The sequence below is a fragment of the Lynx rufus genome, unplaced genomic scaffold (genome assembly GCF_022079265.1).
Source record: "Lynx rufus isolate CCGP_SWC_20201006 ecotype Redwood Valley unplaced genomic scaffold, mLynRuf1.p SCAF_10, whole genome shotgun sequence".
In the NCBI taxonomy this organism is placed as follows: Eukaryota; Metazoa; Chordata; class Mammalia; order Carnivora; family Felidae; genus Lynx; species Lynx rufus.
This window is the reverse complement of record NW_025814824.1, coordinates 10,005,701-10,266,016: the sequence shown is the minus strand read 5'-3', so window position 1 is coordinate 10,266,016 and position 260,316 is coordinate 10,005,701. Positions and strand designations below refer to the sequence as shown.

Here is a 260,316-nt window from a genome sequence, read left to right as displayed (position 1 = left end):
AAAAATGAGAAGTTTGAGATCAGTTTTAACGTTTTTCCAGTATTAGAAATCTAAGGGCAAACAGCACACAGGAGAATTTATAACTTGTTTTGAAAATAGAATGCAGAGGGGCGCCTGGGTGGCTCAGTCAGTTAAGCGTCTGACTTTGGCTCAGGTCATGATCTCACAGTTTGTGAGTTCGAGCCCCGCGTCGGGCTCTGTGCTGACAGCTCAGAGCCTGGAGCCTGCTTCGGATTCTGTGTCTCCGGCTCTCTCTACCCCTTCCCCACTTGCACACACACACACACACACACACTCTCTCTCTCTCTCAATAATAAATAAACATTAAAAAAAAAAGCAAATGGAATGCAGACATAATTTTACAGTGGGCTTATGGTCAGATAATAAAAGAATGTCCAAGCATTTTAAAGAAGGTGCTATGTAGCTGCTAAGTAAGACAAGCAGACTGGCTCTTGCCAATGTTACGCACACACAGTTATTGCGTGAATGGCCCCAACTATCCAAAGGATTCTGGCTCCATTATGGACACACGTGATCCTCTAGAGTCTTTGACATAGCTACCCTGTCAGCAACACAGCCCCCGGCCACGACCATGATCAGAAACAGCCACTGAAGCACCCGGGCGTCTCAGTCTAAGTATCCGACTCTTGATTTCCATTCAGGTCATGATCTCACAGTTTGTGGGTTCAAGCCCCGCATCAGGCTCCATGCTGACAGCGCAGAGGCTGCTTGAGATTCTCTCTCTCTCTCTCTCTCTCTCTCTCCCTCCCTCTCTGTCTGCCCCTCCTCCTCCCCCGGCTGTCTCTCTTTCTCTCTCAAAAATAAATAAATAAACTTAAAAAACAAAAGAAATAGCAACTAAAACAGAGCTAACAATAAACGCACAGGTCACTTGTGAAGATGGGGTCTGCTCTCTCAGGGGGTGTAAGCACTTGCATTACTCTATTGCTAAAAACCACATTCTTTCTTACAGGTCACAGAGTGAGCTCCTCGATAAAATTGTTCTCTAAAACAATCATGTTCACAGAACCATGAAAATACCAGCATCTGGAACAGCCTTATTTTAATCACCTAACAGAACACGGGTGAACTGGCAAACCCACTCTGTTCTCTTCCCTTCTATTTGTAAGCAAGGCTCTGCTAGATTCCTTGGCTTTCAGTGCCGAGCGCAGGAGTGCAGATCTAAGCTCACTAGCTTCAGAATGTTATTCTTCCTGCCTCTGTGACAATAGCGTTCCTGGTCTTAGCCTCTTTTAAGTAGATATGATGTCAGACACGGGGGGTTGGGGGAGGATGGAAAAGACTTGATCACTACGAATTTCTTGCTTTGCTCCTTCATTACTGTGCTTGGTCTTTTTTTTTTTTTATTTTTTTTTAACGTTTTTATTTTTTATTTTTGAGACAGAGAGAGACAGAGCATGAACGGGGGAGGGTCAGAGAGAGGGACACACAGAATCTGAAACAGGCTCCAGGCAGTCAGCACAGAGCCCGACGCGGGGCTCAAACTCACGGATAGCGAGATCATGACACGAGCTGAAGCCGGCCGGCCAACCGACTGAGCCACCCAGGCACCCCAACTGTGCTTGGTCTTAATGACAGAGTTGTCTAACTCTGCTTCTCTTTTATGGCATTAAACTGTAAACAAGTCAAATGCTCCAACTACAAATGAATTTTTTTTTTAATGTTTATTTATTTTGAGAGAAAGGGAGAGAGAACACAGGCACATGCATGAGCTGAGGAGGGGCAGAGAGCGGGGTGAGAGAGAGCTCAGTCTCCACACTCAGCACAGAGCCCAACTCAGGTCTCGATGTCATACCGTGAGATCACGGCCCGAGCCGAAATCAAGAAGCAGCCATTCAACCGACTGAGCCCCCGGAGCACCCCCAGATGAACTTTCTTAAGAGAAGCAAGAGGGTCTATTGCAACTAACTTGACTCAATAACAACTGGAAACAATAACAATCAAGCAACTTGTTTAAAAGGACATAATTTTACAATATGCTTCTATTGCCACACAGGGATATTTGTTAAGAGGATAAACCTTTCATAGGGAAAAAGGTTAATTATTAAAGATCTACTTGGTGGAATTTTATGCATTGATTTTAAACGATGGTCTATGGAATGACATAAGGAAAATTATATTAGTAATGTCCCAGGGAAAAATCAGGGTGATAAATGTGTTTTTACAAATGTATATACAATGATGAACAGAATAAAGTCCCACACTTGTTTGCCTAGGCCTGGATGATCTGGCCCCTGACTAGCTCTCTGACCACATCTTGTCTCCTGGTCCTAGTTCTGTGCTAGAGCCACCCAGCACCTCTTATAGTTAACATGCACCCAGCTTGTTTGTACCACAGGGCCTTTGCACATGCTCTTCTCTCTGCCCAGAATGTTCTTTGCCCTCTCCTGACATGCTAGCTCCTTCCTCAGTGCAAGTCATGGCTCAACATTACCTCCTCAGGAGGCTTTTCCTGAGCACCTGATCCAAAGACGACACCTCATGTCTCCCGATCCCCTTGTCTGATTTTCTCTATAGTGCTGGCGAAGGGCTGAATTTATCCTTATTCCACTTTTTCACTTATCGTTTTTCTTGTCTGTGATATCAGGAGTTTGCTTATTGTTTACTATTAGATTCCCAGGTCCCAGAATGAAAATCCATCAGATAATATTTGTTCTATGAAAGAATGAAAAGTTGCATAAGAAAAAGGAAGGCAATACATAAATTGCCAGCACTTTCTACAAAGATACTGGAATCAAGAGTGATTTTTTCCCTCCTTTTCTATATTTTAGAAAATATAATATTTTTATATAATATAATATTCTATAATTTCTATAATATTCTATTTTATAATTAAAAAAGAAAAAAAAGAAATTATTTACTTTCCAAAATGCCCCCATAAACATAAAAAGCACAGTCCTATTGTATACTCCAAACTATGGTAAATTCATAATTTGTTCCTTAGTAAACCAGCTCCAAAGATCCCAAAGAAAGTAAGAACATTTGCATCTGCTTTTGGAAACATTAGAGCTAGCTCAAAGAGAAAGTGATCACATTAAATCACTCAAAAATATTGTATTCTTTGTCTTTTTTCTGGAAAACTATACAATGAAAATTGGGTTTAGAAGTTCTACCCCGACGTAAATCAGTTTTTCTGTAGATACCACGGGCTCATGCTTATATCTGGCTTTCTGGAAAGTGCTGAATTATGAGATCAATTGCAAGTTGCTTGCTTGGATTTTTAAAAATAGTCTAATCTCTTCAATGAAAATCATATAAAACTTCTAATCACTGTGTTGATAAAATGGGCAGGATATATATTTGGTAAAATTGATGAAATGCACATAGAAATGCCTGGAGGGGCACCTGGGTGGCTCAGTCGGTTAAGCGTCTAACTCTTGATTTCAGCTCACGTTATGATCTCACGGTTCGTGGGTTCGAGTCTGGCTTCCAGTTTTGCACAGACAGCGTAGTTCTTGGGATTCTCTTTCTCCCTCTATCTCTGCCCCTGCATTGCTTGCTCTCTCTCACTCTCAAAAATAAATAGATAAACTAAAAAAATCATTTTAGAGGAGCTCCTGGATGACTCAGTCGATTTAGCATCCAACTCTTGATTTCAGCTCAGGTCATGATCTCACAGTTTGTGGGACTGAGCCCCACGTCCGGCTGTGTGCTGACAGTGTGGAGCCTGCTTGGGGTTCTCTCTCCCTCTCTCTCTGCCCCTCACCTGCTCACCCGCACTTTCTTTCTCTCTCTCTCTCTCAAAATAAATAAATAAACTTAAAAAAAAAAAACACGTTAAAAACCATTTTAGAAATGTCTGGAAACCATGAATTTTGACCAGAAAACTCAAGACGAGACAAGACAAAACAAAATAATGAATTTGAACTGTTCAGTGGGTCTTTTGATAAGGATTTTCCTGGTTCTGTAAATAAGGGGGGCGAAAAGGAAAAGAAAAAGAAAATTCCCTAAATCTCAAAAAAGACAGTGACGAATGAAAGTCCCTCCAAATGAGCGGCCTGTTCATGCCACCTACTGGATTCTTGTTGCACTGCTTACTCACGCCTGGATTTCAAGGCAGGTGGATTCTTGTCCTCGGACCGTCAACAAATCCTCTACCCTCTTTAATCCCCGCTTGGACTTTCTTCTTTCCTTCTTTAAAGGGCTGGGACTGTCACCTGATGTTCACTGGACGTATTGACAAAAAAAAGGGACCTCTGAAAATGCACTGCAGGAACTTGCCCAAGGCTGGTCCTCTGCAAAGCCCTCCCTGACACACCCCAGGCAGAGATGCTCCCCCCGCCCCCCCACCCCCGTCCTTCCCTGCTGACAGCCCAGGTCACCTGTACTGTGAGTGCTGCTGGGTCCGTCCCCACCCCCCAACTCCCCAGTACGTGAGGCCCTGGGGGACACGTTGCTTCAGAGCCTGGAGGATGATTCGGTGCTCGTTTCGGCAGACTTCGTTCAGGCTCTGTAACTCGTTTCATCCCCACAGCAACCGTGCAGGTCAATAGTACTCTCCCGATTTCATAGACGAGGAAACAAAGCACAGAGAGGTTAAGTAACCTGTGCAAGGGACACCAAGGCAGGCAGGCCGGCTCCACGGGCTGTGCCCGCCTCCGTTGCCGTTCTATCAGCCGCTCGGTGAACACGCGTTGTCATGTGTGAAACTGGCCCTGTGCTCACCTGTCCCAGAGGGCCGCCGTGCTGGGTTTCAGCACTGCCCTCCAGGCGCCCTGGGCTCTCTGCCCCACTCTGCTCCGTGCGCTGGGGTGCTGCAGCCACGGGCCCCCTTGCTCTCTGCCTCCGGCTTGGGTGCGGTCAATGGGGGGGCCCTCCTATGGCCTGGGTGGGGGCACGAGAAGGGCTGGAGGGAGTACTTCCTTCCTTGGTTTTCTCCCCATCGGTGGCCAGAGGCTGGCTCGGGTCTCTGCTGAGGCCGCAGCACCTGCCAGGAGGCCCTCTCCAAGGCTTCGGCAGCTCTCGGGTTCCCAGGACGATTCCTCCCCACACCCCTACAGGGCCGACGCCAGCCGCAGCGTGCCGAACCGTCCCATGTGGTGTCTCTTCACCGTCCCCACACCCCGGTAAACCGTGCCTTTATTCAGTTCTCCGTTCCCCAATGAGGGTGCCGTCCCCCTCCTGCTGGTACCTCGAACCAATCCTGCCTCCAGCACGTCCCCGGCCTGCTGAAATTCTGCCCACCTGCCGAATCCACCGTTCAGTCTTGTGGGTTAAGGTTTTGTGTTTCCGGGGGTCCTTTGTGTAAAGGCAAATGCGAGGCATCTCAAACCGATCATGACAACTGTTCATCAGATGGCCACCCATCCCTGCCCCAGGACAAGTAGGTGTTTTTTGCAGTGGGGAATAGGAACAAGCGAGTCATGTCGGCAAGAGCCAGCCAGGAGGGTGGAGAAGGGAGAAAGGGGATGATGTGGGTCCCAGGGACAAACTCTGCCAAGGTCCTGAGGACAGCTTCAGAGAAGTCTCTCTAGTGTGGTGGTTACAGCCGGGCCCTGGAGGGGACAGCTATGGGTTAGGGTCACAGCTCAGCCACGTGCCAGCTGAGAGCACCGCCCCACGCAGAGCCCCTTAAATTATAAAAGGTGAGGGGCGCCTGGGTGGCGCAGTCGGTTAAGCGTCCGACTTCAGCCAGGTCACGATCTCGCGGTCCGTGAGTTCGAGCCCCGCGTCGGGCTCTGGGCTGATGGCTCAGAGCCTGGAGCCTGTTTCCGATTCTGTGTCTCCCTCTCTCTCTGCCCCTCCCCCGTTCATGCTCTGTCTCTCTCTGTCCCCCAAAAAATAAATAAAACGTTGAAAAAAAAATTTTTAAATAAAAAAAAAAATAAAAAAAAATAAAAGGTGAACAGTAACAGTATATGCTTGCTAAGGTTGTGTTGACAATTAGACGAATAATACAAGCCAACACTGCCACGGTCAAGCGTTCCACGCACATTAGCAGTCGCGGACTCGGTTAGGGAAGCTTTTCGTGTTCCCAGTGCTTTGTGAGGCTGAGCGGAAACCGTTCACTTTGCGATCTGTGAGCTCGGGGAGGACAGCTGAGGGACAGCAGGTGCCGTCGGGAAAGCAGGGAGCTCTGAAGCCAAGAGGTCCTGGACTCGTATCCTGTTCCATTACATGACCTTGGGCAAGCTTTCTGTCGACGTTGGGTGTCTCAGTTTTCTCCTCTGTGAAATGGAGGTGATTATATCTACCTCACAGCATTGCTGGGGGTGGGGGGGGGGTCCAATGATAGCGGGATGGTGATCACACAAGAGATACTTTATTTTCTTCCTTTTAAACCAAGATCAAATGTATCTAAATCTATATCTACCTCTATTGCTAGGAAAGAGAAAGAGAAGGAGAGAGAGAGAGAGAGAGAGAGAGAGAGAAATGGATGTATTTTAAAGAAGGAGCTAATGCAACAGTGGGGGCTGTGAGTCAGCGGTCTAAAGTCAGGCCAGAGGGGCTGGACGCCTGCATGTGATTTCTATATTGCAGCCGTTGAGCAGGATTCTTTCTTAGGGAAAACTGTGTTTGCTCTTGTGGCCCTCACCTGATTGGGTGAGACCCACCCATGTTGAGGACTTAAGTCAACTGATCGTAGATATTAATTACACTACAAAATACCTTCACAGCAGCATGTACATTAGTGTTTAACCAGTTGGGCACCGTACCCTAGCCAAGTTGACACGTAATATTAATCAACACGATGATCATCTCAGTTCCATTTAGTACCATCCTTTTTTAAAATTTTCCTTTTTAAAAATTTTTTTTAATGTTTATTGTTTTTTTGAGAGAGAGAGAGAGAGCAGGACAGGGGCAAAGAGAGGGAGAGGGAGACACAGAATCCGAAGCAGCCTCCAGGCTCCAGACCTGTCAGCACTGAGCCCGATGCGGGGCTGGAACTCATGAACCTTGAGGTCATGACCTGAGCTGAAGTTGGATGCTTACCCAACTGAGCCATCCAGGTGCCCCAAAATAAGTTGTATTTATGGTGACAACTTACAGTTAAATCTCCAGCTGGGGCCTCTTCCTCCTGAGCCTCTGTCCTATTCAAAAGGCCATTTCTTTCCAGAAACGGTTAGTTATTTCTATCGAGTGTCGAGGGAGCCGCCAGCCTGCTGCCTGAAAGAAAACCACTTGTTTCTGGGGACCTTTCAAAGTTTCCTTTTCTTTTTTTTTTTTTAAATTTTTTTTTTCAGCGTTTATTTATTTTTGGGACAGAGAGAGACAGAGCATGAACGGGGGAGGGGCAGAGAGAGAGGGAGACACAGAATCGGAAACAGGCTCCAGGCTCTGAGCCATCAGCCCAGAGCCCGACGCGGGGCTCGAACCCACATACCGCGAGATCGTGACCTGGGTGAAGTCGGACGCTTAACCGACTGCGCCACCCAGGCGCCCCTCAAAGTTTCCTTGTCAACGTGAGTCGCTTAAACACCCAGAGCCCAGCCTCCAGCTGCATCCTTCTCTTGGTGTGTGGCCCAGACGGGTGACTTGGCAACACAGAACCTTGGTTCCTTCATGGACAAAGCGGGGATTACAATGCCGGCTTGTCCCACCCCAGGAAAACACTCCAGAAGCCATGAAGTGCCACCAAATTTCAGGTCTTTTTTTTTTTTTTTAAGGTTGTTTTTTTTTTTTTTTAATGCTTTTTATTTATTTTGAGAGAGAGAGAAAGAGTGTGAGTGGGGTAGGGGCAGAGAGAGAGGCAGAGAGAATCCCAAGCAGGCTCTCCACTGTCGGTGCACAGCCCGAGGCGGGGCTTGAACCCACGAACCATGAGATCATGTCCTGAGCTGAAATCAAGAGTGAGATGCTTAACCCACGGAGCCACCCAGGCGCCCCTGTCAGGTCTTATGATAATGAAGCAAAAGCTCCAGTATTTTCTGCAGATAGGTTATTACTAATGAGAAACGACACACACACTGTTCCTCCAGCTCTTCCTTCGTCCGCACACTTCAGCCTGACCCCTTGGGTTCATCCCTCGGGTCTCTACGTACAGTTACCTCTTCAGAGAAGCCCCCTTGGTCTCCCATGTGCACCACCCCCTGGTTACAAGCCATCACTGCACCCTTCGGTGGATTCTCTGGACGCAGACATTTATTTCCGGGATTCTTGGCAAATGTCTAGTCTCGGCTCCTGGAACGGAAGCTCCAGAGAGCGTGTTCCTCATCTGCGAAGTTCACAGCTGCAGCCCTACTCTCCAGCACGGGGCCTGGTACTTAGTAGGCGTCCGATAAATATTTATTAAGAGGGAATAAACGTGCCTGTCCCTCCTAAGATTCTCTTCCTCAAAATTTGAAGAAAAAAAGCTGGGGCTTATTTTCTCCTCCTAATTTCAGACTTTTTCTTCTTAACCCCAAACAAACCATAAAAGGAGGAAAGAAAGTTTAACTGCCGTTCACACCTTGCTAAGTCTGCTTCACAAATCTTGAGAGACTTGCTCGGTGGAAAAGGGACACTCAAGAAACTGCCCTTGGTACAAAAGTTGGCAGAAGTTGCGACAGCGTTGACAGAAGTCCCTCTCTTGAACGACAGTGACCTTGACCTGCAGTGACCTATCTCCGGACACGCCCATCCCTTTCCCTGGGTCCCCCGAGGAGCCTGCCTGGCCGTGCCTTTCCTAAGCATCTCTCCTGGGTCTTGAATCTCACCAGTATCCGTGTCTCCCCTATTCTCTGCTAAAACTCCCCTCCATTAGGAGAATGGATTCGGCACCAGTTCGAAATTAAAAGACGATACATGACCTTATTTTCACGTGATCGTATGTTTTCTCTTGGCGGTGGCACAGACATTCACGTGACCATTATTTATGACTGAGTATCCAGCCTCTGTATGATAGTGGGTTGGGTATTGAGGCAAATGCAAAGGCTGATAAAAACACAGCTCTTGGCTGACTCCCATTTCCAAAAAAAGAAAAAAGAAAAAAAGGCAGAATAGATATTTGGGCAACTTCCTGCAATGAAAGGCTTATAAATTCTGTATAAAATATTATAAATGTCCTATAAATGCGGAGCTGACAAGAAAATAAGGGAAATCCCCAGAGGTCACTCACAAAGAAGCTGAAAAACTGAGGGTGAGCAAATGGAGTCTTTGGGTACCCTGGTGTGGTCTGTCGGTCTGTACGTTTTTAGCGATCAAGGGGCTGGCTCTTAAGACCGTCACGGGGCCAGGAGGCAAGGCCTTGGGCTCCCGCCTAAAAACTGAATTGGAATCGATACCCAAACATAAAGCAAGGGTTTTCGAGGGGGTGCGCCCTGAACAAAGGAGTGGACTAGATGAGGAGGAAGCTTGTCTGCCTGGGCCTTGGTTTGGGGTGCAGGGGGAGGGTGTCAGGAGGATACCTTCCATGAGAATCTATAACAGCAAGCCACACATTTGCAGAGTTTTGGAGTTGAAATGTATGCTACCTGTGAAGGCTAAGAATCTCTATGCAGACGTATTAATATAAAAAGTGTTTCTGGGGGCGCCTGCATGGCCCGGCTGGTTGAGCGTTCGACTTCGGCTCAGATCATGATCTCACGGTCCATGAGTTCAAGCCTCGCGTCGGGCTCTGTGCTGACAGCTCGGAACCTGGAGCCTGCTTCCAATTCTGTGTCTCCCTCTCTCTCTGCCCCTCCCCTGCTCGTGCTCTGTCTCTCTCTCTCTGTCACTCAAAAATAAAGAAGCATTAGAAAAATTTTTAAGCAAGTGTTTCTGGGCTCTTAACACCCATGGAGGGGGGGGGGGGATTCTGGCAGGATCAAAGGCAAAACATATCTGGAAGAATGTACCCTCAACCCAGGATGCCTCTTCCAAAGATGAAGCCCACCCCATGCACCATGAGTCCAGAGGCCCAAATTTCAAGGCAAAGATACAACATGATTTGGCCCATCCTGGAGCTTACAACTATTCAGAAAGACAAGACACACTTTTCAGTAGAATGAGATCAATCCACCTCTTCTCTGCTAAAACTCCCCTCCTTTGGGGCGCCTGGGTGGTGCAGTCGGTTATGCGTCCGACTTCAGCTCAGGTCACGATCTCGTGGTCCGTGGGTTCGAGCCCCGTGTTGGGCTCTGGGCTGATGGCTCAGAGCCTGGAGCCTGCTTCCGATTCTGTGTCTCCCTCTCTCTGCCCCTCGCCCGTTCATGCTCTGTCTCTCTCTGTCCCAAAAATAAATAAACGTTGAAAAAAAAAAAAAATTAAAACTCCCCTCCTTTAGAAGAATGGATTCAGCACCAGTTCGTTCATGGGTTCAAGCCCTGCATCTGGCTCTTTGCTGACAGTGCAGAGCCTGCTTGGGATTCTCTCTCTCTGCCCTTCCGTGACTAGCACTTTCTCTCTCTCAAAATAGATAAGTAAATAAAAATTTAAAAAACATAAACAGTTGAGGTCTACCCTGTTAGTCTTTGGGGTTTGCCTTAGGTTTTCACAATGAATGGAAAATCTCAAGCTGTGGGTATGTTTTTGGATGTTGGTTCGGTTTGCACTGTCTGTCTAGCAGAAAGGAAAGAACTGCACGTGGGAAAAGATATACCAGGACAACAGACTCTGGTGTGGAAAATACTGATCCAGACAAAATAAAGCTCTGGAAAAAAAAAAAAATCATTACAAGTGACCAGGAGAGAGATTTCACTCTCCGTAAAAGGTGCAAGCCACTGAGAATATGTAATAATCACGAGTCTTTATGCCCCCAGTGCCATGGCCATGTGAAATGAACAGATCTGTGTTTGTGGTTATGGGGACACTCAAGCACGTTGACCTCAGACATCAACAGATCACACAGGTATAAAGTAAGGATGCAGAGTATATGAAAATAAAATGGGCTTGAATGTATGTTCAAGCTTGAACATATGTTCAGACTTTGCACCTACCAGAAATAACACAGTCTTTTTAAATAACCGAAGAACATGTCCCCAAATTGATCACGTATTAAGTCCCACAGAAGAGCTTAACACGTTCTAAAAATCAGAATTTATTTTTAGGAAAGCCAAACTACATGCCTTTTGCTGTGGTGGGAAAGCTTAGAGCATTCACTATGAAAACCCCCTGTCTTGAGTCTCCATGGTTTTCATTTGCTAAAGACATTCAAGCGTCCGACTTCAGCCAGGTCACGATCTCGCGGTCCGGGAGTTCGAGCCCCGCGTCGGGCTCTGGGCGGATGGCTCAGAGCCTGGAGCCTGTTTCCGATTCTGTGTCTCCCTCTCTCTCTGCCCCTCCCCCGTTCATGCTCTGTCTCTCTCTGTCCCAAAAATAAATAAACGTTGAAAAAAAAATTAAAAAAAAAAAGACATTCAGCACTTGTGGGTGTGATTCCGTTTACCCCCCGCCCCCGCTTTCTGCCAAGAAGGCTAAGAAATTAAAATCCTACTTGCTTTCTCTTTCTTTATTTTTCTTAGAATTTTATTTGGCCTTACTCCTGTTAGTTTAAAGAAAAGGCTTTTCTTCATCTTCCCCTGGCACTTCTGCCTCCTTCCTTCTAAGCGTTTCCTTCCCTTGCTCTTATTTTTTTTTTTTTTCAATTGAGATATAATTGACAGGTAACTTTATTTTAGTTCCAGTGCACAACATCATGGTTCAATACTTGTGTATATTGTGATGTGATCTTCACCATGAGTCTAGTGACCATCCATTGCCACACATAATTACAATTTTTTTTTCTAGCTTAAAAAAAAAAGCCTCTCAGGTTTATTTCCTCCTTGTCCCAAGTACCTGTGTACCTATCCTGGGAAGCCCAGCACCAGTCTGCCTCCCTCTGAACATGTGACAGTTTCCCTGGTGGCCCTTCCTCCTTGCCTCCCACTCTCCCTTGGCCATTTTCCCCAGTTAGAAATGGGCCTTTCTGGCTCCTTTCTTTGCTCCTTGGTTCTTGACTGTTTACCACGTGCCAGGCACCTGTATTAGGCTCCAGAGAGACAGTAGTGAGTAAAACGCTCCAGCTTTCACGGAGCTTCCGGAGAAGGTAAAAAACTGCAGCCATGGGGCGCCTGGGTGGCTCAGTCGGTTGAACGTCCGACTTCCGCTCAGGTCATGATCTCACAGTCTGTGAGTTCGAGCCCCGCGTCGGGCTCTGTGCTGACAGCTCAAAGCCCGGAGCCTCCTTCGGATTCTGTGTCTCCCTCTCTCTCTGACCCTCCCCCATTCATGCTCTGTCTCTCTCTGTCTCAAAAATAAATAAACATTAAAAAAAAAACAAAACTGCAGCCAGCCATTTTGCAGATAGGAAAGTTGGAGCTGAAGATCAGCAGGGGTTTGTTTTGCGTTCTTCTGGATTCCTTGACCACAGCTGTGGGATCTCTTTCTCTCTGGGATTGATATGATCCTCCGATCTGTCATTCAAGATTCCTTCATTGTCTATATTCCCTGGTTTCCTACAGGCTATTTTCCCAGTCTGATGAATTACTGTCTGACCCCTCTGCTTCTGCCTTCACTGGCAACCAGCCTCAATTTTGACACTGAAAACAGCAACGGGTGAAGGTGGTCAAAAGCACAGACTTCCAGTTATAAAATAAATAAGTCCTGGAGATGGAAAGTGCAGCTTGGTGACTACAGTTAATAAAAGGGTATCGTATATTTGAAAGTTGCCGTGCGAGTAGATCTTAAAAGTTCTCATCCTGGGGCGCCTGGGTGGCTCAGTCGGTTGGGCGTCCGACTCTTGATTTTCATGATCTCATGGTTTGTGGGACTGAGCCCTGCATCAGGCTCTGTGATTACAGTGTGGATCCTGCTTGGGATTCTCTCTCCCTCTCTTTCTCTGCCCCTCCCCTGCTCCCTCTCTCTCTGTCTCTCTTTCCCTCTCTCTCTCTCTCAGAATAAATAAATATTTTTTTAAAAGTTCCCATCACAATAAAAAAAATGTGTAGCTGTGTGTGGTGATGGATGTTAACTGGCGATCAGTTTGCAACATATACAACTATGCAACCTTTACGGTGTGCGCCTAAACCTACCGTTTTTTGTTGATGATATCTCCATAAAAATTAAATTACATTTTTAAATCTGAAAAAAAAAAAAAAGAGCGTAGGTTAATGCTAACCTTAGTATTCAGCTCCTGCTACAGAATGCTGATGTGGGCTAGGCTATGTCACTTTTAAGGCAGTTACGGAAGCAGCAGACATCTTGACGTCCCTGGTGGACCACAGGTCTGGATTCCTTACCGATTTCCTGCAGCAAGAAGAAAATATCTCTGCATTCTGTTTATCAGAAAGGTTGTCGTCTTTGTTCCATCTGCAGTGAGAATTCAGAGCGCGTTCCAGGGAGAACTTTTCAGTCCCTGAACTGGCCCTACGATGTGGGACTTGGGGATTCCAGCCAGCTGAAGGGGAGCAAAGCTTCTGGAGAGCAACATGTTCACGGACCTAGCACAGAGCTTTCCTGCCCAAGTACACTGGGACGTCAACCTCAGGAATGAAACACTGAGATACTGACAGTGCAGTTTGCAAACCCCTCAGTTGTCTGCGAAAGAACTTTTCCTCCCCGCAAAGAGTTAAATTTAGCAAACACAAAATATAAGTGATGGGAGGGGTCAAGAGGTAGCCTTCTGGAGGGCCATGAACAGTCTGCATCTTGCTCTGGACGGCAGTTATCTGGGTATATACAATGTAAAAACTCACGGTGGGGAACACCTTGGATGCTTGCGCTTCACGTGTGTTCTGCTTCGACATAAAAATTTTCAAATAGACATGGACGGTGGCGATGGGTGCACCGTGTGAACGTGCTTAATGCCGCCGAACTGCACACTTAAAAATGTTTTAAATGGTATATTTTATGTATATGCTACCATAATTAAAAAAAATTCGCGCGCTCGATCTGGTGCAGGTCACGATCATATATTAAAGGATGCTAATTAACCTTAATGATAGCAAAGTTATCCTTACCAGTAGGTGGAAAACCACCTTGAGAATTTGCCTCGGCTCTGTATTCATTTTCCCAAGTTGCTTCCTTCCCAAGGTCTATAATCTCTACTAGAAAGTGGAATAATATCTGTGAACGTGGCTCCTGTCCCGGCCTCCCCATGACCCTGACCTGACCCAGCCCTCACACTCTCCCCTGCGTGCATGGACTTCCAGGGTTGAGGGAAGCTGAACAAAGACCGAGGGTTCAAGGGGAGGGCAGGGTGCAGAACAGGGCAAAGAGAGGTGGGGAGGGGCCCAGCCAGTATCTCTGCTCTCCTCCAGGCTCTCTCTTCCCCTGCCCTCCCTTCCCCCAGCCCCTGTAGGAGGCAAATTACAGACTCATAGATGGCAAGAGACCCGAGGTCACGAAGTTCCACCTCTTTCTTTTAATTTCATTTTGTGATTTAATGAGGCAAGCCAAGCTCAGAGAGGTGAAAGGTGAAGGGCTTTTCCAAGGTCACCGTGCAGTCAGAGGCTGAGCCAGTACTAAGGTTTAGGTGCCTATTGTTGCCCTGGACCTGCATCTTTCTCTCTAGCCCTTTCTCTCGGCTGCTCCTGACTCCTTCTGTCACTTTTTTCTCCTCTACCTCGCTTTCCCTCCAGGGCATTTTTATTTTTATTTTTTAAATTTTTTTTTAAGAAAAGTTTATTTATCTATCCTGAGAGAGAGTGCGCGTGGGCCAGGGCACAGAGAGAGAGAAAGAGAGAATCCCAAGCAGGCTCCACACTGTCAGCACAGAGCCTGATGTGGGGCTCAGACTCACAAACCATGAGATCATGACCTGAGCCGAAATCAAGAGTCAGACACTTAACCGACTGAGCCACCCAGGCGCCCTCCTCCAGGGCATTTTTAAATAACAAATTTATGGAAATATAATTCATAAAGTCATGAAATGTGCCCACTGGAACTGTGCAATTCACTGGTTTTTGGTATATTGATAATTGTGCAACGACATTAATTTTAAAGCATTTTCATCACCCAGAAATGAAACCTTGTACCCTTAGCACTCACTCCCCCTTTGCCCCCAGCCCCCTAGGAAACTATCAACCTATAGATCTGTCTTCTCTGCACATTTCATACAAGTGGAATCATACAATACGTGGTCCTTTGTGGCTGGCGTCTGTTACTTACCATCATGTTTTCGAACTTCAACCGTGGGATAGACTTCCAGATCATCAAGTTGTTCTTGGCAAGGGAGGTGGAATAAAGGTTGGAGGGAAAGATAAGAAAGAGAATTCTGTGGGTCACAGCACAGAAGCAAAACGAAATGAAGGCAGGAATTGGTTCCCTCTTATGTCCCACACACCTAGGCAGGCAACTTCATTTCTTTTGTTTCTTAAAGATTTTATTTTTAGGGGCGCCTGGGTGGCGCAGTCGGTTAAGCGTCCGACTTCAGCCAGGTCACGATCTCGCGGTCCGTGAGTTCGAGCCCCGCGTCAGGCTCTGGGCTGATGGCTCAGAGCCTGGAGCCTGTTTCCGATTCTGTGTCTCCCTCTCTCTCTGCCCCTCCCCCGTTCATGCTCTGTCTCTCTCTGTCCCAAAAATAAATAAACGTTGAAAAAAAAATTAAAAAAAAAATAAAAAAATAAAGATTTTATTTCTGAGAAATCTCTACACCCAACCTAGAGTTCAAACCCCAAACCACGAGATCAAGAGTCACATGCCCCAAAGCAGTCACATGCCCCAAGGCAGGCTCTGTTCCTTACTCATTGAATTGAATCTTCATAGCCCGAGAGCATCAACGAGCCCCAATTCAGATGTGAAAACTGGGGATTCAGCCGCTGTTCCAGGGGAATGCAGGTCGTAAGGAGCAGAACACAGATGGGAATTCACATTTGTCTGCCCAAAGATCCATTGTCTTTCGCTTGACCAGGTCACCTCTGGAGCTGTCAGATTCTGAGGGTGGGCATTTCACAACCATGGTGGTGGGTGACTTCCAATGAATCTAAAAAAGTGGTGATTGTTGTGCTCTGAAGTCATTTTGTTTCCGTATCCCAGCGTTTCCTCACTCTCACCCACACATACCCCGTTGCAATGCCACCTCTAGAAGCAAAGGAAGAAAAAGCTGGACGTGTCCAGTGTAGAGGACTGGATAAGGTGTGGCACATCAATGCAGTGGGCACAGCCCTACGACAGACTATCAGGGAATAATTTCAAAATATGTCTAGCGAGGGGCACCTGGCTGGCTCAATTGGAAAAGCATGCAACTCTTGATCTTGGGGTCGTGGGTTTGGGCGCCACACTGGGTGTGGACATTACCAAAAATAAATAAATAATAAACTTAAAATATATATATGAACAAAAGCCATGCACCAAAGCGTGTAAAATATGCTACCACAAAAAAAAAAGTGTGTGGGGGAGAGTAGAGAATAAATACACGCACTTACGCGTGCATGCGTGCGCGCACACACACACACACACACACAGACACACACAGACACGAGGCATTTGCTTGTGTATGCACCCAATAACTGCAAGAAATCTCAAAAAATTTAAAACCTGGTTGCCTGTGTGGAGGAGAACTTGGTGACTGGGGACAGAGGCAGGAAGGAACTTCATTCTCCGGCTTTTTGAATCTTTTAACTTCGGAACCATGGGACTGTATTATCTATTCAAAAATACATATCTATTTTATTTTTTTAAGTTTATTTTTTTATTTTCAGAGAGAGATAAACAACAGTAGAGTGGCAGCGGTGCGGGAGAGGGAGAGGGAGAGGGAGAGGGAATTCCAACCAGGCTCTGGTCATGAGATCATGACCTCAGCTGAAATCAAGAGTCAAACGCTCAAAGGAATGAGCCAACCAGGTGCCCCAAAATACGTATTTATTTTAAAATTCACTCCTTCATTGAACAAACATTAATGAGCCACTAGGGCATCACAGGTCCTGGTCCAAGTGATGGAGGCACAGATGTGAACAGGACCAAACAAAAACACGAAAGGACTGTCATAGACTTCATACCCCTTGTTTCTCAGAGTCCAAAAGACCAGCTCAAAGGCAGCCCTTCTGCCACCCATTCTAACTCTATGCCGAGCAGGAATCTTCCTCTCCTTTCCTCTCTGATCTGCAACAGCATTTTTTGGTCTGCATCACATGTAAACCATGAATTACCTGCCCCCTTTGTTTTGTTTGCTGCGGCTTCAGAAAAGCTCATTGTAAATCACCCTAATTAAGTTGCTATCGCCGTTCACACTGTTAACCCTAAAAATAAACTGTTATACGAGTTTATTTGCGAACACCAGAGAACTGCAATCCAGCAAACACAAGCCACGGGAAAACAATAGGCAACTCTGAGAACAATGGGGAGAAACACCTTTTCAGAGAGGGAAGGGGGGCGTTGGGCGGGGCTGTAATAAGCAAAGCGTCCATTGGGATAAACTGGGAGTTTGAAGTATACTGGCTCCTCATTGGCTGGGTTGTGACCGTCTCCCATTGGCTGGGCCGTTCCTGGGCAAGGAGAAAACCTTCCCGCCTCCTGCCAGAATAGTCAAGTACAGGCTTGTTCCTGCGGGGAACGCAAGGTACTGTCTCTTCCTGTTGGGGTCTGCAAGTGGCAGAGTGCCAGAGCCCGGAACCCAATGCGGAGCTTTAGCTCAGGACCCGGAAATCAAGACCTGAGCGGAGATCAAGAGTCAGTCACTTAACTGACTGAGCCACCCAGGTGCCCCTTCTCAACTCCATTTTATTTATTTGTTTGTTTGTTTATGAGAGAGAGCATGAGCAGGGGAGGGGGCAGAGGGAGAGAGAGAGTGAATCCAGGCAGGATCCGCCCTCAGCGCAGAGCCTGACGCAGGGCTCAGTACCACCACCCTGGGATCATGACCTGAGCCGAAATCAAGAAGTCAGTTAACTGGTTGAGCCACCCAGGAGCCCGGATAGACTTCCTTAATACACGTCCAGTAGAACCCTTGATTTACGTGTCTGTCTCCCCTGGTAATTGAGAGCTGGGGCAAGAGAGGGCTCATGTCATGTTCTTCCTTAAACCCACCAGCCAGCAGGGGCTTGGCAGGGAGAGACCCTGAGGGGTAAAGAGTGGAGCCCCATTTTATTTTATTATATATATATATATATATATATATATATATGTATTTAATGTTTATTCATTTTTGAGAGGGAGAGTGAACGAGCAGGGGAGGTGCAGAAAGAGAGGGAGACACAGAATCTGAAGCAGGTTCCAGGCTCTGAGCTGTCAGCACAGAGCCCGACGCAGGACTTGAACTCACAAACCCTGAGATCATGAGCTGAGCCAAAGTCAGACACTTAAGGGACTGAGTCACCCAGGCACCCCTGGAGCACAATTTTAAACCAAGCCTGCTGTCCACAGAAGACTTTGAGTGTACCTCCAAATGTGTTTTCCCAGTTGGAAATACTGTCATTTGTTTTTTAAGTCATATTGGGAATCTCAAAAAAACAAAAAACAAAAAACAAAAAACCACAAACAGAGAGAAAGAAAGAAAAAAAAGGAAATCCATAGCAGGGATCCACACTCTTTTTAGGTAACAGGACCAAATAGTAAATATTTTAAGCTTTGTGAGCCATGTGGCCTCTGTTGCCACTTCTGGCCCCTGCCCTCCTATCTCTGAAGCAGCTACGAGCCAGTACATAAAGGAGCGAGTGGAACTGTGTTCCTATAAAACTTTATTTACAGGCACTGAAATTGGACTTTCATGTAATTTTATGTATCACAAAACTTGTACTTTTGATTTTCTCAGACATTTAAAAATGTATAACCCAGGGGCACCTGGGTGGCTCATTCGGTTAAGCAACCACTCTTGATTTTGGCTCAGGTCGTGATGTCACAGTTCATGGGTTCAAGCCCAGCATAAGGCTCTTCGCTGATGGCAGGGAGCCTGCTTGGGATTCTCTCTCTCCCTCTCTCTCTCTTCCCTTCCTCCACTTGTGCTCTCTCTCTCTCTCTCTCAAAATAAATAAAGCTTCAGAAAAACGTAGAACACATTCTTAGCCCACTGGCTATCCAAAACATACAGTTACCTGAATTTGGCATATGGGGATATAGCTGGAGGATCCCTGGCCCTAAAGGGTTTTTTTCCCCCTACTTCTAAGAAGACTTGGGGGAAGTCATTTTTCCAAGAACCGGTAAAATTAGAATCCCCATATTTGGCGAGTTAAAATACAGAAATTCAACCTGTTTCTTTGTTGAAATTCCATCTCAGATAAACAAGGGTAATGTTTTTTAGTATAAGTACGTCCCAGGCTATATTTATGTATTTTATTTGGCTCCCCTGCTTAACAGAGTATTGGTCGTATTCTCTGGGTATGAGGCTATCAATCCCACCCTCTAGTCCCACCACCTGTCACCTCCAACACCACTGTGCTGGTGCCTACCTCCCACGTGGAGACCACTTTCAGCTCACAGCGTGTGGGGGGAGGGGCGGGGGAGGACCCACAGACACTACCTGTCAATCACTGTGGAGGAGGGGCTCTTCTGGGCAGGAAATAGGGCCTGAAAGGGAGCAGGAGGAAGCTTCCTTGCCCCAGGCAGGACCCCCCCCCACCGGTGCATGTGTGCGAGATGACCCAGTCCTGTGGGCCAAACATACTGGCTCGCAGAGGCACTGTGTAAAGATAATGCCTGTCTTGCGGTGGCAAACATGGCCGTGGGCTGGTGGAGCCCTAGAGGGTGACCCTTCCCTTGGGAGTCCCCAGGAACTGGGGCGTGTGCAAGCAGGGGTGTGTCCATTTATGGCACTCTGGGGTTATTTCCTTGTTTGCCCCAGCTTCTCTGAGTATTTTTTGTAATGTTTATTTATTTTTGAGAGAGAGAGTGAATACGAGTGGGGGAGGGGAAGAAAGAGAGGGAGGCACGGAATCTGAAGGGGCTTCACGCACAGAGCCGGAAGTGGGGCTCCAACCCATGAGCCCTGAGATCATGACCTGAGCTGGAGTCGGATGCTCAACCAACTTAGCCACCCGGGTACCCATTTTCTGAGTATTTGTAAATAATAATAAATTAAAAGTGCTTCATCCTTGTCTCAGTAAGATTCCTCAAGGCAAAGAAGGGCTTTGTGTGCCTCCTGAGTCTATTGAAAGCAGGAGAGATGTGTCCATTAGGAATGCCCATCCAAGTAGGGCAGTGAGGAATGATGGGGCAGGAGGAAGTGCGCACCCTGGGGACAAAAATTTCCAGGACAGAGTAGAGGCTGCCTGAATGTCCCCATCATGAGACAGCCCCGTTTCCCCCTTTGGAAGGTGTGATTCTAGTTCGTACCAGTCTGCCACCCCTTCCTGATTTGGTTCATTAATCCCAATGCTTCTCTCCTGAAAGCCTGCTTCTTCCAAGAAGCCCCCCAGCACCCCCTCCAGTCTTCAGTGTGTTTGTCTTCTAAACTCTTTAGTGCTTAATGTCATCCTGCATTTGGGGATGAATCATGACCTTTCTTGAGCTGAACGGTTACTGATGTTTTCTTTGGTGAAATATTTTACACGTTTGTCCTGTTTTCTGAGCACCAGATACATGCTTTATAGTGTTCTGAAGTCACGTTTGGTTAGGGGTGTTCTGACCCTTCAAGTCATAGTAGCCAACTGTGACAATAACCATATACAGTAATCAACTTGAAGCAACATTTATGAAAGTAGTATAGAAATGTATAATTATTTCTTTTACCATTTTAGACTTACAGGTCATTTTAAAATAATTTGTGCTAATAATTGCAATGAGTAGGCTCAGTCTAATTGTTGGCATCCAGTACCACAGTCATCCTCACTCTCTAGCTTCTTGGCTAGAAGATTCTAGAATAGAAGATTCCTTCTTGAATTAGACAAATTTTTGTTTTTATACCAGATTTCTAAAACTTACTGTAGTTTTCTTCCATTTGCCGGGAAAGGAGAAACCTGACAAGGCCTTCTTGGGGGAAAACAACAACAACAATAACACAAAAGTTTGCTAAAGCACATAATAACTGATCTATGTGTCTACTAAAGGTTTCAATTTTTAAACTTTGAATCAGCCACAAAATAATTCATTTTACTATTCTCAACGGCTTCTGCCTCATGAAATGGCCCGTGGTAAAAATCCAAGCATACTTACATTGTTATTTATCTTGGCAGTATTTGCACTCTGAATCTATCTGTTTATCTTCTTTTTATTTTGGTAGCAAACTCACAAATTGGCCAGAGAGTGGCTATTGAACCCCATGGGAGATGTATCTGAGCACCTTTGTTGATATACATTTTAACTTCCGATTCATTTGAAACTCTTAAATGAAAAGTTATTTCAAGATTTGTGATTACTGTTTCCTCTGGTCTTTTAAATCTGTGGTGGCAGAAGGCACAGGAAAACCCTTGCAAGAGCCTCCGTTTACCAGAGCAGTAGCTGTATAAGAAAGTACTTAAATAGACAGTAATTTCAGGGGGATTATTAACATGAAAAAGTAGGGGCACCTGGGTGTCTCAGTCGGTTAAGCATCTATTGATTTCAGCTCAGGTAATGATCTCACAGTTTGTGAGTTTGAGCCCCGACTCAGGCTCTGTGCTGATAATGCACAGCCTGCTTGGGATTGTCTCTGCCTCTCTCTGTGCCACTCCCCAACTTATATGTGTGCACGGTCACTCTCTCTCTCTCTCTCTCTCTCAATAAATTTTAAAAAAGTTTTTTAATTTGACACTTTTTTTTAATGTTTATTTTTGAGAGTGGGGGGGGGCACAAGCGGGGGAGGGACAGAGAGCGAGGGAGACACAGAATTTGAAGCAGGCTCCAGGCTCTGAACTGTCCGATGCAGGGCTCGAACCCATGAACCATGAGATCATGACCTGTGCCAAAGTTGGACACCACCGACTGAGCCACCAGACACCTTTGATTTTAAAGCATTTTATTTTTAGGGGCTCCTGGGTGGTTCAGTTGGTTAAGTGTCAAGGTCTTGATCGGCTCAGGTCATGATCTAATGCTTGGTGAGTTGGAGCCCAGCAACAGGCTCCGTGCTGACAGCTCAGAGCCTGGAGCCTGCTTTGGATTCTGTCTCCCTCTCTGCCGCTCCCCTGCTCATGTTCTGTCTCTCTCTCAAAAAAAAAAAAAAAAAATAAACAAACATTGAAAATAAATGTAAAGTTTTTTATTTTTTTATTTTATTTTGAGAGAGAGAGAGAGAGAGAGAGAGAGAACAAGCTGGGGCGGGGCAGAGAGAGAGAGAGAGAGAGAGAGAGACAATCCCAAGCAGGCTTCATGCTATCTGCACAGAACCCCTCATGGGGCTTGAATCCATAAACTCTAAGATCATAACCTGAGCTGAAATCACAAGTTGGACACCTGACTGAGCCACCCAGGTGCCCCAAGTGTACTGTTTTCTCTCTCCACCAAAATAAATTTTATAAAATAAATTTTTTGGACCTAATATTTTATTTTTTTAAGCTTTAAAAATTTTTTTTATTTTAAATTCTAGTTAGTTAACATACAGTGTAATATTAGTTTCAGGTGTAGAATTTAGTGATTCAGTAATTCTATACATTCCTCAGTGCTCATCATGATGTGTACTCTTCAATTCCCATCCAAAATAAATATTTTTAACCAAATTTCTTCTTGACATTTAAAATTTTTTTTTAATGTTTATTTATTTTTGAGACAGAGAGAGAGACAGAGCATGAGTGGGGGAGGGGCAGAGAGAGAGGGAGACACAGAATCCGAAGCAGGCTCCAGGCTCTGAGCCATCAGCCCAGAGCCCGACGCAGGGCTCGAACTCACGAACCGTGAGATCATGACCTGAGCTGAAGTCGGACGCTCAACCGACTGAGCCACCCAGGCGCCCCTCTTCTTGACATTTTAAACAACTGATCCTACAAGAAAAACTTAACAATGGCAAGCCATTTTTTTCTTTAGCTTAATATAAAAGGGTCAAGATGCTGCTGACAATTTCGGAACAGCAATTAAGACTGAAAAATCCTCTATAGTTATCTTCAAAATACATTTTTTAATTTCTCTGGATGATGAGTATTTTTTTGTGGATCACTTCATTTGACTATCAGGTTAAGTAATTTTTTTTCCCCCACATAACTTAAGCTTTCCCTTCATTTTTTTAAAGATTTTTTTTTTTTTTAATTTTAGAGAGAGAAAGAGGTGGGGGGAGGGGGGAAGGGCAGAGAGAGAGAATCTCAAGCGGGCTCCACACTCAGCCCAAAGCCCGTCTTGGGGCTCCATCCCAGGACCCTGGGATCATGACCAAAGCGGAATTCAAGAGTCAGGCTCTCAACCTACTGAGCCACCCAGGTGCCCCAAGCTTTCCCTTTAAATGTCGTAACATTTACATTTTAACAATTTTTCCTGGGGGAAAAAATCAAATATTTATATTCCTTGCTTAAACGAAGAGTAAGGACTAGAACAGGACTTAAATTTGTGTTGATGACCCACAGGGCGTTACTTGGGAAAATCAATCCTTGCATGGTCTTAGAAAATCCGGACGCCGGGGGCGGGGGGGGGGGGCGGGGGGGGGGGTCCTGCAAGCAGGAAGCCTCTGCACCGAGTTAACCCAGAGCCCCGCCTCCCGTGTGCTGTCTCCTCCCTCCCATTGGCTCCCACCTGTGCCGCTCTTCCTGCACTACCTTACTGTGTCAGTCTTCCTCGGAGTTGGGTCCCAGGTGCTCAGATAAGGTGGGGGGCATTGTGCCTTGTGACAGATGTTAGCTACTCAGAGGTTCCATCACTTAATTCCAAGTTCCAGGCGGGGCTCCTAATTACTGACTTTGTCGGGACCTGTTTACTCAGGAAGAATTAGCAGCCTGTCCAGATCCTAGAAACCTGCCTCCTAGTTCCCCTCATGTCCCCTCTGTGCTTCAAGATTCCTCCTGTGGAATTCTGAAACACCTTACACCCGGATCGTGCTTATTCTCTCGCAGGCACCAAGCTCAGCCCTTGATGTATGGTAGTCACTGCATCATTACAATTCTCAGATCCTCTCCAATTTCCAGATGAAGAGAGGGAGGCTCAGAGACATTAAGTGGTTCGTTCAAATCACACAGTAATTAGCAGACCCACCATTTTTATTCCCCAAACACCTCAAGGACAAAAACCTTCATCATTCTCCGTTTGCCTATAGGATAGAAGCCAAATTCCTCACTGGCAGGCAAGGTGCCACGCTATCTTCCCAACGTTATCTCCTGCTGGGCTCCAGCTTGACTCCTCTGTTCCAGACTGGCATGCCTGTGCCCTCTCCCCCAACCCACAGGCTCACTCCCCGTGTCCAGCCTTCCATCCGTTGTTCCCACGAGCTAGAAGGTCCTGTTTTCTCCTCTGTGCCTGCTCACGACCTGCGCGACTGCAGGCGATGGGGCGGTGTGGTCTTATGGCGGGTCCCCCTGCATGCCGCGCCTCAGGTTCTATTGCTCTCATTCCTCTTTAGACTCCCACTGCTCATACCGGTCGCTGGGTCATTGCCCACACACAGATGCACACCAAGGCTTTAGTTCAGGCCAGTAGACTCAGGGCTCCACGCTTGACCCTTGAGCTGAATATTTTGACTGGTATAGTATCTAGCTTCATATATTTGGTTAGAAGCACCACAGAGAATTTTCCTTCTAATCTATTGTACGTAGACCTCAGGCAAAGACTGCTTCCTGTGGACAAAATGCAAAGGAGACGAAATTTGTCATTGGTGCTTTCTAATATAGCTCCCCCCGCTAAATTATACTAACGTGTGGAAGGTTAGACGTATATGTACCCTGCTTTCTCCCTACTCTTTTTTCTTTCCAATATGGAAATAACAATAACAACGATAATGATAATAATGATAATAATAATAATAACCCTATTACTGGGAACCAGATACTTTGCTAAGCACTTCATGAGTATTAACTAATTTAGTATTTCTGACAATCCTTTAGGCAGATGTTATTATTATCCTCTTATTCTCCTATTACAGATAAACAGACTAAGACACAGAGAGGTTAAGAAACTTGTCTAAGGTCACACAGCTGGGATTCAAAGCTAGGCATTTCATTATGATGCTATACTGCCTTGCTCATAAAATAATGTATTTTTTTTTCTGATGGTGAAAGTAATGCCTCCTAAGCACTTATAAAAATCAGATAGTAAAGTGTAAGCACCACTGAGCTATAGTAGTTAGAAAGCAAAACACATAATAATTTTTTGTGAAATGAGCTTAGTTTCTGAATTATTATTTTTTTCAATGTTTATTGAGAGAGAGAGAGAGAGAGAGAGAGAGAGATCACGAGTGGGGAAAGGGCAGAGAGAGAGAGGGAGACACAGAATCTGAAACAGGCTCCAGGCTCTGAGTTGTCAGCACAGAGCTCAGCTCTCACGAACCGTGAGATCATGACCCGAGCCGAAGTCTGACGCCTAATTGAGTGAGCCACCCAGGTGCCCCTAGTTTCTGAATTCTAATGCTAAGAGTGCTGGCAAATTGGGGCTGACCACGGGACTGAGGCTGCACCAGCTCAGCCCAAACCTGGATATCAGCTCTTACCATACAGTCATGGAAAAGAGACAGAATGGAGGGTTCCAGAATCTGGATCGACTTTGCAAAATTATAAAATAAAAACAAATTATAAGATTATCACCCATAATCCTGTAACCCAGGGAGAACTAAATAGCCTATCAAACAGATATAAATCCACATTAGTTTCTATTTCAGAAATGGAACCACATTGTATATCATGGTGTTTTTTGTTTGTTGCCTTTCAGCTCAAAATTATAAACAGCTTCATTGAGCTATAATTTATATACATAAAATTCTCTTGTTTTAGTCATACTGATAATTTTAATAAATTTGCAGAACTTTGCAACCATTACCACAATACTATTTTATTTTTTAAATATTTTATTCATTTTTGAGAGAGACAGAGAGAGAGAGCAAGCAGGGGAGGGGCAAAGACAGAGGGAGACACAGAATCCAAAGCAGGCTCCAGGCTCTGAATTGTCAGCACAGAGCTGGACACGGGGCTCGAACCCACGAACCGTGAGATCATGACCTGAGCCGAAGTCGGACGCCTAACCTACCAAGCCACCCAGGCGCCTCTACCACAACGCAATTTTAGACCGTTGCATCACCCCCGAAAGACCCCTTATACCCGTTTGCACTTCCTTTTCATCCCTCCCCCAGCTCCTGGTGAATGCTCGTCTATCTTCTCTATATTGATTTGCCTCTTCTGGACATTTGATATAAATGGGAACATACGATATGTGGTATTTTGAATCTTTTCCTTAGCATGTTTTCAAGGTTCGTTCTTGCTTTAGCATGTATCACTATTGTCATCCCTTTTGATGCCTGGATAATATTCCTTTGTATGCATATACCATACTTTGTTTACCCATTCATGTGTTGATGAATTGGGATTCTTTAAAATGAATAATGGTGCTATGGATATTCATGTCCGGGGATTTGTTTGGACTCATATTTTCATGTCTCTGCGGTAGATATCTAGGGGCGAAATAATTTGGTCACATGGTAAAGCTTTCCAAAATGTCTATGCCATTTTACATTCCCACCAGCACTATATCAGAATTCTGGTTTCCCTACATCCTACCCAGTACTTGCTACTGTCCATGTTTTCGACCACAGCCATCTCAGCGGGTGTGAGGTGATACCTCGCTGTTGTTTTGATTTGCATTTCCCTGGTGACTGACGATACCAAGCATCTTTCCATGTGCTTACTGGCCATTCGAATAATTTCTTCGGTGAAATGTCCATTCAAAATGTTGCCCATTCTTCGACTGGGTGTCTCTTTATTATCGAATCTCAAGAGTTTTTTTTTTTTTTATGTATTCTAGATACAAGTCCTTTATTAGGTATGATTTCCAAGTATTTTCTCCCAGTCTGTGGCTTTTCAGTTTCTTAGAGGCACAAAGATTTTTGAATTTTGATAAAGTCAGTTTAGCTTTTTTTTTTTTTTTTTTTTTGGCTCTTATCACTTGTGATTTGGTGTCATATCTAAGAAGTCTTTGCCTAACCCTGCCACGTTTTAGAACAGGCTTCCCCACCTCCACCACTCATCAGTATGTCTTCGCCATGTTTCTACCTCAGTACATAGAGATCTGCATCATCAGCCTTCATAGATCTGGTTTCTGGAAAGAGGGGCGTGAAGAAAGGAGACAAGAGGGCCAGGCCACTCGGAATATCCAGAGCCACTGGGCTCATCCTTGGGAGCTCCCTACTTTCCTTTTGGATCATCTTGCGCCTGGTACCTCCTCTGTGGTTTGTGAATAAAAACTTTATTAGGCCGTTAGCTTCATCACATTTTATGTGTTAGCACCTCGGTCGCACAGATTCCTAGCCTCAACGTTTCTGTAGCCTTAAACCCCTCCATCACAGATCCCAGGGAGGGGAGGCTCCCCTGTAACATAGAATTTGACAGTCACTGCTTCCAACATTTACTCCATTCTCTAAAACTGGATTGGCGTTTGGGAATAATTCTGCTCCAGCTAATGTATTAAAGTATAAATGTATGGAAAAAGATAAATAAATAGTACCCAACAGCAATTGGCCTGTGTGTTTTAATGGCAGTATTCCTCCACAAACTGGTGGTGATCACGTAACAGGTTCCAGAACAAGATGATTGGTTGGATCCTGGCCTCTGTCCGGAATAGAGCTTCACTGACTCGATGGGTAGGGTATGAGGGATTGTGTAAAGCTAGAAGCTTCTTTAGAAAATAATTTGCAGCCAGAGAACACTAATGGAGAATGTGAAAAATGCTCATTTGCTAAGTGAGGGTAACCAGATAACCACCTCCATGAGAAGCCAAGTAGGGTGGGTTCCATCCTTTGCAGACCTAACGCCCCCCCCCCTCCCGGGATGGGGCCCAGAGTTTGGAACCTGAGAACTAATACTGGAGAAAACAAGGAGAGTGGAGGGAGGGCAATGTTAGGGCAGCCCCCTGGCTGGACAATGGCTGTTGTGGGGTTAGGGAGGTGTCACCAAGTAAACAGGTAGGTAAAGGACCCACAACAGTCCTCCATGCTGGGTGGAAACTCTATGAGGCTGAGAAATGCAGAGGGAGGTCATTCAAAGTCCTTTAAGACAGCGTTAGGTTTGTTTTTTTTTTTTTAATTTTTAATTTTTTTTTTCAACGTTTTTTATTTATTTTTGGGACAGAGAGAGACAGAGCATGAACGGGGGAGGGGCAGAGAGAGAGGGAGACACAGAATCGGAAGCAGGCTCCAGGCTCTGAGCCATCAGCCCATAGCCCGACGCGGGGCTCGAACTCACGGACCGCAAGATCGTGACCTGAGCCGAAGTCGGACGCTTAACCGACTGAGCCACCCAGGCGCCCCAGCGTTAGGTTTTTTAACTTTTGGTTTTCACAAGGCAAACAATACCAAGCTACTGCAGGGGCCAGCTGCTGTTTGCATGGAATATACTGGAATACTAAGAAACAGGGAGACCCGCTGGGAGCTACTGCAGATCCAGACAAGGGAAGGGCTGGTGTTCCAGGGACACGTGGGTGTGTAGGAAGAAATGATCTGCGGGCCTTGGGATTTGCTGTACCTGTGAACAGAGAGGAAACACACATGGGTGGGGTGGGGGTGGGGGTGGGGAGAAGGCTGTAAGATGACTGACGGTTTTTAGAGGGATAATTACAGTGAATGCACAGATCTTAAGTGTGGGATGACTTTTGAGAAATATCTACATCTGTTAAGCACACCCCACCCCCATCGAGGTTTTTTTATTTTTTTTTTTAATTTTTTTTTTCAACGTTTATTTATTTTTGGGACAGAGAGAGACAGAGCATGAACGGGGGAGGGGCAGAGAGAGAGGGAGACACAGAATCGGAAACAGGCTCCAGGCTCTGAGCCATCAGCCCAGAGCCTGACGCGGGGCTCGAACTCACAGACCGCGAGATCGTGACCTGGCTGAAGTCGGACGCTTAACCGACTGCGCCACCCAGGCGCCCCACCATCGAGGTTTTTTTAAAGGCTGAATTTCACGTGCCTGCAGATCCTATGTGAAGCTGCCTCAAGGCAAGAAGCTGTATGCCCCCAAAGTGAGAAGCGACAAGAGCTGGAGCTATAGATTTGAAAGTTATCCGGAGCCAGCAGGTGGAAATCCTGTGAACGAATGAACATAAGTGCACGAAGGGATAACTGGAAAACAGAAAGGCCCAATTTTTGGTGCCATCGAGCCCCACACAGTGAGAGTCTCATTTGCTGATTAAGTGCAGAGACTTCTCTTTTCTCAGGCCTTCAATCTCATACTTCGTTCTCTTAAGTGAGACAGAAGGCGCTTTCCTTTCCGAGTTGGCTTCTGCCAACCTCTGCCTTAGTTACCCAACTAACTTGGAGAATGGGGGAAGGGAGCGAGAGAACCCCACGGGGGGGGGGTCTGCATCTCCTCCAAGCAGCTTGCACGACCAGGATGCACAACTACGCCCTCGCCCTGGGGAGCTGAGCTTCCTGCTGGTGCAGCGCGCTTTCGCACCTGGGCGGGCACAGAGATCGCAGGATCGCCGCGGCTCTGCATCTCTGGCTGCACTTGCAGCCACCCTGCAGCAGTGCCCTCGGCGTTTGCAGCCAGTGCAAGCTAGCTCGCGGCCGGAACGCTAGGGCCAGAGTTGGGGGGCGGTGGGCGTGGCTGCATTCCCTTTCGCCTTCTCCCGCCCAGGCAGTCCCGGGAACGTTCTGAAAAGTATCTAAAAGTTGGGCGCCGCGCGCGCGCGCGCCAAAAAAAAAAAAAAAAAAAAAAAAAAAAGGCACAACCTCCTCCCTCCCCACTCCCGCCAGTCTGAGCGTTGTGTGGCTCGACCTCGCCACTCGGCTGCACCTCCGGCTGCGGCGCGCACGCTTTCTGCGCCTTCCGCTCCCGAGCCTCGCCGTCGGCTGGGCTCTTTCCTTGCAGCCGGCTCCAGACCAGAGAGGAGTCCAGAGGGTCCTAGCACTTCTCTTTGGGGCACCATGCCCAACGACGAAGCATTCAGCAAGCCTTCGGCACCGTCGGAGGCCGGGGCACCCCCGCAGGGCAAGACGGGGGGCTTCGGCAAAGCGGCAGGACCGCAGCTAACTAGCAACGGTGGTGCGGCCGCCGGGGGCAGCGGCGGCGGCGGCGGCGGCGGAGGCGGCGGCTCGGGCTCGGGCTCCGGCTCCGGGTCGTCGGGCATGGGCTCCGGGGGCAAGAAGTCCCCGCGGCTGCCCAAGTGCGCGCGATGCAGGAACCACGGCTACGCGTCGCCGCTCAAGGGCCACAAGCGCTTCTGCATGTGGCGGGACTGCCAGTGCAAGAAGTGCAACCTGATCGCCGAGAGACAGCGCGTGATGGCCGCGCAGGTGAGTGCGGGCGTCCAGGAACAGGGGGATCAGCCCCGAGCTTAAAGTCCCTCGAACGAGGCGGGCGCCACGCGGTCCAGGGGTTCTGGAGGGAGGCCGTGGGGCTCGCTGACGGCCGCGGGGCCCAGGGCTCCCAGCTACGCGACGCGCCACGCCACCCTTGGAGGACCGGGAGTCGTCTCCCATCCGGCCCGCGGAGGGGGGAGGTGCGGGCTTTGCCCGAGGCCGTGGGATCCCTGATCTCGCCCTTAAATAGAGTTGCGGGGTTCGCCCCTTTGGGGGTCCCCAGGATCTCTGCCCTTTTTCAGAGCAGAGAGTTAGTTGCTGGGTTTGCGCTGTTCGGAGTCTCGGGATCCCCGACCCCGCCCTCTAGCAGACAGTTGAGGGGTTCGCCTCTTCGGGCGTTCCCAGAATCCATCCCTAGGATGGCTGATCCTTTCCAAGCAGTACGTTTCAGGGCTCGCTCTGTCCCGGAGTCCCTGGATCCCTGACCCCGTCCTCTAGGAGAGTTGCGGGGTTCGCGCCTTCGGGGGTCCCCAGAATTCCTTGGATCTCTGATGGTTTTCTTGGAGCACAGAGGTGCAGGGTTCGCCCCTTGGGGGGTCACCAGCATCCCCAGGATCTCTGATCCCGCTTTCAGAGCAGAGAGTGTTGGGAGGCCAACCCGCCCCGCGGTCCCGAGGATCTCCGACCTCGCTGTTGGAGCACAGAGTTGGGGAACCCACCCCGCTCCGGAGGCCCTAGGATCCCCGCCCCCGAGCAGAGACTAGCTCTCACTTTGGGGAGGGTGCTGGAGGGCTCCCGCTCGGCAGACTGGGGGGGGGGGCAGCACGGAGGTCACAGCGTCCGCCGCTCTTTCGTGTACCGCGCGGGTGGCGAGATCCTCCTGGAAAAGTCGCTGCGGCGCGCGTGGTCCCCGCGCACCTCCAGGCGCCCTTCCCAAGCTCGCCGCCCGCGGGTCCGCGCCACGCGCATCAGCCATTTTGAGCCGCGGAAATTTTACTAGCGTTTCAACTTTTGCCGCCTGGACCTGGCCTACTCAGGTCCAAGTTCCTTTGAGTCTGTTTTAAAGCACTCTTAAGGATATTTGAAAATCAGCTCAGGGGAGAAAATGGCAAGGGTTTAAGGGTAGATCTGTAGTTCTGCTTTTTTTTTTTTTTTCTAAAGCATCCCAAGCAGGACAGTAGTTTAGCGTCTTCAACGGAAATAGTTAGCGTCCTTGATATCCTGAAAGGATTTTTAGGGGAGAATAATATACATTCTTTCCAGCTAAAATTTGTTTCATCCTTTTTAGACAGTTTATTTAAGATTAAAAGATACCAAAGAAATGTTTACTAACGATGCGCTACTTTTGACTGGGATCGTGTAGATATCCTCCGTGGAGAAGAACTCCTATAAGCGGTTTAACAAGACTGTGCTTTTTTCTATATCCGTCTGAATTTTGAAAATGTGTCTCAGATTGGTTGTATGTTGCCTTCACGGGTCGCAAGTGGACACGCAGGTTATTTTCCTTCGTTTCCTTGTGGATTTTTAGCTTAATCTGAGAGTGGGTGAAGAGAGAACACTGATGGAGGGTTAAAATGCATCCCCGTGAGCTTACTGAGAAAGACTTAGGGGCATTGAAGTTCTGTTTGTACGTAGAAAAATATTCTGAACGTTTAGTTGTTAGCTTAAATATTTAGTGTGGAGGGTATGCTTGAGAGGGGAATTGTCCTCAAAATATAATTAAAAATCTGTATTGAAATAGGGCCATTCATTTTGAATAAGCTTTCTTATTAAAAGGGGCACCAACTTGGAAAAAGCCTGTTTGCTTATGTTAAAAACAAAAACGACGCAGGGTTACTGTTATAATATGAAACTTCAGCATTTTCTGCACCAGAAAGCTTGCACTGTGCTAGATGAAATCCTTTAAAATTTCCCATTACAGCCATTCTTTTCGTTCTGAGTGTGTGAAATTGAACTTAAATATGACGTTCAAGTGGTAGTGTTTTAATCAATTGCCCCACCTTTCTGGATTAAATAACATTTCTTTAAGATCTTTGAGAGGTCTTCTCTGTCCCTCTCCTGCTCGCCTTCTCTCTCCCTCCCTCTCAAAATAAATAACTTAAAAAAGTAAGTAAAATATTTGAGAGGTCTTTATAACAGTGTCCTTAGTTTATGGCGTATATAATAAACACCCTGTGCATTTTGTGCACGCGTGGGATTTGTGTAAATTGGGGTATAAGCATGCATTGACGTATTTCAGAGATCTGTGGGTATTTTTTGCTGTTGTTGCTGCTGTTTCCGTGAAATCTTTCATATTCTGTTTCTAAACTTAGTTATTAATGGAGAATCCAAGACTTAAGGTTAGTCGTTTTATCTTGATTATTTAAGGATTTTGTTTTGTAAGTTGAGGATTCTTGTTGTGAGGGAAATTATTTTCAGGTTAATCAGTTTGCTAAATGTGGACTACAGTTTTCCTAAAACAGTATATAAATCGTAACCGTGTTTCTGGTTAACCATTTTGATTTCGACTTTGGGCTTGTAGTTGGCCGCTGAGGTAGAGATATTTTACTTTCTCATTTCGCTCTTACCAATAGTCCAGTTTCAACAGAAATACTCCTCTTTTGTTACGTGTAGGAGGCAAAAGTACTTTACTTCTATTTGCTTTACACTTTTTTCCCCCGAACCTTTAACAATGTTATTTAAAAGCAGATAAATTGACGAGGGACCGTGAGGAGTCTCTCTCCTAGGTTAGGTCCCTTACACCCTCACTTCGGCTCCTTCCTTCCAGCCTGTCCTCTGCCTTTCTTTCCCCCTGCAGCCTCTCCCTTCCCTTCCTTTCCCCAGGGACTTCAACATGTGTTCCAGCCCCTTCCTCCCATTTTGGCTCTGCGTGCTCCTCCATTCCAGAGATCGGGGGGCCCTGTGGGGTTTCCTGGGCAGCCCCTGCCTTTCCCACCTACCCTGCTCCCCTGTGCTATGTTGTTCTGACCCTTCCTTCTTGCGGGTCCAGGCGTTTCTCATTCTGTCCTTCGAGGCCCTGTTCCAGTACCACTTCTGGCTGATTCTTGCGCTCAAAGCCATCTCTGTCTCCAGAGTCCTGCTGTGGGGGTCGATGTGTCCCTGTCCTGTGGTATTTGCCACATTGCGTGGTGAGTTGTGGCTGCCCATGTGCACCTTCCTGCTTCTGCTTTTCAACAGTGAGTACCTTGGGATGGTGGACTCTAATCTCGCTGTTTCTTGCTGGTTGCTGTTCCCAGCATGGCGGCCTTTTATGTGTGGAGAGGAGTGAGTGACCTCACTCTCCTTCCTTCCTGTTCTACCCTCGCTGACTTCTCTTCAGATTGAACTCCTCTGCTTGGCTGACTCTACGGGTGTCCCCCCCCCCCAACCGCGCCCATCCTCCCTGGCCAGGCTCATTTCCTGCTCCTCTACATACTCCTGGGTGTAGGGGACAGGCTGTGACCCACCGTGGGCTCGAAACCACCTTCTACTTTGGCTGCACCTCCTAGGTATCAGGGTGGCTTTCTTTCGCAAGGAATGAGAGGATCTCGGGCCTCTGTCCTGAAGCCCCTAAATCAGCACGCCTGGGGGGACGGGGGCCTGGTGGTTGTGGCGCAGCTGTGCTGTCCAGGTGACGGGGGTGGGGGGTGCAGGAGGGCTGACCTGCTGCCCTGTGCTTGCAGGTGGCCCTGAGAAGGCAGCAGGCCCAGGAGGAGGAGCTGGGGATCAGCCACCCCATCCCGCTGCCCAGCGCTGCCGAACTGCTTGTCAAGAGAGAGAGCAATGGCAACAACCCGTGCCTGATGACCGAGAGCAGCAGCCCCTCGCAGCCGGGGCCGGCCAGCACCCCCACCACTGCCGCATCAGGTAAGGGGCCCGAGGCGCACGTGGTTGCCGGCCAGGACGGAAGAAGGGCCGCGGTCCACGTAAATGGTCTCGGGACTGGCCTGCGCCACGCGTCACATCCAGAACGTAAGCGGTCTCCCTCTGTGGGTCTGTTTTTAGCTACCTCACGAAGGAGATGGCCAGGAATTCTCGAATTGGAAGTCTGGTAGCTTCGATTTCCCGTTGGCTAATAGCTAAGTCTGAATCTGGACAGAGTCGGACTCACTTGATATCAGAGGGCTGAGATCGGCCCAGAGTTCATCTCAGTCCACCCTCTGTTTTGAGGTCCTCTTGGTGGGAGGTAAAGATCCTTGTGTTCTAGAACCGTAAGTCCCATTTCTCTGGCAAGGACTGCGGTCCATTTGGGGAGAGTGTCTGCAGAGGTCCTGAGGGGTAGGAAGGTTAAGTGACCGGCTGAGTCCACTGAGCTAGAAAGTATCTGACGTGGTCCATGTGCCTCCAGAGCTCATTGTGCTAAACTGGTCTCCAAATGACCTCAGCAATCATGATGGTCTAGAGTCGCACTGTCCAGGATGGACGCCCCTTGCCAGGTGTGGCCATTTAAATTTAACCTAAGTACAGTGAAATAAGATGAAAACATGAGACCAAAGAAGGTATACAATGAGCGTTAGCGATCATTAGGGAAATGCAAGTCAAAACTATAGTGAAATACCACTTTGCACCCATTAGGTTGGTGGCTCTCAAAAAAAATAAAAATAAAAACAAACAAAACCCCAGAAAATAACAATATTGGCAAGGATGGGGGGAAATTGGATCCTTTGTGCACTCTTGGTGGAAATATAAAATGGTATAGCTGACATAGAAAACAATATGGCGTTTCTTCCAAACGTAGCAAAGAGAATGATCTGTGACTCAGCAACACCTCTTCTGGGTTTGTACCCAAAAGAACTGGAAGCAGGGTCTCGTAGAGACCCCTATACTTGTACACCCACGTTGATAATAGCATTCATAATGTGGAAGCAACCCGTGTGTCCACGGACAGATGAGCGAGTAACAAAAATGTGGTAATGTGGTCTATACATATAGTGGAATGTTATTCACCCTTTAGGAGGAAGGGAATTCTAAACTTTTTTTTTAACCTTTTTTTAATGTTTATTTATTTTTGAGAGAGAGAGAGAGAGAGAGAGAGAGACATAGTGTGAGCAAGGGAGAGGCAGAGAGAGAGAGGGAGACCCAGAATCTGAAGCAGGCTCCAGGCTCTGAGCTGTCAGCACAGAGCCAGACGCAGGGCTTGAACCCACGAATTGTGAGATCATGGCCTGAGCCAAAATCAGACACTCAACCCACTGAGACGCCCCAAGAAGAAGGGAATTCTGCCACACACTAAGACATGGATCACCTTGAGGATATTATGCTAAGCGAAATGAGCCAGTCACAAAAAGACGGATACCGTATGGTTCTGCTTATATACTTAGAGTATCAAAATCATAGGGACAGAAAGTGGATTGCTGGTTGCCAGGGGCTGGGGGGAGAAGGGAATGGTGAGTTAGTGTTCTGTGGGTGTAGAGCTGCACTTTACAAGACGCAAAGAGTGCTGGAGACAGATGGTGGCAATGGTGGCAACATTACAGAGGTGTTTAATGTCACTGAAGCGTGCATTTAAAAGTGGTTAAGATGGGAGATTTTACGTTACGTGCATTTTACCATTATAAAAAAAAATGTGTTTAAAAACTTAAAACCTTTAGCTCCTCAGTTGCACTACCACATTTCAAGTGCTCAGAAGGCACTTAGAGCTCAGGTTCTAATTATTTAAATTATTAGAAAGTGTACATTTCCATTTTTCACAGAGTTCCTTTGAATGGCACTGGCCTAGAATGTAGGAGTTCTAGAATCCACCAAGATCTGTGAAATCCTGTTGACAAATATTTTTACTGTTGACCCTTAACAACACCCTGCACAGTCAAAAATGCATGTATAACCTTTGGCTTGCCAACAACTTAACTGCTAATAGGCTACTGTTGAGTAGAAGCCTTACCAATGATATAAAACAGTCAATGATATAAAACAGATATTTTGTATGTTATGTGTATTATGTAATATATTTTTATAATGAAGTAAGCTAGAGAGAAGAAATGTTATGAAGAATGTCATAAGGGGGAGAAAATACATTAAAAGAACTGCTGTATTTATTTTAAAAAATTCACGTGTCAGTGGACCTTTGCAGTTCAAATCTGTGTTGTTCGGTAGTCCACTGTATTACATGCTAAAAACTCATGCCGAAGGGTGTCTGGGTGGCTCAGTCAGTTGAGCAACCAACTTTTGATTTCGGCTCAGGTCATGATCCCAGGGTTGTGGGATCGAGCCCCGCACGCAGCTCCATGCTGAGCTTGGAACCTGCTTAAGATTCTGTCTCATTCTCCCTCTGCCCCTCTCCCCAACTCATGTTCTCTCTCTAAAATAAAATAAAAATAAAATAAATAAGAACATATGCTGAGATTCATAGAAGATCTTTAGAGTCCACTAAGGCTCCCTGAAATACAGCCTTGCAGTGTGATTCCTCTTCACTAAGCTTTTCTTGAGTTACTCGGTTTGTTCAGCGGGGCTGAAGTTATTCAGCTGCCTTGCCACTTATTCGCTGTGCAACTTCAAACAAGTCACTTAAGCTCTCTGGGCCTTTGGCTTCCTCATATCAAAAATGGGGGAGGAGGTCTTTGAGGGTTTTGAAGCCTGAGTCCTGACCATTATAAAGAAGGTAAAGGTAAGTGGGCACCGAAGAAAGCCAGTGAGAGATGGAACCCTTGTCTCTGTGCAGCAGGTAGGTGTACCTCTCCCTGTGAGTATTGCTGCGGCTCTAGGTTCTGTAGTTTACAAGGAGAACCGTGTTTTTTTCCTTTGGCTTGGTTTCTCATGATGTATGCTTACAAAGGGTTTCCAGACTTCCCTTTTGTTAGGAAGGACTGAATACATTTATCAGCAGTGGGATCTTTACACTTTGAGATTATATGCTGTGTTTAAGGTTGATTACCAAATAATACCGGGTCAAGGGCTGGTCTGGTGGATTTCGCTGGAGGGCTGAAATGGGAAAGGGGTGTGTCAGAGGAATAAAGAGGGGAGTAACTCATTTGATTTTTACAAACATCTTCTGAGGTAGGCACTCTTCCCCGTTACAGCTAAGGAAACCAGTGGTAAGGGAGCTGCCCCAGAATAAAGCTGAGTTGAACTTGGATTCTGTCCAGGGCTGTAAGGCCTCAAAGCCCATGGATTTTCCATTTTACCTGCCTGTGAAGAGAGGCTGGGGGAACAGTTGCCATGTTTCCTTGTCAAAAGGACCAATCACAATTCGAGGCTGTGGTTTAATCTTCAGAAGGGATTTAGGGCTACCCGAGAAATTAAGAACAACTTAATTAGGGACAGAAGTCCCTGCCATTCACTGTTGTTGTAGAAGGCTGTGGCCACCGATCTTCATGGGGAGGAACAGAGGGAGAGGCCCGTGATGGGTAGATGTCCAAGCAGGGCAGTTTACAGGGCACCACAGGTAAGCCTGGCTTAGCCAGCTGTCCTGCACTCCACCTTGTGGAAGGGATGTCAGAGTTGGATTGTATACCCAAGAGAGGAGCTTTAGAGAAGGATCTCAGGGTTGATGGAGTTCAGCGTGACAAAGACGTTCTCGAAGAGTATTTCAGAGTAGCAGCAGGGAAAGTCACAGATAGAAGCAGCAGGGGAGCAAGCTAGAAGGTTCAGGGTCAGGGAGGATGTGACCAGATTCTCTTTTTTTGCCTATGGAGCTGGTAGACCTTGGAGTCATTTTGGAGTCTTGGACTCAACACTCAGCAGGAGGGAATGAGGAAGCCAGCAGTGTGCTCTGCTCGTGTGCTTGGGAGGCATCGCTCTGGAGGCCCTCTGCCTGTGGGCTCTCCCCTCGCCAGCCCACCTCCATGGGGCAGGAGCCCCAGGTACATGGTCTCACTCCCAGAGCAGGGGGAGGGGCGCAGAGAGAGAGAGAGAGAGAGAGAGAGAGAGAATCCCAAGCAGGCTCCATGCTGTCAGCTCAGAGCCCAGTGCAGGGCTCAGTCTCAGGAACCTTGAGATCACAACCCGAGCCAAAATCAAGAGTTGGACGCTTAACCGACTGAGCCACCCAGGCACCCCAAGGCTTGCACCAAGGCTCTTGAGTGGAGATTGATAATTTCTGGACTGAGCTAGGATATGAGCAAGAGAAAGACAGAAATGCCACTAGAGATAAACTACATAAATATATAGAGGGAGGAAAAGAGAGGAAGGGAGGTGGGGAAGAGAGAGAATCAAGAGAGAGAGACAAACAGACTGAAGAGTGCCCTTCAAGGTTTGTGAAGCACGTGGGACCCAATTTAAGATAGTTTGCTGCTAACACATTAGTAGAGCTTATATTAAACTTCCAGAGATTGGGATTTATTTGAAATAACAGTTAACTTCATGCAGTAAAAGGGAAACAGAGTACAAAAGCGTATTCAGTGAAATGGGGTTGTACTTCCAATCCCAACCCACAAATCCCTTCTGTTTGGCATTCCAGGATTACTGGCTGGACATACAGGTTTATGTGTCTGTCTTTCACTTTTGTAGATCTATTATTCATGTATTTAACTTAATGAGAGTGCATTGTTCCTACTTGGAGTTAGTTTAGTTTTTTTTTTTTTTTCTTAAAACATCTTGAAATTTTTTTTAACGTTTGTTTTTGAGAACGAACGCATGCGAGTGAGCGTGGGGGAGGGGCAGAGAGAGAGGAAGACAGAGGATCCGAAGCAGGCTCCAGCCTCTGTACCAACAGCAGACAGCCTGAGAAGGGGCTGGAACTCATGAACTGTGAGATCATGACCTGAGCTAGTCAGAAGCTCAACCGACTGAGCCACCCAGGTGCCCCACAGCTTGGAATTTTTTACTGGGTTAGCCCTCCATCATATAAATGTAAAAGGCTAGAACTGTATTTAGTGAGGGGTGAAAGCTGCCAGTGTGATCAGGGAATAGTTGGCCCTACTCACACGGAGGCAAGCTGTTCCCCTTCTCCCTCTAATATCTAATGTTTAGTGTCTACAAGGGCAGTAGCCTAGTGAAATTCAGTAGATTTTCATGTCCTTGAAGTTTCTTAGTTATCTCCTTTTGGCTCCCAAAAGTGCCAAAGTTAGAGTGGAAAGCACCCAAGAATTATTGCCCACATTATTATTGGCTGTATTCTAAGGATGCTGTGAAGGAGATTGGGTTCATCACCAAGCTGTTGTTTTCACTTATTGGAGAGCAGACTCCCTCTGAATAGGATCCCGTACCTTAGAGGAAAGTCTCTCCCCTCCTTAACCAGAGACTGGCTACCATCTACCAAAGATTCCTAGAATAATGGGGTGGAAACGATTTCTTACTATTATTTTCATCTATGACTGTGGGTATTACCGTGGAAGAAACAGCCTTTTGAAGCACTGCCCTATTCATTGTTGTTTCTTATGCTAGCAGGATCATTTTCAGTGCAATGGCAGAGAAAAAAAAAAGCATTTTTTATTGTAAATAACAGTGAGTTAACCACAACTATTCAACATTATCTCTGCGGTTTTCCATTTTTAATTTTAGCGTAAAATATGTCTTAGAATTTTTTCTTTTAACGTTTATTCATTTTTGAGAGAGACAGCGTGTGAGCAGGGGAGGGGCAGAGACAGAGGGAGACACAGAATTCGAAGCAGGCTCCAAGCTCTGAGCTGTCAGCACAGAGCCCGACGTGGGGCTGGAACTCACAAATCGCGAGATCATGACCTGAGTCGAAGTCTGACACTTAACCGACTGAGCCACCCAGGCGCCCCTAGCATAAAATACATCTTAATTTTCAAAATTACCAGTTGACTTTAAAAAGTCTCACATAGGCGTTCTTCATCTTTAAAATTTGCATTCCTCTTTGTTTTAGTTTTCATTTTATTTTTTTAATGTTTTTTTTTTATTTTTGAGAGAGAGAGAGAGAGAGTGTGAATGGGGGAGGGGCAGAGAGAGAGAGGGAGACACAGAATCGGAATCAGGCTCCAGGCTCAGAGCTGTCAGCGCAGAACCTGACCTGGGGCCTGAACCCACGGACCATGAGATCACGACCTGAGCCAAAGTCGGATGCTTAACCAACTGGGCCACCCAGGCGCCCCTGTTTTATATTCTGCTTGTCCTTCAACTCCTGCACAACCACTCGGAGGCTGTTTCTCGCATGGCTCACGCTGAGGTCTGCATGGTTCTCGGCCTCTCCTTTTCTGGGCACAGCTGTCAGATGAAGGGTTGCATTGTAGCTCATCTGGCGCATGTGTGTCCTTTGTAAGTAGGGACCTGAATGTTATCGCCCTTGGGGCCCTCCCTTCTGGAGCACCGGGCACTTCCACACACATTCACAGTCACACTCCCTCGCATCAGACCACCTCCTACCGTCTCTGGCCTCCCCCCTGCTGCCGGGCCTCCTGTGGCCTGTGGCCCACTTTCACTCACCTTTCCCCTGTTGGAAGGGTCAGTCAGGTCTGTGTCTGATAATGATGCCCCCCCCCCCCTCCCGCCGCCTCCAACTTCGCTGCTCTTCCTTCACAGTAATTTCTCACTCGAGCATACACAGGGAGCAAGCACATGCTGGTAGGGGAACACATTTCATTGTGTGTCTTCTCCGTGCTTTACAAATGGGAAATGTGGCAGTTTGAAAATGGAATCGTGTGTCCATGCAGCTCTTACCAGTAAGAACTGTGGCTGATGAATTAACAACAAAAGATACCGAGTTTAGATTTTTTTTTTTTAAATAAACCTTATTCTTTAGAGCAGTTACAGGTTCACGTCGTGGCGAAGAGGAAGGCACAGGGATTTCCTGTGTGCCCCCGTCCCCACACATGCACAGCCTCCCCTGCCATCAACGTCCCCCACCAGAGCAGGACACTTGGTACAGTTGAACCTGTGTGGACATGTCGTTACCCCTGAACTTTGTAGTTTACATGAGGATCCAGGCTTCGTGTTGTGTGTTCTATGGGTTTGGACAAATTTAATGACCGTCTGTACCCACCATTGTAGTGTCACACAGAATTGTTTCAGTGACCTGAAAACCCTGTGTGGAGTTATTTAAATTTAAAAGAACATTCCAGGGGTACCTGGGTGGCTCAGTCGGTTAAGTACCTGACTTCGGCTCCGGTCATGACCTTCTGGTTTGTGAGTTCGAGCCCTGAGTCGGGCTCTGTGCTGACAGCTCAGAGCCTGGAGCCTGCTTCAGATTCTGTGTCTCCCTGTCTCTCTGTCCCTTCCCCGCTTGTGATTTCTCTCTCTGTCTCTTTCTTTCTCTCTCTCTCTCTGTCTCAAAAATAAATAAACATTTAAAAAATAACATTTCAATTAAAAAATTTTTAATGTTTATTTTTGAGAGAGAGAGAGACAGAGTGCAAGCTGGGGAGGGGCAGAGAGAGGGAGACACAGAATCTGAAGCAGGCTCAAGCTCTGAGCTGTTAGCACAGGGCCCAATGTGGGGCTCGAACTCACGAACCATGAGATGACAACCTGAGCCAAAGTCAAACGCTTAACCGACTGAGCCACCCAGGCGCCCTCATTTCAGTTGTTATCTTTGCAGTTTTCCATTATTGTACAGAAGGAAGCACTTCATTTAAATGAATACCCAAAGCATTTCATATAAACTGCTTTGAAGATTCACTTTTAAGGAATTCTGGCCATTTATATGAGATGAGCTCCATCGACTCTAGATGGAGTTCTCAATTTCTATTAGAATAGAAAATGTAGATACTTGTTTTTAAAAAGACTTTTGATAAAAGTATTCCTCAATTTTACTTTCACAGTCAGGGAAATTTCTAGAATGTTGTACAAAACAAAAACTCCTTCACCGAAGCTACAGTTGGAGGCTTGAATACAAAAAAGAAACACTGAAGAGTCATGGTGCCGATCATCAAGTATCCGTCATTTTAGATCGGCTCTCACTCGATTTTATTTCTTCCGAGGGAAGTCTTTGCTTGCGTGGCAGATGTGGCAATTAATCGGGCTGATAGAAATTCTCTGTAGATAGTATTTCCGGAGAGCAGTGGCAGTCAACAAGGTACACAGGAGGTAGCCTTCTGGTCTCCCTGTGGCTAAAGAGAAAAGTTAGAAAACATCTAGAGCCACAAAAAAGATAAATGCTAGGTTTCAAGCACAAATTAGTTGTGTACGAGCATTTGCAAAAGACATGAAAACGTTTTGATAGGTTTACATCTTTATCTCCTTTGTGAAAATGGGATCTTCTGGGCAGGGACTGTATTTTGTTTATCCCTGTGTCCACGTGCACAGCGCAGTACCTGGTTTTACAGTAAGCAGTCATAAACCATTGTTGAGTGAGTGAATGGTGATAGTTAACATTGGAAGTTGTGTTTTAAACACTAGACTAGTTGTTGGCGGGGGGGGGGGGGGGGCAGGTGCCTGGGTGGCATGGTTGGCTAAGCGTCTGTTTCTTGGTTTCGGCTCAGGTCATGATGTCAGGGTTTGTGGGATCAAGCCTCACTTTAGGCTCTGTGCTGACAGCGTGGTGCCTGCTTGAGATTCTCTCTCTTCTCTCTCTCTCTCTCTCTGCCCTCCCCCCTGCCATAAAAATAAGAAAATAAAAAATAAAAAGGTTAAAGCACTAGACTAGTGGCCATGCACCCATCTGCAGATGTCAGGGAGTAAAATCATTGATCAGTGTGCATTTTTGTTTTGTGATATTCTTAAAATGTATCTGGATTTTTGAAATGCTAAAAAGCCAAACATAATTTAACAACTCAGAGGTGTAATTCATGTACTATATAATTCCTGTATTTAAAATGCACAACTCATTGTTTTTTGGTGAATTCACAGAGTTGTGCAACCATCACCAGACTAATTGTGGAACATTTTTGCCTCCTCCTAAAATGAAACTCTGTCCATTAGCAGTCACTACCCTCCTCCCAATCCCCATACCAGCCCTAGGTAACCACTAATATGTTTTCTGTCCACATAGATTTACCTACTCTGGACATTTTGTGTTTTTGGACACTTCCTGTAAATGAAATCATATATGTGGCCTTTTGTGTCTGGCTTCTTTCACTTATCCTGATGTTAGCAAAGTTTATCCATGTTGTACCATGCATTAATTACAAATTCTTAAATTAAAGTTTATTTATTTATTTTGAGAGAGAGAGAGAGAGAGAGCGAGCGCGCAAGCAGGGGAGGGCAGGCAGAGAGAGAGAATCCCAAGCAAGCTCCGTGCCCAGCACGGAGCCTGATGTGGGGCTCGATCTCACAACCGTGAGATCGTGACCTGAGCTGAAATTAAGAGTTGGAGGCTCAACTGACTGGCCACCCAGGTGCCCCTTCATTTTTTAAATTAATATTCCATTATATGCATATATCCTATTTTTTTCATCAACTGATGGACATTTGGGTTGCTTACACTTTTTGGCTCTTAGGAGTAATTTTTCTGTAACATTTTTGTACCAATTTTTGTATGAACATGCGTTTCATTTTCTTAGGTATGTACCAAGTAGTCCCAATTGCTGAATCATATGGTAACACTATGTTTTTTAACCTTTTTAAGAACTTTTGAGAATGTTTTCCAAAGAGGCTGCATTGTTTTACATTCCCACAAGGATGGTATGAGGGTTCCAGAAAATTCAAACTTAAGTTTTTTTACTGCTTATTATTTTTTTTAAGTTTATTTATTTTGAGGGAGAGAGAGAGGAATGCAAGTGGGGAAGGGGTGGAGAGAGAGGATCCCTAGCAAGCTCTGCACCGTCAGCACAGAGCCTGACTTGGGACTTGGACTCATGAACCATGAGATCGTGACCTGAGTTGAAATCAAGAGTCAGATGCCTAACTGACTGAACCACCCAGGTAGGTGTCCCCAAACTTAAGTTTTTAAAATTTTTTTTAATGTTTATTTTTGAGAGAGAGAGAGGGCAGAGAGAGAGGGAGGGAGACACAGAATCTGAAGCAGGCTCCGGGCTCAGAGCTGTCAGCACAGACCCTCATGTTGAGCCTGGACCCATGAATCCTGAGATCATGACCTGAGCTGAAGTCGGACACTTAACTGACTGAGCTACCCAGGCGCCCCAAGTTTTTTAAAATTAAAAGGTAAGATACCTTCATCCTGGTAAACATTACAGATATAAAACCCAGTGAGAGTCTCCTTGATGACCAGAAGTTTAGATCATGGAGGATTCTCTAGGTTTGCATTTTATTTTCACTGGAAATATGTTAATATTCAGCCTCTTACAGTGTTTCCTCTTTTACCTCATTATCACATACAGTTTTTAGTGAAAGGAATGGTGTTTGAGATGGTACACCACAGAGGATCTGGTGATGGGCTTTCTTTGCCGTATTTTGGCTAACGTAACTCTTCAGACCTTAGACCTTGGGGGACACGCATTTCCTCAGAACAATGGAGAAAGAATTCTGTTGCCTTAGAAACTTGGCAAGAATAATTTTTATCCTTGGATTTCTGAACATGAAAAACCACCATTGCTTTGGTGGAACCCAAAAGCGAAAAGCTGAGGGTTGGTGAATATGGACCCCTGTCCTCCATATTCCGGTGGGAAAAGGGTACGGTTCATAGACTGTCTTAGAATTGACTGCCAATAGCTGGTCACAGCAGTAGGTGTTGTCGTCGTGTGACACAGCCTTGCATTTTCTGTCATGGGAAACTCTTGCGTGTCCAAAAGCTCACCTGTGTCATCTGTTTCGCTTGCCCACTCTGCACCATCCCCCGGAGTCCTTGAACCATGGATTCCTGTTAACTGCTGATTCAAGAGTCCTGTCCATTGACCACCCACTCATCACTCACTATTTTTTGCATCTTGTGGACGCCTTTCCGTACCTCCTGTTGTTTTATGTAACTGACTTTTTAAAAATTTTTATTGCGTCAAAATATACATGGCATAAAATTGACCATTTTGACTCTTGCTGGCGTGCAGTTTTGTGGCCTGCAGCAGTCAGGCTGCTGTGCCGCTGTCCCCACCATTCGTCTCCAGAATTTTTTTCATCTTCCTAAACGGAAAGCCCATCCCCACCAAGCGGTAACTCCCCATTCTCTCCCTCTCATTAACTGTTTTGCTGGCACAGCTTTCTTCAAAGCTTCTCGGTCTTTGAAATCACCTGTAGACTCACATGAGATAAGATGATCCCTTTTTATCTCTGTCCGCATCCTTTCTTTCTCCTCCTCTTCTCCCAGCCCCTCAAGTTCTGCTTTATTGTGGACTTCTCTCTGTTTTACACGCTGCGCTAATCCATGGCTCTGGGGTAATGAGGACTGATGTTTCTCCAAGGACTGAGGTTTATAGAGAAAGGGGCACAGGGGAGTGTCTGCTAACACCCCCTTCAGGACACTATAAATTCTGTACCTCTGGCAGGTGGTCTCAACTCCTCCGAGACTTGCAGTGTTCCGTGCGGTGCTGTGAAGCAAGGGGAGAAGGGTAGGGATGCCTGTGGGACCCGTGGCTCCGGCCACCATCCCGTGGGTTCTTGACTTGTCAGGGTCCCTTTTGTCATTGTCACAGGCAACTCTGTAGTGCAGATCTGTGTTTCTGTTCCAGCCTCTGTCTCTTAGTTTTCAACTTACAAAAAATTCAACGTGACAGCCGTTTCGACTCCCCTAAGAAAATTCACATAAATGTTGGTCCCCGTTGCTGAAGCAAATTACAGTTCAAACCCAGTTTACTGTAGTCTCCTGATGTCTGTTGGTGGACATCACAATCATTAATCTGGTGTTACTGTACAAGCCCACTGAACATGCTTTTCGGGAGAAAAAATGCACAAGAAACTCTTAAAGTATACTATAAATAGCTGGTTTCTTGTCAAAAGAAAATATCGATTCAGTATTCTAGTAATAGCAGGGTTTTTTGATGTTTATTGGTATTAAGAATTCTTACATATTGCTTCAACCATCCAATATCAGTTCATTATATATTAACAGATGACTGTTGATCTCAGCACTTATAAAACTACTGTTTTTGCACTACCCCTTAACTCTGGTCCTGAGGTTTGAGGTTTATCTAAAATGTAGGCTATGAGTAAATTTAGGGAAGCAGATTGCATATATCAAACACTAATATGTTTGCTGAACTGCATTGAATTATCTTGGTTGGTGAGTCTGCTTTCTGAACAAGATTCCCTCCTTTCTTCCCTTTCTTCCTTCTGTTTTTTTTTTTTTTTTTAATCTAACTTTTCATTCAGTCAGCAAATGTTCATCGTGCAACTTGGGTCAGACCTTTTTCTAGGCATGGGATAGACAGCAGCACATAAAAAGCGTGTGCCTCACGCGGATCTTACAGATCCAGGAGGGGAGACAGTTTATAAATAAGTACGCTAGTAAACACGAGGTATTTTCAGAAAAGTGTTCACAGCTATGAAGAAAGACAAAATGATATGATGGTCGTGTCCAAGGGGACAGTGGGTGTTTGATAGGATAGTTCAGGAAAGGGAGCCTCTCTAAGGGGAGTCAGTGGGAGCCAGTCCTGAGTGATAGTGAGCCCTTGTGGTCAAGGCCTGGGGCAAGAGACTTCCAGGTGGGGCAGAGAGGTCGCCTGGAATGGGAAGGAGGCCCGTGTGCCAAAAGCAGGGGCTGCCGTCCCCGGAGACCACATCTCCGGGGGCCTGACAGGACGGGAGAGAGTTGGGGTTTTATTAGGAGTGCAATGGGAAGTCACTGGAGTGTTGAAGCACTGAGTGACGTGACCTGATTTACTCTCTCCTCAGGTCTCTCTGCTGCGGTGCTGGGCGTCAGTGTGAAGGGGAGGAGTGGGTCAGAAACTGAAGCGAAGGCTGCAAGTGCCCAGGCGGGGTGGGGGGGAGAGCTGCTCGCACGGGGGCGGGGGGGGAGTAGAGATGGAAAGAAATGGTGGGACCCGAGGTCTCTTTGGGAGGTCAGTTCAAATGCAACTTGGGGGATGTCGTGGACGGCACCCCTGCAGAGAGCGGCTGCCGCATCATTGCCAGTGGTAGGTAGGGTGTCGTGGGCGCCTTACCGGCCTGACAGGTGAAGCGTTGTACGTTGCTGTGGTCGTTAGAGTAATGGCCCCCGAGAAATGCCACACCCCAGCCTGGGACTTGTGAGGATGTCACCTTGGATGGCAGATGTGATGAAGTCAGGCATTTTGGGATGGGAAGGTGGTCCTGAATTTTTCAGGTGGGTCCGTTCTAGTGGTGTGAATCCGGAGAACTGGAGGAGCCTTCCTGGCTGCCCGCCCCCCTCCCCCCCCCCCCCCCCCCCCCCGCAATATACCACAGTGGGAGGAGTTACAGAGGGGTGGGGTTTGAAGCAGGAGCCTTGACCTTTGCTGGCTTTGGAGGTTGAAGAAGGGGCCCGGAGGCCAAGAGTTCGGGAGGCCTCTAGGAACTTGGGACAGCCCTCAGCTGACAGCCAGCAGGGACAGGGGACCTCAGTCCTCCCACTGCCAGGAACTGAGCTCTGCCGGCACCCTGACTGAGCAAGGGCCCAGACCCTCCCCTGGAGCCTCCAGAAGAGAGTGCAGCCCTGTGGATGCCTTTCTTTTAGCCCAGAGAGACTCGCGTTAGACTTTGGGCCCACAGAGCTGGAAGATAATAAATCTGTGTTGCTTTAAGCTGGTAAGTTTGTGGTAATTGTTGTATGGCAGTAGAAAACAAATCTGGTACGTGATCATCTTTTTTCTTGCGTTAGTGAGGTTGAACCTTTTTTCACACGTTTAAGGGCCATTTGTAATTTTTTCTGTGTGTGTCCTTTGCCCGTTTCTCTGCTGAATCCCCCACATCTAGGTGTCCCTCATTCATTATGGAGACTGGTCCTCTGTGGTGTGAGGTGCAGCGCCCAGCTCCCCCATTGCCTGGTGTTTCGAGAGACCAGCTGGTGTTCCGTGAGACCACTTGCGGACAGACTGCAGAGATGAGGGGCCCAAGGCCTGAGCCCTGGCCACCGCACTCCTTGGGGGTCAGGTGGAGAAAGAGGAGCTGAAGCCCGTGGCTCTTCTGGTTCCCCGTGAGCCGGCCGTTAGCCAAGTGAAAACGGACATGGCAGATGGCTAAATCTGTTGTGTCCTTCGTATTCTTCCAGCTTCTGCTCCTCAGTTTAACCTTGGGCAGACCTCATGTGAATCCAATGGCCCCAGTGGCTTAAACCATCTCATGGTCATGTCCAGTGTTGTGGTCTGGCAGGTGCGTACAGGAGGACTATTGGGTGTGTAGTAAACTGGTATGGCGTGACTGGGGAATGGGATGTAGTGTCTAGTCAGATATTCTGCTTACTAGAGAGTAAAATTTCTCTTACCAGTGTTACATGAAATTAGAGTGCACGTTACCATCAAATACTTCAGAGTAATTTTATTGCTTTCTTTAGTTGATGTGGGACATAACCCAGGGCCCTGCTTCTCCTGGGGCAGGTTGTTAGTACCACGTGGCTGTGCTGGGTTCCTCCCCGGAAGAAGGACTTATGGTAGTAGAAGCTTGATCAGAGGTCTTGGAGATTGAAGGCATCTAGAAAAAGGGTTTGGCTGGTCTCTTGAAACTTCATACCTGGGGAGGAAGCCCCATGTCATGAAGGAAACCTAAGATCCAGGGGTGCCTGGGTAGCTCAGTTGGTTAAACATCCCGACTTTGGTTCAGGTCATGATCTCACGGTTCATGAGTTCGAGCCCCGTGTCGGGCTCTGTGCTGACAGCTCAGAGCCTGGAGCCTGCTTCGGATTCTGGGTCTCCCTCTCTCTCTGCTCCTCTCCCACTCCTGCTCTGTCTCTGTCTCTCTCTCGAAAATACAAATAAACATTAACAAATATTTAAAAACAAAAACCTAAGATCCAGGGTCTGAGACCCGGCTGAGGTACCTGCCACCTCTCCGATTTTGAGCACTTGGCTTCACTTCTTTGTCTGTTTCTTCATTTGTGATATGGAGAGAATAATAATGCCTGCCCAGTTTACGGTGCTCCCCTAAGAAGTGTATGTGAAGGGTCTTTGTCAACCCTGACAAAGTACATAAACGTGTTTAGCACTCAAGTCTCAGATACTGATGGGGGGAACGGGACAGTGAGCTTGGGTTCGGTCCGTCCTAAAGCCATGACCTGGTTTCTTGCACAGACAAAGCCGCGTGAACTGATAGGAAAAGGGTGATGTCCCTGGGTGAAGGTTATGTAGCCTGTCACATTTCCCTCCACCCCACCTGCACCCTGATGGCCAGGAATCTCTGGCGTGCATCTTAAATTTTTATTCAAGTACCATTAACGTACAGTGGTGTACTGTTTTCAGGTATACAATGTAATGGTTCAGCATTTCTATACGTTGTTCGATGCTCCTCATGATTAAGTGTGTTCTTGATCCCCTTTACCTCTTTCACCCATTGCCCATCCCCTGCCAACCACCGGTTTGTTCTCTGTAGTTGAGTCTGTTTTTCTGTCATCTCTTTTTCTTTGTTTTGTTTCTTAAATCCCACATGAGCACAACCATATGGTATTTGTCTTTCTCTGACTGATTTCTTTCACTTACCATTCTATTCTCTAGTTGTAGTCATGTCGCTGCAAATGGTAAGATCTTTCTTTTTATGACTGAGTAATATTCCGTTGTATGATATACCACATCTTTATCCATTCATCAGTTGATTCACCCTTGGGTTGCTTCCACATCTCGGCTATTGTACATAATGCTGCAGTAAACATAGGGATGCATATATCTTTTTGATACACGCTAGACTGAAATTGCTGGATCATATGGTAATTCTGTCTTTAATTTTTTGAGGACCCTCCATACTGTTTTCCACAGTGGCTGCACCAGTTTACATTCCCACCAACAGTCCACGAGGGTTCCTTTTTTTCCACATTCTTGCCAACACTTGTTGTTTCTTGTGTTTTTGAATTTAGCCATTCTGACAGATGTGAGGTGATATCTCATTGTGGTTTTGATTTACATTCTCCTGATGAGCGATGATTGGCCATCTTTCCATGTGTGTGTTGGCCATCTGGATGTCTTCTTTGGAAAAATCTCTATTGAGGTCTTCTACCCACTTTTAACTAAGATTATTTGGGTTTTTTTGGTGTTGAGTCACAGAAGTTCTTTACATAATTTGGATATTAACCCCTTATTGGACATATTACTTGCAGATACATTCTCCCGCTCAGTAGGTTGGGTTTTTGTTTTCTTGATTGTTTCCTTTGCTCTGCAGAAGTTTTTTATTTGAGGTTTTGTGAATGGTGTAAGAAGGTGGTCCGGTTTTCCCAGCACCATTTATTGAAGAGACTGTCTTTTCTCATTGCATATTCTTTTCTGCTTTGTTGAAGATTAACCATATAATCGTGGGTTTACTTTTGGGCTGTTTTGTTCCATTGATCTATGTGTCTGTTTTTGTACCAGTCCCATACTGTTTTAATTACTATAGTTTTGTTGTATATCTTGAAATCTGGGATTGTGATACCTCTGGCTTTGTTCTCTTTTTTCTTTTTTTTCAAGATTTCTTTGGCAATTTGGCATCTGCCGTGGTTCTACAGATTTTAGGATTATTTGTTCTAGTCATGTGAAAAAGGCTGTTGGTATTCTGATGGGGATTGCACTGAATCTGTAGATTGCTTTGCATAGTGTGGACGTTTAAAAAATATTGGTTCTTCCAATTCAGGGGTCTTCCTTTTCCTTTTAAAATTTTTTTAATGTTTTTTTTTTTTATTTTTGAGAGAGAAAGAACGAGAACAAGCACGGGGGAGAGGCAGAGAGAGAGGGAGACACAGAATGTGAAGCAGGCTCCAGGCTCTGAGCTGTCAGTAGGGAGCCCGACGTGGGGCTCGAACTCAAGACCTGTGAGATCATGACTTGAGCCGAAGTTGGACGCTTAACCGACTGAGCCACCCAGGGATCTTCCAATTCAGCGTCTTGATGCTTACACACAGGAAATGCATTGTGTCCTCATATTAAAATAGGAGTAAGCTTCTCCCTTTTCTTGGCCTCACTTTTCTTTGTTTTACTAATTTTACTGACCTCTGCCTGTAGTGTTAGCCATCTCTTATCCTTTCTAAGGGTATGGGAATGTTGTGTAGCCACACAAATACTCAGGGCTCTGAGACCAGGAACTAGCCTTCAGCAAAACAGGTAAAGCCCCGTCAGTACCTTGCTGCCCTTGAGGGTTTGGACAGAAGGAGCACATTTTAGAAACCTTTGGCCTTGTGTGTCAGAAGAAAAAGAAGAGAGTGTCGGCACAGACCTGGTGGGGGTGGGGGAGACACTTAGACATCACCACCTTCCAGAAGAAGTGTGCAGAAGCTGAACTAGGTGAGTCTCAACTGTTGCCCACCAAAATGAGGTCTGTCTGGTGGTGAGGATAATGTTTGTGTTTAGTTTTATACGTTTTTATTTTAACGTTTTATTTATTTGTTTAGAGATAGACAGAGTGCTTTATTTATTTATTTATTTTTTTTTCCAACGTTTTTTATTTATTTCTGGGACAGAGAGAGACAGAGCATGAACAGGGGAGGGGCAGAGAGAGGGAGACACAGAGTCGGAAACAGGCTCCAGGCTCTGAGCCATCAGCCCAGAGCCTGACGCGGGGCTCGAACTCACAGACCGCGAGATCGTGACCTGGCTGAAGTCGGACGCTTAACCGACTGCGCCACCCAGGCGCCCCTGCTTTATTTATTTTTGAGAGAGAGAGAGAGAGGGAGAGAGCTCGAGCAAAAGAGTGTCCGTGAGAGAAGGAGACACAGAATCCGAAGTAGGCTCCAGGCTCTGAGCTGTCAGCACAGAGCCTGATGCGGGACTCAAACCCACGAACTGTGAGAGCATGACTTGAGCCAAAGTCAGATGCTTAACTGTCTGAGCAACCCAGGTGCCCCTAGAAGTTTTCATTTTTAATAACACTTCCAAATGTGTGAACATAAACGGTTTTTGAAAACAAAATGTTTGAAAATGAACACCGTCAGATGTTTTTGTGAGGGGCCGAGGGAGTCTCAAGGCCACCGTTTTGATGCACGCACATGCAAGTCCGTGGCTATGGATGGGGAAGGGATGAGTGGAGCCTAGCACACAATTCCTCATTAGCGAGCCTGAGCCTCTCTGGGACCGCCCGGCCAGCCACACCGGGACTGCTACCTCTGAGAGCCCCGGCCATCCTCTTGAGGAGGGTTCTGTTTGTTTCGCTTATCACTCTGTGCCTTGGTTTTTATCTGAGCGATGGAATTATGAGTTACAGAAGGAGAGGAGTAAGAAGCACATCAAAGAATTTTCTTGTGGCTTCTGAATAAGGGGCCTTACTGGTTGAGGGCTGTTCGCTTTGGGTGTGCTGTTTTCATCATGAAGCACCTGGGGTTTGTTTTTCTCCAAAAGATGTAGATAATCTAGAGAGAATCCAGGAGAAGGACAACAAAAATGATGTATGGCTTGGAGAGAAGGAGAATAACAGTCTATAAATATTTGAAAGGTAATATAAAAGAAGGAGAGAGATTATTTACAGCAGCGGGGAGGAGTTTGGCAGGGAACACACGCTTGCATCGAGGAGCAGAGGAAAATTGGGTAGAACTGAAAAGACCAAGCATTATAAGGATGATTAAGCAAAGAAATGTAATTCTCACATTAGTTCGTGTTGCCAGGGGCCCGAATGGCAGGAATAAGTAATGTTTCTGAAACAGGATCCACACACGAGTGTGAATAATGTTTTCCTAATTCTTCCGTGAGAAGGGAGGACAGTGCTTTTGTTCTTTGCCTTCTGAGTGTGTAGTTTAATTCCCAGCTCCTTGACTTTGTGTTTTCAGAGGTGGTAATAATAATTACAGTATTACTAGCTCTCAATTACTGAGGTCCGGCTCATGTCAGGTATGGTCTTAGCTGCTTGGTTATTTATACTCTCATTTAGTCTCTACAGCAACTCTGTAAAATAGGAACTATTTTTTCCACCTGGAAGGAAACTGAGGTCCAGTCACGTGCTTGGGATCACACGTGTATTGAGTGGTGGGGTCAGGATTCCAACCGAGGTCTGGGACTCACAGCTGGTGCCCCGCCCTGTGTTGGGGTCTGTTACCCTGGTCGTGACAGTAGTTGTTTGGGACCCACTGGGGAGCCAGCTTGCTCAGCCAGGGAAACTTTGCATCCAGGTGTGAGGTGAGCAAAATCATTGGCTGTCCAGAGCTCCCGTTTTCTTTTCTCTCCTCGTTTTCTTGAGATAAATTTTCCCAGTATCAGTAAGTGCTACGTTATTATTTTACATTTTCTCATTCCAGATTTCCAGTTATATATAAGCTTTTAGTCATCCTTATATAGTGACCTGTACAATATCACATAGGAAAGGGACATTTTATAAGGCGGGTATTGTCCTCAATCTTTTTCATATAATTTTTTAATGTTTTTATTTATTTTTGAGAGAGAGAGACAGAGCGTGGAAGGGGGGCCGGGAGAGAGAGAAGGAGGCACAGACTCGGAAGCAGGCTCCAGGCTCCGAGCTGTCAGCACAGAGCCCGACGTGGGGCTTGGACTCAAGAACCGTGAGATCACTCCCTGAGCCGAAGTCTGACGTTTAACCGACTGAGCCACCCAGGCGCCCCTATCCTTGATCTCACGTGCTTGTTGTACTGGAGGTTCCTAGGCAGCTCGTAGGCAGTGTTCTGTACTCCCTTTGGCTTTCTGGCTCTGCTATTTTGTCGCGTCCGGTGTATTGACGATTTCTAAAAAACAAAACAGAACACAGAATTAACTATTCAGAACAAAGGCAGAGAGCTGGATGTCGGGATTTTTATGTGATTGCCAGGGGGTTCCAAACCTGGAATCAGAAGGCCAGTGTTGGGGCGCCTGGGTGGCTCAGTGGGTTAAGCGTCCGACTTCGGCTCAGGTCATGATCTCGCAGCTCGTGAGTCCGCGCCCCACATCGGGCTCCGTGCTGACAGCCTGGAGCCTGGAGCCTGCTTCGGCTTCTGGGTCTCCCTCTCTCTCTGCCCCTCCCCACTCAAAGCTCTGTCTCTCTCTCTCTCTCTCTCTCTCAAAAATAAATAAACATTTAAAAAAAAAAAAAGGCCAGTGTTGAATCCAGACTCCAGCTGCTGCTTTGTTCCCTTGTGTGGGGGGCCCCTGCTAAACCACCACCAGGTCCTCTCCCCAGGGGGCATCATGCATCATACTTCTGCTGTTTCCACCCCGCAGTTACTGCAGAGTTATTGTGGGTAGCAACTGCAAGGAAGTTCGCAAATGGCAGGATATTCCATAAAATGAAAGGTGATGCTCGCATTGAAAGTTAGCATCATTTGCTTTAGTTCTTTTCTTAGCTCAGCTTTTCTAGAGTTAGTAAGGGTTGAGACTTGCGAGGCAGTTGACATTATTCAAAGGGGGCGGTGTCAGACTTTTACTGGGGGAGAAAGAGCAAGTGTCAAATGAGTTTCAAGGACACTTCTGTATGAATACTGCCACGTTGCTTCTTCCTTCCCTTTGTTCACCGTGGCATGTGGTAAAGACCACGCCCAATCTGCTCGCTAGGGGTTGATGGTATAGAAATCCAAAATGTGACTCAAGGCTCTGGCAGTTTTCACTTACGCTTTCCACGTTGCCAATCCTGTTTGTTGCTCTACAGAGGAAGTACCTTCCCTCTGGAGTCTTGTGCCTTTTGAAAATAAAGAGCTTTTTGATTTCTGTCTCCATGTTATTCACCTCGTAGTGGTGTCTAGTGAATTTCTCTCTGAAGTCATCCCTAGATTACTTTTACTGTAAACTGTAATGATTTTACCCTGGTCATAATTTCTCCCTAGGTCTCCTATCTCGGTTACTTGTAAGGCTACTCCTCCCCTCTCATGTTCTCTTTGATCTTTTATAATTGGCTTAAAACTCGCCATATTTAATCTGCAGTGACTTTGTTTCTCCTCCCTGTTTTTGCTTTTCCAGTCCCTGAGAATTTAATAATCTGTTGCTTATTATTTCCTTAGTTTTACCTAAGGCGTCCTATTTTCCGTCGCTCAGCTTAATAGCCTTTCTTTTCTCCTGGTCTACGTTTGTCTCAGCCGTTAATGCAAATCTGCATCTGCCTGTATTTTGGCTGGCAATAAATAAGGTCCTACATCTTCTGTGGACTTGATGGGCGTCCTGGTTTCAGACTGAACCCGAAAGCACCTGCAGATGCATATGGTAATGTCACGATAAAGTGACCCTTCGTACTTTGGAGATAAACAGTTGAGCGCTTGGCTGGTATTGAATGAGTGGATGGATGGATGGATGGATGGATGACTCAGTCTGAATTGTGAGAGCTTTTTCTTCCAAGTTGACTTCTGTGGGGCAAATGGCTGCGTGACTGCTCAGCTCGTATAAAGAACCACTGTCTTCCCTCGTCCATGGCTCACTTCTTGGTGAATCCTTCCTGTGACAGCCATCTGCTTACAGCGTGGTGGTCTCTTCTCAGGAGAGAGGACTTCTTGGTGCTTTTCTGGTCTGTGTCCAGTCCAGGATGAAGGAGCCACCCCCAGGTGGGTCTCCAGGCTCTGCCTGTTCTATTGTGTCTTCCCCAGGGCTGGGGGGCAACGTACTGTTAAAACTTGTGTGTTTCCAGGAGTGTGTGCTGTTTTGTTGCTGCTCAGATTCTAGCCCTGTCTCATGGTTGAATTGAAAAAAAAAATTCTCTTACTTGTCAATCTAGTCGGTGTTTCTGTGTCAGAAGAAACCTTGGTGGTTGACCCAGCCGCAGGCGATAGCAGGTGCTGCCCAGTTTGCCACAGACATGGCTCCCGTAATGCAGGCCCCTGGGTTAGAGATTGTGCATCCCTCCCTCTGTGCCACGGGCTGTGCATCACTGTAGGGATGTTCCTAGGGGCTGGGCGGGCTTCCTTGGGCCTGGGCCATGAAGCAGTTCTTGATAGTGGAGACCTTTCTGTGAAGCGGAATGTCTGCAAGCATGTTAGGTTTCTGGTGATCAGACGGACAGAAATCCGTACGACGCAGGTCACTAGGCGAGGAGGATAAAGGGACATGTGATGCAGCTGTGCCCAGAGGCATGCGAAGCCGTCCAGTTATGTAGCTTGTGTCATGCTGTTTCTTAGCTGCCGTGAGAAAATTCTAGTTGAGTCTTGGTAATGATTTCTTTTGGTTAAGATTCGGCTTCTCTGCTAAGATGTTGACTGATGTACATAGATAGAGATACAGGTGTGGGTGTAGATCTGTCCGTGTGTGTGCAGATATGTGTGTGTGTATACATACGTGTCTAAATACGCACGTATGTATCCCAAGGTGTCAGAGACGTCAGAGCTTTGCAGCTGCTGTCTCTGCCATTACTAAAAGCCAGAAGCCTCTGGCTCCAGCCGGGAAGAAAGAAGGAAAGAGAGGGCTCTGTCCCAGGGGGCAGGTCTCAGTTGGGCAATCTGATGGGCAGAGCTTGCTTACTGGGTGTACCAAGGCCTGAGCTGCACCGAGGCTGGGGATCGGAGTCCCGGCCTCCATAGTGGGGAGGCAGGCATGGTCACAGGTATGCCATCTTTTACCGTGCCCTCCCGTCCCCGTGGTTAGTGACACATGCGGGGGAGCAGTTCGCTGTGAGGAGGTCTCAGAGAATCCGGGTGACTTGTATACACACTTTGAGAACAGGATGGCACAGTTGGATTGGCAGCAGCCGGGAGATGAGGCTGGAGTGAGCTGTCTCGGGGGTGAGTCAGTGGAGCCACAAGTCAAGGGTTTGGGGGCCATCTTGATGCCCTCTGGACCAGATCACCACTCTCAGCCCCTGCCCGGCCTGCCCTGTCCCCTGGTGGCAAGGATGAGGTGCTGACTGTCCAGGTCTCCGTCTTTGGGATCTGAGAACCCTCCTGACCTCTGTGTTTGAGGTCTGACGGGCCTCTGCGAGCCTTTAAACCGTTAGCAGTCATGTAGATGTCATGTAGATTCTTCTCCAGGAAGCCTTTGTCAGGAGCAACAGCTGTTTTTTAAACTTCGGATGTTCATTGGTATGTCTGTGCAGCCTCCTTTTCCCTTGATGACACAGCCCCGTGGTGAAGCATAGGATCTTCAGCCCTGTCACGCTGCCAGTGCTCACATGTCCTTCGACTGGCCGCTCTCTTCCAGGCGTCAGAACGAGGGGCGGAATTACTTCCCAAGCCTTCCCTGCCTCCAGGCTCCAGGAAAAGTTGTTAGGTTTAATTCTCTGTGGTTCACCTTACCTGACTTTGGTAAAAATGACGCTTGAAAGAGTGGATGAGCGTTTATATTTAGGATTGACTTCTGTTCATTTTAGAGGAGCTTCACTGAAAAGGAAGGAAAGACCGCAGGAAAATAAAGATGGCAAGGACAGGCCGCTCCGCACATCCAGGAGATTCTGGGGGGCCGTGGCAGTGAGTGGCCACACCACAATTGAGTGGTCTCATTTCTGGCAGTCAGTGCACTTTCAGATTTTGTTGTGAACCGTGTGTGTGCTTAGAGGGGCGTTGTCCACCCCCGGGTTCTGCAAGGAGGCCGTAGTGGGGAAGACACACTAGAGCCGTGGATGGCTGAGCCCTCCAGCACCCAGGCCACGTGCAGCCAGCGATCGCCGTCCCCTCCTCTCTTGCCCCGCTAATGCTGTAAAGTGACTTGCTGGTGTGACTGAATGTCAGTTCTAGAATTCATATTTTAAGCGCACACGGAATCCCCAAATTCCATTTTCATCACTGATGGGGACGTAGCACTTCTTCCCACTCAAAATAACATTAAGTGTGGGAGCGTATATATTGAATTTGAGATTTAAAGTTTTGCCCTCCTTTACCTCCACCTTCTCCCAGTAGCAGTCTTTAAAAAAGCGTGATACAATTAAATAGCCAAGTCAAAGAAAAGGGAGTGTGAAGGGCTCCAGATAATTCCCAGTTTGGGTTACCAGCTCCCACATAATGGAGACTTGATTATGCTTTGTTTTCCTGTTTGCTTGGGCGGAGGTGCATCAGGGAAGAAATCTCAACTGTTCCTGATCACAGAAAAGTGTGCCTGAAAAGAGGCTTTCCATGTCAGCTCCGGAACAGACCCTTCAAAGCGCTAAAGGTCAGAAGGGCTTCATTCACGAATTTGGTAAGACCAGCCGTTAGCTGTAACAGAGTGCAACCCTGGAGGTCACAGACCAAGCCGGGAGAAATAATTATGCATGGTAATGGGCAATTACAGATAATGGGCTTCCGGGGGTGGCAGAAAATACACAGCCCCACAGTCTTGCCTGGAATGAACATTGAATAGCACATTAACTTTATAGCAAGCTAAAAGTTCAGCCTTGGAACAGCAGCAATCCCCCCCCCCCAAATAAATAAAATCCCCAGCTTACTTAAAGGAAGCACCATAGTAGCTGTGCTTCTCAAGAGCAGAACTGCATGCTGAAAGGGGTGGGGCGGGGGGGGTTGCAGAGAGTCTGGGGAGAGGAAGCAGGGGTCAGTTCTTCTCCACCTGGCCGCATTCGCCTTGCTAAGTGGAAATGGTTTTCAGGCCTGCGGCAGGTACACAGTGAAAAGGTTGTTTGCTTTCCTGGCTCCAGGTTTGTGTTTGACGTTTTAAAATAGCCCTGTCATGATCGCCTTGTGGGAGAAACAGATTGTTCCCGCATTTCCTGATTATGACTTTAGGGAGTGATATCACACCGACTGTACTCAAGGCTACTGTCTGACCTCCGAGAAGGCCGGGAGCAGAGGATTCCGCTCCTTTCCAAGTTCATTCGCCTCTGCCAGGTGCAGCCCTGCCCTCCTGTGGGACCCCAAGGATGAGCTTTTTTTTTTTTTCCAGAATTATTTGGTGACTCTCTTGCTTGATGGCAGAGAATGCCATCACTGTGCTGTGACTGTGATCATAACAATAGCGAACATTTCTCAAGCACTTACTGTGTGTCACAGCCTTCCCCCCCACCCGCCCCCCGTGCCCTCTGTGGTGTGTGTAGCAGTGTGATCCCCACATTACAGAGAGACACTGGCGCACAGAGCCCTTAAGTGCCTGGATCCAAGGTCATGGGGCAGAAGACGCCTGTCAAGCACTTTGACTTGGGAGCCGGTGCTCTCAACCAGAAGTTCTGCTGCCTGGCTGTAGTGTGCAGGAGTTAGCGTCTGTTTCACTGAAAGAAATATTTCAGGCTTAAGCACAGAGCCGAGGCGCCCACTTGAGACTTGACTGCTGAATGCTAACTGTGCAGCTTGCTCACAATGAGACCCTGGACCCCACCTGCCCTGAAATCGTTCTTCTCAGAAAGGGAAGAGCTCATAAGACAGAAGTTTTCAAACCTTTCAGTGGCAAGGACCCCTTCACACTCTACAAAATTATCAAGGACCTCCAAGAGCGTCTGGGGATATGGATTCTGCCGATCAGCATTTATTGAATCAAAGCCAAAAACTGAGAAATCATACGTATATGTTCATTCCTTTAAAATAATAACATCTATCCCTTGTTAGCATAAGTAACATATTTTAATGAGGAAAGAACTATGTTTTCCCAAAACAAAACAGTGACATTGTTTGTACATTTCTGCTAATCTGTTTTCTGTCTGACTTAGTAGGACGTAGCTGGGTTCCCAATTGCTGCTTCTTCAGTCTGTCGTTTGAAATACATGCAAATTCAGTTTCACATAGAGAAATATTTGGAAAAGGGAGAGAGGTGTTTGAATAGCTTTTTTCAAAAATTTTTTAATGTTTATTTATTTTTGAGACAGAGAGAGAGAGAGAGAGAGAGAGAGAGACAGAGTGTGAGCCAAGGAGGGGCAGAGAGAGAGAGGGAGACACAGAATCTGAAGCAGGCTCCAGGCTCTGAGCTGTCAGCACAGAGCCCAACATGGGGCTCGAATCCACGAACCGTAAGATCATAACCTGAGCTGAAGTCCAGTGCTTAAATGAGCCACCCAGGCGCCCCTGCATAGCTTTTAAAAAAAAAAAATTAATGTTTATTTTTGAGAGAGAGAGAGAGAGAGCATGAGAGGGGGAGAGGCAGAGAGAGAGAGGAAGACACAGAATCCGAAGCAGGCTCCAGGCTCTGAGCTGTCAGCACACAGCCCGACATGGGGCTTGAACCCACACATAGTGAGGTCATGACCTGAGCCGAAGTCGGAGGCTTAACTGACCAAGCCACCCAGGCGCCCCTTGAATAGCTTTTTGAGACCCTTGTGCCTGTTCTCTGAAACTGGACCAAAACTTGAAAGGTGATAATTTCTTAAAGATTAGTTACAGGGTGGAGTCCAAAACCATGCCAAAGAGCTTTGTTCTCTGTTACATTAAAATCCACTGGTCCATCTTGCACTTTAAATGGATCTTTCACCCATGCATCATTTTGTAACATCATGAACTGGTCGTTTGGAAAATATTAGTTCACTGAGTTGTGCAGGTTTTCCAAAGGTTGTCCTCTTTCATTGCAAAGTATCAGGAAAATCCCATTCGTTATTATCACTACAGATCTTGTCAAAAGAGTCTTCAAGTTCGGGAAGCTGTCAAGCCCATGATGGCAGACTTAAGTTTTCAGAAATTCTGGTTTTTACTTGAAAGCTCGAATTTTGGGCAATAAATCCTTTAAGTTTTCCTTGAAGGGATAGGCTCACTTTGTTCTTCTTCAAGGCAACATCTACCAAATATCCAAGCCCCAGTAACCGGAGAGTTTCATCACTCTTTGAGTGTATGGTGTTCCAAAAATAAGTCAAGAAACTCTCTTTTTTTTTTTAACATTTATTTATTTTTTAGAGAGAGAGCTAGAGTGTGAGGGTGGGAAGGACAGAGAGAGAGGGAGACACAGAATCCAAAGAAAGCTCCAGGCTCTGAGCTGTCAGCACAGAGCCCGATGCGGGACTCAAACCCACACACCATGAGATCATGCCCTGAGCCGAAGCCAGATGCTTAGCCGAATGAGCCACCCAGGCGCCCCAATAGTATAAGCTCATCATTCAGACATTTGCACCAAGTCTTGTTCAAGGAAACCATCACCCTTGGGTTGCAACAGACCTGCCTCATGAGTCCCTCCCATTTTGTCATGGGCTATTAAAAAGGCGCAAAGGCAGAGTTTTAATCTAGTGGGGGTTTTTTTCCTACTTCATCGAGGGCATCATAAGCAAAATTGACATTTAATTTTGTAATATTAGGGGCGCCTGGGTGGCTCAGTCGGTTAAGCGTCCGACTTCAGCTCAGGTCACGATCTCGCGGTCCGTGAGTTCGAGCCCCGCGTCGAGCTCTGGGCTGATGGCTCAGAGCCTGGAGCCTGCTTCCGATTCTGTGTCTCCCTCTCTCTCTGCCCCTCCCCCGTTCATGCTCTGTCTCTCTCTGTCTCAAAAATAAATAAACGTTAAAAAAAATTAATTTTGTAATATTATACAAAGTAAAATATTCCAAATGAGGACGTCAGTGAGGAATCCAGCCACTGCTGGTGCAGTTCGGTGGGACCACCTTGATGTGTGCGAAGACGGTTTTCCCCGCCACTGCTTCTGCGTCACCGGTGCAAATGTCCACACAGTGAAAAAAGGTGAATGACGTCTTTCTGTTGCTGTGACAATCCATGTGACCTGGACCCTTGGCTGGGACGGCGGCTGGGGAATATTGCCACCACATTTCTGGAAGGGCCGCAGTGAGATGTCGGGTGTGACTTCTTGGCTCGAAACCTGGGACTTTCAGGAGCAGAGACAAATACCTGGGATCTTATTTTTAAAAGCAAGTTCCGAAAGCGCGATCTGACAGCCTTGTGTTGAGCACCCTTCGTGGCCAAGCAGAAGACCTCCGTGGTTGCAGCCCCTGCATTTTAAGTTGTCCGAACACAATTCAAAGCAGAGCTTTCCTGTGGGGACCTAAATTGTACGTTCACAGTCAGTCCGAGATGCCCCCGACCTGAAGTTTTCTCCGTGCGAGGGGTACTAAGAAGAGTGGGGAAGGGATTCCCTCCCCATAAGGTCGCCTTTGGAACAGATCACTGGCCGTCCTTCCTCTCTTCTCTGGTCCCCCCCCCCCCCGAACCCGGGCCTGGCCACTGGCCTGTTGGTGGCCCCGCGACTCCTCCAGGCCGCTGGCGGTGTTGACGGAGTCTCAGATTGTCTCTGGCATCTCGCCAACGATAGGGAATTCCGAGCTGGCCTAAGGACAGAAAACGTTCCGGCCATGAGATAGGCTTTCACGGCCACCATTCTCTAGCAAAGTCAGAGAAATGGCATCTTCTCCATATCTGACTCCCTCTGCAGGCCAACCATGTTCCTGTTTGCCCCCCGCCCCGGAATCCTGAGGCTCACACAGATGGGGTGCGGAAGGGGGAACACACAGGGAAAGCGGAAACCCGGGAATAGGAACACGGGTAGGTGCGTGGGTGTGGAGGTCGGGGTGGTGAGTGCCAGTCTTTCCAGATCCAGTTAGGATTTTTCCTTGGGTGAGTCTGAAGTCCAACCTCCTGTGCCGGCAGTACCCTCGTTCTCGTCCTGCTGGGAAGATAGACATACTTGTGTTTTGTTTTGTTTTTTTTAGAGACTCTTCGATGGAAAGCTTTTCTGATACCTTGATTTGTCCTTGGGGCTCTTCATCCGCAGAGAGTAAGCTCTTTGAGGGCAGGGATTGCTCTTTGCTCATTGTCGACATTCCAGGAGATGGGAGCCGGCAGGGGTGGGACAGCACGTGGCTCCGAGGGGCCCAAACAAACTAGGTGGGGACACTCGCTGTGGACAGAAGTCCACAGGCAGAGAGACAGTAGTGATGAAACGAGTTTATTTCAGTGAGGCTAACACCAGGAAGACAGTGGACCAGCGTCTCAAACACTGTCTCCAGAAGTGCTGAAAGTACTTCCAGGTTTATCGAAGGAACGAAGGAACGTGTTGGGCAGAGGCGGATGGGTCTGTGCAGGTGGGCTGTGAAGGTCAAGTCCATCATTGTCTTGAGGTCAGTGCCTCTGGGTCTCACGGGCTCAGGGCTGTCCTTGTTGCTTGAGGGGGCATTTCATTCCCCATCGGGGTTGGTTTGTCCACAGGGTCTTTTGCCTGAGTTAAGAGATAAACTAGAAAGAAGAACTTAATCATTTAGAAGTTTGAGGTCAAAATGTAGGTAGTTGAAGCCTTCTTTCAGGAATTGCTGCACACAATGGACGTGTTTGTGGCTCACTGGGCTTTTCAGTGGCCCCAGGGCGGCCTGTTTCAAATCTTGGCTGGGTCCCTTGGAAGGCCTGTATTTGCCTTTCCCGCTTTATATTTTCCCCATTTCCGCCATATGTCCTGCTTGGTCTGTTTGATGCGGTCATGCTTGGCAATCAAGATATTCCTTCCCTCCTCTGTCTCTGTTTCCCCCTCCCTCTCCGATCCCTTTGCCTCCCACATTAATATTTTACACACCTTTGAACCAAAAACCTGCATCTGGCTTGCAAGACCAACTTCAGGTTCATTTTGTTCTGGAAAGCCTTCACCCTGAGAAAACTGAACTTGGCGGGACCTAATTACACTTAGCAAAATTCTTTGGGCAAAAGGCGACATTGGCTCTAACACATTCCATGCTTTGTGTACAAGAGTGACGTTAGCGAGCCAACACCAGCAGAACTTGTACTTGGAAGGCTGGAGTTGATCTCACCCTCCCTTCCCGCGGCCTTTGTGTTTTCTCACAGCCTTGGTCTGTCTCTCCTTCTGTGTGTTTGTTCGGAGCCTCCCCTGGGAGTCCTGCCGCGTCAAGGACTACGACCTTGGTCTGTGCCCCAAAGTCCCAGACAGGTTGCCTCGCACACAGCACGTTTCCTGTGTGGGATATGAATTGCGTCCCTATCAGGGGAAGGTGACAGTGGCGGTGACAAGTCCCTCGTTCATTCCTCGCTGTCAGCATTCAGGGAACAGTAGGCACACTGCCACCTGTGTAATTGGGCCTCTCCCTGTGCCAACTATGCTTCCCTCTGAAACCCGACCCGTTCCCTTGTCAGGATGATGAGCTTGTCTTGGGATCATATGAGTGCTTAGAGGGTCCAGGGACGGCCCATAGGACAATGTTCTCTCTCCCCGTGTCTCTCTCCAAGCTCTCACCCTTGTGGGAGAGGAGTCCTGAAGCATCTCTCTGGGTTTCTCCATTACTCCTAAATCTAGGAAATGCCAGGAGCTATTACTCTGGACATTGGGTGACCTCGCAGAGAAGAAAGCTAAAAGCAGTTAGCCGAGCCAAGCCTTCTTGTCCCAGGGAGGTACCCCTGCTATCCTGATTCCATCATCATGTCAATCACGGAGCATAATCTTGAGACCTCAATTTTCCTTTAAAAAAAAAAAAAACAAGAATAGAGAAAATGACTTACACTTTCTCTGTACCCTCCTAACACTCAGCATAACATGTTAGGTAGATAATTTTGAGATCTCAGACTTAGGAGTGAACAATTTTGCCTGGTGGGTAACTCTTAAAACTAGAAACTAATTATGACAGGAACTAAGCAAGGCATGGGATTACAAAGAAAAATAAAACCTGGTGATGAACGGATAAAGAAGATGTGGTTTATATATATAGTGGAATACTACTTGGCAATGAGAAAGAATGAAATTCTGCCATTTGCAGCAACATGGATGGAACTGGAGGGTAGTAATGGTGAGATAAGTCGGTCAGAGAAAGACACATATCATCTGTTTTCATACATGGAACTTGAGAAACTTAAGACCATGGGGGAAGGGACGGGGAAAAAATAGTTTCAAACAGAGAGAGGCAAACCGTAAGAGACTCTTAAATACCAAGAGCAAACAGGGTTGATTGGAGGTGGAGGGGAAAATGGGTGCAGGGTTGATTGGAGGTGGAGGGGAAAATGGGTGCTGGGCATTGAGGAGGGCACTTGTTGGGATGAGCACTGGGTATTGTATGTACACAATGAATCATGGGAATCTACCCCCAAAACCAAGAGCACACTTTACACACTGTGTGTTAGCCAACTTGACAATAAATTATATTAAGAAAAAAAAAAAACAAAACTTGGTATATGCCAGTTAAGTCGAGGATCACTCACGGTGAATCATAAATAGCCTTATTGTTTGTAAATTATAAATTCTGGTTTTCTATGTGATCTTTCATACAGGAAACTGTGGGGTTTGGTTTTGTCATTGAAAAGGGAGTAGACTCTTGGTTTGAATGTGAATGACTCAAAGTGCAACAGCTCTGGGGATCTTGACACTAGAGGAAGAGCAGGGAAAAAAAAGCCTTCACATACCTTAAAATGAATTACTGGTTAACTACTATTAATATGCCACGGGCCCAGAGACCAGCATATAACACTGCAGGATCGATACGGGTATTTATCATGTGTGGGTATTGATCCTTCATGAAGGAGTGAATCATATTTCACGCTGCATATGTTAGTGGGGAAAAAAAGTAGCAGAGGGATTGGGAAGCCTTATCCCAGAACTGGATGTGCGGAAGGTAAACGTATAGAGCCACAAATAGGAGTTTCGGAATAAGAGGGATCAAGTCTGTGGGCAATACCTCTGTATAGACGTCTTTGCTCAGACAAATGCTGTTGGTCGTTTTTTCCAGATACGGACATACTCTTAGTTGTTGAATCCAGCCCTGCTGACCTTTTTTTCCTTCTAGCACAAATTAATGCTAACCCAGTCATAAGTACCAGCACTTAGAATGTCTGGCTTCACTCTTCCATTGGCGTCTTGACAGAGGACCTACAGGTTGATAATTCTTACATGGTGCTGCTGGTTAAAAAAGTGACCACACTCTCAGGATGCCTGGCTGGCTCAGTCCAAAGAGCATGTCATGTGACTCTTGGTCTCGGGACTGTGAGTTCGAGCCCCACATTGGGTGTAGAGATTACTTAAATAAAACTTTAAAAATGCACATTAAAAAAAGAAAGAAAGCTACCACATTCTCTTGAGAAAGCCTGTTCTGTTGTGCTATTATTACTAATACCATCACGAAGTCATCTGGGCCAGTGTTTAGCCTACAAAAATAAACCATGAGATCCAGCTTCAGAATTTTCAGCAAATTCATTAAGATGTTTCCGCTGTCGTTGTGCTTCGTCATGTTGGCCGTGCAGTTAAAATGTCCCTGTCACAGTGTGTGTCAGGCGTGGGGGGAGCAGGAGGAATTCATAGCGGGCAGCTCAGTATTTGCTTTTTTTTTTTTTTTACCCTGTGACTCAGACAAGGGTTAAGAGTAGCCCAGTTAAGAGTTTGGTGCATGGGAAATGGCTTCTTGAATTTATATCTACATATTCATTTTAAGTTTTGTATGGTTAGTTGATCTGTTTTGTGGCTTATGAGTTGTAAATCTTACCTTTGGGTTTATTGCCAATCAGTGACACTTTGCCTGACTTCCCAGCTTTGGTGACGTCCCAGCGTTCAAGGGAATGTCTCTAGTTACTCTTTGGGAACTCTGCTGTAGCAGAGGTCGGAGAAGGGGCATGTGTGGCTTCTGTTCTCACTCTCCCTCAGCCTGGGTGAGAGCTGTGTGCCTTTCCAGGCTGGAGTGTCGCATGGTCACTCAGCAATTCAGCAAGTGTCTGATAAGGGAGCTCGGTGGCTTCCCGGCATCCTGGGTGACAGGTATCAGCAGTGTAACTTGGTCGTTGGAGGGAATGCCCGGAACAAGACATGCCAGTGACTTTCATGCATTTTTTCCCCCATTACTACAGCCTCCCTAGATACGCTCATAATTACATCTTCAGGCCTGGAGTATGTAAAGAGCCTAGTATAGGGGTGCCGGGGTGGTTCAGTCGGTTAAGCGTCCGACTGTGTTTCAGCTCTGGTCATGGTCTTGCAGTTTGGTGGGTTCAAGCCCCGTGTCAGGCTCTGCACTGACAGCACGGAGACTACTTGGGATTCTTTTCTTTCCTTCTCTCTCTGCCCCTCCTCTCTCTCTCTCTCTCTCTCTCTCTCAAAATAAATAAAAAAATTAAAAAAGAAACTAACGATCCTAGTGTATACTAGCCTATAGACTATATATGCATATACGGAATAGACTATTCTAGAGTAGTCTATACTCCTACCTCCTTAGTCTCTTAGATCTGTCCCTGGTGCTTGGATCAATTCTCCTAAAACATTTTTATTGTTACTTGCTTCCTCTGAAAACCTTCATTGACTCCCTGTAGCTTGAGGAGAAACCCGAAGTCCTTGACTGGCCTCCCCATTCGAGGCCTTCCACAATTTTAACCAAGGTCGCTTCCCATTCTCATTACCTGTGGGCCCTTGACATGAACTGTGTACTGTGGCCAGGCCAATCTGGTCACTGTCCCTGCCACAGGACTTGTGTTTCTCCTCCTTCATGATCCTGTTGGTATCATTCTTTCGAGTGTGTCCGCACACCATCATCTCTAAATCCCCTCCACCCTGGCTCCCATCTCCACTGCTTTTGTTGATGGTGACATCTACCTATACTGTCATTGTGGCAATGAGATGATTGCTTTTTAAGTGTCTCAGCTGTGCTGACAGCTCAGAGCCTGGAGCTTGCTTTGGATTCTGTCTCCCTCTCTCCCTGCCCCTCTCCTGTTCATGCTCGCTCGCTCGCTCTCTCTTTCTCTCTCTCTCAAAAGTAAACATTTTTAAAAATTTTTAAAGAGAAGAAATGAAACATTTTGAGTATTTCTTTGTGCCTTTTACATCTAAAGCAAAGCTTTGGACATAGTTGTTCTAGGATAACCAACGAATGAGCCAAATACAAATACAAAAATACAACTTGAGATCAAGAATAAATGATTCTTACTATGAAAAATTATATGCCAACAAACTGGACAACCTGGAAGAAATGGACAAATTCCTAAGCACCCACCCGCTTCCAAAACCCAAACAGGAAGAAATAGAAAACTTGAACAGACCCATAACCAGCGAAGAAATTGAATCAGTTATCAAAAATCTCCCAACAAATAAGAGTCCAGGACCAGATGGCTTCCCAGGGGAATTCTACCAGACATTTAAAGCAGAGATAATACCTATCCTTCTCAAGCTTTTCCAGAAGTTAGAAAGGGAAGGAAAACTTCCAGACTCATTCTATGAAGCCAGCATTACTTTGGTTCCCAAACCAGAGACTCAGCAAAAAAAGAGAACTACAGACCAATATCCCTGATAAATATGGATGCAAAAATTCTCAACAAGATATTAGCAAATCAAATTCAACAGCATATAAAAAGAATTATTCACCATGATCAACTGGGATTCATTCCTGGGCTTCAGGACTGGTTCAACATTCGCAAATCAATCAATGTGATACATCACATTAACAAAAGAAAAGATAAGAACCATATGATCCTGTCAATCGATGCAGAAAAAGCATTGGACAAAATTCAGCATCCTTTCTTAATAAAAATGCTTAAGAAAGTTGGGATAGACGGAACACACTTAAACATCATAAAAGCCATTTATGAAAAGCCCACAGCTAATATCCTCAATGGGGGAAAAACTGAGAGCTTTCCCCCCTGAGATCAGGAACACGACAGGGATGTCCACTCTCACTGCTGTTGTTTAACATAGTGTTGGAAGTTCTAGCATCAGCAATCAGGCAACAGAAGGAAATCAAAGGCATCAATATTGGCAAAGATGAAGTCAAGCTTTCACTTTTTGCAGATGACATGATATTGTACATGGAAAATCCGATAGACTCCACCAAAAGTCTGCTAGAACTGATACATGAATTCAGCAAAGTTGCAGGATACAAAATCAATGTACAGAAATCAGTTGCATTCTCATATACTAATAATGAAGCAACAGAAAGACAAATAAAGAAACTGATCCCATTCACAATTGCACCAAGAAGCCTAAAATACCTAGGGATAAATCTAACCAAAGATGTACAAGATCTGTATGCTGAAAACTATAGAAAGCTTATGAAGGAAATTGAAGAAGATATAAAGAAATGGAAAAACATTCCGTGCTCATGGGTTGGAAGAATAAATATTGTTAAAATGTCAATACTACCCAAAGCTATCTACACATTCAATGCAATCCCAATCAGAATTGCACCAGCATTCTTCTTGAAGCTAGAACGAGCAATCCTAAAATTTGTATGGAACGACAAAAGACCCCGAACAGTCAAAGTAGTTTTGAAGAAGAAGACCAAAGCAGGAGGCATCACAATCCCAGACTTTAGCCTCTACTACAAAGCTGTAATCATCAAAACAGCATGGTATTGGCACAAAACAGACACACAGACCAGTGGAATAGAACAGACCCACAAAAGTATGGCCAACTAATCTTTGACAAAGCAGGAAAGAATATCCAATGGATAAAAGACAGTCTCTTTAACAAATGGTGCTGGGAGAACTGGACAGCAACATGCAGAAGATTGAAACTAGACCACTTTCTTACACCATACACAAAAATAAACTCAAAGTGGATAAAGGACCTGAATGTGAGACAGGAAACCATCAAAACCCTAGAGGAGAAAGCAGTAAAAAACCTCTCTGACCTCAGCCGCAGCAATTTCTTACTCAACACATCTCCAAAGGCAAGGGAATTAAAAGCAAAAATGAACTATTGGGATCTCATCAAGATAAAAAGCTTCTGCACTGCAAAGGAAACAATCAACAAAACTAAAAGGCAACCGCAGAATGGGAAAAGATATTTGCAAATGACTTATCGGACAAAGGGCTAGTATCCAAAATCTATAAAGAACTCACCAAACTCCACAGCCAAAAAACAAATAATCCCATGAAGAAATGGGCAGAAGACATGAATAGACACTTCTCTAAAGAAGACATCCAGATGGCCAACAGGCACATGAAAAGATGCTCACCGTCACTCCTCATCAGGGAAATAGAAATGAAAACCACACTGAGATATCACCTCATGCCAGTCAGAGTGGCCAAAATGAACAAACCAGGAGACTATAGATGCTGGAGAGGATGTGGAGAAACAGGAACCCTCTTGCACTGTTGGTGGGAATGCAAACTGGTGCAGCCGCTCTGGAAAACAGTGTGGAGGTTCCTCAAAAAATTAAAAACAGATCTACCCTATGACCCAGCAATAGTGCTGCTAGGAATTGACCCAAGGGATACAGGAGGGCTGATGCATAGGGGCACTTGTACCCCAGTGTTTCTAGCAGCACTCTCAACAATAGCCAAATTATGGAAAGAGCCTAAATGTCCATCAACTGATGAATGGATAAAGAAATTGTGGTTCATATACACAATGGAGTACTACGTGGCAATGAGAAAGAATGAAATATGGCCCTTTGTAGCAACGTGAATGGAACTGGAGAGTGTGAGGTTAAGTGAAATAAGTCATACAGAGAAAGACTGATACCATATGTTTTCACACTTATGTGGATCCTGAGAAAGTTTAACAGAAGACCATGAGGGTGCGGAAGGAAAAAAAAAAAAAAGAGGTTAGAGAGGGAGGGAGCCAAAACATAAGAGACTCTTAAAAACTGAGAACAAACTGAGGGTTGATGGGGGGTGGGAGGGAGGGGAAAGTGGGTAATGGGCATTGAGGAGGGCACCTGTTGGGATGAACACTGGGTGTTGTATGGAAACCAATTTGACAATAAATTTCATATTAAAAAAAAGAATAAATGTTTTTTGCATTACCCGCTCCTCTTGGTTTTCCAGAAGCCCTGTGTGGAATATTTCAATTTTTCGAAGGGAAAAAACACTTAAATAAATTAAACTTTAGTGGTTAGAATAAATGAAGAGAGCCTGGGTGTGGCCCGTGAGCATCCAAACTGTTAGGCAGCAGTATGCACACCACTTGTGATCCGAGCTCTGCCGTGATTTTGGAGGAGGTGGTATTTATCTGCATGCTCTTGTGGGATAGCCAGGCAGGAGTGTCACAGCAGTGCGGTCAGGGGTCACGTTTTTGGGGATAGCTTCTGAAGCACTTGTTTGCAATCTTCCAAGTAGACCAGTGAGTTTCGATCTGTGAGTGCATCAGAGCCTTCTGAGGACTTTGTTAAACTCAGGACTGCTGGGCCCACCCACCCCTCAGAGTTTCTGATTCAGTGGGTGTGGTGGGGTCCAAGAGGGTGCGCTTTTGCAAGTTCCCGAGGGGGCTGATGCTGCCCATTCAAGGGCCACATTGCAAACTCCACTGGATGAGACACCTGTCAACTGATGGATGCTTATTTCGACCTCGGGAAATTTCCACGTATCAGTGGCACGCACGCAGAGGCTGGGGCTCATAAACCTGTTTTGAACATGGACCAAGAGTTTTGATGTGAACTTTAAAATACAATTTGAGGTTTACAAAGTACAGGGTGTGGCAGTTCCACAGGTCCCTAGAGCTTTTTAAAATGTCACTTTTCAAGAGTGCTTAAACATCTTAGGATTGTAAAATCCTTAGGCACCTATTCTTAGAAAGCTCAAAGTGTTTTTATTATTTAAATACTGGTAGGAAATGAAACTTTTCCAGTGTGTTTCTTAATTTATTCTTCAAGGTCAATATAATCTGAAAGAGGAAGTAAAATACCGGGTAAGTGGGAAAGTGATGGCCTCAGTAGCTGATTGATTATACTCAGCTGTAGCAAAACCAGTCCTCGCTCTGACCTGACCTAGAGGCTCCCTGTGCAGTTTGTTGAAGCCATCCTCTTGTTACCTTGAGAATTATTACTGACATCATATTGCTGGATAAAACGGAGGCCTGATAAAAGGTCCTGAGTAGGGGTGTGATTCGGAAATTCACGAACCTGTGTCCTAATCTGAGAATCCTGGTGTCCTTGGGTTTCTTCCTCTTCTTCTTGTTTTTAATTTATTTGAGAGAGAGTGCAAACAGGGGAGAGGGGCAAAGAGAGAGAGAGAGAGAGAGAGAGAGAGAGAGAGAGAGAGAGAGAGAGAGAGAATCGTAAGCAGCCTCCATGCCCAGTGTGGAGCCCGACACCAGGCTTGATCCCACAACCCTGGGATCATGACCTGAGGGGAAATCAGGAGTCAGGTGTTCAACTGACTGGAGCCACCCAGCTGCCTCTCTTGGCCTTCTATTTAATTCTTTACCTACTAATGTATATTTTTTTTAATTGAGGACCTTGCTTTTGAAGGGCAGGTCCGAAGGGGTATCTGTTTTTTCCCACTGCAAAGACAGAGATAAGCATCGGAAATGCCTTCCTCAATGTCTGTGAGATTACACGTGGATGTCCCACCAATGCTGGTGACTGAGTGGTGAAGCCCGTGTCATTCATTCCTTCCCTGATTTAGACACCCGTATAATTCGTCATTTTCACAAAATTTGTATTGCTTAAGTAATGAGGAAAACAGTGAAGAGACAACATTAAACACAAAAGAATTCGCCACTGGAAACCACCTGTTATGCGCGAAATTGGTGTTTAAAATAAGAAAAAGCTGGGGAGTTCAAGAGGAGAGGAGGGCAGGTGCCTTCTCCACATGCGGTGTAGGGTAATGGAACTGGAATGTCTCATCTCATTAGCTGGGAAGAGGAGAGACGGAAGGAAAGAAATATAATGAAATAGTGGCTTGACAACGTTGGGAGGGCACTAAGGTGGATGGATTTGGTATCCTTTCAGAGAGAGGACACTTTAGCACTGACTTTAAGGTGGGGCTGTGAAAATCCCTTCCACAGCTTGCCGCCTGCATATCTTCTCTTTTCCTTCCATATTCGGCCAGCGGACACATGGAGCACCTGCTCTGGGCCACGTGTTGACTCTGCGGGGAATTTCCGTCGACCAGCTTCTCCCCACCTATGCGTGCTCAACCCTTGTCTGTGGGTTAAAAATGAAATGACGCTTTCTTGCTCCGGGGAGCTTCTGTTTCTTCCTCACATTTATTTTGAGGCCTGGCTACTTGGAAAACCGGGACTCGTCGATCTATTCAGGCACATAATTGACCACTGCGTGTCCTGCGGTGTACTAGGTTCGGGGATGCACCAGTGAGCCCGGAGCCCTGGTGCCTGCTTTTGCTCTGTCTACATTCTGGCGAAGAGAAGGCTCTTGTGCCCAGCTGGTCTGTTTCCGCATTGCTTACTCGCTCCTCCCTCTCCTGCAAAACCCACAAGGCCCTGAAGCCCTCTGTTGGTTTTTTTCTAGAACTGATTTGCTTGATCTCTTGGCAGCAGTTGACAAGGCATGCTGGCCCCTCCAGGAGCCACATCAACTTTGGCCTGTGTGATATTGTGTTCTCTCCTTGGTTCTCCCCAGCTCTACTCCTGGCTCCCTTTTCTTCTCCCAGAACTCGCTCTTTGGTAACAACTCCCTCCCCCTCTCCCTGGAGGCTGGTAGAACCACCACCCCCCCCCCCCCCCGCCAGGGCTCCCAGGGCTCCTCCAGCCTCTCCTCTGCTGAGTGCACTTGCCAGTTCCCTCCTTCGCTCATCGCCTATAAGTGTCTCCAGCTTGTGGATGCGACAGAACTCATCGCCTCCCTCTCCTACCACACCAGACTCCCCACTCTCCCCCAGGTCGGTCAAGTGCCTCCTCCAGCATTGTCCTTCCCTTCCAGATGGAAGTCCAGCGAGCCCCTCCACTTCTGCTGAGTCCTGCCCCCCTGCCCGTAGCTCAGGCCCCTCGCTGCTTTCACAGACCTGAGGTCTCTCTTACCTTCGCTTGTCCTAAGCTTGCCATCAGGTCACTCACTCTGGAACTCAGTGCTGACCCTCTGCTCCTGGCCCAGAAGTCATCACATGCTGCAGGGTCTGGAGGGCTGGCTGGAGGCTTCCCCGCCCCTTGCTCCGGCTCCGCCTCCCATTCCCTTTCGGGCACCCAGTTCTTCAGCTTCGCTGCGCTGCCCTGTCCAGCTCTCGCTCGCACGCCCTCCTCCTGATTTCCCGCTCCCATGCCTTTGTCCTCCTTGTCCTTTTCTCAACACTTTCTTTATTTTTCACCTTTCTCTGCTCCTCCCTTAAACTTCAGCTTGGATGCAGTTTTTTTTCCTGAAGGTCTCTGTGGTCCTTTCTCGGCTCCAAGTCCTCTCTCCAGCCTTTGGATTTCGATAAAAGTCTATGGCTATTCCTGTGTGATAATCCTTGTTGGTATTTGTAATCTCATCACATGTCTCACCCCAGACTGTAGAATCCCCGGGCAGCGGCATCCTGACACCTTGCAGCCATCTCAGGCTCCTGGACCACCTCTTAGAACATGGCGTGATGGATGTCCATGGGAGAGAGGATTTAGGAGTCTGCTTGTTTACGAATCGACACAGTTTAAAATCTAGACACGGGATTGACAAAACTACAGCCTTTAGGGTGCTTCGGCCCACTGCTTGGCTTTGTGAATGAAGTTTTATTGTAACATGACCACTCAGCAATCTGGGCATTCTGCAGTTGAATGGCCTGAAATCGTTACTGACCTTTTACAGAAGAAGTTTGTCTACCCCTGGTCTATACCATTGTCCAGACTTGTGAAGAGTCCAGTATCAGGTGTGGGAGGAAATTAAAGAAATAATGTGTGCTTAAACTCTTAGCCTTTTGCTTTGGCTCTTTGATATATCAATGTGGCTACCATAGTTTGAGCATTGGGATTTTATTACTTTGTTGAAAGTGAAGTACAATTCATTTTGTTGTAAAAATGATGCCGACGGCCAAGTTAACTAGATTTGATCTCCAGTTTCCTAACATTGGGGTAGAATTGTCTGGGTCGAAGTTAGGCCTGCCCAGGCTTTGTGTCACTAAAATGTTTTTGGTATTCTCAGGGAAAATAAGTCATCTGCAGGGGTCTGCCAGCTGTGTCCCCAGTTTTGCCAGCCTTAGAGACGTGTCCCTTATTTTGGCTGTGGGAGGAAGCAGCGTGTTCCAGAGCCTTGCTCTGTAGCTTTGCAGATGAGGAAGGCCGTACGTTGCCAGGGTTGAGAGGTAGAGTTTTGTGCACCCCCATGTGAATACCGTGTGGTCTTTTCCTTTCCAGAGGGACGCATGGTCATCCAGGATATTCCTGCCGTCACCAGCAGAGGGCACATGGAGAACACACCTGATCTGGTTTCTGACTCCACCTACTACAGCAGCTTTTACCAGCCTTCTCTGTTCCCTTACTACAACAATCTGTACAACTACCCGCAGTACTCCATGGCCTTGGCCGCGGATTCCTCTTCCGGGGACGTGGGAAACCCCCTCGGGGGGTCCCCGGTGAAGAACAGCCTGCGGAGCCTCCCGGCACCCTACGTGCCCAGTCAGCCGGGAAACCAGTGGCAGGTAAGACGTGGCCCAGAGTGACTGGATCTGTCAAGAACACACACACGCACACACAACGACCAGCTCAGCACACATGTGTGCACGTTAAAAAAAAAAAAAAAAGTTCCCTCTCCCGGGTCGGCTACGGGAATTGTAACGTGTAAAGGGATCACACTTGTGTGTGTTTGCACTTCTCTCATTTTGCACTGTCATTTTGCATAAATACCCAGTTGGCCGGAGGGAGATTCACGAGGGGCTCACTGTGTGAGGTCTCACCTCCCCCTGTAGCCTCGTCCCCACTTTTTTTGAGCAGCTTAGAAAATGCTGGGCGCAGCCTTCTGGGTGGCCGTAATCTTAGTGATGAATTTGCACCCTGGAAGGGACGAGTGGTATCACCTGTGTGCTCACGTGGAAGCAAGGTAAGAAAAGGAATTAGGTCCCTGTCGTTCTGGGCCAAATTGGGTGCTTTTTTTTTAGCTGGGAATGAAAGTCATCTTTCATATGCTTAAGTGTGCGATCGAGAGCTTGTAGATTAACACGGGGGTAAAACAAAGCATTTTGCATTGTCAGGGAAGGAGTGTTTTTCTAGAGCTGTTCTGCTTCCTCAGCTGTAACCGTTTCCTCGGATTTCAAGGCACTGAAAACGTCCACGAGCTGGGTTACCACGCCGCGGGGAGTGTGGCCGCATGAGAGCCAGCACTCCCCACCTGCGAGCCTCGGCAGCCATAGATGTTACAATTCAGGGAGAACGGTTCTTATTTGGGGTACATTTACCTCGCAGGCTTTCTCAACTGGGCTTTGATTCCAACACAATGGGACATACATATCTGGGAGTTCGGGGCAAAACTTCGACCTTCTTATGCCCATTTTTTAAAAATGTAAGCTGAAGTTTTCCTCTGAGCGATTCTATCCCGTTTTGTATTTTTTAGGTGTGAGGAAGTAGTTAATTTTCAAGCTCCCCCGCTTTTTGGATTCTCTCACTCCCCTTAGGGATCAGACTTCTTCAGCCTATTAATACGTCCACCCTAGTCCCCTGGGATGCACATTTTTGTAAGTTTGCCACACATTTTATTTTCAGAACCATGCTTGTTAAAAAGAGGGCTTCACAGGGGCTCGGTTGAGCCTTTGACTTCAGCTCAGATCATGATCCCACAGTTCATGAGTTCAAGCCCTGTGTCAGGCTCGAACTGACAGCTTAGAGCCTGGAACCTGCTTTGAATTCTATGTCTGCCCCTCCCCTGCTCATGTTCTCTCTCTCTCAAAAATAAATAAGCTTTAAAAAAAAAAAAAAAAAGAGGGCTTCACGCATATGGGTGTGAGAACTCGGAGGTAATGTGAGTGTAAAGGAATGCAATGACTTATAGATCTTCAACCTGGACCCCTACAGGCCTTTCAAAGTGCCAACTGGATTTAATTCTTGGGGGCAGGTTTTGGGCAGATTTCCATCAGAAGCTCTCCTCTCTGCAAGGAAGAAGAAGTATCTTGTAGTTCTGAAAACACCAGCGTATCCTGTAGATTCCCACAAGGCAGGGACTACCGCTGGAGCGTCCTGATTTTCTGGCTACTTCTAGGCTTTAAGGATAAAAGTAGGACAGCTCTGTGAACCTGTTGGCCTATGAGAAAAAGGATGGGGGGGGGAACCTTAACTGTTTCCTGAGAGAAAGGCAGGCAACTCTTGGTGAGCTTTCCAGTAAAGTCAGACGTCTACTTGTCAGAATCCTTGAGCTGGCCTATAAGATGGCAGACCAGCATCACTGCCTGGTCTTGGAGAGATGTCTCAGGTGCTGTGTGTAAGGAGAGAGAGAGAGTCTCCGGAGGGCAGGTTCCCACGCCTGGAGGAAAAATCGTGGCCAGACTTTCTTAGTCCTGGGGGACAGGCAGTTTTGATGCTGTTCATGCTGTCTCTAGCACTGCCACTTATGGAGAGAGGTAGAGACGCCCGCCGAGGCATCATTTAACATATAGTTTGTCTTCCTGGAAGGCTGAGCTTAAGACCTTTTATTTCCAGTCGCTGTTGGTAATATATTCTCATGGAACAAATTATTTTGCAGAAATAGGTCCTTCTCTGCTACTGTGGTTGATGCCCCTTCCTCTTAGTTAGAAATGGCACCAGTCATGACAGCTAGCATTTGCTGAGCGGTGAGTCTTCCTCCAAGGCCCAGGAGGCAGATCGTGTTGCCTGCTTTTTACAGGTGAGGACACTGAGACCCAGAGGGCTGACTTGTCCATGGTCACACAGCCACCACACAAGAGAGCTGGAGTTTGAATGTGGATCTGTCTGGTTCCACGGTGTTTCTCAGCAGCGTTTGGTTATCACTGGGTCGGGCCACGGAAACTGCCATCAATATAAATACCAAGGTCCTCTCTAGTTCTTTAGGGCTTAGAATTCCTACCTAAGCGCTTTGCTTTACATTGAGGGTCTTCTTGGAATCGTCCTCCGGTTTTCTTTCCTCCCTTGTGGAGGTTGGAAATATGCAGAAACTTCTGGAACAGTGCTGACGTGTGGTTACTTCGGATGGCCGAGAATGGGGCCTCTGAAGCTTTCCTGAAATATATACAGTCTCGGCAATAGCATTTAAAATATGCTGAATTCCCTGCTATCTCAAAGTTGCTTTTGGAATCTGCCTGCAAATCTCCTGTGAATGTGCTTCTTGGGAAAGCATATCTAGACACACCTGCAGTATTCGTGTAACCTGGAAAATGATCCTAATCCTAACAGTTGAGATGAGGGGCTTGACCGCATGGCATCTCCATCCCTCCTCAGTCTGACGCTGTGTGAGTCTATGGATTAACCTCGTAACCAGATACAAACAGAAGCTGGACTTACAGCCCTGTTGTTATTCCCACAAAAATTAGTTCTCTTGGAAATAAACTCCTAAGTGCAAGACCCAACGTAGGTATATAAGCCATCACTTTGCAGAATGGCAGGTGACCATCAGTCTAGTGGCGATCAGAGCTGCAGTGGGTCTTAGGAAGCTCCAGTTCACCCCATCCTGGTGCAGGGAGAACGGAGGTCTGAAGCTGAAGGGGTTTACTCTGCACCCACAGATAGTTGATGGCAGAGCCTGAACTAGAAACCAGGTCTGTTGGTTTAGGAGAACACTGGAAGATCCATATTCACTTCTGACTTGGCATTTAAATGTTTGTGAAGCCTGGGGCAAAACACAAAATTGTCTCTGTGTCTCTCTGTTTTGGTCTGTAAAGTGGGCACGGTACCACCTTCAGAGAATTGTTGCCTGCGTACGTCTGGCAATGTAACAGCTGGAGTGAGGTGATTAGTGCCTGTAGACGTTTCTGGGCACACCAGCAAGTACTATGCCCGTGTTGACTGCGTTTATTTCTTTTCCCTAATCATCATTTTTTAGATCTATCTAATTTTCAGCCTTCTGCTGCTATGTATTTTAGTTAGCGATCTCAGATCCCCTTTGTGACAAGATAGGGTATATGTAGGGCGCATTTTAGTATTAAAAGACTGTGACATGTGAGTATGGACCAAATATGAATGTACGTGGAATAATTTTTTCAGGATTGGGGAAAAACGTGTTCTGCTCAGCAGATGGAAAACCAGAAGCACAGACAGAAATCATAATGGTGCAACACATGTTTATGATGTGTGTGTTATGAAGTATTAGTTAAATGGTGAATGCCTACACATAATACTTATAACTAGTAAGCACTATTGCTCTTAATAAGGAACAAAACGGCTCACTTTTTTTTAAACATTTTTTTTTAACGTTTATTTTTGTGAGAGACAGAGTATGAGTGGGGGAAGGGCAGAGAGAGAGAAGGAGACACAGAATCTGAAGCAGGCTTCAGGCTCCGAGCTGTCAGCACAGAGCCTGACACAGGACTCAAGCTCATGGACCGTGAGATCATGACCTGAGCTGAAGTCAGAGCCTTAACCTATTGAGCCACCCAGGCACCCCTAGAGGCCTCACTTTTTAACCACGTTGTTAGGGCAGGAGCGTCGGGAACAGCCATCTGGGCCCCAGCCCCGCTGTTTTGGGAGGGTGCTCTGGTTCTGCTCTCGTGCTCCCTCCTGCTGGAAGCTTCCCGGGGGAGGACGGCATGGGGGTGCCCCCTTGATTGTGACCCTGCTTTTCATCTCCTTTGTGGAAGGTGTGCCAGACTGTGCTAATCCCTCCTGACTGCCTCCTCCCTTGGTCTGACCCTGGCACATCTCCTCCAGAGACTGTCTTGACTTCCTTCCTCACTCCTCACTGGATCAAGTCCCCATTCTGTTAGTTCTCCCCCTCCCCTTACTGCGGAGTATATCCATGTGTGGGGGGTGGGGGTGGGGGAACAGCGGGAATGTTCTTCAACCAAGAGCTCCTTTCTGATCCTAGAAAAACTGATGGAAGTGGGGATAATCCTAATTTTTTAAAGGTAATAGGGAGGGTATTGAATTATTTGCCAGAAAGTAGCCATTGAGTTTATTGTAAAGATGAGACTTCCGGTAAGTGTCCCTATAAAATCAAGCAAGCCACAAATAATTACAGAGCACCTACTAAGTGCGAAATCTATTAAAGGAAATAGAACAGCGTGCTGGGTCCGCATCCCAGAAGCTCAGGACTCCTTCGTGTTAATGCTCTGCATGCGGAGAACTGCTTTAATCGCTTTTGGTCTGCCTCCAGCCTCTGGAGATTTGTGGCCCAATCATAGATTCCTGTCCTGTTGTGAAACAGGAATAACATTTGTGACACTGGAACAGACTCACGATGAATGGCTGGTTCCACTGACCAGCAGCTCAATTTCACTTCTGCATTTAATTGCCTGCAAAAGCTGTTTATTGCCTTGTGCACTCCTCCACGGCAACATTATCTCTTAAATAAACATGTTGTACCAGGTTGACAAGGGAGAGGTGCATATCAAGGGAGCAGAAATAAATACGGGAGGACTTGAAGCTGTACCTGGGATCTCCTTTCAGCCCCTCTGGCTGGCAACCTCTCGAGCGCCTTTCAGAAGCTGGTGCCTCCAGATGTGTAGACTCCCGTGCTGCTCACAGTTTGGGTGTGGTCAAAATGACAACATAGGTGATTTCGTTCCTTCTGGTGGTGATTTTGGGCTCAGTCTGAGATGTCTTGTTTTAGGGTTGCCCACTTATGATTACGCGCCTAGTGGGATGCATTTGTTTTTTAAATAAACACTCATGGGCATTCTGCTATGTGTTAGGGACTACCACTGAACCAGCAGACAAAAGTGGGAAAAACAGGTCTTGGGGGAAGGCTGCTGTTACCACCTGGAAAATGAGGCAGAAAGTTGGGGATCATCTCCGTAACCCTGGATTTGAAACTGAGCTCCAGGCAGGAAGGAAACCAGATCCTGGGATCTGGACTTGGAGTACAGAGAAGGCGCCCCCTTGTGAGCGTTCCTGGGATGGCGCTCTAGTACCTTTGATTGGCTGGGGCCAAAGCATCAGGCAGGGTCTTACAAAAGCCCCTGCCAGTTCAAGCCACCATATAATATTCTCTGTCCCACAGCGAGCAGCCTGATGGGGCCCCTGTTTCCACACTGCTTCCTCTTTTCATTAGCGTTGCTCAGCATGAGAACAACCTGTTAGCCAAAAGGTTGAGAGGAAGTGACTTCTGGAGTGTGTGCTGTGTGGGGGACAGCAACCCCGGAGGGTCCTGGAGGGGCTGCAGGTGGCTCAGACCTGGCTCTTGTTCCCAGGGAGACGATTATAAGTCATAGTCATTATTTTAAGATATTCCTAAATTTAAAAAACATATCAGAGAGAAGGCAGTAGAATGCAAAATCCATTTCAGCTTTTTTTTTTAAGTGTATTTATTTATTTTGAGAGAGAGGGAAGGAGGGGCAAAGAGAGAGGAAGAGAGAGAATCCCAAGCATGCTCCGTGCTGTCAGCACAGAGCCTGACGCAGGACTCAAACTCCCGAACCGTGAGACCATGACCTTAACTGAAATCAAGAGTCTGACGCTTAACTGATTGAGCCACCCAGGCACCACCATTTCGGTTTTTAAGATGAAGCAGACTTCAGATAAGTTTCTGGGTTTGCCTCGACCACCAAGCTGTACTGTCAGGGACCCCAGGATGACGCGCATCAGGGCACCTCAGATTCCTGGATAGTTGTGAGCTGTGAAAGTTGAAGTGATTGAGGAACACAGCTGGTTATAGGAGAGCCAGACTCCAGCTGGGCTGTCTGCCTTTGCTCACGTGCTCTCTGTACAGAGCCTTGTGATCAAGGCTGTCTGCTCCAAACTGTCATCCAAACGTGCCAGCAGGTTAATCTCGCCTAGGCTTCCCTGTTGCGAGCAAGCTGGTTACTGGCCGCTGTCTGTTGGTGGATGGACACTAACTGCCTTTTTTCTCTGGGAAGAAAAATTGACAAAGTTTGCAAGCAGACACAAGAGAGTCTGTAAGAACAAATACAGTTTAAAATATTTAAAGTAATTTCTTACCTTAGGAAAAGGTAATTAAAATAGATACGGTAATGGCCTTGGCCTGTAAACACTAACACCCTCTATTAGGTTTCTTAAAGGGGAATTAGAAGGATGTAAGTTTATGTTGACTGAACGTGTTAACGGGCTCAGGGCGCCTGGGCAGCTCAGTCTGTTAAGTCATCCCACTCTTGATTTCAGCTCAGGTTGTGATCTCACGGGTTGTGAGATCGAGCCTTGTGTCGGGCTCTGACCTGACAGCATGGAGCCTGCTTGGGATTCTCTGTCTCCCTCTCTCTGCCCCTCCCCCACGCGTGTGCATGTTTTCTCCCGTGCATGCATGCATCCTCTCTCAAAATAAGAATAAATAAGTTAAATTAAAACTTAGAAAGTATTACAGGTTCCATTGCTGTGATGGGGTATACTTATTATGTATCTGGCCACTTTTGTGATCTCTGTAATTCTAATAATTTTCTAGTTGCTTATTTTGGGGTATCTGGGTCAGATACAGGAGAATATTGGTACTGCCGTTTTCCCCTGTATACCTCCAGTTCTGATACATGTCGTTGGCATGATACTCAGTTTGGATACTAGCAGTGGATGTTGGTGTCCTCTTGTTCCTCATTTTACTGGGAATGTGTCCAGCGGTTCACTGTCATCTGTGCAGGATGTTACCTGTGCTGGTTTTACAGAGGAATGAGGAAAATAAGGACAAGTGAGTTGGTTTTTTTTTTTTTTTTTAATGCTTATTATTTTGAGAGCGAGAGAGAAAGAGAGACAGAGCATGAGCGGGAAAGGGGGCCAGCGAGAGAGGGAGACACAGAATCCAAAGCAGGCTCCAGGCTCTGAGCTGTTAGCATAGAGCCTGATGGGGGCTCGCGCCCACGGACTATGAGATCATGACCTGAGCCAAAGTCGGACTCTTACCAACTGAGCCATACAGGTGCCCCAGGCCAAGTGAGTTTTTCTTAAAGCTCAGCTATTCAATTTAAAAAATTGCTCTTAGGGACACCTGACTGGCTCAGTCAGAAGAGCATGCGACTCTTGATTGCAGGGTTGTGAGTTCAAGTCCCATATTGGGTGTAGAGCTTACTTTTAAAAAATTGTTTTTATTGCAACTGCTCTTCTAACATTTTGTAAAAATAAAATCCTATTAGGCGGCAGGATTTCTTTTTGTGCAAATGCCCTCACTCAGCAGCACCCTCCCTACCCCTCCCCGTCTCTTTCCCTTTTACATCATGCCAGTCTCTGCAGTCCAGACAGAGTCTGGAAACGTCTGTCACTGTGTCACCATGACAACAGCAAAGTTCCCTGGGTCTTCATCTGCTTCGTTTAGCGATTGTGTCGACTTAACGCTCAGCTTGACTCTTTACAGGGAGAGTGCTTTGGTCTTTTTCTTCCTTTTTACAGCAGTCCTGTGAATGCCCAGCATTCTGTGGGACCCCTTCCCATGCACCCCAGGTAGGCCCTGCTGTCTGTCCAGTGGAGTGAGGACTCCGTTGGGTCGGAGGGCCGGTCTTGGAGAATCTTCTGTTTCAGAAAACATACAAGTCACTACGTACCTCAGAAAGTTTGAATTTCATTTGTTAATGTTTATTTTTGAGAAGGAGGGGGAGGGGCAGAGAGAAAGGGAGACCCAGAACGTGAAGCAGCCTCCAGGCTCCGAGCTGTCACCACAGAGCCCAACACGGGCTCGAACTCATGAACTATAAAATCATGACCTGAGCCGAAGTCGGAGGCTTAACTGACTGAGCCACCCAGGCGCCCCGCACCTCGGAAAGTTTAAAGCCAGTGAAAGGAAGGTGTGCAGCTTCTCCAGGTGTGGGGCCCACATGGCCTCTACTATGAACTTTCCCTTAAGTGGCCTGTCACACCTTGGCCGTATTTATAACTTTCTCCTTTGCAGCACACTTCTTCCTGAGATTCTTCTCTTTCAAGGAGAAATAATGACTCCAGTGCTCCTGGCCTTTACAACACACCCCCAAACCTGAGGGGAGCAAGCTTCTGTTGGCCACCAGCTCTGAGGGCGCCAGCAGCAGTTGGGGGGGGTGCTCCTGAGACTCCCCAGAGCTCTGCAACCTGGATGAGTGCAGTCCTGTCTCCCGGCCTCTAAACCGCCACCTTGCTCACATGCACTTTCACAAAGGAGCTGCTGCTGTTTGGTCCCATTTTAGACGATTACACTCGATGGTTCTGACGACCGTCAGCTGGTGTCGATTACATCCTTACTCGAAGAATCGGTTTTGTTTGACAGATGATGAACGTTTGATGGCTTGCTTGCTTTGGATACCTCTGTGAGGGCACTCATTTGCAGGAATTGGGGCCACAGTGACAGTACTGCTGGGTGGCCCTGGGTCTGGAACAGAACTGAGGGAGGTGGTGGGCATTCTAGATGCTGAAGCCAGACAGATGGCGAGAGGTAAGCTGAGGAATCTCTCCTAACTGCAGCAGGGCACGGGCCAGGCCCTTTTGAGCATTTGGGTTGAAAACGTGTGATTGGCAGAAGAAAGCAGAATTGGGCTCTAGAAACCTGGGCCCCGAGGCAGACGGCTCTGACTCTGAGAATATCTTGGGCCGGGGTTGGTCCTGAACATCGTGATGGGTTGTTTCTCAGCCTGGCTGGAGCGGTCCAGTGGCATCCAGACAATCCAGATGGAGTGTCATCTCGGGTTTTAGGAGCCCTGGGGTACAACATTTCCGTTATAAGTTCAGTCTGGTCCGGACGGAGTTGGAGAACTTTGCAATGGACTGGCATACCCCGGGGACTACTCCCTATTCAGTCGGAGGCACAAAGAAATACATGATCGGTCTGTGGCGAGATTGTTACACAACCTGATCTCTGACACAGTGGCATCAAGTTAGTAAATAATACATCATTTGGGGATTCTGTAATCTGCTTGAAAACCAGATAATTAGATCACAGTTTTTGAAAGCTTTCAGATTTGATTTGGTTGGGCCAGTGGCCAAAATCTTATCTGTTGATGTTTTCCCTGGTAGCTTTGATTTTTTTTTTTTTTTTCCCCGAAGCAGATGTGAATGTGAGACAGATTTTGTACATGGCCGGTTAAGTGTCCCTCATTAATTGAATAAAGCCCCAAATCAGGGGAATGCATAACAGAGGCTGGTTTGCCCTATTTTTAAAAAAAGTATATTAGGAATATGGCAGTAGAAGGGTCAAAAGACTAAGGTTATGAAAACTCTCTAGGGCACCTGGTTGGCCGGCTCAGTTGGTAAAGCATGGTGACTTTTGATCTTGGGGTCATGTGTTTGAACCCCACGTTGGGTGTAGAGATGACCTAAAAATAAAATCTTAAAAAAATTACCGTCGAGAAATCTCCATCATGTTACAGAGCATGTAGAAGAAATGCATTCACTCATTCGTTACAATTCATGTATTGAATACTAGCTCCGCCCCCAGAGCTGTGTACTGTGCTAGACTCCCTCACCCCCCAGGTCCTAGCACGCAGGGAACTAGGATACACGCAATTCTCTGATGGCTGCTGTGATGGAGTCTGGAGGAGTCTGGGGAGGGCTGTGATGTGGTCCCCGGGCAGTGGTGTGCCGGGGGCAGGGTGGGGTGAGGCCAGGATTTCATCACTGCTGTTGTTCGGAATTGCCATCGGATAGTGACAGTTCAGAGCAGATTGACTTAGTGAGTTTCATCGCGTGCGGACCCCTTTGTGGGGCTTGAACTCACAACCCTGTGATCAAGACCTGAGCTGAGATGAAGAGTCGGATGTTTAACTGACTGAGCCGCCCCGGCACCCCAGAGTTCCATTACTTTTTAAACATTCTCTGCAGAGAGGAGACCCCCTCACTGCCTGCGCTCGGGACAGGCTGCTCCCCGTGCTCTGTGGACATCACCCTGGCCATCCACACCCTCCGGGAAGGCGGGTTCACAGGAAGATTGAGAAACAGGGCAAAAGGGATGACCTCCTTGTTTTGTTTTCTCACACCTTTTCATCACCTTCCTTCTCACAAGCGTTATCTTGGGCAGTTAGTAGTTCTTATCAGCCAATCCCGGGAGAATGAAGGGAAGACACATAATCTCCTGTCTTGAGTAATGGCCTAAACTCTGAAAACCTGAAGGAACATTCTTTGTTCTCTTTTTCTCTCACTCTGTATGTAACAGTGGCTATGTAGGAAACAGGTAGATTTTCAACTTTTTAAGATTTGAAAAGTAGAAAAAATTGAGAGAATGGAGTTTTCTTTTGAATACCGAGCAAAAGTTTTATGTACTTAAGATACTTAAGTATGTCATCCAGGGGTGTGTCTGTCTCCCTCTTTGTGACCACATCCCTGGCATACCTGTGAAAGGGCTCAGAGTTACTTGGTAGCATCTCAAAAGTGGGGTCCTTGAGTGTGACCACCACTATCCCACCGATGCTCCCACAGAGGGACGCCCCCTTGGGGGAAGGGAGGGTGTAGGCGTGACAGGACAGATGTCACAGGGACAGCTTTCATATCTTCTGTCCCGCTTAACCCTTAACATAGCCTGCAGGGATTGCTCCCACTTTTGTGGATGAGGAAGCGGACATTCCGGGAGACAAGTCACTTGCTGGTGTCACACAGCTGCTAAGCGGGGGAAAGCGGGTTGAGTTTGAACTGGGGTTTACCTGACTGTAGGGGCACGTCCGCTCCCATTGTATCTCTGCCTTCCTAGCGGGCAATATGCATTTCTTGGTTTCCCTTGCAAGAAGCCTTGAGAGCTGTTCAGTGTTTTCTTACGTCTTGTGATAGGTCTCGTGAGACCTCATTGGTTATAGCGTATCTTAAATAGTATTTTTGGAGTCTTGACGTTAGAAAAAGCGGACACTCCTGTGTCTTCACAGTATTAACCAAATCGAAATGACTAAACATCTGGTCCTTAAGCATGGTTTTATGGTTCCGCATCCTGTCCTATCCTGCCACCCCTCCCCCACCTTCTGTGTGCTTTAGGGAAACAGATTTTTGGTCCTTCTTGTGTCATTTTGGTTACTTAGAGGTGGGCTCTCCATCGTACTTCCGGAGGGGCCGTTCTGTGCCACTAACCCCCCGTGAGTTGGGTATGCCCCTCAACCGTCACCAGCCTGCGTTTGAATTTCTAATACCACCTCCGGCGGAGTATGTGAGTATATGTGTGTGCTTACACGTAGCAGGTGGCCCCAGATGGTCTCCCCTTGCCCTCCAAGCCGTCTATCATGTTCAGCACTCATAAGATACCCTTCACACTGCTGATTTATGCTAAAAGTATCCTAATGTTTCTGACAGCTCATGTGTGACATGAATAGAATCCATATTTCCTAGAGCAGCTAATCCAAGTGGCTTATTTCCCGATACTGCTGATAGGGCTATATCTCTTGGTGTCACCGCCGTTGAGATTCTGATGGTAACATATTGTTTGTGGGTCACCAGTTTTGTCTAAAACAGTAGGTTGGAACACAGTAGCAAAGGTTAATTAAGTTTGTCCATCAAATGGGAACAGATATGGACGCTTCTAATGCTTCCGTCCTAAAATCGAAGTTCCTGAATGTGTGGTTATAGGCATGTTTTCTTATTTTCAGACTCCCTCCTCAAAAAAGTTTATTTGATCTTGGAGCAGTGAAAACAGGAAGAACGGGTAAAAGCCAAAGGCAGTGAGTGAGTAGATCTTCATAATCAGCAGACATCTTAATTTAAAGTGGGAAAAGCAAGCGAGGTTTAGTGTAGAAGCTTCCAGGGCGGATTTGCTTTGTTTGGCTCCTGCTTCTCTGTTTAATCCCTTTATGAGTGGAAACGAGTTACTTGATCCCTCTGAGCAGTTCTTATGCTAATGATTATTTTACTTTGAGGACTCAGGAGAAAACAGGACAGGTCTCTGTAGTATCTCTCAATAAATTTACTTTCTTCCTCTGAAAGTCCGTTAGTTCTGTGGTCAAGAAGCAACATTTTCTCAAGAAAGTTACTTGAAGAATGTCACTATCACAGGCCCCCAGTTCTTTTCTTAAGAACTGTTGTTAACGCTCCCAGAGACTTGACATGTTAGAGAAAACGGGGAGTCCTCTTTCTGGCTGGTTATCAGCCCCGAAATAAAAATACAGACCTTTTCCTGCCCTTTTCCACCAGCTACTTTACTGAAGCCGTATTTTCTATTAGCTTTTACGTAAATGATGCATTTCTGTCTGGCTCTGTAGGACTTCACTTGGAAAGTCAGGGTTTGTGTTTTAGATTTGTGAATCAAAGCGTATGTAAGTGTTGACTCAGGAACTAGATAATCCTGCATAGATGTGTAGTTTGGGAAAATGAGGGAAGCACTGGGCTTGTTGTGGCCAGAGACTGTCTGCAAACAGACCTCTCCTCTCTGTTTTCTGAGCCCCCTTAAATGCATCTGGATTTTTCCAGGTTGTAGGAAAAGGAACCATTTTTTAAATTGGGCTTTTTCTGATATGTACGTATTTTTTTTTTAATGCTTATTTATTTTTGAGAGACAGTGCGAGCAGGGGAAGAGCAGAGAGAGACACACACATAGAACCTGAAGCAGGCTCCAGGCTCTGAGCTGTTAGCACGGAGCAGGACGTGGGGCTCAAACTTGGAAACTGTGAGACCATGACCTGAGCCAAAGTCGGACACTTAACCAACTGAGCCCCCCAGGCACCCCCGGGTACCTAGTTTTGAAAGTCCTTGCTTCCTTTCACCAGGTTTATATACCAATCAATGCCTTTCAAGCGTTTTAGGTGGAGACCCACAGTAAGAAATGTTTTACATTGGGATCCAGTATTTGTTTACACAGACACGTAAACACAAAATGAAACTTTTCGTACAGCATCTCTTATACTGTGCACAGTGAATTGCCAGATTTCTGTTCTACTCTGTTTCATTCCATGCATTTCTGTACTGTTATTTTTTAAAAATGCTGCTTGCAACCTGCTGAATTATTTGGGGCCCACAGATGGTCAGAGTGCTGCATTTTGGAAAATACTCTCCAAGGAGTAAACTTTGTTCTGTCAGCACCCAGATGCAGATGGTGAAAACAAGCAATTGAAAAAAATAAAATAAAATGAAAACAACCAATTGAACAACACAAGTTTAAACAATTTAATTTTTTTTTCTGTCTTAATTGTTTTGTATAATCAGGACAAGCATAATGGACCACTGATAAACGCACTTGTGATCCTAATATCCTGTCAGGTGTCTACCCCTTAAAGTTTCTACAAGAGTGGTGTGAATCTTCCGTGCCCTCGCCAGGACCTCCTGGGAGTTGGGAGAAGCTTGCTTTCTCTTCTTGTGATCAGTTTTGGTTCTGTGTTTCCAGACACAGAAGACTTGCTTCTCTGGTGCATCTTATGGCTGTTGCTCATGTGTCTGAAATCTGTCTGGTGTTAATCCAGACATTGAGCTCTGCTCCTTCCGTTCTTTTTGAGAAAGCCCACTTACACAGGCTTCGTTGGCTTCTGCCTGTGTCACGGACCTTCTGGAACCGTGAGAATCGTGGGGTTCACAGCTTCAAGCATCTCAGATGTATCCTTTCTTAACCCACCTGTCCGCTCTGCCGTACTGCATGGTCACCCTATTCTGTCTTCTCCCTCCTCTCTGAGGAATGAACATTCCTTCCATTTTTGGAGGAACAGCTCTAGTTTCTTCAGCCTCTTAAGTGCTGACCCTCAAACTCCGCCCATTCCCCCTCAGTTTACCGGAGGGTTCCACCCAGGCTTGGCGGGAATCTCTTACAGAGGCCTGAGTGTGCTCAAGGCCAATCTCTGCCTGCTGTCCCCTTGTCTTCCTCCTGCTGGGGAGGGGTGAAGGGCATTCCGAATGAGCCCTGAGGAGAGAAGGCAAGGTGGATTCAGTGGAGGAAGTTAAGGAAGGCAGGCGAGAGAAGACAAAGCCCTAGAGGACAGGAGAGACCAGGAGGGAAGAGGGGAGGATGGGCTGTAGCCGGAGGGAGTCCGCCGTGTCATGAGTCCGTCAGCATTTGCCATGTTAACGTTTCAGTAATCTTGGAAATGGGTGCGTAAGAGCGATCACTTTCAGCCCGTATGTTAAGAATAATTCTTGCCACCTGTGATGCGTGGCATGGCAGAGGATGAATGAGGTGCATTTTAGGAAGTGAACGGGCACTTGCCCTTTGGGTCAAGCACCCGTGCAGGTAAGGTCTGTGAACGAGGAGGGCTCACAGTGTGCCATCACGTGAGCCTGGAAACAGCCATCCCTTCTGGATGGTTTGAAAAGAAGCTTATACTAAAACTGGAGAGGGGCGCCTGGGTGGCTCAGTGAGTTAAGCGTCTCACTTCGGCTCAGGTCATGAACTCACAGTTCGTGGGTTCGAGCCCCGCGTCAGGCTCTGTGCTGACAGCTCAGAGCCTGGAGCCTGTTTCGGATTCTGGGTCTTCCTCTCTCTCTCTCTGTCCCTCCCCTGCTCACGCTCTGTCTCTCTCTCTCTTTCTCAAAAATAAGTTAACATTAAAAAAAAATTAAAAAAAAAATAAAGAAATCCTTTAATGAGGGTGCAAGTCACCCCCCAGCTTTCACTCTTAGCATCACCAGGAGACCTGCAGTTCCACAGTGTGTGAAGAACCCTGACTTTTTTCATAAAAACGTTTCTGTTTGTAAAACCAGAGGTCCATCCCACATGTGGCTTTTGCAGCTTAAAAGGCTGCAAGCCACACGTCACTGCCAAGGGCATCTTCTCATTATTGGCTTAAATATCGGAGCTTGCGCTTAGGAATTTGATCCCGTACGGTTCTCGAGAAGTCTGTTCGCTTTCGTGGCCAGCTCTGCTTTGCCGCTGAGCCACGCTCCGTGAACAGCTAGACCGCAGTTTGGTCTTCACGAACCTCTTCCAGCTGTTGCCTGGATGGAGTGTTCGGCTCGGGATAAGACCAGACTCTTCCTGGCTGACGCGCTCCCGGACAACCGGCACGTGCTGTTGAGGAATTTTATTTTTTTTTTACAGGAAGTAGGGTCTAATATTTGTACGTTTTGTTGGGATTTTATTGTTACTATAAAAAAGGGGTGACTAAGGTATATAAAAAGGAAACCTGTGGTTCAGATTTACTGCGCTGCGTGTCCTCCACGGTTTAATAAAATAAAACCCAAAGCTCTTAGGTTTTCCTCCGGGGTTAATACTAGCATCATGCACGTTCCCCGCCAGCCCAGCTCCTATCTGTAGGTCACACTCTGGTTCAGAGACTTGGGGTGGGTAATAAGATTATAAAACATGCCTCTTGCTGGCCGGCTAGCACATGCTAATAATCATGGGAGTCGTAATTCACCGGAATACTGGGGTTTTAGGTTTTCCTTGGTTTGCGTGTTTAATTTAAAGGAATAAAAAATAAAACCTTGAGAAGAAACAAGGTAGCACTGCATGAAGCGGAAAAAATTATATCCTTTAAGCAGAACTGAACGCTTCCTCTCGTTTGTGTGCAACTTGTACAACTTCTATCCCTCGGTAGAACTTTGCTGTTTCAGCTGGAGGTGTGGGGGAGGGCAGGGAGGGTGGGGACTAGGCTAGTCTAAAGCGGGTTTTCTCACCCTTGGCCCTCCGTGAAATGTGGGGCCGGATAATTCTTGTTGTGCGGGGCTGGCCTGTGTATCGCAGCACCCCGTCTCTCCTCACCAGATGCCACAGCACACCCTTCTCCTCGCCACCCCCCAGCTGTGACTCACAAGTGTCTCCCTACTTTGCCAGGTGTCCCCTGGAGGACAGATTGCCCCCAGTTGAGTATTACCCGCTTAAAGTAAAGCAGGTTTCCCAAACATTTCCTTCTTTACCCATTTGTCTAATCTGAAGGCAGCCAAGGTTGTGGTGGTTGTTTGTTTGTTTTTGAGTTAGAGGGGAACTAGAGTTTTAATTTATTTTTAGGTTTATATATTTTGAGAGAGAGAGTACATGAGTGAGGGAGGGCCAGAGAGAGAAGGAGAGAGAGAGACCCAAGCAGGCCCCGCACTCTCAGCGCAGAGCCCAGCATGGGGCTAGAACCCATGAACCATGAGATGACCTGAGCCCAAATCCAGAGTCTGACACTTAACCAGCTGAGCCATCTAGGTGCCCGGGATATACAGTTTTAAATCTCATTCTGCCACTCCTTTTTCTGGACAAATCACAATTCGATTTTAGCTTCAGGTTTCAGAGGGTAACAGATGGACTTAGAAATACTACAGTTGACGCTTGAACCGCACTGGGGGTTTGCCCTGCACAAGTCCACTTATGTGCGACTTTGTTGTGAGAAACACAATACTGTCCTGTAAATGTGTTTTCTTTTCCTTGTGTTTTACTTTTTTATTTTTTATTTTTTTGTGTGTTTATTTATTTTTGAGAGCGAGAGAGCATGAGTGGGGCAGGGGTAGAGAGAGAGGGAGACGCAGAATCTGAAGCAGGCTCCAGGCTCCAAGCTGTCAGAGCAGAGCCCCATGTGGGGCTTGAACTCGTGGACCACGAGATGGTGACCTGAGCCGAAGTCAGACGCCCAACCAACTGAGCCACCCAGGCGCCCCTCCTTGTGTTTTCTTAATAGCATTTTCTTTCTCCTAGCTTTCTTCATTCTAAGAATACAGTTTATGTGTATTAATTTGCTATTTATGTTATGGGTAGGACTTCCAGTCAACAGTAGGCTATTTAGTAGTTAAATTTGGGGAGAGTAAGAAGTTATGTGTGGATTTTCAACTGCACAGGGAGTTGGCACCCCTAACCCGCTGTCCTGTTCAAGAGCCAGCTGTACATACAAGTCTACAGCCTTATGTCCAGAGATCACATGGATGGTTATTTGTGGATTATTCTTCATGTTGGATGTGGCTGAAGTGATAAATGGCTTCAGAAAATTCACATTTTAATAACCTCAAATGGAGTCTGACCCTTTGTATCTTTCTCTTTTCCTCACAGTCTTTTATAGCTCAGTGATCTTGGGATTCATTAGGAAAATCGAATGTTTGAGATCAAATCAGTCCTTTTCTGTTTCCAAATAATCCTTGTTATCAGGTGCTTTCTAAAAACAGAAGACGCATTAAAGGAAAACAGACGTACATGGGTTTGAAATGTGTTTATCTTTCGGTAAGCTCTTTTTGAAAGAAGAAAAACACTCTACAGTTTATTTGAATTTCTTTTCAAATAATATGCAACTTGAAATTGGCAGCAGTTGACCTATCTATCAGACTTAACCTTTTGCCTTTTTTACTTAATACTGGAGATGTTGGGGTTTCACACTTCTTGGGGGCGTAGGAAATATGTCAGTACATCTAGGACACTGCTTCTCAATCTTGGTGTTACATTAGAATTACCTGGGGAGCTTTGAAATAGCCCAAGGCCGGGCCACCTCCCAGATCACTGAAATCAGACACTCTAGGGGTGGAGCCCAGGCATCAGTGCTAGGTGATCTCCTCCCACTCCTCCAGTGGGAGTGAAGGTTGTGACCCAGGTGTGCCTTTTTATGAATAAAGTTTTATTGGAACATAGCCACGTTCATTCATTTACCAGTTGTCTAGGGACCATGCGGTTTGCAAAGCCTAAAATATTTCCTGTTTGGCCATTTACCAAAAAAAAAAAAAAAAAAAAAAAAAAAAAGGCACGCTGATCCCTGCTGTAGACTCACAGTGAACATTTTTCAAACGTTTTGAAAAGAGGCTTTATACAAATTCCCAGTAGAAGAAAAAAAAAATCCAGCATTTTGCAGAGCCAGCAGGCTCAAGTACTGTCGGTTTACTTGTACACTGAGAAAATTGAAAAGCATTTTTCTTGAAGAACTGACTTGCAGATGTTGTCACACCGGGAGGAGATGTCACCAGCTCCGTGCCTGGAGTGGGTGGTGAGGAGGCTTCATCCTGTGTATGATGGCGCTTTGTGCTCTAAAGCTGACCCCTGGCTTCCCATTCAGTGTTCATTACTTAGACTGTGTAATTGACTTGAGGGAAGTGTGTAGAGGCAGAAACGGCTATTTGAGGGTTTGAAGATTGTTTGAGGTTGTTACCACCACTGCAGCGATTCTAGATGGCGGCAGACCCCCGAAAAGATTCCTTTCACGCCGAGGAATCTCACGTATGAAAAGAAAAACAGTGAAAAGTGCTCTTTACTTGGTTTCCATCCTCCCTCAGCTCAAGCGGAAAGTTGATGGTTGTAAACCGTGTTGGTCGCTGGCCTCTTACGGGTGTGAAGTAGGAGAGAATGTATCATTTGCTCTAGTCCCTGGTCACCAAAGTGAGAGTTTTGAGCCAGCAGAATCAGCATCTCCTGGGACTGTGCCAGACTGAGGCCCCGCCCCATATTTACTGAATCAGGATCCACTTAGCCTCAGGCCATTTGCATGCCCAGTAAGAGAGCCCTGGGATGCACTGGTTTAACTGATAACTGGGTGCTGTGCAGTTAGGTGACTGCTGATTGTCACCACCCTCCTAAATGATTTCATGGCCCCTTAATTGCTCTCCTGATGTGGGCTGCTCATTAAGGGCAGCCAATTTTTCCCCTTTGCCTATTTCCAAGTATGGCTTGCTTGCCCTCTTAGTAAGGACTTACGTGAAGGTAGAAGATGAAAATTGGGTGACTGAGCTAGGAGAGATACCGTTTCATATGCTTCAGGGAAACAAACTGGAAAGAGTAAAGGGAACTTCCCAGAAAACTTCAGTTGAAAGAAATTAATCAACCAGAATAGAGTCTTCTGGGCTTCTCCAAGAAGTAATGTGCCCATCAGAGCATTCATTTGTGCTGGGGGGGGGCACTTGGGAGGGGCAAAAATGAGTCCCTTGAGCTTCTCAAATCGGCAGACAGAAGGTTAGGAACTCTGGCCTTTCCGTGTCAAACATTCAAAGTACACGTAGGCCTGTAGTAATTGGAAAACTGTCCAAAATTTAACATTCATAGATAATCTTGAGGAACCCTGCCAGCCTCTGTCATGTTAGTATGATTTATTTGATTGAAAGACATGATTTTGAAATTACTCTTTAATCCTTGGACAATATTGATTTTTCCTGAACGTTCCCTTAAATTGACTTTTAAATAAAGTTAATGTCACCTAAATTTAATTTTTTTGTTTATTGTTGAGATAGCGTGTGAGCAGGGGAGCGGCAGGGAGCAAGGGAGACAGAGGATCTGAAGCGGGCTCTGTGCTGACAGAGAGAGAGCTGATGCGGGGCTTGAACTCCTAGGCCGTGAGATCATGACCTGAGCTGAAGTCGAAAGCTTAACTGACTTGAGCCACCCAGGTGCCCCTAAGTTTAATTTTTTAAATGCAGTATAAATCATTGAAGTCTAGCTGTTCTTGCTGGGGAGATAACGATCACGTGTAAAGCTCAGTGTCTGTTCCAGGGGCCATGCGGGAAACAGAACAGGTCTCCATGTTTGTGGAAATGGCCAGGAAGTGCTGAGAAAGCAGAAGGGGGGCCCCTTTAAGTCTTTGAGTGAGAGGTCAGGAAGCGATGGGGTGCTGCTCCTTAGTTAAAAGCTGCCTCGCTGTCCCAAAGGCAGAGTCCGGTTGCCATAAAGACACATGACCGCTGAGGCTGGCTGCCACCGCTGCTGGAGGGGACGGCACGTGCCTGCCTTCTGCCCTCCACGTCTCACTGCATGTCCGGTTTGCAGAATCCGCATCCCCTCCAGAACCCTGGTGACAGGAGGGTCTGGGAAGCGGAGATCCCACACTTGGGTTTCTTGCTGCAGGAAGAGCATGGAACAGGGTGGGAACAGACGTTGAGGACAGTATCCAGCACATCACCATCGTGATGACAACAGCTTACTCTTACACATGCTTTGTGTGTTGTCTTTTTAAAAATATTCTCTTAAGAAATATTTTTACTTATTTTTGAGAGAGAGAGAGAGAGAGAGAGAGAGACAGTGCGCGAGCAGGGGAGGGGCAGAGAGAGGGAGACACAGAATCCAAAGCAGGCTCCAGCTCCTGAACCGTGAGATCATGACCTGAGCCACCCGGGCGCCTCTAAAATATTCTTTTTCTCTGAATACCCTTAGCTAACCCAAGGTAAGATGCCAGGTTTACACATGAGGCTCCTGGCCAAATAAGTTAGACGGAGTTACAGCGACGAGCCAGCTCCTATGCCGTGCTGTCTCCTCTCTATTGCTGTGTTTTCCGTAGTGCTGGTTAATTGAGTATCATGTGACTAAGTGGGGCTTTAGGGGAGCTCTAGTAGGGACCCCAAGATAGAAGAGGCACTGTGAGGAGGCACACATCCTTAGTATAGCTGCGGTCCATGCTCTGTTCATGGTTGAGGATACTCCCAGCATCAGTGGGCTATTCCCCTTATAGGCAGGTCTTGTAATAATTGTAAAATGCAGCTTTGGGCTCAACGTCGCCTTTCTTTTTTTCTCAAGCAGATGAAGAACTCGGAGAACCGCCACGCAATGAGCTCCCAGTACAGAATGCATTCTTACTACCCGCCTCCCTCCTACCTGGGCCAGAGCGTGTCCCAGATCTTCACTTTCGAGGACGGCCCCTCTTACTCGGAAGCCAAAGCAAGCGGTAGGTGCCCGGTTGTGCAGAGCCTGGATTGGGGTGGAGGGAGGCCGAGCGTCCAAGGCCAGCTCTCTAGCCCTCTCTGAGGGCTTGCCGGTCAGGAGCCCTTGGAAGATCTCTGTGCCTCCTCTGTGAGTATCCTTTACAGCTTTTAGTTGTGGGATGTTTTTGCTTCTCTAAATTAATACCACATGATTCTTTTCTGAATACCTGGAGTGCCAAGAATACAGTGAGAGCCTCCCTCCCATCAGAAGCTAACAAATATATTTTCAGGAGGATCAATATGAAATACAAACTCAAAGGAAACCGTGGTTCAAATCCTGATCATTCTTGGCGAAGTGTTTCTGTGTACTGAATACCTGTTTTCCAAAACTTTTCCATTCTCAAATTGAAGGCGTATTCATCTTTTGGGGGAGCGAATAGAATAATAAAACATTTTTGAATACCATAGGCCTCAGAGTTTATGCAGTAGCAATGCAAATAACTCTCGTATAAAGGCTTTAAAATAAAAATGACTTTAATGAGCCAAAGCACTTTGAAATACACAGTTCCTCAACTTCAATTTTAACCTTCTCCCCAGTATTTACGCTGTTAAAGATGGGCAGGTCTCTCATGGCGGCTGTGTTTCCAGACCCCATTTTTAAGATCCTTATATTTAAGCTTTATCTTTTGACCTAGGAAAGTGAGACGTGTATACATTCAAGGCAGAAGTAGAAATCAGGGCAGTAGCAAGTGGTGTGGTAGTAAATCGACTCTTGGAACCCACCCTGTACTGCATAAAAAGAGAGGTTTTCAAAATAACTTGACCGTCTACAAAATAACTTGACTCTCTTGGTAAAGCAAGTGTTTAGGGAAGGAGAATCAGAACCATGCTTTGATTTCCAAGTTCAAAACAAGTCTAAAAAAGGTGGGCAATTTATACTTTATTTGCCATACCAAGATGAAATAGAGGACTTCATTAATGTTGAATATAGAGTACAAGGGAACTGATCACTTTGAACTATAGACGGATGGAAGTACACGTTGATTTTTTTTTTTTTTACTTTGACTCTTCTTGTCAGGAGTGTACAAACACAACTCTGTATTATAAATATTCATACCATAGAACGTATGCCCATATGGTCCTTCTTTCTTACTGTCTCTGATTCTAGGTATTTGTCTGGATTTTAAGCTCTTTGGGGACAGAGAACACATGTTACATACATTTTTACCTGCTATGATGCCTTTTATTTGTTGTTGATTGGTTGAGCCAGTGGATGAATGAATGAATAAATGAATCGGGTATTATTTTTTAAGTGAGCTCGCTCTGTAAAGAAATACCAGCCTAAAGGGTCAGGATCCTAACTCCTTGTCTGATGGAGTCAGTACAGAATTTAGCGATGAAGCAGTTGAAGAAATGTTCGTACAGAAAATTAGGAGCGAAACCTACTTCCAGGAAGAAATTGCCTGAGCTTCTTGCTCCTGGAATAATGGAATATTTTCAGAAGCCACTCACACTCTTGAGAGAAAGGTGTAAATTCAGAGCAGGGCAGGAAGATAAAAAGATAAGAGGAAATTTATTAGAGCGGAGAGGGACAGCTCTTAGGAGGAGCAGGGGGTTTTTGAATTTATGGCCGCAAAGGCAGAGGCTCAGAAGGAGAGAGGTTATAGTCCAGGACCGGAAGGACCAGCGCTCAGAGGGAAAGACTGTGTGAATAACTTCGAGGATTGGTTACAACTTCGCTGGTGATACTTGGGCTTGAAAGTGAGAGGAGGCCTCAGACTTGCACGTCTGGCGCCCCGCCCACTCACCACTAATTAATCAGGAGGGTGGAGCTTCCCACAGGAGGGGCTTAGCTGGGAAGGGCCACAGTGAAACTCAGTAACCTCTGCTTTCCAGTTGCCATGGAGCAGGAGAATGTGAATTCATAGAAAATCTACATGTCAGCTAATTTTTTAAAGACGTGCGGCTTCATGACTTCCAAACGCCTGGAATTTGGGGCTTCTGCATTGCATGCAGTGTTTACAGAGCAGGTGGAAGGGAAGAGGAAGTTGTGTTTGGGGGCCACCAAGGGCACCCTAGGCATTATCTCTTGGAACGATGGATCCTCAGTTTTACCGTCAGCACTGACACAAGCAGGAAGCACTTGGGGCAACGTAGGCCCTTTTGCCGAGTGGGGCTGAGGCTGGCGGCAGGGTGCAGTGGGCGAGGGTAGGGGCAGCAGTGTGTTCACTTGTGACAAGGTGGCAGAGGCTGGCCATCAACCAGTTGCGTTTCTCACTCCTGTCAGGTTTGAGTTGAGATCCTTTGATCGGTTGAGTTAGTAAGATATGATTGGAAGATCTAAGTGGGGACTTGCAAGTAATTAGAAAAGTTGGTTGGTTTGCAGTAGGTTTAATGTTTAAAGTATACATTTGTCCATTAAATTACATTTTTCTTCAGTTTCTTTTTTTTTAAATGTGTATTTTTGAGGGGTGCCTGGGTGGCTCAGTTGGCTAAGTGTCCGACTTCAGCTCAGGTCATGATCTTATGGTTTGTGAGTTCAAGCCCCACGTCGGGCTCTGTGCTGACAGCTCAGAGCCTGGATCCTGCTTAGGATTCTGTGTCTCCCTCTCTCTCTGCCCCTCCACTGCTCATTTTCTGTCTCTCTTTGTCTCAGAAATAAAACATTTAAAAAAAATTTTTTTAATGTTTTATTTTTAAGAGAGGAGGGAGAGAGAGAGGAAGAGAGAGAGAGAGAGAGAGAGACGAGTGGGGGAGAAGGGCAGACAGAGAAGGAGGCACAGAATCCGAAGCAGGCTCCAGGCTCCGAGCTGTCAGCACACAGCCCAGCGCGAGGCTCGAACTCACAAACTGTGATCATGACCTGAGCCGAATCGGGTGCTTAACTGACCGAGCCACCCAGTCACCCCTCTTCAGTTTCTTTCAAGACAAGCTTAACCTCTGTACCGCTTAAATGAGTCCCGGTTCAAAGTTTCCGTCTGCTTTTGCTGCAGATTGCAACGTATGAATAGACTGTGTGTGGGGGAGGATTACAGGGAAAGTTTCCATTTTCCTGTGTTGCTGTTTAATGGCTTTCTTTGTCAAAAAGCTAGGAAGCATTTCTTCCCCTTTCCATGTCCTGACTCCATGTCAGGAGGTAGATCAGAGAGACGGCGAGGCCTGGTCGTGGTGTAGGACTTTGTAAGCCACCGCGAGCACTTTGGCTTTTATTTCAAGTGACATGAGAAGCCATGGAGTTCCAGTGAAGAGGTGACATGGGAGATATGTCTGTTTTGTGGTTTTGGAAGATCACGCTCGCAGCTGCGTGAGGACAGACGGTAGGGATGAAGGTGGAGGCAGGGGGGGCGGCAGAAGTTGTCATAATTGTTGCAGAAGGTGGCAGTGGCTTGGTGAGGGTGGGAGTGTGGTGGTGAGGCAGGTGGTTTTGTTCTAGATCCGTTTTTGTTTTTTTTTTTTTAATTTTTTTTTCAACGTTTATTTATTTTTGGGACAGAGAGAGACAGAGCATGAACGGGGGAGGGGCAGAGAGAGAGGGAGACACAGAATCGGAAACAGGCTCCAGGCTCTGAGCCATCAGCCCAGAGCCTGACGCGGGGCTCGAACTCCCGGACCACGAGATCGTGACCTGGCTGACGTCGGACGCTTAACCGACTGCGCCACCCAGGCACCCCTCTAGATCCGTTTTGGAGAGAGAACCAGCAGGATTTGCTCATGGATTTGGGATAGGCCAGCAAGGGGGAAGTGAGGGAGGACTCCCTAAGTTCTGACCTGACCCAGGAGTTTCCATTTATTGAGGAAAAGAAGACCGTGGGAAAAAGAGGTTTGTGGGGAGCTAGGACTTGAATTCTGCACATAGGAAGTTAGAGATGTTCATGAGTCATCCGAGTGGATCGTCCAGTAGGAATTGGATGTATGAAGTCCCAAGTTGAGAGACCGTTGCTGGAAATAAAAAAACCTGCGAGTGGGGCGCCTGGGTGGCTCAGTCAGTTACGCATTCGACTTCAGCTCAGGTCATGACCTCACAGCTGTGGGAAGGTCGGGCTCTGTGCTGACAGCTCAGAGCCCGGAGCCTGCTTCACATTCTGTGTCTCCCTCCCTGTCTGGCCCTCCCCCTCTCAAACTCTGTCTCTCTCTCTCTCTCTCTCTCTCTCTCAAAAAGTAAATAAACATTAAAAAAAAAAAACTTAAAAAAAAAACAAATCTGTGAGTTCCATGTCTCAGTGTTCCTTGAAGCCAGTGTGATGAAAGCCCCCAGGGAAGCGAGTGTAGACAGAGCAGAACGAATGATGGAAGTTGGAGCCCCAGGGCCCTCCAGTCTCCGCAGGTGCAGGTGCGTCGCACATGAAGAGGACCAGTGAAGGAGACCGTGACAGGAGCAGCCCGTGGGGTGGGGGGAGAGCTCGCGGGGATGCTGTCTTGGAAGCCATGCGAAGACAACAGTGCATTGAGCAGAGCCACGGAAGTTGGTGGGTCAGATGAGGGCTGGGATCGACCACTGGCTGTTGGGAGGTAGAAATGATGGGGGACCGAGGCCAGCGGGGTTGGAGGTGGGAACCAAAGCCGGACTGCATTCGGGAGTGCGTGGGAGAGAAGGTTGGGGGCCCCCAGGCTGGGCACAGACAGGTCTTCAGGGAGTTCTGCTGGGAGGGCAGAAGTGACATGGGCTAGCCGCGGGAGGGGGAGCGGAGTTCAAGGAAGATCTTTCGGTCTTTTTCGAAGAAAGGAGACGGGTTTGTGTGCTGATGGGAGTGATCTCGTGGAGGGAAGTTTGCTGGTACGGGGTGTGTAGGGCAGGGCCACCGCCAGCAGGTTCCGTGGCAGGGTGTTGAGTCAGCAAGACCGGATGGGATCCTGGGGTGGGGGGGGGCGGCTCTGAGTGCTGAGTTACTGGTGTAAGGAGAGGTAAGCAAAGGACCTAAAAGCAAACAAAAACTTAGTTTGACACAGCGATTTTATGTCTGTTGACTCTCACTTGAAACTGGGGGCTTGAATTTTTTTGTCTTTCCTTTTTCTAGGAATTTGTTTGTTTGTTTGTTTGTTTGTTTTGGAAGCACAATCCACCTGTCATAAAATTAACGATTCACCATTTTGAAGTATACAATTAAGCAGCGCTTAGGACCTTTGCAGTGTTCAGCAGCCATGACCTTTAGTTCAAAGGCATCTTTATCTCCCCAGAAGGAAATCCCATACCCGCTAAGTGGTCTTCCCTTACTCAACCCTACTCCCCCCACCCCCAGCGCCCTGGCAACCACGAATTTGCTTTCTGTCTTAATGGACTTGCCTATTCTGGAAGGTTCATGGGAATCGTACAACATGTGGTATTTTGTGACTGGCTTCTTTCCCTTAGCGTAACATTTTCAGGGTTCTTCCACGTTGTGACAGGTAGTAAGTACTTCACTCCTTTTTATGGCCTACTGAGAGTCCATTGTGTGACTAAACCACGTCGTCTTCTGTTCATCAGTTGATGGACATTTGGGTCGTTAGTACCTTTTACTGGTTATTGTGAATAGCACTGCCGGGAATCTTCCTGTTCTTTATTTGAAGACCCGTTTTCAGCTCTTCCGAGTACATCCTCAGCAGCGGAATTGCTAGATCGTATAAGTCTGTGTTTAACTTTTTGAGGACCTCTCGAACTCCTCTGCCATGCCATTGCACATTCCCACCAGCGTATGAGGGTTCCGATTTCTCCAGCCAGCTCTCGTTACTTTCCATCTTTTTATTATGATCTTAGTAATTCATTTTTGTTGTATCTTATTAAAGCATCAGACCGTGGTGGATTGTAAAATGTTCATAGTAACAGATGCAGGTGGTTCCCGAAATGGTGGCAGGACCGCCCTGAAACTAACGCTTCCTGGCTCCCAGTAAAGAGGTGCGTCTCCACAGCAGTGTCTCTGCGTTAACAGATACACCCGTGCTTATGGGCGGGCGACATTTCATGTCCGCAAGCAGGCATCTTTCTCTACGTGTTGGATTCTTGTGTATAGGTTCTTGGAGTATACTTGACTGGCCAACCCCTGTGAAACGGTTTCAGTTCACAATGAGGAAGAAGAACACACTTTGATTTTTTTGTCTGTTTATTTTGCAGTCTCGGTGTAAAGTTAGAGCTGGTACGTTTCGGTTTCTTCTGGTTCTTTGGCGCCTTCCAGTACAGACCCAAGTGGCAGGCCCCTGTGCAAACACCCTTCCTTTACATTCAACCTCTGGTCTTTCCGGGAGAAAGAAACACTCATTTGAGATGCTCCTTATATATTATGAGCTCTTCTTGTATTATTCATTTTGCACCCATAGGATGTCAGCAGCTCCGTGAAGCAAGATACAAAGCATTTACATTTTCCCCCAAAGGTCAGATGGCCAAGGATAGTGGAAGGGCCTCTCTGAGTTGAAGGCCTTGTCTTCCTTCTGTGGTGTCTGGGAAGCTTGCAGAAGTCTAGGCGTTCCCAGACATGACTTTTTTAATCCATTCAGCATTAGCAATGTTGTAGCTGAGTGACTCTAGAGGTGCCTGATTTCACTGATGGCATCGGCTCCCTCCCCCGCTGTTGTCACGACCACATGCAAAGTGGTTAAGCTTTCACCCCATGGAGTGGTTTTGCTTCCTGCCGCATGTTGGATTTTAGCAAAAGACCATCCATCTCATTTCTCAGGTGAGAACACTGACACGGCGCTGCCTGTTGGAAGCACCCTCAGGTCTCCCCCTGCTCACGATCTGGGATGTCACCACCGCCCTTTCGTGAGGGGATGTGAGCTTCTGCCACGGCCCCTGGGTGGGGTGCTGGAAACATTCCGTGCTTAGCATCTCAGTGGAGCCACCACTAACCAGCTGTGTAGCCTTGGGAGTACCAGACTCTCCTCCTGGACCCTTGCTTCCCTCACCCCTTAAGAGAAGGCGAGGGGGTGGGATGTGTCAAACCCACACAGGTGTTATGAGGATGAAATCATGTCGCCTATGGAAACAAGCTCTGTAAATCACAAAATGCAGCAAGAGATGGCGAAATACTGTACAAACTTCCACCATTCCTTTCTGCAAGGGGTGTGTTGACATTTCAGGCAGTTCTTCTTGTCAGGGAGAAAGATGTTCTGGAAATGTTTTAGAGTCCTGCTCAGACAGGAAGGAGGGGAGGCCAAGGCATCTGAGGGCTGCTTTTCTTGTGTATATTCTGCTCTGAAGTGTATGGCAAGCCTGCAGGGGAGAAAAACATTGACCCTTTTGTTTCTCTGCTTTAAGGAAAGCTGAGTATGTTTTATGCAACATTTATAAAATGTTAAGTTTAAACTTACCTCTTTAGGAAATGACTTACCATTTGCTAAATTTTTTTTTTAATTTTTTTTTCAACGTTTTTTATTTATTTTTGGGACAGAGAGAGACAGAGCATGAACGGGGGAGGGGCAGAGAGAGAGGGAGACACAGAATCGGAAACAGGCTCCAGGCTCCGAGCCATCAGCCCGGAGCCTGACGCAGGGCTCGAACTCACGGACCGCGAGATTGTGACCTGGCTGAAGTCGGACGCTTAACCGACTGCGCCACCCAGGCGCCCCATCCATTTGCTAAATTTTAAAGAAAAGCACTTGACTAGTAAACCTGTCTTTATGTAGCCATTTTATTTTCAGCTCCAGCTTTGCACAGAAAAGAGTGTGGGGCATTCGTTGGCAATGACCATAGAGGCCAGTGTGTGCAAGGCAAATGGATCCCACCCCAGGAGAGGAGATCTGGCCCAGATCCCTAGCTCTGGGCCTGATTGTACCATGCTCATTTAATCTCTTCCAGCCTTACTTCCCTCATCTGGAAAGTTGAAAAATGTAATAACAGCTTTACCTATTCTATATGGGCCACATAAACAATTATGTTAAAAAGGCATGGAGGAAGTTGTCATCTCCCTTATTCCCATATGAAGACCTGTCACCATGTCTTAAATATCTTCTGTTCCTGCAGGTGACTGGCAGTGGACTGTGCAAATAAAAGTCGTTACAATCTAAGGAGGGCCTATTGTTTAGCCCTACGGGGGCCCTGTTTGAAACTAACCACATGTGTATTGTGATTCTTGAAATTAGTTAGTCATTGTGGTATTCTGAGTAAGGAAGATGAAGCATAATAATTTAATAAGCATATAATAAACATTTAGAACTAGCAACTTTGGAGGCTTATTTGTAATGTATCACAAGTGATATGTTTGCTAAGAAAAGCAGAGGGAACAACCGAGGAAGAGGGGTACGGAAGGACACCAGCAGGTTTCTTTGTAGCTCAAGAATATCCCTGAAAGCGAACTGAAGTGCCATTTGATGCGGGCACACTGATTTCCATTGTTTCTTCAAACCTCTTTTTCTTCCAACTTGAAAAGAGCCCCCTACAAGGCAAACTGTGGGAAAGATTGAGAACTGAGGGGCCTCCAGCATGTCTTCTGTGTAAAACACTGCCCCCTGACCAGGCCAGCACCAGTCTAGAAAGAACAGGCACTTCCCAAGGACCTACCTGAGGAAGGTCAGACTCACATAAGAAGTTCACTCACTGTAGCCCTTTCTGCAAGAGTTACCAGAGTGTGGCCTCACACAGGGAGCACAGCTATCGTGCTCAATCAGGTTTGCGCTTTGCCAGGGGGCCTCACATCATGCCCTGTTCTCAAAGCGCTCCTGGGGTCGTTCGTAGGTTCTTGGATGAATAAGAAACCGACCTCTGGATCCTTCCTGCTGGTGCCTCACCAGCCTGGAGTCAGGTGTTCTGGTGAACCAGTCAGTGAAATAAAGCAGACATGGGCAAATGTAGGGTACAACCTCCAGGCTACAACGTATCCTGGATTCACGTCACGTAGAATATACCCCATATTCCCTTTGGAAAACTCCAACTTAAAAGACTTATTTCTTTGCATATATTGCATATATTGTTATTTTGATGAGTAACACAGCCCTGCGAGTGAGGTCAAGAGGGGCTTCCTCACTAACCATACTTAAGAGAGGCCAGGTGGGGGTGGGGCACTGTGACATCTCTGGCCTTGTTGTCAGTGTTGAGGAACAGGAGCCAGCATAGGAACTCAGGTCTCTGAAGCACTCCTCCAGGCGTTCCTTCTGCTAGGATATCTTATGGTTTCTCTTCCCGCCCTTCCCTCACAGTTAGATAGCTCTTCCAACGTCTGTAAGACAAAGTTCTGTGTGCTCGGTGGGGATAACTCATTTAATTCTTCTTTTTTTTCCCTGAGAGAGAGAGAGAGAGCACATGCAAACAGGGTAGGGGCAGGTAGAGAGAGAGAGAAAATCTTAAGCAGGCTCTATGCTCAGTGTAGAGCCCGACATGGGCTCAATCTCCTGACCTGAACTGAAATCAAGAGTTGAACACTTAACTGATTGAGCCACCCAGGTGCCCCTCATTTAATTTTTTTAAAGTTTATTTCATTATTTGTTTTGTGAGAGAGAGAGAGCATGTACACATGAGCTGGGGAGGGGCAGAGAGAGAGAGAGAGAATCCCAAGCAGGCTCTGCACTGTCAGCACGGAGGCCGATGCAGGGCTTGAACTCACATACCATGAGATCACGACCAGAGCTGAAATCACCAGTCAGACGCTTAACCAATTAAGCCATTCAGGCGCCCCCAATTCTTACAGTAGTATTATTACCCCCATATTATGGATGAGGACAATGAGGCACAGAGACAGTGAGAGGAGAAGAGGCCCTCATTTCCAAGTGGCAGATAGAGAAACTGAGGAACAGTGATGACTGACTTAGCTTGTCTAAGGCCTCACTGAGCAACAGTCTGGCGTTCTCATGTGTGAAAAACTTTCATGGAAATGGTGGCTGTCATTGGGGGTTGGAAATGTTCTATCTGCTGAGATCAAAGATATGCATGCAATAGTAATACTTTTTCTGTAACAATAAAACTCTGGAACCTACTCTTTCATCATATGCATCATGCAGGAATAACCCTTCTAGGGATGTCTTTCTATAGCATGTGGTTATCACAGAAAACAAAAACAAAAACAAAAACAACAACAACGCTGTAAAGTAGACTTAAAAAACCCACCAGCGAATCAGGTATAATATTTACATTGCTCTTCCCAAAGCTAAATGTAAACTATAGAATGTCTCTTTAACTTAGCACAGTAAAGCCAACCTTTAATTTTGTGGTTATATATGTATTTTCTTTGTATTTAACAGGACAGACTGTTGATATTTGATGAAGGCAGACATAATAAAATTAAATAACTAGTTATCAGATTTGAAATTATAAATGTAAATAGAAACACAATCAACTACTTTTCTATAGTAATTTTTATTTTCTGTGGCTATTCTGTGTTATTTTAAAAATTAGGGTGAATAAGGGTCACCTGGGTGGCTCAGTCGGTTAAGCATCCGACTTCAGCTCAGATCATGATCTCATGGCTTGTGGGTTCGAGTCCCACGTTGGGCTCTGTGCTGACAGCTCGGAGCCTGGATCCTGCTTCAGATTCTGTGTCTACCTTTCTCTCTCCTTCTTCTCTGCTCATTTTCTCTCGGTCTCTCACTTTCTCTCTCAAAAATAAATAAACATTCAAAAGAAATTAGGGTGAATTGAAGGCTTGTCTGTTTTCCCCAGATACTTTTTGAGAAAGGCAGTATTTTACATTCTCCCTAGTCTGTCCGCAGCTTATTACGAGGCTGCTTTTTACATCTTTAATTTATTTATTCTCTTAAAACTCTAAGTTCAGTATACAGGGCCCCCTTTGCAGGGGTTTTCCTTTGGGCTAAAGAAGATGGGTGTAGAACAGGGCACAGAGGGTGAGCTCTGGAAACTATGCTTTTAGGAACTCCTGCGTGTCCTGACATAACTAGACTGAACATAATTAACTAGAAGACCGTGCGTGCCCGTGTCGTCTGTGCCGATTTTACGTTAATGGAGTTCAAGTGAGATGTCTGGTCCCCTGCCTGCCTGATCATGCAGGGAACCCAGCCTTCTGTGGGCACATCACACATCACTGAGTTTGCCGATTCTGTTGCTCATTCAGCGACCATTTCTACTTAAAAATCCTGAAGAGGTAGCATCCCCCTGGGCACAAACTTGGGGGATACAGCAGCCACTCTGGCTAGAGCATCCGATGTCCTCACACGTGAGATTTCATCTCCGTCTGACCTGAATGCACTGGGCCTCAGTGATGCTTTCCCGGCCTGGTGCGGAGTAACTCGGGAGTTTATTTCCCCCCCTCGGCTCCTCAGAGGCACGGCCCAGGCCAAGTACAACTTGAATAACCTTCAGGAGAGCTGTGCTGTCCTTCTGTCGGCCGCTGTCTTTGAAAATTGCCTCCAGAGTTAGTGAGCAGGAACAGTTAAGATTTACAAACAATGATGAAGCTTGTCAAGCATCTTTCACCATCCATCATCCAGGTGCCGTGCCTGGGCGGTGAAGTGTTCTTCATAAAAACCAGCTCAGTGTGAAATACACCTCGCTGCAATGTTTACTGCTCTGAAGCTCGTCAGCGGCCCTTTATAGTAAATCCAGATTGCGATGTGACATTACAGTATATCATTGCCCGGCGCGGTGGGGTTTACACTGCGAATGAGTGCACTGCACACCAGATGAGGTGTCCAAATTGAGTTATGTCAGAATTTGGCTGTTATATGGGGATAGCTTTTGTTTTCCGAACACTGAAAGTTAGCTTTATATGTATTTATATATAGGCATATACTTCCCATCTTGCGCATATACACGGGTATACAATATAGGCTGAGGTCAGCTTCCAACTGGGCTTCTGCTGTAAAGAATGGTGGCCAGCGTTTATGTGCCTTCCAACCGTTGTTCCCTGAGACTGGCATAACTTTATGGAATCTTCGCGGGGGGCTAGGGTAGATGGTTACTTCACTGCGGAAGTGGGGTTGCCTCTGTCCTGCGTGCACTGGTCATTTTCACCGTCCTTTCTTACAAAGCCAAGGAACCCTTTCTCCCGGGATTATTGCAATATGCGGGAATGATCCCTGTGATGAGGGGCAAAGCGAAGAAACCCCACAGGACCGCTCTGCCCGCCGTGGAGCGCTGCACCTGTCAGCCGAGCACATGCACTTGGGGAGGTCTCTGTGAAGGCAGTTGCTTATTTATGGTTTTTCTAGTGGGTATCAAAATCCTAGTGCTGCCTCTGTTATCTTGAAAGATGCTGCTTCCAAGAAAAGATTTATGGTGTTTTAGCTTAAATCTGCAAAATAAAAGAGCACACTGAATTTATTGCATGATCGGGTTTATTTATATTCACCCTAAAAGTGCTGATATTAAAAATGAGCTCCATAAAAAAATAATATTCAGGCCCTGCAGCCCCAGGATCATCTTCTTAACACATATATTTTTAAATTCTGTCTTCAGTGTAGCAGGGAACCCGTCAGGAGAACCGTCTTGCGGTCTTTTCGTATCTGGCGCCACAGTGAATCCGGGGCTCCCGGTGTCGCTACAGTGAGTCCGGGGCTCCCGGTATACACCCAGCCTAGGGTGGGGGTCCTCCCCCTCCTTTAAACGCAGTGGTAAGCCCCCCTCCCGCCCCTGCCCTCTGCTCTTCTTCTGGCCGTTCTCTCTGAGTCGCAATGTCTTCTTACTGGAGATTGATTAACGGTGCCACTTCTGAGCTTCCTCAAGCGGCACAGGACACAATTGCGGGAATGCGGTGCTGGCCTCTAGAGGTGGGACAGGGGCCAGAAGCCGTCCGTTGGCTCCAGCGCCAGGGGAGGGAGAGAAGAGCCCCCACGTCTGCCCAACGCACTCTGTCCCTTGGGGGCTTCGCCATCAAACGCAGGATGGCCAGTTAAAGTCAAATTTCAGATTGAACCACAAAAAATGATTTTAATATAATCATGTCCACAACACTTTATTATGCTAGAAGTTCTCTATTTTGTCTGAAATTTAAATTTAATTCAGTGTCCCGTGTTTTTATTTGTTAAATCTAGCCATCTTCACGCTCCATTCAAGTCTTAAGCATCGATTTAGGGCGCTGGGGTGAAAGGCAGAAATGAAACGTGGACACAGGCCAGCGATGCTTTCTGGAAGCATCTTCAGCAGTTGTAAGAGTCGCTTCGTTTATATTTCTATAAAAACTAGTACAAGAGGCAGCGCTGACCATGCTTGGGGATGGTCTCTTTTGGTGAAAGCCGTTTGTGGGTTTCTCAGTGTCCCACTAATACAGCAGCGAATAAAAATTACTCCGCTGGCCACTCAGCATCGGAATGGAAACGTACACGGTCTGTGTGTTTGGTTCAGTTGTATCCGTGTGTAGTTTTGCCAGGCACAACAGCAACTCTTGAAACTCTCAGCAGGACCAGTTTCTCTCTGTCTCCCCCCGCCCGCCACCAGGATACACGCGGGCGGCTCGGTCCGTACCCGAGTAGTAAACTCCAGGAGTGCCGTGACCTGGCCTCGTGCCTGGGATGTGAACCATGGTGGAGAGCACGGGACAGGGACCCTTTCATGTCAGCAGATCTCGGGAACACATGCCCTTCCCTTCCTGTCCACAGAACAGCTTTGCCTCATCAAAGCCTTGCGGGGCGGGGCGGTGGAGGGGAGTTGCCACGTGCCCAGCCGCCTTGCTCTTATTAGGGACTTGGTCGAGGTCTCTCTGTAACCTAAGGGGGAGGTTTTGCTTCCTCAGTTAGAAACCAGGATCACAACCGAACTTTATGGACGAAGGTTCCAAATACGTAGCCCTGCCCGGGCATGTTTGCCTTTGTTACTAACGCGGTTAAGAGGTGGCCTGGGGCTTGATTGATTGATTTGTTTGCTTATAACAGCTTTATTGATACATAGTTCACACACCATAAAATTCATCTCCTTAAAGCGTACAGTTCAGTGGTTTTTAGTGTGTTGACAAAATTGTGCCACCATCACTACAATCTAATCCCAGAATGTTTCCATCACCCCAAAAGGTTCCCCATATGCAGTCGCCCCTCATTTCTGCCTCCCTCCCAGCCCCTGGAAGAAGCTACTGTCTATTTTCTGTCTGTGGATTTGCCTATTCTAGATATTTCCTATAAATAGAATGCTAGAAGATGTGACCTTTAGCGCATGGCTTTTTTTCACTTAGTATTACGTCTCCGAAGTTTGTCCACGCGGTACCCATGTGACAGCGCTTTGTTCCTTGTCGTGGCCGAACAATATTCCATTAGGTGGAAGGGCTTGGTTGGTTTTGAGTTCAGAAACTATTGCAGGGCCCAGCAAAACTATTAAACTGCAAGATTCTCAAGGTGAAATACGTGTTTAATCTCATTTTAGTAAATCTCTAGCTCTTTCAACTCAACACATGAATGCCTGTAATGAGTAGAACCCTACTACAGGAAATGAGAGGAGCGGGTGTATATGGACATTGAACAAAGCAAGGCTGTGTTATCTTCTTGTTTTCTGCTAATACCATTTATGTTCTTCTGCCAGGCCGCCATAGTAAACTCACACAGACTGGGCGGATTAAATAACAACTTTATGTCCTCACAGCTCTGGAGGTTAGAAGTCCCAGGTCAGGGTGTTGGTTGGGGTTATGGCCGGCCGCCTCACTGTGTCCTTCTCACGTGGCCTTTTCTCGCTGTGTGCTCAGACAGCCAGAAAGAAAAAGAGCTCTGATCTTCTCTTATTCTTCTTAGAGGAACACTAGTCCTGTCCAGCTGGGGCCCCACCCTTATGACCCCATTTAACCTCAGTTAACTGTCTCCCTGAAGGCCCAATTTCCAATACAGTCTTACTGGGGTCTAGGGATTCCACATAGGAATTTGGGGCAACACAGTGGAGTCTGTAACACTGTTGAAGAATTCAGTGTCTCTAAACATCTCCTCCTCTTGATGAGGTTCTTGGGACATAGGAGAAGGACGGCGAGGCCTGGTGAACCAGTGTGTTCCTGGTCCCGTGCTAATGTGTGGAATTTGCTGACCACTCACTCGCCTTCCAAACTCTCTGACATGCCGATTAGCCCATGGCATACCCTGGTCTCACGGTCAAATCCCCAAAGCAGGGGTTTTTCCCAGAGATGGAGTCTTCCACAGTCGAGCACACTCCAGTCACCAGGAGTACTTCCCTTCCAGGTTGTTGCTCTTCTTTCCTGCATTCCCTGCCTGCCCCCCCCCCCCACAAGAGTTTGGTAACTTTCTTTTTTTCCTATTTCTGATTTTGGGAGAAGGATTTCCAATTTGTCATCACTGCCCTTGTAACGCACTGCATAACTTTAAACAATTCACGCCAACGTAGTGCTACAAATTAGTCTTTGCTTATTTTCCCGGCCATTGTGGCAGAGATTTAGGGCCTTCACACACAGGGAAATGAATGAGACAGCAACACGTTGTTTCCAGATGTTATTATGAACCAATGCCAAGGTTACTTACGGTGAACTTATCACAGCACTCATGGCCCAGCTAACGTACCTTACAGATCAGCCAAATACTAAAAATGATCTCTTACTCCAGAGAAGCCCTTTGACATACATCATTTTGTTTAATCCTTTTTATTTTATTTTATTTTATTTTATTTTATTTTATTTTATTTTATTTTATTTTATTTTATTTTATTTTATTTTACTTTACTTTACTTTACTTTATTTTATTTTATTTTATTTTTTATTTTTAAGGAGGCTCCTCCCCCAATGTGGGCCTTGAACTCACAACCCCGAAGATCAAAGAGTCATATGCTATACCAACTGAACCAACCAGATGCCCCCATTTTGTTTGATCCTAACACCAGTCTTGTCAGGTAGTGGGAGGAGTTTTCCTTCTGACACCACTGGGTGTCCTGCGGTTAAATTAGGTTCTGACACTAACTACCCGAAGTTAGCCCAGATCCCATAGGTTAAGAGCCCAACCCCCCAAGACTGTCCCCACTATAGACGCCAGCCAGAAATGGGGTTTCCAGGCTACCCACATTTTTGCCTGGCCTACTACAATTTGGGGGGTTCCCACAACTCCTCCACAGGTTGATAAATCAGTAGAATGACTCAATGAACTCAGGAAAGTGCTTTACATATTATTACTGGCTTAATATAGAGGATAGAACTAAGTAATAGCCAAATGGAAGAGATGTATAGGGCATGGAATGGGGACAGGGTGGAGGGTTTCCGTGCCCTTTTCTCACCACCCTCCCAGCACTTCAGTGTGTTCACTAACCCAGAAGCTCTCTGAACCCTGTCATTAAGGGGGTTTTATGGAGGGTTCATCATTAGGCATGGTTGATTGAATCATTGGCCATCGATGGTTAACTCAATCCCAGCCCCTCTCCCACCCCTGGATGTTGATGGGGTAGGGCTAGAACTTCCAAGCTTCTAACTAAGCCTGGGTCTTTTTGGCACTCGACCCCTATCCTAAAGCTGTCTAGGGACCCACTAAGTGCCACCTTATCAAAATCAAAGAGGCTTCTATCTCCCTTATCACTCAGGAAATTCCAAGGGTTTTAGGAGCTCTATTCGAGGAACCAAGGAGGAAGACCAAGTATCTTTCTTTGAAACATGGGTAAGTGGAGATAAAATCATTGACCCTATTTTAGAGCAGAGCAAACTTCTGAATAGAATAAGTGGCACAGCTTGGAATGGACTGTCCCCTGACTCCATGTTTCTCTTCCCAACCTCAGACTGTCAGCCTTGCAGCTCTCTTCTTCAGTCTGCTATCTTTGGCCTGCACCATCAAATACAGGAGCTTGTATAGACAGGAGCTTCTGTCTTCTATAGACAAATAGGAGCTTCTATAGACAAATAGGGCTATTTTAATTTAAATGAATTAAAATTTAAAATTGAGTTCTACTGTCACACTAGCCACATTCTAGTGCCCAGCAACCACATGTGGCTAGTGGCCGCCATATTGGATAATGCAGAAATAAGACATGTCCATTATCACAGGCGTTCTATTGGACAGTGGTTCCATCTTAGACAAGTGGGAGCTACTTTCTTATGGAAGAGGCTCATGGTCTTTAAACCTGAGACAGAGGAGTCACTCAAATAACACAAGTTCAACAAACATTATTTTAAAAGTCTAACTTTTGGGATGCCTGGCTGGCTCAGTTGGGAGAGCGTGTGACTCTTGATCATGGGGTCGTGAGTTCAAGGCCCACATTGGGTGTAGAGATTAAAGAAAGAAAGAAGGAAAGATTCAGCAACATATAATAAAAGTCTGACTTTTGTGGGAGTATCGGCCCTTCTTCAAATAATGTGTGGGGTTGAGGAGGACTTTTTAGGGAAAAGTGATTGAATGATTAAAGGGAACAGTAGCCTAACCCATCTTTGGACCTGACCCGTGTTGTACACTTTTGCTTTTAAATAGCAGATGGAAGTTAGTAAACTAGAACTTGGTTAATCTCAGTCCAAGAATGGGTAGAAAATGTGCCTTCTGGCCATGGCAAGGCATGTGAGCTTTGGGGACTTACCAGGGCTTGCTTGCATTAAAACCTAGAGGAGAAAAGTGGCATGGATCACCTGTCAGAGGGACCACTTGCAAATATGGTTTCCCATTCTGTGAGTTTCACTCTGGATTATGTTGTATCCTTTGATACACACATTTTTAATTGTGATGAAATCCAATCTGTCTTTTCTCTTCTGTTGCCTGTGCATTTGGGGTTGTATCCAAGAAGCCATTTCCAAATCTAACATCATGAAGCTTCCCTCCCCCATGTTTTCTTCCAAGTGTTCTGTACTTTAAGCTCTAACATTTAGGTCTTTGATCCATCTTGCGTTCATTTTTCTGTAAGGCAAGGGTCCAATTTCATTCTTTTTTTTAATGTTTATGAGAGGGAGAGACAGAGTGAGCAGGGGAGGGGCAGAGAGAGAGGGAGACACAGACTATGAACCAGGTTCCAGGCTCTCAGCTGTCAGCACAGAGCCCGACATGGGGCTCAAACCCATGAACCCACAATCATGACCTGAGCCAAAGTTGGACGCTCAACTGACTGAGCCACCCAGGTGCCCCCAACTTCATCCTTTTTTGCATGTAGATATGCAGTTTTCCCAGAACCATTTATTGAAGGCTCCTTTCCCTTTTGACTGGTCTTGGCACCAAGAGGGAAAAGGGGCAGAAGGGTTAACGTTTGACACTCATCTGTGGCCTTTTTCTGTGATCATCAGAGAACACTAGGCATTGTGGGTCAGATTCCACAGTACAAGCCTATAAAGTTGCCAGTTGGAGATTCCCATGGATATCATTGGTGAATAGATCATCTTGGTTATTTTTTTTTTACTTTTGTTTACTTGTCTCTCCCTGCTATCTCAACTGTACTTTTTTTCTTCCCCTTACAGTTGTGAAATAAAGGAGAATAGAATAAAGAAGGGAATGGGGGGGCACCTGGGTGTCTCAATCGTTTAAGTGTCTGACTTTGGCTCAGGCCATGATCTCACATTACGTGAGTTCCAGCCCCACATTGGGCTCTGTGCTGACAGCTCAGAGCCTGAAGCCTGCTCCCGATTCTGTGTCTCCCTCTCTCTCTGCCCCTCCCCTGCTGTCTCTCTCTCTCTCTCTCTCTCAAAAATAAACATTTAAAAAAAAAAAAGGAGGAGGGACTCCTTCCAACATCAGGATCATAGTAGAGCAGTGAGAATAGTAGTGTGGGTAAAAGACTGACTGATTTTCCAATTTTCTAATTGGAAATGGAGTTTTTGTACAAGAACAGTGACGAATACTAAATTTTAAAATGCCCAGTTTTTTAAGGTGATCTGAAGCTGTTTATATGTAAGAGATGATAGACTCTTCTTAGGTGAGCTCCGGGGGGGGAAGCTCTGAAATCCTTCAGTGTTCTGTAGGAATATTCCAAAGCAAACAGACTAGGGAGCAGAGAGCAGATCAGCAAGATAGGGGGATGATAATGCCTGGCTGGCTGCAGCCTGAAGTTGTCAATCACTCCTTAATGTTTACAGAAGCAAAAAGTCAATGTGTAGTTGTTTTAATTTGACACACTCTTGGGTTGAGAGAGTGTAATCGCTGGAGGGGATAGTTAAGTGGCTGTCTGGGTCTGACTCCTGTGCTAAGCGCTTTTCTGATGAGCAATAGATTGCGTTAAATACCGGCGTAATTGCTCGCTTCCACATACCAGCCTCGCACAGCCTTGTACGACATTTCTGTTGCCTGAGGCTGTTGGGGTTTATGCTGCAAAGAGAGTCCGTATGTTCATTTTCATGAATCAATGTCGGTTTTTGAAAAGCAGTTGTTACAGCGCTAAGTGGACTGAAATAAATTACAACCCCTCCAGGCCCATTGGAGTAAATCAGAACTGCTTATATCCATCTGAGTGGTCTTTTGAGTATAAATGACTTTTTGTTTACTTATCAAACCAAATGTTTGTCTCCAGGAAATGGAGGCAAATGATTTGCTCATTTTTTAATCCTGCGAATAGCACTTTGCTGCTGTTAAACCAGAGAGGTTTATTGTGTATTGTTCTGGGCATTGATAGGTAGAAAAGTGTCCCCATGCAGTAAGTGACATTATCCCCAAATGGTTTTCAAGGCCGGGAGCACTTTATTGTAATTACAGCAAATGTGAGTGTCACCTCGTCTGCAGCCACTACCAATAAGGGCAGTAGTGCACTGGGCTCTAGAAGGAGAGCATACTATGCTGTCTCGCCCCAGAACTTTCTTAGCAGAGGAACTACATGTTGAGAGATGGATTTCTCTCCTTGTGTTTGGCTCTGCTTTTCTAGGAAAGGTCTGTGCTACCTGATACTTCGGGTGTTGAGTGAAAACTGCTAAAGTGGCTGCATTCGTTCCTTTTGCAAATTCAGGTGACAGGAGGTCTCACTCTTCATAGCTGGGACTCAGATACTGCCGATTTGATCGTGCTGGCTCTGTTACCGGGAAATATCTGGTACACATTTTTTTAAATGTGTATTTTATTTTTGAGAAAGGGAGACAGAATTTGAGCAGGGGTGGGGCAGAGAGAGAAGGAGACACAGAATCTGAAGCAGGATCCGGGCTCTAAGCGGTCAGCACAGAGCCTGATGCGGGGCTGGAACCCACGAGCAGTGAGACCATGACCTGAGCCGAAGTCCAACTCTTCACTGACCGAGCCGCCCAGGCGCCACTCTGGCGCATTTAATAGTAGGTGAGAGAACAATCTTATGATTTCCTTTTCTTTATTCATCTTCTGTTTTCTTTTTGGTCAGGCCATTGTCTTCTTCCACTTACCTGTTCCAGTCCACAGAGCTTGCTGGGTCATGTTAGTAACGTCTTTCACAGTGAAGCACTCATAATTTTTGTTTTTGTTTTGTTTTTTTTTTTTGAGAGAGAGAGAGAGAGAGAGAGCGCAAAGGGGGAGGGGCAAAGGAGAGAGAGAATCCTAAGCTGGCTCCATGCTCAGTGCAGAGCCCAGTACAGGGCTCGATCCCACAACCCTGGCATCATGGCCTCAGCTGAAATCAAGAGTCAGATGCTCAACCAACTGAGCTACCCAGCACCCCTCGTTTATTTTCAATTATACTTTTTCTTCGATGCTAAATATATATAACATAAAAATGGGCATTTTAAAGTGTATAGTTTAGTGGCATTAAATACATTCTGAGGGTTGTGTAACAGTCCAAGGTTAGGCTAAGGTCAGTGGCAATCCTTGATCTGGGAGAGGCAAGGTGGTGGGGTTTTCAACTCCCGGGTGGCCTCCTGACACTACACCTGTGGCTGTATCCACTTTCTCATGTTTGATGCTTTTCTCTTTACTTACTTATTTTCTTGGGTTCATGTTCAAATTTTCTAAAGGTTTTCACTGGTTTTATTGGTCATTTCATAGCACCATCGTACAAGTTCATGTGTAGATTTTGGTTGACATAACTTAAGTTCTTGAAGAAATTTTTGAAATTACTTCCAGATTTTTCTTTCAATCCCAACAACAACAACAACAAAAAGTGTGGGTGTTTGTGGTAATAAAGCCACTGACTTCACGAAGTCACTTTCCCAAAGAATGTGACCAGTAAATGGCAGAGCTGGGATTCAAAGTCAGATCTGTCTTGCAAGCTCACATCCCCACCCCATCAACACTCTGTTATTAGGCAACTTGGTGGGATATAACGAAAGCCTGTCTCCGCTTGGGTTCTGCTGAAAAGCAGAGCTCAAGACAAGGACTGCTGTGCTGTGGTACGGTCGGTGGTAGTTCCAAGGAGGAAGAGTGAAGGAAGGAGGAAAGGCCAGCGTAAAGCTGTGTTATGATCTGAGTGACTGAGGACAGCAACAGGCGTTAGATCTGGAACCTTCTGAAGAGCTCCTGGAAACCTCTCAAAGTTGTCTACCTGGGGGTAAAGCAGGGGAAGCATTTATCCATAGGCTCCCGTCCCCCACCGGCTAAGGCATCAAGCCCCTCACTCTGATTTGCACACGTGTGCTGGAAGAACTGTGGTATCCGTGGCATCAGAGAAGCCCTGGGACAGGAAGTCAGTGACCCACGGTCTGCTCTGGATGCAGGATGCTGTTGCAGGGACGTGAGTTCAAGCTCGCATGGAGGTGTTGCCTCTAGGGTGTAAGTCAGACACCACGGGCATCTAGTGCTGTTTGCTTATTGGAGTATCATTTCAACTCACATATGACAGTGAATTTACCCAGCTCTGTTTTCCATGAAAGTAACACATAGCTGCCTGACACTTATGTCCTGGATTCCGGGTAGTGTGAATTATTTTTATTTCCTTAAATTCCAAAAGTCATTGGGATGGTGGGGTACACGGCCAGTTGCCAAGTGGATTTCCTTTCCATCTGGGAACATCAGCCAGGGAAAGGAACTGGAAAGACTGGTGGAAATTAGCCCGTTGGAGATGTGCAGGTTCTGATTTACTGATGAAGTACCCCATTCTAGAGATGATTTACTGAGGTAAGAAAGAAAAGATACCATGGTAAAGGAATTATTTTTACCTTTCTTAGCCAAAATATATGGATTTAACGAAAGATTAAAGGTATGAGTGAGCCGGCACCTGGGTGGCTCGGTTGGTTGAGCATCTGACTCTTGATTTTGGCTCAGGTCGCTATCTCAGGGTCACGGGATCGAGCCCCGAGTCGGGCTCCATGCTGACAGTGTGGAGCCTGCTTGAGGTTCTCTCTTCTCTTCTCTGCTCTTCTCCCCAGCTCACGTGCTCTTTCTAAAATAAATGACGTGAAAAAAAAGCAACCCTTCAGAGAATGTGGTTGGTTTGGGGGATTAAACAGTGATTCATGGTCAAATGACTCTCTTTTTCTGTGTAACTTTTGAGGGGAGGGGTGAGACACCATTGAATAGTGGAGCATTGAGTTGGGTGTGTCCCAGACGTGGGTTGTTGCATAGTGCCGCGTGACCCTGAACTTCAGTTTTCATACCTGTAAGTTGGAGCTAAGAGTATGCGTTTCGTTGTGTTAGTGTGAATCAACTGAAGTAATGTATGAAAAGAAATTAGGATTGCATATGGCACGTGGTTAGTGTGCAGTAAACTGTAGCACCTGTTACTGGTTTTCTGGTGATTCCATGATCTCCATTGAAAGTTCCGGATTGAATTTATGCCTGCCAAAATTATTAGATTGCAGTTGAAGGTGTTGAAGGAACCAAATCCAGGAAAGAAATGAAGGGATTAGTAGGGTTGGCTATGATCATCCTTTCCAACTTCTTCACGCAGTAAGGACACACACGTCTAGGACTTTCTCTTATTTTCAGTATTCTGGCCCCCCTCTTTTGAGAGAGAATGATCTGGTAAATAACATGGTAAAATAATATTGGTTTTATGTCTTCGTCCTGATTATTTGCATTTTAAAAAGACATCCGTGTTTATTCTGAAGAATCTTTCATAGTAGAATTTCAGATATTTAGGTCTGCGGGTAGCAGGTGTATTTTGAGGACAGAATCTCTTGTCCCCTGGATCTCAAATCACTTGTTCGTAAGTAACCCTCTTTTTTGTGTGCATGGAGCCAAGCCTGATTCAAGCATCTGGGTTTTTGACTTGCTTTAAATTTGGCTTTATTCCAAACATTTATAAGCATATTATAATATCACACATTTATAACAACAGGCGATGCGTTGTAAGGTATTACTCTTCTATAATGTTTCAGAGACATCATAGTATATTTTTATTCTAGTTCTTTGCTTTGCAAGGTGTTTGAAGTTGTATTTTAGAAGGTTATTAACAAGATAATTTGGTGAATCTCATTGCCTAAAGCAATACACATTGCAAAGTGACCAGCTTAACCATAGGATTGTTCAGACCTCTGTTGGATAAAGACCTGCTGTATCACAACAAATTGGTGGTATTAATGAAATGCATTGCAAATTTTATCAGCAAATTAGACCTTCTATGAAGTAGCATTTTCAAAAATCAAAATAGTTTACAGTGGTCCCTATGAACAATATAACTAGGCTGTAGTTAATTTTTTCTTTCTACTAGTTTGCAGTCAGGAATTCCATGCTTCCATCAAGATGAAACTTGCTGTGTACAGCTATGTTTTGTGCTGTATTCACCTCAAAAGTACCTTTTTAAGTCGTATTTAAGAGCAGTTAAAAATAATTTTGGAAAACTGTTTTCTCAGAACATGTTTCTGAGTGAACAGTTAAAATAACTCTTTTTTCCTAATTTTTGTTAGTGTTTATTCTTGAGAGAGACACAGCGCAAGTGGGGGAGGGGCAGAGAGAGAGAGAATATGAAGCAGGCTCCAGGCTGCAAGCTGTCAGCACAGAGCCCATCGCGGAGCTGGAACTTCCAGACCTCAAGATCATGACCTGAGCCGAAGTCAGATGGCTCAACCAACTGAGCCACCCAGGCACCCCTCACTTTATTTTTTCTTAGATGAACAGAACACTGCTGTTTTTATTTTCTTTGTAATTCCTGATTTGTCTTTTTTTTTTAATACACATACATTTTTTTGTTGTTTTTAAAGTTTACTTAAAAAAATTTTTTTTAATGTTCATTTATTTTTGAGAGACAGAGAGTGGAGGGGTGGGGGCAGAGAGAGAAGGAGACAGAATCTGAAGGAGGCTCTAGGCTCTGAGCTGTCAGCACAGAGCCCGATGTGGGGCTCGAACTCACAGACCATGAGATCATGACTGAGCCGAAGTCAGGAGCCCAACTGACTGAGCCACCCAGGTGCCCCTAAAGTTTACTTTTATTCAAGCAGTCTCTACACCCAATGTGGGGCTTGAGCTCATGACCCCGAGATCAAGAGTCACGCACTCTCCTTACTGACCCAGCCAGGCACCCTACACACACATTTTTTAACCAGTGGTAATTTTGCTGTGCGTACTGTGCTGTGGTCTTTTCCCTCATTTATTTAATTTAATTTAATTTAATTTAATTTAATTTAATTTAATTTAATTTCATTTCATTTAATTTCATTTAATTTATTTTATTTTATTTTATTTACTTATTTTATTTATTTTATTTTATTTATTTTTAAAATGTATTTTTTTCAGTTTATTCCTTTATTTTGAGAGAGAGAGAGAGAGAGAGCGCGAGAGAGTGGGCGAGCATCAATGGAGGAGGGGCAGAGAGAGAGGGAGACACAGAATCTGAAGCAGGTTCCAGGCTCTGAGCTGTCAGCACAGAGCCCAACGCGGGGTTTGAATCCATGAACCATGAGATCAGGACCTGAGCTGAAATCAAGAGTTGGACGCTTAACTGACTGAGCCACTCAGCCACCCCTAAAACGTTTTTAACATTTATTTATTTTTGAGAGTCAGACAGAGCACAAGTGGGGGAAGGACAGAGAGAAGGAGACACAGAGGCCAAAGAGTCCTGAGCTGTCAGCACAGAGCCCGAAGTGGGGCTTAAAACCACGAACCTTGAGATCATGACCTGAGCTGACATCAGGACACTTACCTCACTGACGCATCCAAGCGCCACCCCCCCTCGTTTATTTTAACAGTTACCTCAAGAGCTAAATTCATAATTTATCATTTTAGACTTTTTGCTATGACGTCACACAGATATATGTTTCTGTAGAAATACATAGTTTTCTTGGCTTTTTAATATAAATGCAGCTGTAACATATCGTTGCTCACATACAGTTTTTTCAGATAACATTTGGTCTTAGAGATCTTTCGTGTTGGTTTATTCTTTCTCACTGGCTCCTACTGTTGTACAGTTTGGATGGACCACAGTTTATTGGTTCATTGTACGAATGCACACTCTATATACGTGTTTTTCTGGGGAGACACTAAGAAGGGGCATTCCGAAGAAAGCCTGTGTCTCAGATTGTATTAAATGTTACCCCATTAACCGCCACGCTGAGCTATACTGGTTCGCTAAGCAGCACTGTGTGAAAGTACCACTTTCCCCAATCTTTTGCTAGCGTGATTCTATTGGACATCTATATTTTTGTCAATCTGGTGGATGGAGAATGGAGTCTGGGGGTCCCTTTCATTTCCTTCGGAGCCAGAGCACCTCTTAAATGGCCTGGCAAGAAGGGAGGCGCCCTTGTCTAGCGTCCGGGCAGTGCCTGAGGTACCGAGTGACTGGACCATTTTGTCCACCACCGCTCCCTCCTGTCCCTGCAGGAAAAGTACAAGAGCAGGTGACAGGTCACAGGCCTAGTCCCCCAGCATGGTCCACCTGTGCCTAACATACAGCTTGTACTGAATCCCAGTCCGTGTCCAGCTCTGGTACCGGCAGAGGTGCTCTTAAAGGCCCGAGCGATTCTTCTCTCTCGTAGCTGCTTTCTTGTCACTAGAGGATCTGGTCTAACAGGAGGCAGTTCGAAATACAGGAAGCAGGAGGCGATCCCACCTGCTTTCTGGCTGATAGGGTGTAGAGACAACTGTGTTTTCGGGGCATTTAAAAATGTGTTGTCCCCTTTGTGGGAAAGGCTGGGGATGTGTCCTCTCTACGCTAAGGGGTGTAGGGGGGTGTGTCCAGGTCTAAGAGGTCATGCGGATACCGGTTGCAATTCACACGAAAGAGCAGTAGTTGACGATCCACCAACACTGAGCCCATCAAGATTGCAGAGAATCAGTCGAGTTAGGAGATTCCTTGTGAGAAATCTGCCAATCTGGTTTCCACCAAGTCATCGTCACGTGATCAGCGTTTGATTCTTTTTTCTTTAAATGTTTGTTTGTTTTTTGACAGAGAGAGCTTGAGCAGGGTAGGGGCAGAGAGGGGGGCACGGAGGATCTGAAGCAGGCCCTATGCTGACAGCAGCTAAACCGACAGCAGGCTCCAACTCAGGAACTGTGAGGTCATGACCTGAGCCAGAGTCAGACGTGCCACCGACTGAGCCACCCAGGTGCCCCTGATCACTGTTTGGTTCTGAAGCAGAAGCTGTCACATGTCACCTGAAGCTACTTTCTATAGCAGCATAAAGAGAGATTCAACCTCCCATTTAGTGGCTGAATCCCAATGATTGGAAGGAGCTTTTACTTAGATAGTCAGTTATTGACAGAAAATGTTAATGCCTCTGTTAGGGAAGAAAAGGCCTTAATTTCTTGCTTCAGAACTAAGCACTTGATGTTAAACTTCCCGACTCTGCTTTGTTCTGCTTTGTACTCTGTTAACTCTGACTTTGAGCTGGCGCTTAAACCTTTAGAGCCTAAAAGAAACGGAGATTTAAGGAATCAGAACCTGAGAATCAGAACACAGAATTTTAGTTCTGGAAGAGAAATTATAAGTCATTGAGCTCAAACCCTGAGCTGTAAAGATGTGGAAACTGAGGTCCTGAAGATAACTTGCCCAAGAGGCAGGATGGTCTTTTTGGTTTTTTCTTTTTTTAATGTTTTTTAATGTTTATTCATTTTTGAGAGAGAGAGAGAGACAGAGCATGGGTGGGGGCGGGGCTGAGAGAGAGGGAGACACAGAATCTAGAGCAGACTCCAGGCTCTCAGCTGTCAGCACAGAGCCTGACGCACGGCTCAAACTACCGAACTGTGAGATCATGACCTGAGCCAGAGTCGGACACGTAACCGACTGAGCCACCCAGGCGCCCCAAGAGACAGGATAGTCTTAAAGACAATACTGCCTGAATCCAGGAGTTAATTATTGTACTGTGAGCCATTTCCTGCCGCTGCGGCTTCAGATTTGAGCAGGACCCGGACTCTGTGTTAGTTTCATTGATTGATAGGTTCTTCCCGCCGGTGGCCCCGGTCAGGCGCCGCAGCATTTCTGTTAGATGTATCAGGAGCCCTTGATACTGCTGACCGTGAGGTGCTGGAGCCTGCTGGGGTGAATTGGTTCATTTTTCATCGTCTCCATCCTGACTTCATGAAAGGTCACAAGAGGTGGAATTGGATAATTACTTAGCTACGCTGAAAACTCACCTATATGGATGTGCCCAGAAGTGGGCTGTCTCGTGCCTCTCTGTGCTCTGGGTGCGTGCCGGGACTGTGAGGTCTGTCACCTCGGTGCCCACCTGCCCCTGCTTCCTCAGCCCCCGCTCTTGTCGCCCTGTCACAGGTGAGCTTTGCTCAACCGTCTTCATTCTCTCAGATGGGAGGAGGGGAAAAGCAAAGCTCTGACACTGGGAAGGGGCTTGTCTTGCCTTTCTCTCCTCTCCTGAGACTCCTGCAACCTGGAAGCAAAAGCTCTCTCGGACGCGTCCGTGCGTGCTAGCGCTCACATTCCCAGATCCTGTGGTTCTGTTTCTGACGCTCCTGCCAAGTGCTCAGGAGTCTGTGGTGGAAATCCGCGCTCTGTCCCTGCTGGCCCAGGACGGACTGTCCTCTCCCCTGTGCTCTGCTGCTTTGGGGCTCACGAGGCTCTGCAGCGGAGGCTGCTCTTGAAGAGAATGCAGGCTTCTGCCAAGTGACTCCTACTTTATTTTCTTGAACCGCCCAGAATCTGACAGTCAGCGGCAAACACATAAGTTGCCCCCAGCCCTTCCCTCCACTGAATCATGTGATAGATTCCTCAGGTCTCTTTGGCGTGGAAGACAGATTTAAAAGATGTAGGGGCGCCTGGGTGGCGCAGTCGGTTAAGCGTCCGACTTCAGCCAGGTCACGATCTTGCGGTCCGTGAGTTCGAGCCCCGCGTCGGGCTCTGGGCTGATGGCTCAGAGCCTGGAGCCTGTTTCCGATTCTGTGTCTCCCTCCCTCTCTGCCCCTCCCCCGTTCATGCTCTGTCTCTCTCTGTCCCAAAAATAAATAAACGTTGAAAAAAAATTTTAAAAGATGTGAGAATGGGGGGCCCTTGGGCAGCTGGTGATGCTTAAACTTCAAAGCTGTCTCTTTGAGCACAACCGTGGCTTTCTGGAGGGGATCTCAGGCAGCAACTTGGTAGCGGGGTGCAGAGGGCTCCCTGGAAGGAGGGGGGTGTCTGCAGGAGGCAGGGGGAGACAGCAGACTGGTGGTTCTGCACTGTGGCCTTGTGGTGGACAGTCCGGTTCAAGGCCACTCAGGCACAGATTCTGGCTCTGACACTCCACGCTTGTGTGACCTTGGATGTTAATCACCACCTCTGGGCCTCAGTTTGTAAAATCTGCCAAATGAGGTTGTTAATACCCACCTCCCCAAAGGGTTTTTTTTTTGTGAAGGTAATAAGCAAAGTGCAGCCTGGAACACAATAGGGCTTCAATGAATGATAGTGATTATTATTAATAATTATGCTAATAAATAATGTGGGCTGAGGCTCATTTCACCAGCCTGCTTACCTAGGTCAGCACTTAGCTCCTGCCTGAGGCTGGGAGGTCCAGCCTTCCTAAGAATCCCTGTTTCATCTGCCAGTGTCCACGCCTGCCCTCATTAAAGAGCTGACTCCTACAGTTCCAGAGGGGGAGCTGGGTTTCCAGCATGGCCTGTGTTTTCTTTGATTTCCTTTTATCCTTCCTTTCTGCCATTTTCTATCACTTTTTATTACTACAAAAAGAATACATGCTTACTAAAGCAAAGTAAATCCTTTGGTATATGATAGTTGATTTTGACACAGAAAGTTCTAAGTACTTCTACTATAAATGGATGACCTTGGTTTAGCATGATAAATTCCCCCCCTTCGCTCCCAAGCACATGGTTAGCTAACGCTAATATTTGTGTCTTTGCTTTTTCTCTCAACTTTACCTGGTTTAGTGTGAACGCTAGCAATATTTCCTAACAAAAATAATTAAAAGCTCATTCTATTCACTGCTCTGACAAATACGTCATTAGGATTCTGGAGCCTCAGTGAAGTGCTAGAAAACAGGAGAGTTACCGTTAGCGGGGAAATAATTGTCTTGTGACTTTGATTCTTTAAATACCAGTGGTTTTCTGGTCCGCCCTAGAATTGCATTCTAATGAAGCTCCAGGAAGGGAAGCTGATTATCCGCTGGAGAGTCTCTCACTGGATACATTTATTTATTTATTTATTTATTTATTTATTTATTTATTTAGTATTTGAGAGAGAGGGAGAGAGTGCAAGAATCTTAAGCAGGCTCCACGCTGAGCTTAGAGCCCGATGCAGGACTTGATCCCATGACCCTGGTCATGGCCTGAGCCAAAATCAAGAGTCGGAAGTTCAACCAACTGAGCCACCCAGGCGCGCCCGGGGGTAGATGCTTTGAAAGGCTGTGACTGCAGCCTGGGATGGGAATGCAGACTGTGCATGGACCAGAACCTCACTCAGCAGGAGTGTGTCTTTGCTGTACGTTACAAAAACTTGACCTCGTCAAAGCGAATCTCAGGATGTACCTGCTTAATAGCGGTACGGTCTGCACACCGAGTGGTACAGGCAATACTTTGGAAATTTTCCCCGCCCCCAGACGACTCGTCATCCGAAATGCCTGGAAGCCACCTCCTTGAAATGAACACATCCACAAGAGGGTCAAAGCGTGAAGCCTGCATTTACCTTGTGAATTAGTTTAATTGGATGCTTTTCATCAAGAGCTTCAAGGGGTTACTTGAAAGAATAGAATTCTGGAATGGGCTGAGGGGCAGGGGAAGGTGTAATTTGGCAGAGGGAGGACCAGGGACCACAGATTCTGAAGAACAGAAAAGAAGTGCAAAGAGGTGAAGAAGACACAAAGGAAGGCAAACAAAGAATTGAGAAAAAACACCACCTTCCTCCTGATTTTGCTTCCGATGGTCCCTGGGGTACTGATTATCTGCTCCCGTATTACGGAAAGGAACAAGCAGAGGAAGAGACTAGTGTTGATCGAATACTCAGTGTATTTTATTTTTAATTGCAACAGCCTTTAATCTTACTGTTTTTTTTTTAATTTTTTTAATGTTTATTTAATTTTGAGAGAGAGAGAGAGACAGAGCATGAGTGGGGGAGGGGCGGAGACAGAGAGGGAGACACAGAATCTGAAACAGGCTCCAGGCTCTGAGCTGTCAGCACAGAGCCCGACGTGGAGCTTGAATTCTGGAACTGGGAACGATGAGATCACCACCCGAGCCGACAAGTTGGATGCTTAACGGACTGAACCCACCCAGCTGCCCCTGTTGTTTTTCGTTAATAGATCATGAAGAGAAGTTCAGAGCTGTGAAAATATTCCCAATGTCACATCACCAGTAAGTGACCTGGCTAGAATCCGTTCCCAGGTGTTGGTGATTACAGGTGTCCCTGGTGTTTCCTTATGAGAACGGAGACTTGTTTTACTCACAGCTCTATTTCCTGTGGCTACAGCCTTGCAGGGCACAGAGCAGATGCTTAATAAGTATTCTAAGAGTTAATAATCAGTTTGTACCACACTGCCTTTTTTTATGCCTAAGAAGAGTTTTAGGTCATTCTGGAGGTAGAGGAGGAGAGTAAAAGGGACCAGTGCTAGTATTCGCGTTCCTAACACTCAGCTCCCTAACAGGCCTCTTCCCACACGTTGGATATGAAATAAAGCACGTTCTGAAGTTTATGCTTTAAAGATGATGGTGTGAGCAAAAGGCCAGGCAGCACATAAACTTGACGGTTTATGCAATTTAAATAACATTTCTGATTCCCAGGAAGCTTGCCAGTTAACTGTGGAAAGCACTTCCACTTGTAAATTGGCCACTTTTGAGAGGAGCCGGTACCTTCTGAAATTAGCAGATTACTTAAGCTTGAAGGAGCTAAGGTCACCATTTGTTATTTGATTGCTCTTTACTCTAAGCTTCGAGGGCAGCCAATAATGCAGAGTGCTGGACCTTCACTCTTGTTTTCAAATTAAAGATTTAATTACAGTCTTCACTGAAGATGAACCATGTGTGAAAATACCTGGTCTGCTTGGAATGGGGGATCGAGGAGGAGTGTGTGGGTTGGAGTCAGTGCCTGGGCATTTAAATACTTTCAACAGTAGCATTGAGGGTGAAATCAATTATATTGTGACCAAATGCTGGCCTGCTGGTTAGTCAGAGTCGGTGATATTTATATTCTTCTTGTTTGTCTTTTGTTTTTTAAAGCTGAAAGGTCTATTTTTAGTAGTGGTAAGACTACTTATTGTGATAGACTACAGACTTGAATGTCCAAGACTTTAAAGGTTTGGAAGATACGTATCTCTGAAATATGTAGAGGCTTGCTTTGCAGACAAGTCTGTGGCCATTGTGTATTAATGTGGCAGGGGTGCTTGTGAAGAGGGTTGAGGCTGGAGTTCTCTGTACGTCTGTTGAATTAAGTCTGTTTATTGTGTTCTCATTCTCAATCAATAATAGAAAGCAGTCTTTGCAAAACCTATGTGATGGTGTCACATTACCTACCTTTTTCAGGGAGTAGTTTTAATAAGGTTCTGTCATTGGAGGAAAAAAAGTGCCTACGTACCTTTCAGTCTTGCGATTTTACATCTAACATTTCTGTTAGTGTCTAGAGTGAAATTACATCATCCAAGGACTGAGTTTGGTTTTTTTTTTAATGTTTATTTTAAGAGAGAGTGTGAGTGTGTGTGCGAGCAGAGAGGGGCAGAGAGAGAGTCCCCAGCAGGTTCCACGCTATCAGTACAGAGCCTGATGTGGGGTTCGATCTCACGAACCCATGAGATCATGATCTTTGCTGAAACCAAGAGTCGAGGCAGACGTTCAACCAACTGAGCCACCCAGGTGCCCCGAGGACTGAGTTTAAGAGAAGATTCATGGTACCTCGTTAACTCTTGGTCACTGAGAAATTAGCGATTTCACATAAATGAATTCCCCAAATGACTGATCATTTCCCCTGCTGTCGCCAAAGTTTCCTGCCTTCCAGCCTCAGACAACAGGGAGGTTTACAAGTGGATCCTTGCCTTCAGCATGCTGAACCTTTCTGGAGGATTCAGATTCACTGTCACGTGTCGTCATGGCTCTGTTGGCTCTCTCACCCCTTCCTGGATGTGGGACTGGCAGCTATGCCTCTCCCTTTCACTCCAGCTGCCTCCCCACCATTGTTCTTGTGGGAGCTCACGTAGTGTGTGGCTCAGGGTGGGTTGGGCTCTAGGAAACAGATCCGCTTGCTTTGACCAGTGAGTCCGATCTCTCATTCATTCATCAACTAGTATGTGTTGAGTGCTTACCAGACAGCAGGCTTTTAACTGGTGGCCACCAAAGGGCCCCAAAGACAAATATGACATGGATCCTCCCCTGTTCTGTGGGGAGAGTTGTTAGGTCTGTGATGGGAGAGGTGGAGAGGCAGGGCTAGGAAGGTGGGAGTGAGCACCACAAGAAAGGCAGAGGCAAAATATCTGGGCCTTTGAGGAGGGAGAGGAAAGTAGCTTTGAGCTGGGTTTCGACCTGTGGAGACTAGGGGACAGTGGGACCAGCACAAGCACGTGTCAAAGGCCAGGATCCTGGGTCTGAGCTGGGGGTGGAGAGAGCAGGATGAGTCAAGTGCAGGGGAGATGTGGGCAAACCGGTTGCCGCTCCTCAGATGAGTCTGGGCTTTTCCAGATGCCACCAGAGGTGCTGATTGAGGGGAGATGTTTCTCTGGAAGTAGGGTGGCCGTTCTGGGGAAGGTGAAGGAGAGAGATCGAGAAGACAGCAGGACAACCAGATTCTGGTAGGTTAGGTACAGGTAATGAGGGTGGGATCCAGTCTGGGGCGTGGAGGGACAGAGTGAAATGGGAAGGAGAGATCTGAGGAAGAGCCCCATGGGGTTCACAGGAGCAGGACTTTGCCAGTGCTGGAAGGTAGGGGAGAGGTGAAGGGAGAAGTTTCCTAAGATAATCCTGAGGCTTAGAGGCTGAGCCAGTGACGTGGGCGTGCTCCGGACCCAAGAGAAGAGGGTCGTATTTACTCTGCGGGGAATGGTAGGTTTAACTTTACACACAGTGAATTTACATTGCAGGAAGCAGCTGAGGGAAGACCGGAGCAGCCGTGGGCTGTGGGGATCTGAAAGTCGTGGGGGACCTGGAGGAAACCTGTCTGGGAATAAGACAGCTACCAGTTGGCCGGGCCTAACCCAGCGAATGGTCCGTGAGGCCTACTCTTTAGTTAAATTCGGTGGTAGTGAAATGGAGACAGGACACTAAGTCAGGGTAAAGAAGGGCAGGGAGAAATTGAGGAAAGGGTTAATAGGAAAAGACCAAATGCCTGTTAGGATGGCTGTAATTTAAACAAAAGAATAAGCGTTCGCAAGGTTGTGGAGAAATTGGAACCCTGTGTGTTGCTGGTGGGAATGTAAAATGGTATAGCTACTCTGAAAAACCATAACACCGGTTTCTCAAAACACTGAAAGTAGAATTACCATATAACTTTTTAATGTTTCATTCATTTTTTTGAGAGAGCGAGAGCATGAGCAGGGGAGGTGCTGAGAGAGAGGGAGACACAGAATCCGAAGCAGGCTCCAGGCTCTGAGCGGTCAGCACAGAGCCCGACGCGGGGCTCGAACCCACAGACCGTGAGATCATGACCTGAGTCAAAGTCGGACGCTCAACCGACTGAGCCACCCAGGCGACCCTGAAAATAGGTTTACCATATAATGCAGCAGTCACACTTCTGGGTATGTTCCCCCAAAGAATTGCCAGCAAGGACGTTAGCAGATATTTGAACACCAGTGATTACACCAGCATTTTTCTTAATAGCCAAAGGCAGACACAGCCCACATAGCCACCGAGAAATGAGTAGGTAAACAAAATGTGGTGTCTACATACAGTGGAACATTATTCCGCCTTCAGAAGGACAGAAATCCTGCCGCACGCTACAACATGGATGAACCCTGAGGACATTATGCCAACTGAAATAAACCAGTCACAAAACGACAAACACTGTATGACCCACTTCCGTGAGGTTCCCAGAGTGGTCCTTGCGCAAACACAGAAAACAGAAGGGTGCTCACTGGGCGCTGAGGGAGGAGGGAATGGAGAGTTCTCGTTCAGCAGGTGTGGACTTTTTGTTTGCAAACATGAAGACGTCCTGGAGATGGCAAGTGCATCACAACGTGTGTGGACGTAATACCCCTCCACTGTACGCTTAAAAATGGTTAAAATGTTCTATGTGATGTGCGTTTCACCACAGTAAAAAAGAAACGAAAAACAGAAAACTAAGTCCTGAAAGGGAAACCCAATCTGTTGACCAGAGGAAGGAAGAGCTAAATAAGAATTGGTCCCCTGCTTTGGTAAAAAATGCTGGTATCGGTTCCCTTCGGTTCAGAGTGGAGCTGGGCTGACGGGCACCCGCAGCCCCCCCGTGCGGAGCCTTTCCGTCCAAGGAGGCCACAGGCGGCCATTCCCGGAGCGCCCCAAACAAAGGCCGCAGCTCACGTTGGCTTCAAGATGCAATTGTGGAGGAAAGGAAGACCTTTTCTTGTCCACACATGAGCTCTTCTCTCTCGAAACAGTTAGAAAGTACCACAAACGTCTAGAGGGAAGAAGGCGCAATCACAGTCCCCAAATGCCTCATATCACCCACAGATTCACTTCACACAGGGTGGATGTCCTTTCTTGGGGGCTAAGTGAAAAGACAGCACTTGACCTAAAAGTGATTTCAGAAATACATCTATTGAATTTTTTATTTTATTTTATTTTTTTAGCTTTTGGAGTCTTGGGTAAAGTGTAGAAATTCTCTTGGAAAAACACACACTCTGTGCTCTTATTTTCTTATTTCTGTTCACCCTTAACGTGAACCATTCCAAAATAGTGTATTCTCGCTCTTGTAACCTGAACTTCCCTTAACTGTCCATGATGGCGGTATTGTATTGAGGCGGTAAAATCACTCGTGTGGCTGTGAGTTAGGCATGTATGCTCCTGTCTGGAAATGCCTGGAATTTTCTGTCCTGATTGATTTCATCTGGCATATGTTTTATTTGGATGTGTCTGCTTCCTTATCCTGTACCAGAGAAAAATATTAATAATTACTAGTCTTAGTAATTTCCTTAGTAATTTTAGTAATTTCCTGTAACGCTAGCTAGAAAGGGGAGTAACAAGTTGGCATAGAATGGTAGCCAGTACTGATGAGTTTTGCGTTTGCTTTTGAAAGAAGATGGAGTCCCCTTGAGGTAAAGGTAAAATAATGTACACAACACAGTTTTCTACCCTGCTTGCTGGCATTTCATTTGGGGCACAATATTTACTTTTATTTTGTTTTTAATTTATTTATTTTGAGAGAGTGAGAGACCGCGTGTGTGCGCAAGTGGGGGAGGGGCAGAGAGAGAGAGAGAGAGAATTCCACACAGGCTCTGAGCTGTCAGTGCAGACCCCGATGTGGGGCTCAAACTCAAAAACTCTGAGATCATGACCTGAGCTGAAACCAAGAGTCGGACACTTTAACTGACTGAGCCACCCGGGCCTCCCATAATATTTACTTCCATTTTTTATATTTAATTTTTTTTAGCGTTTTTTATTTTTTGAGAGACAGAGCATGATCAGGGGAGGGGCAGAGAGAGAGGGAGATACAGAGCCCAAAGCAGGCTCCCGACTCTGAGGGGCTCTAACCCATGAACACGAGATTGTGACCTGAGCCGAAGTCAGACCCTCCACCGACCGAGCCACCCAGGTGCCCCAATATTTACTTTTAAATTACAAGCTGCAAATTTTATACAGGTTCTATTTGAGAAATGGCTCACGAACTTTCTCTTATATGCACTTCGTGGCAAAACGTCTCAGAGTATTTCTAAACGAAAAGCTTCCTTAACCTTGCATCTAAAGCTGCATATCTTAAATGTTTTGTTAAACAGCACGTTTTATGGAAGATGATGTAATCCCAAAGTTAAAGACAGGCCACAGGCTGGTGGTTTAGCCAGCAACCGAGTTCCTTTCAGGCCTTAGGTTCGAAGGCAGCATTCACTGTCCTTCGCCGACCAGCCCTCCCGGTGGTGGTGTGAACTCCAAACTTTGATCCTTTTTCTTAGCTTCAACAAGATGCCCATCAAGGTCGATGTTCCCATCAATTATATCACCCATTAAGGTCAAAGCATCTGTGATCCTTTCTTCTTCTCAACGTGAAGAAAAACACAAGGCTACTTGAAAATGTTCTCTTGTTGCAAAATAATCTGGACAGAGCTGAGCTAGTTTTTGGCATGGCAAATGCCCCCCGCAGCCTGCTTTGTGAGCGTGAATCCTTCTGTATCTGAGAAAACCGCTTTCCCAGGATCGCATGGAAAACCTCCTGCAGAGATGACTTTTGAGCATCTGGTTTGCCTGGTCTGCTTTAGTTTCTGAGATTATATTCCGTGTTTATGCTCTGTTTGCAAGTGCAGCTGTCCATGTGACCACCCAGTCGCAGTGCCGTTCTTGGACTTGAGCTGTGTTTGCATTGCAGAGTCCCCCGGAACACGGTCCCCATGCTCACTAAGAGCCGGGCTCTTTGGCCTTGGCCTGGGCTGAGATCCTGGTCCCAGGGTGTGTTTGATGTGGCTTTTCTCTGCCTCTGTACCCAGGCTTTGCTTAGAGTCTGTGCAGTAAATACAGATGGAATTCAGTAAAACCCTTGCAGTTTATAGCCCTCAAAACTGGTTTTAGGCTTGCGACTCTGGCCAGCGTGTGAGCTTGCCCCGTTCTGTGGTTACGGCATGTCTTGCGAAGACTGAATTCCACGGTCTCTCCCACGCGTTTGTCATTATTAAACACCCACTGTGTGCACTGCCCTGTGCCAGACAACGTATGGTAGATGTTCTCCATTTCAGCATACCAGATGTCTGTCTTTGACCTGTTTTTGCCACGAGGCTCTGACGGCTCCACCTGGTTCAGCCCTGACGGCTGACCTGTTGACCTGGCTTCTGGAAATCCTGTGTGTAACGCCAGTGCTGTGCACGGTGCTGTGAAAAGCACAGACTCACAGGCCCCGGGGTCAACTTGGAATTAATTCATCGTAACTGTCAGTATCTTGGTGTGTGCAGAAGGGTGAATAAAGTAAAAGTCCCCTTTCCCTGAACGTCAGAATTGAAACTTGTCTGAGAACATTCAGGGATGTTTGGGCTGTGTCATCACTAAGTCCCCCTCCCTTTTTTTTTCTTTCTCAACCAGAGTTAATACAAATCTTACTCATTTCTTGGTTCTGTGCCGGGCAGTGGGGTGCACAGAGTCCCTGGCTTCTTCCCGCAGAAGTTTGCAGACTCCTGCGGGGTTGGGGGAGCGGCGGGGGCTCGTCGTGACTGACGGGTGTGTATATTCTGCAGGTTTGCCAGCCAACTATTTCGTCAGATTCCGTCTCCTCGATCCTCTAGTCAGCTTTGTGAGACACACGATTATTCTCCTTTAACAGTTAAAGAAACCGGGTCTCAGGTGTTCACTGAGGTGCTGGTGTCCGAGCTCGGAGGCTTCTGACACGGACTCTCGGAGGCTGCTGGGGGCAGCGGGGAGGGGGGTGGAGGCCGGGAGGTGGTGCTAGGGACAGGGCTCACACAGTGCTGAAGTCCCGCTGCCCTAGCCAGGCCCCGCGTGGGGGTCACCAAAGCCTGAAGCTTGGCGGGATTTGAAGGTGGGCTTTTCGGCGGCGTCAGACTTTACAGAGCCCCACCGTTTTGTGTAGAACCATCTACTCTGTTCCCGTTTCACAGACGAGGAAACTCAGGCATGGAGAGGGTACGGAACTGACCAAAGCCCGCATACCTAACAGGGGCTCTGCCCTGTTGCCCTCTGAGGGTCAGCCTCCGCCAGCCCAGCGAGCCCCATTCTCAGGGCTCCAGGTAGCCAGTGATTGAAGATTGGGAACCGGTGAGACCCCTACTTCTTTTGGGTCATCGATGCCTCTGCCCAGGACTTCCCAGAGTTCCCCTTTTCAGGCAGACTTAGGCTCAAACACAAGAGATTCTTCCTGCTTCCAGATAGTGCTGTCTTAAAGGGATGGTGTCCAAAGGAAGCAAACCTGCCTTCCTCTTCCGGGCTCTCTCAAGAAGGCAACTGTGTATGTGGCCCAGGATGAATAGACCTTATCCTAAATCCCGATTGAATTCCTGCACCTTCAAAGGCAAGAATCTTCTAACTTTAAGACCTTAAGACTGAGACTTGCAGACAGATAAAATGAGGCAACTGATGAATGTTACTCGGTAATTATCACAGTGGCCTGTTAATAGTCTCATTTCACAGATGGGGAAACCAAGGCCCAGGATGCTTCCGTCCATCCCCCGGGCAGCGTAGGGGGTTTCTTCAGAGTCTGCTTCGTATTCAGCTCACCGAAGGGCAAAGGAGGGCAGAGTCAGCCAGTGTGAGCCTTTATCTCAGGATGTTGTCACCTAAGAGAAGTCGAAGCCACGCTGCACGCTTTTGAGACGCAGTGTATTTGGGTTAAAACACACTGAGGAAATGTGAATGTTTGGATTGTGTGGGTCACCAAAAATGCTGCCTCCCTCGGCTGGGCCAGCCCTGATGAGTTAACCCCTCATGTGCTCACTTCAGAAAGAGTTCAGGAATGAGTGAGTCAGCGAGAGAGTCCTCCACTACTGATGGGGACAGTTTGGGGTCAGGGAGCCTCCAGCAGCATCACCACTGCTGACGGGCAGGAAGTTTTGGGGTAGAGGTGCGACGGGTGGGGTCCTTGGAGGTGCCGAGCCCGTTAGGGCTGCTGTCGCGGGCACACTGCTAATTCATGGGCTTGCTCTGACACTCCAGTTGGTTTTATGACCCTAAGCAATAAGCCATGTAGTAGTTCAGGAGTATCTGTCTTGCAGAGGGGGCGTGGGGGGCGTCTGGTCCGAGAGGATTCTGCCCCGGGGTCCCAGGTCAGGTGCAAGGCTGAATGGAGTCCTTCCTTCCTCTCGTTTTCGTTTTTTGGGCACTACATTAAAACAGTCAAGGATTGTTCCCTCTGTGTTGAACTCTAGGGGGGTAAGGGAGCAGGTTTGGCGTATCCTCGCCGATTTTGTGGAGCGGTAGGATGAGCCAGCTGGTGGGCTGCAAACCGCCAGGCCAGGCTGTGACTCGGGTCCTCAGCACCCCCCCCCCCGGGGCCCTCGCTCTCTCCAGCGTGCTCCTGAAGGGTGCTCCATGGGCTTCTGCTTACTTTGAGAATGAAAGTGTTCTGGCGTGATTTGGGGAGTTGTGTCTCCTTGTTATGCAAGAAATTTAGAGGGACAGAGGTACTGTTAATATTGCATAATGGGTACTTTCTCTTACACGTTCACTTCGTTTGTAGAAACGGCCCTTCCCAGTGCTTCAAAAGGTCGTGAGGGTTCCTCAAGAGAGAAGCAGTGACCTGTGCCTGCTGCCAACCACAGGAACCTTCCTTTACCGTGGCTCGGCCACTTGTCTCGACAACATGCAGAGCACAGAGCTGGCCCCTCTCAGAATCGGTGTTAGATTTTAGAACTGCCCGTGAAGACGTGTTTTCAAGGAAGGCGTAATCCTCAACAGCTCTCTCTTGTCACTGTCCTTTAATTACACTTAGGTTGGGGGAAAAACACACTTAATTGCTTCAAAGATTTTATATATATGTATATATACGTATATATATATATACACACATATATATTTTAGTAAATACATAGTAAATGGGGAGATTAATAAAGGGCTATTTTTTCTCAGCTTGTGGTTTCTAATTACATCAGTTACAGCTTTGCCCTCCCCTTAACTGGAGTGCAGGCATGAACTGGAAAAGAATGAACTAATCCGTGATAGATCGGGTTGAATAAAGATCTCCATTCATATCTTTACCTTTTATCCCTTGTTCCGAGTGCCAAGAATTAATGCTGTTTGAAAGTACAGACTGAACCTGCCAAGCTTCGGACTGGCTCAGATAATCCTAATTATTTTAAACGTTAGTGAGAAGGGGCAGCAGTTTCACAGCGGAAAAGAGTTCCATTGTGAAACATTAAATATCTGCTAAGTGGTATTGATTGGAAGGGATTTTATTTCCAAACACTACGGTTTATCATGAAGCGGAAGAATTTGTTGTTTGAGAAATTTTCATTAGCTTTTTCATCAGACTCCGAGGCCAGCACTTTTGTTTTTCTCCCTGTCCCCTCGGAGGTGAAGAGTTGCTAACAATTGAAGAATGCTGCTTGCATTCTTATTTTTAAGTGGTTTCTTAGTGGGCGTTGCATAGTATTTAACATAGAGAGGAAGAAAAATTTTTCTCAAGCATGAATATCCTGTTTTCTCACATCATTGGAGGAGAATTATTCGTTCCAGCCCACTGACTTCCAACAGATCATTCAAGTTAAAAGTCAGGGGTCTTTGCAGTGTCGAAAGATTTAGCAGTTAGAGTGGTTTTTGTTTGGTTTTTTTGGTGAGGTGGGTTTTGGGGGTGGCGGTACGATGATGGTTAGATGGCGTTGCTGCCATTATCTTAAATTTTTTTCTTTTTCCCCAGCACCGGGAAGAGTGATTATGTGCAAGGTTTTTTGCTTTTAAATAATAGTAAAAGAAAGCCCCTCCTTCGGTGGACAAATAGGCTACTTGAGAGAAAACAGATACTGGGCTTGCTGGTTCAATCAAGGGTCAGCCCCGAGGTCTCCCCACCTTTCACTGGAACCGGAGAAAAGAGCAGATGGGCAAGTCTTCCTTTTTCTTACTTTTTAGGCTCTACCTCGGTCTCCAGAAGTCATTTCTTCCATTTCTGTAAATGCTGGGAGCCTGCCCGCGATCGAGGGGTAGCATAATCCTGAATTGTTTATTGCCTTGTGAAAGCTTCCTGCCCCCCCTCCCCGAGCTCAGCTGTCCCCATCCCCCCACCGCCCAGTCCCAGCCCGGAGCGAAGCACTGACATCTTCAGTGATGCAAATAGTCGTGTGTTGAGCATCTCTGGGCCAATTATTCTTTCTTTCTTTGGGTTTATTCCCCAGAGTGGAATTACCGGGTCAGAGGGGATGAACAGTTTTACGGTTCTCATTACATGTCACTAGATTGCTGTCCAGAAAGACCGAACCAATTTCTAGTGCTACCAACACTGTACCTTTTCTTACAGTCCCACTGACACAAGGCATTAGCATTTTTACAAAATAATTAAGAGGAACCTTTTGAGTTGAAATGAGCCTTGTGTCAGGCTCATTAAAATCAACTTAAAAAGCAGAAAGGATAACTCTGACTTTGGAATTTTTAATTGGTATAAAATGATTTACAGTGACCAATTACTACTCTTCCCCCAACAGAGTTTAATGAAGCTGCATTAAAACGGAGAGTGTACCTTTAAGGACAGTACTAAAACACATTTTGGACATTCGTCTCCAGGATAACACTTCTGAAATCCTTAACTACTCTTAGGAGGGGGCCACACAAAATGAGTTCAGCAAACACTGTCCCACTATTCAAAGACGATGCCAAGCCTTGGACAAAAGTAAAAATGACATCGATTTAAATTTTGAGTGGAGAAACCCTGAAAAATGCTGACACTTTCCAAAACCGGTTGAGTTCATTTATTTGCATCTTCCCTGAGTGCAGTCATGGATTAGGAGTGCTTGGAGCCTCCCCCGTCTCTGCAGGTGACACTGTGTGTGTCTCTGTAGCCTGAGTCACAGGAATACTTTCCAAGAAAACACGCACAAGGCAACTGAGGGCCAAAGGGAGCTATCCCCACATTTCTTCCTTTTGCAGAATTCCTGCCCCTCCCTTTTCTGGTCACGGATCGGTTTATTAAATGGGGGTAAGAGGTGCACGGCTGGGGTGGAGGGGCATCTCGTGGGTCAGCTGCTGACTGAAGGCAGAAGGCAGGCCCAGGGCTCAGAACGTGGCAGAGAGCTCTCACTCACTCCTTTCTGGCCACTGCATCAGTCTGACAAGGGTCAGTTCTTTTGCCTCCTTAAACTCGCCGCAGCACGGAGATGAGGAGGGTTCCCAGGCCAGTGTGGCACCCAAGGAGGGTGGGATGGTCCGGGGGGAGCAACCCAGGGGGTGGTGCTGACAAGTGCCACACGCACGGGGTCCCCTCCATCAACCGGCGGGGGTGATTCTTTCGGTGACTGGTTTGAGGATTAAGTATTTCATTACAGCTTGTGGCATACAGGAGGTAGGGCAGTAAACCTTCTCGTCCCCAGCGCTTCCAGACAGAGAAGGTTCCATCACTGGTTTGAGGTGGGTTGAGGGCGGTGGGCAGATAACTCATACCCCCTCCCTGGTTGGTTCTTAGATGGCTCTCCAGATCTTTGTGTAGTTCCAAGATGTCAGAGCAAAGTGCCACCTTTGGAAAACATTTCTTTGTATATACAACGTGCTGTGTATGTAGCACAATTCATAAATCATCTTGGATTTGTGGGGATTTTTAAATCCATGTAACACTTCAAATGTAGCCTTTATGGACTGCAGTAAAATGAAGGTTTCAGGTTTTTTAGGTTCCCAGTTGTTTTGGTTGGCGTGCATGTGTATGCTTTGTTGGGGTCTGTAAAGTACTATTTAACAGCGCTCCACTTAAAAAGGCTTACACACTATTACCCTTGCTTTTTAATTTCAGTTACTAAGCAAATACTATCAGTATCAAAGGTAATTGTTTGTCAGGAAATTGCCCAAATTGTTTTTCAGATTTATTCACTAAGTTTCCAGATCATGCCTTTCCTTCTTGGAGGTTTTGAGGCAGCCCTACAAAACTCTCCGTTCTTCTGTCTGTCTATCCATCCATATGTCACGTTAGAAGAAAGGAGCCTTCTGAGATAATTTGGTCCAGTGGAGTGGTTTTAAAGGTCCGCTTCTTAAATCCTAGCTCTGCTCTTTTAGTTCTGTGTGTTTCCACTAGCTGCAGCAAACCTTTTCCAAACCCATAACAAGCGTAAATAGTGTTCTCTTGTAAAAAGGTCTCTTTTCAGCACGGTAATATACCTTATTAAATCCCAAACATAATAAGTATTGATGGCAAACACATCAGGACTCGGTGCAGCTTCTACGATGATTTAGTTCCCTACAAATGACTTCAGCACTCAGTTCCCAGTGCATTTTGCTAATTACATCATAGATTTCCCTATTGATGAACACAAGCTGAATTAACACAGGAGCACTAATGTACCCTTTCACCATTATTGTTGTACAAGAAGCCGTGGCAGATGCTGGCAGTTAGTTACACAAACATTAGTATTAACGATTGGCCATTTGGAATTGGTGACAAACTACTGCCCGGCAGAATCCTGAGGCTGAAACCAATCAGGAAGTTAATGAGGAGAGAAATTGCCACTGCAGCTTCCCCTTAATTACGTTCACACTAGGCAGGAAGGGAGTTCTGGGGGTGGATCTGAACTCGGCTAAGGTTAAGAAGGTCAGAGACCCTTTTGCTTAAATTTTGTATCTACTGTGGCTTGTGAGGTTGCAAACATTGTTGAGCACATTTAGCATCTTTCATATTTAATGTCAGTTTCCTAGTAGAGTTTTATGTTCACAGATTTGCTTTTAAAATCTTTACCTGACTTCTGTTTTTGTGAAGGTATTAAACTTTTCATATTTTGTAAAAAGTTTCCCTCCCATTTCCTGCTTTTTGGTTTGCAGAAGTTATGTAAACAGCAAGTGTTTTGTCCCTGTATATCGAAGAGAAATAACAGGAAAATTGATAAGCTATCACCTTTGCTTGCTATATGTCGAAAAACTTAGGGTTACCTGTCAAATGGTGGAAATACATGGGTGGAGTCTTGCTGGGGGTAATTTGTCAGACGGATCATTTGACAAGACAAGTTCTATTAGCATCCTTTACATAAAGGGGAGGGGTTCAGTGAAGGGTGGAAATAGTTTCCCCAAAGAGGGGATGCAGATTGGTTATTTTTTTTCCTTATGCACATAAATCCAGAATTCTGCTCCCTAACTTTCCCTTTCAAATGCAAACAGATAACTGAATAGATATTGTGCAGAAATACTGTTGTTGTTTTTTTTTTTTAATTCTAAAGAAACGCTGGGGGTTGTAATGACTGCCTGTAACCATGCTTTGAACGCAGGATGGAGATGCAGAGCGCCTCTATCTTTGTTGAAACCTCACTGAATCCTGAATGTAGAAAGACTGGCTACTTTTAACGTGCTTTTCTCCCTCCCTGTCTTTCCCCACGACCCAGTATTCTCGCCGCCCAGCAGTCAAGATTCTGGCTTGGTTTCCCTCTCCAGCAGCTCTCCCATTAGTAACGAGAGCACAAAGGGAGTGCTCGAATGCGAGTCCGCCTCGGAGCCAAGCAGCTTCAGCGTTACTCCGGTCATCGAAGAGGACGAGTGAATGGTGCCCGATGCTTTTGGCGGTTCACTTGGAGTAGCAGGTGTATTCCATTTAGACACAGGGTTTGTTGTTCATATTTTGTCTTGACTCAGGTCGACTTAACTGTTGAGAACGTGTTTGGTTTCCACTCCTTAGAGCTTAGCCCAGGGGCCAGAATGTATTTGGAATAGTTTAGGATCCAGGACTACCATCCACAAGAATTAAGTGCTTTGCTCACGGAGTTAGATAGTAGTATTCCCTCCACCCCTACTTTGTGGATGATACTGGTTTACATTGTAGTTTTCAAGAAAGACAGTAATTCACTAAAGTAAAGCAGTACATTTGCATCTCAGTGTGTCATGATTAGATATTACCTCTGATTTTAAAATGAAATCTTAGGTGCCTTAGACGTTTCTATTTTAGTATTTTAATAAAGCTGCAAAAATATAAATTTAGCCAAATACCTGACCAGTGAGAAGAAAAGAGCAGACAAACTTAGTGATTGTTTTAGAAATCCACAGAAAGAGTAAATGGAAATATGGTGTGTTTGTGTTGCTGTTGGAAAAGCCGAGCCCTACCCCACCCCACCCCCCCAAATCCAAAACAGGATTGAAATACAGTCAGAAAAAGAAAGCTCCTGAGAACCACTGCCCTTTCCATAAAGGGTTATTTCAAAACAACACAATTGAAAGTAACCTCAGTAATACAGAATTCCTGGATTTGTTTCTAGAATAATAGGAGAGTTTATCATACACATTCCTTCTGCTACAGGAGAAAAATAAATGGATGCAATCTAGACTATTTTGTAACCTTAGGTTGTAATCTGATTTGAAAATAAGTACATCTTTAAAAGTTACTACAGATTTCTGAGTTCATTACTTTGTTAAAAATTGCTTGTGGAGTACTTCCTTATGTAACAGAAGCCATCCTGAAATGAAACTAGTCTAAAAAAATTCATTGTTCTGTGTAGTTGCAGCTGTACCTGAAATAAAAATGTTATTGATGACTGAATTTTCTTGTGTGTATATTTGGTGAGCGGTATTAAACAGGAAAAAAGAAATTACTTGTATTTTCTTCGCTCTGTGCTTTGAAAACATCTATTTGATTTCACCCCCATCTGTTGTAATCAATAACCTGACCATCTTGTTTTTTATTAAATGCACTTACTCTTAATTTCATCCACCAGTGGTTTTAGAGAGAATAATGTGGAGTTACCTATATAGGTTTGACATTATAAATCACTTCTTGGGGCTGAATCGTATAGTGGTATCGATTGATCCTGATATATCACAGAAATTTACTGTCACTTCTGTTTTCAATTAAAGATACAATCAGTCAGATAATGACTTAATTGGATTTTACAGAAGATTGAGTTTTATTGCCCAGTGCTTTACGAGTTTAGTTAAGGAAGATCATTTTATCACACTTGTCAGGCTGCTGCTACTGCAGCCGTGTGCCCTTCGGGGCGGCTGTAGCTGTAGCTATTGTGGCGGCGACGCCAGAAGGCTGCGGGTGCGCAAGGAAGGGACCTGGCGGCGGAGTCGCCACCTCCAAGGCGTTCAGGGTGGCTTTTCTGAAGATGAAGATACTTCGTGCACTTGCTGGCCACTGCCCAGGCTCCCTACGTTTTTTGAATAATCCTGGCTTCCGCGGACCCAGGAGTCTTCCAGTTCCAGCCTTTCTGTATAGATGCCCCCAACACACGGATTTTGCGGGGTGTTTTTGTTGGAGAAGTCGGACACGCCCCCTCAGTGGGGCGGGGGGGGGGGCGGGTAGGGTGCCTCCTCTGGGAACGTGCGTCTTAAGTGTCCCTACGTTTCTGAAAAGCCAGCGGAGCCTGGGTAAACTTGACAGGGCGCTGCCAAAGATTTGACCCAGCATCTTCTGGGCCCCTGGTGCCCACCCCTACGTCCCCAAGGACGGGCTCTGGTATCTCCCGCCGCGCGCATCCCGGCCTCCTGCCGCCCTGAGTTCGAGTTCTACTCCCAGCTGCCGGCACCCAGGGAAACAGGCAGGTCGGGTGGGAAGCGCCCGTCCTTCGGAGAGGCCCCTCCTGCCGCTCCCAAAGCCCGATTTGGTTCTGAATCCCGCTACCCCCACAGGAGGGCTATTCCTGGCGCTAAAACCGGCCCCGGGGCCACTGCACCTAGGCTGTTTATTCCTGACTGCTAGGGAGGGAGCCAGGCTGGTCCAGGGTGCTCAGCTGTAGGAATTTAGCAAATTCTGAACACCAGTAGAGCAACCGCGGGAAGGCTTGGTTGCTCCATTTTAACCATATTTGAATACACACATTTGAGGCACTTTAAAGCTTTGATCCCTTGTAGGAAGACCTGTAACAGCAAGGCCGCATCCCCCTGCAGGCGATATCCCTGGAGTGTGCGGTATACACGTATGCCCAACACGTGTGTGGGAGTGTGGGCGTGCCAGGCATCCCGTGAGCATCTGGCGGACGGCTGGGACAGCCCTGAGCACTTAGGAGCGCTTCTGCTGCTCCAACGCGGGGAAACCGAGGCAGGATCGCCGCGCCTTCCCCTCCTGGATGCTGGGCAAACGAAACGCGCCGTCTCGGGCTCCCGCAGGAGCTGCGGGCGAGGGTGACCGTGCCCCTACTACATGCGGACGCGGCCCCGGGCGGGCGCCTCACTCGGGTGCCCCTTGCTCTCACCCTTAATGCGCTGCGGGCCCCACCCTGCGGATCTAGGGCCTCAGGGAAAGCTGCCTGAGAGGCCCAGGGCGACCTTGGTGACACTGCTTTCTCGCTGCCACTGCCACACCCATAGCGAGGGTTCCCTCCGAAACCCACACATAAAACCTCAGTTCGGGGCAGGGGTGGGAACCAGACCCGCCTAGCCGTCACCATTGTCCCTTGCACCTCGTGGAAACCTAACTGCTGCGCACGCCTAAAAATCGAGCCCCTCTCCGCTTCGGGTGAACTCCAGTGCTGAACCGGTTTCACACGTACACGTATATTGCACCGCATTTTGATGTTTTGCACCAAGTGGTATTAAAAGCGCTTCGTGGAAAGCGCTATACGTCTTAAAAATACGCCGAAGGTCAACGGCTGCAAGGAGAGGGATCGTTCTCGGCTCCGTCCCGCCCTAGCGGGAAGTGGCCCGGGGCCGGAGGCCTTCGCCCCTTGGCGCGTACACAAGGACAAGGCCTGAGCCCAGCTGCTGCCAGCTCGGCCCGCTCCGGCCACTGCCGACGACTCGCGATCTTCGCCGGGGAAAGACGCCTCCTCCCCCTCAACAGAAACGCGAGAGGCCTTCGCTCAGCCACTATTTCGTCAAGTTCTCCGCACTCCCTACCCCAGAACAACCGGCAAACTTTCCAACAGTTCAAAGCTGCGGCCAGGAGGGCTGCCTAGGACCCCAGGCGGGGGGGCGGGGTGAGCAGGGTAGGAGGCGGGGCGCTGGTTGGGTGGGCGGAGCCTCGAGTGCTCCGGAAGTCGCCCCGCCCAGGAGGATACCGAGCGGGCCTCGAGAGCTGAGGGTGTAGGTGTCGGCCCCCTGCCGTGGGGCGCCCTTCGGGTGCGCCGCTCCCAGCCTCCCAGCGTTGCTCTCCCGCCTCTGGTCGGGCCTCCGTGCGTAGAGTTCGCAGCCAGGTCCCCTGGGGTGCGGGCCGCGTCCGCCGTTTCCCATTATCCCCGGGACTCCCTGGGACGGAACTGGAACGTGTTTCTGGGAAGGCCGCAGAGCCGCCCACTTTCCCCGCAGCGGGGCTTTGTTACGGGGCCGCGGGACGACAGCGGGGGCGGAGGGAGAAGAGCGTTCTGGAAGAGTGGTTCGTCCTGGGGAGGAACTGCACCGGCGCCCTGAGAGCGGGCACTGGAGCAAAGATTCTGTGCCCCTTGAACGTTACTCGAAGTACCTAAAAAGATTTCCCTGGCCTTTTTGTTTGGTTTTGCTTTGAGCGTTCAAGTCCAAGGGAAACATGATCTTTAAAATGCTCTCAGGTCCGCGCCGCTCTCGTTTTCCTTCGGAGAGTACATGCTGCTTTTCCCCCTTTGCTCAGAAGGCGCGCGGGTTTGCAGGCCGCCCCACTGCGAGCCTCTAGCGAGGCGGGTAGGGACGGCACCGACGCCGCAGCCCACCCCGGCCTCCCGCTGCCCCGCGGGGGTGGGTAGGCAGGGCCCAAGAGCCCCACCTCTGCGCGCGGAGAGGGAGCGGCGGCGCCCGAGGCCTGCGGGGGAAGCGGGCCGGGGCCCTGGCCCAGTGGGGAGCGCTGCGAGGTCGCGCTTTTCCACTTTCCCTTGCGAAGCGCGGGGCAGAGGTCGGCTTTCAGTGGGCCCCTCGGATAAAGCAAAGCTAGAGCGACACCCCCCCTCCAAAACATGGGGGGCGGGCACGGCCTGGTGTTTGGGCTGCGTCTGAGGCATCTGCACGGGTGGGAGCGCTCGTGCCCAGGCACGACCCCTGCTGGTTTCGAGAATTCGAGAACGTGAAAAAACGAACGGGCACCTGCACTGTCTGCACAGGGCCTGCGGGCTGTTCTGCGCCCCTGTTTGCTTAAGAAGCCTTCGGCCCTTTAAGATCTTCAGGTCGCCCACTGCCAAAATGGCGTGGGGACGCGACCGTCGTGGACCTTCTTTCTGTTCGGCCGCGTTTCCCGGGCCCGCCAGACCCAGGTTCACTCGCTTCCCCCCACCCCGGCCTCACGTGGCCTCTGTCCTCCACCCCGCGCCCCCGAGGGCGGCTACGGGGATGCTATGGGAGGTGCGCGGGAGTCTCTTCCCCAATTAATTGAGGGAGAACAAGAGCATTATTGTCACCTCAAGAAATTGGTTGCTGGTTGCCCCACCGCCTCCCCAGACATTCGTCCCCCACTTTCAATTTGAAGCTGGCCAAAGGGCGATGCCTAGAGGCAGGGACGGGATGAGAGATGAGAAGTTCACGCGCGGGCAGAGGGGGCTCGTTTTCTTGCATTTTCGGGGCTTTCTGCAAGCCCTGGCCTCCAGCGTCACCATGGTCGCGATTAAAAAACGGCAAAATAGGAACCCTGACCTCCCCCTCCATGAGAATCCAGCAAAGCAGAAAATTTTCTGATGCATTATACATCCGGGACAATGTGAAACTGCCCTTTTGATAAGTGGGTGGTTTTGTTTTTGTTTTTTGTTTTTGTGGGGTTTTTTTGTTTTTTGATTTTTTTTCTTTTTTTTCTTTCTTTCTTTTTTTTTTTTTTTTTTGCGGGCAGGAACATCTACCAGGACCCCTGGAGTTGGAGGCAGAACATCCTCGGCTTCTCAGCTGGCACATCTGCAGCCCCAGCTTTTAAATGTGTACACGCCATGAAATTGTAAGCTAAGAGAGCGACAACCACATACGCACATTATCTTTCACCCTTTCGCTGTTAATACCTGTCACAATTCTACCTAGTTAATTGTCTGAGCGCACACACCATCACCCAGAGAACTTGAGTGGATCCAATCTAGTGAGGTTACATTTACTCATAATCCTCCTCCCTCCCTTTGCAATTTCTTTGATGCTTTTTCCCATAAGTGTGTAAGTGGCGGGGACTTAGTAGAAGCAGGCCGCTCCTTCTAAACGTGATTCGGACCATATGCTTTCTACATTCATCCCCGCTTGGGCTTTTCTTCTCCGCACTAACTGCTAACACGTTATAGTCACCTTGAAATTTCCTCTGCTATTTTCCAATTAAAAGCTTAATAGCCCTGGAAACGGAGTTCATGTGGTGAAGTTTACCATAGCCCCTTGTTCAGGAAGGCTTTCTGCTGGGATCCCATTATGTGCTTGAATAAACCCTTTCTGCAAACAGAAATGGGACTCGGGGTTGTCAGGTGTTGGGTTACAATAGACTTTGAGGCAGGGGACATTTTACCAACATAAATACAAACCTGTTCCTATAGGGAGATGTTGTCAAATACTGGGATATGGAAAACATTCCCATCAAATATGAGAAAAGGATTATTGCGCTATATCAAATGAGTATTTAGATCTCAGCCCCCGATGTGCACTGGAGTGAAATGGGGCCCCGGCCCAAATAATGCCAGACTGTTTGAGTGGCAAAGGGATAGGATGGCTAGGTGAGTGGAGGAGGAAAGGAGGTCGCCTTAGTAGTGGGAATGCCCCCCAAACCCGTTTTGAGATCTGTTCTTTTCCTTAAAAAAATTCTTTACTCCCAAGTCACTTACATTCCTCAGTTTCGCTGACCATTAGGAGAAAATTGGGAGGCATGCGTCTGACAAAAAAAGAAAAAAGGAAAAAAAAAGTCCGTGGTCTTCGCATTCCCAAGAGATCTAGAGATTTCCCCACGAAAGTTCCCAGATTCAGTGTCATTCTAGGCCCTTCTTGTCTGTCTTTATGTGAAGGGACTGGCCAACAATTCCCACTTCCCAGTCTCAGGCCCGCGGGGTGTGTGTGTGTGGGGAGGGTGCCGGTGACCTCTGCCTCCGATCCTGAAAGTGTAGGAAGTTCCCTCCAGTTGTGTTTTAGGGCTTGTTTTCCTAACAGAGGTCGGGAGAAGAGGGGTTGAGGGTGGGGGTGGATGAGGGGGAATGAGAGGCGACACTGAGGGAGTCTGTACTGACCCAAGTTTGGCCCAGGGGTAGCACTGTTCCTCACAGGTTTCCTGCCCACGCCCCCCCCCCACCAGGCCAACATCCAGTGATCCCCAACCTCCGGACTAGTCTGACAAAGGGGGCGGCTAGGACTTCAAGGGACACCGGGTTCCCTTTTTAATCCTCCTCCCTTCCCGAAATCTGGTGGAGGGTTGCCTCCAGAACGCCTGGCGATGCTTTATTTGAATTCACAGCAAACACAGAGGGACGTTTTCCTGTTACTTGCTTCCAGGGCAGTGCAGAGAAAAACGGCTTCCCAGAGAGGACAAGGGGCGCTGTGCAGCCCAAGGGTTGGCCATTCTTGCGGACTCTTCTCGAATTCGATTCGCCGAGACCTCCAAGAGATGAGCTCAGTGTCCTCTCAGGAGCCCGCGGAACGAAGGCTCCGGGAATGCCATCTCCCCCGCTTTGCACTGAACCATTGTGCTACCCTGCACCGTTGTGTCCTCCCGTTTTTGCTTGTTTCTTTGTTTTCTTGCGTTGTGTGTGTGCGTGTGTGTGTGTGTGTGTGTGTGTGTGTGTGTGTGTGTGTGTTTGCTTAGTCTTCGCGGCGCACTTCCAGCGGGAGTCTGCATTAGGCCAAACCGGTACTCCAAGATTAGAGACACGCCGCTAACAGTTTGAACAAAGTTTGCTTCTGTCATCTGGTGCAAGGGCGCTCTTCCACGCCTACCCAAAGACGCTGGGGGGTGGGGGAGGGCAGGGATGGCCCCATCCCTCATCCATAATTCAGTCACTGAGTCTGTGGGCATTTGAACTGGCCGACTCCAGACCTCCGTTTGATGGTGCGGTAATGACTGTTGGGCAGAACAGAGTGGAGATCGTCGTCACATCGGCAGCTCGTGGGGTGCTAACGTGGCTCCTCCGTCCGCTGAGAGAAAGTTAGATCCCGCACGTAAGCAGATCCTCCACATGAGCACTTCCTGGCTTTTCAGGACTGAAACTTTTTTTTCCTAAAATTACTATTATTATTAAAACATGGGTTGGGGAGTAGAGAAACTCAACGCCAGAGAGGGCGGTCTTTTTTCCCCTTGAAATAGCCCGCAAGATGGGTTGTCATCCTCGGGCCAGCAGGTTTTCATAAACACACATTTTGTTCTACAGCAGCAAAAGAAAAAGAAATGTTGCAAAGGAAATCAAGAAAGTCAGAATTTCCCCGAACCAGTGGCACTGCCCTACCCCAACTGCACCCGCCAGTGGCCGCAGGGCCTGGCTCGCCCTAAGTGAAACCCTCTCGGCTCCTGCTGGGTCCCAAGTGCACCCGCAACTCTCGGGTAGGCTCCGGATCTCGCCGAGCCATTTCGGCCGCCAAGTGTGGGGATGAAAGTGGCCTCGGGCTCGGTGCCGACAAATCAGGCCTGCAGGGAGGGGAGGAGAGAGAAGGGGAGCGGCCAGCTCACTGGCCTACGGGCACCTCCACCCGCACCCCCGCCGGCCCTCCTCTTCCCCGCCCCGCGTGCTCCGTCGCGTCCCGGAGCGCCGCAGTCCGGCCGAGCGAAGAGAGCTTGGAGTAGGGGGCCGTGAGCGCCCCCGCCAGAGTGGCCTGGCTGCAGGTGGCAAGGAAGGTGAAGTGCAGGGACTCTGGGGGCGCGAGCGGGAAGGAAAGAGGAAGGCGTGGAGTGGGGTGGGGAGTGGAGAGTGCAAGGAGATCGGGACCCTAGGGGTGGGGGGTGACAGTGGGAGGGAGGAGGAGTGGAGGGGGGAGGGCGGCGGAGGAGGTGCTGGGGCCGCCCGGCGCGCGCGGGAGCTGCAGACGAGCTGGCTCAGACCTTAACCAGAGCTCTCGCCGGCTCTTTGCAGCCGCCGCAACGCCTCTGCGAGGAAGGACGTGCCAGCCGAAGCAGCCTCTGGCAGAGAGACGCGACGCGCGTGGGATTGCGGAGCACCGGAGGGAGGCTGAGGGTGCGGGCGTCGCGGGATCCTTGAAGACGGCCGCTGCACCTCCCGCCATCCCGGAGCGCACGCGGCCGCCGGGGCTGCGGGACCGAGGACCGCGCCGCCCGGAGGCCGCCCGAGAGCGGGCCTCTCTGCCCCGCCGTCCAGCGCCCTCTGGCCCGCTGCCGCCGCCAGCCCGCCTGCTCTTCCTGGAGTCCGGGACATGAACGGCTACGGCTCCCCCTACCTGTACATGGGCGGCCCGGTGTCGCAGCCGCCGCGGGCGCCCCTGCAGCGCACGCCCAAGTGCGCGCGTTGCCGCAACCACGGGGTGCTGTCCTGGCTCAAGGGCCACAAGCGCTACTGCCGCTTCAAGGACTGCACCTGTGAGAAGTGCATCCTCATCATCGAGCGGCAGCGGGTCATGGCAGCGCAGGTGGCGCTGCGCAGGCAGCAGGCCAACGAGAGCCTCGAGAGCCTCATCCCGGACTCCCTGCGCGCCCTGCCGGGACCCCCGCCGCCGGGGGACGCCGCCGCCGCCCCGCAGCCGCCGCCGACCTCGCAGCCTTCTCAGCCGCCGCCGCCGCCGCCGCCGCCGCCGCCGCCGCGCCCCGCAGCCGAGTTGGCTGCGGCCGCCGCGCTGCGCTGGGCCGCCGAGTCCCAGCCCGGGGCGTTGCAGGCGCCCCTCGCCAAGCCAGGTACGAGAGTCTTGCGGTGCGGGAGCCGGGCGCGGCGCGTGGGCGAAAACTTGGGAGCGGCCGCCGCGGTCTGGCCCGGGAGGCCCCGAGGCAGGGGTTCGGGCCTTCCCTCCGAAGTCCCGCCAAGCCGGTTCACACTCTCCCGGCGCGGGCTAGTTTTCGGTCCGGACCCGGAGCAGGTAGAGCCCAGGCACGGGCCGGACAGGCGCGGCGCCGGCGAGCCAAACGGCGGGACCGTGCATTGGGCTTGCCAAATACCTTCCCCAGGTAAAAAGGGGGACGTGGCTGCTTCAGCCGGTAAATAAAGAGCTCGAAACAGGACCAAATTAAAACCCACGCGGGCACACACTCCATCGCGTGGCCCGGCTTTTCTGGCTGCGGGCTTAGGGGGCCTTGTCTTTGGAGGTTGGAACAGGTAGGTGCAGGTGACTAGTCTAGGCCAGGGCTTGGCTGAGTCCGAGCTGGGCTTGCTTCTCGGACTCCAAGGGACTGGGAGCGGACCCGAAGCCTTTCCAGTAGCGCACGGTGGCTTCCAGCTTCTTGCAATTTGTTGAAGAAGCCTCATTTACAAGCCTAGTTAAAAAGAGCCGGAAACGTTCCCGAATTCGTAGCGGGGACCCAGAATCTGGCGCACCCAGCTTTTGCAGAGCTGCTCAAATCCTTTAAACACTGTTCCCAGGCCGCCCTCATCTGTGTCTCAGAACCTGACCTCCAATGGATAAGGATGCCTCTGCCCAGCCCTTTCCCAGTTTCTGGGCCCCATGCTGCTAAGCCAGGGATTTGGAGCAAAGGCTCTGTCACCTCCCCTTTCCTCTCGTGGGTGCTGTAAAGAGGATGGGTCTACCCAGTGTCCCGGAGGTGGTCATACGCCCCCACCCCACCTCCCCACTTCCGTTTCCTTCCTCCAGGCCTCAGTTGAGTGTCTTTGCTCCTGGGGAGTCTCTAGCTTGCTGTCCTGCCCAGCCCAAGTGCCGCTTTGATTTTAGGCTCTTCGATTTGAGTGGACGTGTGTTTGACGTTTCCCTTGGACTGGGACTGGGGCAAATATACACAGGAAAAAAGCCCATCTTCCTAGGAAGGGGAGTAGGGGCTGTGCTGGACTTGGGAGAGGGAAGGCCCTGGAAGTCCCAGCACCCTCCTGTAGGGAGAACGGATAGAGCTTATGACCACCCCACCGCCAAAAAAGACATCACCCCTGGCTTCTGGAGAGATGCTTTCAGGAGCACTGGACTGCTGGGTGCAGCTGGGGAAATACAGACTCACTCATTTTGGGGTGAGTTGGTAGGCAGCCTGGATGGCCCAGTTCGGCTGTCCCCGTTGCTCAGTTATGATCTGCAGGCCTGAAGCTCTGAGAACATGTTATGTGAAGAGTAAGACTGGGCGTTTTCTGGACAGAGGACAGTTTGCTGAACGTGGGTTTTGTGGACATTTAATCCAAAGTAGGTTGGGTATACTCCTGTCTCTGAGTAATGAGCCCCCCCCCCCCGCCCCTACTCGCTTTTGTCCCACCCAATCTCTTTGTATTTATAGATTCACCACAGAGGAAGAGGAGGTAGGGAGAAAGAAGATCCTTTTTGCTTTTCTCCTTTAAGTTAGGACAAGTTAGTAACTAGGAGAGCTTTGTCTTCTCGGTTCTAGAAGCAGATCCATGCCACTGACTCTGCTTAGCCTTTCCGTTTCCAGTTTCCTGGTCTTCATCTCCCCAGCACCAGAGCAGGAGTTGGAGTTTCTGGGGAGGGGGGTAGCCTTTTGCAGGGGCCATCTGCCCGACGGCACCCCAAGGGCATTGGCTTCTGGAGTCTTTGTCCAGGAGATTCTTTCACATCCTGTGCTCTTCAAACCATCCCTTGGGATAGCCAAAGTTCAGGGTCTCTGAAGAGTCCCCAAACCAAAACAGCCAGGGTAGGAGGGGGAGGGAGAGCCAGCCGGAAGGGGGGAAGGAGGGCGGGGTAGCAGCTGTGGCAGTGTGCTGTGGGGGAATAAAAGAGGGAGACAGATTTCAACTGGACAAACCAGACTTGGTGCTCTCTCTCTTACTTCATACCAATTATTCCGGGATAGCCTGAGCCTTCCAAGTTGAAAACAAATAATTGAAAAGGAGACTAGGATTTACCACAAGGAGAGGTCAGAGTGATGGCACAGGGGTGGGGGGGGGGCGGTTGGTGAGCCATCAGGGACCAAAAGCTCAGTTTCCAGCTGGTCACACCACATACCTTGCACGTTCATTTATACAACTTTTGTTCTCTTCTTTCAATTGGTTCAACCCCATAATTCCGTTCTTAAAAAAAAAAAAAAAGCCAACCACCAATCCAGTGGTGGGAGGAGGCAGGAAAAGAACAGATAATTATTCCCCCTTAGGAAGTCTTGCACACAAGTGGATCAGTTCTATGCAGTGCTTTTTATGGAGAAAGGCTCTTTGGGGTTTAAGTTAGGGAAAACTGTCTAGATGTGATTGCTCTGGCTGTCTGTATTATACCTTTTTGCAATTATTCTTGTACTGTGTTTGTATGTAACATGCCATGCACATTGAGAAGCACATCCGATACTCCTGTACGAGTAGCTCACTACGGTTTAGAGAGGTAGGTGAAGGTCTGTTGGAATAGTACATCCACGTGTCCACACGGACAAGAAGCTCACAGACCATTAGGAATGTAAATATCTGCTGACACATGACCAAGATTTGTTTCTTTGTGCTACCGGTGTCAAAAACGCGCTTCGTTTTGCAAAGGGCCTCTTCAGTACACAGCTATGGAGACATAGGGTTTTTTTTGTTGTTGGATACAAACATAGGTGCACAAACTCAGGAATCTTTTTCCCTCTCCAGAAATCCTTGAGAAAAGCGCTGGCCTGAGAGAGAGAAGGGTACCTTTGCTGGGCACCCATTGGAGAAAACACACCCTGTTAGGGGAGTGACAGGTTAACCCCCCAGACTCGGTTTTGTTGCTCGAAGAAATCTTTCCCAAAATCCTGCATCAAATTCTTAGAAGGAATAGGGGTTATTTTATCTAACGGTGTAGTTCATGGAGCATTCCTTTCAATGTGGTGGTGGTTTTAAGGAGAAGTTTCATACCCTAATGTTATTAATTCTAGTCACGGATTGAAGCATTCTTTTTTCCTCCCTTGCTGCTTGATTATCGTCTATGGCTGGTCTGATATTATTAGATTTTGACTGAGCCCCAAATTCGAATTTAGGCTTCTTTATACCATTGACTCGCTTATTTTCCTAAGTTCCCTCCTCACTCTCTCCCCTCCCCCCATGAAAATATCATGGGAAGTGTGAACATCTTTCAGCTCTTAGTGTGTCTGAGTCAGCAGCTTCAACCAGCCAAGCCAGCCTTTCAGGACGTGGGCTCAAGAGCTGAGGAAAGTTAAGGGTCACGACCAAGGTGAGGAGCTAAAGTTACATTCCTGTGTTCTCATCCCTCCCCCCAACCCCCGGCTTTCCTCTGGGAGTGTGTCCTTGGTCTCCTCCCCACTGTGCAAGGAAAGACCTGTAGTTATAGATTCTTCCTACATTTATCTACAAAATAAATATGCACACAAGTTCTTTAAAATGTTCTTAAAGGAAAAAAAGAAACAGAAAGCCAGCTTATTTGGTTAGGAATAGAAGAACAGGATCATATAGGAAAGTAGGAGCTCCTTTCCTGGGTGTTTCTCCTGAAAAGGAGCAAAGAGACAGGGAAAGAAGTAAGGAGATTTTGGAAAACTGCCTTTATTTAATTTTACCTCCTGCGGGGCACCTCCTAGCAACTTAATGCAGACTCTGTGCTTTTCTGCTCCAGCTTGATTGGGTCCTGTCCAGTCTGCTTCCTAATTTTTAATTTTACTTTAATTTTTTTTTTTTTTTAAAGAGACAGAGGCACCTGCAAGTATGATTGTTACTGGATCACTGGTCCAGGCCAGAATGGAAAACCCTGGTGAATACAGGCTAGAAGCAAACGAAAAAAGCGGGGAAGACTTCAAAGTCATTCATGAAGGGTACCTATGAATTTTTTAAAACGGCGGTCTGGTTATTTAAGAAGGCCAGATTTGGGGCGAGGAACCCGACTCGCACGCAAGTTGCACTCTGAAACACAGAAACTAACCCAATGCAGAGGAAGGAGCGGTCCTGTACCAGTGGCCTCTTCCAAGCCCTTACTCCGGGGCCGGTTTAGGGGGTGCGAAGCGGGGGCTGTGCGCGCTGCCCCGGGAGCGCCGCAAGTGCGGGCGGTGGCCCCGGGCGCGGTCCGGGACTCGGGGAGCCCGCGGCGGCACCCGGGGCTGGGGCTTTCCTCTCCGAGGGCGGCGGTGCGGGAAGGCTAGGGAAGGCGTTTGCGCGGCGGCACTGGGCCGCCGTCCCCTTGCACCCGGTCCCGGGGAGACAGCGGGCGGCGGGTCGGGCGCCGCGGTCGGGTCCCTCCCCGCTCGCTCCCAGGCCGGCGCGCTGCAGGGTGGAGAAGCCGGCGGCCCCTCTGCGCCCTCCCCGCTGCCTCCCGAGCTCCGGTGGGGTGTCGGAGGTAGCACAAAAATGTGCAAATAGGCAAACACACACAAAAAAATAACATGTCAAATATCGCATGGGGCGTATTTCGACTAAAAAACCCTTGGTTATTCATCTGAAGTTCACATTTAACGGGGGGACCTGCATGTCTGGCGGCCCCAGGCCGAGGCCGAACCCACCCAATCACCCCGCAGGGCGCCACTCCGGGTGGGGGTCGCTCCTGCGCGTCTACCAACTTCTTTCTCTCCTCGGGGCCCCGAGCGTCCGTCTTGTGGCGCTGAGGACAGGGTTGGCAGGAAAAACGCGTCTGGGAGCGGCAGGTCCGCTGCCGCCCGGGAACGATCCCCCCACCCCCACCCCAACACACTCCTCCGGGTTATAAATCTGGCCGATAGCCGCGCTCTCGACTTACACAACCAACTTTTCTTTTCCCTGATGGATGAACTCCCGGGTTTAAAAGATTACAGTAATCACAGGAGGACAGTGTAAATCGAATCTGATAGCAATAACTTTCGGGGAAGGTCAGGCTCAAGTGAAATGTTACCAAGCAACAGGCATTTTGTTTGCAAAATACAATCAAAGAGCATTGATGAGAAATTCTTTGCTGCAGCCAGTCAGCACTTTCTGCTAACAGCTTTACAGAGAGAAAGTGAGTAAATCTTCATAAATCAACGTCCCTGGAGGACTTGGAGCCCCTTTCTGGAACTGTTGCACTTCTTCCTGGGAGGGAGGAGCTCAGCAAAAATCTTTTGCCTCCTCCCTGCCTCCCTTTCTCCTCCCTTCCCCTCTTCCTCCCCTCTGGCTTTCCTCCTTTCTTTGGCTTTTTAACTTGTTCTGGCTTCTCAGGTCCCTGGATCTTCTTGTCTGGGGAGGAGATGAGGCAGTGGGCGGGGAACTGGGGTATGGACTGGGGACTGGGGAATGGGAGGGGGGGCTCAAGGCAGAGATCAAGGCCTGAGTAGTAACAGCTGGTGGTCACAGGTCCATCTACTGCCTGAGCACTGCAGACTCGGGTTCTCCAAGGAAACTAAGGGGAACCGGCAACAAAACTATGTGTAGTTTTTTTCCATTTTATTTTATAATTAAATAGCTATAAAAATAAGCACAGTCAAGTGCTGAGTAACAGTATTATGGAAAACTGAACATTCAGAAGGTCAGTTCTTTACTGAATCTCTAATCTCTCTCTCTCTCTCTTTTTATTGCAATGACTAGGCAGGCATACATTGTACAAAGCGGGGATTGGTATTCTGCCCTCCCCTTCACCGTTTATTACTTTTAGTTTATTACTTTTATTAGTTCAGGGATGAGTATTTGTAGCAAGCTTTGTCTCTCCAGGTGAATGTTTACAACAATGTGAACCCCGTGGATACAGCACAGTCTGCCCAGCTACCGGCCTTTTAGTTATTTGCTGCATTTCAGTGTAAGATGTGACCAACCGCATAGGTGACGGAAATTTTTACAGAAGATGAATCAGTAAACTGTAAGCCTCTCAGTGGCCGAGAGGCAAGGTTTTGATCAGCTCTGTATAATCTTCCCTAATACAGTGCCTGGGAACATAGTAGGAGACTTAAGGTTTTTGTTAAATAGATGTATGAATGAGTAGACAGCTACATTAAAAAAATGCTGATTAATTTTTTTTTTGAGAGAGAAAGAGAATCCCAAGCAGGCTCCTCCCTGTCAGGCCAGAGCCCTACGTAGGGCTCGAACTCACAAAACATGACATCATGACCTGAGCCACCCAGGAGCCCCACTGGCCGCATTTTTATAAGTACCAAATAAACAGGTAGATTTATAGGTAATTTTCCTCCTTCTTGAAAAGTGTTCCTGAGTCAACAAAGTTCAAAACTAAATTTTTGCAAGACATACAAAGTCCACTGTTGCAAGCCTTATTTCCTTAAGTTCTGCCCAATGTTCCCCCAAATATTGATCCCAAGGAACCATCCTGATTCCTTCACACTTTAGTAAGCTAGTGTTGTTAATGAATTTTAAAAAGCAAAGCATGACTGTCTATAGTTTTCACAGGATCCATACCACCCACCCCCCATACACACACACAGAAGAAAAGGAATGATTTTCCACCTACATTCATTCCCTGCTATACTTTAGATGTTCACCCATTCAGTTTTTCGTTTTTGTTTTTTTATGATGCAGCACTTCTAGTGTGAGATCAAAATAACACAAAATGTAAAAAAGTATGTTGGGCATTCTGATTGGGCATTGGTCTCTTCGAGAAGCCCTGTCCAGCCTAGGTTCCTTCCTTTTCTGTCATTGCTGTTAAGACTGGTGTGCTTGGAAAATGACCCTTCAGGGAACAATTAGTTACAGGTGTGTCCCCCCTTCCCCAAGCTCAAGTCGACAGAACAAGGGGTACAATTCATGTTTCAAAATGTATGACATAATTTCAAAAGAAAAAGAAAAGTCCACTGACTTTTGCACTAGGAAACATCCCTCTCTATGCCAATGTTTTTGTGTTTTCATTCAAGATCTATTTTTGTTTTTGTAGCTATAATTGGATAGAATGGATAAATCCACCACGTTAGAGTCTGAAAGAGTCTCTCTCTATTTTTATGTGTATTGAGCAGAATGTTTATTTCCCGTACATGGTAGACTTCCCCAAATATTTGAAATGAATACCTAGGGTTTTTTTTTTTTAAACATGTAACTACATTTTCATATTTAAAAAGTCCTCTAAAGGGGCGCCGGGGTGGCGCAGTTGGTTAAGTGTCCGACTTCAGCCAGGTCACGATCTCGCGGTCCGTGAGTTCGAGCCCCGCGTCGGGCTCTGGGCTGATGGCTCGGAGCCTGGAGCCTGTTTCTGATTCTGTGTCTCCCTCTCTCTCTGCCCCTCCCCCGTTCATGTTCTGTCTCTCTCTGTCCCAAAAATAAATAAAAAACGTTGAAAAAAAATTTAAAAAGTCCTCTAAAGACTTTTTGCAAACTGTAGTTTTAGATTGGAAGTCACTTTTGTGTGACTATTCAGTTTCCCTCCCTAGTTATAGTCTGTAGCAAAAGGAAAAAAAAAGTCTTGGAGCTATCTTAAGGTTTATGTATTTTTTGAAGTTGGTAGCATTATCACGGATGGAAAAAAATTCCTTCTGAATTGAGTATCTACTTCTTTTAAATACTTAAAGCTTAGTGAATGGTTTAGTTGAGGGGTGGCTAGGACTGATTCTTTTTTTTTTTTTTTTAATGTTTATTGTTGACAGAGAGACAGAGCATGAGCAGGGGAAGGGCAGAAAGAGAGGGAGACACAGAATACGAAGCAGGCTCCAGGCTCTGAGCTGTTAGCACAGAGCCTGAAGCAGGGCTGGAACTCACAAGTTGTGAGATCATGACCTGAGCTGATGTCAGACGCTCAACTGACTGAGCCACCCAGGCACCCCTAGGACTAATTCTGTATCATGAAAAATATGACATGGAAGAATGAATAGAAAGATTTTTAAAATACCTGGATGTTTAAGCATTAGAAACAGCAGATTATAGGGTACCAGGGTGGCTCAGCCATTTAAGCCTCCGACTTCAGCTCAGGTCATGATCTCACGGCTTGTGGGTTCGAGCCCCACATCAGGCTCTGTGCTGACAGTTCAGAGCCTGGAGCCTGCTATGGATTCTGGGTCTCCCTCTCTTTCTGTCCCTCACTTGCTCATTCTCTGTCTCTCTCTCAATAATAAATAAACATTTTTTAAAAAAATTAAAAAAAAACAGATTGTATCACTTTCAATAGGTAATTTGGAATATCAGATGAAATTGATTTCTTTCTCCTTTTTGAAGACGAGGTTTGGCTTTGTGTACCCCTGTTACTAGGGGTAGACATGTTATCAGTTGGAGTATATTCTTACTCTCCATGCTCTAGGAATGAGGGTGTCAGTTTCAAAAAGAAAGAGGGTAGAGTGTTTGGGGACGATTTCCCTTTCCATTCCGTTGGTTAGCAGTGTCACATTTCCGTATCTAGAAAGGCCTTTGTGTTTTAAGCCAACATGAACATTTTGCAAAGTTCGTTTAGGGAAAAAAAAACCTAGAGATGTAAAGAAACACCTGTTATTAAGTTGTACTTTATCACAGGCCGCAAAACTCACCCTCTATAATTACTTGTGGAAGTCTGTATTTATAGAATAATTTACAGTACATCTGGGTAATTTACAATACATCTAGGTTAGGGACAACAGTACAACCAATTGTAGATACCACAGTGCCACAGGAGTGCAGGGACTCTCCATTCTGCCCTTGAGAAGTTACTGCTGGGTGAACAGAAGTGCCACAAAGTGAGAGCCTAGTCTTCCCTTGTCCACTTTTGAAACCCCAAGAGCCTTGGCTGTTGATAGGAATTCTGCTCACGCAATACTCAGGTGCATGAAGGCCATAGATGTGTCCCACACCTTGTTTCCTTCAATGGCTTCTGTCTTCCCTTTGAACAGGATATGAACAGTGCTGAGCCCAGTTACTTGGAATGCCCTGAATTTGTAGACTTGATTCCTGTGACATCCCGTTAGCTTTTTATTTTTTATTTTTTGACCACTGGGCCGTAGCCCGGGCACTGAGCTGAGGAGGCTGACCGCCCAGAAACCTGAGAAGAGTGTCTGGATGAATCAGCACGATGCACTCCCCCTGGCTGAGAAGGAACAGGAAGCAAGCACAGGCTGCTGGGGGCGTGTCACCACAGCAGGGGGACAGGGTGGCACAAGAACATAAAGGAAGGGACTGTTGCAGTCTGGAGGTTCACAGTTGGTGAACGAGCTGGTACCCGTAGAAGATGCTATTGTGGCCTCTTCTGCAAGACAGGAAAATAGTTATGAAACTGGCATTTTGCGTTGTCAGATTTATAGTCCTGTCATCCAGTATCCAGTAGATTGGGGGGAAAAATACGTTTTCACAACGGCAGATAGGTCAGATGAGCCAGAACATCCTTCTCTAGCTCTCCTGTGACTGAACTTCGGCTCCTTGACTCACTTTCTTCTGGAGCCTGATGTGTTCTGTGGAGGACTGAATTTGGTGGTAGACCTCAAGACATTTTCCACAAATATTTTCAGCATTTGCAACTTATCCAGCATGGGAAAAATGATCTTTTTAAAAAAAAATTTTTTTTTAAAGTAAATTCTACCCTCAACGTGGGGCTTGAACACACTACCTAGAGATCAAGAGTCACATGCTTTGTGGACTGAGCCAGACAGGTGTCCTGAGAAAAACTGTCGTTTAAAAGAAGACGCTTGGGGCACCTGGGTGGCTCAGTCGGTTAAGCGTCCAACTTCCGTTCAAGTTACTATCTCGTAGTTCGTGGGTTCGAGCCCCGCATCAGGCTCTGTGCTGACAGCTCAGAGCCTGGAGCCTGCTTTGGATTCTGTGTCTCCCTCTCTGTCTGCCCTGCCCCAGCTTGTGCTCTGTCTCTGTCTCTCAAAGGTGAATAAATGTTAAAAAAAATTTTTTTTAAATCTCACCATCTCCTATACTGCTCTGATACTGTGTGTCCTGTTCTTTCTCTTTTCTTATTGTGGTAAAACACACATAATGTGAGATTTAACTCTTTTAACCTTTTTTAGGGTTACAATGTAGTGACATTAAGTGCATTCATAATGTTGTGCAACCACACTAGTGTCCATTTCCAGAACTTTTTCATCTGAAATTGAAACCCTGTACCTATTAAACCATATGTCCCCATTTCCTCTTTTCCCTCTGGCCCTGGTAACGATTATTCTACTTTCTTTAAAAATTTTTTTTAAACATTTATTTATTTTTGAGACAGAGAGAGACAGAACATGAACGGGGGAGGGTCAGAGAGAGAGGAAGACACAGAATCCGAAGCAGGCTCCAGGCTCCGAGATGTCAGCACAGAGCCGGACACGGGGCTTGAACTCACAGACCGCGAGATCATGACCTGAGCCAAAGTCGGACGCTTAACCGACTGAGCCACGCAGGCGCCCCTGAAAGTTTTGTTTTAATGTTTGTGTATTTTTTGAGAAAGAGAGACAGAGAGAGAGCAAGGAAGGGACAGAGACAGAGGGAGACCCAGAATCCAAAGCAGGCTCCAGGCTCTGAGCTGTCATCACAGAGCCCCACAGGGGGCTTGAACTCAGGAGCCATCAGATCATGACTTGAACGGAAGTTGGATGCTCAGATCACGACCTGAGCCAAACGCGGATACTTAACCAACTGAATCACCCAGCCGCTCCCATTCTACTTTTTGTCTCTGAATTTGTCTATTCCAGGTACCTCATATAAATGGAACCATAGAATATGTGTCCTTTTGTGACGGGCTTATTTCACTTAGTATATTTTCAAGGCTCATCCCCACACTAGCATGTGTCAGAATTACATTTTGAGACCGAATAATACTGCATTGTACGTATGCACCACATTTTATTTATCCATTCATCCTTCCGTGGACATTTGGGCTCCTTCCACCTTTGGGCTATGGCAGATAATGCTACTATGAATGTTTGTGTACAGTAAGTATCATATTTGATACTAAGCAAGTTCTGTCTGGCTGTGTTTGCTTTTCTTCCTGCACATGCCTTTTATCTGCTCAGCTAGATCATAAGTTCCTCCAGTCAGGGACAAGTCTTATACTTCCTGGTATTTTTCACTCCCTTTTTTCTATGTCCCTCGGCGTCTTGCATATTACAGGGATACAAATACTCGATGCTGATAATGATAGGTAAGGAAAGCTGAAGTTAAAACACCCTGCTTAGAGGCACATAGTATTTAAAACATTATTTAATATTTACCTGGGGAGTGTATTTGACTTGTTTTCCTAAGCTCCACGGGGCAGGGGCCAAAGTCCAATTGTGTGTTCAGTTCAGTGCAGAGCTGACATACTGTCCCTGTCCACTCATTTTCAAGGGTTTAATAATAGAGTAACTGCCAAAAGGCGTGCATGGGGTCATGAGTCAGGAAAGTTGACATAGGTCTCTCTGATTAGAATCTCTAGAAGCTTTTTTGTCCTTGTTTTTCTCTTTTGGATCAAGAACAAATACCACATTAACTCAGGAGAGGACATGTGGATCCCCTGTCCTGGGGAATTGCGAGAGGGAATATGTCAAATTCCTCTTGCAAAGATAGGTCTTCTGCACCTCCCCCCACCCCCCCAACCCGAGCTGTGCTCGAAAGCAGAGCTGGCATAATATATGTGGGCTGCAGATGATCCCCACATACAAACCTCACATTTTGTCTTAGAAAAAGCAGTAGTTTACTTAAAATGCAAATTGGGGATAAGTGAATTTGTACCAGATCAGTCATAAGACTGAAAGTTGTACCGATACAGTTTAAGCACATTTTAAAAGGTGCTCATTTATGCTTGGCGCATAGTTATTGCTCTGTTGAAGAACTCACCTTCTAGTTTTCCATTATGCTTGAAGTAAATCCCATATTAGAAGAATGTTCATAAATGGGCCTTTGTTTAAGGCTTTTAAAATAAGCAACAACAAATAGAAGGAGATAGATTTTTTGACAGGGCTGTGATGAAATTTCACCGGCTGGCATTCTAAAGATAATCAGGTGTGCCCACAGAGAAAATGACAAGGAAGCTATTCAGGCAGGCCGTAGAAAACACAGGCAAACCGATTGTTTACAACCTGACAACTGGGTCATTAATAATTTTCATCTTTAGATCAGTTGCACTGGCTTTGAGTAGAGACAGCCAGTAAATGCTTTCAAAAGGATAAAAATCTACTTGCATATAGCGTGCTAATAAAGAATATGTTCTTTTATTATAGAGGCCTGTTGGCATGTCCAAAGCAAGCAAATCAGTCTTACCTACTCCTTTCTGCCTGCTTAGAAATCCTAGCCCTTTGGGGGGTAATATCTTAAGTCAAAATGTTAAAATTGCACCTGGTTTAAGTTCACAGCCAATCTCTGCTTTACCCAGGAAACTCCCCCCCCCACTCCTTTTAATATAATTCAAGAAGGTATCTTTAAATCCTTTCCATGAACCTTACTAATAAAACAGTTGGTGAAACATTTTTACCTCTTGCACTCTGTGGTCCTGGAGTTATGGGCGCACTGTTTCATTGATGGGTCGTGACCCCTGTGCAGTTTGACAAAGCTCTCCAGCCATTTCCTTCTTTCCGTCATGCGACCTGCCTCGCTGTCCAGAATTCACAGCTGGTTTTGCCTTGCCTCTACTTCCAGTCTGTCAGTCCCTCCAGTGGCTTTTAAAGAAAGATTTCAATGCATCGTGGCTCCTTTCTTTCACTTTGGAAATGATATTGACTAATTATTGTACATGGTAACCTGATGAAATATACGACCAGTTCACAAGACACATGTACCACAAAATCTGCCTGTGGGAAATGGATTGAAAATATTAAAATTCCCTTCTATGGATCTAGGGGTCATGTACCAGGCGATGATGTCCGTAGAAGACTCCAGCCACCTCATTTGCAGAAAAGTAGCCAGAAGACAAACCCAAGCTCATTTTCCTATTCTTCCCTGTGCTGTTTTTATCCCTAGAACTACAGAGCGTCCCTATTTAGATGGTTACTGCTACGACAGCTGCATCTTTAACGGTTATAGGGATCACATCACTGTTCTGTGTTTAGGGCAAGGCTTCTCTGCACCTTCTTAGTCTGAGAATTCACTCCAATGTCTAGATTTTTATTTAGTCTTCCCTCCCCTCCATTTGCCAATGAGGTGGTTTGGATTTTTCTTAAAAGGCTTTCTGCACAGGAGTGTCTGGCTGGCTCAGTCATAGAGCATGTGACTCTTGATCTCAAGGTCATGAGTTCAAGCCTTTTTTTAGGAAGCAAGCAAGCAGGCAGGCAGGCTTTTAAGTGTGTTAGCAAACACCGAGCCGTGGTTCCCTTCCAAAATGCGTGTGTGGGGCTCTCTCCAATTGCTCCTCTCCATGCGCACCAGCAAAGGATTAACTTAGCTGTTCTCTGCTTTTCAGATCTGACTGAAGAACGACTGGGGGACAGCAGCTCGGCTGATAACACAGAGACCTTCAGCGACAAAGACGCCGACCAGAGGAGCTCCCCGGATGTGGCCAAAAGTAAGGGCTGCTTCACCCCCGAGAGCCCCGAGATCGTGTCGGTGGACGAAGGCGGCTACGCGGTCCAGAAAAACGGCGGGAACCCGGAGAGCCGCCCCGACAGCCCCAAGTACCACGCGGAGCAGAACCACCTGCTGATCGAGGGCCCCTCGGGGACCGTGTCCCTGCCCTTCAGCCTGAAAGCCAACAGACCGCCCCTGGAAGTGTTAAAAAAAATATTCCCCAACCAGAAGCCGACGGTGCTGGAGCTGATCCTGAAGGGCTGCGGGGGCGACCTGGTGAGCGCCGTGGAGGTCCTTCTGTCCAGCCGCTCGTCCGTCTCCGCGGCGGCAGACAGAACTGCGGCCGAGCCCGAGGGGCTGGTGCTGCCCTCCAACGGCCACATCTTCGAACACAGCCTGAGCTCCTACCCCATCTCCTCGTCCAAGTGGTCCGTGGGCTCGGCCTTCAGGGTCCCGGACACGCTGAGGTTTTCGGCCGACTCCAGTAACGTTGTCCCCAACCCCTTGGCGGTCCCCCTGCAGCACCCCTTCCCCCAGCCGCCCCGCTACCCGCTGATGCTGAGGAATACCTTGGCGAGGAACCAGTCCAGCCCCTTTTTGCCCAACGACGTCACCCTGTGGAACACGATGACGCTGCAGCAGCAGTACCAGCTGAGGTCCCAGTACGTGGGCCCCTTCCCCACTAACTCAGCCGGCGTCTTCCGGAGCTCGCCTGTCCTCCCCGCGCGCGCCCCCGAGGACCCCCGCATCTCCATCCCCGACGACGGCTGTCCGATCGTGGCCAAGCAGTCCATCTACACCGAGGACGACTACGACGAGCGGTCCGACTCCTCGGACTCCAGGATACTCAACACATCCTCTTAAAGGGCTTACCTGCCGGGTGGGGACCAGGTGACGTTTTCTGTGCATCTGCCCCTCCCCCACACCCCCCTCCCCCTCGCGAGGAGAGGTCACGACCTGTGTATACCCCCCTTTCCTTCTGTTTCACCAAGTGACTGTGCTTGATTCTATACCTTGGCAATAAAAAAAAAACACATAACTTATTTAATTTCTTGCACTTCATTGGAAAATGCCAAATAGCTCTACTCTGTGGCTTTAGTGCTGAATGTGTATTGTAAAAGAGAGTCTGATGCTAAGAATAGTCTTGGGAAAAGCCGGGTCCACTGGAAGATGTTATTTGGGGATGTAAGGCTGAAGGTCAGCCTCGTTCCTCAACTCAACCCGGAATGTCCGATAAAATAGTATACTTGAATGCAGTTTTGTGAAAGAGGATTCCTCAGGATATGTAAAGCCTAAAGGAAATGGTTTAGTTGCAAATGGACTCGGAACAGGGACCTTATATTCTTATGCTAAAAATCCTTCTTGCATATTTGAGAGAGACTGCACTTGAGAATAGAGTGAACTGCTCACATGCTTATTTAAGCTTGGACGGTTTTCAGAGACAAACTCCATTAAGAATTAATTCTTTTCACATGGCTGAATTGACACATGCGTCCTGTCGATGTAAACCCAAATCACAGCTGTGAACTGCATGAAATGTATTGTGAAATGAACACAAGATAAAGCTTTGTCAGGTTATTGTAGCATGCTGAGGGCTCTAGAAAAAAAAATAAACTAAGGAGATGATCTTCGTTTATGTCATTTCTACTGGTGGAAAGAGCATCTGGAAAGATAGAAACTGGATGTAAAAGCCACTTGCTAGCACACGGATCAGGAATCAAGGTACCAGTGAAAGGGGGCACTCCTTGAGAAATATGGAGAATTTGTTGCTTAAGAATAGAGTTAAATTCAGCCCCTCCATCCATTCTTTGAATTCTTCAACTGATACTTGGCGAGAGCCTATTTTGTGTAAGAGAACGCTTTCTGTATGCAATTGTCCAACTTACCTGTCCACGAGTCCAAGATAAACAGGGATTATAATGGAGGATCCCATTCAAGAATAAGGTAACAGTGAGTGGCGCCTGGGTGGCTCAGTCGGTTGGGCTTACGACTTCGGCTCAGGTCATGTTCTCACGGTCCATGGGTTCGAGCCCCACGTCTGACTCTGTGCTGACAGCTCAGAGCCTGGAGCTTGCTTCTGATTCTGTGTCTCCCTCTCTCTGGCCCTCCCCTGCTCATGCTCCCTCTCACTCTCTCTCTCAAAAATAAATAAACATTAAAAAAAATTAAAAAAAAAAAGAATAAAGTAACAATGAAACAATCTACCGTGTGGGGAATAAGTAAAGTACTCAGCCCCGGACCTGACATAGAGAAAGCACTCGATAAATTACTACTGTTAATTAAGCTTGGTAGACTTTGCATTCTTGCTCGGGGGTTTTAAAAAGTGAGTTTTCCAACAATACTATCTGCTGGTGCCCACACAGATCACTTCTCTTGCTGTGTCCATTCTTCAAAGATAGTGAAAGCAAAGATGGCTGTTTAAGTCAGAAAATACACTTAGGAAGGTGGAAGAGAAAATAAGCAAATAAAAGCCTCTACATGACAAGGATGCAGAAAGGGCTCCCAATGCCAGAATAGGTCTGGAAGGGAGAGCGCTAATCCTCCTGGCCTGGGGGATAGGAGCTAATATCAGCTGCCGACCATCCTTGAATGGGTCCCAGGAGACAGAGATATTTAAAACTGAAAAAACGCCCAACTCATCTTTATTTCTGTAGGGCACTTTGGGGATGAGAATCTTTGATGGGGAAAAAAATTCCTTATATTAGCCGGACTAATGTGTATTTCAGTGACATAGTTACATACCAGGGTGTTTAAAAGTACATACTATTTGTTGTTAGGATTGTATTTAAACATTAGCGTATATATAAAGGAAGAAAGTAAGGGAGTGGAGAGCAAAATAATTTGCCCCTGATTCTAAAGACACATATCCAGGACGTTTCATGTGTTGTGATGGGCTAATGTCTAGGCCTAACTAGGACAAATGTATTTTCCAAGGTATCTTCATCTCAAAAGCCAATCTGCATATATTTAACAAGCAGCAATGATAACAGATCCCCTGGGAGCCAAAGGTGCTACAAAATCTATCTTTCAGCTGTTACTTCTCCAGGTTGAATGGCCCAATTGAGCAAAACTCGCCTTAAGATATGGTGCCTTTACAGCATGTGATTTAACCTCCACAGATCATCAAAATCATGGACTTCTTTTGACAATGGCCAGCAAAATGGAATGATCTGTAAGGCAGCGAACTCAAAGGCTAGTGCAGGTATGTTTGATCCTCGATATAATCTTCTGGAGCAAGAAATATTTATTTTGGTGGGGCAAGCGTGGTCAGGGGGCTGATGGGAGAAACGGGTTAAGATCCTACATCCTGCTCCCAGCATTCCCTTTTGCTTCCTCTGTGATCCCGTCTGTGGGGCCCCCCTCTGGCGAAAGTGTCAGAACGTGTTAGATTCTAGCTCAACTCCCAGAGACTATCCTGCAAGGACATGTAGCAAAGCGGCACACGGTTATTTTTTCACATGAGAGAGTAAAAATCAGCCAGCTCCTTCTGGCTAAATCCCGTGTGTCACACGACAAAATGACGGGGTGCTTGAAGGTAAACTTGGAGCTGAGTCAAGCCAGCCTTAGGGCAAGTTAGTCCACATTAAACCAGGGTGCCTCTCTCTCCCCTTCTAGGGAGCACCTGCCAGCTGCTCGTCTTAAATGCTTTATTCATCTACGGTGTGAGTGTGGCTGGGGCAGTCTGTTCTATGGCATTTGTCTGTGGTCCACGCACCCCAGTGCTTACATTTCTAGTTTAGATTCTCGGGCTCTGCTTGTTGAGTTCGGAATCCCTGGCAGCATCAGCACCTACATTTTTGTCATCTTTCCCAGGTGATTTTTTTTTTAATTTTTAATGTTGATTTCTTTTTGAGATAGTGCACGAGCACACAAGTGGGAGAGCGGCAGAGAGAGAGGGAGACACGGAATCCGAAGCAGGCTCCGGGCTCCGAGCTGTCGGCACAGAGCCTGATGCAGAGCTCAAACCCATGAACCGTGACATCATGACCCGAGCTGAAGTCGAATGCTCAACCGACTGAGCTGAGCCACCCAGGTGCCCTGCCCTCCCCTGCTCCACCAGGTGATTCTTAAACTCACTAAGATTTGAGAACCACCTCCCTGTGCATCACACACATCTTTGGGTTTTCTTCTTAGATCCATGCCAAGCAAAAGAGCTGAAGGATAAAAACTCTCATGCTGGAGGCTTCTAAATACGTACATCCTCCACTCCTGTGTCCTTCTCTATGGCAACAGTAAATAAACGCCCACCTGTAAGCAGTCTTGGTACCTGCCCTACAGGTAGTTCAAGTAACTTCAGCGGCAGTGTTAACGTTTGAACCAAGTACACATTTGAGATCAGAAATGCCTGTGTTTGGAAACTTCTGATTGGCGAAGCACCAGATGTTAGCATAAGTGTGCCCTCCTTCCTATCAAGGGGAACACCACTTAAAGCCTCTGAGATTTGCCAGTGCTGCTGACCCTTAAGGTATGCCATGATTCCAGGTTTCCTAATGACACCTGGGAATAAGCTTTGCCCTGGGGCTGGAGATTTGAGTTTGAAGAATCATCAAGAATCCCCTTCCCCCGCCCAGTTTTACGGAGATATAATTGACATACAACATTGTGTAAGTGTAAGGTGTATGAGGTGATGATTTGATATAGGTATTATTACAAAATGATCACCACAATAAGGTTAGTTAACACATTCATCACCTCACCTAATTATCCCTTTTTGGTGATGAGAACATTGAAGGTCTTTTCTCAGCAACTTTTTTAAATTACTCTTTGAAAAAGCTTTATTTATTTATTTTGCGAAAGAGAGCAAAGGAGTGGGAGTGCGTGTGCATGAGTGGGAGAGGGGCAAAGAGAGAGAATCCCAAGCAGGCTTCATGTTGTCGGTGCAGAGCCTGACGCAGGGCTCGAACCCATGAACTCTGAGATCACCATCTGAGCCGAAACCAAGAGTCAGAAACTTAATCGACTGAGCCACCCAGTTGCCCCTCTTCTCAGCAACTTTCGAGCATGAAATACGCAGCAGGCACAATGCCGCACATTGGATATCCAGAATTTACTCATCTTACAAGTGGAAGCCTGTACCCTTTGACTAACATCTCCCCGTTTCTCCCACCCCCATCCCCTGGCAACCATGATTCTACTCCTTGTTTCTGTGAGTTTGGTTTTTTTAGATTCCATGAGTAAGGGAGACCACACACTACTTGTCTTTTTGTGATTTCCTTGTCTCACTTAGTTTGTAACACTTGCTTTATCTGTTAATGTGTTGATGGACAGATTAGGTTTCCATCTAGGTTGTTTCCATGTCTTGGCTGTTGTGAATAATGTTCCCGTGAAAAGGGGGTGCAGATATCTCTTTGAGATATTGATTTCATTTTCTTCAGATGTATACCCAGAGTTGGCATTGCTGGGTCATATGATAGTTCTATTTTTAATTTTTTAAGCAGCTTCCATTCTGTTTTCCATAGTGGCTGCACCATTTTACATTCTCACCAATAGTGCACAAGGGCTCCCTTTCTCCTTATCCTGGCCAGCACTCAAGATCTCTTGTCTTTTTGATAACAGCCATTCTAACAGGTGTGAGGTGATGTCTTACTACGGAATACCAATCCTCTTGGTGAAGGGAAAAACAAAAGCAGTTGCACAGAAATTTTGAGCAGCAAGGCATTTCTTAGCCAGGTACGTGGCTGCGGTTGAAATTAATAGCAGAGAAACTGGGGAGGTGACGGGAAGGGGGCAGTGATTCTGAACCCCTGGTCCAGGCTGTTGCAATCAATCAAAGCCTTCAAAGAGCCTAAGAACATTTAAAATTTACGGAAAGAAATAGGACCAGAGGAAGAGGTAGGCCATGTAGCAGTTACGTATTTATGGGGTCTGCTCTTTAGGGACTCATCTTCCAAAGTCCCCAAGTTGCCCTATGGCTAGGTTGGTGGGAGGCAATGGGAAGGGGGGGCATCCTGGGAACATTTGTTGGGTGCCCAGAGAACAGGCGCTGACTGCATTTGATCTGACATATTTGAAAAATGAACTTGATTTCACTGCATACTGTTTCAGTGATTCATTCTTTTTATGTGCATTTACTCAGCAGAAGTGAGTTGAAAATGAGACGGGTGCTAAATTTATATGTTAATTTTAATATTGAAGCTATCCTATACTTGAAGAATAAGATCAATGCTTCAATTTCATTCCTTAGGTGGTACTGAACGTTGTCATTACTGAGGGGAAAAAAAAATCATTTCCAAATGCATCCTCCCTGAATTCCAATCTCAGGGGACAGAGGAGTCTTGGGAGAGGCAATCTTGCCTCTTGCCGATGGTCCGTTCAGTGTCGTCCGTCAGTGTTCCCACAGTATCATTTACTATTTCAGTGTGAAGGGTCAATAAAAAGGGTAGTGGTTTTCCTTACATCTCAATGGAGTTTATTTACCAATTGGATTCTGAGAGTTGGCGATGGTGGGGGTGGGGGTGTGGGGGGGGGGTGGGTTAGGCTGTGTTAAGAGTTTCATGTATCCCACGGGCAAAGCCACTGAGCTTAACCAAAAGTAAACTCATCAGTTGCAGGAAAATTATACCTCCGAATACTTGAGTCACTGCTTGGTTGTTGTAGACCACGACCTCATACTTACACTGTGATTTAAGGGAAAGATTCCAAAGGCCTATGGAAGGTTCTTTGGGGGAGAGAAGGAACCTCTGTCTCCCGGCCAAACCTGGTGGAGTCAGATGTGGAATGGCTTCGATAGAGCCATAGGGTTGGTGAATGTGACTTGGCACCCAGGGCCTCCACGGGGTTACATGTGAGCTGTATCACCAGCAGACTCCGTACTGGCCTTGGCCTTCCTCATTGGGTTCTGCCTTCAGGGAGCCCCCGGTGACATTGGCTGCTGTGGGTGGTCATGCATTTTGTGTGTTGCACCAAGGGGCTTGGCCAAGAGAGCAAGCGGGGGCTCAGATCTGGAATGGGTGCTCTTTTCTGATTTGCCAGATGATCAGAGAGGGTGCTGTTTGGGGAGGCGCTTATTTCTACTTTGCACGAAGTTATGGTCCAGTGTAGCAGGCGCTCGGGGGGAAGGTAGGGAGAAGGGAAAAGAGTGAATGAGTTGCAAGAGAACAGCCTGAGCATTAAAAGGATTAGCTGTAGATATGCTATTAGCTGTAGATATGCTATTGATAGATCATTGCCCCCTCATCTCCTTCAGCCTGTTCCCTTAGACAAAATAGGATGTGGTTGGTTCACTTAAAGTTTGAAAGAAATCTCACTCACTGAATTTGAGACTAGAAAGGAAGATGTCAGGGAGGGAGGAGAACCAGCTTCTATTGAGCACCTACGGCTGGCATTGATCCGACCCCGGTACGTCGCTAAGGGCTGTCCCCACTCTGAAATCAGCCCAGGCCACCGGCAGCTGGGCAGTCAGATGTCATTTGGGGCTTCCTGAGTGGGCAGCAGTGTATGGAAAATAAAGCTGATGAGTGAACGAAAATGCCTACAACAAGCACTGATAGATGCCCTTTCCTATCTTCAGAAGAGCTCTGTGAACCAGCCTGTCCGCGTATCTCCGACACAGTAAAATCCAAGGGTCACTACAGACCCTGATGCTTCGAGAAACTATGTATCTAATGTGGTTTACTATTAATGATATTATATGTAGGGTCTTAAAAATTGCCAATTGGGCATGATGCATCCTTAACCCCCTATTACATAGAATATTTGATATACCAAAGCTCTCTATATGTATGTCAAAAACATGTTCCAAAAATCTAGCTATATTCCTAGAGAAAATTTGGTGAATCCAACATGATTTATTAAAATTAGCAATTCAGAGCACCTGTTAGATGTTATTAATCAGTTTAAAATATGTCTAGATCCAATCCAGATGCCAATTAACTTATTAAGTTTTTTTTAATTTTAATTATATTTGTTTATTGAGAGAGAGAGAGAGCATGTCCATGTGAACAGGGGAGGGATAGAGAGAGATTCTCAAGCAGACTCCACACCCAGCCTTGAGCCCACCATGGGATGATCCCGTGACCCTGGGATCATGACCTGAGCTGAAATCAAGCGTTGGATGCTCAACTGACTGAGCCACCCAGGTGCACCGCACCCCCCCCCCCCCCCGCAATTAATCTATTAAAAACAAATGCTACCCAGAATCCAGCATTTTCTGGAAATAGTTTGGAGTTAAGTGTGACTCAGGAACAATTATTCATAAAGTTCTTACTCTGTGCTAGCGTTTTTGTACATGATGATGAACATGTATTAAATCATGTTATCACTCAACAACCACAAGAGATTGTATTACTATTCCCCTTTCATAGATGAGGAAGCAAGGAAGTAACTTATCCAAGGACCACTACCTTGAAGTGACAGACGTGGGTGGGGTTCAGACCTTTGTATTCATTTTATGGACTTAGAGTTCACGGATTTTAATTACAAAAAATGTATTTAGGGGCGCCTGGGTGGCTCAGTCGGTTTAGCGTCCGATTTCCACTTAGGTCATGGTCTCATGGCTTGTGAGTTCGAGCCCTGCGTTGGGCCCTGTGCTGACAGCTCAGAGCCTGAAGCCTGCTTCAAATTCTGTGTCTCCCTCTCTCTGCCCCTCCCCTGGTCGTGCTTTCTCTCTCTTTCAAAATAAATAAACATTAAATTAAAAAAAATGTATTTAAGTTGGCTCTATACTCAGCCTGGGGCTTGAACACACAACCTCCATATCAAAGAGTTGTATGCTCTACAGACTGAGCCAGCCAGGTGCCCCTAGGGCTCACAGGGGTTTTTAGAATTCTGTTTCCTTTCTTCGGCGAGCTCCCTGGTTTTCTCTGGAAATGCCTCCATCAGATCTGGGAAATGTGGCTGTGGCTGCAGATTCCTGGGCGTTGGAGCATCCGGAACCTTTCCTGTCCATCAGCCAGCCAGTCAAGTGCAGCTAGCTGTACAGACCGTGACCAGCCGTCTGCATTAATGAGTGTTCTTCTTAGCTCTGATGCCCCCTGGAGGTCAGTGGGAGTAAAACAAATGAAATCAGTGTTTTCCCTCTGCTCCTTGTGCTGAAGGAGGAAGAGGGGAGGGGGGAGGAAGAGGGAGACTCTCTGCGACAGAACAGGGCTCCCCCCACATTCGGTTGTGCAGTTAGGTCCATGGTCTGTGTAAGAGTTTGGGGTTGGTGCTCATAGCGTGTGGGGCCTCTGCTTGCTTCTTGACCAACAGCAATATCCACTACAGCTCCACCTGGGCCGGGGCGGGGGTGGTGGGAGGAGGATCAGAATATGTCATCCCAAATATGCCACTTTGGCATAAGGATTATTTTGAGCTGAAGGCAATTGAGAATCAACAGCTGCAGGAAGAGTTCTCTGCTCTCCCCATATCTGCCTAAAAGCAGGGTATAAATTTCCCTTTGAAGAAGTTGCCTGCCTTGTACCAGTGAAAGAAGGGCAACTCTTATGACTGAAAGTAGGAAATCAATGCCAAGACGAGCTTGCAGAAAAACACCTTGCATAAACATAGCCCTTGTCTTCCGTTAGTTCCCCCCCACCCACCATGTATTTCCTAGTCACTTCCCTGCAACTTACCACCTTTGAAACTGAAACCCTCTTTCCTTTTATTTTTTAATTTTGTTTTTTATTTTTTAAAATTTACATCCAGATTAGTTACCATATCGTGCCACAATGCTTTCAGGAGTAGATTCCTTAGTGCCTCTTTCCTTTTATAAAAAGGTGTGTAAGCCCCCAAGCCTAACCACTTCTGTGAGATTCACCTCTTTTCTGTGAACTGACATGCGGGTAAGCATTCATAAAAATTATGTGCCTTTTATCCTTTTCATCTGCCTTTTGTTAGTTTAATTTGCAGGCCTTCGGTCAGTAAACTTAAGAGGGTAGAGGAAAAGTTTTTCCTTCCTGACAGTGGACAGGGTCAGACAATGAAGTCCACAGTAAGGAGGGAGGATTGTGCTTTCTGAGCGCCCTCTCAGGGGGGCAGGAGGAGACCTGGAATAACCCTCCCGAGCTCCACAGCACCACCAGCCCCCACCAGGACCTACGCGCACAATGAATGTTCCAAGGGCACGATAGATGAGCAAACCTGTGCTCCGGGATTTCAAGAATCTGCTTGCAGTCCTTATGGCAGAGACGGTAATGCACCCATGGGCAGTAGGCCTGTCCCCCAGTGGATCGAAGGAAAGAGTGACCTGCTCACTGTCACCTGGACAGAAATAAGCTTGCTGGGGGAATGCCTGACCAGACAGCCAGTTCCAATGGTCTGGGGCTACACTTGCCCATGGGAGTGCCTCTGTGTGGGTGGGATTAAGTCTACTTCTTAATCCCACCTGGGAATTACCCTTAATTCAGTCAGGCATCTGACTCCTGATTTTGGCTCAGTTCATGATCTTGTAGTTCATGAGTTCGAGCCCTTCATCGGGCTCTTCACTGACAATGTGAAGCCTGCTTGGGGTTCTCTCTGCCCCTGGCCCCACTCCTCCCCTTCCCCCCTCTCTCTTTCAACATAAATAAATAAACTTAAAAAAAAAGTCTACTTCTTCCTTCACTGAGGCAGGAAGTGATTCACACTACAGAGCTTTGGTGACTCTTGCTCTGAGCCTAGTTGGCCCCAAAGACCTTTGTGTTTCAGATTTCCTGGCCAACTGAGGCCAAAGAAAGAGCTCATTGATGAGCTAGGTCAGGTGCCAGATCCAGTATACCAGTTAAAATGGAATTTAAGATAAACAGTGAATAAATTTTTAGCCTGAGTATGTCCTGGGTAGTATTTGTATCAGTATCTATGTGTGTGTGTGTGTATGTACATATATATAGCATATATAGATATTTGTATATATATATGTATATGGTATATTTGTATCAGTATCTATTTATATATAAATATTTGCAATATTTGTATCAGTATCTATGTTCATATATATATATACATGGCATAGACTATATATATATGTATATATATATGTATACGGTATATTTTTATAAATATCTATTTATATATATATAAATATTTGCAGTATTTGTATCAGTATCTATGTTCATATATATATATATATATACATAGTATAGACTATATATATATTTGTATATATATATGTATATGGTATATTTGTATAAATATCTATTTATATATAAATATTTGCAGTATTTGTATCAGTATTTATGTTCATATATATTTATGTATGTATATATGTATATACATGGTATAGACTACAAGTATGTCCCAGGCAATATTACGTAAGTATTGCCTTAGACATTTTTATATTCTCCAATATAAGTATTACCTATACATATTTATACTAAAAATTATTCATTGTTTGCCTGAAGTCCAGTTGAACTGGGTGTCCTCTGTTTTTATTTGCTGAATCTGGTGACTTTACCAGGAGAACAATGCATTTGTGGCCTGCCTGTGGTCCTCTCTCTGCAGTCAAGGAAACGGGAGGGCTGAGGTCTTGGCTCAATGGACTGAAAGCCTCCTCCAGCCCTCAGATGTATTTTGTTTGACCCATATGGAGTTTTTGCTTTCATTTTCGACTGAGTGCCAACACTGAAAAATTGGGAGATCTCACATAGATGCCAGGTTTTTGGGCTTTTCTGGAAAAAGTGGGAGGTCTGGGAATATTGCATGGAAATGAACTTGTTACAGCCTGCCTTGGTCTCACTTCCTTGTGCCTGGTGCCTGTAGCTGCATTTGGGACCAACTCATTTAGTTTCCTAAATCTTGTCCTAGGTGGGGAGGATTTTTCTTTGGGCTCATCATCCCTGAGTGACTGTTGGCCCTGACCCAGCTGATCGGGGGTGTGGGGGCTCTGTCTCTCTGACCCTCCACTTTTGACCTGGTAACTTGCTTCTCAGAAAGGCTGAGGTGTAAGGTGGCCAAAAGTCCCCGAGCCCTCCCTCTGGGTCTCCCTTTTCACCTCTAAAATGAGGGGGAAGTGGGGCACCTGGCTGGCTCAGTCAGAAGGGCATGTGACTCTTGATCACAGGGTTGTGAGTTCGCGCCCCACGTTAGGGGTAGAGGTTACTTAAATAAATACAACTTAAAATGAGAAGGAAGTCAATCCAGGTTTCCAACAGTCTCTCTCTCTCTCTCTGTCTCTTTTTGGTACCAAAAGTTCCGTTTTATCAACCCATGCCACCGCAGACCCAGTGTTTTGAAAGATCTTGTTTCCCCGAGCAAATGACATATACCGCCAGCAGCCTGTGAATTCTGGTCAGCCTCAAGGCCAACCCGTGTCACCGCACCTCGGTGATCAAATTCCCTCTAAAAGCAAAGACATTTTGTAAGCTCATGTAACCTTACTGAAAATATGTTCAGGTCCCCCTGCTGATACCTTTAGAGCCACTAGGGGTTGGGAGCCTCATCAGTCAGGTTGGTCTAGTCTACACTGGGGTAACAAACTCCCAGATTTCAGTGGCTGAACACAGAAGAGTTCAACGTGTGTCATGGGTGTGGCAGGTGCACAGGTAGGGACCCAAGGATTCTGTTTCTCACCCGTGGCTCCGCCGTCTCAACATGTGGCTTTTGGGGCAGGAGACGAGATAGCCGAAGGGCTTTTCCCAGCCCCGCTCTGTTCACGTTTCGCTGGCGGGATCCAATTTCAGGGCTTCACGTGAGGGCAAGGGGCTGGGAATTACAGTTTTCTGCATGCCGGGGAAGGAGCAGAGAAATGCACATAGTGAGCACTGAAAGGAGACCCAGGATGAGCCATGGGGTCCCTTCAGCTCCAAGAGCCCTGCCCTCCTCCAGAGTGATCAGAGGGAATGGTCCACGCTTTGTGGTGACCGATATCTACCAAGTAGAACAGATGCTACAGATATTCCAGTCTGTAGTTCCAAGTCCCATCGTTTTCTTCCTGATAATGATAGCTAACCTGTACTCATTATTTACTTTTTTTTTTTTCCACTCAGACTGTGCTCTCTCCCTCTTACTCTCCCAAAAGGAGAGAACGATCATTATTTACTTTTTTAAGTTTATTTATTTTGAGAGCGAGCGGGTGGGGAGGGGCAGAGAGAGAGGGTGAGAGAGAGAATCCCAAGCAGGCTCTGCACGGGTCAGCACAGAGCCTGATGCGGGGCTGGAACTCACGGACTGTGAGATCATGACCTGGGCCAAAGTCAACAGCTGGATAGGTAACCGACGGAGCCACCCAGACACCCTGATAGTTAACCTTTATTTTAACTCTTTATGTGCATGAATTGACACCAGCCCCACCAGGCCCTGGCTTCACCAACCAGGCTTTGGGGCTCTGACAGGCCCAGCCTGCTTTCCGAGTCCCCTCCTCGGGATTTCAGAGACCACATCATCTGAGGACGTCAGCCTCGGTGGGAGATGAAACTGACATCGTCTGACCAGCTACAGGGACTTGGCGTTGTATTTCATTATTTCGTTTCATTTCATTTCATTTCATTTCATTTCATTTCATTTCATTTATTTAAGTAATCTGTACACCCAATGTACAGATTAGCTTGAACCCATGACCCCGAGGTTAAGAGTCACAGGGCCTACCCACTGAGCCAGGCTGGGGCCCCTACAGGGACTTGGCTTTAATTTGATTTAAAATGTATTCTATTTTGCCCTACAGGGGGCTTGAACCGTGTTTTGTTATTTTTGCAGCGTGGTGGCCCGCATTCCAGCACATTGTCCAGCTCTCTGTCCCAGCCTAGCCTCCAATCCAAATAACTACTGTTTCCTTTAAGCTTGGTTTGAAAGTCAACGGACTCCTTTTTGTTGTTAGGACATTAATTTTATCTGTATGTTTTAAACAGGTCACGTTTATACATTTACAGAGTTCAAAAGTCAAGAGAAGATTCTCCCTCCTCCCAACTACCTGAAGGTAACCAATGTCATTAATGTGTTGGGCATTCTCCCAGAAGTATTTTTTTAATGTTTATTTATTTTGAGAGAGAGAGAGAGCTTGTGCGTAGGGAAGTGCAGAGAGAGAGAGAGAGAGAGAGAGAGAGAGAGAGAGAAAGACACAGAATCCCAAGCAGGCTGCATCAGCACAGAGCCCAGCTCAGGGCTCGAACTCACGAACCGTGAGATCATGACCTGAGCTGAAATCAAAAGTTGGATGCTTAAGCGACTGAGCCATTTAGGTGTCTCCCCCAGAAGTACTTTTGTACTCACAAACAGAGGTATTCTTTTTTCCTTTTCTACACAAATGATTGCATACTGTATATACAGTTGCTTTATCTTGCTTCCCCCCCCTCACTTAATATGACCTGGAGGTGGTTTGATATAATTATAGAAATGATTTCGTCATTAAAAAGTTACATATTATTCCATTGTGTGTGACTGTTCCGTGATTTATGAAGCAGTTCCCTTCTGATTGGTGTGTAAGTTTTCAGATCATCTACTGTTACAAGCAACGTGGCAATAAAAGCAGACACAGGTGGCTTCAGGTGGGAGCAGGTGTAAGTGGGATACATTCTTACGAAGCGGAATTCCTGGGCACAAGGCCATATGCATTTGTAATAGTACCGGATGCTGCCAAATTAGCACTAGCTAAAAATCCCACTAATAAAGTATCCATTTCCCTACACCTTCAGCAAGGGTGTTTTCCGTTGGTCTGACTTGCCACAACCTGAAAATCTCACTGTGTTTTAATTTGCATTCTGTTATTATGAATGAGAGCGAGCATCTTTCACGCATCTTAGAGTCAACTGTGTGAGTGTGCATTTCTTTTTTTTTAAGTTTTTTTTAACATTTATTTATATTTGAGAGAGAGAGAGAGAGAGAGAGAGCATGAGCAGGGGAGGGGCAGAGAGAGAGAGAGAAACACGCACAGAGAATCCGAAGCAGGTTCCAGGTTCCAAGCTGTCAGCGCAGAGCCCAATGGGGGGCTTGAAGTCACAAACCATGAGGTCATGACCTGAGCCGGAGTCAGAAGCTTAACCTACTGAACCACCCAGACACCCCAGTTTGCACTTCTTTCTATGAGTTCAGGGACAACACTTGCCTTTGAACTGGTGCCTGACCTAACCTAAAGCTGGTGGAACCCGTTGCAGCCAACCAGCAGGATTCCCAGGTGAAGTTCGTAGCTGAACTACAAGGTGTAGCGCATCCCATTGGAAGTGCTTGGAGGCACTGAATCCAGTCCTAAATCAGGCTGGTGGCGACATCTGTCCTTCTGGGATGGATAAACAGAATGCAATGCAGTTTGATAAGGGGAATATTTGGGTCCTGGCTTAACACTGACCGAGGCCGAGTATAGGCTGTGGGTGTGTCCCATCCAAGCTGAAAATGATCTCATTGACCTGCTGAATTTTCTTTTGTACCACAGAATATCACAGAAATAGGTATGACTTTTTATTTTTTTATTATTGTTTCAATGTTTATTTACTTTTTAAAAATTTTATTTATTAAAAAATTTTTTAATGTTTATTTTTTGAGAGAGAGACAGAGCACGAGTGGGGGAGGGGCAGAGAGAGAGGGAGACACAGAATCTGAAGCAGGCTCCAGGCTCTGCGCTGTCAGCCCAGAGCCCGATGTGGGGCTCGAACTCACAAGCGGTGAGATCATGACCTGAGCCAAAGTTGAACGCTTAACCGATTGAGCTACCCCGGTGCCCCCTTTTGATTCAGATTTTAAGGTGGATAATGTCATTTCACCGTTGTATGCTTCAGTAAATATCTCCAAAAAAAAAATGAATGCTGCTATCGTATCTGACAAAATTAACAGTAATACCTTGGGGTCATCAAATACATAGTCCTTGTAAAAATTCCCCAGTTGTCTCAAGTCTCTACCATTGGTTGGCTTGGTTCGCAGTCCACATGCTGCCTTTGGTTCTTCTGTTTCTTAAGTGCCTGATTTCAGAGCAGACCCTCTCTCCCCTTTTTGTGAGGAACTGAGTCCATTGCCCCCCATTTGGCAGAATGCCATCCACTGTGAATTTTCATATTTGCTTCCTTGTGGAGTCATTTAATTTGTTCCTGTATCCTCCGTATTTCTCATAGAGTGGAAGCTAGCTCTAGAAACTCACTTGATGAGGCTTCAGATTTTTGGGGTGAGAGTTCATAGGCTATACCGGATACCTCCTACTGCATGAATTCGGAAGGCACACAGTGGGTCTGTTTTCGCACTAAGTAACAACGGTGGGGTCAAGCCGTGTCAGCCAGACCCTCCATTGCAAATGTCCCCTTCACTCCTCCATAGTGGGTTTCACCTGCCCACTGTGTTTGCTCAAATTGGTTATATCATTAGTGGGTGAAAAATGGAGATGTTCTACTTCTATCATTTTCTTCACAATTATTAGCTAGATTTTTTTAATGTTTATTTATTTTTGAACCAGAGAGAGACAGAGCATGAGCAGGGGAGGGGCAGAGAGAGAGGGAGACATAGAATCTGAAGCAGGCTCCAGGCTCTGAGTTGTCAGCACAGAGCCCGACGCGGGGCTAGAACTCACAGACCGTGAGATCATGACCTGAGCTGAAGTCAGACGCTCAACCGACTGAGCCACCCAGGCACCCCTAGATTTTTTTTTTAATATAAAGAAAAGCAGGGCTATTTGGTCACCCTGGAAGAGTTTATACCATTCATAAAGTGGTGAAGGATTTCCTCAGGTTTCTTTGCTCCTTAATTAGTCCAAACTTTTCCAGTCGAGAAACATAAAAGACAAGAGGACCAGAGAAGGTTCAAACCATGGGAGTAGCCTAGGAGAGAGCTTTCTTCATAGCTGTTATTATTCTGTGTTCAGCACTGAGTGTGCCTGTAATTTCATAATTACTAGTTGATTCATTTTAACTGCTGGTCTTATCTTTTCTCCTTGCCTTTTATCTTCTCTTCAGGGTCGATCTCCTTGAATAATGAAAGTATTGAGATATGAACAGCCATATAGACTGAAATATCATCACTGATTTATTCTCTTAGGTCTAATGCCAAACACATCTTATTTGGGTTACATAATGCAGTGACTATCAGTCATGTACACTTTAGTGAGAATTAACACAACCAGCTTGCTTTCCATTTCACAGATTAGTTTATTGATGAAGAATACAATTTGTTTGGAAGTTGATGGGGAGGGATAGACCTAGGAAGAAAGGGCTTTAGTGAAGTAGTAAAGAAGTAAACAGGTACTAAAACGCAGGGAACGAGATAAAGATGTTCCAGGAAATTTTTGCTGCTTAAGAATGGGTTAGGTGTTGGGGTGCCTGGGTGGCGCAGTCGGTTAAGCGTCCGACTTCAGCCGGGTCACGATCTCGCGGTCGGTGAGTTCGAGCCCCGCGTCAGGCTCTGGGCTGATGGCTCGGAGCCTGGAGCCTGTTTCCGATTCTGTGTCTCCCTCTCTCTCTGCCCCTCCCCCGTTCATGCTCTGTCTCTCTCTGTCCCAAAAATAAATAAACGTTGAAAAAAAAATTTAAAAAAGAATGGGTTAGGTGCTCCTGTTATGGACTGCTTGTATATACTCATTCTTCCCTTATCACACTGTATCACGCAAGATGTTTTTGTTGCAAGTCACAGAATACCAGACTAACACCAGTGTTGGAACATGTGTATTTGTGAATGAATATTGATTGGGAAGTAATATAGCACTGTGGTTAAATTTACAGGATTTGGGACAGATCAAAGTGGGTTCGGGTCCTGGCTTCACAATTTGGGTAAGTGCTTTAATCACTTCGGCCCTCAGTTTCTCCACCTGTAGAATGGGAATGATGATAAGGCCACAGGGGTGTTATGAATATTAAGTGAAAAATGTACTTAAAGTACTAAACACATTTCCCTTCCCATAAGCCCCTAATACCCAATAACTTAAAAAAAAGTTTAAAAACAAAAAATAGAAGAGGTTTTATTTATTTATTTCCCCCCCCACTCCACAAAAGGATTCTACTAGTGTTTGTAGAGAAAGATTACATTTTCACCCATTCACTGGGCATACAATTCCTCCAGGAATCCTTGTGTCATGTAAACAAGAGTGACCTGGTTAGCCCCCCACAGCTGGAGGCCTCTTAGACATTGCTAGATTGTTCCAAATGTCAAAGGTTCCTGGCCTGATGAAAAACAGCTTCTAGCAGCCCTGATTTTTCACTCCTATCTTGTTCCTTCCACCTGTCGAAGGATCATTCCCTAAAGCAGGGCTGAGATGAAATCCACACGGCACGGGTTCCGACGCTTTACGTTCCTCGAGCCAACGGCGCCATCGTGTGGTGGCATTACGCTAACACACAGTTCGGCCCCCGTCCCAGGTTTTGCACGAACTTTCCGATTTACCATGAGGGTTCCCAAGAGTCTCTGTTTTGTTTTCGTTTCTGTTTTAGAACATCTTGTCTTTCACCCTTAATAGAGAAAGTGCAGCCAGGTGCCTGGGCTTCTTCAGCTCTGGAGATGATGGCAACACTGTTCACTGTTCCTCTCTTTCTGGCTCTACTGTATTCCTGTGCCTCTCAGTGTGGCTTTCAGCTGTGACACGGATGGTGCCATTTGTGTGGCCCTACTTATGCTTAGAAGTGATGCCAAATGCCAGGAACAGGTAAAAACAATGTAAGTCTGTTCTTTTTTTTTTTTAATTTTTTTTAACGTTTATTTATTTTTGAGACAGAGAGAGACAGAGCATGAACGGGGGAGGGGGAGACACAGAATCGGAAGCAGGCTCCAGGCTCTGAGACATCAGCCCAGAGCCCGACACGGGGCTCGAACTCATGGACCGCGAGATCGTGACCTGAGCTGAAGTGGACGCTTAAGCGACTGAGCCACCCAGGTGCCCCTGTAAGTCTGTTCTAAAGTAGGAATTGAGGAGATGCTTTTACCTCTTACATATCCTTCTTCAAATCCTAAGAATTTGAGAATTTCCAGTCTCTGTAATTAGAACTCACAGCCACACACGTTTGGAGCACTTTTGAAAAAAAGCACAATCCATATACACGACTGTACTGTGCTTCAGGTAAGGCGTCTGTCCCCCTGAGGGGATGTCACAAGGCCACGGTGTCAGTCTGTGGATGTGAGGGATCAAGAGTATGCAGGCAAGGGGGCACCTGGATGGCTCAGTCTGTTGGAGCATCCAACTTTGGCTCAGGTCATGATCTCCCTGTTCGTGAGTTCGAGCCCCGCAACAGGCTCATTGTTGTCGGTGCAGAGCCTGCTTGGGATTCTCTCTCTCCCTCTCTCTCTCTGCCTCGCCCCACTTGCTCTCTCTCTCTCTCTCCAAAACAAAACAAAACAAAACAACAAAAACACACACACAAATGACAAAATGAAACAAAACAAAGCAAAACAAACAAACAAAAAAAAACATTGAAAGTTAAAAAAAAAACAAAACCAACAGGTTCAAACCAGAAAGAGCATCCAGGCAAGAGTGTCAGCCAGAACCTTGCTACAAGGTGTGGTCAAGGGATCCAGGGGAACCACTGCAGCGGCATTGAGAGCGAGTTAGCAACGCAGACTCTTGAGTGACATCCTGGGCCCTCCAAGGCAGAATCTGAATTTTAACTAGACCCTCAGTGGTTGGCATGCACATTAAAATTTGAAAAGCACCGAACTATAGCAGTTGCTTCTCAACTTTCACTCCCCATTCCAATAACCTAGGGAGCTTTTAAAGATCCTGATACCGAGGCCTCCCCCAAGACTGATGTCCTTGGGATCTCTGCAGGTGGGACAAACATTTAGAAAGAGGTTGACCATTTAGAACAGAACCATACAGTTACCCAGGGCTGGACTTCACCATAACAATGGTTTAGGGAAGCTGGACCACAGACCCTTCCTTCCATAAGACCTCACAAAAGGAACAACAAAAAAAGTATCAAAACCCAGGAAAAAAAAAAAAAAAGCAAAGAAAGAGGTACAAATTCTTGCTAGAACTTTTAAAATGTGGTGGCCAAGAAAATAAACAGAAGATTCTGATGTGGGACAGAGAAGTCCCTACCTACCCCAACCTTCCCACCAGAAGATGTTTCAAGGAGAGAAGGCTGGTGACAAAATCTTGAGAATTCTCACCACTATTATCTACTACTAGAAAGAAAAAAAAAAAACTAGAGAAATAAATAGTCAGTGTAAAGGAAAAGTTAAGAGTGCTGTGAGTTCTTGAGACCTCAGCAGAGGCAAGAAAGTAAACCAACAGATCTGGCTGGCTCTTTTCCAATGATGCATCAGAATTGGGTGAATGTCCCCTGAAGGTCCATCATCTCCCTGTACAGAACATGTATAAAAGCTGTTAACCTCGTGTGAACAGGGAGCCCAGGACCTTCAGCGAGGACCTGCACTGTCCCAGCAGGGCTTCTATGCCTGTAGGCTGGGAGAAGTGGGTCACACAACACTATGCAGCCTTCCAGTAGCAGTCCGATGGTGGACAACCAGGTCTCAGGTGGTCAAGGAAAATTCAGATCAAATAGATCACAGGTTTTATAACCATAATTGCCTACAGTGGCCAGACAGGTGCTGTAAATAAGTGACAGTAGAGACGACAGGAAGTGGTCTAGAGAGGAAGGAAGTAACTAGAGAGTGAAAGCTGTCTAAAGCAATGGTTCTCAAAGTGTGTTCCCCAGAGCAGCCGCAGCAGCAGCAGCGCCTGGGAGCTTGTTAGAAGTGCATATTCCTTTTCTTTTTATTTTTTTAAAGTTTATTTATTTATTTTGAGAGAGACAGAGACAGGTAAGTGGGGGAGCGGCAGAGAGAGTGAGAGTGAGAGAGAGAGAGTGCAGAGCCTGATGTGGGGCTTGAACTCATGAACTGTGAGATCATGACCTGAACCAAAACCAAGAGTCGGATGCTTAACCAACTGAGCCACCCAGGCACCTCTTCTTTTTTTTTTTTTTATATTTGTTTTTGAGAGAGAGAGAGAGAGAGAGAGAGAGAGAGAAAATGTGAGCAGGGGAGGGGCAGAGAGAGAGGGGGACAGAGGATCCAAAGCGGGCTCTGTGCTGACAGCAGAGAGCCTGGTGCAGGGCTTGAACTCACATACTAGGAGATCATGACCTCAGTTGAAGCCCCAAGCTTAACTGACTGAGCCACATAGGTGCCCCAAAGTCACATGTGTTAAAGAAATTGTGGAGGTGGAGCCTAGGAAAAACTATTTTAACACCCTCTCTAGATGGTCCTGATGCTCACCAAAGTTTAAGAACCACCAGTGTAAAAATTCCCTAGCTGATAGTTGATATCAGAGAAGGTTGTCATGTTTTCTGATTGTTTTTTTATTTTTTTTTAAGTTTTTCTTTATTGATTTTGAGAGGTGGGGGAGGAACAGAGAGGGAGAGACAGAATCCCAAGCAGGCATGGAGCCTAATGCAAGGCTTGATCTCAAGGACCACAAGATCATGTCCTGAGCCGAAATCCAGAATCCATTGCTTAACTGAGTGAGCCACCCAGGCACCCCTAGTTGTTTTCAAGAGAATCTGTAAGTCTGCAATTTCATGAGGAACCTCCCGATTTTTAAGTGCTGGTAACAAATTTGCATTTTGCAGAAAATGCCCGGCGGACCAAACAAAATATATGTTTTTTACCACAGGGTGCGAGTTTGTTTGATGTGCAATATCTGGATGAATTGCCCATGTTAAGCATAAAAAAATGAAAAGAAATGACATGGCAAATGTACAAAATACTACAGAAAGGAATGAGAGAGAGAGGATGCAAAGATAGATGAACAACCCAGTCTAGAAGGAAAAAATACCCACAAATACTCAAAGGAAAAATAATAAAAAATGGGATGACAAAATGGTAAGAAAATGGTGCCATTGCACTGTAAAGATACTGGAGACATACAGGTTTTCCCCGCTATCCAAAAGTAGCTTTACTTACATGAGTACCTGTTTCCCTCAATGAGAGGAATCTGAGGACTTTCGCTAATAGGTAAAAAAAAAAAAAAAGAAAAAGAAAAAAAGTCTGATCCTATTAATGAAGGTCTTCCATAAAAGCGAAGTGGTGGAATGTGAACTTTGGGAAAGCGGGGGTACACTTGTAGGTCTGGCTTAAAACCCTGACAACCGATCATTAGCACTGAAATTCCGAGAACGGGCTTTTGCAAGCCAACCAATCAGTGCCAGCCTCCTCTCTGAAAATCGGCCAATCAGGAAGGGACTTGCTGCCATAAACACGCCTCTCAGTGCCAACCAATCAACAACAGTCTCATCAGACGACGCCATCTAGGTACTGTTCTGAGTGCTCCGTTCCTAAACCATAGCTGAGATCAATAGCCTTTTCTTCTGGAGAGACCCTAGGAAAGCAGTAACTCCAGGTTTGTCCTTTTTTTTTTTTTTTTTAATGTTTATTTACTTTTGAGAGAGAGAGAGAGAGACAGAGCGTGAGTGGGGGAGGGGCAGAGAGAGAGACACACACACAGAATCCGAAGCAGCCTCCAGGCTTTGGGCTGTCAGCACGGAACCCGACGTCGGGCTCGAACACTCCAACCGTGAGATCATGACCTGAGCCGAAGTCCCGCGCTTTAACCGGCTGAGCCACCCAGGCGCCCCTCCAGGTTTGTCTTTTTATTTCAGATATTGAATGGTGGTCTCATCCTTTAACGAACGTGGTGATGAAAAGTTGATGTAAAGGGATTGTGGTAAGCAAATAGTACAAACCACAACTAAGGAGGAAACAATCATGAGGTTGTGATTCTTGAAAACGACTTCAGTGTTTAAGAGACAGAGTAAAATGAAAGTAAAGAGAACGACAACAGGAAGAAACGAAGTTGAGGAAGGAAAGTGGAAGGGACTTTTAAGAGGTTTGATTTCCTGAATTTTTTTACCTGGCATCATTTAGCAATATCTAAAATTCAACCAATGCGTTAAAAAATGACTCTAATACGTTAACATTCCCTCTAATATCTTCTTAAATTATTTTTATTATGATATAATTTAAATGTGCGCCAACACGACTAGATATTATCCTCAAATCCTTATAGTTCTCATACAAAGTTAACACAAAACTAGTAAAATTCAGACTGGTGACAACAGTTTATTTTATTTTATTTTGTTAAAGTAAGCTCTTTGCCCACAGTGGGGCTGGAACTCCCCACCCAGACACCAAGAGTCGCACGCTCTACTGACTGAGCAGGCCAGGCACCCTCAGCCACAACAATTTAGAAATAAATTTTGAGTATAACAGGTGTGGAAAAAAAGCACAAATCCCCATGCAGCAAAGTGAATTTTCACGAGAACACACGCAGGCAGTCAGCCCCTGGATCAAGATTTAAAACGTTGCCAGGACCTCAGAGGCACCTCTTGTTCCTCCTTCTACTCATCTGTTTGTTCCCCCAACAAAAGTGTCCCCAAATCTAATTTTTTAAAAAAGTTTATTTTCGGAGAGAAAGCATAAGCAGGAAGGGGCAGAGAGGAGAGACAGAATCCCAAGCAGGCTCTGTACCATCAGCACAGAGCCCCATGTGGGGCTTGAACTCACCCTCTGTGAGATCATGACCTGAGCCAGGATCAAGAGTGGGTCGCTTAACCGACTGTGCCACCCAGGCACCCCCAAATCTGATTTCTAACACTAGATTCATTTTGCCTTTTTTTTGAACTTTATAAAAATGGAATCATACAATGTGCTCTCTTTGGTGACTGGCTGCTTTCCCTCAATGTTCCATCTGTGACATTCATCCACATTGTTGCATGTGGTTGTAGTTTATTTTCTTTTTTGCATTGATCCTATCTATGAATGCACCAGCATTATCCATTCTACCATTGATGGACATTTGAGCTATTTCTGGGTTTTGGCTCCTACTAGTAGGGCTTCTGTGAACATTCTTACACAAATCTTTTGGTGAACATATGTGCATATCTCTGTTATGTATGTTGGTAGGAGTGGAGTTGCTTGGGCAGAGTATAGGTATGATCAGTTTAAGCAGATGCGGCTAAACACTTATTCAAAGGGGTTGTAGCAATTTAGACTTCCAGCAGCAGTGCGGGAACATTGCAGATGTTCTATATTCTTGCCAACAGTTGGGACTGTCAGTCTGTCTAATTTTAGCCATTCTGCTGAGTGTTCAGTGATTATCTCCTCGTAATGTTGTGTGCGTTTCCCTGACAACGAATGACATTGAACGCTTTTTACATATGTTTATCAAACCATTTGGGTGTTCTCTCTTACGTAGTGTCTACTCACATTTTTAAACTTTAAAATAGGATTATCTGTCTTTCTTTATAGATTTGTGGACGTTTTTACATATTGTGAGTTTAAGCCTATTAGTTGCTGTAGTTATAACAGAAGTTCTTTATTTTTAATGGAGTCTAAGGCTATAAAGGTAATTCTGTTGTGTTTTCATCTAGGAGCTTTATTGTTTTACGTTTCATATGTAGATTTGTAATCCATCTGGCATTGATCTTTGTGTATAGGGCGAGGTAGGGGGGTCAAGATTCATTTTTCTCCCCATATGGATTTCTAGTTGACCCAACACCACTTACTGAGAAGACCATCTTTCCTTCACTGCCTTGCAATTCCATCATAAATCAAATGGCTGTATAACTGTTTGTTTCTGGAGTGTTGTTAGGTCCATTTGTCGATCTGTCTATCCCTTTGCCAATAATATTGTCTTAATTACTATAACTTTATAGTCAGTCTTGTTATCTTACCATATAAGTCCTTTAAGTCCTTACCATGTAAGTCCTTTTGCCCATTAAGATTTTGTTGACTTTTCTTTTTATTGCCATATAAATTTTAGGTTTAGATTGTCAATTTCTTTGGGGGTGGGGGAGCCTGTTGGGGTTTTGACTGGGAATAAGTTGAATCTAGAGATAGGTTGGGGAGAACTGATATCTTTCCAATATTGAGTCTTCCAACTTAGGATGTTTTCCTCCGTTGATCTAACCCTTCTTTAATTATACTGAATGACATTTTGTAGTTTTCTGTACAGAGGTCTTACCTATCTTTTGATGGATTCATTTCCAGACGTTTGGTTTTTTAAAACTGTTTATTTACTTTTGAGAGAGAGAGTGAGCACAAGTGGGGGACTGTCAGAGAGAGAGGGAGACAGAGGATCCCAAGCAGGCTCTGAGCTGCCAGTGCAGAGCCCGACACAGGGCTCAAACCCACGACATGAGATCATGACCTGAGCCAAAGTTGGCTGCTCAACCAACTGAGTCGCCCAGGTGCCCCAGACATTTGGTTTTTTTGATGCTATTGTAAATGGTACAGTTCTAAATATTTCACTTACAATATTTTCTTATGTACATACACATTTGTACCTTGGTCTTTTATTCAGGTACCTTGTTAACTTCAAATATTGATTCTAACGGTTTATCTATTGATTTATCTTTTTTTTTTTTTAACTTTCGCCGTCTTTGTATATCTTCTTGGGAGAAAAGTCATTCAGATCCTTTGTCTATTTTAAAATTGTGTTATTTGCCTTTTTTAGTATTGAGCCGTTAGAGTCCTTTGTATGTTTTGGAGACCAGTCCCTCCTCAGATCTTCAATTTGCAAATATCCTCTCCCATCCTGTGAGCTGTCCTTTTACTCTCTCGACAGTATTGTTTGCCACCAAAAGTTTTTAATTTTGATGAAGTCCAATTTCTTTCTTTTTCCTTCTGTCGCCTGTGCTTTTGGTGTTGTGTCTAACAGGGCTTTGCGTACTTCAGGGTCACAAAGCTTTCCTCCTGTGTTGTCTCCTAAGGGTTTCACGGTTTAAGCTCTTACGTGCATCTGTACGTTTAGGTCTGTGCTCCATTTTGAGTTAATTTTTGTGTGTGGTGTGAGGAAGGGGCCCTTTGTTCTCTTGCCTGTGGGTATCTTGTCCCAGAGCTATTTGTCCCATAGCTCCTGAATCGTTTCTTCATCATGGTCCCCACAGGGACTCGAGCACGCTCACGCCTCCATGGTCTCATGCTTGCCCACAGACTGCTGATTCCGGAGGTTTCCCTCACGATGCAATTGGTTCTTACACATTTCTTCCCCAGAACCTGCAGTAAATTAGAGACGGCTTCAGTCAAGAATTTTAGCCTTGTCATCTTCATGGCTTAGTACAGAGTAAGGAATATATGTAATTATGTGGGAAGATATTGGTGAGGCTACTACGTTACAAAAGACACCCACTCACGGGGCACCTGGGTGGCTCAGCTGGTTAAGCATCTGACTTCGGCTCTGCTCATGATCTCGTGTTCTCAAGTTCGAGCCCCGCTTCGGGTTCTGTGCTGACAGCTCAGAGCCTGGAGTCTGCTTCAGATTCTGTTTCTCTCTCTCTCTCTCTCTCTCTCTCTCTCTCTGCCCTTGCCCCTCTCATTCTGTCTCTGTTTGTCTCTCAAAAATAAATAAATGTGGGGCGCCTGGGTGGCGCAGTCGGTTAAGCGTCCGACTTCAGCCAGGTCACGATCTCGCGGTCTGTGAGTTCGAGCCCCGCGTCAGGCTCTGGGCTGATGGCTCAGAGCCTGGAGCCTGTTTCCGATTCTGTGTCTCCCTCTCTCTCTGCCCCTCCCCCGTTCATGCTCTGTCTCTCTCTGTCCCAAATAAATAAATAAACGTTGAAAAAAATTAAAAAAAAAATAAATAAATGTTAAAAAAAATTAAACAAATTGGATGCACCCCACAGGCACCCCAGTGCGCATCCACCGGGAGGCCTGCTTTTTGTTACTCTTTAGAAGTTTCCACGTAACTTTGAGTACACTGCTTCAATTTCTCTTTCTGGAAAGCGGGGCTTTATAGTCTCTGCCTTTAAGCGTAAAGACAAAAACACTGCTATTCTCCTGAAATTTGGGATAGAATCCTTGTGGATGCTGTTCACGAGGTACAGAGGTATCTGGATGGTAGCCTGATGACTATGAAGTTCTGTGTTCCTGCACTTTCTTTCTTGGCCCCATGTGTTCAGCTATCACTTACCAACTGTAAATAGCTCTTCCTCTGGAAGAGTCACAGAAACTCTTCATGGTTACGAAGGACCTCATCCTCCTTCCTGCTACTCTGTCCCTGCAGTAGCAAAAGCAGAAAGCAGAATGGGCACTAGGAGGGAGTGTTTCGCCACCAGAGGGAACACTTCCCCTCTGGGCCAGGGTCTTTGACATTCTGGAAGACTTTGATGCTGGGAGCTGCAGCAGACGTGGGAGCAGAGCAAGGGGGTCTGTATCCCGCATTGCTAGGTCTCTGAAGAATACAAAAGGAAAAACGAAAAATTGACATAAATCTTGGGCACCAAGTTGAGAAAAGGTGGACAAACTGTACCTGTCGCTGAGTTATGCTTTATCTGGCGCCTTACCTTGTGGTGAACTTCCAGTAAAGTTTCATTTTCTGTATTTCTTTTTTTTTTTTAATGTTTATTTATTTTTGAGAGAGAGAGACAGAGTGTGAACGGGGGAGGGGCAGAGAGAGAGGGAGACACAGAATCGGAAGCAGGCTCCAGGCTCTGAGCTGTCAGCACAGAACCCGACACGAGACTCGAACTCACGAACCGCGAGATCATGACCTGAACTGGTCAGTTGCTTAACTGACTGAGCCACCCAGGCACCCCAAGGTTTCATTTTTCAATCGGTTATTAATTCAGTCAACAAATACTGATCAGGCACCTACTGTGTGCCTGGCTTGCTGCTTGAGATAGCAAGGGACCTGGAGCTTCTGGTCCAGCAGGGAAATCTGGAAATAGATATAAATCTGGAAATCTATACACATATAAATACTGATAAACTACAAACTCATAACTGTAATGAAGAACAAAGTAAAGAGTAACAGTAAGATACAAGAGCCAAGAACCTGACTAGTTGGGGGAGGGCTTTCTGAATTTGATGGCTAACTTTTTTTTAATCCTTTTTTTAAAAAATTTGGGTGTAGTCGACACACAATGTTACACTAGTTTTAGGTGTGCAACATAGTAGGAGTCCAACGAGCTGCCATGGTTCATTTTACGTGTCAGCATAACTGGGCTGAGGGATGTGGAGAGAGCTGATAAAATATGATTTCTGGGTATGTCTGTGAGGATATTTCTAGAAGGGGTTAACAATTGAATTGGTGAAATTGAGTGAAGCAGAAGGCCCTCCCCTGTGTGGGTGAGCATCACCCAATCCCCTGAGGACCGCAACAGAACAGAAAGGCGGAGGAAGGTGAGCGTGTGCTCTTGCTGATTGATCTGAACACGTACCTTGTTCTGCCCTTCTGCCCTGGGATGGGGTTTCAGACTTAGGCTTACACCATCAGCCCATGTTCTGAGGCCTTTGAACTTGGACCGAATAACACCACTGGCTCCCCTGGGTCTCCAGCTACCAGGTGGCAGACTGTAGGACTTCTCAGCCTTATGACTGCATGAGCCAATTCCCATAATAGAGCTCTTCTTTTTTTTTTTTCTATTTTTTTTTAATGTTCCTTTACTTTTGAGAGAGAGACAGAGTGCGAGCTGGGGAAGGGCAGGGAGAGAGGGAGACACAGAATCCTAAGCAGGCTCCAGGCTCCAAGTTATCAGTCCAGGGCCTGATGCAGGGCTCGAACTCGCAAACTGTGAGATCGTGACCTGAGCCAAAGTCGGACACTTAACCAACTGAGCCAGCCAGGTGCCCCAATAGATCTCTTCTTGTATGTATCTGTATGTATCCTATTGATTGTTATTCTGGAGAATTCTGATTAATACACAGAGTGTGCAATAGATTAGAAATGGGGAATACCGGGAGGAAGAAGGTTCTAGGAAGGGGGAACAGCAGGTGCTAAGTGCCTGGGGTCAGAATGAACTTGGTGCCTGTGAGGAATTGAAGAAGCCAGTGTGCGTTGGTGAACATGTAAAAAGCACGGAGGTGAGTCTGAGAGACTTAGCAGGGATGTGCTAAATGCCTTGACTTTCTATCCTGAGTGGAGCGGGAGACCATTCTGGGACTTTCAGTATGGGAGTGATACGGTCAGATTTTATATGCACGTCTTTATATGCACGTCAGATTTTATATGCCTCCGTGAGGACGGTAAACTCTTTAAAGCAGGACCAGAGTCTTACGCTTCTTTGCATGCTTCACGGAGCCAGCATTGTGCTGTGTGGACCCCAGGGGCCTGGCAGGCTGTGTTGTGATGGTGTTCATGCAGGAATTCTCTTAACTTTAGGTTCAAAGGTTTGTTTTGTTGCGCTTGATAAAAATAGAATATCTGTGTTCCTGGTAACACATTATAGGAAAACCAGGGTTCTTTTCGTGTACTGCAAGGACAAATACTCTTCACTTACACACACACACACACACACACACACATACATCCACATGGGCACACGTTTCGAACGAGACCATTTCTTACCACTGGCAGTCCATAAACGATTTATTACTTTTCCTAACCCCTCTCTATTTCTAGTTGAAGACTATTGCTTTTTTCAGTTTGCCTAAAATATTGTCCAGCTAATAAATAGGTTCAAAGACAGACAAAAGGAGTTTCCACAGGTTATGAGAGAATGCCGGGCTCTTGAAAGACCTCCACAGATACAAAAACATAAATCTCACAAAGCTCTTTTGAAATGTCACTCACCTTCCTTTCTCATAGGAAATCAGGGTCCGGAGAGAAATTAACTAACGTTACAGTTCATCTGGACCTTGTTACTCAAACCAGGATAAGGATGGACCCAGTAGAAGTAGGCCTGTTTGGAGTTTTATAGTTTCCCATTAAGAAAAAAAACCTCCTGAGCTTTCTAGTAAGACAAATGTATTTATCCAGCATTTGGCACCTGGAAGATATTATTCACTGATGACAATCCAAGGAGTTATCTGTTAGCCAGGGTTGCGATTGCAAACTAACAATGCAGGAACAGAAGTCATCACTTGGTTCTGAGGCAATGGGGCTTCTAGAAGTCATAAAGCCATCAGGGACGTTTTAACATCATGAAGCCTGAGGCCTTAGCAGGATGGGGAAGTTTGCTTCTTACTATCACTTCTGGTTACTAGCATTAGCATTTTAAGAAACTACGGCTTGGGGCACCTGGGTGGTTCAGTGGTTTAAGCCTCTGACCCTTGATTTCAGCTCAGGTCATGATCTCACTGTTTGTGAGTTCAAGCCCTATATCCAGCTCTGCACTGACAGTGCGGAATCTGCTTGGGGTTCTCTCTCTCCGCCTCTCTCTGCCCCTTCCCTGCTTGCACACACATACTCTCTCCCCCTCTCAAAATAAGTAACTTAAAAAAAAAGAGAAAATATGGCTTTATTCATTTATTCACTCATTGTCTCCCTCCCTCTTTTCTTTCCTTCCTTCCTTCCTTCCTTCCTTCCTTCCTTCCTTCCTTCCTTCTTTTCGTCTATCAGACACGGTCCACTGGTAATGTATAGTAGATGCCAGGGTGGATACACAGAAGTTTAAGCAGAGTCACTGCCTTCCTAGAATTTTCATTCTAATGGGAAATAAAACATATGTGATATGTGCCACACAGAATCAGAAAAGTACCCCAAGAATGTAAAAAAGTGTCTGGGGCAGGGACACCATCTCAGGTTGGTGGGGAGGAGGCTGTTAAGGATGATCAGGTAGTCATGACTCAAGACTTACAGGACATAGAGGTTCTGAGGAGGTCCCCCTGCTGTCAGTTTGCTTTGGGAAGGAGCTGATTCATCCTCACACAATGGCTCGAGGAGGAAGATTTCCATTGTCAGGTGATTTTTCTCGATATAGTACTGAGGCGTGGCACCAACGTTAACCTCCCTGTGTCCCTTCCCTGAGGGATTAGCCAAAGAGAAGCTTTGTATGCTCCTGCAAAAGTGGGCATTGAGAATTTCTTTTCCTTTCTTCCCTCCTAGTCCTCTCTGTTCCAAACAAGAGGAGATTTCACATGCCACCTCGTTCTTCGTCCTGGGGACCTGGCAGACAATTCCCTTCTCAGTGTTTTTTATCCAGTGCATTTTTATGCCCCTTCTTGGGTTAACTAGCTTAGGACTCAATTTGTTGGCCTGGGTGTGTGTCTACTTTACTGAGCACACAAAGACCCTGTCTTATAGTTTCCAGCAGAGGTAAGGAGTGGCGAGGGCTTTCAGATGTTTGAATCCAAATCTGTTTGAATCTGTGCTGCTGCCAGAAAAAATTGCCTGTGCCAAGAGTTGCCCGTTTCCTTTCAGAAAATAGAAAAACCTATTTATCCCTGTTGGGATGAGCCCCTTGTGCCATCTAGGACTATTCTTAGTGATACTTCTTTTTTTTTTTTAATTTTAATTTTTTTTTTATTTGGAGAGAGAGAGCGAGCGAGCAAGCACGACTGAGGGAGAGGGACAGAGGGAGAGAGAGAGAGGATGTTAAGCTGGCTCCATGCTTTAGCACAGAGCCTGATGCACAGCTCAATGTGGGGCTGGATCCCAGGACCCTGGGAGCATGACCTGAGCTAAAATCAAGAGTCGGACACTCAACCAACTGAACCACTCAGGTGCCCCCTTAGTGATGCTTCTAAGAGATCCTTCTTAAACTCTCTGGGCCAAGATACTGCCTGCTCCGAGAGGCAGTATTAGGAAAGTGGTTAAGGAAGCAGATTCCCCGGGGCACCTGGGTGGCTCAGTCGATTAAGCGTCTGACTTTGGCTCAGGTCATGATCTCATGGTTTGTGACTTCGAGCCCCCCATCAGGCTCTGGAGCCTAGAGCCTGCTTGGGATTCTCTGTCTCCCTCTCTCTCTGCCTCTCTGGTGTGCTCTCTCTCTCTCTCTCTCAAAAATAAATAAACATTAAAAAAAAAAAAAAAAAGGGAGGCAGATTCCTGAAGCCACACTGCCTGCGTCCAAACCCTAGTTCAGCCACTTTTCAGCAGAGACACCTCCTACCTAAGGTATCCTGTCTCTACCTAAGTTTCCTCAATTAGGAGGTTAATACTAGTATGTACCTCCTATGCTCCTGAGAGGATTAAACACCTAATGTGTCTAGGAAGGGCCCTGGCACAGAATAAGTTTCACACAAGCTTTCTCTATTATTATTTCACCTTGGATCGTAGGGAAAATCTATCTATTCTTCGACTAAATTCTCATCAGCTTTTTTCTGTCTTACTTGGTAAGAAGTGGTTTGCTAAAGGAATACTGATAACTTGTTCCTGCCGTTAAAGAGAGACAGAGATTGGGAATCACTGACTTTCCTGTGTCCCTTCCCAGTGAGGGTTCCCCAACCCCAGCCCCATGTAACTACTGTCCTGCTTTCTGTCACGTTATATCGTAGAGTGTTGTGCAAATGAAAGAGTGTATAGTATGCAGTCTTCCGTGTCTGACTTAGTTTGCTCAGCATAATGTTTTCCAGCTCCAACCGTTACTAGACATGTTAGTTCCGTTTGTTTTATTGCTGAGTACCATTCCATGGCAGGCACAGATCTATGTCATAATTTGTGTATCCATTCACCTGTTGGTGGGCATTTGTTTTATTTCTGGTTTGGGCTATTCTAAATAAGAGTGCTATGAGCATTCTGTTTTTAAAATGTTTATTTATTTAGTTAGAGAGAGAGAGAGAGAGAGAGAGAGAAAGGGCAGAGAGAGAATTCCAAGTGGTATGGGGCTTGATCCCATGAACCATGAGATCATGAACTGAGCTGAAATCAAGAGTTGGACGCTTAACCAGCTGAGCCACCTAGGCGCCCCTGTACAAGTCTTCTTTTTTCTTAAATTTTTGTTTAATGTCTGTTTATTTTTGAGAGAGAGAAAGAGAGAGAGACAGAGCATGAGCAGGGGAGGGGCAGAGAGACAGGGAGACACAGAATCTGAGGCAGGCTCCAGGCTCTGAGCCCTTAGCACAGAGCCTGATGTGGGGCTTGAATTCGTGAACCATGAGATCATGACCTGAGCTAAAGTCAGATGCTTAACTGACTAGCCACCGAGGCGCCCCCTGTACAAGTCTTTATGTAGACATATATTTTAATTTTTCTTGCGTGAATACCCAGGTATGGGATTACTGGGTCATATGGCCAGTGTATGTTTTACTTTATAGACAACTTCCAAAACGTTTTCTCAAATAGTGGTACTATTTTCAATCTCACTAGCCATGTAGGAGAATTCTAGCCGCTTTATACCATAAACACATGGTATTGTTAAATTTAAATTTTTTTAGTTATTCTAATAGATATAGAGTGCTATTTCATTATGGTTTTAATTTGCATTTTGCTGATGACTAATCATGTTAAGCATCTTTTCATGTGTTTATTAAGAATTTGTATATCTTCTTTGGTGAAGTGTCTGTTGGAGTCTTTTACCCGTGTTTCTTTAAACTGGATCTTTTGCCTTTTTATTGTTGAATTGCAAGAGTTCTTTATATATTCTAGTTACCAGTCCCTTGTCAACTATATGTATTATGGCTCTTTTCTTCCAATCTCAGTTCTAAAACCCTTGCTCCTTCCATGCAATATTGGGTGTTGATCATGAGTTAACTTGCCCGCGAGTGGCCCCGAACCAGGGGATCCTTAAAGAAACACTGAGTAATTGCTTGCCCCTGCAACCTGGTATTTCTTCCATTCTTGGAGCTAAATGTTTACGTTTGGAGTTGAAAAGACACCCTGTGTGAGCACAGAAACAGCATTCCATCTAATGCTGTCAGAAAAAACAGCTCTTAGACCCAGCATTCCCAAATCTGCAAGATGGAACAAACAGATGTTTTGTCCATCACCGAAGGGGGTCTATCACATTTCTGAAAAGTTGTCTCTTTCTCTGCAGCATCCTGGCTTTTATTAGTGAGCAGTGTGACCAGCTGGGCCGTCCCTGGCCTCTTTGATTCTCTTCCGGCAAAGAGTAAAGTTATCTGAGACCTGCAAGGTAGGTCCTGTCTATTCCTGTAGGCTTAGAGATGGGCAGTGGAGGCCACTCCAGCCCCACGGGGCAGGACCCACAAGGCATTTATCAGACCAGGAAAATAAACCTCTTCACCAAAAGCAGCTGAAGAAGAAAGAGGTGGTTTAGGCAGTCAGGCGTCATTCTGGAACAGGTAGTAAAGTAATAAACATAATGCTGAACGTTAATCGAGCACTTACTAGTTGTCGGGCACTGTGATGAACAGTTCACACAGATCTCGTTGAATCATCCTAAGAACCCAAAGAGATGCACATTTCAGAGAAGGAAATGGAAGCTTGGAGCGATTATATAACTGATAATGCCCTGGGACATTAACTCACGTCTAACACCAAGTCTTTGCTTGACGTACTTCCGAAACCTTTTCCTTCACGGAGAAGGGGGTAGTCTTTGTTGTTAGCTTATGTGTTCTTTTTCTCTTTCTGGCTGCCTGTTTCTCTGCTCATCCTGCAAATTCCAGAGGAAAGGATGAGGCCCATTTCTTTTCTGACTCCTTTGCTTAGGGTAAAGCTCCTGATTTCAGGGCTGGGTAGGGGGGCTGTCTCTACATCCTGTACATGCTGATTTACTGACTGATGCATGCACATTGTACTGTGAACACAGCTCACAGAACCAAATCTTCATCCTCATCCATGCTAAGGATATATTTCCTGATTTCTTTATAACAGTGAGAGGGAAGGCTGACCCATGACATTCTGCAGACACATTCCAGGACTTTCGTGAGAGCCCCATACATATTCCCATCTTCCGTATAATGCATTCTAGATTTTGAGAAGACAGCCACATAGCTGAGCTGAGATGCACATACTGGGCTCTCAGCGAGGCTCACTTACTATACTTAAGGAGTTCGTTTCCACACGAGCCACGCACTGACCCTGATTCAGGTTTGTGCCCCAGAAACATCACACAGGTCCACATGTCCTGATCTTCAAGTTTGCTGAAGCTGGAGCCATGAATGTTGAACTGATGAATGCCGAGAGTGCACGCTCCTTAATCCAGCGTAAGCCTTGATTTCTCTGCCAAGTAACTTTGTCCATATCCTGGGATATTAAATAAAAGGAGGAATTAGGAAATGTCTTTTCAAAAGTAAAAGAGGGAATACCCAAGCCCATCAGGGAAGCAGAGGCTCAGGAAGGCCTTGGCTGTGTCCCTAGACACCGGTCCGCAGAGCCTGGGGGAGGGTGCGCTTTTCAGCAGTGAGAGTCATGGAGGACGGGGAGGGAGATGAACTGGAGAAGGAATATGCATGTGTTGTACATGCAGATTCCCTCAGGAGCTGGCCTGGTGGGTAGGTGGAGTGTGTTTCTGCACACCCTTGAGCAACGGGAGGGAGGTGGGTGTGCGTGTGTGTGCCCCTGCAGATGGCAGGTCAGTCCTAGCTGTGCTCTGTGCCCTGGCCTGGCCCCTGGCAGGACTGAGGGCTTTTAAATACGAGGAGACCCTCTTCAGGAGCCCTGCTCGGTAGCCTGCAGTAGTGGGAATGTGCCAGGCTCTTGGGTAGCTCAGTTTGAGACTTTTGATCACTGCCCACACCAAAAGCTGTTAACAAGATCCTTTACCAGCCCGAAACAGTGCACCAAAGTTTTGTTTTGGTTTAGATTAGCTTGGTGGTTGTAAGGCTTTGGGGAGAATAAAGGCAACACTTACTTCCTTTTTTAAAAAAATAGGTTAGTACCTAGATTAGTGCCTACTTATTTTTGATTTTGAAGAAGAGGAGGGAGAATCTGGAGGCTGATTCTGGGAGGGAACAGGGCTCCCTGCCTGGGCCTGGATCCTCCTCACCATCCCCACGTCTCCGTCTTTCAGGCATTAGTTTCTGCCCCTGCTTTCAGGAAGGGCTCTGCATACTAGCCATTTACCCATGGTGTAAATTTTGGTAGTCAGTCTCTTCCTAAGGAGGTGGAGTGGTGTAGTGGTTAATGCAACCAGCCTGCCCGAGTCCAAATCCCTTAATAAATGAATGCATTTACTTAGCTGTTCTCTACTTGTTACTCTTTTTAGATTGCTTCCAACTTTTTCGCATGTTACATCATGCCACCACAAATATATTTGCATATAGACATTTTCATTCCTGTGGGCTAATTTACTCCCAGCAGTGGGATCGCGGGGTCAGAAGGCATGCCGTTAGTGTGTGAGCTTGACAAGTTACTCTAGGCTTATGTTCCCTCATGCGTAAAGAGGGATTCAAAGGAATCGTATGGCTTCTCGTATTAAATGAATTACACCTGCAAAACACTTCGTATATGTGGCACATAGCAAGTACTCTCCTTGATGCTTAATCTGCTATTATTATGAAGTTGCGAAATGAAGGGTTCTCTCTTACTGGAAGACATCTTAGGTGTTAGGGAGTGGGGGAAAAGCAGCTCCTTTAGACGGGGGCGTTTTAGCTGATACCTGGAGGCAGGAGTCTTAGGTTAACGCCGTGGGCAGCCCTCTTGCCCAGGGACGTGGGTGCTGCTGTCAGAGGCAGGTGGGACGTGGTGCAGCCTGGAGAGCTCTCAACCCGAGCGGCCCAGGGTCCGAAGCAGGTCAGCTCCCTTGACTGCAAGCTTGTGCACAGTGCCGAACACATCAGAAGGGCTGAGAGATTGTGTTTGAGAAAAGGAGCCCGTCGGGGAACAGTGCGGCTTCCTCACCTGCTTCTGCCTGTCATCTCTGCTGCCCCCAGGACCCAGGCATCACGTAAACATTTATAGGGCTCTTTGAAGGCAAGTGGTTGCTGAGGCCCTGGGGCCCTAGTACACTAAAGTTCAAGTCCTTAAAGCAGTGGACTGTGAATTCTGGCCTCCTGGGAGCCCTGGCATAACTGTCTCCCATGATTTTCCCAAGGCTGTCTTCAAATGCCTTTAAATAGTTAAGTGGGTCTCAAGGAACAAGTGCCATCAGCTTCCTTGATATTTATATACTAGGCATTTGAATTGATATTTATTTTATTTTTATTTTTTCCAGATTTGTTGAGATATAATTGCCATATAACTTGTACGTTCAAGGGGTACAACCTTTTGATCTGATCGGCTTCTATATTGCCAGATGGTTACTGCCACGGTGTTAGCTCACAGCTCTGTCACATTGCATAATTACCATTTCTCTTCTGTGGTGAGAACATTGCAGACCTACCCTCTTAGCAACAGTCAAGTATATAATACAGTATTAGTAAATATAATCACTATGCTGTGCTTTACATCATCAGAACTTACTCGTCTTGTAACTGGAAGCTTGTGCCCTTTGACCAACATCTCCCCATCCCCCAGCCCTGGGTAACCACCATTGTAGTCTCTCTTTCTGTGAGTTTGGCTTTTTTAGATTCCACATATAAGTGATATCATACAGTATTTGTCTTCGAGTGCCTTATTTCACTTAGCGTGATGCCCTCAGGGTTCATCCATATTGTAGCAAATGGCAGGATTTCCTTCTTTCTCATGGTGAGTCCTAGTCCATTGAATATAGGTACCACATTTTCTTGATTCGTTCATTCACTGATAGACACTCTGGTTCTTTCCATATCTTGGCTATTGTGAATAATGGCACAGTGTACATGGGGATACAGATGTCTCTTCCAGGTCCTGATTTTGTTTCCTTTGGATTGCAGCCAGAAATGGAGGGTAGGGTAGGGTAGTTCAATTTTTAATTTTTTGAGGAACCTCCACACTGGTTTCCACAGCAGCTACACCAATGTACATTCCCACCAACAGTGCACGAAGGTTCCCTTTTCTCCACATCCTCATCAACACTTGTTATCTTTCATTTTTTTTGAAGGCAGACATTCAAGCCAGACACTGGGCATTTTATTCCCTGATGATTTGGGTGAAAATACATACCAGTGGTCTACTGAAGGCTGACGTTTCTTGATTTAAAGGGAAATAATCTAAATGTCTTTTTCAAATCTCCTTTATCTGTAATTGATTACTCTTAGATTTTGACAGTGGAGAAGGAGTGAGTGACTAGGGAAGGATGGTGATTAATAATTGTTTGGTGAATACATGAATGGGTGGATGTACCATAGTTTACCTAGCTGTTCTATATTGTTGGGCTTTTAGGTTGCTTCCATTTAAAAAAAGTTACGAATAATGTTACCTTGAATATATTTGTGTTTGCAGCTTTTTCTTTTATTTGTGTTATTTCCTTTTAGAATTAGGATTTCTGGGTCAAAGGCTATGAACAATTTTATGGCATTTGATAAGTTTCTAAACTTCTTTGCTCAAGGGTTGTACCATTTTGAATGCTCCCAGCAATGTTTTGATGAGGTTCACACTACTGGCTTTGGGTTGTCAACATAACATTCTTTCTTGCTGTGTTATTAAGTGAGTAATGGTATCTCGATATTTACAATTTTGTACTTCTTTGATTTCCAGTGAGGCTGACTCTTTTTCCTTATTCGCTTACTTGTATTTATTCTTTTGTGACTTCTGATCATTTGTCTTTTCTATTATCAATTAAATAACACTTTCATCTACTTAAGATATTAACCGTTTATCCTATTTGCTGCAAATGTTTTTCCTAGTATGTTGGTTTTTCCTTTCCTTTTCCTCCTTTCCTCCCTTCCTCCCTTCCATTATTTTCATGTTCACATAGTCAAATCTGTTGATCTGTCCCTTTGACTTCTTTGTTTATAAGCTGTAAGATGTAAATACTAGTAACAGGGGAAAGACAGGCACCTGATATGTGAGGTGGGAAAATTTCTCTCGTTTTGTGGGGCTGGCTCATTAACACCTCTCTCCGTATTCATGTTAGGAATTTTCGGGTCATGTGATTAGTTCCTAGTGTGAAGGGTATGATATGGTTAGAACATTTTTGACACTGAACTTTTGTTCTGTGGGATTTAGGAACACATGGGCAGGAGGGCCACTTGCTTCTTCCTCCTTCCACACTCCCTTTGTGGAGACTCAAGATGGCAGGAGAGGAGAAAAGCAGCCAGCCTGGGTGCTGGAGGAAGGAAAATGATCATAGTGAAATGCCTTTGGAGGGACCAGCTACCTTCTAAGTGAAACATGTGAAAAAGAGGAAAGGATAGAGTCTGTGTTTCTTGGCTCAGGGAAAGCTGGCTTTTAGGGTCGAGTTAGGGGGTCATTGTGCAGTGGGAATGCTGTGCTCACACTGGTGTGCACCTGCTGTACGAAAGGGAAGAAAATGAGCCATTAAATAAGGTGGACATCTTGGTCAGGCATCTTCTGGGTATATCCCAGAATCAGAATATTGAGGCTCCAAAAGGCTAGGGCCGCAGAAAACCTGAAGGGGTTTCCCCGCCGCCCCAGGGCTTTCCATCTGGGGTTCCTACACTGTACTGTGTTTCTCATGGTCATCACATGCAGGCCAGGGGTGGGGCTTCTTGTTCTGTAATCAAACAGAGCACGTGTGCTATCTCCCCAGCTGCCGGGAACTGCTGTCCAGGCAGTTCACGTGGGAACGAGGGAGGAATAAACATTCTCTTTCTCGGTTGGTGATTTCTACTTTCCCTTATGTTATTGTAAGCATCTAGCTACCATGGCCCGTGGCCTGACCCCAGGTTGTGGCTTGCGTAAGGTGTGTTAGCAAAAAACCAATTATTTGATCTACTAGCATAATTGACCTAAAAAGCCATGAAGGGTTCACGATTCGCCCCTCCCTTGTTAGTTACACAGAGAACGCAGTGGGCTTGGGGCAATTAGTAGTTGTAGTGGGAGGTGAATATAAGAAGTTACATCATTTTTGAGCTGTTTAAGGGAAGTGTTAGGACTCAAAATGCAAGATTTCTGAAGAATTAGTGACACAGAATATAAATTCTGTGCTTCACTCAAGAATCAGTCACATCTGGTTCTAAGAGTGCTGAAGATCTATGAGCCATCAGCCCTCTGTCCTTACCAATTAATGTAAGTGCTGTCCGGGGCGTATATGTGATCAGCTACTGAAACACAAACATGCCAACGTGAGTGCGTGATGGAGGGACATCTGCCCTCTGGGGGTTTCTTCTTTTGGCTGGGGTCCTTAGGAAGTAATCCGAGTTTTGATTTCTGCTTCTTTAGTATGTGTGCCTTTTATTTTAAATGTTTATTTATTTTTGAGAGAGCGAGCTAGAGCATGAACATGGGAGGGGCAGAGAGGGAGACACAGAGCCCAAAGCAGGCTCCAGGCTCTGAGCTGTCAGCACAGAGCCCAATGCGGGGCTCAAACCCATGAACCATGAGATCATGACCTGGGCTGAAGTTGGACACTTAACCGACTGAACCACCCTGGCACCCCAGTAAATGTGCCTTTTAGCCCTAACTGATCTCTCTCTCTCTCAGAGCTGGTTCCCAGTGAACACTCAGATGGTGGTGATCTGTTGACCCACTGCTGGAAAGAACGGAAGAGTGAATGCTGTCCCTGCTATTCCTTGTTTGATGGCAGCTGAAGTTTTCTTAGATCCTCAGGAGCCCTTCTAGGATAGTATGTTCATTTAGGAATGGCCTGGGGTCTTCGTGGCATGGTCCTTATTTATAGGCAAAGGCTCTGACTTCTTCAATTTGACAATAATAACAGCCAGTATTTAATGGATTCTAGGCACCGTATTGAAACCTATAGCGTGGTTCTCCATGTGTGGGCTCTAGCCCAGCTGTATCGTCATCACCTGGGCATTTGTTACAAATGCAAATGCCCCACCTGAAAACTTGTTAGAAATGTACATCCTCAGGCTCCAGCTGAGATCTACTGAATGTGAAAATGTGGGTTTGAGGCCAGCCATCCGTGTTTTAGCACGCCTTCTGCATGACCCTGATGCATACTGAGGTTTGAATAGCACTATTTTATTTAAAATTTTTTTTTAATGTTTTTAAAACTTATTTCTGAGACAGAGAGAGACAGCATGAGTGGGGTAGGGGCAGAGAAAGAGGGAGACACAGGATCAGAAGCAGGCTCCAGGCTCTGAGCTGTCAGCACAGAGCCCGACACGGGGCTCGAACTCATAGACCATGAGATCATGATCTGAGCCGAAGTTGGTCGCTCAACTGACTGAGCCACCCAGGCGCCCCTGAATAGCACTATTTTAGAATGTGCTAAGTTATTTAATCCACACAGCATCCCTATGGAGGAGAACCTACTTTGCAAAGTCTCAATTTTGTAGACAAGGAAAGAGACAAAGGGATGCACACTAGATTTCACAGCAGCAGAACTGGGATTTGAAGCAGATGTACTGACTTGGGTCCCAAGATCTGAACTACTCTGCTAAGATGTGTGGATGATAACAGAGGGGAGAAGAGGACCATCGTTACAGATAATGAGGAGTGGGGATGATTTTTATTCACATGTATTTATTCAGCTCGTAACGTGCTGGAGCCTGTCGCCACTGGCTTGTGAGAAACCGCGCCGAACATCTCTCCCCGGGCTCTCCATTCCCTGATGTCAGGTTGGTAGCTTGAAACTGGCCGTGGTGGGAATGTTTACACCACATAAACCAGCAGGCACTGCATATCAGGGCTTCCTCCCCTCCCCCTCAGCCAGTTGTGCCACATTTACCAGCACACCACTGCCCAAGCGTGTATACACATACCCCAGATTCTCAGTAGGCATTGCACACCAGTTACACAGGCTCACTGAAAGCAAGCACCATTCATAGATTCATGAGTATGTTAGCCACTTGTAAAAAAACATTTTAGCCACTTCTGTGTTATCTCGTGTCTACACAATTGCTTTGACAACATGAAAACTCGGGAACTTTACCAGGAGAAGGCAACTTGGAATCTACCCTCTCAAAGTCCTGTGATCTTACAAGAACAGGCCGGTGATAACCACCTGCCTGGGAGGAGTGCCGGGATTTTAGACATCCTTTCTGAGCCTTTTTGGTACCTGCTAGGCTGAGGTCCAGGCCTGGGAGGCAGCAGCGGGTCTAAAACCCGGTGAGAAGGAAGAGTGAGAATTCCCCTCCCTGTGGCCGGGCAACAAGGGTGTGGGAGCGATCGGGAGCAGGGTTCCCTGCTTCTGGAACAGGGTAATGAATTGAAATGTCAACACAGAGCCTTCTCTGAACTTCTGTCTCGGAGGGATTCGTGTAGGAACAACTGAGGATTTGAGATTTCAGGGTTCCCAGGGCGGGGGGCCGGGGCTTTCTGTAGTTTCCCGCCCGCCTCTCATTCCATCTCTGTCTTGGATGACAGGTTACACCACTCACAGGCCGATGGGGTGTCCCTCTCCCCAGACGGTATCAGGAATGAATTAGCATGTTTCCCTCTTGTAAGTGATCCTCTTTTTGAGTAAACATCCCCTGGGTTTCTGTGATGTGTAACTAATGGAGTGCTAAACTATCAGGGCTGGTTTCAGACTCAGAGCGCACACGTGTTGCCAATCCATCATGCTTCTAGTACTAATTAACATAGCAGGGACACAATAAAGCCACAGATCCTCCACACATTACCCGGCTCGGGTTACCCTCTATAACAATCTCGCTATTGACCCAGTGAGAGCCCACGTTGGGAAAACTTGCTCTGGCCTCTTCTCCCTGGCTAGACCTGCCCCATCGAATAAAAAATGCCCGTGTGCATCGTTATCACCACGGTGCCCACTGGCCACTTGGCCGTCTGGATTCGGAGACGGTGCCTGTGTTTCTAGAATGGTGGCGTGGGCCTTCCCGGCTGTACTTGACCAGGAATCCTTGTCTAACGTCCTGGGCTGCTGTTCGGACTGGGACTTCAGGCCCCTGCCTGATCCTGTGCTCCTAAGCCTCTCAGGAAGACTTTCGGTCTGAGAACGCCTTACCTGCACCCTGCAGAGAGCATTTATCTGTCACCCCAAAGTCAGCTGAACGGAAATGCATCTACATCTCAACTGGGGTGTTGGTTACATGTGACACGTTTATCATTGAATTGTATGCTTAGTATCTAGTCATTTCCCTGGATATGAGTTCTCTTGTCAATTAAAAAGTTTGAAGAATCAACCCTTGCTTATACCTTTTGCTTAAACCTATCTGAATAGACTTCTAGGGGCATTTGGGCGGCTCAGTCAGTTAAGTGTCTGACCTCGGCCCGGGTCATGATCTTGCGGTTGAGTCTGAGCCCTGCATCAGGCTTTGTGCTGACAGCTCAGAGCCTGGAGCCTGCTTTGGATTCTGTGTCTCCCTCTCTCTCTGCCCCTCCCATGATCACACTCTGTCCCTCTCTCTCTCAAAAATAAATGAACGTTAAAAAAAAAAAATGAATAGACTTCTGAATGCCTAAGAATTGAAATATGATACAGAAACAGAGGCTGTGGTTAATATGACGATAGGACTCATAACTTGTATGTCAAATTGTGTGATTGTTATTCTCCCATAATATTATTCTCATTCATTAAGATGATTGTGGATGTAAACTTGTAAATTATTTAAAAAAATAAAAGGAAGGAGGGGCCCCTGGGTGGCTCAGTCGATTAAGCATCTGACTTCAGCACAGGTCATGATCTCGTGGTCTATTAGTTTGAGCCCCACTTTGGGTTCTGTGCTGAGAGCTCAGAGCCTGGAGCCTGTTTCAGATTCTGTGTCTCCCTCTCTCTGCCCCTCCCCCGCTCATACTCTGTCTCTCTCAAAAATAAACACTGAAAAATTAAAAAATAAAAAGAACGGTATGTTCGAAGCCTGTTCGTGGTGTAGCCTCAAGTTCGAGTGGTGGTTGGCATATAAAACATTGTGAATTCCTGCTTTCAGGGACTCTCCTAAAGGAGCGATCCAAGGGAAACCTGATAAAGTGTTTGTCGTCTGGCGTTGAAATGCTCAGCAAACAAATCCTGCATAATGTAGCATCCCACTAAGCCCCCCTTTCCTCAATGTCCATGATTTAGGGACCACCAGGCTGGGCTGGGCTGGGGGAAAGGGCAGAGGCACAGGGTTCCCGCTCCTCTTCCAATCAGGGTGGTTCAGGATTTAAGCGTTTCGCACTGGGGCCTTCTCAGATGCTTGCTTTTGTTGAATGGCGTCTTCAGCTAAAATATATTTGAAAACCACTTGAGTAAATGATTTCTAAGGTGTCTTCCAGTTCTCAATTAAATGTCTCCATCATTCCATGCATAATTAGGAGATGTTTGCATGAGCACACATCTCATGTGAGATGTGCTTGATTATTTTTCCATAATCAATAAACCTTGTTGTGTTGAAGTATGCCTAACATGTAATATAGAAAAATGATAGTTATGCATAATGTAAGATGTTCAGTGTTTTAAAAAATCCACATTATACTCAATAGTTATGTGAAAGAAAATAACTATGTATCATATAGAATATTGTATTTTAGGGCACCTGAGTGGCTCCGTCGGTTAAGCAGCCAACTTTAGCTCTGGTCACGATCTCAGAGTTTGTGGGTTCGAGCCCCGCATCAGGCTCTGTGCTGATTGCTCAGAGACTGGAGCCTGTTTTGGCTCTCTCTCTCTGCCCCTCCCTTCCTCCCCCACACTCTGTGTCTCTGTCTCTCTCAAAAATAAATAAACATTAAAAAATAATAGTATATTTTAAATATTACATATGACAGATTGTTTCATGAAAATAGGAAAAAAAATCAAAATAGTTTTGAGGCTTGTATTGCATGCAGAGAGAAAGATGCCCTAAAAATTGTTTGCTTGTGTCCTCCTTGCCTAAATATTTTTAAAGATCAGATTGTTAGCAAAATGATGGCATGTTTTTCACGTATCCTTGGCTGAGGTATTTGTTTATTTGACTGTCCAACAAGTTGGCACATCTAGAGAATATTAAAACAAACCAATAATAAACCTTGGGGAAAAAAAAGACAAAAAAAACCCCAAAAACCAAAAAACCCCAAACAATGTCACACTGCCAGGGTCAGAAAACAGAGGAAGAAGCTAAAAGCTTAGAAGAGAGACAGTAGCCAGCAGTTAAATAAAGAAGCCATTAAATTAAAAACACTGGTGTCAGCACATTGACAATTTGGTAATTAGCTAATTGTTGATGGCTTTGATCCAGCCTTGGGACTATAATAGAATAGAGCTTCATTAACCGTGATATGTTTTATAAACCCCCCTGATGATTAAATTTATCCTTCCTCTTAAACATTAACATTATTAGCTAAGTTAATAAATAATATTAAAGGCTGGGCTTTCTCTTGAGATCTCAGTCTGGATACCCTTACGATTAAGTAGAGAAGAGGTGGGTTTTTACCTGCTAACCATCAATGCCGACGTTTCTTGAAACTTCATTTCTTCTTTTGTATCGGGAAGGATGCCTTTCTCTGACGTGTAGCTTCCCACTTGGCTCTCATATGAACCGTGCTGTTGCATGTACACGTTCATGGCAAATGTTGCTAATCCATCACCCTGCTCTTTCCTGCCCGGCCTCAGAATCCTTGTCACGGTGCAGTGGGCCTGGCAGCCACAGCCGGCAATCTGAGCTGGTGCTGGAATGAAACCCGTTTGCCATCTTGCCTCCTGACTACCACTGCTTCTGAGGATTCCAGGATGCAGTTGGCCAGCGGGTACCTCTCTTTGTGGTGATGCTTCCTGCCCCCTTTTTGCATATTAGAGTACCTGTCAATGGCTTCTCTTTTTACATATTCAGGTCCAAACACTGCCTCTAGAAGTTCATCTGACTGACACAATGTTTTATGATTCTAAAATGAAAATGAAAAAGAAAAAAAAGAGGAGAATTTGTCGGAGAGATATTTGCCAAGTAAGCCTTCCAATTATTACATCAGAGCTGGACTAATTCCCTGGCTATCATGGCTCTCACAGACCATTTGAGCATCTAGGTCAAGGATTTTTAATCCTTAGTGGGCATCAAAGTGCCTGGTTTTCAATTCAGATCTGTTGATTCAGCACCTGCAGGAGTGCTGGCCTGGGCACCATTTTTGGAGGGGGAAGAGCCAAAATTTTGCAGGTGATTCCCTTCTGTTCTGGAAGTTGAGACCCCTCTGCCCTTGGGGATACGTGCTCAGTATTTGCCCCTTTTTGGGTGTTCTCCAGACCAGTGGGGCAGCTGCAAGAATAGGATGCTGGAGCCGGGATGTGGAAGAGTAGTTGAAAGAGCTTTATTAATGAGAGAGGGAGACAGAGCGAGAGCAGAGGAGGGACAGAGACAGAGGGAGACACAGAATCCCAAGCAGGCTCCAGGCTCTGAGCTGTCAGCACACAGCCTGACGCAGGGCTCAAACTCACACACTCTGAGATCATGACCTGAGCCAAAGTCATACGCTTAACCAACTGAGCCACCCAGGCGTCCCACGGAGGAGGTCTTAATACAGAACTCTCACTCTCAGGCCCTCCATGCAACTTTATTCCACAGGAGAATTGCTAGGAATACATTAATGGCAGATAACCTATCACCTGTGTAGGGCCACTTGCCAACAATCTACATCCAGATTCTCAGATGTTAGACATAGTAAAATGTCATACAGGTGACCTTGACTCTTTTATACACAAGTCATCTGTACTCCAGTGTAACATTTGAGATTTCTGCCGTTTTTATGGACAGTGGTTAAGGGATTATGCTCTGGAGTTAGATCTACCTGGATTTGAATTTCGCAAACCCCCCCCCCCCACTTATTTATCAGATATGTGACCTTGGGCAAATTAGACATAATGCTTCACAGCATTGTTTTGAGAAGTTAATTAGGTAATATATTCATGCCTCTGGCCTGGGTGGGTACTCTATAAATGTAGTGGTGTTTCTGTTTTACACAAATAGTTTGAGTCCTAGTCTGATCTTAAACACTGGTGTTCATGCTGAATGATAGAAACCTGCTTTAATGTTTTATATTTCTGTTTATTTAGGCCCAGGCTAAATAAGAGTGTCTCCCACAGAGTGAACACCCAGGCTCTCTAGACTATATGACTTGTTCCTCCCCAAACATCCATTCACCACCACTGTTTCCTGTACTTACTCAAATACAGCTGCATTTGCTACTTCTTGTTCCTTAAACACGCCAAGCACATTCCTGCCTCAGGGCCTTTGCACGCACTGTTTTTGCTGGCTAGAATGTTTTTCCACAGATATCATTAACACCTCCTTTAGGTCTCTGCTCAGATGTCTCTTATCTGTGAGGCTCAGTATATAAGCTAGTACCCCTGAAGCCATTCCTGTCCTTCTCAGTCGGGATTTTCTTTATTTTTTTCCTTATGTAATTTATCACCATCTGACGTATTATGTACTTTCTTGTTTATTTGTTATTGTCTGTCTTTCTCCATGAGGGTGGGAGACTTTGTTTTGTTCACTGCTGTGTCCCCGGAGTTTAGAACTAGGCTCAACATGTACTAAATCCTCAACGGATGAATGAGAGACCTTTTTTTGGCCACTTACAAATTAACAGCTTACTAATTTAATCAACAAATATACACTGACCATGTATTTTTTAATGGTATTGTTCTCGGTTCTGTTGGGAATGTGAAGAGTTTTAAGATATGGTCCCTACTCCTAAGAAATTTACAGCCTAGATTTGGAAAACATGACTTAGACCAAAATGATAAGGACTAAATAAAACAATATAAACATAACTAAAAATGCAAGATGGTGTATTATGAAGAGCACAGACAATGAGATAAATCAGAGGTCAAAGCAGAAGAGAATTTCTTGGTGAGGGTGGGCATAGAAGGCTTTTCATCCAACACAGATCTGAGCAAATCCTTAAGAGATGATAGTTAGGCTGGCGGAGTTCTGACGGGCTGGCAGCCGTGGAAGGGCGTAGGGAAGGCATCTATATATAAAGACCTGCAGGTGTGTGAGAGGGCACCGGGGAGCCCAGTGTGGGTGGATTCTTCCAGGTAAAAGTGGCGATTGAGGCGTGGACGGCTTTGCAAGCTGGACAAGAGTCATGGCTGGTGGCAGTGTACTGGGGCACTGAGGAGGGAGTGATGGCTTTGGACCATGGCTTTGGAGAGTGGACCAGTGCTGCATCTGCTGATGTGTGCGGGAGGGCCTGCCAACAGAGGAGGCTGTGGAGAGAGGCCAGGCCGAGGGCATGCGAGACTGAGCCATACACCAGGGAAAAAGGCTGGCTTTGAAAACAAACTCTTGGGGCACCTGGGTGGCTCAGGGGGTTGAGCGTCTGACTTCAGCTCAGGTCATAATCTCACAGTTCGTGAATTCAAGCCCCACATCGGGCTCGCTGCTGTCAGTGTAGAGCCCGCTTCAGATCCTCTGTCCCTATCCCTCTCTCTGCCCCTCTGCCAAGTGTGCTCTCTCATAAATAAATAAACATTAAAAAAAAAATAAACAATCGATCACACAGAAGCTGGTTAGTGAGACTGGCCATTATCTAGGCTCACATGTCACTTTTTATCTTCCTTATTTTAACATTTAGCTTTTTGGCAATTTCATGGCTCTTGGCCCCTTTGACTAAATAAGAAGGGTGAAACCTAGTCTTTGAAAACCTTTTTCAATCCTATTTTTATTTTGAGAGTGTGAGTGAGCAGGGAGAGAAGGGGAGAGGGACAGAGGGAAGAGGAGAGAGAGAGAGAGAGAGAGAGAGAGAGAGAGAATCCCAAGCACCCAAGCAGCCTCCACACAGCACAGAGCCTGACACGGGGCTTGATCCCACTACCCTGATATCATGACCTGAGCTAAAACCAAGAATCAGACGCTTAGCTGACTGAGCCATCCAGGCGCCCCCCTCCAATCCCATTTTTAAATTGGTTTTCAGAGGGACAGAGAGAATGTTTTATAAACATTACAAGAAATAAACATTGTGAACATTGATTTTAGTGTTTTATAATGTTTTGTAGACGTTGAGTACATCTGGCTGCACGTTTAGCAAGGTAAGTTCACATCCCCTGCCCACCCCTAGTCCCAGGTGCCTGGAGTTAGGGATGGGGCTCCCTCCTGTAGACTGTTCCTGCCATCTTCCTCCTGCAGCTCTCACAAGTGTATTTAGCTTAGTGGGCCTCCACGTGCGAGGCCCAGTAATGGCGTTAAACTACTGTTGTGCCGGTCGCTGAGGCCCTGGCAGGTTAACAGACCTGACCACTGCTTGTGCCTGTAAGAGATGTCTGTGCAGGTTCGTGTGGAGACATGGTCTGCTCTCCCACTCCCCGAACCCACGTGATAGAGGCACTTTGAGTCTCTGATTTACTTAGCTTGTTGCCTCAACCGTCCTCTGGATGTTCTTTTTGTAACACCTTATGCGACAGGTAGAGTTTTATTTCTCAAACACATTAGAATGATCTCGCCGTGACTTGGAATCATGGAGAGCCATCAACATGTGGACACAAAATCCTTCTTATAATTTTGCTGGCGGATGAATAAAAAAAGAAGTCATTGCATACGAAGGAAGGAAATTTAACGTTTTTCAGTGTTAAGTAGATTGCGTGATAGGAGTATCAGTAGATTGGAAGAAAAATGGAGTCATAGAAATGCCTTTTAAAGCTGACTAAGATCTGCTTTCAGAGAGGCAGTGAATGAATTCACAGAGTATTATGGGAAGCTCTTCCTTCCATTCTGGTCTTTCTGAAGGCAGCTGCCCAAAATTTCACCATGACTCCACTGAAGCCTAGTAGGGCTCACTTGGACTGAGATTAATTACTTCTCGGTTGGATGAGACTCAAAACGAAGGTAGGACTGGCACCGAGGTCCCTGAGGACGGCTATCAAGTAACACAGTAGCATAAAGCAAGCGGCATCACATGAAAAGTCTCTTGCCTGTCACTCCTGGGTAACTCCAGTACACATGATAAATTGCATTCCCAACTTCCTTTATGAGAGTACTGTAACCACTGAATAATTTGGAAGTAGCCTATTTTGTCCATTTTCATGTAAAATTTTGCCCACAACAAGAAATAGACATGAAATGGTTAGCACCTGGGAGAAAAGTCTCCTTCCCCAAATACAGACTTTGTATTTTTCATATCAGTTTAATCAGTTTTACAGTGTTTAGAAACTAATTTTGCAACAGCAGTAAAAGTGAATTGTACTTGTAGCAAGTTTGTAAATTCTGTTTCTGATTTATATCAAGTATCAGAAATTTGGTTAATAAAACTTGATGGCTTTTCAAACATACAGGCAAACCATATATAAGGGTAATGTCATTCTGATATAAATTTTTAAAAATCTCTAGATAAAATTTCACATTTAAGAATTAATACCTTCCTAGAAATTATCACTTATATACAATGTGGATTTTTAAGTGAATGCTCTAAAATTTCCTATACTTATTTTCTGGGTGATCGGAAATTTCTTTTATTTCCCCTCCCTTTTTTTTTTTAAACAGAGGCATTATTTAAAAAAACAAAACAAAACAAAACAAGAAAATATTTCCTGTAGCAGAGAGAACAGAATTATAATTATCTGAGCCTACCAAATACATATACCCCCATAGCAATGAATGCTTACAATTCCGGAACGTAGGAAACACGGAAATCATTTTGTTGTGTTGCAGAATCTGTATTGTAGAATGATTTTTAAGCCACTTTTTGCCCTTACCATGAAGTATTTGGTAAGCTCCAAAGGACTCAAGAATCTTTCTCAGCACAGGCTAAATGTGTGGATTCTTTTCCTCTTTCCATATTGAATCATCAACATGCTCAAATTTAGGTTTAAAAACCAGTGTATACATTACCTCCCTCAAATAACTAAGAATTGGTGTTCTCAAGCTTGCCTTTAAAAAAATTCATTGGCTGAACTGAGTTTATGCGTGAAAAATTTCTCCCCAGAAGGATAATATTTTTGGAAAGGAGTTAAAACAGGGCTTTGAATGAAGGCATGTGTAACCGAATGTGCAGGGCAAAAAGGTTGTAATTGACAGGTCCCTTCTGTGGTGCAAAAGTCACCATTACAGTAACTTTAAGCTCCACTCAATTAAGCCGTTACTCTACTTGTGTCTTGACTTGAGAAATGTTTGAAATTCAGGAAGTGTGATCCTGTAGTCAGAAAGGAAAATTAAAACATGTTACGCGAGGAAGTTCATTGGTTTGAAAAATGTCTTATCATCAGTCAGGAACAGGCATGTTAGGAAGATTTAAAAAAAATGTTTTTTAAGACACCACTAATCCACAGAGACAAATAAAAAAAAAAAAGAAGAAGAAAATATTACAATGAAACTCTGCATCTGGTTGACATTTAAATAAAGCTGCCAGAGTACAAACAAATTTCAGGACAACAACTCTAGTGACATATTTTTTAAAGAGTGCAGAAAAGAAATACTTGGCTGAGCAAATCTTAACACCACATGTGAAGGAACCATCAATATTTATTACATTATAGATTTGCCAAATGACGTGGAGCATCTGGGAGTAGTATAGAGAGTGCCGTAACTGGAACTTGATTATGTGCTTTTATATATCGGGCTGGGTACTGAGGCCAGATCTGGTTCGTTTGGAAAAGATAAGTGAAATCCACGGACCTCGTAACTCTTTAGTAGATGAAAGTTAAGTGTATAGATGTCTGGGTGCACTGTGCAAGATGGGATGGAAAACACTGCAGAAAAGACAACAACAAAACCCCTGTTCTTTGAGATCATGGAGTTGTGTTTATGTGAACTCAGTGCAGGCAAAGATGGGTTAGGCTGGGCTCGGGAGTGTTTTTATTAGTGGGCAGAGTAAAATTCCCTGAACGGAGAGGAGCCCAGCAGGTGCACAGTTCCAAATTCAAGGCTGCTTCCAGCCCCTTCCAGAGGAACAAAACTAAACCTTTGAGGGAGTAATTAATTACTGTTTGTTTTAGAAGCCCTCCACTCCACCGTTGGTGAGAAAAGCAGGCTGCGAGAAATTCGGTTACTAGACTGTAGAATCGAGAGCCACGATTCACTTCTGCCTCCTGTGTGTCTTGCCCTGGTCCACTGGCACCAAGCCAGGTGCCCAAATAGTGTTTTGCTAGAATGATTTGTCACAAGGTTGTGAATTCTAGAAAGCATAAGATCTGAGGCCCAAGAAATTCCATCCACTTGGTACACCAGTTCAGCCAAAGGGGCTGTAGCTTTAATGGACAGAAATGCTGTGGACTTTCTCAAGCATCTTCTGAACAGGGAGGGGCAGAAAAAATGGCCCATGACAACTGCTAATTCTGGCTAATGGATATACAGATATTATATATCCGAATGGATATATGGATAGCATGGATATTATACAATTGGATTATAGTAATGGATATTTTACTATTCGGCCTACTTTTGTATATTATTTAAAATTGTCATTATTTAAAGTTTAAGTAAGATAAAGGGAAAGAAACAGCTCAGCTTCTAGCTCCAGCTGGAAACCAGCTTTAGCAGACTGAGGTACAACAGAGGAAGGCAAACCTGTTCTTTCCCACACAATAGCACAGAGTTTCTTTGGAAGAGAAACGAGAAGTATTTGGGTCGACCTGTTTATTTAGCAAGGTTTTGTTATCTTTCTGCATCCCTCCTGCTTTTCAAAATGGGAGTACTATTTCCTTCTCAATGCTTCTGCAGGGATAAAGAAATCTATGTAAACATTCCATAGCTTGGTTCCCTGTTGGCCATAAGGGAGGTAAGGCACTGGATTTTTGTGTTTGGTGGATGAAGGAACATAATGGCAGTTTCATTTGAGGGAAGGGCATTGCTTAAACAGTCAATAAAACAGCACCTGCTCTTTCTCTCTGTGGCCTGTCACCCACAGCATCTTATTTGGTCTTATCAACTTGCTACCCAGGGCATGATGTTCCTGATTTGAAAGTGGGCAAAATAAGTCAAAGGGAACCTCGATACCTCTTATGCTCAAAATGCTTTATGATTTTCAAAGAATTCTAAATTTATTTTGAACTTAGGACACCACTGATAGAGGCAAGGAGAAATATTTATTATCTCCATTTTACAAGTGATTAACTGAGGCTTAGAGAGGTTAAGTGACTTGTCCAAGACTTCTTGGGTCCAGAAATGATTGGGATCTTCTATGTTTTCAAAACACCTTGGGTTGGTCTACACAGCTTCCTGTAATGTTTGCATTATGTGGACATCTTGGAGCATTTCCTACTGCCACCCTTCAGTGTTCCTCACCGGCTACAAAGTGAAATTCTAAAAATCTGTTCCTTATTGAGAATGCTCTTTGCTGCTCAGGGCGGTCTCTGCAAAGTGAAAACAGTGGAGTATGGGAGAGGAGAAGGGCTGAGAGCGAGGATATGGTAGGGGCTGGGCAGTTCTGAGAAGAGAGCTTGCCAAATCAGTGTTTGTGGAGTTCAAGTTGGCTTCTCCTGGAAGAAAAACTTGGAGGCCTGGGTGGGTGGGGTTTCCTGCAGGGACAGCTGGGACCTACGTCCCTTTTCATTTGGGCCCCTCTGGCTGACTCCTGGAGGGGAGCGTGCTAGAATGGGTGGCATCACATTCAGACCTGGGTTCTGTGGTCCTCACCCTGTGCTCTGGATGGCCCTGGCTCTGTTACCTGCACAATGAAGAGCTGGCATGAGTCCACAACGCCGGTACAGAACCTGACCGTGGTGGACCCTCCATAACTGCGTCCTTTCTACTCCTTTCCTTCCTGGCAAAATCCTCCCAAGAATCTATTCTTCGGAGGAGGCGCTTAAAGGCTGGAACGAGAGGAATCAGAGTCCCCAGGGAAGCAAGCCCAAGAGCCCAACAGCCTTCTGTTCCTCTGCCAGTGACTCCAAACTTCCAAGCCAATCGCTGTTCGCTGGGACTTCAGACCCTCCCGGAAAAGCGGGCGGGGGCGAGCACTGAACGCCGCGGGTGCCGCCCGGTTCCGAGGCCGGTTCTGAGGCCCGAACTGGCCGCTGGGTCTCAGGTCTGCATGCGCGCTCCACAGCGTCCCCTCGCGGCCTCTTGCCACAGGGAGGATGGACCTGCCACCAGGTTCTCCGAAGCTGGGTCCTGCAGCAGCGACCCCGCCGCGGGGGTCGCTGGCATTTGGCAATGCAATCGCCTGGGGACCACTAGACACTGGGAGAGGATCAAAGCATTCTTGTGGAGCCCGAAGCGCCCAGGGTTGCACTTTTGTTAGCCTGGCTCCACCTCGCCAATAAATTTTTCTGCGAAAGAAGGGGCAGGAGTAGAGGGCCAAGGGGGGGGGGCTGGTGGCCACGCGGAGGGGACGGGAGTGACGTGCACCTGTGCTCCTGCCGCGTTAAATCAGTATGAAGCAAGTGACATTTCCCCCTTGCTTGCCCACTTGGAACTGCTCATCTTCCTGCTTTAGAACACCCGCCGGCTCTTGTAGGGTCAGCGTTTTCAAAGAGTTATTTCCTCCAGGCTCTTAAAGTTTATGGAGCACTTTGTTACAAGGGGCCCGCCCTCAAGCAGGGCTTTCGTCTCTCCCTGTCCCTCCGGCCTCTTCTCCACACACCTCTCCGGAGAAACCTTTACACAGGCCATTTCCATTTCCTCACCCCACCTAGAGGTATAAAAAAATATATGGGACATAACTTTAGAGGTGATTTGTTTCAACTTCAGGTCTTTCATTTTGCACAATAACACATGGAAGCCTAAAGGAGTGAGGGTAAGGAAAGTGGCCCAAGGTCAAGGGTTACTTTAGTTGGCAAAACCAAGGACAGGACAAGCAAATCCCTAGAGAGCCTTACTACCTTTTTTTTTTTTCCTTCACTACTTATTTCGTAGAGGGAAAAAATCCCAGAACTATTCAGGCGGGTCAAGTACTTTGTGGAGGTGTCTGTGTTTTCGCCAATTGGCTTTGAGGCATGGAATCACACCTGCAGTAACTTGGATATATGGACAGTCACTTGCTATCCACGTGAAAACAAAGACAGAGCCAAGTACAGTTGGAGCCTCTCTCCTTACCCACTCCCCCCCACCCCCAGTCCTACACTATGGTGCGTCTGAGCTGTGCAATTTACTCTGTTGGAGTCGTCCACCAGTTTGGGGTAGAGCTTGAACATAGGGATGTTTCTGGTAAAAATTAGAAGGAATCCCTCCTGCCAGTAAAGACACTTTTCAGAGAGACCTCCTGGGGCTATCAGCATAGGAAATATTTTGGCTCTCCCCAAAGCCCAGACTCAGACCCCAGAAGGAGCATATCACACAGAACAGGGATAGGAAGGCCCTGGAAAGTTTCTGCTTAAAATCCTGGTTTAGAGCCTTGGTGAGTTGTGAGAACCCTCTTTGTCACTGAATGAATCCTCATTGGGTCTAGGCTCTTTTGTGAAACTATGTTCCCTTCTTTCACTGGTTCAGGTTCGCTCTCACAGTTTTGATTAGTATTTTGACTAGACAGGATCAATCTTAGCAGTACGGTGGAACAGAAATCCCGCAAAGACTTCACAATCAACACAAGTTTGTTTCTTTTCTTTTTTCTTTTTACAAGTCTTTTTAAAAAATGTTTATTTATTTTGAAAGAGAGAGACACACACACACACACAAAGGGGGAGAGGGGGAGAGAGAGAGAGACAGAATCTGAATCAGGCTCCAGACTCTGAGCTGTCAGCACAGAGCCTGATTCAGGGCTTGAATCCACAAACCATGAGATCATTACTAAGTCAGATGCTTAACCAGGTGAGCCACCCAGGCGCCCCTAAGGTTTGTTTCTAATTATTTTCCCTTTCCTCTTCCTCTTGTCCGACTTGGACTTTTTTCACGCACCATGAGCCATGAGTCCAGTAACAGAAGTTAAATTTTGTTATAGCCTTTAAGGTTTGAGAGAGAACTTGGGAATCACTGAGCTGTACTCCTTCACTTTATAGTTAAGGAATCAGAGGCCTAGCAAGGTGAAACGATATGCCCAATGCCTGCTACACATGGATGAAATTATATTTTCACCATAGTGCCTGACCTCTCCCTGCTTTGCTTCCTCCTCTCTCTCTCTCTCGATTTCTTTCTACTTGGTATAGTTGGACTGTGGGGAAAATATTGAGAGTGATTTGAGCATGGATAAAATCTGCCTCCTCCCAAGTGTTAAACCCCAATATGGGATGGGAGTAGGGGGTGGAAAGCTCTTAGGGTTAAGGGTTTACTGTTTCAGTTAGTCATGAGGCCCCCTAGGGGCTGCAGGAGGAGCGGGAGTGGACACACGCGCGCGCGCGCGCACACACACACACACACACACACACACACACACGGCTTCCTGATGTGGCAACAAGCTGCTTGTCCTCTGATGGAAGGCAGCCATAGCAAGGACACTGCCCCTGGGGTGGAACCCGGACTCCACTATCACTCTTGAGTCTATACCTCCCCTGACCACCATTTGGAACGGGTACTGAGAAGTCAAGGTCTGTGGTTGCCTCATCTCCTAGCTGCGACATGACCCTCCAGTGAATTGAGCCACATTCCCAGCGTAGAAGATGAACATTGTCTGGGGCAAACAGCTGGCAGATCCAGGCAGCACGATTGCTTCACAGTTAGGGCATCAGACTCCATATCCCGCTGCAAAGGGCACTTTTTTTTTTTTTTTTAATTGTATGAAGGCATCAAGCCGGAAGAGAAGTCACTGGTGGTCCCTTTGGTCCTGTGAAGGCGCTGTGTAGCTGTGTGTCTCCCTAGCAAATCCCATGAGCTTCTCTGAGCCTCAGTTTTCCTTCCCATTTATAAAATCAGGGGCCAGGGCTAATCACGTTCCCTCGCGGTTTCAAATGCCTGTGATTTAAACCCTGCTTCATACGGAGGAGGGATGAGAACCCAGATTGCATTGTCTTTTTGTTCAGCCCCCCCCCTTTTTTTTGGACACGCAGAGCAAGGAAAGGGAGGACAGTTATCTTCCGAAAGCTGCCCCCCCATCCCCATTGCTTGTGACAGGTCGTATATTTGATTACGCAAAGCAAATTGGGAAATCATATCTCTGCAATCCCATCTGGGATTATTTATTTCGCCGCGTCCACAGCCGGTCAAAGTTGTGAGAGGATACAATGTTAAAAGTAGCTTCCCGCGAGAGGAGGTGGATTCGAGTTCATCTGTAGAGAAACCAGAGCCATACACCCGCCGCAGCAAAGCACTTTTGTGAGACCCAGGAGTTTCCAGAAGTTATTCACCACCCAGGCACTCGAGGCTGGTTGATCTAGCGGGTGACTCAGGCTGGTGGTGGTGGTGGCGGGGTTCTTACCGGGCCCAGGCCCCTGTCTCCAAGCCTGGGAAGCTGGAGAGTCGGTCGCGATGGGGAGGAAGGAGATCGGGCTTCGAATTTTTCCCGGCCTCGGGGCGTTCTGCAGGCTAGCTCTCGGAGTTCAAAATAACAACCACAAACTAATACAAATAAATAACAACTTCCAGGTACTCCAGGTTCAGTGTGGCCGGGTCACCGAGCCAGGGGATGGATCTCCAGTGTCTTGTGCTTTGAGGTCCGCCCCCCACTTCGCAGCTGGGGAGAGTGAGGCGCAGAGGGAGGTGGAGGATGTTCCTCGCTACCACCCAGCCGGGGAGCGGCACACCAGGCATTTTACGCCCCGTCTGCACCTCCGGAACGGAACGCGAGCGCTTGGCCTCCCAGAAAACGGTCCACGGCCCGCTTACACTCCGGCGGCCTGGGGCGGGGGTGTGGGGGCCTCAAGGCACGGGGCGAGAGGTGGCCGGGCCGGGGAAGCCAAGCGCCCTCGAGCCACGGGGCAGCAGGAGCTCGCCGTCTGCGGCGGGGCTGGGGGCTGGCCCGCGGGGTGCGCCTCGAGGGAAGCACCGGCCCCGGGAGCTGATCTGAAACGCGCTTCCCCCTTTTTCTTTCTCTCTTCTTCTTTTTCGAGGGGTGTTTGAAGTAAAAAAGAAAGCCACCCTTCTCAAGAAAAAGAAAAAGACCGCCCCTCCCCCTTCCGCTTTGTTGTTCAAGTTCCCTTGCTTGACTTGCGAAAAGAGATCTTGACACCGGTAGATCCGAGCTGTGCGGGAACCGGGAGGGGTGTGGGTGAGAGAGATTTGGGGGAAAGGGAAGGGAAGCAGAGGCAGAAGCGCTGAGCCGCTAAGAGAGAAGATCCCGCTGGCCTCCCCCCACCAAGCCGGACGCGCAGAGTCGATGGGGCGGCCCCACTGCGTTGTCGTTTCCAAGAAGGACTCCGAATTGAATTTGGTAATTTGGTGCCGGCTTACCAGCCAGAGGACTTCTGTTTCCTCACCTCACAGGTCCTCAAGCCACAGCCGACCCCTTTTTGGAGAGGAACGTGGAGAAAGGAGCCGGATCCCCTGGGCCCTCAGTCAAGCTTGTGAGGCAGGACCCTCCCCGAGCTGCATGCGAAGGCGCGTCCGGAAGTTCATGAAGCTGCTCCTACCAGGTCAAGACTCTTCTCCTGGACACCGAGTCTTCGCAAGGACTATGCGAGGAAGGCCAGTCTTCCCGTTTTGCAGATGAGACAGCTGAGGCGCAGAAAAATAATTGACCAAGATCACGCGGTCCGTGGCACAACCAGCCTAGAACTCAGGCTCTCGGATTCCTTTTGCTTCAGCACGTTTAATTTACTAACCAGTTTGTGCAACCTTAGATTCCTTTTTAATTTTACCAGAAAAAATGAAGATAATTTCGCGTGTAATATCGGAGTTGCTCAGACTTACTGAAGCTCATCCCATGATAAAAAGCAAAACAAACCAAACCAAAACAAAACACATCCCTTTCCCCGCTCTCCGCCCACATACCTCACTTCGAAGCAATTGTAGGAATTGTGATTCTCTGGGGGGCCTTCAGGGCCAGGGGTTTGAAGTGTAATTCAACTGGATCACCATTACAGCTGCACGCCTCCAGAGTGGCAGATAGGGTGCAGGGAAGGTGGTGGGACAGGTGGGGGTGAGCGTGGAAGGGGACTCCTGGAGAAAGGCAGAGAAGTATAGAGGAAGCAGTGGGGACTGTCCTGTAGGTTTCTGCTAGGGGTGGGGGAGTGCTGAGAAGGGAAGGGTCCTGGGCCCACCCACCTGAAACCCACGGGGGCCCAATCCCTCCAGCAAGCGGGAGAGCCCACCTCCCCACATTGGGCCGGACACTGCACCGGGGAAGGCCGGTCCAGCTGACCCACGTTCTCAGGGTTTGCTCCGAGTCCCAGGAGCCAGCGCCACAGTCCTCGGGTCCCTGTACCTCCCCCCACCCCCAGCCCCCATCTCCCGTCCTAGTTTCACCCGTTTGGTTTACTGTACACAAATCCCTCTTGTTTCCTCCTTGTATAGCAGCTTTGACAACTCCAACTAGTTCAGGGGCTGTTTGGGTGATTTTCTGTTTAGGAAACTGCCACTCAACGCCCCTTTGCTCTCCTGTTTCTTCCTGGTACCCCTTCCCCTCAATCTATTACCCTCCCAAATTAGCAAACCTTTCTTGATTTTGTTTCCTAATAATCAAAATAACTAGCGAAAGGCTAATGATCCTCCCCCCCCCAAAAGCAATAAACAAAATAAAAGCCCAGGGTGCCAACCACCAGCACACAAGGCCAGCTCTGGGAGAGGTTTGTAGTTCACTTTCACGTCCAGGGGAGAAGCACTGATATGCGTGTTTGCAAAAGCAGAAATGTAGCTAGCAGGAGTAGACGCAGAAAAAAAAAAAAACCCAATAGTTGATAAAAACGTGCTGTGTCCTCTTACATGAGGGTTGCTCAGACGCCAGTTACTAAAATCAGACGGGGAGCGGGGGAATAAAAAACGCGGACCCATTGTGAGTTTCTCTGGTTAGGAGCGGAGGGCTTCGCGAAGTTTCTCAGACTTTAGGGCAGAGGCCGACCAGTTCCTTTGCTCTCTGGGAGACTACTGCGTGACCCAGGGCTCCTCTTTGAACCTCACAGTTTCATCATTGGAAAAATGTCTGGCGCTGTGGTGGTGCAAATAACGCATATCTGCTGTGGTCAAAATTTCAAATGCTCTAACGTAGATGAACAAATGCATTTCAAAGAGTATAAAAAACTACGCAAAAGGTGATAAAACTGGTGTCATGAGGTGGTGCCAGGAGAGAGGCACGAAGGGTCTGCGTGACTCTTTGTCCCATGTCTGAGCGCGCAAGGCTCCCAAGTTACCCTCTGAGACGCCCAGAGGGACTGAGCAGCCTCCTGGAATAAGCGGAACTGTTTCTCTGCTTCCTTTACTGGACACTGCAAGAGGCTTTGGGGAGAAGCAGCCACACAAAGGGAAATGCCAGTGTCCCGTTACCAGAAAAGCGCTTTCCAACTCCGCCAAAGGCTTGGGAATACCTACCTGCGGGTCCCGCCGCCGGGTCTCGCCTTACTTCCATAGTAATTCCTAAACTGCCTCCTTTCCACCTCTCAGAACTTGGTTAATTAACTTCTTTCCCCGGGCTCCGAGAAAGGAAACGTTAGAATCAGTTCAGCGATTTCCTTCCTTTAACGCATATTTATCGCAGGCCTACTATGTGCTCCGTGCAGCAGCACTCAGTCTCCCAATTTGTCTCTCAAACCGATCCCGAGAGGCACTGATTATTTAAAGGGGTGACTAGACAAAACGCCGTCTAAGTGATTTTAAATTCACTTCAATAAATAAAATGTAGCGTTGGATTAAGGGACTAGTTCTTTAGACATGTTGGAAGTTCAATTTATTAAACATTTGTGTAAGGGATTTTTGAGAGAGACAAAGTATTTCTTTATAAATACATTCATGCACACTAAAAAAAGTCATCTTAAAAAATAGCTTCATTTTAAAACATGCTTAGAGTGGATATGTTGCACCTAAATCTCTAAATGGCACTTATTTCCGCCCTCCCCCCCCATCGGAGAAAAATGACATCGGAGAAAAATGTAAGTGACGTCGGTGACTTGGCGACCCGCCGGCCTCACCGGTAAGATGAAAGTTACGAAGAACTACTTTGCACTTTAAGGATGAGCGGCGCTAGCCATAAAAATATCTACAGATCATTTGTCCGCCAGTCTGGCGCTGTGGTGGTGCAAGGTGACCACTGATTTAGTCTTGCAGGAGAAAGTAGGATGCAGCTGTGTGCCCGATTAGAGAGGCCTCATTTCCAAGCCCAACTTTGGGTTAATTACTGAGTCGCAGAAATACTGGACTTGCTGATAACGTAGACACCAACACCAGTCTTTCCGACCGCTGCCTTGAGCATTACCTTCTTTTGTAAACAGTGCGATTCGCAAGAGTGTGTTTCCTATTGTCCGCGAGATAAACGGCGACTTCACCCCAGCAGACCACCGTCACACTTCGGGTTTAGCGCTGGGACAGACAACCCGGCTGCACCGAACGTTGCGCGGGTGGATTCTGGAGGAGCGCCGAAGGGAGGGGCGCGACGGCCGCCAGGAGGCGGGGAGCGCCAGGCCGGCGCGCCTCGGCCAATCAGCGTGCACACCGCCTGACAACCGTCCAATTAGAGGGCGCGGTGCTCGGGGCCCCGAGCCGATAATACTAGGAAAGGGAGCAGAGACTAACTATTGCAGCCAGGGGCGCTGCGCCGCACGCAGCTGCGTACGCCCGCCGGGAGAGCCCGAAATCTGAGGCCAGGGCCGCCCAACCTTCCCGCCCAGATTGGGTCACAGGAAGCAGAACGCAGCTCCTGCGAGGTGAAGCGCTCGGGGCTGCCAAGGACCGATTAGAACTTTGCGGAGTCCGGGATGTGCGGGGCGAGGCTGCTGAGGACTTGATTCATCTTCTCCACCCATCCCCCGTACTCCCCGTCCACTGGGCTCTGAGCCTCCAGCTGTCAGCCCCCGATTTCGTGGCAGGGTGTGGCGACCCTGATTTGTATTTGCAAGCACAGCCAGCAGCCCAAGAGCCAGGTCCTAAAGCTGGATATCTTTTGCCTCGGCTGCTAGCTCGGGCCTCAGAGTCTTGGTGAGTGCTGTGATGTCGCTCCGGGTGTCAGGGAGGGCAAAATCGCCGTTCCTTATCTTTTCTATTTTATCTGGATGTCTTGCCTTAAAGTGCAAACCATGCCCGATGTATATGGAGACCGCGCAGCTCAGCCGTGCGAGGCTCAAGCATTATTGATGTTGGAAGGGCATCTGCAGCTCCTTGCGCGGCGTCCTTATGGGTCTCTGACAGAAGAACATTTTTTGGGTTTGAGTTGACTATTTGCTAGGGGTGGGGGGCGTAAAAGGACCTCTCCAAGCTCAAAAGAGGGTCCCTGTAGTGGTGTAAGAGGATGAGGCATTTGAGAGGCACAGAATGGTACTTCGCTGGGTCTGAAGGGGCCCCTTGTGATCCAAAGGAAAGTAACTCTCCCATCGATAGTTTCATATTCATCATGGCCCTAGTAGTTGGCTATGGGGAAGCCTGACAAGTGGCCTAGGTCGGCCCAGTTGGACACAATACTTTTGTGTGTGTGATCCGTGCGTTACCCCAGGACTTGTCCCGAAAGCTGGTGTAAAGAGGCAGAGAGGTCTGTGGTTAAAGATCAGGTGCTCCTAGAGCACTTAGAATCAGTTAAGATAGAAACCTTGTTGAGTTGGGAATTTCTGGGGGCCCTAAAGGTACAAGAAACGCAGTGTGGTGTGGATGTGAGGGACGTGAAGAGAACAGGGCTCCTCCAAGGGCCAGAGGCCCTAGACCAGGAGCTCTGGGCTCAAGGCCCGGGGGTCGGTGCCTGACGGTGGTTGGTGCGTCTTCGGGTCTTTTCGTGTCCCCCCCTCCCCCCCACCAGGGCGCGGGAGACTGAGCGTAGGCCGGAGCCCGAGCGCCGCGCCGCGCGCCATGGCCGACCGGCCCGCGGGCCCGGCGGCCGGGGACTGGGAGATCGACGTGGAGAGCCTGGAGCTGGAGGAGGACGGCCGCGGGCCGCCGCCGCCTACGCCGCCCGGGCCCAGCCCGCCGTCGGCCGACGGGGACGGCGAGGACGACGAGGACGAGGACGAGGACGACGACGCGGAGGATGAGGGCGACGGCCTGGAGGCGGGCGCTTCCCCGGGGGTGCAGGGCCGGCCGGAGCAACAGCGGGGAGCGCCGCGGGGGCCGACCCCCGCGCCGCAGGCCTCGCCGGCGCCGGCCGGAGCCCCGGAGCGCGGCGCGAACGCGGGCGGCGGCGGCGCGGAGCCGCGCAAGCTCAGCCGCACGCCCAAGTGCGCGCGCTGCCGCAACCACGGCGTGGTGTCCTGCCTCAAGGGCCACAAGCGCTTCTGCCGCTGGCGCGACTGCCAGTGCGCCAACTGCCTGCTGGTGGTGGAGCGCCAGCGCGTCATGGCCGCCCAGGTGGCGCTCCGGAGGCAGCAGGCCACCGAGGTGCGTACCCGCCGGGCCCGGGGTCGCGCCTCGCGGGGACGTCCGGGCCGCCGTGGGGGTCGGGCGTGGGAAGGGACGGGCAGCCCCCTTCCCCCCGCCCGGCGGAGGGCCGCGGCGCGTGGCGCTTCTTGGGGGGGGGGGACGGGTGGTGAAGACGCTTCTCTGGTCCCGGTGGCCTGGGGGGGTCGGGGCAGGGAGGCAGCCGCGGGCATCGCCGGGGAACTTGACCAAAAAGATTTTGTAATTTTAAAAGCAGGCAGAAAGGCCTTGAGAGTGGTCTGGGAGGTTTTGGGGAAAGATATTCTATTTTTTACGTGTTTATTTTGGTGGTGTTGGGGAGCAGGGGGAGGACAGTGGTGGCTGCAGTCGCTGTGTTACTGGTGCTGTTCTCGAAAAAGAACCGCGCAGCTTCCGCTGTCAAAGGGAGAGGCAGAAAGTGCCGCCCATTTTACAGATGAGACCGAGGCTGGCGTGGGAAGTTAGGTGCCCGAAGCCCAAGGTCCTGAAGCCAGCTTCTGATTTAAGCTAAGGGGCCGGTGGAGGGGTCCCTGGTGCCTCCCACCGGGGGGCTCCAGCTGTGAGGAGAGCCAGCGGTTTCTTTAAGGGTGAGGCTTTTCTTGACCTTTGGATTTCCTGTGTCCATGTGTTCCTGCACTTGGGAGAGCTCAGAGCCAGGGAAGCTTCGGGGTTCCCCCCCACCCCTTACAGACTCAGGGCCTGGGAAGATTTTTGCTTTTACGTTTTCTCTAGGAGGGACTGGGGAGGGGTTCACATCCTCATCGGAGGCAGTGACCCTGATGGAAACCTTTCTGCGGGCCCTGGAGAGTGCTCTGGATGACCGAGGTGGCCTTGGCCCTGGGCTGGGCCTCCTCCAGAGTGAGGCGCTTGGCACCGAGGGCTGCTACATCCCTCAAGGGTCCCTGGGCATTCAGGGCTGGACTCAGGCATAGAAGGACCCAGAATCCCACCAACCAGGAGGTGACATAGGGAGCAAAGTTGGGTTTCCCCTTGTCCCTTGCCCCAGGTGGCTGCTGAGGTTTTTGTTTTTGCCTTCATGTATCCCAGGCTCCCCTGTTTTTGGCCAGACCCGGGAGAGTGTGAGAGACAGGTTCCCTCATACCTCTCTCTCGACCCCTTGTACCCCATTCCACTTGCCTTACTGCCAGAAGAAACCAGCTTCACCTCATTGCTCAGTGGCAGGCCACGGACACCTTTGGCCCTACCTCTGCGTGCCCCGGACACAGCTGTCCCCCGCAGCTCTCCTTCAGGGCCTGGCTCCTACGATCTTGACTGTGGGATGTCCTCCAGCTTCTAGCTGTGGGATGAATCTGGAGTGACTCTAGCAAAGTGGCCACAGAGAAAATCTCCTCTACTGCCTGTCAACTGAAGTAGCTTGTTGCCCCGGAATTAAGGGGTGCTGATGTGAATTTGTTGAGAATTCTTTTTACATGGGATGGGAAAATAAATACATTTAGACCGGGGAGGGTTGCTGATGCCCCTTCCTTCTCTTTCTTGTGGGGCATTGTTGATTATGTTTCTTGTGTTTACAGGACAAGAAGGGGCTTTCCGGGAAACAGAATAATTTCGAGCGCAAAGCCGTGTATCAGAGGCAAGTCAGGGCACCCAGTTTGCTGGCCAAAAGCATTTTAGAAGGTAAAGCAATGCAGAATTATCCTTTAGCCTTTTAAACCAAGTTCTGAGGGCTTCTCATTATTCACACATATGGCATTTTTATTAACCTGTGAAGGAGCACTCTGAGGGGAGGGTACTTTGTATTAGGAAGTTTTGCTTTAGGGAGGAAATCAGGGTGTGGGGAAATGGATCTCACATACCTCTCGAGGTTTCTGTCACCGGTAATTTTGTTGTCCGCATAATAGTTGTAGTCTGCTTAATAGGTAAGGGGTTAACGTGGAGTGCATTTGAAATTGGCCCTAGTGTGAGGGCATGCCACCAGATCATGGACGGAGCAAGGAAATAAATTAAGAACAAATTCTTTGGGTGCAGTTGTAGCTGAAGTAAGTCAAGTGAGGAGCTGAACAGCTACCCACGCCAATAAAGTCCTCTAGTCCGACTGATGCATCATCTAATACCACTCTTTTTCGCTGTACTGTATTCCTCCCTGGATTAGCTACGTCAGTTTACTATTTCTTATTTCTCCGTTTACTGTTTCTTATTTCTAACCGTCAAGATTGTAGAATCTGGAAAAGGTTTTGAATCAAACAAGAGAAGTCGAGGTTGAATTTGAATTTGAACGGCGTGAATTCTCTCTACCAAGTTTTCACTTTCTCTAATGCTTGGGGATACATTAATTTTACTTAAAATATTGCTGATTTTTAAAAGCAGCTCTCTTTGGGGATGGGATTTATGGCTCTGATAAACAATATACTGATCACCCTTCACCATTTAAATAAAGGAAAGTTTGTATTTGTTGTATCACTCCTCCTTCATAAGATTCAGGTTGAAAAGCAGTTTGTTTTTTTTTTAAGTAGATATTTGCATTCTGTTTTTTCTCATGTGGCTTCTAATTGAGTTGGTTCTAGACAGGTTGTAGAGTTTGTTCGTGTGTTAATCCTGTGCTGTATACTTCTGATCTTAGAATGGTTTCGCGTGCGTTAAAAATGAATTTGGTTGCAAACTGGGTAAACAGATTTATAGCCGTAGGGACAGCACAGCACGGATAAATTGAAAAGGTGCCAAAACGACTTGAGAAGTGGGAGGGCAAAATGGAATAGTAAATTCAAGTAAATAACTTCCTGGCAAAAACTTCCCTTAGAATTAGAAACACTAATTTTCACATTTTATTTTATTTGCAAATGAGGGCGTTGGGCTTGTCACAATGGATCCTTCAAACAAATTTGCTAGTACTGAGTGCTTGGTGATAGTGAAATACTCAAAGCATTTCATGCTACTAGGAATTCTATTTATGCCGTGCTAATCTTAGGTTTGTAAAATCTCTGCCCTTGCTCGTGAAATGTGCAATGAGTTTATACTGTAATGATTGTCTGCTCAACCATTTTGGTAACTGGCCAACATGATTGGGAGAAATGTTTTAGATCAGTTATTTTCAATAGAGAGGCTGATCTCCTCTCCTGCCTTTAGTTTTGTTTGTTTTTACTGCAAGTCTGGGGGAGGGGGCTGGTTAAATTGTTCTCTGCAGAATCTGTTTGACTAGTTAACAGCTCTTTTCAATTTTCTGTGCTTCCCTGTTTCCTTAGTCTTTTCTGTTTTTCTCCTCACTAATCTGCTGTCACTTTCTCTTTTTTCTAGTTCTCCTTGGATTATTCTCCACCTGTAACAATGTCCATAATGAACCGTCTTTAGAAAATAACAATGCCATCAGCTTTAGGTATAGATATCTTTTTTGATAATGGAAAAAGATGACACGGATAGTAATAAAGCATTGACTGAAGCAAGATGAGCAGACTTGTCTCTTAATATGTAGGAGCCTGGGAAGTAGATTAAACTTTCAGCCAGTGAAGTGTGCCTGTAAAGGTAAACAAACAAACCTGTAATGGCAAAAACAACAATAACAAAAAGTTACAATCTGGATCTCCTGCTCCCCAAAGAGAACTCTTTTCACTTGAACCTATACTTTTGTTTTCTGTGTAAAACATTAGTGTTTTAGAACTGTAAATTGTTCTTGTTCTTGTCCTGCCCATTTGCAGTGTCTCTGTTACCTTCTGGGTTTCCGGAATTTTCTTCCCTAGTTGTTAATCTCTTTCCTGTGCAATGCTTGCTTATTTTAGGCTACCGCCCAATTCCAGCAGAGACTTATGTGGGAGGGAGCTTACCCCTACCTCCCCCGGTAAGTGACCGGATGAGGAAAAGGCGAGCCTTTGCTGATAAAGAGTTGGAGAACATTATGCTGGAGAGAGAATATAAAGAGAGGGAGATGCTGGAAGCTTCCCAAGCTGCTGCCTTGTTCCTGCCCAACCGTATGGTGCACGGACCTGAATATAACTCCTACAAAAGTGCCTATAGCCCCTCCCCAGTGGAGCCTCCAAACAAAGACTTCTGCAATTTTTTGCCCACCTGCCTTGATCTAACCATGCAGTATTCAGGCTCTGGGAATATGGAACTCATCTCTTCCAACGTCAGCGTGGCTACGACTTACAGACAGTATCCCTTGTCCTCAAGATTTTTAGTTTGGCCCAAGTGTGGCCCCATTAGTGACACTCTTCTGTATCAGCAATGCCTGCTAAACACCACCACCTCGGTTCAAGCCCTGAAACCCGGGGCCAGCTGGGACTTGAAGGGAGTGCGAGTCCAGGATGGCCTTGTCGCAGAGCACGACATGGTACCACCCAAACTAGAAGGCTCGCTGGTGTCGCCTCATGCTGCAGAGGTCCAGACCTCCAGAAGTGACCTTCACGGTCACCAGGCTGTCCCTGAGAGGTCTGCGTTCTCCCCACCCCAACGGAATTTCTCTCCCATTGTTGACACGGACTCCCTGGCGGCTCAAGGGCACGTCTTAACCAAGATCAGCAAAGAAAGCACCAGGCACCCTGTGCCACTTAAACATAATCCATTCCATTCATTATTCCAGCAAACTCTTAATGACACATCAGGCCCTGAGCTGAAAACGCCATTTGTCAAAGGGGCCTTTGAAGACGCCCCTAAGAAGCCCAGAGAGTGTTTAGTCAAGGAGAACCAGAAGTACACGTTTACAATAGATAGATACGCGAAAGACCTTTTCGTCGCCAAGCAAGTTGGAACAAAACTCTCTGTGAATGAACCCCTGTCATTTTCTGTCGAGTCTATTCTGAAGAGGCCTTCATCTGCCATCACTCACGTCTCTCAGTAAAAGGCTGCTTACACAGAAAGCTGGATTTTCTGCCATCTTGGAGGGTTCCTACCAGTGGCTAATTTTTTTTTTCTTTTTTAAGAAGAAGGGTTCACATGTTTGTATAAAGAAATTTCTAATGTAAATGGGGATGATTTAAAAAAATTATATATATTCATATGCATGTACTTTTTCTCACCACATAAATATATTTAAACTTAAAGATGGAAATTGCTTATGTGCAAACTGTAAAGTTCCATGCTTTACACAGCATTTCAAAAAGCAATAAAGTTGACACTGTCTTCTAAAAAGACCCAGTGTTTGCAGAAGTACCTAGTTGTCCTTGTCTAGGTGAAAAACTAGTGTCTGTGAAATGTTTTCTTTATTTTTCTAGGATTTGGTGTATTTTCAAGCGCTCTTAATGGTCAGTGGGGATCATGGGAAGTGCCTTACAATGCCTTAGTTTTGCGTTTTGGAGGATGGGTAAATTTTTCTATTCAAGATTGAGGCAAAAATAGCTTTACAGAGAACACAGAATAGATGTGCATGTCTATAGAGTCATAATTTCACGTGATTGGACAAAGTAGAATTAATTTCCAGGGAAATCAAGTTTAAGATCTCATATCATGACCTGGCTTCTTGGGATGGATGTCTTTTAGCTCTCTGAGTCCCAGTGTCCTGATTGCAGGGTTTACCTGGGGCTTCAAGCTTCCGTTCTAGATTGAACTTTCTGTGACTTCTAGGTTGCTAGGGGGTCACAGAGCAGGTCCACTTGTAAGGTGCAGTTGGTTCAAACCATGATAGTGTATGAACCCCCTCTCAGCCCTGTGTATTTCACTGTCTCCTAAGGGCTGGTGACAGCAGGCATTTTATTTTATTTTATTTTATTTTATTTTATTTTATTTTATTTTATTTTATTTTTGCTTTTTTCTTGTGTTGATTTGTTTTTATTTATTTTTAATATAATTTATTGTCAAATTGGCAGTGTGTAAAGTGTGCTCTTGGTTTTGGGGGTAGATTCCCATGGTTCATCGCTTACATACAACACCCAGTGTTCATCTCAACAAGTGCCCTCCTCAATGCCCAGCACCCATTTTCCCCTGTCCCTCACACCCCCATCCACCCTCAGTTTGTCCTCTGTATTTAAGAGTCTCGGATGGTTTGCCTCCCTCCCTCTCTGTTTGTAACTATTTTTTTCCCCTTCCCCTCCCCCGTGGTCTTCTGTTAAGTTTCTCAAGATCCACATGAGTGAAAACGTATGATATCTGTCCTTCTCTGACTTATCTCACTCAGCAAACTACCCTCAGTTCCATCCACGTTGCTGCAAATGGCATGATTTCATTCTCATTGCCAGGTGGTATTCCATTGTGTATATAAACCACATCTTCATCCATTCATCAGTTGATGGACATTCGGGTTCTTTCCATGATTTGACTGTTGTTGTTGTTTTTTTTTTTAATTTTTTTTTCAACGTTTTTATTTATTTTTGGGACAGACAGAGACAGAGCATGAATTGGGGAGGGGCAGAGAGAGAGGGAGACACAGAATCGGAAACAGGCTCCAGGCTCCGAGCCATCAGCCCAGAGCCTGACGTGGGGCTCGAACTCACGGACCGCGAGATCGTGACCTGGCTGAAGTTGGACGCTTAACCGACTGCGCCACCCAGGCGCCCCTTGACTGTTGTTGAAAAGCGCTGATTCCTAGGGGCACATGTACCCCAATGTTTACAGCAGCGCTTTCAACAGTAGACAGCAGGCATTTAGAGGTAGGTGCAGTCAGGACCAACTGGTCCCCGAGTATCAGCTTTATGCTCCCACCTTGTTGCCCCTGCCAGAGGGTTTCCGTACAGCTCTCTTCTGAGATTAAAAAAAAAAAAAAAAAAAAAAAAAAAATCGCTATTCAAATAGCTTCAGGTGACAGTTTGCCGAGGACTGCAGATGCTCGTCATGTCATGAGGGTGGCTTCTTGAGTCTTAACCACCCCTCCCTTCAGTTTTGAGTTCCTTATTACCCTCTAGTTTTGCTCAATAAAATGTTGACTGTTGTTCTATATGATTGATAAAATGAGAGTAAGACATTTATGAGAGTGTTCCCTTCATCTCTGAAAGCCTCATCTGTGGACCCCAAATGAAGCCTTAAGATGCCACAGTCTTTTCAACCCAGAAAATCCAGAGCTAGATATCCGACCTTGAGTTTTGTGATGGAGTAAGTTGTTGCTTCCAATTCTCCTCTCACTTGGGAAACAAGAGCACTGGTTGGGCACATGGGATGTGCCAAGAAGTTTGGCAATTTAAAGAGTTTCTGTCTTGCTCTGGAAAGCATTTAAAATTACTTAAAAATGATTTTGCTACTGATGAGCTCATGTAAACCTCCAGGGGTTCTCTGAATTGTTGCTTAAAATTAGCATCGGTTTCAAAAACAACAGGCCAAACCTCAGATTGATTTCCAGTTTGTACTTGTAAAGTAATACTTGGTTTTATTGAGTCAAATTTACTTATTTTTACTCTTGCAAAAGCCAGAGCAAGTGGAAGTTTGCCAGAGGAAAAGAAAATGAAAGAGGGCAGGGCTCCCAATGACTGTTGAAGATTATTTTCATTAAGTGGAAATATGTTTTCCAGTCATGAATGCCCTGGTGTCAGAGACAGGATCTAACTTCATTCACCCCCTCTGCTCCCCCAGTCATCTTTGTTTTATCTGGTTGTTAATTTTTATCTCCCTATTAGGAATTTATTTTTTGTGTCCAGTGTTAAGTGTAGACTTAGCATTCAATCTAACTGCTGCAGAGGTAATGAGGAAAACCCATCATAATAAACCCACATAAAAATAATCCCAAGAAGAAGTCCTTCTTTTTAAAAAAAATTAATGTTTATTTATTTTTGAGGGAGACAGAGAGACAGAGCACAATGAGGGAGGAGCAGAGAGAGAGAGAGAGAGAGAGCAGCTGAGCTGTCAGCACAGAGGCTCGAACTGATGAAGTCAGACACTTAACTGACTGAGCCACCCAGGTACCCCAAGAAGAAGCCCTTCTTAATCCAAACATGGATTTTTCTCTCTTTCTTACTCTATTTTAATATTTTGAATACTTAACATTGGCCAATTTTTCCCCCTTTTGTGTTCAGTGAACACTTTGGGACATCTTTTCTGTCCTGTTATCTTTTTAATCTCATTAAGTGAATCCAGTTGACTGTGGGTATTAGTGCTTATTCTCACATTATCAGTGACCAGAATTTTATTGTTCTTGAACATTTATAAGGGTGAGTACTTTCCTTGGTGAATTATTATTGTGCATTAATTCTGCTATCATGCTGAGTTCTTGGGATTTCAAACCTGCCATCAGCCACAAGAGATTTGTGCTTGTTTTAATCATTTTACTTCAATCACAGCTACTGTTTGATTCTGTAGACTCTTCAAAGAATACTGTCACCAACACATTAAATCCAACTTGTGGATCAGTATAAGCATTTTCTGTGTTCAAAGCAATAAATGGATTTGGGTTTAATTATTTTTAAGAATGTAAAGAAGAATAAAACATGGACCTTTTCCTCGATTTAACTCCCCATATAATGTGGCTCTAATGACATAGTTTTCTTCCATCTTGACTGGTCAAACGTTATATGATTTTTTGCTCAGTTTGCTGTGATGGGTGGTTTACACCAGTGCTTCCCAAACTTTAATGGATGGTGAATCACGTGGGTACCAGATTCTGGTTTTCTGTAGGTCTGAGGAAGGGCATATGATTCTGCCTTTCTACCCCCCACCCCAACCCCACCATGGGATGCTGATGTTGCTGGTTTTCAGCCTACTTTGAGTAGTGAATGTTTTCCATATTTCTGTTAGTCCAATGCACATTTAATATACTTTTCCATGGGTTTGACTTCTAATACAATGGAGCTATCATAAATAATTTAATATATGGGAATAATTAAAAAAATTTTTTCCTCCAAACCTCCAGAATGTCCAACATCAAGAGTGAATCATAATGTAAAATGGGCTTTGCTGATTATGAAGCATCAGTGAAGGTTCATCAGTTGTAACAAATGTACCACTCTGGTGGGAGATTTGTTAATGGGGGAGGCTATGCATGAGTTGGGGTAGCGTGGGGGGGGTATGGAAAATCCCTGTACCTTTCTCTCAATTTTGCCATGAACCTAAAACTGTTCTAAAACAATAAAGTAAAAAACACAAACAAAAAAAAAACCTTTTTTAACCCTTTGGTGGCAGAAAGTAGGACAAGACCTAGGCGTAGTTATAAAGGAGACAAATTGCTTCCCTCTCTCTTTTTTCAAAACTAGAAGATCTTTTAGTTTGGTCAAAAAGAAACCATATTTTTATGGGGCACCTGGGTGGCTCAGTCGGTTAAGTGCCCAGCTCTTGGTTTCGGCTCAGGTCATGACCTCACGGTTGTTGGGATCGAGCCCCATGTTGGGCTCTGTGCTAACAGAATCTGCTTGGGATTTTCTCCCTCTCGTTCTCTCTCTCTGACCCTTCCCCCACTTTCATGTGGGTGCATGCACCCACCTTCTGTCTCTCTCAAAATAAGTAAACTTCAAAAAATATATTTTAAACTGTGGTAAAGTACGCATCATGTAAAATTTACCATTGTAACCAATTTTAAGGGTACAGTTCATTGATGTTAAATGTATTTATCCTGTTGCTCAACCATTACCACCATCCATCTCCAGAACTCTTTTTATCTTGCAAAACTGAAACTCTGTGCTCATTACACGATAAGTTTCTCCTCCCCACCTGCTCCTGGAAACCATCCTTCTACTCTGCATTTGACTACTCTAGGTGCCTCATACTGAGTGGGACCATTCTCTATTTGTCCTTTTGTGATGGGCTTATTTCACTTAGAATAATGTCTTCAAGGTTCATTTATACTATAGCATATGTCAGAACTTCCTTCCTTTTTAAGGTTGAATAATATTCCATTGTATAGACCTCACTTTTTCTTTCCTTTTATCTGTCCATGGCCACTTGGGTTACCATAGCAGTGAATAGTGCTGCTATGAACACGGGTGTGCAAATATCTCTTCACTTAGTCCTTACTTCCTGATTTCACCTTCTTCCCATCTTCAGGAACTCAGTTTTTTTCAAGTATACATCCCTCCCACACTAACCGCCTGCCCCCAGTGTGTGGACCTAACTAACCAAGGCAACACCACTCTGCCCAGAGAGGCTCCAATATCAGCTGTGCACTTTTTGATGTGGTTTAAGTGAGTGTGTTATCACATCATCTGCGTTTAAAAGCTTAACCCCAATTGTGGAATGAAGGACTTGCATTCAGAAACTTTCTGGAATTCCTTATGCCAAGTCTCTGCAGTGCTAAAAGAGTAAAGAAACAGCTGAGAGTCAAGATAAAGAAGAAAAGAGAACCCACAGTTCCCTGTAAAATAATGACATTACTTAGGATCAAGTCTGGGTTTTCATCTGGTACTAGAATTCTTACTGGCCCATCTGATTTTATTTATTTTTGGGTTAACTGTTTTTGTTATTTTTCTAGGTCTGTGAGTTCAGGCTTATTTCCTTCTAGGATCCAATCTGGAGCGGTGATAGTTCTTTAGATGGCTGGATCCTGAAATACATAAACTCTGTTCCACTTGTATTTATTTTAATGTTTGTACAAAGCTTTTATCATGTTACCCTCAGTTATTTTGATTTTTACCTTGTTATATCTAAACACATTTAGGGCATGTTGAATAGAGAGAGCTGGAGATAGGTTGGTATTTGGAGTGATGGTAAATGTGCATAATAATAATTAACATGTGTTTAGTGCCTGCTGATTTACAGAGCACATTCACATTTATTAACTCTTCTGTTCCTCATATAAATTCTCTATGAGAATGGCAGATGGCCATATAACGAGTTTAATCTACATCTCTGTGTGTGGACACAAATTTGGGGAATTTTTTTCCCAGGATACATGACTTGGTCTGATCTACTTTTAAGATTTTTTATGTACATGTTAAGTGCATTTAATTTTTTATATATAATACATAATACATTATATATATATGTATTTATATAATGTTATGTGTTTGCCTATATCTCTATATAGAAATATTTAGGTATCTATAACTTCATGAAGTAACACACACACACACACACACACACACACGGTTTCATGAAGCTGTGAGAACAACTGAGATAAAGACTGAGAAAGAGAACCTACTGGTGAGGCATAATTGACAGCCCCAGCTGTCAGACCTTTCTATCCACTGCAGTGTTCAGGCCAAGGCCGCACTTTCCATGGGCTGCTTCCAGCAAGGGACAGTGAGCAGGGTTGCTAGAACGGAATAATTTCTGCCCTGAAATGGGATGCTTCTGCCAGGCATCCTTGGCTGGGGAACTCTCTGTCTAAGTATTTCATTATGCATGGTTGAGAGACCTAAAAACTAGCACCTCTGTTACATTCCTGGGATTCAATCAAGAAATAAGACAAAAGAGTTGGTGTTTGGAGATTAGAATATACCTTACCTACCTTTATTACTGATTATGATTATACCAAGAAGGACTTATATTCAGGAGCAAGGACATCTCTAAAACTAACCTTTGGGACTGATCTCTAATAGCTCCAGGATTAATTAGACCTACCTACCTAGATACAGTCAGCAGTGGCCCCCACACCTCCCCTGCATGCAGAGAGTAACTGAGTATCTCTATTCCCTGATCCACGTTGGCTCTTAAAAGGAAGGGAAGAGGAGTAGGCAGAGATCACCATCCCTCTTTCTCTATCCCAAACTTGCCAATCAGGTATATTACTCTCTTTCCACCTTTTGATTTAACATACATTTTGTTACCTTCTTTGTTTTGGATTGAGGTCAATCCAAAGAATACATACCCTTGAGTTTGAGGACTGCAATCAGAGTTTAAGTCATTGCTGAAGATACAAGCTAGGGGATGGGAAATGGTGTGATTACTTCATATGTGCAAGCAGGCTAACAGCTATATGCATTTTTTAGAACAAAAAAGAAACCATGAGAAATGACTTAGTTTACCCCAGATGGAACCTAGGGCATTACATATAACATTCTGGCAAGCATTGAAGTATTTCACTAATGAGTATATCATTTGATATTGTTCAGTAGCATGACCCAAAGGGTTTCTATCAGCCACCATCATATTGTCTTAATAGAATATCATCATGAAAAGTTATCATAGGAATGTACTTGAGATGTGAAGCCATTAAGCACAACTAATACCATTTCCTTTTTAAACAATTTTTTAAAATGTTTTTATTTTATTTTTAAGACAGAGACAGAACATGAGTGGGGATGGGGCAGAGAGAGAGGGAGACACAGAATCTGAAGCAGGCTCCAGGCTCTGAGCTGTTAGCACAGAGCCCGAAGCAGGGCTCGAACTCACGAACTGTGAGATCATGACCTGAGCTGAAGTCGGATGCTCAACCAATTGAACCACCCAGGTGCCCCTATCATTTCCTTTTTGACAGGGTTTTTTAGAGAGGCATCAAGGGAATGCCATAGACCAAATGTATCTCATTTTAGCAAGGCATTTAACAAAATCTTTCATGGTAGAGAATTATGGTTGGAAAACAGTGAAGTCAGGTAGATTTGTAGCTATTTGAACAGATACTTTCAAAAGGCATTGAGTAGTACGTCAATGCCAATTTTGAGGAAGGCTTTTAGTCTTGTGATCTGTAGGTCTTCTTGTTTTTGATCTTGGTTAGCAAATGAAGATATAATGGGTGTATTATCAGTATGTAGAAGACATTGGGTTGGGAGATCTGACCACTATCTTGATGGCTTCTACTGGGACTATACATCAAATGGAAAATCTTGTATTTGACTTTTACAAGCAACTGACACCCGATTATGAAACTATATTTTGAAGGGGAGTTAACTTGACATTAGTTTGTGTGAAAATGATCTGGGAGTCATAGGGGATCACAAAGCTCAAAAGGAAGCAAGAATGAATCATGGCTGTAAGAAATTACTAATGCAAACTTGGATTCTGTTAATAGAGTCTCCCAAGATGAATGGGAATGCTAACATGTATTTCTCCCCACCCCACTCCACCCCACTTTACCCCACCACTGCCCTTGGTCAGAGCACATCTGGGAATTTATGTCCACTTCTGGACATTATTTCTTAAATGGGGATATTGATGGACTTAATTCCATAGGAGTGGAACCAAGGATAAGGACAGTGAAAGACCTTCACATCTTGTCTAACTATAGACAGTAAGGACACTGGTGTCCTAGAGACACCATGATGTGCTGGATAAGAGATATCTTAAGGGAAAAGTGCTCAATCTGTGGCTTCATATTAATCTATTCATCAATTCAGTTCCATTGGGAGTCTCTAGAAGAAGGAATCAGGGCTGAGTATGTTATAGTGAGTGAGATACAGCTAAGTAAAAGGGAGACCGTCTTTCCGTTTGAGTCGTCCATGAATAGACTGGTGTGCCTTGTAACGAGCTTACTCGGAGGCCTTCGTGTTGGACACAGAAGGAAGCCTTGCATTGGGCATGACATTGAGTTAGCCAGCAGAGACCCTGCTTCATTTATCTTTGTGTCCCACGTCCTACCACACCATTGAGTGTTTGGTGAATGAGGTGAATATTTTTCAACTCCAGTAATTCCTGATTTTATGACATCACCTATAAACAGGATTAGATGAAAGTATTTTTTTTCTCTCCCAGCCAAACTCTTTAGACTATCACACCATCAATTTGTTCTTTTAATTTAAAAGATGGCACAAAGAAGTGACTCACTGACTATCTTAAATCAGACATCACTATGAATAAGAACATTGTAGCTTTATTCTGTATAATCGCAATTTGAGAAATGAAAAGTCTCAAAAATGTCTAGATTGGATAAATGCCCTAACGTAGTTGATTTTTTTTCCTCATATGATATTTTTTAAGTCTTTTTTCTTTTTCATTCCAGAAGCATTTATTGAGTGTTTTTTGAGGTTTTGTGACAATGGAAGACCCATTATAAATAAGCAATTGGTTTGTTTTTGAATGAAATTAATTTTACATATGAATTCTTGGAATTAATTGGATTAAGATTATTGTCTATATGATAATAATTCAAAAGTGGCTTCTCTGTTTTAGCTACTTTGATAACTGGTCAATTTTGATTTAAAACTATATTCAGTATGGTTAAAAAAACAAAAAGGATTTGAGATTATTGATTTAGATCAAGTCTGAGTCTGTTCAAGCATAGTGAAGTAGAAATTCAGTTCTACTTTGTATTATATGGATAAATCAAGTTATTTATTTATTTATAAATTTTTAAAAATGTTTTATTTATTTTTGAAAGAGAGAGACAGAGCATGAGTGGGGGAGGGGCAGAGAAAGAGGGAGACACACAGAATCTGAAACAGTCTCCAGGCTCTGAGCTGTCAGCACAGAGCCTGAAGTGGGGCTTGAACTTGGGAACAAGTTCATGCCATGACCCAAAGTCAGATGCTCAACCAACTGAGCCACCCAGGCGCCCCAAGTGCTGGTTTTATTTAATTCAGTAAACATTTACTAAGCACCTACAGTGGGCTGAGTAATGTTGAGCTCTTAGAGATGAGACGACTAAGACATAGCTTTCAAAAACTGATATCTCAAGATTAATTTAGATATGTTCACAATTTCTCTATTATATTTTGTGAATGCAAGTAGCCCTTCTGCATCCCTGTTTCCTCTATCCCCTCCTTGGAGAGAATCCACAGCTATTTCCTGTCATTTCAGGAGCAGATTGTTTGGATGTGACTCAGCTCTGTTTTATTCTCACTCTCTATTTTTTATTTCAGTCAGAGCTTTTTTTTTTTTTTATAAATTTTTTTTTTCAACGTTTATTTATTTTTGGGACAGAGAGAGACAGAGCATGAACGGGGGAGGGGCAGAGAGAGAGGGAGACACAGAATCGGAAACAGGCTCCAGGCTCTGAGCAGTCAGCACAGAGCCCGACGCGGGGCTCGAACTCACGGACCGCGGGATCGTGACCTGGCTGAAGTCGGACGCTTAACCGACTGCGCCACCCAGGCGCCCCTCAGTCAGAGCTTTTTAAATGAAACTTGTAGACTCAGGAGTTCCCTGCAGGAAAATAGTGGGTTTGGCCTCAATTTTCCCAATTTCCTATAAAACTCAAGCTTGGTGACAATGGCCCTAAAATCAACAAAGGACCATCATTCTTCAATGCGCACACTAACACAATGAAGGACCCACTGTGATCCACAAGCCAGAAAACACCCAAACGCTTAATGCATGAAATACTGGCAAAATTCGAGTGAAAAATAAACATAAAAAAACCCAGCACTGTCTTCTGAGATAATGCAACTGAAGATTCAGGATGGGCAGATAGCCGGTGGGTAGAGGATAGAGCCACGTGATTGTGTGATTGTTCATGGAATGTACTTCAGTTGAGTGAACATTTACTGAGAAATTTCTGCATGCCAGATACATGCCAGATGCTGGGCTCGCGTGTTGTTTAGGTAGAATAAAACCACCCCAAACTCCAGAGGCCTACTTATTTTTAAAAATAACAGTTTGAGAATAGATAAATAAGGAAGGTGAGACTCTTGATCCTTAGCGGGTCTCACGAAGACTGGAACATGGCCTGGGCACTGGAAGGTGGTTCAGCCTGGTGGAGCAGACTGACATCCTTGTTGTTCCCTTGGCAGGGAAAGGCGTGACCTATGGAGAGTACCAGAAAGTACTAATTGTTTGATATCCACTCTCTTCGTTAATAACAGAGCCCTGGTTTTATTCAGACTGGTGAGACACCCAGCTAAAAGGCAACATTTCCCAACCTCATGTGCATATTGGTGTGGCCATTTAGATGCAGGTGCACAGCCTTGGGTGACGTCAGGAAATCTCTACCAAGGGGGACTAGAACAACAGGAAGGAGAACCTTTGGATTTTTTTCTCTTTTGCTATCTTTATTCCTGGAATTTGAAAGTCTAGTAGCATCTTATGACCTTGTGGTTGGCAACCATGTTCAAAGGAGGTTGGAGCAGAGAAACCAAAGGAACCAGGATGCCTGTTCACATGAGGATCTACTATTGTAGCTCTGGATTGTTTTCCTCAGTTCGATCATCTTTTATGGGAGTCAATATCTCTTTATGTGCATGAGCTATTGTCATTGGCTCTTGGTTTTTAACATCTGAGTGTAATTTCTGCTGATAGGGGAGGGCTCTTGTGTTCTGATGAAGAGGTGTCTGCTGTCTATATCTGCTTTTCCTCTGGTTCCTACTCTAATTTCTAAATTTTTTTCTTCCCATCATGGCTTCTCTTTACTATATCTCTATGTGCATCTTTTGGCTTCTTTCTTTATCATCTGGTGTCCCCTCATACTGTAAGCCTTTCATTAAAGCCTGAGAGTGGGATCTGATGAATTCAGTTAATTCCTGTTGTCTTCTTTCAGCCAAGTCTTATAGCTGAGTTATCTGTACCTGGTCTCTGTGGGGAGCCACATGGTATAAACCATGGCAGTCTCTCGTATGAAACCCCTCAGTGGAGTCCTGGATGTAGTAGGCTCTTGGAATATAATAAATATTTCTCCCAAATTAATTTCATAGATGAGTAAGGCATGGTCCCTGCACTCTAAGAGCTCAGAGCCTGCTTCAGGAGAAGCACCCATACCGTTAAAATCCATTTCCAACTACAAGTCAGATAATAACAACAGTCAAAACAGCTCACATTTATTGTGTTCTTTGGTTTTTGTCTGACATTTTGCATGCATTATTTCACTTCATCCACACAAAGTTTAACTTGGCAAGTAGGTAAAATAGTTCCTCTCCGTTTACATGTAAGGATACAGGCTTGGAGAAGGGAAGCAGCTAGCTGAGTACCATACATCTGGGGAGTGAATAGGCAGAGAAGAATATCAAGTCACTGGAACCAGTGCCTTGTGCCATCTCCCAGAAATGAAAAATGGCTCATTTTTACATGACAACATCTTGGTGTAGGAGGAAGGATACAGGATGGAGAGGTGGAAGATCTCAGTTCTGACGCACAGCTTTCTCTGTCTTTTTCCTTCTCTGGACCTCAGATCTTTTTCCACCTGTAAGACAGGGGGAGTAGATGAAATGGGTTTGAGTTTAAATCCTGGCTGGGCCTCATGCTTGTCACATGGCACGAAGAGCCTCAGAACCATCAGAGCCGTGGCGGCTCTGGCCACTCTATTCAGCTTGGGCTCCAAGTGTAGCATTAATCCTCTGGGAAGAGACTCTTTAAAAAATCCACTTCATGTAGAATAGATCTACATTGTCCAGGGGACATCTGAGGCATGAACCAGAAGATGTGTTATAAGAAGCTTACCATGATGCTGAACAGCCCACACCTGGAGGCAGACAAGGCTCTTGGCAACTAGGTCAGCTCTAGTCCACCTTTTGTGTGGTATTTCCCCTCCTTTCCCTACTCACGTAAGTGACCAGTGTTCTTAATGTGAACCTGTTCCCTAGATTGCTTCCAGGAGGCAGCGTAGCAAACTGGAATGCGTATGGGCAGGTACTAGTCCGAGTTCTCCAGAGAAGCAGAACTGGTAGGAGATACATCCACATCTGTCTACCTATATCTATACCTGCTTATGTGGAAATTTATTATGAATTCGTTGATGTGATTATGGATGCTGAGAAGTTCCATGATCTGCCAGCTGCAAGCTGGAAACCTGGGAAAGCTGGTGGTATAATTTAATCTGAGTCTGAAGGCCAGTGAACCAGGGGAGCCAATGGTATAAATCTCAGCCTGAAGGCAGGAGAAGATGAGATGGAACGTCCCAGGTCAAGCAGAGGCAGGAAAGAAGGAGCAGGTTTTTCCTTCCTCTGCCTTTTCCTCAGGTCCTTAATGGATTGGATGATGTCCACCTACATTGGGAAGGCAGTGGACTGAGTCCACAGATTCAAGCACTGATCTCATTGGGAAACACCCTCACAGACATACCCAGAAATACTGTTTAATCTGGGCACCCCGTGGCCTAGCCAAGTTGACAAAATTAACCATTGCAAATCTGCCCCTGTCAGTTTGGCACCCACTTAATCTCCAAATGAAGTTAATAACAAAGTCCTAATTGTGCCTAACATGATACATCTATCCTGCGTACAACCAAAAATGGACTAGCCCCTTCCTTAGGGGAGGAGGTGAAGTCCTTGAGTGCTGATTACTCTTCTTGATATCCTGTAACTGAAATACTGCCATGATGTAAAATTAGCAATACTTAACTACTATGATATAAAACCAGTCCATCTTATGTTACATGATAAGGGAGTAAGAGAGGAAGGAAAACAAAGATGATATCTACATATATGTATACACACAAATGTACTCATACCAAAACGAGTGGAAGGTGGAAATATTCATGACACTACCTGTGAACAGGGAGGGCTACCTTCAACCTGCCAGAAAAAGGCAGACCCCAGCCAGAGGTGGCCAGCTGCTGCAGCTGTGGCCACATTTTCACATCGTCACCGTTCATAGTCCACTCTGCATTAGGATTGCGCATCTAATGTTGCAAAGCAGCCCTTGCAGGGGTCAGGACCCAAGAATCAAGTCGGGGTGATAGAGACCATGGTGGATTTGAAGTCAGGTGATCTGCACTTTAATTTTTTTTACAGCTTTGTTGAGATGTAGTTCATATACCATACAGTTCACCCACTTGAAGTGTATAATGCATTGGCTTTTAGTATTATTCAAAGTTGTGCAACCATCCCCACCATCAATTCTAGAGCATTGTCATTACCCCCCCAAAGAAGCCCTGCATCCCTAATATGTCATTCTCAACTTTTGCAATCCCTGAGCCCTGGTCAACCATGAATCTACTTCTGTTGGTATAGATTTGTGCATTCAGGTCATTTCATATAAATGTATTCATGCAATGTGTGTGTGGTCCTTTGTGACTGTCTTCTTTCATCTAGCCTGACGTTTTCAAGGTTCATCCATGTTGTAGCATCTATCAGTACTTGATTCCTTGTTATGGAAGAATAAAAGTTCATTGTATAAACATAAGACATTTAGTTTATTCATCAGTTGGTAGACATTTGGGCTGTTGCCACTTTCTATTATGTATGAACATTCATGAGCTAGTTTTTGTGTGAACCTGGGTTTTCATTTCTCTTCAGTATCTACAACACCATTTCTTGAGACCTCTTTCCAAGAGCCCTAGGTCTCTATATAAGACCTTGTGCTCCCAAGCATCTGGGAGGTTGGAAATAAGAATTTCCTGCAAGAATGTTACTTCTGTTTCCCTGTGTTGCACTTTTGCTGCCCCTTTCCAAGACCAGAGATCGTGCCCCCTCAAACAGGGTGTCAAGATCATACTACACAGTCCTAAGAAGAAATGCCCATAGTCTGAACACATCAGAGCCCTGCTCTGGTTGGCTTTCTAGAACAATCAATTAGGGTAAATTGTACAGAGAGGCCCCTGTTATGAACCTCTCTGTTGGGTGCCAGCCTCCACCCTTGCTTTGTAATCCCATGGGCACAGTTAAATTCCCCAGAGAAATGAACTACCTGGTCGTTCGTTGGGGCTATCCATTCCAGACAAGTCTGCTCCACTCAAACTGCCCTTCCCCAATCCACTTCTGTATCCTCTCCCCTGCCTGAGCCCTTCACTCACCATTCCCCTGCATGACCCGAGTCTTGGCCTAAACTGCCTGTGTATGGTGTTCCAGCATTTTCTGTTCTCCGAGAAGAAGACAAGTTTTCTCAGATCTGGGTAAAAAGGCCTTCTTTGCTAACACATGACTGTTGGGAATAGTTAACATATGTAAAGGACTATACTTTGTTGACTGGACTTTTAAATGGGTAAATGAGAAGTTAGAGAATTGAGAGTGAGGAGAACATTTGAGTCTGGTTGAATGTGTTCTGATGAAAAGCCATGAGGAACTTTTCAAAGTAATGGTACCATTCAGTAGGAGTAATGTCAACAAAGCATAACCTGTTCCACCAGTAATATTATGACTAATATTCAACATGTAACCCACCTGATCCAAAATCCTGTTTGTTTTCATAGGAGAAATATTACTATATAACTAGGATTCTATAGCACTCTAATACCTCGTAAAATATAGAATCATACTAAAGTGAAAATGTATAATCATTTTAGGGGCACCTGGGTGGCTCGGTCAGTTAAGTGTCTGGCTCTTGATTTTGGCTTAGGTCATGATCTCACAGTTCGTGGGTTTGAGCCCTGTGTTGGGCTCCGTACTGACAGTGCAGATGCTGCTTGGAATTGTCTCTCTCTTTCTCTCTGCCACTCCTTGACTCATGCTCTTTCTCTTAAAGAAATAAACTTAAAAAACGAATAATCATAAACCGATTATTGGCTACTTTTTTGGTACCTAAGTTCAGATCAATATATCAGAGAAATGTCACCAAATCAGCAAATGCATATTGAATATCTACTAGGTTGCTAACAGTAGACCATACACTATGGAATACAGAGGGAGGTATACCCATGGACACAGGGAGGCACGCAGAAGGATGTTTACTGCAGCATTATTTAAAACCAGAGCAACTGAAGAAAAAAATCCACATGTCCATAAATAAGAAATGGAGAAAAATATAGTTCATCCAAACCATGAGATACTGGGCAGACTTTTTAAAAAAATCAAGCTTGATATATGTGTACAAGCATGAGAAGATAGTACTGAATAAAAATAATGCAGGACAAGGACATAGATTGTGACATACAGGTTAAAAAAACATATCCACACAGTGCTGTATATTTGCTAGATTACATATATGTGGATGTAGAAGCACAGGAAAAGGTGTTGAAGGACACATCCTAACCTGGTAATAGTTACCACATTTCACTCAGGGCCAAGGTGAGTGAGGCAGTGGAATTTTAACCTTGACTGCAATATACCCTTTTGTTTTACAAGGAAAAACCACTCGTGGATTCTTAGTGAATTTAAAACTGACATTTCTTTAAAGAATATAGATGCAATTTTGACCTAAAGCAAAGCATAAAATTTTAAATAGTAAAATGATATCTGTTTGTAGGAATCAAGAAGCTACTTTAATAGGTTAAGATCTAAGTATTTAAAGTATTAAATAATAAACACTTTTTAAGTGTCCTAAACCACTCTGGGCAATTACAAGAGAAGATATGAGGCAAAATATGATTAATATCCAAATAAATGGTACAGACAAAAAGTGATAGACAAATAGAATGGAATAAGAAAATAGGTTATTCCAACAGGTCAGCAAATTCTAGAACAAGATTTGATACACTGTCTTGTGTCAAAACTTTTTTTTAATTAAAAAAAGTTTTTAAATGTTTATTTCTGAGCGAGAGAGAAAAAGAGCGAGAAAGAGAGAGAGCGAGAGAATGCATGGGACAGACAGAGAGAGAGGGAGACACAGAATCCTAAGTAGGCTCCAGGCTCTGAGCTGTCAGCACAGAGCCTGATGCAGGGCTTAAACCCACGAGCCATGAGATCATGACCTGAGCTGAAGTCGGAGGCTTAACTGACTGAGCCATCCAGGCGCCCCTCAAGACATTCTTTTTAAAATTTAATGAAAAAATTTGAATATGTAGTACATTCTCATAGTTCAAACTCCAAAGCATAAGAAAGTGTATACAATGAAAATTTGCCTTTCTACCCGTGTCCCTTGGCCACCCAGTTTATTGTAGCAGGCGCAATCACTGTATTTTTTCCAGAGAAAATTTTAAAGTATATACAGAAAATACATGTAGACGTTTTTCTTCCTCCTCTTTAATGCAAATGGTAGCAAATGACTCTCTCTCCTTCGTCTTGTGTTTTCATTAAATAATATATCTTCAAGAACATTCAGTATCAGTATAGCTAGTCTCTTTCTTTTATTTGGAAGTGCTACAATTTATTTAAATGGTCCACTATTGATAGGGATCTAGAATGTTGGCATCATTTTGCAGGATGATCAACACATTCTTGAGTAACTTAAGTGATTCCCAATTGGTGGTGTCCTCATGTTCACACTGGAAACCAATATCACATACTTTTGGTCATTAGCTATTTTTAGGGTTGAAAATGTACAGAGTTCAACAACAAGGGCTCTTGATTAGCATAACTGAAAAAAAAATCATGAGTCTCTTGGAAGTATTATGGCAGGTTATTAGATGTTACCTGATGCTTACCCAAGCTGTGGGCAAAACTATAGTGACTGAAAACAGATCCATGGTTGTCAGGGGTCAAGCTGGTGGGAGTTGATTCACTGAAAGAGGACACAAAGGAAATTTTGGAGGTGATGGAAAATGTTGTATATCATAATTGTGATAGTGGTCATAAAAGCGTATACACTGAATTGTATACTTAAAATTAGTGAGTTTTATTGCATGTAAATTATATCTCGATAGAGCTGATTTTAAGAAAAAGGAGCCTTGGCATTTTCCCATTGGGCCAAATCAAAGACAGATTTTTCAGGAGTAACCGGTCACTGGTGTTATTTTTTCCTATACTCCTCCAAAGTGAGAAATGCTCAGTGATCCTCAGAGGTACTTCTAGAGAAGTAGCCATCACAGACTTTAGAGAGAAAGGCCAACTCATGCAATATTCCAAAAATTTAGCATCTGGTCTTGTTATTGTGCTAATTCCTAATTAGATACAGTGGCCATATTTAAGTTCAGTTATGACATCTAACTCCTTTCTGAATTGAGATCCTCATCACTCAACTTTTGCTGCTTTCCCCCATCATTGGAAAACCATTGAGTTGGAGACAGTGAATTTAACTTCCGAGTCCTGCTTCCCTTCTGATTCTTCTGCTACCAGGTAGTGGTGATCAGTTACGGTCTCATAGATCAGATAGCTACTGAGAATATGGATTAGCATGCTGTTCTGTGAGAAGGTGACCAAGGGAAAAAGTGTCATAAACCTTTCGCTAGGATGCATACAGCTTTTGTAAAATTTCGTGCAAGCTGCTAATAGTCTATGTTTTTTTGTTCTTGTCTATAAAGTGGAAATACTTATATACACGTAACAGGGATGTGTCACACGTATTATATTAGCTCCTATATTGCATGTACTCAATAAGTATAAGTTACCTTTAAATAGTTAATAGTTTACCATGTCTGTGATTTTCCAAAAATGGATTTCCTGGTAGCTATATTTTATGTTCTAACCTGTCCTTTTTGTGAAAAAGTCTTTCAATTCACAGCCCACCTTTGTGATCAAGGAAGTTTTTTTTTTTTTTAATGTTTATTGTTGAGAGAGAGAGAGAGAGAGAGAGAGAGAGAGCATGAGCAGGGAAGGGGCAGAAAGAGAGGGAGACACAGAATCCAAAGCAGGCTCCAGGCTCTGAGCTGTCAGCACAGAGCATGACGTGGGGCTCGAACTCATGAACTGTGAGATCGTGACCTTAACATGAGTCAGACGCTTAACTGACTGAGCCACCCAGGTGCCCCAGGGAAGATTTTTATAACATGGATGTCCACCATCTCCAATCTCCCTTCCAAACATACTACTGATTTTTAAACAAGACATATTTTCCTAGACTACACTATTTCAAAATACTTAATCAGAATCCAGCATTCTTTCTGAGAGAATATAGGATGCATTTTTTTTACACAATGCATTACAAGAAAACTTGATCTTTAAGAGCATAAGAACAACTCCTTATTTTTTAACTTGTTTTACTTTTTATTTTTTTTTTAAATTTACATCCAAATTAGTTAGCATATAATGCAACAATGATTTCAGGAGTAGATTCCTTACTGCCCCTTACCTGTTTAGCCCATCACCCCTCCCACAACCCCTCCCGTAACCCTCAGTTTGTTCTCCATGAGTCTCTTCTGTTATGTTCCCCTCCCTGTTTTTATATTATTTTTGTTTCCCTTCCCTTATGTTCATCTGTTTTGTCTCTTAAAGTCCTCATATGAGTGAAGTCATATGATTTTTGTCTTTCTCTGACTGACTAATTTCATTTAGCCTAATACCCTCCAGTTCCATCCACGTAGTTGCAAATGGCAAGATTTCATTCTTTTTGATTGCCGTGTACTACTCTATTGTATATATATATCACATCTTCTTTATCCATTCATCCATCAATGGACGTTTGGGCTTTTTCCATAATTTGGCTATTGTTGATAGTGCTGCTATCAACATGGGGGTGCATGTGTCCCTTCGAAACAGCACACCTGTATCCCTTGGGTAAATGCCTAGTAGCACAATTGCTGGGTCATAGGGTAGTTCTATTTTCAGTTTTTTGAGGAATCTCCATACTGTTTTCCAGAGTGGCTGCACAAGGTTGCACTCCCAAGAACAACTCCATATTTTCAGTACCTAACTTTTTGCTAATGAATTGATAACTGGAAATGGATTACACTCAAGGTGAAGCCCACTGAGGATTAGAATGCCAGATATTAAATATTCCCAAGTGGGGACAGATGGAAGTATGCCTTTTATCCAGACTACTGCTGTAATCTTTAGGTGTTTTACTCATGAGAAGCCCCAAACCCTGATTATACAGAATAAACTTCACTGAAATGAAGGTGGGTATGAGGAAGGCATTGTCATGGTCCATTCATGCTTATTCTCAAAATTCAGTGTAGTTTGAATAATTTTGACTGTGAGTCCCACAGATTTAGGGCAACTTTATTTACTATCATGGTGCAGACTGGAAGTTCAGCTTTGTAGAAACACCACTACCTTCCATAAGTTGGTATGAGCCTGGGAGAAGAATACCTATGCTCCAACTTCTACTTACGGGATTCTTTATTGGGTGATGTGTTAGAAATGCTTTGGGTTGATCAGGGAAATACAAATCAAAACTGTAATGGCTAAAATTTACAACACAGGAAACAACAGGTGTTGGCGAGAATGTGGAGAAAGGGCAACCTTTTACACTATTGGAGGAAATGCCGACTGGTGCAGCCACTCTGGAACACAGAATGGAGTTTCCTCCGAAAGTTAAAAACAGAACTACACTATGATCCAGCAATTGCCCTACTAGGTATTTACCAAAAGGATACGAAAGTACTAATTTGAAGGGATACATGCACCCTGATGTTTATAACAGCACTATCAACAATGGCCAAATTATGGAAAAAGTCCAAATATCTATTAACTTATCAAAAGAAGATGTGGTGTGTATATACAATGGAACATTACTCAGCCCTAAAAAACAGTGAATTCTTGCCATTTGCAACACCATGGATGGAGCTAGAGAGTATTATACAAGTGAAATAAGTCAGTCAGAGAAAGACAAATACCATATGATTTCATTCATATGTGGAATTTAAGAAACACAACAGATGAACATGGGAGGAGGGGAGGAGAGGAAAACCAAGAAACAGACTCTTAACTATAGAGAATGAACTGATAGTTACCAGAGGGGAGGTGGGCAGAAGGGTTACATAGGTGATGGGGATGAAGGAGTGAACTTGTTGTGATGAGTACCGGGTGATGTACAGAATTGTTGAATCACTAAATTGTATAGCTGAAACTAGTATTACACTGTATGTTAACTAACGAATATAAATAAACACTTGGAACAAAACGAATGCTTTGGGTTGCAAGTGACAGAAACCCAACCCGTAAGCGTGTACTTGAAGTAGAAATGGAGAATTTGTGGAATGCAAGGATTTCTTATCAAATTGAAGAAGGATTTATAAATAAAATCTCAGAAAAAGCAAGGAAACATCTGAGCTTCAGCAACTATTAGAACCAGAACCTTTATCTCTGCAGGATTCTTTTTAATCTGTCATCTCTTCTTGCCACATTTCTCCATTCTCTCTGATTGCAGACCAGGTCCCTCCCAAGAATTGTATTCCATAGCTTTTACCCCCGAGAATACTGAATCCCTGCTCCTACCTCGGTGAAAATCCTCTGAGTGGTCAGGCTTGGGTGGAGTTACTATCCCCAAACCAGCAAACCTTGGCCAGGAAGGTGAAGACACAAAGCAAAGGTAAGCCTCTTGGAGACCAAAAGAGAGACTCCCGAGCCAGGCAGACTCCCGTTTGGTGCCCATCACAGTGACCTGGTCCTAGGACTCTCCAGGTGCCCAGGCATCTCTGTATTTCCTGCAAAACACCCTGTGTGCCTGATATGCTTCTGTGCTGACCTCCAGGTGCAGAAACGTGGTGGGACTTTGGGTGAAAACACCTGGAGACCACATCTAAATCTTGGGCCCAGGGCAAAAGATTCTCTTGGCCACAGGAGAAAGTGTGGGAAAGGTGCAGAGAAATTTCTTGTGCCATGCGTCCTAAAGGAACACCCATTTCTTAGAGCCAGGGGTGAACATGAGCACTTTGACAGTTTCTTTTCCCTCGGAAAGACATGTCAAAGGGCTAACTCATTCATTTACCTTACTACCTTTGAAAAGACTCATTCTGCCTCTCCGTCTTTGAGATGCCCAACAGAGACGCTCATTGGATTTTATATCACAAATAATTTGTTCTTTTGGATGAAAGGGTTTGCTGAGGCAGCAGATTCCCCTGATCGATTCTTTATTTGTGCATTAAAATAGAGTAGGTCTGCTGTTTTAATCCTGGACCAGAAAGGATGTAAAAGGCGTTTGATCTCTGGTTCGTGATGGAGCTCCTCAGGTCTTGGATAGATTATTTCTGAATAGGTGCCCTTCGCCCAGAATTCTAGTGACTTGTCCAGGGCCAGAGGTAAACTGTATCCAGAGATGAAAGGACAGTTGTTTCCCTATAAAGCCTCATAAATCAGTTTCGATATCATCCCTGTTTTGTTTTATTTTATTTTTTCTGGCACCACAACATTGGGGCTGTTTGATGCATTTCACTGCAAATATGTGTTCAGAGCCATTCGGTTTTCTTTTGTGATGAAAAGTGTTACCTCAAAAAAATGAGCTGATAAACGGAGAGGCAAAGTGAAGTGAACACCCACCCAGCACCAGGCTCTGAGAATCCAACATCTGATTGTACTTACTGGGGAGGAAACTTAAAAAAAAAAATACCACAACAACCCAACTTTCATTTCTTGCTTCTTTTATCCTTAAGCTCAGCAATAAACTAACACTCTTTGGTTAAAAAGTCAAGGGAACAGATGTATAATTCTGGTGCTTCAGCATCTAGATTTCAAACGGAGTGTGTAAATTACGAGAGCGCCTCTTGTGGCTCAGTGGGGAGGAGCCTCGAGGAGCATTCATGGCATGGCTGTCCATCATCCAGGCCTTCTGTCCATCCTGGGAAACAGCCTGTCTCCTGGCTGGCTGGCTCGGTTGGCTGGAGGATGGTGCAAACAGATGCCCTTTGGAAGGCTGTTCGTTGCTCGGAGTGGAAATAATTGGTTGAAACGCACAGACCTAAAATACCAAGATTTGACAGCTGGGGGGTCACAGGCAGGGCCTGGAAAAGATGCTGCAGATAACTAGGGACAAAAGTCAGAGACAGTTTTAAAAAGTAAAGACAGGGGCGCCCTAGTGGCTCAGTTGGTTAAGTGTCTGACTCTTGGTTTCGGCTCAGGTCGTGATCTCATGATTCCTGAGTTCCAGCCCCATGTCAGCTCGGTGCTGACAGTGTGGAGCCTGCTTGGGATTCTCTCTCTCCCTCTGTCTCTCTGCCCCTCCCTTGCTTGCTTTCTCTCTTTCTCGAAGTAAATAACTAAATGTAAAAAAAAAAAAAAAGGTAGAGACAGTGTGAGGTCTCCAGTTCTGTCCCAGAAGACCCAGATTGTGTTCCACCCAGCCTCTGCTAGTTATTTGACCACAGGGAACGTACTTAGTTTTGTGCTCTGAACACTGGGCATTTCCATGCCTACTTTACAGGACTGTTGGGTGGATTGAGAAGACAATGTGTGTAAAATACTTAGCTCGTGTTCCAATGTAGGTGTCTTTTTTTTTTTTTTTAAGAACTCTTTACGTATAGGAAAGCTGGTAAAGTATTTATTAAAGTTTCGTTCAAAACGTCCAGTTAAAAAGCTGGAAGTTAAGGGGGCGCCTGGGTGGCTCAGTCGGTTGAGCGGCCGACTTCGGCCCAGGTCATGATCTCGCAGTCCATGAGTTCGAGCCCCGCGTCGGGCTCTGTGCTGACAGCTCAGAGCCTGGAGCCTGTTTCAGATTCTGTGTCTCCCTCTCTCTGACCCTCCCCCGTTCATGCTTTGTCTCTCTCTGTCTCAAAAATAAATAAACATTAAAAAAAAAATTAAAAAAAAAAGCTGGAAGTTAAGGACCTTTGAGGTGATCTGGCCCATCTTCCCCATTTTGAGGTGGGCAGTGGCTTTCCCCAAGGGATGACTGGCAGAGGGGGCTGGAAGGGTACACGTTTCAGTCCTTGCTGAGTGCTGTTTCTGCTAAATCGCAACATGACAGACTCCACCGGGGCAGGGACCCAAAAGGTGTATTCAGCACCTGCTATGGTGCCTGGCACTCACTGATTTGTTCAGTTTGCGATGAAACTCTGGCATGTCAGACATGTCACCGGAAGAGATTGGTTTTTGCTTTGAGCTTCAGTATCTAGGTCTTTTTGAAGAGTCAATGAGCATAATATTGTGACCTGCTTAGTGCCTGACACAAGTTATTAAATAGCTTAATACATGAACTGAGCAAAAAACAAAAAAGAACTGCTAATTGATGTATGAAATTACAGTTCTAATTCATTCTTCAGCAGCCAGAAAATACTTTTTAAAGTGCCTACCTCACATCTTGGATTACATTGTGTGGGTTTAGGGGTGCCTGGATGGCTCAGTTGGTTGAGCGTCTGGCTTTGGCTCAGGTCGTGATCTCACAGGTTGTGGGTTTCAAGCCCCGAGTTGGGCTCTGTGCTGTTGGTGCAGAGCCAGCTTCAGATCCCCTGCCCTCCTCTCTCTGCACCTCTCTCACTCACTCTCTCTCTCTCTCTCTCTCAAAAACAAACAAACATTTTAAAAAATCGTGTGAGATTAAGTTGAATGGAAGTTAAAGAGTTATGGTTGCCAAACATCCCACAAAATTATCCTCAAACTAACAATTCTCTTGATAATGTCTTTAAAGGTTTAGAGTTTATTTATTTTGAGAGAGAGAGAGCGAGCGAGCGCATGTGTGTGCAAATGGGAGAGGGACAGAGAGCAAGAGAATCCCAAGCAGGCTCTGCACTGTCAGCGAGGAGCCCGATGCAGGGCTCTATCCCAGGAACATGAGATCATGACCTGAGCAGAAATCAAGAGTTGGATGCTCAAACAGCTGAGCCACCCAGGTGCCCCCCCCTCCCCAAATGCCTTTAGAAATTAGTAGTGCTCCATACCTCTTCCCTAAGAATTAGGGTTAAATAAAGACACTTGTCCCTCTTCTCAAAAAGGCCCTCCTGTAGGGTCAGGTTAAAATTCTCGGCTTGGTTTTACACACAGCCTTGCCAACTTCATTCTACTAGCCAATGGAATCCACAGAGGATCCCTTGACAGCCCTCTGCCATCTGCCATCAGCTGCTCTCACCCCTTCCTGCCATTTACGAAAGGGCGGCCAGATGAAAAGCATGATTAAATTCTGAAGGCCTGGCAGGATGGGAGTGACGGTCAGGCTTCAACATCCTAAAAAGAAGGAACTTCTGTGATTCTGTCCCGGAAGTAGAGCCAGATAGAGCAGGTGACAGGAACAGGTGTTAAAATCTTGGTGCCTTGATAGCACTCAGCTTGTCCTTGCTCTTCCTAAGCAATTCAACTCTAGCCCCCAGCATGCTTACCCAATGTATGATACAAAAGCCTTGCATTCTGATTGAGTGGGACATTTGTTCACCTACATGGTTAAGTAACCTTCCTAAGGAGGTAGTTTAAACAGGCCACCATGGACAGTCTTGCCAGTCATTCGTAAAAGACATCTTCTGGAGTTGTGCACAACTCTACAGTGTGGCCTTGTGGCCCGGAATTTAAATAACTCCTCTTATTATTTGTGTATTGCCCTGGGAGAGGAGCCACACACACACACAGCCCCACCCCACACCATCTATAACTGATTCTTTCTAATCTTGCAAAGCAGTCTCTGTAACAGGAGTGCTAGAAAAAATAATGTTTTCCATCTTGCCATAATTCTAGCGATATTTTTAGCACCTCTTAAATTCTAGCGCTCCAGGCAACTCCTGTCTGACCCACTCCTTAATCTGGCTCGGTATGGAATAGAATATAAAAAAGAGGAAAGAAGAAATTTGTGGTAATGAGAGATCACTGGAAATATTTAAAAGCTCATAAAATACAGATGAACTTCCAACATGTGATGCTTAGCCAATGTGTAAATCACCATTTTTCAGAATTCAATGAAGATCCAAAAAATTGGGAGTCAAATCTTCTTTGGCTCATTTCACTCCTCTTCAAATGAAGGAAATAATAAACTATAAACTGTTAAACTTTATGTTCTTTCAAAGTGTTTTCACGTGTATGATGTCATTTCGTTTTAGCTGAAGGTGCAAACTTCTCAGTTCATAATGTCTTATTGTCGTTCATCATTGGTCCATGTAACACCCCTCTTGGTTTATTATTTTTCCCCTTAATCCCCAGCCTCTGTTCCTAGTTTTCTCTCTGAACTAATAAGTTTCCAAACTAATGTGATGATAATGAGTCTTTAAAGATGTGTATGTCCTAGCAAATTATGGAGCATTGGTTGGAACATGTTTGTGTTTTTAATTTGTCACTCAATCCTGTTACTAATATCATGAGGCTACAATACAGTCAGCTCAATATTTTTAACTTCTGCTAAGTATTTTAGAGTGTACATCCAGTCTATTTTAAAAATAATTAAAAATTTGTGGTAAAATATACATAACATAAAATTTACCATTTTAACCATTTTTTAGTGTTGGCATTAGCAACATTCACACTCCACACTGTTCCACAACCATAACCACTATTCTCTAGAACTTTTGCCTCTTCCTAACCCAAACTCTCCAACTGGTAAACACTGACTCCTCATTTCCCCTTCCCCTTCCCCCCCAGAAACCACCACTGCATCGTTCCCCTACTGATGGACAGTGAGGTTGTCTTCAAGTACCAGGAACAGAAAATGACTTTATATTGATCCCTCATGGAGCTGTGGAAGAATTTCTCTGATATCTAGAACTTGAGGAGGATCTTGGAGTCATAGAGGACACACAATTTTCTAGAATGATAGTACAGCTTACAGTTTCCTCACCAGTATACCAGAGTTTCTATTGTGCTACATTCTGTCATCTCTGGCTGGACTTACCTCCCTTTTCATTTTTTCCAGGCTAATAGTCTCGTTTTCATTTGACTTTCTTTGTTTACTGAAGAGTTTCTTTAGATTCTTACTGGTTACTTGGGTTTCCCTTTTGAGAATTGCCTGTTCAATACTTTACTCATTAAAACAAGTTTTTTTTTTTTTAAATTTTAGAAAGAGAGAGAGAGAGCAGGAGAGAGGGTTAGAAGGAGAGGGAGAGAGAGAGAGGGAGAAAGAGAATCTTAGGCAGGCTCCACACTCAGCACAGAGCCTGTCGCAGGGCTGGATCCCACAAACCATGAGATCATGACCCGAGGCGAAATCAAGAGACGGAAGCTCAACCGACTGAGCCACCCAGGTGCCCAATACTTTACCTAAAAGTAGGTTTCCCACTTTTTTCCTTATTGATTTTCAGGAGATGTTTGCATATTATGGGCGTTAAGTTGTTGCTGTTTTTTTATGTCACAAATATTTCCCCCCAAACTCTCATCTGTTAGCCTTGTTGTGTATGGTGTCCTTTATCTTGACAGATTCAAATTCGTTAAGTTTTGTCTTAGCATTTGTGTTTTTAGGCACTTGTTCAGAAGTTCTCCCTCCTCCCTTATATAAAAAACATACTATTACACATTTTCTTTAAAATCTTTATGTGTCTTTTAGTTTCTTCATATTTATTCTACATTTTCTGTATAAGTTTACCCCTCATGTTTGTGTTGAAATCCATGTGAAGCGGACCTTTTTATAGTTTCATAGAAGTTGGAAGGTCCAGCCTCAGTTTGCCTCATCATAGTGATCCACTTTCCCATCGCACTTTATGAACACCCATCCTTTGCCCATCGTGTATGGTACCAACTTTATATGAGTTGGAGTTCCCATGTATCTGTGGTCCTACTTCTAAGAACTCTGTTCTTTTCCACTGGCCCATTTGCCGATTCCTGATTCAGAACCATGCTGGTTTTTATGGATTCATAATATGTCTCAGTGTCTGGTGTGTTGAATATCCCTCCTTGTTATCTCTTTCTAAACGGCCTTAGCTATTTGTGGAACTTTATTCTCCCATATAAATTTTAGGATGAGTTCATGGAATTCTTTTAAAAGTCCCATTGGAAATTTGATGGGTTTGCCATGAATGTATAGGTTAGCTTGGGGAGCATTGACATCATTACTTCCATATGTCATTTTCTACTTGAATAATTGCAATTTGTCCATTTATTCAGACTTTCCTTTATGTCCTTTAATAGAATATTTTTAGTGTTTTATTCTATAAAGGCCATATACATTTCTTGTTAATTTCTAGATACTTTATCATTTTTGTGACTCTTGTGAATGGCATCTTTCTTTCTAGTTCATGACTCTGGCATAGTACGCTTTGTCTCCACAGTTTTCCATAATCAAGGGAATTTAATCCTCAGCATCACATTGCCTCTCAATGCAAGGAACAAAAGGAAGGGAAGAGAAGGTGGGAATTACTATATGCAACTCCACTTCTGGATATACACCCAAAAGAACTGCAAACAGGGACTTGAACAGATATGTGCACTCCATTGTTCATACCAGCATTATTCACAAGAGCCAGAAGGTGAGCACACCCCACGTGTTCATCAATGGATGAATGGATGAACACAACGTGGCATATGTATACAGTGGAATATTGTTCAGCCTTGAAAAGAAAAAAAAATTAAGGTTATTTATTTTGAGAGAGAGATAGCAGATTTGGGGCAGAGAGAGAGACAGAGAGAGAGAGAAAATCTCAAGCAGGCTCTGCACTGTCAGCACAGAGCCCAACACGGGGCTCGAACTCACAAACTGAGACTGTGACCTGACCCGAAATCAAGAGTCAGATGCTCAATCGACTGAGCCACCCAGGCGCCCTGAAAAAAAATGTGACACCTGCTATAAGATGAATGAACCTTGAGGACATTATGCTAAGTGAAATAAACCAGTCACAAAAGGGCAACTACAGTATGATTCCAGTTGTATGTAGTACCCAAAATAGTCAAATTCATAGAGACAGAAAATAGAATGGTGGCTTCCAGGGTCTGGGGCAGGGAGGGAAGTAGGGAGTTATTGTTCAACAGGCACAGAGTTTCAGTTTTCAAGATGAAAAGAATTCTATGGGTAAATGGTGATGGTAACACACATTCTGGATGTACTTAATGCCTCTGAGGTGTACACTTAAAAATCATTAAGGTGGAAAATTTTATGTGATGTGTATTTTAACGCCATTTTAAAATGTATTTTCAAGCAAAAGAGACAGAGAGAGAGAGAGAGAGAACTTATAAAATCCCTATTCGCTTCTGATAAGCAAAGTATTAGATACAGTACAATCAGGGTGACTTCCTTGGTACCACCTAAGCCACATCCCAAAGGTGACTCTGAACTCCACACAAAATTTTGGAAAACAGTTGGAGATTAAACCAAAGATCAAGTGGTTTTTAAGTCCCCTCAGGTGCAGGGTGTCACTGAGGGGTGATTTCTTAGAGAGTTTTATTATAAATACATTAAGTTGGGAAACAGAGATATGACTCTTAGTAAGGATGTAGCTATTAAGCTGGCATATACCATTTTGAGGAAGGATAAAGATAAAACACCTCACTGTCTTATAATAATGTTTCTAAACTTACAAACAAGAGATGACAGTTAAGCCAACAAGGAGGTCTCTACTCCTAATGAGTCTGACTTGGGGACATATATTCCCTTCAGTTGTGCTATTAATCCACTCTTTTGGGAAAACAGAGATGGCCCGGGTCCAATGTTGGTTGCCTAAATATGTCAGTGGTTTTTGAAAAGGGGCCATACTTACTAATTTCTGTCATGTTTTATGAGGACTCCTTCACTTTCTGGCCTAATAACATGTTCCAAGGTCACCCATACATATACTGTTCCAGTCCTGGAATCACTCACTTCTGGTTTATTGTCCTTTTTCCCAAATGTAACCTATTGAGATGGAATAGCTTTGTTTTGTTTCTGATGACTGACTGGCTTTCATTTTCATATCTTTTTCATATTATCATTAAAGATCTTTTAAGGGATATAATTTGGTATATAGGAAAGACATGAGCTTTGGAAAGAGACCCGAGTTTGATCACTGGCTCTATCACTTGCTAGCTTTAAGAACTCGGGATAGTTATTTAACTTCTTCAAGCATTTTTTTCTTTATCTTTTTTTTTTTTTTTTTAAATTTTTTTTTTTTCAACGTTTATTTATTTTTGGGACAGAGAGAGACAGAGCATGAACGGGGGAGGGGCAGAGAGAGAGAGGGAGACACAGAATCGGAAACAGGCTCCAGGCTCTGAGCCATCAGCCCAGAGCCCGACGCGGGGCTCGAACTCACGGACCGCGAGATCGTGACCTGGCTGAAGTCGGACGCGTAACCGACTGCGCCACCCAGGCGCCCCTTTTTTTTTTTTTTTTTTAAAGAGAGAGTGCATGCAAGCAGGGGAGAGGGGCAGAGGGAGAGAGAATCCTAAGCAGGCTCCACACTCAGCACAGAGCCTTATATGGGGCTCGATCCCACAAACCTGGGATGACCTGAACCGAAATCAAGAGTCAGCTGCTCAACACACTGAGCCACCCAGGTGCCCTCATCTTTGAAACAGGAGGGAAAAGGTTTACCTCAAAGCACTATTACGAGGCTTAAGAGAAACAATAGCTTTAAAATGCCCAATTTTTAAATTGTCTACCTCAGAGCCTGACACATAGTAAATATTCAATAAATTTAGATTACTTTTTACTCTTTTAGTCACAATATTGTACAATTTTAATGCACCTCTTTTCCTCTCACAACCCCTTCGACGCTTCCTATGAAACCCTGGAGAACTGCAGGTTATGTGTCCCAGTCTTGTTCTTTGGAATCTGCCTGTAATGTCCAATTCCCCCTTTAACCTATCAGGATTCCTTGGAATAGCACAGTTGTGTAAAATTCCCTTGAGAAGGACAAACAGACATGTTATCAGATGTAAATACTCTAGAGTGAATTGGTTTGTAAGATTTTCTCCTTTTCTCAGAAGGACAGCTCCCACTAGAATGAGGCAGTTAACACGTGTGTCTGCATGGAAAATACTTGTATGTGGTAAAAACAGCCCGAGCTTAGAGCCAGAAGGCCTGTCTCCAACACATTACAGTGAGGCCTTTGATAAGTCAATACAACCCACAAAAGCCTCAATTTTTTGATCTGAAAATGTGCATAATCCTCTACAGGAAGGTTTCTCAAACTTGAGCACACATCTGAGTCACCTGCAGGGCTTGATAAAGCAGACATCACTGCACCTACCCCTCAGAGTTTGGATTCAGTGAATGTTGGGTGTGTCCCAGGACTTTGCATTTCTACATGTGACGCTGATGTTGCCAGACCAAGGACCACACTTGACTGCTCTATGGACTTGTTTTAGGAGTGAGATAATATAAGTGAAATAATTGCCTACGCTTTTTGGACACTGTGAAATGCCAGAGCTTAATTTAATCATGCGAGGACAGAAAGCTGTCCCGAAGTAGGCAGTGCAATCTAACAGCGCGGTCCTTTTCTGGAATTGCACTAAAATCTTTGAGGCTGAAGCATTCAGAGAAGTGGGCCAGTGAGGAGAGATATCACAAAGAAGGAGATGGACTTTGGGAGTGAAGCTGGCAAAATGTCAGTAAGTCATTTTACCTAATATTAGTGCAAGCTTGCCCACGACCATTCTAGCTCCTCTTTGAGGCTTCTCTGTCAGTAAAGAATTC

General features: G+C 46.0%; 3 protein-coding genes across 3 annotated transcripts; all 3 read left to right on the top strand.

The window, feature by feature from the left end:
- The first annotated feature begins 29,725 nt into the window (after positions 1–29,725).
- DMRT1 (doublesex and mab-3 related transcription factor 1) lies at positions 29,726–139,742 on the top strand. The gene is made up of 5 exons (XM_047097439.1): positions 29,726–30,094; positions 33,763–33,946; positions 74,510–74,793; positions 95,439–95,583; positions 139,588–139,742. The coding sequence occupies exons 1-5, from the start codon at positions 29,726–29,728 to the stop codon at positions 139,740–139,742; spliced, it is 1,137 nt and encodes a 378-aa protein (XP_046953395.1).
- Positions 139,743–148,396: 8,654 nt separating this feature from the next.
- Positions 148,397–163,301, top strand: DMRT3 (doublesex and mab-3 related transcription factor 3). Its single transcript, XM_047097431.1, has 2 exons — positions 148,397–148,871; positions 162,233–163,301. The coding sequence occupies exons 1-2, from the start codon at positions 148,397–148,399 to the stop codon at positions 163,198–163,200; spliced, it is 1,443 nt and encodes a 480-aa protein (XP_046953387.1). The 3' UTR covers positions 163,201–163,301.
- A 60,955-nt stretch (positions 163,302–224,256) lies between these two features.
- Positions 224,257–229,585, top strand: DMRT2 (doublesex and mab-3 related transcription factor 2). The gene is made up of 3 exons (XM_047097421.1): positions 224,257–224,781; positions 226,332–226,434; positions 228,528–229,585. Exons 1-3 carry the CDS (start codon positions 224,257–224,259, stop codon positions 229,583–229,585), a joined length of 1,686 nt encoding a protein of 561 aa, XP_046953377.1.
- Positions 229,586–260,316: the final 30,731 nt, after the last annotated feature.

Coding starts and splice junctions, on each gene's coding strand:
- DMRT2 (XM_047097421.1), top strand. CDS start 224,257: ATGGCCGACCGGCCCGCGGGCCCGGCGGCCGGGGACTGGGAGATCGAC. Junction 224,782..226,331: donor GGAGGCAGCAGGCCACCGAG/GTGCGTACCCGC, acceptor TTGTGTTTACAG/GACAAGAAGGGGCTTTCCGG. Junction 226,435..228,527: donor GGCCAAAAGCATTTTAGAAG/GTAAAGCAATGC, acceptor TGCTTATTTTAG/GCTACCGCCCAATTCCAGCA.
- DMRT3 (XM_047097431.1), top strand. CDS start 148,397: ATGAACGGCTACGGCTCCCCCTACCTGTACATGGGCGGCCCGGTGTCG. Junction 148,872..162,232: donor GGCGCCCCTCGCCAAGCCAG/GTACGAGAGTCT, acceptor TCTGCTTTTCAG/ATCTGACTGAAGAACGACTG.
- DMRT1 (XM_047097439.1), top strand. CDS start 29,726: ATGCCCAACGACGAAGCATTCAGCAAGCCTTCGGCACCGTCGGAGGCC. Junction 33,947..74,509: donor CCCCACCACTGCCGCATCAG/GTAAGGGGCCCG, acceptor TTTCCTTTCCAG/AGGGACGCATGGTCATCCAG. Junction 95,584..139,587: donor CTCGGAAGCCAAAGCAAGCG/GTAGGTGCCCGG, acceptor CCCACGACCCAG/TATTCTCGCCGCCCAGCAGT.